Source organism: Antechinus flavipes, chromosome 6, assembly GCF_016432865.1.
Source record: "Antechinus flavipes isolate AdamAnt ecotype Samford, QLD, Australia chromosome 6, AdamAnt_v2, whole genome shotgun sequence".
In the NCBI taxonomy this organism is placed as follows: Eukaryota; Metazoa; Chordata; class Mammalia; order Dasyuromorphia; family Dasyuridae; genus Antechinus; species Antechinus flavipes.
Window position 1 is genome coordinate 181226962 of NC_067403.1, and position 288358 is coordinate 181515319.

At 37.3% G+C, this 288358-nt stretch overlaps 5 protein-coding genes and 2 non-coding genes across 12 annotated transcripts; 2 read left to right on the top strand and 5 right to left on the bottom strand.

Annotated features, from left to right (window-relative positions):
• Positions 1 to 10042: 10042 nt before the first annotated feature.
• LOC127542197 (U6 spliceosomal RNA) lies at positions 10043 to 10146 on the bottom strand. The gene has a single exon (XR_007948585.1). It is a non-coding gene; the product is annotated as a U6 spliceosomal RNA (small nuclear RNA).
• A 16228-nt stretch (positions 10147 to 26374) lies between these two features.
• Positions 26375 to 123284, top strand: PRSS12 (serine protease 12). The gene is made up of 13 exons (XM_051966403.1): positions 26375 to 26796; positions 53651 to 53789; positions 61985 to 62166; positions 67521 to 67671; positions 72133 to 72311; positions 80778 to 80919; positions 85344 to 85540; positions 89044 to 89185; positions 94391 to 94596; positions 99571 to 99649; positions 101252 to 101374; positions 118903 to 119183; positions 121664 to 123284. The coding sequence occupies exons 1-13, from the start codon at positions 26451 to 26453 to the stop codon at positions 121969 to 121971; spliced, it is 2475 nt and encodes an 824-aa protein (XP_051822363.1). The 5' UTR covers positions 26375 to 26450; the 3' UTR covers positions 121972 to 123284.
• Positions 123285 to 123628: 344 nt separating this feature from the next.
• On the bottom strand, positions 123629 to 136361 carry LOC127541221 (endogenous retroviral envelope protein HEMO-like). 5 transcript variants are annotated; one of them, XM_051966404.1, is made up of 4 exons: positions 136246 to 136361; positions 135585 to 135623; positions 128576 to 135381; positions 123629 to 126109 (listed from the first exon to the last, which is right to left on the bottom strand). In XM_051966404.1, the coding sequence occupies exon 4, from the start codon at positions 125758 to 125760 to the stop codon at positions 124252 to 124254; it is 1509 nt and encodes a 502-aa protein (XP_051822364.1). In that variant the 5' UTR covers positions 125761 to 126109; positions 128576 to 135381; positions 135585 to 135623; positions 136246 to 136361; the 3' UTR covers positions 123629 to 124251. The 5 variants fall into 5 exon arrangements, with proteins under 5 accessions (XP_051822364.1, XP_051822367.1, XP_051822365.1 ...); XM_051966407.1 differs by having other exon boundaries at positions 136230 to 136326; XM_051966405.1 differs by lacking the exon at positions 136246 to 136361 and adding an exon at positions 136001 to 136223.
• Positions 135707 to 135837, bottom strand: LOC127542164 (small nucleolar RNA SNORA24). Its single transcript, XR_007948560.1, has one exon. It is a non-coding gene; the product is annotated as a small nucleolar RNA SNORA24 (small nucleolar RNA).
• A 168-nt stretch (positions 136362 to 136529) lies between the features above and the next one.
• On the top strand, positions 136530 to 170159 carry FUT10 (fucosyltransferase 10). Its single transcript, XM_051964127.1, has 5 exons — positions 136530 to 137291; positions 146749 to 147080; positions 157350 to 157641; positions 161991 to 162826; positions 166259 to 170159. The coding sequence occupies exons 2-5, from the start codon at positions 147000 to 147002 to the stop codon at positions 166481 to 166483; spliced, it is 1434 nt and encodes a 477-aa protein (XP_051820087.1). The 5' UTR covers positions 136530 to 137291; positions 146749 to 146999; the 3' UTR covers positions 166484 to 170159.
• A 53311-nt stretch (positions 170160 to 223470) lies between these two features.
• Positions 223471 to 225758, bottom strand: CLDN23 (claudin 23). Its single transcript, XM_051965158.1, has one exon. It carries the CDS (start codon positions 224902 to 224904, stop codon positions 224071 to 224073), a length of 834 nt encoding a protein of 277 aa, XP_051821118.1. The 5' UTR covers positions 224905 to 225758; the 3' UTR covers positions 223471 to 224070.
• A 43353-nt stretch (positions 225759 to 269111) lies between these two features.
• On the bottom strand, positions 269112 to 286824 carry LOC127539839 (zinc finger protein OZF-like). 2 transcript variants are annotated; one of them, XM_051964224.1, is made up of 5 exons: positions 286732 to 286824; positions 285988 to 286079; positions 282582 to 282708; positions 280635 to 280730; positions 269112 to 269427 (listed from the first exon to the last, which is right to left on the bottom strand). In XM_051964224.1, exons 1-5 carry the CDS (start codon positions 286763 to 286765, stop codon positions 269411 to 269413), a joined length of 366 nt encoding a protein of 121 aa, XP_051820184.1. In that variant the 5' UTR covers positions 286766 to 286824; the 3' UTR covers positions 269112 to 269410. The 2 variants fall into 2 exon arrangements, with proteins under 2 accessions (XP_051820184.1, XP_051820183.1); XM_051964223.1 differs by having other exon boundaries at positions 269112 to 277061.
• Between the last annotated feature and the right edge of the window lie 1534 nt (positions 286825 to 288358).

Here is a 288358-nt window from a genome sequence, read left to right on the forward strand (position 1 = left end):
CCAAGCTATTGCTAGGAGCTTACAAATGAAAGGGAGGCAAGAGAATGATAATGGATCCTACTTTAGAGGAAAGAAACTTTACCCTGGTCACTTTTCAGATGAGAAAACTAATGCCAAGTGATGGGTCATGCCTCATCCAAGGTCACACAGGTACTAAGAGCCAGAGCTTGTCAAGTACAAGTTTTTTATCTTGTTTTTTTTAATATTTTATTTTATTTTATAATAACTTTATATTGACAGAACCCATGCCAGGGTAATTTTTTTTACAACATTATCCCTTGCACTCGCTTCTGTTCCGATTTTTTCCCTTCCTCCCTCCACCCCCTCGCCTAGATGGCAAGCAGTCCTATATATGTTAGATATGTTGCAATATATCCTAGATACAATATATATTTGCAGAACCGAACAGTTCTCTTGTTGCACAGGGAGAATTGGATTCAGAAGGTAAAAATAACCCAGGAAGAAAAACAAAAATGCAAATAGTTCACATTCGTTTCCCAGTGTTCTTTCTTTTGGGTGTAGCTGCTTCTGTCCATCATTTATCAATTGAAACTGAGTCTTTGTCAAAGAAATCCACTTCCATCAGAATACATCCTCATACAATATCGTTGTCGAAGTGTAAAGTGATCTCCTGGTTCTGCTCATTTCACTTAGCATCAGTTCATGTAAGTCTCTCCAAGCCTCTCTGTATTCATCCTGCTGGTCATTTCTTATAGAACAATAATATTCCATAACATTCATATACCACAATTTACCCAGCCATTCTCCAATTGATGGGCATCCATTCAATTTCCAGTTTCTAGCCACTACAAACAGGGCTGCCACAAACATTTTGGTAAATATAGGTCCCTTTCTCTTCTTTAGTATTTCTTTGGGGTATAAGCCCAATAGAAACACTGCTGGATCAAAGGGTATGCACAATTTGATAATTTTTTGGGCATAATTCCAGATTGCTCTCCAGAATGGTTGGATTCGTTCACAACTCCACCAACAATGCATCAGTGTCCCAGTTTTCCCGCATCCCCTCCAACATTCATCATTATTTTTTCCTGTCATCTTAGCCAATCTGACAGGTGTGTAGTGGTATCTCAAAGTTGTCTTAATTTGCATTTCTCTGATCAATAATGATTTGGAACATTCTTTCATATGAGTGGTAATAGTTTCAATTTCATCATCTGAAAATTGTCTGTTCCTATCCCTTGTTTTATCTTGTTTTTAAGGAATGAGGAGTGTTTGGGTTTATTTTCAGACTGAGGAGTAGAATTGAGTGCATAAAGAGAGACTGAAGTAGGAAAAGAGAGAAGGAATGATAAAAAAGAGGAAAAGAAGAAATGTGGAGCCAGAGGAGGCAGGCAGACCTGGCCTTAGAAGTGAGAAGGACCCAACTCTTCTTCAGAGATTGGAAAAAGGAAAACATGGAGGACAATTCTGTGGTGTGGTGTAAGAAAGAGAAAGGATCTTACAATACATGCCTCTATCTTCCCAGTAATGTAGACTTGGTCCTCTGCTGAATGAGTGGGAAGGAGATGAAGAGGAGATTTGAGGAGAGAAGAGAGGATATGTAATAGTCACTATGGGAAGAGTGATAAGGGAGTTATTAAAGAATAAAAGAATTTCTGTGCAGAGTGTGTAGAGTGAGGGTCTAGTTTTTTTTTTTAAATAGATTAAAAGGGACAGCTAGATGGCACAGTAGATAGAGCGCCAGCCCTGAAGTCAGGAGGACCTGAGTTCAAAAAAATAGATAAAATGCATCATCCTAAGTAACTTTTAATAACTTGATTTAGCAGTTCATGGTTAGGATCAGAGAAAGATGGTAGGAGTAACCCAAAATTGGAGTTTATTTGGCATCAGTAGTGAGATGACAAAGAAGTCAGAAGTAGAGGGCAATGTATGGTTGAACTGATTAACAATCACATCAAGACTAGGAAGGGGTAAAAATGATGTACTGGGAGACTAGAAGGAGATGGAGAAAACAAGTATCATGGAAGGAAAAAGACAAGATCAAGAAGAGTGAGTCACAAAGAGAAACCAATGGGGAACTGAGGTCCAAAGAAATGAAGTGACCTCCTCAAATCCCCAGGAAATCAGTGTCAAGAGTTCTTCCAACTGTTCTCTTTTCTTCCTATCAAAACTGGGACTCTGAGCTCTGATTGATGAGTCTATCTCACCTACAGTGATTTTAGCATCAATTCTACAGGCTCCACGGAACCAATTGTTAAATTTCCAGTGATTATTTCTATATGATAATTTACAAGTGACAAAACAGGATCTGATTTATTTTTATCATTGTCTAGACTTAAGAAAATGATGGAGAAAATATAACCAATGAAGATTAAACTTAGAAATGTGTCAAACTTCCTTTTCCCTCTCTTCTTTCCCTCCCACACACACATGGTTGTTAAACATTTACCCGCATACCCCTGATTCCGGCCCACTATACTACTTCAGGGTTATCTCCAAGTCATGCCACAGTACATGCACCCTCTCTTTCCCTTTTCCCCACACTATCTCCTTCCCATAATATACCTTGTCTTCCCCTTAGAGTATAAACTCTTTGAATACAGGCTATATTGCTTATTTGTTTTATTATCCCCAGCACCTAGCACAATGCCTAGTATATAGGAAGCACTTCACAAATGCTTTTTTCTTTCACACATTCTTTCATTCTCCTATCCATCCATCTATTCCAGGCCTGTCTCACTGACCACAGACTGTAATTGTGTGTCTTCAGAAGTTCTGATTGTGAAACTGGCAGCTTTCCCAAGGACATCTGCCAGGAGACAACTGAACTGGTGATAGAAACGAATGTGACTATTTCTGTGCTAGAGTGAGGAATTTGCCATTTTAAATGGACTCCATGATGTGTTTTGAAAAGAATGTGTATATCATAGTTAATGTCAGACCTCCCACTTTGGGAGAGACAGGCTGTATTTTGTAAGGACCCTTTTTATCCAATGAACTCACTTGTTCTACTCTCCTTGCCCTTAATCTCCACCCTAACATAGTTCTCTTTTTTTGGTTTACAAGTTTAATTATATTTTATCGATAAGGAAGGAAGCCAGACAGACCTAAAGAGACAGAAATCTTGTCTTACTGAAAGACTAACGTCTATTTCTTGGTTTGTCTTAGTTCTTTTGGAAGTCAAATCAAAAAGAATAGGACTAATGAGTCACTTTTTAGTTTAGAATTCTGATTCACTATCCTTCCCCCCCCCCCCCAGGCAATTGGGGTTAAATGACTTGCCCAGGGTCACACAGCTAGGGAGTGTTAAGTGTCTGAGGCTGGATTTGAACTCAGGTCTTCCTGATTTCAAGGCTGATGCTCTGTCTACTATGCCATCTAGCTGCCCTTTAGTATCCTTTCTCAGTAAATAATAATAGCGACAGTAATAGTGGTAGTAGTGGTGATGATGATATTACTACTAATAAAAATAATAGCTAGTATTTACGTAGCACTTTAAGATCTACAAAGCACTTTACAAATATCTTATTTGATCCTCACAATCATGCAGGAGGTAAGTGTTATTATTATCCCAAGTTTACAAATGAGAAAATAAAGGCTGGAGTTAAACTTGAGCCTTTTTGATGGTAGGTTTAATGTTCTATTGGCTATGGCGCCACCTATCCGCCGAGGCTATAAAACCCTTTTCTTATAGCTGCCTATCTCTATCACTTCCCCTACCACCAAATCAGGATGGGAAGGGGGTGAGCTTGGTTGGTAACTTTAACTTTCTGGACACCCTAACTCCAGTGTGTCCTCCACTGCTTACCCCAAATGGATTCTCCCTAGCTGAATTTATTCAGTTACAACTCTGCGATTCAATTTTTTTTTCAACTGCCTCAGCAACATACATATGAACCCAGGATTTAAAATCAGAAAACCTAGATTTGAATTTGAAATTCCTTATTTGCTAACTATATGATAATGGCAAATTATTATTATTACTATTATTTTGCGGAGGCAATTGGAGTAAGTGACTTGCCCAGGGTCACACAGCGAGGAGGTGTTAAGTGTCTGAGGTCAGATTTGAACTCAGGTCCTCCTGACTTCAGGGCTAGAGTTCTAACCATTATGTCACCTATCTGCCCCGATACTGGCAAATTATTTTTCTTCTTTGGGTCTCCATTTCTTGAACTGAAAAAGGAGAGGAATGGCCTAGATCAGCTTCTTTTCAATTTTTTTTTATTTTTAAATTTTTTCTTTTCCCTAGTTACATGTGAAAACAATATTTTTTTATTATACATGTACATTCATTTTTTTTTTACATATTTCTTCATGAATATGTTGGGATAGAAAAAAGTAGAACAAAAGAGAAAAATCATAAGAGGAAAAAAAGAAGAAAAAGGTGTGTGTGGTGGGGAAGTGAACACAGCGTGTGTTGATTGACATTCAGTCTTCTGGATGCTGATGGTATTTTCCATCCAAATTTTATTGGGATTACCTTGTATCACTGAACCACTGAGAAAAACAAAGTCTGTCATAGTTGATCATAACACAATCTTGTTGCTGTACATATACAATGTTTTCCTGGTTCTGCTCATTTCACTCAGCATCTGTTCATATAAATCTTTCCAGGCTTTTCGAAAATTAGCCTGTTAATTATTTTTTAGAACAATAATATTCCATTATTTTCATATACCACAATTTATTCACCCATTCCCCATTTTCCAATTCTTTGCCACCACAAAAAGAGCTGCTACAAATATTTTTGCTCATGTGGATCTTTCCCCCTTTTTATGATTTCTTTGGGATATAGACCCAGTAATGGTACTGCTGGGTCAAAAGATAGGCACGGTTTTATAGCCCTTTGTAGCCCAGCTTCTTAAACTGTAGTTTGCAGCCCCCTATGCGGTCTTATAACTGAAAATGAGGGTCACAAAATTATGATTTGTTATCAGTAAATGTTTGATTGATATACCTATATTCTGAGGGTCATATAAAAATTTCTTGGACAAAAAAAGATTTCCAGTGGAAAAAGTTTAAGAAGCATTGAACTCTAGGACCTCTGAGATATCTTCTGGTTTGAGAGCTTTGATCCTACCATCTGTTCTCTAGTCCTAAGTAAGGACAAATACAATCAGAGTGCTTTGGGTGGGGGTTGTTCCTTATCCCTGATATTAAGAAATGGCCCAAACGATCCCAGTGCCCCAATTTAGGGTGGTGATGAGCCTGGACTCTTAAAGACTCAGATCACAAACCCATCACAAGCTCCTGCAGGTTTTCTTAGACTAGAAAACCTTCAAGTAGAGATCTAGAGATGTACATCCAGTATCCCAAGACCAGCCTAGCTAAAAGTGGATTGTTTCATTCCAGGCTGAATGCTGACTGCTGAATCTTATGGCCACAGCAACCTACAAAGGCCATTTGCTATATGATAGAGGCATGGTATGAGCACATATATGAGCACAACAGTGAAATTTCAAATCAGGGAAGTATTAAAAAGACTAGAACAATAGTTATTCTTTATATATAGTACATTCTTTAGGTGATAGAAATCTATTTGTAATGTATGATGTATAACATGTGAATGTATGTATGTATATGTATGTGCAAGTATAGAGAGACATGCAGAGATATGAAGACAGATAAAAAGAAAGTGAGACAAAGATAAAGAAACAGAGAGACAAAGAATAACAGAAACAGAAAGATAGAGACAAAGAGATTCAGAGATAGAGAGAGACAGACAAAGATATAGAAAGAGCAACAGAGACAAAAAGAGACAGAAAGAGAAAGATAGCTCTTTGAGGACAGAGATTGTATCTTTTATATTTATATTTTCAGATATCAGCACAATTCCTGCATTATGTAGGCTGTTAATAAATGTTAATTAACTATTAAATATGTTTAATAAATATGTATGTATTATAATATACAGTTAATATAAATATACTTATATTATATAGATGTGCTATATATATTTATGCCATACAAAGAACTTTACATATGTAATCTCATTTGAAGCTCACAACAAGCCTATGAATCAAGTGCTCTTATTATCTCTATTTTCAAAGGGGGAAAACTGAATCTGAAATTGGCTTGTCCAACTTACTTGCCCATGGGTCATATAATTGGGCAAAATTCAAATTCAGATATTCCTGACTCTGTTGCATCTCCTAGCTGCCGGCCTCACGTTCTTCTTATGCTTGCTGTCATCACTCTGGCTAAGCAGTCATATCCCACTGAGACCTCTGAGTCAGTATCATAGGCCATCATTATAGATCAGGAAACTGGGATTCACAGGATGAGTGACTTGACCAAGTTCAAACAAGTGGTCAGTGTCAGAGTTGGATTTTGAGCTCATATCCTCAATTCTAAAACTAGTGTTCTTCCCACTGTGTGAAGATGTTTTCATTAACTCTGCTGAATGCCCAGGTGTCTATTAAAAACCTATCACTCTTCGTTTTTAATTTTTTTGTGTCTTCATTGTCACACTGAGTGAACCTTAAGGATCACCTGAATTCCATTTCCCAGACTGTCTCCCTGATGCTGATAATGGAGGCATAACTGGCCACTTCATCCTGCTTTTCCTTAGAGAAGAGAGGCCTCTTCTGAATCACAGCCCATCCTTTGAAGCAGGTTGCAGTCTACTTATGGTGCTCTTTCTCTCAGAAACTCCATTGTCACAAGGGCAGGCAAACCAAGTTGTCTAGGCTTTTTTTTTTCTTTAAAAAAAGATGCCAAAATCAAATAATATTATTGCTAACTTATAGGTTTATACCCTCAATATTTTATGAACTAAATTGTTGCATTGAGAAAGGAGGAAATACTATGTAGGCATTTTACTTGTGTAAAAAGTTAGATTAGAAATAAAGTATTTCATAAACATACTAGTTACAGCGTGATTCATATGCTTAAGGCAAATGATGTAGTTGCTGGATACTTTAAAAAATCTTGTTCTATCATTTCTAGTATTATTCTCATGGTAATTTTGCTTTAATGGAAACATTATTTCATTGATTTAATTGTATACTCCAGTGGTGTTCATCATTGGGTCACCAAACCCCAATCTGAGACTTCCCCTTGAATCCTGAGACTTCCCCTCTCAGGCTTCCCTGTATCTTCTCTGAATGAAATCAGGGATTTTTTTTCACTTTTTCCTCAATTCCTAGCACCCTGAGAGGCAGTATGACATTGTGGATAGAGATCTGTCCCTCCAAGTCAGCACAGGTCTGGGATAAGGTCCTATTTCCAACTTGTTGAACCCTGGACAAGTCCCCCAAATTCTCAGTGTTCTAGGCAGCTCTCTAGGATTATAAATTGTAGAGAAAGTGTCAAGCTGATTTGATGGAGGGAGTTCACTATAGCAGTGACATGACAGGCTCAGTCCCTATTCAACTCAGCACTTAATACAGCATTGCATTTAGTAAATGCTTCACCAATGCTTGGTGACTGACTGTTGATCAGACATACTGGAAGCCTTCTAGGTTTTCTCTTAGATATAGTTCTTCAAACATAAACTGCTCCCTTTTCCATTTCTAATCACTTTTCCAGCTTGATACCATTTTGTCACATCTTTTGCATCTTTCACTGATAAAAATGAGTAGCAATTAAATTTAAGCCCCCATGTATCTGTCTGTTGTTCTTTGGATCAAAGGAAACTTCACTTTTTCTCAGATTGTAGATTTCTATGGTTCCCCAACATTTAACGTCACTGAGAGAACATTGGTGTTAAAAAAAAGGCAATTGCCTTTAGAAGTTTACAAGATCCTACTTTGGTAAGGTTCATTCTTTTTGAGATGACTATTTTAGCCAGGTTAAAACAGACCTAAACGAGAAAGAAATTTTGATGCTCCCAAGAAAACACTGGATGGTGTCAAGAGCTGATGAATAATTTTGATAAGAAATACCTATCACCAAGGCTGAAACAGTATAAACTCAGAGCTGTGATACTGGGCCATGGGTTATATGAAGGTATAGTGGGGTTTTTCTGCTATACTAAAAGTATCCTAAAATATTATTATAATAATATACATACAATTATATTATTCATATATATGTGCTCTGTTCTGACTTTAGGACATCACCAGTCATACCACATTAAGGACAGTTGATAGCAAAGTATTAATGTTATCATAATAAGTAACAATCAACCAATCCTCAAGTATTTATAAAGCACTTCTTATATTTCAGAGATATATGCTAAGAACTAGGGATACATAGATTCCCCCTAAAAATTGTAAAAAAAAACAGTTCTTACCTTCATGGAGTTTACATTCTAAAAGAAAGTAGGAGTGAGTTTATCACATATAAATCAGATCATTTGAGTTATATGGAGCAGATGCAAGGTAACTTTAGAGGAGATGGCACTAGCAGCTGGAGGACTTGGAAAGGCCTCCTGGAGGGTGTAGCAGAGTCTTAAAAGAAGATGAAATTCTAAGAATTAAAGGTTGGAAGGGAGAGACTAACAGGCATGGGGAACAGCTGGTGTAAAAGCAAAAAGATGAGAGATATTGCATGAAAGAATCTTCAAATAGTCAAGTAAGGCTGAATTACAGAGTGGAAAGAGGGGAATCGAATGGAAGAATACTGAAAAGTAGAAAGTGGTCAGATTGTAAAAATGGCTAAGTGCCCTACCTTTCCTCCCTGTAAAAAGAATTTGACATTTTATGAGAAGCCATTATAATTTATTGAGTAGGAAGATGATAAAATCAGAGTTTCATTTTAGGAAAATCATCTTGGTAAAGAGCAGATTGCAATGGAGAGAGACTTGAGGGAGAGAATTCAATGAAAAGATTTTTGTAATAGTCCAGGTAAAGTTAAGAGAGCCTAGGCTATCATATTGGCTATATGAACAGAAAAAAAAATCAAGTGAAAGAGATGGTATCAAGAAAGAAATGACAAAATTTGACTGGATATGTAGGATGTAGGAGAGAAAGGCGTAGAGGATAACACCAACGTGGACATCCAAATGGAATCTGGATAACTAGAAGAATAGTGATGCTCTCAACAATAATAGTGAAGTTGGGGTGAGGAGAAGATTAGGGACCAGGGAAGTGAATGAATTCTTTTTGGAGATGTGTTGAGTTTAGAACAAATGAAGGACATTCACTCTGAAATATCTAACAGTCATTTGCAGATATGTGTCTGAAGTTCTAAAGAGAGACTCCGGATGGATGAATAGCTGGAATCATTAGTGTAGAGATGATTCCATGGAAATTGATGTAATTACAAGGAAAATAGTGGAGAGAAAGCCGAGAAAAGAGTATAGGACAGAGCCTTGGGGAAGATCTTCAATTAAAGAAAACATAGTAAAAGAGGCTGAAGAGACAAGAGAAGAACCAAGAGGAGGCATAGTCAGTAAAAACCATTCATAAAGAAAAAGTGGTCAGCTGTGTCCAATGCTTCAAGGAGGTCAAGAGGAATAAAAATTGATACATGGCCATTAGATTTGACAATTAAAAGGTCATTGGTAACTTTGGAGAGAGCAGCTTCAGTTAAATGATAAATCTGGAAGAAAAATTGAAGAGAATTTAAAAGAGATCAAGAGAAGGTGAGGAAAAAGTGAGATAATAGCTGGTGGGCATGTTGTGTATCATATGTGTATATGTGTGCATGTGTGTGTATCTGAAACCAAAAAGTCATTCTCTACTAAATAAAAGATCAAAGGATATGAACAAATATGTCTCAAAAGAAGACTTGTAAAGGTGTTAGAAACTGTAAGAAAGAATGCTCCAAGTCATTAATAATTAGTAAAATGCAAATCAAAACAACCTTGAGATGTCACTTCAAATCCATCAAATTGGTGATGACAAAAAATAGGAATAGTTACTGTTGGGTTGTGGGAAGATAAGCACTCGAAGTGCATTGTTGATGAAACTGTGAATCAGTGCAACCATTTTGGAAAGTAATAAAACAAAGTAATTAAATATCTATATTCTTTAATCCAGAGATCTCATTATCAGACATATATCTCAAGGTTACTGATCAGAAAAACAAACCAAATATATATACAAAAGTATATGTAGTTTGGTTGCTCTTTGGGTCTAGTTCCAAATTGTTCTTTAGAATGGTTGGATTAGTTCACAGCTTTACCAACAGTACAAAAAATAAGGACCAATTCACAAATTTGCATGTCATCCTTGCTCAGAGCCCATGCTAATCTTCCTTTATCATTCCAATTTTAGTATATGCACTGGCAAGGCAATCATAGGCATACTTGCATACACTTTTGTCCCAGCAATAGCATTACTAGGTTTGTATCTCAAAGAGATAAAAAAAATTTAAAAAGGAAAAAGGACCTATTTGTACAAAACCATTTATAGCAGCTCTTTTTGTGATGACAAAGAATTTGAAATTAAGGAGATGCCATCATTTGGGGAATGATTAAGCAAGTTTTAGTACGTGATTATAAAGGAATTCTGTTGTACTATAAAAAATAACGAGCAAGATACTTTCAGAAAAACTTGGAAAGGTTTATATGAGTTGATACAAAGTGAAATAAGGAGAATCAGGAGAACATTGTACACAATAACAGCAATATTATATGATGATCAACTGTGAATGACTTAGCTATTATCAACAATACAATGATCCAAAATAATTCTGAAGGACTTATGATGAAAAATGCTTCTATTTTAAGAAAAAAGAATTGATGGAGTCTGAATACCGATCAAAGCATAGTATTGTTTTACTTTTGTGCATTTGTTTTTTAAATCTGTGTTTTCTTTCACAACATGACTAATATGGAAATGTTTTACATGACTATATATATGACCTACATCAAATTACTTGCTGTCTCAATGAAGGTAGAAAAGAGAGAAGAAAGGAGAAAATTTGGAATCCAGAATTTAAAAATTTTGTTATGTAAAATGTAAAATGTTAAAATTTGTTTTGGATGTAAGGGGAAAAATAAAATATTGAAAGAAAAGAAAAAAGAAGAAAGTGTCTATATTTCCCCAAATATTTATGATAAGACTTTGGTAGTAGCGAAGAATTGAAAGAATCATTCCCATCAGTTAGAGAATGATTAAACGGTAGTACATGGATATAATGGAATATTACTGTGCTGATATATATGATGAATATGCAGAACCATGGAAAGATTAAAGTGTACAAATGGAGAATGAAGTAGAGCAAAAAAAAAAACAACATACACAATGACTACAACAATGGAAACTGAAAGAATAGATGCTACTAGACAATCAAGACTGAATGTTGCAAAATTACAAAGAACAAGCTCAGCCCCAAGGAAGAAATAAGAGAAGACATACTCCCCTCTGCCCTGTACTTCTTTGTAGTAGTAAGAGGTCCACAGATGTGGAATGTCACATTTATTTTAAAACTTCTTTGATGCATTGACCAGTTTTGCTAATTTTTTCCCTTCTTTTTTCTTTCTATCTTTGTTTCCTTAAAAAGATTACTTGTTATATAGGATAGTTTAGGGACTGGAGATAATGTTGTAGGGTATTAAGGAAAATTTTTAGCAATGTAAAAGCAAATGAATCAATATAAATTTATTTTAAAAAAAGAATGGAGGGGGACATGAATATGTAGGCAGCAGAAAAGGAAAAAAGTATGTTTTTATGGTGGGAGCAATCTACTGAAGAAGACAGGAAGAAATGACATAATCTACTGAAACACGTGGGGAGGAATGAGATCAAGGGGTTGGCCTTGGCAAGCAGAAGAGCTACCTCATCATTAGATATTAGAATGAAGGAGATGGGGAGGAGGGGGTGGCGAGGAGCAGGAATGATGTCAGAGGGATGTGAAGAGGAGGAGGAGGAGGGGTAAAGCGGCAGCCCTTGGCAAATAGCCTCAATATGTCTCAGTGAAATAAGAGGTAAAGTTCTTAGCAGAGAAGGTGAATGAAAGGAATGTTAGGAATGGCTTGAAAATAGAAGATTTTGGTACACCTACTCTGGTGAATGGGTTAGGCAATCCTCAACTAAGAAAGTATTTGCCTTGCTATATTGAGAGCATAGTTGAAATTAGCTTGAATAAATTTGTAGTGGACACAATTAGCTTGGTTTTTCCTCCAGTTCCAGCAGCACATGAATAGAAGCAAAGGAGGTGGATGGTGGGAATAATCCAAGGTTAGAGTTTAACAAAATATGACTGGGCGTAGGAAAAAGAAGCAAAAAATTCAAGAATAGGAGACACTGTAGATTTGAACTGATTCATCAATAAGTTAAAATTGAAAAAGGAGAAGAGTATAGTCAGAGCAGCAGGGAGGGGAAGATGACCTGGGATAGAACTGAAGAGTGAAAAGAATGAAGGAAATGATGAGGTTTTTAGATAATGTAATGAGACAAAGTATAGCCAGAGTTCTTGAACATGGAAGTGAAACAATTGTGGGTAATGGTAAGATGGAGGATGTGATGGTCTCTCTGTGTAACTGAATGGAGTTGAGTATATTAAGGAAATAGAAACTTTTGGCATTTAAGGGAACATTGTGTATATTCTAGTAATCTAGAATGGAGGAAGAAATTAGGGTATAGTGAAAGAGTGAGCTGGGCACTGAACTCATAGAGAAAAGAATGAAAATCTAATACTATCAGAATGTGGATTTGATGATAAAGGTGGATCTGGTGAACTTCAAAGTAAGAAAGGTTACTGAATTGGAAGATTGCAAGAGAGGGAGGAATGGGAGGAAAAAATATTCCTCCCCAAACATTCCAAGTCCTGATTATTCTAGGAACTGTGCTAAGTACTGGGGATACAAAAACAAGAAAACAGCACTGTCGCTCCTCTATACTCTCAAGAAATTTATATTCTAATATAAGGAGACAAAAGGGGTAGTAATTAAAGTATGGGACAGGCATATGGTACTGGAGGAGGAGCTGGGAAAGAAGAGTGAACATTATGGCTGGGCCTTCTCATGATATGGAAGTTCTAAGAAGGGATTTTTTAAACTGAGTTGGCCTCAGGGTGGATAAGCACAGTATAGTTGTGCTAGTTTGCATATAATAATAAAAAAGGAAAAACCTCAGTATGTTGGTTTGATCCTCTATAGAATGTTTCCTGAAGGACTTGAAGAGAGATCACACAGGATAAGAAGGCCTAAAGAGATTGTAATCTGTACTGGTGGGCGATATATATGTATTCATGAAATCTCCTTTCCATAAAAGTTTCGTTATAATATAAAAAGTCTGTGTTGCAAATATGAGTAATATAGTGGCACAATAGATCAGATATAAGAAAGAAAGGTCGTTTGTTCCCAGCCTAATTTGGACATATAATTAAGAAATAAAACCACTAATGGAGCTGCAGAAACATCAGAGGTTCAAGCTTTCTTCTTACAAAGTCTGTTTTTTGTCTCCCTCTTTACCCAGAAGCATAAAATGAGAAACAGATATTTTAATGCTTTCATCTTTTCTTTCCCTCCTTCCTTATGTTCCTCCTTGAAAGGGGACTTTTTAGAAGTATAAATACTTCACAGAGGCCTTAAATTTTAAAATAAGAATTTTTTTTAATGATAAGGTATTAACATGGAAAAAGAAATGATGAATTTTATACCATTAGCATTTCAGGGGAAATTAGGGATAATTTGTTGGTATCATGGATGGACCACTGAATTTAGAACCTAGACTTGAAATCTAGCTCTTTCACTTACTTAACTTCCTATGCAGACTTGGATACTTCCCTTCCCCTCATCTGGTTCCAAGTTTGACCAAAATGAATAATACACCTTTGGATTAAAGCAGGTTGAACCAACTCATTTTGGTTTGATCTACCCAACAAAGTACTCAAGCAAGCATATTTTTCTGCAAAAGTGTTTGCCTTTCTTTTTTTCATAAATTTCCCAGTATTAGAGTAATATCTTTCAGTTCAATAATGCATGCATGGTCTCCAAAAGGCCACCATTAGAATACATTATAGTTCAATAAATGTTGAGTGAAAGGAGAGGGAGGATAATGGAAAGTTCTTGAGGAAGAGGGAGTTGTAGCAAAATCTAGTTTCCTAAAATGACTTTGATCTAGGAAGAAAAAGGGGAGAAAAAAAAGAGGAGGAAAGAGAAAAACAGGGAGGAAGAAAATGAAGAAGAAAAAAGAAAAGATTCTCTTACTACCCAACTCATAAAGGAAGATGGATGCCAAGAAAACAGACCTGGATTCCATTTGAGTCTTCATTTGTGTCAGCCTCAGTTTAAATATAATTTCAAGTGGTCCCTTGTACTAACTAATCACAAAGAATCTGAACAACAAATGCTACACCCAAATTGGGAAACCCTGATTTGGAATCAGTGAGACCCAGGTTTAAATTCTACTACTAACTCTTTTTTTTTTTTTTTGAAAAACATTTTTTTTTTAAATTTTGCTGAGGCAGTTGGATTTAAGTGACTTGCCCAAGGTCACACAGCTAGGAAATGTTAAATGTCTGAGGCCAGATTTGAACTCAGGTCCTCTTGACTTCCAGGCTGGTGCCCCTGGCTCTTACTAGCAGTATAACCATTGGCAAGTCCCTAAGTCTATCTAAGCTGTAGCTTGGTCAGTTTTATATGGTACAATAATACACCATAATTCTGACTTTACCTTGTAGTTACAAGATTCAAATGGATAAGACACTTTCAAAATCTGAAATCATCTATGATAGAGATGATGGAGGAGTATAGATTATGTTGCTGCTGCTTCTGATGACGCTGGTGGTAATAGAGGTGATATTGACAATGATGACTGAAGTGATGTTGATGACGACAATAGAGGTGGAGATGGTAAAAATAGCATTGATGTGAAGGATATAGTGACAATTATGTTGATGATGACAATGTTGATGATCAATGGTGATAATGATGGAGATAGAAATGGTGATAAGAACCATGACAATGATAATGGTATGATGGTGGCAGTAATAATGAATGATGCAGATGGTGCTTAAGATTTCCACTAAATTTCTTACAAAAAATTGTATGAATAATTATCTACCTGTAATACTATTTTGAATTTATCATTTAAACAAATTAAAAGAAAACTATAATTCTGGAACACAAAAGAAGGCAGCAATACATAGATTGGTCCTTTGACTGAACCCTATGTTTTACTGGCTTGGTTGTATGACTCTAAGAAATCTTAATGTTTTAAAAATTCCTTTGCCCATTTGTTTAAAAGACAAATGAAGCACATTTCCTATGCAAAAAGGCTGATTTTATTAGGTTCTCATTACTTCCTGGCTTTCTACCTCTATAAGAATACCAAATAAACTGTTTAAAAGGAATCCATTCAAAAAGTAACTACTATGGACCAAGCACTGTACTAAGATACAAAGGCAGAATGAAACAATCCATGCTTTTGTGGAAGGAATATTTTAGCACATTATGCCTATCCAAGATAGGCTATATTTTTTCTTGAAAAGTTTTGAAACCATCTTCCAGACTTGATTGAATTGGATCACTAAAGATTCTGCCTATTAACATAATTTCCTAGTTAGCCAAGTATAAAACAGCTGTTAGAAGTTTCATAAACTCTCCTTGAAGATTGACTGTGAACACCACATTCAGAGATCAGAGTGGAGAGTAGCTGGGGAGCCTCAGTGTTTAACCTTGTTGAATATTATTTTCTGGTTACAAATTTCTTTTTCTTAACTATTGAATGGCTTATGAGGGTCTCATTTTGTCCCAATATTCAAGGGCAGTGGCCTGAGTCAGATTCAACTGAAAACACCTGCTCTCAAGGAATTTAAATAAAAGATTACAGCCAAATCCAATAAATAGCATACCATCCAAATTCTTGAAGGAAAATTTAAATGAGTTACAGGAAGAAATATATAATAAAACTATATTAGTATAGTGGACTTCAATTTATCCCTCTCATATCTAGATAAATATAACCGTAAAATAAATAAGACAGAAATTGAGATGAATGGAATCTTAGAAAAGTTAAATAAAATAGACCTCTAGAGGATATTGGCTGGGAATAGATAAGAATATATCTTTTCAGTTATATATAGCAACCTCACAAAAAATGACCACATATTTTAATGGAATATAAAAATCTCACACAAATGCAGAAATATTAAGATAAGGAGATTCAAAATGTGGATTGAATAGCAATAGATACAAGGTCCCTGGAGGAATCAGGGTGTAGCTAAACCCAGCTATACAGTCAAGATTATATTAGGCTGAAACTAGTGATTGCTGTTAATGAGATCAAGTGGACTACAAGCCCACAGCTTTTTTGTTCTTCTATTCCCATAGACTGCTCTGCTAAAGAAGCTCTTGCTATTTAAAAACAAAACAAAATTGTTCAATTTCCATTTCTTCCCATTCTTTTCAGATTAGTTGGGAAGAAGGAGAGAGTAAAATAAAAGACAGGAAGAGGACAAACAACGTTGTTGCAGTCTGCTACTTGAACATTGTTCTGAAATGTTCATTTGACATTTCTAATGCTGTTTATGACATCTACAAAAAACAACAGAAGATGGGAATAGAAATTATTGGAGGGACTGTGAAAATAAAAGCACAATAATACACCATTGGTGAGGTCTGAATTGATCCAACCATTTAGGAACACAAATGAGAATTAAGAATGAAAATGACTTAAATGTTCATAGTCTTTGATCTAGAGTTACCATTGCTAGACATATATCTCAAGAAGGTAAAAGACAGAAAATAGGTCCCATCTATATCAGAATATTTATAGCAGCATATTTAGTGGTGGCAAAGAACTAAAAGCAAAGTAGATGCCTATCAATTGGGGTATGGTTAAATAATTATAATACATTGATTTAGTGTACTATAAGGAACAATATGGATAGACTTATGAAAAGATGCTTTTTGTTGTTTAGTTATTTCATTCTTGTCTGACTCTTCATGACTCCATTTGAAGTCTTCTTCCTAAAGATACTAATTAGAGTGGGTTGCCATTTACTTCTCCAGTTCATTTGACAAATAAAGAAATTGAGACAAGCAGGATTAAGTGATTTTCCCAGGGTCATAAAGTTAGTGTCTGAGGCTAGATTTGAACTAAGGAAGATTAGTCTTCCTGATTCCAAGGCAATGGTCTATCTACTTTGCCACTTAGTTGCTTCATGAAATAGAGTAAACAAAATACGAGTAACTAGAGAAACAGTTTTTTTTTTTTAAATCAAATCAGAGAAATAATGTACATAATGACTGCAACAATATAATGGGAAGGGAAAAAAAAGTAAAAACTGAATACTTTGTAATTATAATGTTTAACTTTGGTTCTGAATAACAGATATAAAAAGCCATTTGTCTCTCCTTTGTTTTGTCAAAGACTATGGGTAAAGATCACTATATATACCATTTGGTTAAGGTATTAATTAGTTTCAAAAAACGGATTTTCTTTTTTATTCTCTTTTATAAGAGATAATTCTAAGAGTAGTGACATAAAAACAATATAACAATAAAATTAAAATAATTAAACTTGTAGTGGAAGAAACATATAAATGGATAGTGTTCATGAATGAGCAGTGAAGCGCATTTCTACACGTTTGTGTGTAGAATCCTAGAAAGAAATAATCTGGCTAGGTTACCTGAAACAAAAAAGTGTGTGGGGGGGTGTTGTTTAGAAGGTATCTGCAATGTGCTGAGGGATAGTGAGGACTAAATTTCATTGAGTTTGCATTATGCCCTGATCTGTTCCTTCTGGAACTCCACCCAAAAATTGAGTAAAGCTATATCAAATGCTTACCATCCAAAATAAACAAGCACATCACATAACCATTAGCAATGAATTATTGAATTCTATAGTTATGAGAGTTCATGATTCAGGAGATCCAGATCAATTAGAGAAAATATCAACTGAGGAAAAATTGGGACATGAGATTGTTTGAAATGGTTGAAATATATATATTTTTAAATTGTAGCATCATACCATCAAACACAGAATAATTTAGATAAGGACACTTTCTTGCTTGAAATGGGAGGAGAATTTTTTTTTTCCTTTTATTAATCACTTTTCTTTTAAGCAGGTCTGTCTCAGTAGCACAAACTTAATAACTGATGATAATCACCTTATAAAAATATTTTTCCTCAATGATTATGAGTTTTAAGTAGAATTTTAATTCGGTTCCTTTCTCTTTTTTCTGGAATTTTTCTTCTCTTTTTTTCTTTCAGACGCTCATTTTAGAAACATTTTCTTGGAATTGTCTTTATTTTATTTTTATCTAGCTTTCTTATGTTATTTTGCTACATTGTCCCATGTATGTTCTATAGATTATAATCAACCCTCTTTAATAGGATTAGGATTACAAATGTAGATTGTTATTGCTGGAATGATTGATTTAGTATATTGGTTCAGTATATTGGCTCCTGCTCATTAGCATGCTGTTCTGAGCTAACAATCTATTCACATGCTAATTTTCTTTATATTTATTCAGTGAAGTCATCTACATTTGCATGATTTTGTTCAAGTCCCTTTAGAGTGTTACTAATTTGCATACTTGTCTTACAGTATTATTGCTACATCTTAATCATAAACCACCATTGCTTGACTCTTTTGTTACACATTTATTATGTGGTGTGACATTTGCTGAATATTTTTATGGATACTTGAACAAAAATGGAGGGGGATGTTTGTAAACTATTATCATGTGTGATGGGACCACCATCCACCTGGGTCCTCCCCAGGATTCACAAATAGGTGAAACTGTTTTTTCCCTTAAGGATGACATAACTAGTCCAGATGAGACTGATTTAGGAGATAAAGGCTCAGATAATGACTGATTTGTCTGCAGATTCATGGTGGCTGCATTGATGTGGCTTCCAAGTTACTTAGGAACATAGGGGAAAAAAAAAATCCTCCACATGTAATCAGCACGTTGGCCATGTCCCAAGGTCAGATTATCAAACCTATCCTGTTGAACAAACACCCAAACTAAATGTAACAGTGTTTTGTTTTGTTTTTTTTTGAATATACTTTCTATACTATGGCTAAGTAAATCTCTATTTGTTAACTGCTGAATGGAACACAAATGTCTCGTTTCATTCTAATAATGTATCCAAATTAATAGAGGGCCCATCTATTAAAGTCATGTAAAAGGTATCCTTAAATTCTATACACATTTAGTGTCTAGATTTTAGGAGTAAATTCTGAGTGTGAAAATACCTCCCCCATTGTCCCTCCCCCACTATAAGTTCCTTCTAATTTTAAATTTTAAGATTCTGCTTTGCTAAAATTGTTTTTTTTTCCCTCAATTTTAGGATTTTGATCATAATATACTGAAAGGGCAGATTCTCAGTAAGAGTTTCAAGTTGAGGTAAGGAGTAAAGGACCTTAATAAGATTAGTCAAGGAAAACAAATAATGTAGCTCTTTGTAAACACTTTTGGCTAATTGGCAGAAAGCATGTTGGAGAGTTTTAATTATGTTATTTTTTTCTTTCTGAACTAGACAAACATCATCAAATATTAGCATTTCCACATTCGAAGAACAGAAAAAGAGAATTTTACATTAAAATGATTCATTATATATATTTAAAATAGCAAATAATAAATTCAAATAATTTCCACAGATATCCTATTCTTCAGTGCTTCCCTCTTAGTCTCCCAGTGTTTAGCACAGTGTCTGGTACATAGGTGCTTAATGAATGTTGATTGATTGATTAAGTCTCCTTTTTGTGTATGTTTAATGTTCCATTGACCCACATCATCCCTCTCTCTCCTTCCTTTCTTTCTCTGTCTCTCTGTCTGTCTGTCTCCCTTTCACCCTTCCTCCCTCCCTCTCTCTTTGTGTCTCTCTTCTCTGTGTGTGTGTCTCTCTGTCTCTGTCTCTGTCTCTGTGTGTGTGTCTACCTCTGTCTCTGTGGTGTGTGTGTGTGTTTTTTTCTCTCTTTTTGTATCATTAGCACAAGTCCTCTCTTCCTCTCAGTGCTATCTCTCAAATTTTTTTTTTCTTCTAAGCAATAAGTACACTCAAGCAAAACAAATTCTTAAAACACACATCTTAAAATACACTTGTTTCATTTTATAATTCTCGTTTCTATACCAAACAATTTTTTGGGAATGTGTTCAACTCTCCTTTGTTTCAGTTAAGAGTGAAATTCATTTGATGGTTATAATCATTGTATCTTCCTCCATATTTGTATACTCTTCTTCTCATGCACTCCAATTATGAGAAATAACAGAATCCAAATCCTTCTTCCTCCTTTATGCACTAATGTATTTATAATCAGTGGTCTGCTGGTAAATGTTTAACAATTGGCTCTCAAGGAAAAAAGTACAAGAAATTGCTTATAAATTTAATATGTATTATTAATATTTTCTTAAGTCTAGACAATCAACAAAACCATAAATTGAGCCCTGGTTTATAACTTTGTGATTTCTGAGGTATAAATGCTCACACTACTTCCAAATGCTCATAAATGTTAGCCTTCTTAGTCTGGTACCTGTAGAGGGGCTTCAGATGGTTATGTCCATGTGGAGGTCAGAAGGGAGTGATTACCAGGAGAATTATGCTATCATGCAAGGGAAGTGTCTTGGCAGTCTCTAATAGCTTCCAGTTGCCTAAGTGTGTGTTTGGGAAGAATCGTTTTGAATTGGTTCCATAACTGGAACTGAAAGCATCCTTAAAAATGCTAGTCAGCAGTGGCTAGTTCTTTTTTTATTCTTCTCTGAGAGACTTCAGTGAGTTTTTTGTTCATACTGTCTTGAAGTGACTATGCTGGATAGGGAAAGATCTCAGGGCCTTCTTTCTCTCTGATGTCATATGGTCCCAGAGAAATGTGTCTGAGTCCTTGTCCTTTTTACTGTTGTTGTTGTAATTAATTTTTTTCTACTCTAGTATAAAGAACAAGGATTTCAATTATGAAAGAGTGAGCTATGGGAATTGGAGGGATCAGAATGCAGGCTGGTGTTTCAGCCCACCTAGGATCAATGCTCTAAAAAGCAAGAAGCAATCTTTGAAAATAACCTTTGGGTGCTCAGCAGGACTTCTTATTTTGGACAAGACTGATAACCAGATACTATGAAGGAATTGGGCTATTCTGACTTACTTCTCTAGAGACTGAGATAGTTTAGGAGAATAATTGTCCTAGAATAATTGGGGAGAAATGCTGTATTCTTATTATTTCTGGTAAGTAAATAGCCCAGAGGGGCAGCTAGGTGGCACAGTGGATAGAGGACCAGCTGTGAAGTCAGGAGGACCTGAGTTCAAATTTGACCTCAGACACTTTACACTTCCTAGCTGAGTGACCCTGGGCCAGTCACTTAGCCCCAATTGCCTTAGCCAAAAAAAAAAAAAAAGTAAATAGTCCATTGTGAAAGAAACATGATATTAAATGATTAAATGGCACTGGGACTGTTAATTACTGGCTTCCAGCCAATAGGGAGAACAGAGATTGTAGTGATTGAGTTCATGGTAATAGAGAAGAGACATTCAAAAACTTTCCAGTTATCCTGGAGCCCTGAGGGATGATGTGAAAAGCTTGCCCCTGAAAGAATGTGTCCAGAACATACTTGTGACACTATTTTTCTAGACTCTTGTGTTGGTATTTCAAAGTTCTTACATAGCTCTAGTCTTTTTATTTAAAATGTTTGAAAGTTCTCTAATCCACTAAAGATCCATTGCCCCAACTGGTGAGATTATGCTCTGTCTTATTCTTAATTATAAACTTTTATCTTTTGTTTTTTGGAATATCCCATACCAAGATTTTCTTCTTAAAGGAGTAGCTGTCAGGTCTTTTGTGATTCTGACTCTTGTTTTGTAGAACTCTTCCTTTCAGTCTTTTTTTCTTTAACTTAGAAGTCTTGTGTTTTAACTATGATATATTTGATAGTTTTAATTTCTTTAATGATATTATCACTAAATTCTATTTTTACTTTGTTCTCTGTTTCCAAAAAATTGGGATAATTTTCATTTATGATATTTTAAGCTTTTACTTTGAAGATATGGCAAGTGCAAAAGCATGTACCTTGCTTTCCATTATTTTAAAGATTCTCTCCCTAATGATCATCACTACAGTCTCTGGGAAGAGTACCTTCAGACTTAATAATTTCTATTTGGCTTGGTCTCACCAAGTTTAAGTCTAAATGAAATGCTGCAATTGGATGTGAGCTCATTTTTATTATTGCTATTCTGGTCTTTGAAGTTGCTGGGACATTGATCCTGGGCATTTGACAAAACCTGATATTTCCTGGCCTCCTAGACTTGTTAGACTGCTAGACATTCATATACCTGGACGAATGGCTCTCCAGACCTTTTGGAATTCATAAACTCAGAACCTCCAGGTTAATTTCCTTTACTTAAAAGAGAAGAACAAACAGAAATCAAGGATAGAGATTTATTTTCACAGAGCTAAATACCAACCTCAAGGTGTAAGGGGCCCAAGTATTATGCAGCATTGTTTCTCATAAGACAACTCATCAGCACAAACTCATCATGAGACATCAGTGGAAGAGAATGTCACAGTTTTCAAGTTTTTTTTTTTTTTTGTCATGTGGAATTTTTTTTAATTAAAGCTTTTTATTTTTCAAAACATATGCATGGACAATTCTTTAAGATTAGCCCTTGCAAAACCTTGTGTTCCAATTTTCCCTCTTTCCCCTTCATGCCCTCCTTTAATGGCAAGTAGTCCAATATGTGTTAAACATGGTAGAAATATATGTTAAATCCAATGTATGCATAGATATCTATACAATTATTGTATTGCACAGGAAAAATCAAATCAAACCAGTAAAAGGAGAAGGAAAAGAAAATGCAAGCAAGCAACAATGAAAAGAGTGAAAATGCTATGTTGTGAACCATATTCAGTTCCCACAGTCCTCTCTCTGGATGTAGATGGCTCTCTTTATCACCGAACAATTGGAACTGGTTTGAATCATCTCATTGTTGAAGCGAGCCACGTTCATCAGAATTAATACATCATGTAGTCTTGTTGCTGCGCATAATGATCTCTGGGTTCTGCTCATTTCACTTTGCATCAATTCATCTAAGTCTCTCCAGGCCTCTCTGAAATCATCCTGTTGGTCGTTTCTTACAGAACAATAATATTCCATAACATTCATATGCCATAATTTATTCAGCCATGCTCCAATTGATGGGCATCCACTTAGTTTTCAATTTCTTACCACTACAAAAAGGGCTGCCACAAACATTTTTGCACATGTGGGTCCCTTTCCCTCCTTTAAGATCTATTTAGGATATAAGCCCTGTAGAAACACTGCTGGGTCAAAGGGTATGTACAGTTTGATAACTTTTTGAGCATAGTTCCACATTGTTCTTCAGAAAGGTTGGATCTGTTCAAAGTTCCACCAACAATGTATCAGTGTCCCAGTTTTCCCATATCCTCTCCAACATTCATCATTATCTTTTCCTGTCATCTTAGCCAATCTGAGAGGAATGTAGTAGTATCTCAGAGTTGTCTTAATTTGCATTTCTGTAATCAATAGTCCTTTGGAGCACCTTTTCATATGACCAGAAAAAGTTTCAGTTTCTTCATTTGAAAATTGTGTGTTCATATCTTTTGACCATTTATCAATTGAGCCTGATGATTCTTAAATCGTCTTTCTGATGTATTTTCCAGGCCATTTGTTTTTAATGCTAGATACCTTATTATTGTTGTTGTCTTTTCATTTATCCTATTATTTCTCTTTTGTTTGTAAACTATTGTCATCGAGCTCTGGTCCATTCTTACTTTGAAAGATTCTATTAATTGGGTAATGTTTTCCACCTTTTCTTCTAAGCTATTTATTCTCCTTTGGATCATTGCCTCTATAACTTTTATCTTTCTCACAATCCCATTTTAAAAATACCTTGCTTCATTTCTTCCAGTGATATCTGAAATCCTTGTAGCCAAGCCATTGTTTATTTTTTTAATGAATAAATGAAAAAAAGTGCTTAATAGAATGTCCACCATGTGCTAAAATAATATTTTAATTTTATATTTTATTAATGATATTTTCAAAATTTAAATACATTTTTAATTTTAATAATTTAAGAAACAACACTAAGGGAAAGTGAAAATCAAGACCCATGGTGTTTAGGGTTCGGCAACAAAAATAGATGATAAAGTCTTTTCTTTAATGTCATTTTCCATTGATAAAATCATTTTATTTTCTGATATAGAACTTTTTCCCCCTTTTCTCTGAGGCTCTACTTGTAGTTGTCTCTCTTTTATCTCCTGGGCATCTTTGGATACAAAATGCCTTTTAAGAGTCTTTGGTATCTTTTTTCCATTTGCTCTTATCTCCAGCCTCATTACCTGATTTAGGACTTTGTGACAGCATCAGGATTCATACTCTCTCTCCCTCTAGAATGGCATACTTTGGTTCTGACCTCCATTTCCCTGTTTTCTTGAAGTTGTTTCCCCTTCCCTTTGTGTACCTGGGCCCAGAATACTGGAAACTTTCATGCCCTGACGTACAGGAATGGAGTTGGTTGTCTCTTGTCAAGGTGATACTATGGCATTCTGGCTTTCTAGGGCTTCTCTGGTCCAGGCACTGCCAAAGCTTCCCCATTTTGGTTGCTATCATGTACTTCCAGGCTGCTAACCTGTGCTAATGTTGGCTGCACTCACAGGACCTTTCTTTTAACATCAGATGCATTTGGATCCCTTTAAGTCCAATCCTGGGCTAGATCCAGGAGTTTCCTGATGATTTGTAGACTTTTAGGGTTGCTTTTAAGTCTTGGATCTTTTGGCATCTCTTGAAGGAAAAGTAGGACAGTCAGATGCTTTTTGGATCCCTTTAAGTCCAATCCTGGGATGGATCTAGGAGTTTCCTGATGATTTTTCAGGCTTTTTTGGTTGTTTTTAAGAATGGGATTTTTTGGCATCTCTTGGAGTAAAAGTGGGACAATCAGGTCTCCCTGATACTTTTCACACCACCGTCTTAATGAGAAGATCTAGGAGAAGATGTTATGAATAGTATTTTCTTGGGGATAGAAAAATGGCCACAGTCTGCTCAGGACAGAGAAAAGACTTGGTACTAGTAATGGCTCATTGAATCCCCCTAATAACCAAACAGTTGTTGTTTACCTAGGACACTGGGTGTAGAGTGGGAGGCTAGGAAGGAAGCAGCAAACTCAACAGCTGCTCCTTCTCCAGGGGTGCCCATCCCCCATGGCTAATTTGGGATTGCCTTCAACCTCCTCTAGCATGTGGGAACTTGGAGTCCTGGTTTGGAAGGGAGGATGTACTCACCTTTGGCTCCACTTCATCTGTAAATAGTGCAACAAGGAAAGAAACAAAAGAGAGCCATAATGAACCCTGTGTCAGTCCTGGGATTCAGGCAGGGAAGCCCAATTTTGGGGTCCGTGGTAAAGTGTCAAAATGATGGTGTGGTTGGGGATAGTGGAAGAGCTTGGTGGGGATGAAGGAAAACCATTTATAAGGGTTTACTATGTCCCAAACACTGCTGAATGCTAAGGGTTCAATAATAAAAGCAAGCTGTCTCTCCCTTAGAAGAGTTTACTTTCTAGTGGAGACATCTAGAGAAAGGAGTCTGTGGTTCCCGAAGGATGTTTCTGTCTGCATAGTCATAGTGATGGCCAGTGGAACAATATATGTGGCGGGCAGTGAGATTCTTGGACAAATTCTTTCCCCAGACAATAGTGCAATTGATTTAATTATTCAAATTTCAGAGTTCTTAGAGAAAGCCATAGAGTTTGCGGATGGTACGTTCGGAGGGAATTCCGAAGAAGAGAAGGAAATTTTACTGATAACCTTTACTATTTTTCATCAGAATCTGATCTGTGTACACACGCTTTAACAAAGAAAACCAGTTAAACAAAAAGAACTCATTCAGCTACCGCCTTCCGACTGTGTGTGAAGTTTTCCCTTTGTAGTTTCCACTCCCCTCCCCCCACACCCCTTACCTCATCACTACCCCGATCTCCCGCCTCATCTCTCTGAGAAGTGGAAAGAGATATATTTCATTTATCTGTTCCCCGGATCATTTTGGTTTTTCAGTTATTCAGAATCCAATTTCCTTTCAGGAATGATCATGGTTGTGACACAGCTCTCCTCCTGTTTTACGAAGAAGGAAACTGAGGCAATGAGAGATTAAAAGTAGTTTAAAATTTTTTTTTTTTAAGCAGAGCTTGACTAGACCCAGATGCTCTGCCTCCCCCGCTAGGGTTCTTAGCCTCTGCACCCTATTACCCTGTTGGCTCTAGGTGATTCCGGGTCGACAGCTACTCTTCCTATGGGTTCTGTCCCAGCTGAGCGGGACTGGACCCCAGCGCTTGGGTGCCCCGAGGGGCCCCGCGCCCAGTGATTGACGAGGGGGTTAAGAGGGGGTGAGGTCCTAGTTGTGCGGCGGCTCTTGCCCCGCCAGGTGGCAGCCCCTCCTAATACCTGGCCGTCCTGCCCCAAGCCCACCTCCCAGTTCTACGGCACCGCCCCCTCCTTGCCAGCTACCCGAAGTCTCCGCCCATATCTAGGGTCCTGCCGGGAGGGGGGAGAAGGCGGGGCATTCCCGGGATGGGGAGGCCCCGCCCCCTCCCCTCGTTTGGCCGGCCCGCCTCCCTCCCTCCGCATCTCAGTTTCTGAGCTGAGTAGAATGGCTCAGAGGTCGAAGCTGCTGCTGCGGCGGCGGTGGCGGGACCTGCGGGCACCATGAATGTCAGCACCTTCGTGGTAGTTCTGATGCTGGGGACGCTCCTCGGAGTGAGCGGCGTGGAAAGGAGCCCGAAGTCCCCCGGGCTGCGCCGGTCCCCGCTCCCTATTGCGCTCCCCCGGGCCTCTGGCTCCATATCGTTGGGGCTTGGAGCGGCTCGACGGCCGCCCAGTTTGCCCTTCCAACGCCGCCAATCCCCTGCCTCCGCGCCTCTGCAGCTGCTCTCCTCCCCAGTCCTCGGCCTAGGGCAACACCGCTTCTCCGGCAAAAGCCCGGACGTGGGTGCAGAAGACGGACAGTGTTGCTTCCCTGGAGACCCTCGAGGCCGATGCGACTGCAGACACGGTGAGTACACTCCGAATCCGAGTCTGGGATCAGGATGTGAGTGTGGACAGGTGAGCACGTGTGGGAGTGTGGACAGGTGAGCACGTGTGTGGATAAGGTAAATGTGGTGGGCTGGCGTAGTTGGGGATGGAGATAACTTCCTGGAGTCCTGGAAAGACCCAGACCTGGAGAAACATATAGTTATCCTCTCTTCCTCCCATCCCACTTCTATCCCTCCCTCTCAGTTTTTCAGCTAAGGAGACTAAGGCCCGATGAGGGAAAAGATTTATCCAAGCTACCACAGAATAGCCAAGTCAAGATTCAAACTTAGGTCCTGAGATTCCCTGCTTGCTACCTAGTGAATTTTCCACTGTGCCAAACTGTTTTACTTTGGGACTCAGTCAGTCACTTTCGAATCTTAATTTTCTCTTCCAAAACACACCTGATTCTTCCAGATAGGACTTTCAGTGATTTCCTGTGTGTATGTTGCAACTGCTCCACTGTCTGAATTGTCAGGTATATTGGTTGTGTAACTGAGCAAGAGAGATGTGGATTGTGAGATTGCTTAGAGTATCAGAACTGGCTGAAAAGGTGGGAGGGCTCTGTGCTTGGCGCTGTCTGTGGCAACGCTGGGATGCTCTGTTGGCTGAGAGTTGATGTTTAATGGGAGAGTTTTTCCAAAGACTTTATTCAGCAGTGGCATTTTATGTTTTTTTCATAACTCAAATCCCTTCTTCCATCTGACCTTCTTGTTCATTGCTTTTAGGAAGAATAACATTCTTTATCCTGGTGAGATTTCTTGCCCAGAATCCCAGTAGTTGGTCCTAGTTCAGTTCAAGAATGAGACAGAGGCATTTCCTCCTTGCTTAGGATCCTAGAAAGCCCCTTAGCTGAGCCAACATCTTATTCCAGCCAAAGTACTGGAGGCAATCGATCTGTTTCTTCACTAGAGTAAGAACAAAGGAAGCCCAAAGAAAATCCTTTGTGAACAAACTATAAGTCCTTGTAGGTATGGGAGAATCTAGTTGTATTAGATACCTACCTATTTACTTTCATTTTAATCTACCATTGGGCAACATTGATGGGAAAGATCAGCTTAGCACTCAGTAAAGACTAGTTTCCAGTTACTTTTCATGTTAAACAAGTACAGCAACAAAACAAAACCAAAAACATGATACCCCCAGCCCCACCTTGAACTCCACCTCTTAGATGTGGGATTTTATGGCAATTTTTTTTTCACACCAGGGTTCTCTCAATGATTTTAATTTTTTTTAGAATATCGTGTAACTTTGAAACTAACTGTATGACTTTGCCCAAGTAATTTCATCTCTTTCTCCCCACGGATTTACTCCTTTAAAATGTGAGGGTTGGGCCTTATGGTCTCTCACTTCCTTTTAAATATTAGAATGTCTGCACAGGCATGTCTAGTGGATTACAGGATCAAACCTGAAATGAGGAATAATCAGAAATTCTGCCTCAGATACTTGACAGCTGTGTGTCCCTGGGCTATTCACTTGACTTAGAATACTGAACTTAGAATTTGGAAGACTTTGAGCTCAAAACTGGCCTCTGATACTAGCTGTGTGTTCCAGGACCAATCACTTAATTACTCTTATTATAAATTGGGAAGCTCAATTTCTTTATTTCCCTTTGAATGTCAGTACAGTTACCATGTCTATGATGTCAGCCAGAAGGCAGACCCTGAACAAAGAAGCTTGAAGAACCATTACCCTGTTAATTGTGAGATATCTGTAGTGAAGCCAAAATAACATATATATATATATATATATATATATATATATATATATATTCCTTCCAAATGTTTAAGAGCTATGTAAATGTTACTTATCTCAGTATTATTATACAATTACTGAAAGAAAGGCCCCATTTTCTTTTTTGGGCGCTTAACTTTCTCTTTTACATTTGATTGCCTTTCTTGCCCACTGATAGGAAGAAGGAATAGGATGGTAATCCATTTTCTTTTATTTGGCACCTGAGGTATACCTCTTTTTGTCCCCCTTTAAGGCTAGCTCAGTTTGTCAGGTGTTCTGCCCAAGTGCCTTTTATCTCTGCTTTTGGTCGATGGAGTCTTTTGGACTATAGGGAAGTGGTAGCAGGGTTAAGACCAAAGATTTCTTCTTCCTGGGAATGAAGTCATCTCTATACTTTTGTATTCCATGGCAAGAATGTTGATGGGCTTGTAGTGGCCTGGAGCTGGCCCCAGCTGGGAGCTCTAGAATTTCCTTGCTATTTACTATAAGGCATATCTATGACTTCAGTATTAAAATTCTCACATAGAGTAACACCAGTAACAACAGCTGAATACCACCACCACCACCACTATTATTAAGACCCCTTCAAAATCCAATCCATTCTCTATGCCATAATGAAGGTGAGAAGGCAAAGTCAAAAGAAAGAGATGACATTTGGAGGGATAAAAATTAGGGAAAGGAATATATATATATTGGGGATTCTCTGTCCTAAAACTGACGTGAAACCCATGAAAGGAGCCTGAACCTTGATCCCAATCAAGTTCTAGCAATATCATTGATTGACAGAATACCCCAACCTTGTTAACTTTGACCAAGCTGGGTCCTGCCAAGCTTTTAAATATCTGCTTCTAACCTCAACCTCTATTGCTTCTCTCTGTTCTGATATTTGTCCTGATCATCCATTTTCCAGGATAAAATTTTACAAATGAGCTTATATACGTAATTAGAATTGCTTTCATCATCCTTCCTAAGCTTTTTAAAAATGGATTAAGTCCTAAATAGGTATTTTCTTTGAACACCATTTCTCTCTCTCTCTCTTATTCTCTCTCTATTTAGTGACTGTTTCTTTTAATTGGAGAGTAATTCAAGTATGTGCTGGCTAAGGCATATTTTAGGATCTTTTTGGCCTCTATTATGGCAATTGATGTATATTAGTTAAATTTCTCTATAATTGGTATTATGTAATTTTTACTTTTTGTCCCCCTTTACTATGTTTTGTTATTAATAACTTGTTTAAATACATCAGGAATGAGTATTATTTCATTGTAATCCTTTTTCTGAATCATTATTTCCTCATGTTTTGTATTAAATTTGACCTTTGCTTTAAAAGTAAATGGTCTAAGATAAGATCAAAATGGGTCCATGACCTAGGCATAAAAAACGAGATTATAAATAAATTAGAGGAACATAGAATAGTTTATCTCTCAGACTTGTGGAGGAGAAAGAAATCTGTGACCAAAGATGAACTAGAGACCATTACTGATCACAAAATAGAAAATTTTGATTACATCAAATTAAAAAGCCTTTGTACAAACAAAACTAATGCAAACAAGATTAGAAGGGAGGCAACAAACTGGGAAAACATCTTCAGAGTTAAAGGTTCTGATAAAGGCCTCATTTCTAAAATATATAGAGAACTGACTCAAATTTATAAGAAATCAAGCCATTCTCCAATTGATAAATGGTCAAAGGATATGAACAGACAATTTTCAGAGGATGAAATTGAAACTATTACCACTCATATGAAAGAGTGTTCCAAATCATTATTGATCAGAGAAATGCAAATTAAGACAACTCTGAGATACCACTACACACCTGTCAGATTGGCTAAGATGACAGGAAAAAATAATGATGAATGTTGGAGGGGATGCGGGAAAACTGGGACACTAATGCATTGTTGGTGGAGTTGTGAACGAATCCAACCATTCTGGAGAGCAATCTGGAATTATGCCCAAAAAAATATCAAATTGTGCATACCCTTTGATCCAGCAGTGTTTCTATTGGGCTTATATCCCAAAGAAATACTAAAGAAGGGAAAGGGACCTGTATGTGCCAAAATGTTTGTAGCAGCCCTGTTTGTAGTGGCTAGAAACTGGAAAATGAATGGATGCCCATCAATTGGAGAATGACTGGGTAAATTGTGGTATATGAATGTTATGGAATATTATTGTTCTGTAAGAAATGACCAGCAGGATGAATACAGAGAGGACTGGCGAGACTTACATGAACTGATGCTAAGTGAAATGAGCAGAACCAGGAGATCATTATACACTTCGACAACGATATTGTATGAGGACATATTTTGATGGAAGTGGATTTCTTTGACAAATAGACCTGAGTTTCAATTGATAAATGACGGACAAAAGCAGCTACACCCAAAGAAAGAACACTGGGAAACGAATGTGAACTATCTGCATTTTTGTTTTTCTTCCCGGATTATTTATACCTTCTGAATCCAATTCTCCCTACGCAACAAGAGAACTGTTCGGTTCTGCAAACATATATTGTATCTAGGATATACTGCAACATATCCAACATATAAAGGACTGCTTGCCATCTAGGGGAGGGGGTGGAGGGAGGGAGGGGAAAAAAAAATCGGAACAGAAATGAGTGTCAATATAATGTAATTATTAAATAAAAAATTAAAAAAAAAAAAAAAAAAAGAAATGACCAGCAGGATGAATACAGAGAGGACTGGCGAGACTTACATGAACTGATGCTAAGTGAAATGAGCAGAACCAGGAGATCATTATACACTTTGACAACGATATTGTATGAGGACATATTTTGATGGAAGTGGATTTCTTTGACAAATAGACCTAATTGAGTTTCAATTGATAAATGACGGACAAAAGCAGCTACACCCAAAGAAAGAACACTGGGAAACAAATGTGAACTATCTGCATTTTTGTTTTTCTTCCCGGGTTATTTATACCTTCTGAATCCAATTCTCCCTATGCAACAAGAGAACTGTTCGGTTCTGCAAACATATATTGTATCTAGGATATACTGCAACATATCCAACATATAAAGGACTGCTTGCCATCTAGGGGAGGGGGTGGAGGGAGGGAGGGAGAAAAAATCGGAAAAGAAACGAGTGCAAGGGATAATGTTGTCAATATAAAGTAATCATTAAATAAAAATAAAAAAAAGAAAAATCTTTCAAATTTGAGAAAGTCATGTAAAAAAAAAAGAAGTAAATATAGTAGAAGAAATCAGAAAAAAAAAGTAAATGGTCTGAATACACATAAATAGCTGATTTAAGGAATTGTTATGCCCTGAATAAAATTATTATGGCCATCCCCCTTCCTTGCTATTAGGACTGGGAAAATTGAGTCAGGAAAAATCTTGAAGCTCTAGCCACTTTATATTTCATTGTATCATTTAAAATCTAGGTGCATTATCTTATATTGACTCTTATCCTGGCAGGATTAAATTATGGTCCTCTTCTGGAATTATGGCCTGCACGTCCTTTCAGTGTCTTCACCCACACTTATCTGCCATTGTTTCCCCTATAAGATTGTATACTCAGGTTATTCTGTTTGCAAACCCTACTTAGCTATTAAAATTCCCTGCTTCTGTTCCTCAGTGCCAAATGACTTTTGAACATGAGTTCCATTCAGTCAGCTAGCTTAAAAAAACTTTCCACATTAAAAAAAGATTAAAAACCAATCTCTATCTTGCCTTAGTTTCTCTGGCATTACAGAGTCCTTGCCCTCAAGAAGCTTGCATTCTATGAATATGATGGAATATAATTATGCTGTAAGAAGCCTGGGAACAGTAAGAAGTGATGTACAGTGAAATAAGCAGAACCAGAAGAACAATTTGTACAATAACAACAATACTGGAAAGATAAGCAAGTTTCAAAGACTTAGGAACTCTAAACAACTCAATGACCAATCATGTTCCCAGAAGCTTGTGATGAAACAAACTACTCACCTTGCAATTAGACTCAGAGTGCTGATTAAGATGTAGTTTTTAAGAAAGGCCACTATGGGAATTTGTTTTATTTGGTTATATGTGTTTCCATAACAGGGGATTATGTTTTTTTTCTCCTCTCTCAGTTTGTTGGGGATGGGAAAGAATTGAAAGGGAAAGAAAAATCTTTGTTTGAAAAAAATAATTTAATAAAAGGAAACATGATTACATTCTACTGGTGGTGAGGAAGACTATAACACATACAAAGATAAGGATATATAAAGTAATTTGAGGATGGAGAGAGCACTATAACAAAGAAGAGGATCATGAAAGATCTTAGGTAAAGTTGATATCTGAACTGAGAACTTCCTTCTAGAAGGAAGCCAGGGATGGATTCTAAGAAGTAAAGGTGGAAAAAGAGTGTATTCCAGGCATAGAGAACAACTTTTGCAAAAACTTAAATGTGGTAAACTGCGATGCCAAAGTCATATAATTTCACTGGAATGTAGAGACTTTGAAGGAGATTAAATGTTAAGTCAGAAAAAGTAGGTCAGAGCTCAAGTGTGGAGGGCTTTAAATGCCAGGCTGAGAAGTTTGATTTTTATCCTAGAGGCAACAGTAAGTCCTTGAAGATCTGGGGGCTAGGGATTAACATGAGCCTTTAGGGGAGTTATTTGGGCAGCTTTGTGGAGAATGGAATATAAAGGGAAGAAGCTAGAGGCAGAGAAGCCAGAGAGGAATATACTGTGAAAGGATACATATTAGGTGATGGAGATCCTGACCAAAAGTATTAGCTTTCTAAGCAAAGAGAAAGAAATGGAGGACAAATGGACAAATAAGACAAAATTTGCGAGCTGAAAAGATATGGAGGGTGAGAGAACATAAAGATTCAAGGATGGTGCTAAGGTTTTGAATTTGGGGGACTGTTAGAATAGTGACACTCTTAACAGAAAAAGATTCATTTAGATGAACAATGAATTTTGTAGAAATTGGTGAATTCTTTCTTGAATGTACTGAGTTTGAATTTAAGATGGAGCTATCCACAGCTACACCCAGAGAAGGAATACTGGGAAATGAGTGTGAACTGTTTGCATTTTTGTTTTTCTTCCCAGGTTATTTTTACCTTCTGAATCTAATTCTTCCTGTGAAACAAGATAACTGTTGAGTTCTGCACACGTATATTGTATCTAGGATATACTATAACATATTTAACATGTAAAGGACTGCTTGCCATCTGGGGGAGGGGGTGGAGGGAGAAAAGGGAAAAGTCGGAACAGAAGTGAGTGCAAGGGATAACGTTGTAAAAAATTGCCCAGGCATATGTTCTGGCAATAAAAAGTTATGATTTAAAAAAAAAAAGTTTCCTCTCTAAAAAAAAAAAATGGAGCTATCTAGGAGGCTGCTAGTAATGATATATATTTTGAAGCTAAGGAGGAGGAGTGGGGGAGAGAGAGAGAGAGAGGGAAGGAAGGAAGAAAGGAGAGACATAGAGACAGAGACAGAGAGTCTGAGAGACAGAGAGAGATACTCACAGAAAGATAGAGATAGAGGGAGAGACACACAAAGAAAGAAATGTTGGAGTCAGAAGATCATAGATATAGTGCTGGAAGGGACTTCAGGTGCCATCAAGTCCAGTTCCCTAATTTTATAGAGGAAGGAACTGAAGTCCAAAATTCCCCAAGATCGCCCAGCTAGTGTCAGAGACAGAATTTGAATACAAGTTTTACTTGTTCCAAATTCACCACTCTTTCCATCACACTAGAGAGAGAAACAATGAAAGAAAACTCCACTATGTACATAGCTGTGACAGAATAAATGTTATTGCTCTGTAATATTTAAGATTTTTCCCCAAAAGAATCATTCATATTTTTGACTTAGTGTGCTAATCCATGCTGAGTATATTGAATGGACGATTTTTGAGCACATTGGGCTTGGAGTTTGGAGACCCAGCTTTGAATTATAATATGGTATTTATTTATCTTTTTGAGCTTCAGTTTTACTCATCTGTAGATTGGAATAATGATACTGGGACTGCCAGTTGGGCTGTTGTGGAGACGGTGCTTTGTGAGCCATATGGTACTGCTAAAAAAGAAGCTTAATACTGAAGTAAACAGCAGTTTCAGGAACTGTAAACATTTGCATTTTGATATAAAAAGAAGACATCTGGAACAGGCCTACCATTGACAAGCTGTGCTTTTGGAAGTCCATCTCTTGTCTGAAATGGTTTTTAATGACCCAGTTGACCCAGAGGTTTGGCCTGACCTCTGCTTCCCCCACTTCCTTCCTGTTCCATCTTGTCTCTATGTTGTAGGTGTTCATGAGATCACACAGATTTACAGGTTATGAATTCAAACATCTCATTTTAAATATGATAAAACTGAGATCCAAAGTGGTTAAATGACATAATACATCACAATGGAATTTGAACTGAGGTTCCCTGCTTCTCAAAACAGGTACTGAACTTTCTGTTCTCTCTACAGATTTTACAAAATTCTTAATTCTTGCCTATTGCTAAGGCCATTGGCATATAAAAAACACTTTGGATTCTGGGCATTGACCAGCTTGAAGCGAAGGAAGAATCAATCAGGAATTGTTGACTAGAAAGAAACAAAGATTGTTTAGTTACCTAGGCTTATATAAATCAGAGCCTATCTAATTATTGATTCATAACACTAGGACAGCTTCAACTGTACTGATCCACCTTATGTTTCTGGTACTAGGTTCTGTCTTCCAGGTGATTTCACATTTCATAGGTCCCTAGGATGGTGCATGTTGGTCTTATGACATGACCAGCATATTTCCTCTTTCTAATTAAACTCTATTCTTGTCAGTTTTATTTCTTTTAAAATGTTTTTAATTATGAATTTTAGATATCATTAACCAATATGAACAGTATACAAAAAGCAAAAAAAGGTATTTGTATATGAAACTGCAAAGTTGTTATATACTTTTTTTTTAATATACATCAAATTAATGCAGGAGTAATCATTTGGGATTTTCTTGGCAAAGATATTGGAGTGTTTTGTCATTTTCTTCTGCAGCTAATTTGACAGGTGAGCAAACTGAGGCAAACTTGGTTAATTGGCCAAGATCACACAGGTAGGAAGTGTCTAAGGCTACGTTTGAACTCATGAAGATGCCTTTTTAACTTCAGGCCTGCTACTCTATCCACTATGTCACCTAGCTGCTCTTTTATAAGTGTTATTGATGCTTATTTTTTGTTGTTGTTGAATCTATTTCTATCTAGTTAGGGATAGTAGAGATACAACCTTGGGAAATATGCTACATCTTCCTTACCTTTACAGGCAGGCAGGCAGGCAGGCACTCAACAAGAATTTGTTAAACACCTACCATATGTCATGAATTTAGTTGCTCAGTTTTGTTTTGTTTTTTTGAGATCCCAGTATCAAAACTTGTGTCTCTGCTACAAGGAGGGAGGTCCAGTGGAAAGGAAAGAGTCCTGGATTTGAAGTCAAAATATCTCAGTGAGCCAGACTCTCAGTGGTACATGCTTGTAATTCCAGTTACTGAGGAGGCTGAGATTGGTATATTTTTTGAGTTCAGGCGTTCTGAGCCAGCCCTCTTTGTAATGGCCAGAAACTGGAAACTGAATGGATGCCCATTGATTGGAGAATAGCTGAATAAATTGAATAAATTGTGATATATGAAGAGTTCTGAGTTTCAGTGGCCCAAGCCAATTTCTGTCCATACTAAGTCTGGCACCAGTATGGTGGGGATAAAAGGAAGGGGCACCAGTTTATGATCAAGAAGGGGAAAATTAGCCTAGGATGGAAACAGAGTATGTCATAGCTTCTATGGCCTTGAACTCCCATAGCTATGAACATTGACGGGTTTTGATCCTCTGTCACAGAATTTTCATTCTGAAATGGACAACTAAGCCATGAACTCTATTCTTATCTTGTCCCTTTTGATAGGGGTGGGAGGGTGGGGGGTGGTGAGTAGTTTATTTTAAGCGACATATAAATGAATGGAAAACATTGGGACTACACAGGGTGTCATTTGGGATCTCTTGCCTGATATATGCTGTCTCTTGATGAGTCATGGCCATTCAGCAAATGGTCTTGGGAATCTGAAAATACCTAATAAACTGTACCAGCCCAACTCATTCTTAATGCATCTGAAATCCTTCTGCCTTTTGGGTTTCCCTCCCCATTTTACTGGATGCTTCTTACAACAGGGAATAAGAAATCAGAATGAATTTAAGAATTGCTCCTGTTAGAGCAAGACAGCTTCTGAGTGGGTGTTTCCATCTGCTCTGTGAGTACAGCATTGCCAGTCAGGGAGATAAGCAATGCTGATCTCATCCTTGGCAATTCAATTAGCTTTGCCACTATCTCCCCAACCCCCCCCCCCCCAATCATGAACTTGACAAATATCAACAGATATGACCTTTTCCATATACAAAGAAGACCAGAAAAAAAAGTGATTGCAACTGAAACTGTGACTCTCAATTACATAGATCTTATTTTTTGAGATATATATTAAATTGACTATTACTGTCAATTTGTCTATATTCCTTCTTACTTCTGTTGTCTTGTGTATTTTAAAAATGTTTTATTAATGTTTCTTTATTTTTTCCCTTTTTTGCATTACTATTACAAACCCTCAACTCTACCCCATAATTCTTCTCCTAAACCCCCCTCTCCAAGCCCTCTTTTGAAATGCTTAAGTATAGTCAAACAAAACAAATTCATACATTGGTCATGGCTCCTCCAAATATGTCCTGTATTATACCTCTAGCCTATTACCTCTCTGCTGTGATATCTGGGATTATGCTTTCTTCTCAATCTTTTGGAGTAATTTTCAGTTACTGTATTCATCAGAACTTTTAAGTCTTTTAAAATTATTTTTTCTTTGTAGTCGATATCTTTGTATAATGATTCTCCTGGTTTTGCTTACTTTCCTTGGAATCAGTACATAGAAGTTTTCCCAAGTTTCTCTGAATCTATCCCTTATATAATTTCTTATGGAGCGACAGTATTCCATTACATTTATGTATCATAATTTGTTCTGCCATTTGACAGTCGATGGGCATATACTGTGTTTGCACTTCTTGGTTACAACAAAAACCTGTTATAAATATGTTTTACATAAGAGTCATTTCCCTCTTTGATCTCTTTGGAGTATAAATCTAGCAGTGGTTTCAGTGGGTCACCAGATATTCACAGTTTCAGTGACATTTAAGAATGGGAAACCACTTCACAACTCCACCAATAAACAGTAGGCCAATTCTGCTCTAACATAGGTTATGAAAATGAGATTATTTCAATGTGATTAAGAAACAATTTGAGCATAATGGGAATTTCAACTTTGTTTCTATGCAATTTTTTCCTGAAAAATATCAGGACTTAAAAAATTAAAAAGAAGAAAAGAAGAAATAATTTTTTAAAAAAGAAAAGAAAAACATTAGGACTGCAAAAACTGCACTATTAACAATCACTGCAAGCTGTAACCTTTATATATTCTAGGTACAGATCATTAGGAGAAAGATATGCTTTTAAGTCCTAATTCCCTACTTTACTGTATTGTTATTGTTGAGAATATTATGCTACAATTCCTTGCTAATTCTAACTATCTTGATTTTATTTATTAAAAAACTTTTCAATTTCATGTGATCAAAATTATCCATTTTATCTACTGTGACCTTTTCGGTCCCTTGCTTTATCAATAACTCTTCCAATATCTAACACTGTGGATGGTATTTTTTCTTTTCTATTCTAATTTGTTAATGATATGACTTTTTATATGTAGATCATATATCCACTTGAAAAATATTATAAAATATGATATGAAACATTAATCTAAAACCAATTTTCTGTCAGAATACTTTCTAGTTTTCTTAGTACTTTTTGTATGGTAGTGAGTCCTTAACCTGGTAATTGTAGTTCTTCTTGAACACTGTGCTTCCATGTTTGATTGCTTCTTGTATTACTAATCTTTCTAGTAATCTACTTTCCTGATTTTTAAGTAGTACCAAATATTTTTGATGATTTCTAACTTATAATCTGGTTTGGGATTTGGTACCACTGTCACTTTGTTTTGGATTTTTTCCCCTCATTATCCCTTTTAGACTTTGACTGTTATCCTAGATTAATTTTGTTACTATTTTTATAATTTTATAATGTAAACTTTGGTGATTTGACCAAATCTGTAAATTAATCGAAATAATATCATTGTTTTTATTACACCAGCAAAATCTAATCATGAATTGCTAATATCTTTCCAATTATTAAAATATTTCTGCTTTACTTCATTTATTTATGAGGTTTTTATGAATTTGTATTTATTTATTTTTCCCAAAGATGCTCCAAAGGGCTAAGAAATGGAATTTTCCTTTCTGTTTATATTCAATGATCACCAGAGATCTATGATATTTAACTTTTCTAAGATTACATTCAAGTTCTCCACTTCTTTCTTACTTTTTTTGTTAGATTTATCCAGGTCTGAAGTGTCCACATTCCAAATTATTATGATTTTGTTCTCTATTTCTCCCGATAATTCAATTAGCTTTTCCTTTAAATAGATTCTATGCTATTCAGTGCCAATAGATAGATAGATAGATAGATAATTATTTTATTGTCTAAAGATAGTATAAGGATAGTGGTTTCCCTAATTATCACCTTTAATAGTATCTGTTTTTTACTCATGCCTTGTCTGAGAACACAATCACTATTTCTGTTTTTAAAAGTTCATGTAAGGCATAATAAATTCTGCTCTAGACCTTCATTTTGACTCTGTGAATCTTTATGTTTTTTGTTTCTGTGTGTGTTTCTTATAAATAACACAATTATTGAATTTTTTGTTTTATTTTTTCCTACTATCCTCCTCTATTTTATGGGTAAATCAATCCCATTCATTTCATGATTATAATTATTAATTATGTATTTTCTGTCATTATATCTTATTATATTTTTCCTCTTTTGCCAATTGTCCCCCTCTTTACAAAGAAGGAAGAAGAAATGAAAAAAAGGAATGTGTTCCATGCAGCTTGCTTAGTTCTCCTGCTATTCTCTTCCCCTGCCTGGATTGCTTATCACTGACTCTGCCATCTCCTCTCTCCCCCTTTTACTCTATCATTTACGATCCACATTTGATAATGGAATTTGTTTTGGTTGTGACTATGTCCTTCCTGTATGTATCATCTTCATAAACTACCTTCTCCCTCTTCATGGTTTCCTATTGATTTTTAATATATTTCTATACCAAACTGTGCATCTTCAATCTGTTTTTACTTAGTTTAAATAAGAGTGAAACTAATGAGATGCATGTTCTCTACTCCTTCCTCTATGTTTATATGCTTTTCCTCTCATATATCTCAATTATGCCAAATAACAATTTACTCCCCTTCTCTGTCATTTCTCCCTCAACATATTACTTTCACTCCCTTTTCATTACTGTCTTTAAAACAATAAAACAGAACAAAAACAACCCTAGTAATTTTGATTGAATTTCTTAACTCCATGACCTTTGTTGACTATAGGTTTCTGAAGTGAGACTTTTTTCTTTTCCCCCCACCCTTCAGAAAATAAGTATTTCATCATCATTTAACTATTTCTAATTTCTAAAATGTGCTTACCTTTCTAGGTTTTTCTGTCTGTATTTGTGTTTCAAAGGCTCTGTGAGCTCTAATCTTTTAATCAGGAAGATCTGGAGGTCCTTCCTTTGAATATAAATCCAATTCCGCCTGTGAGATTATGCTGAAAGGGAAAGTTATTCTTGGTTGTAAGTCTTTATAGTTTTTCTTTCAGAATGTCATTATATAAATCGTTTGATCCTTTATACTAGTTTTATACTAGTCATTTTTAATGATCCTATCTGTGGTTCATTAGTACTTATATTCTCTTCTTGGCTGCTTACACTACTTTTTCTTGGACCTGGAACCTCTGGATTTTGGCTATGATCTTCTGGGGTGTTTTCAGTTTGGAGTTTCTTTCAGGGATGACCAGTGGCTTTTATTTCCACTTTGGCCTCCAGTTCTAATAATATGTCTGGTTTGTTTTCTTTAATGATTTCTTGAAATGTGGTATTTTGGTTTGGTTATAGTTTTCAAAAAGTTGGATAAAAGTTCTTAAATTGTTTCTCTTTTTCCTTTCCCCAAGGTCAACTGTTTTTGGTAGTAAATGCCTCATGATTTTTTATTTTTTCAGTGTTTTGATTTTGTTCAGGGGATCAGGAAAGACTTCATATTTGAGCTTTGCTAGGTGGATAGGTATGTGGGAAAGCTAGGCTCTTTTACAACTTTAACTTGAAATGTTGAAGTTTTTTTTCCTAGCAATTCATTAATTCAACCAGTATTTGCAAAACATTAGGTTCAGTTGGGGGTTTACAAAGACCTCTCCTCAAATCTTTACTGTGCTTCATACCATCTGTATTACCTTAAATTAGGCACTTTCCCTGATTCTCAGTTTCTCTATATATCAAAGGAGGGAATTGCATGAGATAACTCTAAGGTCCCTTCTAGGTTTAAATCATATGTATAACATGGCAAAAGCATGGACCCCAAATGCCTAATGAGTTTGTGAAGAAAGAAAATGAGTTTTCATTTGTATACACTGAGTTTGAGATTCTTACAGGACATGCAATTTGAAATATCTAAAAGGCAACTGGTGATATGGGTTTGGAGGTCATTAGAGTTTAAGGCTGGATATCTATCTCTTGATGTTGCCTGAAAAAAAAAAAAAAGGTGATAACTCACTTTTGTGAGCTCACTGAGACAGAATATACAGAGAGAAAAAGAGAGACACACAGAAAGAAACAGTGACAAAGTGGGTGAGGGAGGAAAGAAACAGAGAGACAGAGACAAGGGACAGACATATAGAAAGAAAGAAAGAGCGGGGAGGGAAGGAGAGAGGGAGACACACAAAGACAGAGAGATAGCAACAGAGAGAGAGCCTCAGAGATGAGAGTGAGTGAAGAGAAAGAGAAAAAGAGAGGATTTAGGAAGAGGGAGAGGAAAAGGTAGTGTACTCCTAGTGTGAGAACTTCTTTCTAAGCATATCACCAATCCAATCTTAAAGAGCTGTCTGGGTTACTGAGAGATAAAGTCAACAAACATTTAATAAACTTCTACTATGTGCCAAGCCCTATGCTGGGGGTGGGCAGGGAGAGATGGAGAGAGACACAGAGACAGAGAGATGGAGAGATGTAAGAAAAAGAGATATGAGGAAGGGGAAGAAAAGAAGGGAGGGAGGGAAAGAGAAAGAGACAGAGAGATTGGGGTGGGTGGGGTTCCTGGCAGAGCTTTGGGGCTCTTAACTTGTACTTTCTAAGAGCCAAAAAAGAAATATTGAATACAATTCATAAACATCTTAAACCCAATTTAAATATTTAAGATGACTCATGTGAGAAGGCCTCTCCTAAGATGAGGCAGCTATCAGTTCATTTTAACCTCTGAAGTAAAGGCATTTCATGAATAATCAAGAGTCAATTCACTATGAGCAAATGGGGTCTCTTCAGTGAAATACTTATGAAATGGTGTGACTGTCACATATGATTAAATTTCATTTTTTTAAACTTTGAATGAGTTGAATAAAAATAGCCATTTTATGATGGCAAAATGAGGATTTTTACCTATTAAATATAGTTTAAAGTGACATACCCCATCATAGAAATTGTTTCTTTCACTATTAGCACTAATATAAACCAATATTTAAATCTTCCAAGTATTCATCATAAGGTTCAAAATTCGATTATTTTTATATTTTTTTCAATAAGTGGTTTTGGAAATTTCATAATTCATGGAGAAATGCAGCCTGTCATCCTTCACAGCTGGTGTTGGGTACAAAGAATTGTAATTATTGCTTAACAGATGTGTGGTAATGGGAACTTTTCTATTACTTTTGTAGAAATTTCACTTGGCCAGCTATTGGACATCTCTCAAAAGTCTCTTGTTTTTCTCAGGATCTGAACAATAAGATAATCTCATCCACATGGCATTCTCCCATAGCCCTAGACAAGACAAATGGTTAGGGGACACATACTGTATAAGGCATAGTGGAATGGAAGAGATTTGCAGGGAATTTACACATTTGGGAGTTTTCTTTATTAGTGAAGGTCACAAGGTAGTATGGAGCCCCAGCTGAACTAGATGCTGTACAAACACTGGTTAAATTAATGAGTGAATTAATCGGTTAAAAAAAAATAAAGTGACATTTTGAGTTAAGATTAGACAATTTGAGAAGCTATAAAAAGAGCCCAGATTTCCCACAAATTCACTACACTAGCAAAGACCTAAGGTCCACTCTTCATCCCTCTCCTTTGCTCTTCAGATTAAACATTCGAAAGGTGTTTTTAGAGCCATCCAACACAAAGTCTTAACCCCCTACTTTATTGTACTGTGGAAGCAGCCTTGAAGTCATAAGGACAGGACCTGAAATGTGCTTCCAAGCTGGAAAAGGCTCAAGAAGGGCCCAATCTGCTAGCAAATTCACTTAAGAGAGCATTCTCTTAACTTAAATTAGAGATTATAATTGTCACATTTGGTTTTTCATTTCCTATAGTCTGCAAACGATTGTTTTGTCTTCACACAATTCAAGCCATTTCATTTCACTAGAATTAATCTTATTTTTTATCTGCATGAGAGGAGGTTTTTTCTATACTAGGTGTACCTTCCACTGATAAAATCTCAAGTCTGCACCTCCCTCTCCAGTTTCTATTACTATCTTAATGTGAGGGCGATACACATGTGAACAACCCAATAAACTTCTACTTAGTCTCACCCTATGGAATTCTTGTTCACTCTCTGGCATCTAAGTACAGTGTTAGGGACTTCCCAAGCTCTGGCCTTGGTATATCCAGTTTTGAGCCTTGCATCATCTTGCTGAGTGCTGGGTGCTACCTTCTACCACATTCTGAGTTTTCTGGAATCCCCAACCTGGGGCTTTCTGACTCCCATGGTATCTCTCAGTGCAGTCCTCTATTCTTGCTGCCTCTGGACATGGACCTTTGTAGCTACACCTTCCCTGAATCTGGCCAGGTTCACTTTGCTGGAGGACCTTCCTCTTCTATCTTCAATGGGCTTCTGGTTAACATTTTGTTCAGTTCAGGAGCAGAAGACATCACCTCCTGTAGTTTTCTATTAGATTTAAAAAATTTAATCTGATGTGTACTTAATGGTTTTTGTCAGAGCAGACATGTGGAAACTGGGTACCCTGCCTTCTCCTAGGCAGCCATTTTGGCAGGAAGTCCAACTGTGTTGTTTTTCTACATGTTTTGCTGATTTCTTTAGCAGTTTCTACTAGTGTTGTTTTTCAAAAAAACAATTTCTGCATGAATCATTGTCGTGAAAAAATATTTTCCACAGATTTTTCCAGGTTGTTGAGCTAAGTCATTATTTTGTCTTGTTTCCTCTTCACTAATTTTATTTCTCCCTTTATTTCTTTCAGTGTATTTACTGTCCTCGCTGGTATGTCTTTCATTAGTCAGAGATTTGTTTCTGGAACATCACCAGTGTTAATTTATTGTATATCTTCTAGTGACTTATGTTGGAGCTTTTGTTTTGTCTGCTCATTTTTTTGTCCCTTCTGAGAATTTTTTTGGAGGCTTTTTTGGTCAAAGAAACCACTATTTCCTTGAGTTGACCTTTCTGTGAATGTTCTTGCTGGGATATGGAAAACATGGGGTGTTTTATGGCCTCTAATTCTGCCCTCATACCTCAAAGTAGAAGTCCCGAGGACATGTTTTAGGGTCAAGATACTTTTTTTCAAGTCATTTGAAGCATTATGAACCTCTTAGCTTTGTTTAGAATGAATGAACACACAGTCTTTGAGCCTAAGGATAGTTGCATCTTCAGAATCATCTGGCATTTCTATAGTTAAGCATTATTAACCATGAGAAGCAGTCATGGTGTGGTGACCAGATAGCCTCTGTTCCAACCAAGATTTGAGTTCTAGTCTTTCCTTTGAAACAAGTATGCTGTGGACAAGTGACTTCATCTTAGCAGTCTTAGGGAAATTTCTAAGGTGAAAAGTTGCAGAGGAGTGCTGACCTCCATTGGTGAAGAGAGTTTCTTCTTTTGGGAGTTCCTGTATCAGTGAAATCAGTATTCTAGTCTTTATTACTTTTGACCATAGGAAACCAAGTAAAAACTTGAAAATATTATTTTATTTCTTTCATTTAGATGTTTTGAAGGAAAATACGCTGATTCCCCCAGCATTCTCTCTTTCCTCTCTTTATGTTATACTTAGATTGTATATGCTTTTTTAATCTCTTCCCAGGAGAATGTAGGTTCTTTGTTAATTTTTTCTGCGTTTGTTTATACAGCATCTGGAGACTGTATATTTATCCAGGATACCTTTTTTCCCCCTTTTGTCTAGACTTTTAATTTCATTCTGAGCTTTTCTGGTCTGCAAATTCCCTCATCCCATGCAACTTTGGCTGGGGGTCTTAGACTCTTAGAAATTCCAGAGCCCCAGGAATAAAGTAGTAATCCAGGATTCTAGAGCTATAAGTGTTGTACCAGACATTGAGATCCTCTCTTGAGTCAAACTCTACTGCAGAGAGCACAGCTCTGAAGGGCTGACCACATTATTTCACTGCCAAATGTGTATTTGTCTAAAAGACTATTTTACAGAGAACTCAAGGCAAACACTCACATGGAGGTCAGAAAAAGTAAGGGTACTCAAGATCTCTCTGAAGAACTTGGGAGTCGATGGTGAAATATGGGCAACACTGACACAATACCACCCAGTATGGTGTTCCCTCATCAAAGAAGATGCTTTGTTCTATTAGTAAAGTAGAATTGTAGTACATCAAAAGAAATGTGAGGTGTGCAAATTTAAAGCCATCTCCACTCCAATTGTTCATATGGATTATTTGTGTCTGACTTATGGTAGCGTCTTCCGAACTTGTATTGTTCTGATCAGCCACAGTTGGATACACTGTATCTGCACCTAGATGTAGTGATATCATTTTGGTTCTCTTTGAGCACCAACCATCAGCTCTGTGTCAGAGGAACTCAAATTTTCACCCTCCTTATTCCAAGGTCAGCTACTTATCTACTATGTTATAAGGGTCAAACAAGGTAACATCTCTAAAATCCTTTTCAGACTATTAAATTATAAAAATGGTGCTGTTGCTGCTTCCTCAATTCTTTACTATTTCCTCTGTTTTTTGCCTAACTTGATATAAATACCTAAAGGATGAGTGAACAAAATAACCGTTGGTTGCAGATCTCATAGGAGATCTTTTTTTTTGTTGTTGTTTGATATTAACATGTGAGATGACCATAGATGGAGAAGTATTCCAGATGCTCTTTATTTTTGCCAATGTTATTTGGCTGACTGAAATCTAGAATAGATAGCCCCTCTGAGGTCCATGGTCGTTCAAAAGAGATCAGCCTAGTAATCTACAAAGGAAACAACAAGTGGATGAAGATGGCTCTTGACCAGGTTATGACATGTAGTTGGATAGACAGCCAATTGTGCTATTTCATCCATACATGCATAGGGCTGCAGATGTCCAGTGAGCTGAACCCAGTATTTAGCAGAAGGATGAAGATGGGTTGAATCATTTTTTATTCATAAGTAAGGACTTTCAGGGCTCTTCCACTGCTCTCTAACACCAAACCATCATTTTCCTGGGGATGCTCTGTGGCTACAAGTGAGAGATTAATACCATCGCAGAAGACTCACATTGTAAGTAATCCAAAGAAAGAATGTACCACAGCATCTTAACAAGGTTGACTTGAACATGGGAGATAGCAGAGAAGACAAGACTGAGAGTAGATATGACTGCCAAAGAAGCAAGGATGATGAGTAGCTCTCCTGCACAGTGTATGGACATCCATGAATGTTAGTAAAAAGGCTGGTAATATCATAGTCTATCCTATGAAGGCTTTATAAAAAGACATGAATAAAGTGGACTCAGAAGGGAATGACACAGCTGACATAAGTGGATAGGATGTGCCCAGAGATGAGATCATAAGACCAGCCAATTGGAGACCTGAGTTCAAGATCTGTACCTGCTACTTGCTACTTGGTGAATTTAGGAAAGTTAATTATCTTCCCTGGACCTCAGTTTCCTCATTCATAAAATGAGGGCATTGAACTAGATGATCTTCCAACTTTATAATAATAATAATAATAATAATAATAATAATAATAATTGTTAGCATCTATATAGAAGCTTATGATGGACAGAGCAAATCTTACAGATATCAACTTATTCAATCCTCTTAACAATCCTGAGAGGTGAGTGAGATCTTTATCCTCATTTTATAGATGAATTAATCAAGAGATATACTTTGGTTCAGGTATAGAAACTCAAATAGAAACAGGGGCTAGTAAATCTGATATAAGAATTCCTGATCCCTGCAGACTGCATACTGACTTAGAAAACCACATATTAATACTATCTATGCTTTACTGTATAGGCATAATCCAGAGATATTGCATATTTGATTTCAGATACTACAATAAAGCAAATATCACAATAAAGCACAGGAAATTTTTGGTTTCTCAATGCATATAAAATTATATTTATACTATGCTGTAATCTATTAAATAAGTGATAACATTATATCTAAAAATATATACATATATGAATTAAAATATATTTTAGTGCTGAAAATACTAATCATCATCAGAGCCTTCAGTAAGTCCTAATCTTTCTTGGTGGAGGGTCGTGCCTCAATGTTGATGTCTGCTGACTGATCAGGGTATTGGTTGCTGAAAGTTGGGGTGACTAGAGCAATTTCTTAAAATAAAACTAAGATAACTTTTACTGCATCAATTGACTTTTTTTCACTTGAACACATAGAAGCATTTTAGGGTTATTAATTGGTCTCATTTCAATATTGAGGGAACAAGGTGGCACAGTGGATAGAGCACTAGGCTTGGAGTCAGGAAGACTCATCATCCTGACTTTAAATCAAGTTTTAGGTACTTATTAGCCTTTTGACCTTAGCCAAGTCATTTAGTCCTATTTGCCTACTTTTTTCATCTGTTAAATAAGCTAGAGAAGGAAAGAGCAAACCACTCCAGTATCTTAGCCAAGAAATCCCCATGTAGTGCCATGAAGAGTCAGATGTGACTGAAATGACTGAACAATATGAAAAATGTCAATATTGTTGTGTTTCAGAGAATAAGGAGGCCCAAGGAGAGGGCAAGAGGTGGGGAACAGTCTGGAACAGTCAGAACACAACATTTATCAATTAAGTGTGCAGGTGTAAATGGTTGAAATATAATTACAATAATAAGAGCATTGATCATTGATCACAGATCATCATAAGAGATAAAATAATAATGAAGTTTGAAATATTGCTAGTATTCGCAAAATGTGATGCAGAGACACAATGTGAGTGTTTGCTGTTGGAAAAATGGCTTTGATATCAATGCAAAATTGCCACAAACTTTCAATTTGTAAAAAATGCAAAATCTTCAAAGCACAATAAGGCAAAGTGCAATAAAACAAGGTATGTCTATATTTGTATTTGTTTTGTTAAATATTTCCAATTGTGTTTTATTCTGGTTGTGGTACTCAGAAGTGTTGCAAGAAGCAATGTGCCTGACCTGTGTTTGATACTTCTAGGGGCAGGACTTGGAATTGGGGAGATATGGATTGTAGTCTTACCTAGATAACCCTGGACAAGTTACTTCTTTCCTCATTCTGCCACAGATTTTTTTTTATTTAAAGCTTTTTATTTTCAAAACATATGCATGGATACTTTTTCAAGGATTGACCCTTATGTAGCCTTGTGTTCCAAATTTCCCCCCTCCATCCCATCCCTTCCCCTAGATGGCAAACAATCCAATATATGTTATAAATATTAAAATATATGTTAAATCCAATATGTATAAACATATTTATATAGTTCTCTTACTGTAAGAGAAACATCAGATCAAAAAGTAAAGAAAATGAATAAAAAAACAAATACAAGCAAACAACATCAAATAGATGTGAGTGAGAATGCTAGGTTGTAATCCACACTCAGTTCCCACAGTCCTTTCTCTGGATGTAGATGGCTTTCTTCATCACAAGATCATTGAAGCTCTGCCACAGATTCTTTATCCTCAGACTTAAGAGACAACTTACTTGTTCGTTTCTTCTAGATTGAAATCTATGATCTTTATTTGTCCTCAAGGAGCTTACATTGAACCATACATGCTTTTCCAAATAACAAGGACATTCTTTACTGGAAACAAAGTCAGTGCCCATTGATTGGGGAATAGCTAAGCAAACTGAGGTACATGAATATGTGACAAGAAATATCAGGATGAATCTAGAGAAGCAGGGGAAGTGTAGTGAACAGGATACTGAACTAGAACCAGGAAGAACTGAGTTCAAATATACTGTGTGATCCTGGGCAAATAGGTTATTTAAACTTCTGAATTCTGGGCCTTCATTTCCTTTTTTTCTAAAATAAGGGAGTTAGAATCCTTGACCTTTCCAGCAATTAATCTATAATCTAATGAGCCTATGACCTGAGGCAGAGCAAAATAAGCAGAATTAGAAAAAATCTAAACAAGACTTTTTTTGTTGTTGAACCATTTTTTAGTTGTATCCCACTCTCTGGGATCCCATTTAGTATGCCATTTCTTTCTCTTACTCTTTTTACAGATGAGAAAACTGAGGCAAACGGGGTTAAGTGACTTGCTTAGGGTCACATAGTTACTAAGTGTCCTGGTGCCCTATCCACTGTGCCACCTATTTAACTAAACTTTGTCCCCATCCACTGTGCCACCTATTTAACTAAACTTTGTCCCCAAGAAGAGGAGGAAGGAATAAGACTCAACTCCTTCTTTGCTGTACTCCTGCATCCTTGCATGGAGAAAAAACATTGCACATGATGTGTATTGATTAGTTTTACTGACCTATTTTCTAATAAAGAGAAGATCTTTATTATAAGGAATAACTCAAAAGGGTATAAAAATACAGAAGGAAATGGGAAATTGTGTAAGAAAATAAGATGTCAGTAAAATTTTATTTGAAAAACATGTACATTCTTTGGTTTGATGCAGTGTTGGCATCTGATATGCATTAGTTTATTTATTTCACTGAAGAAGCTATCTTGAGGGAGGTTGCAAAATCCTTTCAGATTTTGAAATCTGAAATGTGGGGAGGAGAAATGAAAGGTATTCTTGTTTTTACTAAATTTCTAACTTTGAACCAATTTAGTTCAAAGTGTAGCAAGCCCTCTGAGTTTCTTCCCTAATTCTCACTTGCATTTACAGGCCCCAACCCCAGAAACTTGCTGTGGATTTAACTTGTTCCTAGTTAAAGCTCAGGGGTGACCCTGAGGGCCTGGGATTCCTAGTAATTCACAAGTCCCCATTCTGTGCTCTCTGTTTTCAAACAAAGGAATCTAGCCTACTAGTTTTAGACGGTATACCTACTGAGAAGGTATAACAAGAACAGGAGTTAGAACAACAATCTCTCCCCCATCCCAGGGCAGATTTTCCTCTTGTACATACAAGGACCTTGGAAAGAGTGAACGCCAATTTAAAGTACTGTACAAAGGTAGTCAGGTACAGGTCTAGGGAATGGACGTAGCCCAGGAGTGTCTCCCTATCCCCAGAAGATTTTTCCCTTTTCATGAAGTCCTCATGAATGTTCCCACCTATCCTCTCACCTGGCTGAGCTCTGAGGATTAGTATCTTTCTGGAGACCTCTTCTCTTCATCATGAAGGATCCCAATCCCTGAAGCTGCTGCTGTCCTTAAGAGGCTGCATTTTCTCCACATTGCTTCTTTCTTAACTCTGCTACTTACTGACTCCAGTTGTTTGTGGGACCTCTGATGGATCTGCTGGTCACTTGGCCATTCCCCTCTCACAATCACCATCTACCTAAAATCAGGAAAGAATGAACATAAAAGAAAACAGAAGCAGCATGTGTTAACTGACACATATTGACCATGTGGAAGATATGGTAGCTTAGCAATGGCATCAGCTGGCAGCTGGCTCCCCTCTGCCCCACTAGTTCTGGCTCAGCAACTTATGAGCCATCAACTCTTCCCTTTCCTCAGCCAATCAAAAGGCTTCCTTTGGATTTAAGTTTCAATCCTTCCTCAGATACTTACTAATTGTGTGACTTTAGAAACATCATTTAACCTCTCAGGGTCTCAGTTTTCTCCTCTGTAAAATGGGGGTAATAATAGCACCTTCCTCTCAGGGTTGTTGGGCTTTGTAGCCTTTAGTTGGCTAGCTAATTGTTATTGCTGTCATCAGCTCCTTAGCTGCTCATGGCCTTTGGATATCGGATTGGAAGCAGGCATTCTAAGGACTTGTTGGTTGGTCCCTACCCCAATTACAAAAGCTGTTCTTTAAAAGCATCAGTCATTTAGATTGGTCAGGATTAATTAATGAGGTTCTAAAGATATCAATGTTTGGATGACATGTGTTTTTATTTATATGCGTCTTTGTTCTTCTTTGGGGTTGAATTAAGAGAGAATATAGTATGAGATCAGAGATGTTTATTAGCCCCTTTGTTTGATGGTGGTGCCATAGTGCATTGAGTGTCATACCTGGAGTCTGGAAGACTAAACTTCATGAGTTCATATCTAGCCTAAGAAACTTAACTAGTTAGCAAGACCTTGGTCAAGTCACTTAACCTTGTTTGCATAATTTATCATCTGTAAAATGAGCTCCAATATCTTTGCCAATAACATCTTAAATGGGAATAAGAATTGGTCACAATTGAAAAACAACAAATTTATTTTATTTTGACCTGAGATTCTATTTGAAAAGAATCTGGAAAAGGTGTGAGTTAAGCACTGGCTGAGGTTCTATCTTAAAATAATGTGGAAAAGAGAGGTAGACAGTTACTACATTAATACAAGTTTTATAGACAACATAGATCACTACAGTGACTTTTAAAAATTACTTTGAGAAAATATAAATATGCACCCACAAAAACCATACATACTGCACATTTATGTGTATATGTGTGCATATGTGTATATGTGTGTATGTTTTGATTCATAGGCTGCATGAAATACAAAGAACAGAGCACTTGAAATCAAAAGCCCAGAAGTTTTGCTTCTAACACATAGCATTCTCTTCCAGTAAGTTTCCTCTTTTGTGAAATGACAGGGAATGACTAGGTACCTTCTGAGGCTCTTCTAGAGCTATGCTGTATGATCTTAAGACAAATCACTTGACCACTTCAGACCTCAGTTTCCTTGTCTATAAACAAGGAGGTTAGGCTAACCTGGTACCTTCACTAGCTAATCCTAGTAGGATGAATCTATCTCAGTTGATCTTCCTTTTTCCAATATAACCAGCATGTACCCCTTTATTTAAACTGTCTCCTTTATTATAATGAAAGGGCCTTCAGGGAAGAATCTATTTTTGCTTTCCTCGTGTATTAACATTAAATGATTAATAAATGCTTATTGAGTGACTAACTGGACTCTGAAATCTTTTAGATTTCTAGATAGATCTTGTCTTTAAAAGGATAAAGACACTTAAAAGATTTAGAATGTGATAAACAGCTTTTCCACAAATTTTAACTCTAGATTCCTAACTTTCAGCTTCAAGAATGCATTTCTACATTTTGGTTCCATAGGGGGAAAGGACAGGGTTAATTCACTGCACACATACAATTTGAGTGGTTCAGTCAGTTATTCATTTTCTTTGTCTGGCCCTAAATCTGTTCTATTCTAAGCAGTTATCTTGGCCTTCTCTCCCAAAATCAGGCCTACCTTAGCTCCCACTTAGGATACTAGGATACTTCTAGGATCAGGAATCTTTCTTAATTTGCATTGGGTTCAACCCAAGCAGCTGTGTCCCATCTATTAAGGGCCCATGACTTGCAATCCATTTCCATTTATCCATTTAACATTAATTGGTTTTTATAAAGTGATATTTCTTTCAAAGTTATTTTAAGGACAAAGGGGCAAACATTTCTCCAAACATCTCTGGGGCATAATCTCCCCTACACCACTTAGATCTCTGGGATTTACTCAGTTCCTACATTACCTGCAGAAACACCCTGCCAAGTTCATGGTCAATTCATAGTCAGCACCATTTCTCTTCCTCCTGAAGGATCACAATCCCTGAAGCTGCTGTTATCCTCAGGAAGATGAGTGAATCTTTCTGCTGAGCTAGGAATTTCAAAAGTCACTCTAAAAATTGCTCCTTGCTTCTTGAGAAATTGAAGTCATCCTGGCTGCAAAACCCAGCCTGGAATTCCCAAGAGTCAAGATACCCTGAGGATCTCATCAATTCATAAGGTTGTGGAGATTCCATTCCCTCTACCTATAACAGAAGCAGACAAACTACAAGATCAAGGATTGAGAGCCCATTCCTGGGAGGTGAGGTAGTGAAAACAAGGCATCAGACATAAAGAAGGCCCTAAGGCTGTCACTTTTGACTACATGGTCTCTCCCTGGATGCCATGAGCAAGATCATTGTGCTCATCCAGACATGAATGAAACAAAGACCAAGTAGATGAAATTAACTGGCCTTTTAGAATATGCCCAGTGTTCTTTGTACAGAATCAGTCTTAAAAGTTTTTTCCCAGTTAACCAATTGGAATCTATTTGAGAAGGTCTACCCATAGCACATTTCTCTTATGCATCATGATGATCTAAAAGAAAGCTCCCTGTTGCCTTCCATGTGTAAAGATGGCATCAGATCACCCAAGCAAGCTAATGGGGGCTTGAGTACACCACACTCAATTATACTATGAAAGGCTTTATACCTCTTACTTAATATGTAGGAGAACTGTGGTCCTGGGTATGTAAAATGACCAGTTTCAAAGTCCCACAATTAGTTATAGGCCTAGAAGTGGAGTCCTGACTTCCTCCTCAGGGCTACTATTCACCTTGCTTAAAGATGGCCCAATGGCCCTTCTAGGATTGTGAATGTATACAGGAATCTGCTCATCACCACCATGCCCTAAATTTGAATTCAACTATTGCATGTCTAATTGCTGTCAGGTGTCATGAGCTCCATCGTTAGCATACTAAGTAGCAGCTGCTTTTTGAATCCTTATTTAAAGCCATTGCCTCATGTTATGAAGGGTGGGAAGAAGAAAGGATGTCTTAGAATCAGTCAGATTTGGGGTTGCCACATTGCACAGAAATCACATAGCTATGGTCAATCAAATAGTCAATCAATTGACAGGCACTTATTTATTAAGCGCCTATCAAAACCTAATTCAGGCATTCAAAAAGATTCTTTTAGTAAGGAATTTGGTAAGGAATCTTTTTTTTTTCTTTTCAGGGTCAGTGCGTCTCCGAGGTGGGAAAAATGAATTTGAAGGTACCGTGGAAGTATATTCCAGAGGAGTTTGGGGAGCAATCTGTAGCAGTAACTGGGATGACAGTGCCGCGGCTGTCATCTGTCGCCAACTGCAGCTTGGGTGAGTTTCCAAGTCAATTTAATTTAACAAACATTAAATGCTTTTTGTGTGCCAGGTATGGAAGAAGACAAAGGTAGTAAGGAAATAAGCCCTGTCCTTAGAGGGTTTACATTTTATTGGAGACAAGAGATAGAGGGACACAGAGAGACAGAGACACAAAACATGGAGAGACACAGAGGCACAGAGAGAGACAGAGAGGACTCCTGAAGGGATGAGGAAAGACCTTGTGAGACATGGTATGAAGCCTAAAGGTATAGAGTGACTAGTCAGAATTCAGATCCTGCCTCTGAAACTCTTAGCTGAATGACCATGGGCAAATCATTTACCCTCTCTGGACCTTGGTTTTCTTAATTGTAAAATGAAGAGGTTGGACTGCATGACTTCCCAGCTGTATGATCCTAAGTTAAATTTAGAGGATTCTTTTGGTATGGAAAATTAAAATTTCATCTTTCCATTGTCCATCATAAAACACCACTATAAAAACAAGATCTCTAAATGGAAAAGACCCATAGACAAACATACCTCAGATAATATCAGTTATCTAGAAAGCCAGAAAATAAAGCAAGTGCTAGGGACTGCATTATCTGGGGCTTTTTCTGGTCTTTTGAAGAAAAAGTACATTTTTCAGGACTTAAAAGCTTGCATTTCTTTTACTGCCCATTATTCCACATAATCCTTGGATGCCAGACTTTCTGTGTAACCTGCTTCCACTGAGCTATTTGCACATAAAACATTTGGAACAAGGAGAATGATCCCTAAATCTGTTCCACAAAGTATGTAGGCAGAAATTCATGGCCTCAATCTCCTGACTGTGGTCCCAAACCTCCATCAATACTGCCCCCTACTTCTATCCAAGACAGGTATGGACTAGAAGTTCATTCTATAATGGCTGATGATTACAAAGAGACAAATAAGGATTGGGGTGGAAACCCTGGAATTACTAGAGGTAACTTGTATGCCTGGAAATTTTTAAAAGATTAATTTCTAGAAGTGAAAATGTTTTTTTTCAATGCTAAAACTCAATAGGTTTGCCAAATTTAGTTAAAATGACTAGGACTTAAATGCTAAGAGCAATTGTCTGGAGTCCCAATTACATGCGTAACCTTGGGCAAGTTATTCAAAGGAACTTCAGTTTCCTCATTTGTAAAATGAGAATGGGTAACATGGTGCCTGTTAATGGACAGGCAATTAAATTAAAATGAAAAGGCCTCTTTTCAGATTGTTTCCTATGTATTCTGCATATAGCTAGTACATATCTAATTATTGACATGTTGCTTCCCCTATAGAATATGAGCAACTGAGAAGAACTATGTCAATTTCCAGGAGTGTTGATTCCAGGGATGAAGGCCCAGGTAGAATGATGGCCACAAGAGAGTGGAGATGTGGCCTTCTCTTCTTTGGAAGTCTTTAAACAGAAGCTGGAAGACCATTTGTTGGGTACATTACAGTGAGGATTTCTTTTGTGCATGGATGGGATCAGATAGCTCCTTAGATCCCTTCCAACTTCTAAACTTTATAGTTCTGGGGATGGGTGCATTTCTTTGTATCTACATGTGCTAAGTTCATAATCAGTGCTTCTTGATTGAATGACTAGAATTTGCATTTCTGGATGTAAGATCCAATAAAATTTTCAGATTTCTGCTGACAACCACATGAAAGACTGAAGATGTGAGTCCCTGAGATCTTTTTAGTGATGTTTATTTCTGGATGATTAACTTTTGACTTCAAGAATAGATTTCTAATTATACTTTGCGATTAGTGGGCTCATGAGAGCAAGGAACAGAGTTAATTAATTGAATGCCAAATTAGTATAGACTTTCCCCCTTAGAATTACTGCTGAGAGCAGGATGCCCTCAGAAATACCTGGAAAGTCCTCCATAAGCTTATGCAAAGTGAAATGTACTATGTATAAAGTAAAAGCAATGTTGTGGGATAATCAGCTGTGAATGACTTTGCTAAATACTCTGCAATACAATGATCCAAGACTATGCTGAAGTATTTATGATGAAAAATATTATCCACATTCAGAGGAAGAACTGATTGTGTCTGAATACAGACAAAACATAAATTCCCTTTTTTGCCTTCTTTTTCTTGAGAGTTCTTTTTTTGGGGGGAGAGAGATCTATAGTTTTTTTTTTTTTGGCAACATGACTTATAAAAATGTTTTGCATAACTTCACATGTGCCTTCTCAATGGGAGTGGGGTGAGGAGGGAGGAAAGGAGAGAATCTGGAACTCAAAGTTTTAAAAATAAATGTAAAAAATGTTTTACATGTAACTGTGATAAACAAAATATTAAAAGAAGAAAACATAATTACTGCTCAGGAAAGAGGAGATAGTAAGGGCAGATCCTTTTAGTCAGTCACAGCTAAGAGATGCTTCCCAGATGCTTCTTGCCAATTACCAGTTGTGTGTGGACAAATGACAATTGATGCTGATCTAGGAAAGCAGACTTACTGATTTACTTCCTGATAATGGAGTAGGGAGAGATTTATAAAATCCCCCAGGCTTTTACATAATAAAGAACCCTGGATTTGGAGTCTGGGGGAGCTGGTTCCTACCCTGCCTCCACTGAATCAACTGCACATCTACCACATATTTGGCATCCATCCCCAGAACCACAGAATTTGGGAGTTGGAAGGGACCTAAGGAACTATCTGGTCCAACTCATGCACAAAAGAAATCCCCAGAATAACTTACCCAACAAATGGTCACCTAGCCTCTGCTTAAAGACCTCTAAGGAGGAAGAAACCACATCTACATTCTCTTGTAGCCATCATTCCATCTGGGCCTTCATCCCTGAAATCAACACTTCTGGAAATAGACACCATCCTTGTCAGCACCCCATTCCATGTTTATTTGTATTGATCCACACTGTCCTCATTCCTGGAATATATTTCTTTATTACCTTTGCTTCTCAGAATGCTGATCGTCCTTCAGAGCTCAGTTCCTGCTACCCCTTTGCAAAGCATCCCCTAATTCACCAGTTACTAGGATTCTCACTTTAATTTATAATCAAAAGAGAAGAATGCTTGGTCAAGTGACAAAGGGGATGATGATCCAGTGGATGGCCCATGTGCTCCAATAATATCTTCATGATTTCAACAGAAAGTGAGGAAGGCCTGTGCATATTGAGTCATTTCATCTCAACTGCCTGCCCAACCCTACCACTGAATTTGTTGTAGGGGTATGTGAACAAGCATCACTCAGGATGTGCAGGTTTGGATAGACTGTAATCCTAGCATGGACCCACACTTAACAGCGTACACAAGATAAGATCAAAATGAGTCCATGATATAGGCATAAAGAACAAGATTACAAATAAATTAGAGGAACATAGGATAGTTCTCAGACTTGTGGAGGAGGAAGGAATTTGCAACCAAAGAAGAACTAGCGATCATTATTGATCCCAAAAGAGAAAATTTTGATTATATCAAATTTAAAAGCCTTTGTACAATCAAAACTAATGCAAACAAGATTAGAAGGGAAGCAACAAACTGGGAAACCATTTTTATACTTAAAGGTTCTAACAAAGGCCTCATTTCTAAAATATATAGAGAATTGACTCTAACTTATAAGAATTCAAGCCATTCTCCAACTGATAAATGGTCAAAGGATATGAACAGACAATTTTCAGATGATGAAATTGAAACTATTTCCACTCCTATGAAAAAGTGTTCCAAATCACTATTGATCTGAGAAATGCAAATTAAGACAACTCTGAGATACCACTACACACCTGTCAGATTGGCTAAGATGACAGGAAAAAATAATGCTGAATGTTGGAGGAGATGTGGGAAAACTGGGACATTGATGCATTGTTGGTGGAGTTGTGAATGAATCCAACCATTCTGGAGAGCAATCTGGAATTATGCCCCAAAAGTTATCAAACTGTGCATACCCTTTGATCCAGCAATGTTATTATTGGGCTTATTCCCCAAAGAGATACTAAAGAAGGGAAAGGGACTGTGTGTGCCAAAATGTTTGTGGACCTTCTCCAAACTCCAGTTTTTCTTAAATGTAAAATGAAGATTGAACTAAATGACCACTAAAGTCCCTTCCAGCTATGAGCCTGTGAATAAATGAGATGTGTATAAATTATTTCCTTTTTAAAAAATTCATTTCTGAACGGGGAAAACCCATCTTATGAATTGAGGCATGAAGGAAAAAAGAGCAAAATACTGAGACTGAACTGGAGACTTTTAAAGAAAAGAAGGATCATGGCATAGTGCATGGAGCACAAGCCTTTGATTTGGAGAGGTCCAAGTTCAAATCTTTCCTCAGATATTTAATAGTTGTGTGATTCAGGGCAAGTCGACCCTTTCTGCAAGCCTGGTTAGTTGGTTGTTGTCCTTTCTTCCCAAAAAGGACCAAAAATGACATCAGTATATTAGAGTTGCATTACAGTGTGTCCAACTGTGGCTGGTCAGATTAATTCAGAATGCTGTACCACAGATCGGGCACAAATAGTCCCTATGAACATGTGGGGTGACTTCTCCAACTTAGAGCATCTTGCATATCTTCTGAGCTAATTCAGTCCTACTTTGTTCAGAGAGCACAGTACCTTCTCTGATGAGGGCCCATGCTGGGCAGTCCTGTGCTGGTGTCTCCCATGTCATACAATTGATTCTAAAGCTCTTTAAAAGAGACTTTGAGAGTGTCCTTGCATTGCCTTTTCTGACCATCTTGTGAATTCTTGCCTTGGGTGAGTTCTCCATAAAATAATGAGGAGCTTTGTAATGACTAGGAGTGTTTGTTTTTTTTAAATATCATTATCACTTGGAAAAGCCATGAAGTTCCCAGAAGTCAGTCACATTGCTTGTTATCCCTCTGTATACCATCTCTTTCCTTGCTTCATCACTCGGGCTAATCTGTCTTTGTTGCTGCTAAAATGGATAGTCATGGCATCTGTTCAAGGACTTCAATATATTCCTGGATTTGCTGGTAGGATCCAGAGTAGCATCTGGTGGGTGGATTTCCAGAGACACCTTGCCTATTAGAATAAGTATTTAGAATATTAATATCAGTCTGGATTCATTCAAAGCAACTTCTAAAATCTGTGGATTAGATGAGATGAGTGGGATCCATCTGGATTCCGTTCTTGGGTAATCAGCTTCACATTCTTCCTGCCAAGACTTGTTATTTTAATCAGGAACTGATCGTCTCTCAGATCATTTATTTAACTTTTAGCTTTCACAGTAATTATATACAATTCTCTCAAAAATTTAATGTTGGAAAGGACTTTGGAAATGTAGAACTCCAATACTCTATGTTCCTATGTTGGAGGAGGGTGGAGCAAAAAGGATGTTTAACTTGAACCAAGATTGTGCCTATGGGTGGCTTGTTTAATATGCTTACGCCTCAGTTTCATCATCTGTGCATTGGGGATACTGATGCTTACATGGTTGTCAGAAAAGCTCTTTCAGCCCTAGTGAAATGTGAGAAATAATTAGAGCTCTTTAACAACCCTATAATAGCTCAAGGATCATAGGAATATAAATTTAGAGCAGGCAGGGCCTTTAGATACTCTCAAGTCCAAAACCCTCAATTTCCAGAGGCGGTAGCTAAAGCCCGGAGGGGCAGGGGGGTTAAGTCATTTACCCAGTGTCACAAGCTGGAAAAGAATTCAGAGATCACCTGATAGAAACCCAGTTTTTTTTTTAAATTAAAGCTTTTTATTTTTCAACACATATGCATGGATAATTTTTCAACATTAGCCCTTGCAAAACCTTGTGTTCCAATTTTCTCTCCTTTCCCCTACATCCTCCACTAGATGGCAAGTAGTCCAATATATGTTAAACATGATAGAAATATATGTTAAATCCAATATATGCATACATAATTATATAATTATTGTGCTGCACAAAAAAAATCAAATCAAACCAGCAAAAAAAAAAAAAAAAGAAAGAAAGAAAAAGAAAGAGGAAGAAGAAGAAGATGCACGCAAGCAAGAATGAAAAGAGTGAAAATACTATGTTGTGGTCCACACTCAGTTCCCATGATTCTCTCTCTGGGTGCAGATGGCTCTCTTCATCATAAGACCATTGGAACTGACATTATTCATCTCATTGTTGAAGAGAGCTACATCCATCAGAATTGATCATTGTATAGTCTTGTTGTGGCCGTGTATAATGATCTCCTGGTTCTGCTCATTTCACTTGATGTAAGTCTCTCCAGATCTTTCTGAAATCATCCTGCTGATTGTTTCTTACAGAACAATAATATTCCATAATATTCATATACCATAATATATTCAGCCATTCCCCAACTGATGAGCATCCACTCAGTTTCCAGTTTCTTGCCACTACAAAAAGGGCTGCTGCAAACAGTTTTATACATGTGGGTCCCTTTCCCTTCTTTAAGATCTCTTTAAAACCCAGTTATTTTACTGATGGTAAAACTGAAGCCAAAAGATATTGTTATTTGTCCAAGGTCCTAGAGCTAGTTAGTGACACTATTAAGTGTGACTAAAGGTCTCAATGAGAGGTCGTATGGTATAATGGGCACTAGTTGTGGAGTCAAGAAAATCTAGATACAAATCTTACCTGGGACACATGCCAACTGTGTGACCCCGGGCAAGACTCTAGCTGCTCTGGGCATCTCTTCCTCAACTATAAAATGAAGTCCTTGGACCATGATGGTCCATAATGTCCCTTCTGGCTCTAAATCCATGATCATTCTATCATGCCAATCTAAATTGTTTCTTTCTCTCATACCAATAATTTTGTTTTGTTTTTCTTAACTTGTTCCTAAAGATGAAATTGGTATAATGTATGAAGCTATCCATTTCTATCCTTCCCTCCTAGGGGCAAGGTTTTGCCAGTGCTACTCCCACCATTTCTTGTTTAAGACAAGGACACGAGTTTGGTTGGGGGTCAATGAGACCAATACCTAATAGTACATAGATATAGGGTAGGGCTGCTTTGTAGATATGAAACCACCTAATTGAGAAGTCGACCTGTCACTTCATCAGTCAGTATATATTTATTAAGCACCTACTATGTGCTAGGCACTGTACTGAATGCTGGGAATACAAACAAAGGCAAAAGGCAGTTCCTGCCTTTAGGTAACTTATGAATTAATTTTTTTTAACCCTGTGACATAAGGGACTTCGAGCAAGCAGCGACATAGTGGAGTAGGAGGCAACATGAGATCATACAGGGAGGGCCAGCTAGGAGTCAGGAAAATCTGGGTTCCAAACTAGCCTGTCCCACACAGTGACTGTGTGACTTATTTGCCTTTCGGTGTCCTCAGCTGCTCTACAAGTGTATCAGAAAGCAGCTGTCAGTCTGCATTGGTAGAAGAATTTCTTTATGCTAATGAAATCACAGGTGCATTAAAAGAAAAATGAAATTTGATTATAAACCAAGTGCTGACAAAGCACTTACTATGTGGCAGGTGCTTAAGTAACAGGGGAAGGTGAAATAGTTCCTGCCCTTGGGAAGATTATACTCTAATAGGGAAATTTTGTGTGTGTGTGTGTGTGTGTGTGTGTGTGTGTGTGTGTGTGTGTGTGTGTGTGTGTGTGTGTGTGTGTACAAATACATGCTAAACAGAAAACTTGTAAAGGTAGAGAGGGGATTGGGGAAAGTGGGAATAGCCATTAGAGAGAAATTGTGTTTGAGCTGAATTGCAAAAGAAGCTAGGGATTTAAAGCTGCAAGCACAAGGAAGGAGTGCATTCCAGGCCTAGGGGGACAATCTGTGTTAAGGCATAAAGACAAAAGATGAAATGTTGCATGGGACAAATACTGAACAGTCCAGTTTGGCTGGACCATGGAAGGGAAAAGTAGGAAGAAGAACTTTCACTACCAGACAGGGCAGTTTCTATTGAATAGTAGAGGTAATAAATAGGGAGCCACTGAAGTTTATTGAGTAGGAGGGGAATGTGGTTAGCACTGTGCTTTGAGAACCATGTTGATTTCTCCCCTTTAATTAGGGGCTATTGGCAAGGATCTCTTTCAGCACCAAATTAAAGAACTAGTTTTTAAAAGGTCTGTAAAAATTAAAAGTCTTGCAGAACCAGTGAAAAGAATGAAGTTATTGTGGTTAGTTTGCCCAAGCTTTGATCTGACATCTTAATTCCCTTGAAAGCTCTTTCCCCTTTCCTTCTCCTCCTCCCCATCCTTCTCATGTTCCCAAACCCACATGCTTGGAGGTTTATTTCATAACTTAACTGTGGCTTTCTCCCTCCCAGGGCCAAAGGGACAGCTAAACAGACCCCAATTTCTGAACTGGGACTCATTCCCATTCACTGGAGCAACATCCACTGCCAAGGGGATGAAGACAACATCCTGCTTTGTGAACGAGACACCACCGGGCCCCAGGGGACATGTCCACAGAAGATGGCAGCTGCAGTCTTGTGCAGTTTTTACCAGGGTACCACAATGATATCCAAGGATTTTCTTCTTTCAATTTTAATGTGTTTTCAGCACAGGGAAGCAGCCATATTTAGCAAAAAGAACAGATGATATGGAATCTGGAGGGACCAGATTTCTAATCCTGTCACTGATGCTTACTAGCAATGATATCATCAGCAAATTACCTAACCTCTCTGAGACTCAGGCTGCTCAGCTGTAAATGGGGATGAGAATACCTTTAGTAAGTAACTCACTGAGTTAATTGAGATAATGTGGGTAGAGTGCTTCATGAACCTTAAAATGAGACGTATATATATGTTTATATAATATTCTACACATTATATATTGCTAATATATGATATGTCACATATAACATACATATATAACAACTGCGGAAATATATATTCTGTATGTATATAGACATATAACAATTGCTATATGTATTCATATATACATATATAACAATAGCTAAAATGTTACATATGTACATATATACATACATAATATACATTTAAGCTATTGTTATAATAACAAATAACTAGATTTGTCTTGGTTCTTTTCTTAGAATTTAAATGCAGTATAATTTTGAAATGTCAAAATTTATAGTCTTCTGAAATCTTCCTCATAGTATATCTAAGAGTTTAATCACAATTTCCTTGGCTTTTATAAAGTTATTTTCAGAGTATTTTCTTTTCAACAGATTAAAAAAAAATCATAGGCAGTCTTTCTTTTGGGAGCTTGGCATCATGGGAAGAGCATTTTTGGAATCTAAAGACCTGGATTTAAATCTTAGCTCTGCCACTGACTTCCTGTGCGAATTTAGACAGGTCACTTTCCCCCCCCTCTCATCTTTAGTTTCTTCTATAAAACGAGGAGGTTGGACTCACTAGTCTCCAAGATGCCTACCATTTCTAAATCTTATAATCCTTGACCCTTCATCCCCCACATCTCATCAACTGCCAGTGCATTACCCTTTTGTATTTATAGCATCTCTGAAAACAATCTCCTTCCCATCTTTCTATAACTGGAGTATGGGTCCTCATCTCCTCTTGTCTAGTCAAGAGAATATTCCTAATTGGTCTTCTTGCCTCCATTCCCTTTTCTCTTCAAACTACTCTTCATATAGCTGCCAAGATAATCTTGTTAAAGCTGGTTAACTTGTTGAAACTTATTAACTTGTTAAAACAACTTGTTAAAAGTTTTGATACTTTTACTTTGCCAATCTATGCTCTTTTAAAATATATATATTTAAAATTAAATACAAAATAAGAAGAAATAAAATAGAAAAAGAAAGACAGAAAAGAAAAAAAAACAACATTATCATGTACCCAGCAGAACATGAGAGAGAATTCAAAATATATATAACAATAAGTTTCCATTTCAAGAGAGCATATATAATAATGGAAGAGATTATATTCATAACTGTCCATCTTTTCTTTGTTTCCTTGTAGGTTATTCTTTTGTTCTCTGCTGTGCAAGTTTTACTTTATTCTTTTCCCTCCTCTTTTGTCCCCCCTCACTTCTCTCAAAGAAGCTAAAAACAGGTATAATTTATATATACATAAAAACACATATTCACAAACGTACATATCTATATACACAGATACTATGCCTACATGCATACAATATATACATATGCATTTACACATATGCAATCTACACTCTTTTTAGTAGGCATTGATCAGCAATATAAAATGCACACTCTTTAGCATGATCTTAAAGCCTACCTACATTGAGACTCAGACCAAAATCTCTATATTTATTTCACAATAGTCCTACTCATATGCTCTCTGTTCCAGACACACTATAAGTAGCCAGTCCCATTTTGGCTTTTGTTGATTCCTTGAATTTATATTTATTTATTATATTACATTATTTATTATTATTTTATATAATGTATTATATTATATAAATATGTATTTACATAGGTCCTTGTATATGGACCATATTTCTTTCCCATTTCAACTGGTTGAACTTTTTCTCTCCCTTCAAAACCTAGATCAAGTCCCACTTCTCTATGCAGTCTTTCTTGATTCAGTCCTACACCTAGAAATAATCATCAATTTCTTATGCCTTTGCATGTCTTAAACCCCATCCCATTCCTATAATAATAAATAATATTTGTATGAGCAATGTAATCTCATTTGAGGCTTACAACCTTTTGGTGAATAGGTATTATTGTCCCCATTTATGAAGCTCAGAGAGATGACATAGATGTGCAGCTTTTCACTGTACCTGGGCTTTATACCCTTTCAGCTCTCAGTAACACTTGTCAAAACCAAGTTGAACAGAGCTCTTTTTGGAGCTTATGATCAACTCCATCTAGGGTGAGACATTGAAGGAAGATTTTAGTGGGAAAGAAGGCAAATATAGTCCAGGTATTCAAGGCTTTAATTAAAATAATTAGTAGGAAGACCAATTGAGATCTCAGTTGACTTAGACTTGGGAAACCCAGATGACCTGTATATCACTGAGACTTTTTAGGCATCTTATATTTCTAAGATTTTTATTGTCTTTTTTTAAAAAAATTGTATTTCTAATGAAAATTTTCCAATATTGCTTCAATTAATAAATGAAACACTACTAGCATTTAAGAGTGAACTATATTTAATTATTATTAGATTTGTTATTCCTTTCTATGCCTTTAAAAAGAATCATGTAAGTGATTTCCACCAATCTGTTATAATTTATTAGAATTACTCATTATGTTATTACTGGAAATGCAATCTACGTATCAGGAATCATCAATCAACAAAGATTTATTGCTTGTCTCCTAAGTGGCACTGTATGAGGCACTATATAAGGTGTTAGGAATTCAAATACAAAGAATTAATCTTCCCTACTCTCAAGGAATAGTTAAATTGGGATTTTTGTAACTACATGCAGAATAAAGTTGAAGAGAATATATATAAATATGGTATAGTTGGGGGTGCTGGGCCTTGGGTGCATGAGGAAGGGCCTTATATCAGAGATAGTGCTTGAACTACATGTAGAAGAAAAAGAGGGACTCTGCTGCAGAAGCAAAGAAGTGGGATCCAAGTTTTGGGGACAGTCCATAAACAGATATAATTATGGAGAGCAGAGTGATGTGTGGGAGGAACACAAAAAATTCCAGTTGGTCTAGCTCATAGAGTGAGTGTTTTACAGTTATGTTCAATGTGGTTGAAAAGGTAGATTGTAGGTGGTGAAAGTCTTTAAAATGTAAGCAGATGAGCTGATGTTTGATCTCAGAGACAATAGGGAGCCACTGGAAGTTCTTAAGCAGTGGAATGACACAACCAAATCTGTGCTTAAGGAAAATCACTCATAATAGCATGTGCGAGGTGGACTGGAATAGTCAGTGACTTGAGGTAAGGTGACCACTTCAGAGTCTATTGCAATAATCCAGGGGTTGAGAGCCTGAACTAAGGTGATGACTATGTGAATAGTGAAAAGAGACTTGAGGAGAGAGAGTTTGGGGAGATAGAAATGGTGAGATTTGGCCATTGGCTAGATATAATGGAGTGAGGGAAAGGGATGAGTTGAGGATAACATACTATGAATGTAGGAGACTTGAAAATGGGGGAAATTTGGAATAAAGGAAGGTTGAGGGGAAAGATGAGCTCCATTTTGGACTTGGTAGGTTTTACATGTCTCTGAACTTCCATATTGGACTCTGAACTATCCAATGGGCAATTAAAATTGGTGGTGCGAAACTGACTTTCAAGGGAGATACTGGGGCTTGATATGTAGATCTGGGAGTCATCAACATAAAGAGAACAACTGAACCTATGGAAATTGTTAAGGTTACCAATCAATCAATTAATCCATCCATCACAATTTATATTACTATGTGCTTCACACTGTACTAAGCTAAGCTGCTGCTGCTGCTGCTGCTGCTATTGTTGCTGCTGCTGCTGCTGGTAGTAGTGAAGAAGAAACTGGGGAAAAGAGATGAGAGTGGGAAATAATATCAAGTGGTTTTGAAATGAAGAGAAGAGGAAAAGGAGGAACTCATAGAGAGTGACTTCAATTTTATCATTTTTTTTTTCTGAGGCAATTGGGGTTAAGTGACTTGGCCAGGCTCACACAGCTAGGACATGGTTAGTGTCTGAAGCCAAATTTGAATTTAGGTCCTCCTGTCTTCAGGGCTGGTGCTTTATTCACTGCACCACCTAACTGCCTCAAGAAGTAAGACTCTTATCAGAAAGAGTGAGATATGAGAGACTTGAAACAGGAATAAAACATTTAAAATAGCTTTTGCAGGGAGTAAAAAGGGAATCAAATAGGGAACAATAACAGGATTATCATATTAAATGAGGGCCCAATTAAAGATGGATAGAATGAATTTTATAATGTATTTCATCAGCATCATTCAGTGACTTTCTCCAGCTCCATTTAGCAGCCCATAAAGAAAAGGAAAAGAGCCCAAAGGTGTGGGGCAATCCAGGGATGAGGTCTGGTAAAGGATGGGAGGGCTAGGAAGACCAGAGTTCAAGTCCTATCTACATTTGTAGAGGGAGTTTCCTGCTCCAAGAATTCTCTTTGTCAATGAAATCATGGGTTGGGTCCTTATGCTCTTCTGATTTAGAACTCTGACTGATCTCATTAATAAAACACTCCCTGGAAATGAGACAGCTTTGAAAGCATCAAGACTAATAAGACAAATGGCATAATTAATAATAGTATATTGGGTGAATGGATTGTCATGGATAGAAATGTTATCACCATCATAATAACAGTGCAGGTAAAAAAAAGTCTAGGAATTGGATTCTCTTGTTAAAGTAAAGAAGATATATTTTGGAAACAATTAGAATAGCACAGTGAATAGAGTACCAGCTCTGAAGTCAGGAAGCCTTGAGCTCAAATCTGGTCTCAGACACTTAACACTTTCTAATGTCATTTAACCCCAATTGCCTTGCCAAAAAAGAGAAGAAAGAAAATTATATATATATAGGCTAATAGTAAAAAGAGCATTGGGTTTAGAGTTAGAAGATAAGGCTTCAATCCCAGTCCTGTCACTTACTACCGTACCTAAGAGGCTTTCCTTCCCCTCTCTAAGCCTGAGTCATCTTTAAAATGAGAGGCTGGCTTTAGATAAACCTGGGGTTCCTTCCTTCTCTGCCATTCCATGAGCTTCAGCTCTTCTGATTTTGGGTCTTCTTCCTGCTCCCACATTTGCTCTAGGCTTCTAAGAATGGCCTGTGTCCTGCCTGCTTCAGAACCATTTGAGTTATCGTCCCTGAATCGAGGAATGCTTCCCTTGCCCAGGTCTAGCTCTGTTCTCACCTGGCTCCTGTTGCCGCCCTCGAGTGCCATGTCATTCTTCTGTGAGGGTGACAATCTCCTGCTCACTGTGACGCTACTGTCCTTTCTCTGTCTTTGGATCCACAGCTCCTTCCTGGACACTGGTGCGGCTTGTTGGTGGGCGCAGCAGCCATGAGGGCCGAGTGGAACTTTACCATGCGGGGCAGTGGGGCACAGTGTGCGATGACCAGTGGGATGACGCGGATGCTGAAGTGGTCTGCCGCCAGCTTGGCCTGAGGTTTGGCTCCTTGCTTTCCTTGTTTGTTCATTTGTATGTTGGAAATTCAAATCCAAGGGCTATCCTTTTCCAATCTGCTACAAAAGACCAGATTCACAGATCCATGAGATCATCTGGTCCAATCTTATTTTATAGGCGAGGAAGCTAAGGTCGAGGGAAGGATCATGACTTGTCCATGTTCACACAGTATGCACATTGCATTTGAGGCATTTGAACTATGACCTTCTGACACACATTGCCCCCTTTGTTCCTTGTGCTGCACTCGCTGGCCTTTGGATTGCATGAAGGGGTACTTTTCTCTGTGTCTTTTCTGAAATCAGACTTTCTCTAGGCCCCTGAGAACCATTCCATCTTCCCAAATGAGCTTTCCTGGCTCACATTGGAGTTTGCTCTCTTCTCATACCCATTGAATATGGAGTCTCTCTCTATTTCTTCAAGATGAAGCCCAAGCACCATCTTCTGCTGCTGGAGATCTTTCTTGAAACCTCATTGCAAGTGCTTCTTCCTGATATTTATATCATTTCCATGTATTTGTATTTATTGTCTTTCAAAGTGTTTTGCATGTACTAGATACTTGTTGGCTCCACTCTTAGAATGCAGATTTTTTCTTCTCAGTAGAGATTACTTTTGTCTTTTACTTGGACTCCCCAGTACTCAGAATAGTGGTTGAATCATAGTAGGTGTTTAATAAATGCTTTTTAATGGATGGCTGTTCCTAGCAGCCTCTCATTCCTCCTTCATACTTTGTCAGAATTACCCAGCTCCCTTTTCAGTTCTCTGATTTCTCAGATCTTTTGATCTTTTGTTTCTCTAAACTGGCTCTAAACTAAACTTCTTTTTCTTAATTTCACCATAGCATTAAGTGTAAACATATTTAGCATGCATTCAATTATTCTCACTTCCCAACAGATGGAATTACTCTGAATTCATAGGTGACTTGGGGGTGTAAGGAAGGCTTATTTATCTCTCCTCCCACAGTCATCAAAATATCCATTTTTGCCTTGTTCTCCTAAGTATTATGTGAAAATATTGTCTCCAGGGAGTTTCATGTCCACTGGAAGAAAACAGTAAAAAGAATTTTAAAATATTCAGCTGTATTAACAGCCCAGTGATTGCATGGAAGAACAAATGGTGAGATTCCTTTATGTGGTGAAAATATTTGCGAAAATATTAGTGACTGACTTGTAATTTCAGTGGGGGAGAGGTTTACTTCTTTTCCAATTCAAGGGCAGCACCTCCCCTGCAAGCTGGTTGTTGTTGTTTGTCCTTGGTTCTCAAAGAGAATTGGATTGAAATGATGGAGAGCTGGCAAGGTCACCTGCCTCACTTTCCCCTTCAGAACCCTCTGGGTCCAGTGGCCAGGATGACTGGAGATGGCCCTGGATGCAATGGGAGACCTTGGCCTTTTCAAGCTAAGGAGAGTACTCCATAGTACCTTGAGAGGGCTAGGGACTTGTCAGTGTCTCAGTGCCAGTATGTCAAAGATAGGACTGATGAGATCAATTCTATACCCACTTAGAACTCAGGTTCTAAGAACCTGATTACTTTCTTATCAATCAATCATTCCACAACATTTATTAAGCACTTGCTGGGCACCAAGACTTTGCTAAGGCATATAGAAATGAAAGTAAAATAGTCCCTGCTCTCTAAGACCCACCAGCTAAGTGGGGAAGAAGATGAATATGTGTATATATACATCCACAAAAAAATGCCAGATAACCTAGGTGAGGGAGAGGAGGAGGCACAAGTAGCTGGGAGGTTGAGGAAAAGTTTCTTGGAGAAGGTTGTGTTTGAAGTTGCTCCAAAAAGAAAAGAAAGCTTCAGAAAACATTTTGGCCATTATTTTAAGCCACATGTTTCTGAACATTGACAGTAGGTTCTTAATGTTTTAAATGTTTCTTAGAATAAACATGAGGCAGCGCTAGAGGCTGGAATGCAAGCCATTCCTTGGTGCTATTGTCTATCCTTTATCAGGCACCAGACATCTTTCTGAAGCTGTGGGTAATTCTCTCCCCTGATGTCTAAATCCCCTTTAGCTTTTAGAGAATGAGAGGGTCCTTGAGGAACTGCATATAACTCCTAGTGATGAATAGTTGGTCTGATTGTAGGTTATTCATAAAACAAACAAACAACAACAACTAAAAAAAAAAAAAAACTATGGAGGTAGAGAATTTGGATTTTTTAAAAAGCTAAAAAATAAATTAAAAAATGAAAAACAGATTATTTAAAAAACCCAATGCTCTTATTTAAAAAGCAGTTATCAGTCATCCTTGCTATAAAGACTCTGATGTGGGCCCTTCCTTTCTGAGCCTGCTCTTACATTCTGGACTTCAAAATTCTGCCTCTAACACTGTCCCATTTTGGAACTTCCCCCAAATTTCCTCTTGGCTTCTTGACCCTGGAACATCAAATACCTGTGGTCTTCTCAACCTGGAATAACTCTCTATCAGATCTTCTTCTTTTTATACTAGTAAGTTCTTTATGGGTTCTCCTTTTCAGGAAAGATCTCAAGTGGTCCTCATTCCCCTACTATTCCTACTCCTGGTTCCAGATTTTAAAACTATCCCTTTATTGTACTCTTCACCCTCTCCCCCAATTTTCAGGTTTCCTTTGTGTGCTGTCTTAATTAAAATGTAAGCTCCTTAAGCATAGAACCTGTCTTCTTTTGCTTTTATTTGTATCCCTAGCACCTAGCAAAGTGCCAGGCACATAATAGATAGTAGGTGCTTAATAAAAGCTTGTTTTTTTTTTCCCTTTCTTCCTGAAAATTCCCTATTACCTTTAGAATTACCTCTCTATTGGCATTTCACATTGCAGCCCTAACTTACTTTCCCAGCTTTACTAAGCATTATTTCTCTCACACACCCTGCAATCCCCACATACAACATCTTTGTCTCTTTATCTCACAAATTAACATCAGTCATCTTTCCTGTTCTGTGACTCACCATTTTACTAGTAAAGGAACTAAGACAGAGAATGTGTAAATGACTTATGAAGATCACACAAGTAATCGGTGTTTGAGGCCACATTTGAACTCAGGTCCCTCTGACCCTAAGTCTAGTGTTCTCTTCACTGTACCATTGGTATGACTTTAAGCAAGTCTCTTAACTTTGTCTAGCCTCAGTTTGACTACCTATAAAATGAGGACTTTTCGGGTCTATTCTAACTCTAGACCTATAATCCTAAATCATTTCCTTTCCTTGGGCCTCAGTTTTCTCCTCTGTTAAATGAGAACATTGAATAAAATGTCCTCTCTTCCAGCTTTTGCTTTGTGACCCTCTAAAATTCCCAACTTTCATTCCAATAAACCATTATAGAAATTAGATTCAGTGTTATGAGGGTTATGTGATGTTGAACAGATCATTTTCACTTCTGGGCCTTGACTTCCTTTCCTGTAAAATGAAGGAGTCAGAATCAACCAGATAATTGTGACCCTGATCAAATCACTTAATTTCTCTGAATCTCAGGATTTTTTTATTTATAAAATGAGAGGATTTAATTCCTTGACAAATATCCCTGCCAGTCCTCATCTATGAACCTTTGATGCTATGATCCCTGAATCTGTCCCAAATCTACAGCATCTGGTGCTTAGATAAGTTTAGGATAAATATAACCAGGAGGTACTAGAGCCAGGGTGTACCATCTCCTGAAAGCCCATTGTTAAGATGACAATGTGAGCATTTACATCTGGGACGTCATCAGCAAAGGCTAGAAATAAGGGCTTGGTTTCTAATTTTGTTGACGATCTAAACTTAAAAAGGTGATAGAAGGATTTTTCTGTCTCGATATGACTCATCTGGAAATATGTGAAAAAATGAACACACATGTATAACCTAAAAAAATTAAAAATTAAGTAAAATTTAAAATAAAAAAAGAAAGTGATGGAAGAAATATATGTTGTATGTACATTTTGGGGGAAAGTCAATTGTTAAACATTTACCATCACAACCCTGAATATAATTAAGAATTATTAAATACTAGGAAAAGTAAAATTCATTACACTAAGAGATGGTAATATCTTAGAATATAAATATTAATGTTAACACTTATATAGCACTTTGAAGTTTACAAAGTGCTTTACTTATGTTACCTCATTTGATCCTCATAACTACTTTATATGAAGTAGATATTATTGTTGTCTTCAATTTACAGGTAAGGAAATTGAGGGTGGGGAAGGTTAAGTAACTTTCCAGCGTTACATAGCTGGTTAGGTGTCTGAAACAGAAGCAGATCTTCTGTACTCCAAGTCTTTTACTCTATTCAGTACACCACCAGATTACTCCAGTGGAATGTAGTCCTGTTAAATGAGGACGTGTGAACAAATGCCATAAACCTTTACAACAAACATCCAGGACCCTTCTTCTGCACATGATCGATGTCTCTGTCAAAAACACTGTTGCTTGAGCACATGCCTAGGTCACCTTTGTAATTCTTGATTGTTTTGTTTGTTGGTTGATTTAGTGGGGTTGCCAAAGCATGGTCCCGGGCCCATTTTGGGCAAGGATCAGGCTCCATCATATTGGATGAAGTACAATGTACAGGAAATGAGCTTTCCTTAGAGGAGTGTCCCAAGAGTTCCTGGAGAGAACACAACTGTGACCACCGGGAGGATGCGGGGGTCTCATGCACCCCTCTAACAGGTATGCAGGCCAGCAATGGCGAGCCAAGTTTCACCACTTGATACCATCCTTGTTCCTCCCACCCCTTCTCATCAAACATGGGAGAAAACAAATCTTCCAATAATCTATGCATAAAAGTAAGTTTTGATTGGTCCAACAGGCTACTGTATCTGTTTTTCTGGCCAGGAAATTAGTTGGTTTTGGGGTTCAAAGGAAGTCAGTTTTTTTAAGATGGCAACTGTTATTTCAATTTTAACTCTGCATTTAACACAGTATCCTGCTTGTAGTAAGCCCTTAGTATTGACTTATCAAACTGGACGAGATTGAAGGGCATATTATTACTTTGTTGCATGCTGAACAAACAACACCAAAGAGCAGTGTTATTAATTATAATAATGTTCATTCATCTGCTCCCATGTGTTAAAAGGCAGATCTTAGACCCTCCAGTAGGACTTTTGCCTTCAGAGAAATAGTAGGTAGACTTCGGTAGGAGCCTAATTTCCACATTCACTGAGTAACAGCTGATAGCAGATGACTCTTCCCTTGGTGACCTCATTAGCACCCATGTGTTCAGTTATAATCTCCAACATGTTAATTTCCAGACTCCATATTCCTGGTCTCTCTCCTAGGATCTAGTCTAATGTCATTAACTGCCTATTGGACAACACAGACACATCTCAGAGTCAATGAGTGAGAAGCAGAGTTCATTCTCTATTTCTCTAGATATGCTTCTCTTCCAAACTTCCCCTATGTCTGTCAAGGGTACCACCATCATTCCCCTCCCTGAAGTTAGCTACCATGGTCTTCTTTTTGACTCCTCACTCTCCATATATCTAGTCAGTTAATAAATCTCATTCCTTCCTCCACACTTTTTTCTCATATTAGAAGCAATGAGATAGCACAGTGGACAGAGTCCTGGTCCTGAAATAATAAACCCTGAATTCAAATCCTGTGTAATCTGGAAAATCATTTAATATTTCTTAGCCTTAGTTTCCTTCCCTGTAAAATGGGGTAATAATAGCCTCTATCTCACAAAGTTATTGTGGGGATAAAATGAGATAATTGTAAAGCAATTTGCCAGCACTGAAGCACTATATAAATGCTAGTCATTTATTATTATTATTTTTTATTATGTCTCCTCTTCCCAACTTACATAGTTACCATTATAATTCAGTTCTTCATCACCTCTTACCTGAATTATTGAAGTTGCCTCTAATTTTGTCTCTGTACCTCTAGTCATTCAGTCAACAAAAATTTATTAAGCACCTACTATATGTCAGGCATTATGCTAAATGTTGGGGCTAGAAAGAATGGCAAAAGATAATCCCTGCCTTTGAAGAACTCACAGTCTAATGAGGGAAAACTTTCAATCTTCCCTGTTCAATCCATTTTCCACACAGATATCAAAGGGGTTTTTCCAAAGTTCAAGTCTGCCTATGTCATCCCCTTATCAATCAATTCTAGTGGCTATCTATTTCTCCTTGGAACAAACATAAACCCCAGTTTTTGACATGTAGAGCTCTTCACCACATGTCCCCTTTCTCCTTTTCCAGCCTTCTTACTCTCTGTGACTCAGCCAAACATACTGATCTCCTTGCAGTTCCTCACACTATCCATTTCCTCCATGTTTTTACACTGATTGTTGCTGTGCTTGGAATATATTTCCTCTTTTATCTTTCTCTTGAATCTCCAATTTCCTTCAAAACTGAGCTCGAGCCATCTTCTCCAGTTGATTTTTTTCTGGTCCCCTACCTTCACTACTCCAGCTTCTAGTGTCTCTCACAACCCAAGGTTGCCTTGTTTCTGCTTTGCATGTGTTCTATCAATATTATGTTTGAATAGTTCTGTGCCCCTCACCCTATCTCCTATTAAAATATATCAACTCTCTAGAGTAGGGGATGGGTTTGCTTTTATCTTTTTATTATCATTCCTTACACAATGCCTGGTCCTTAATGTATACTTAATAAATGCTGATTGTTAATAGCTCATTTTGACTCCGGCCAACTAGGATCACTGTACTTAGAGCACCAAGGGAGGTCCTTGAGTTTAAACCCCTACTTAAAAATGAGAAAACTAAGAACTGAACAGGTAAGGTGACTCATCTACAGTCACTCAGTTTGTAAGGGACAGAGTCATTATCATAGACTAGAAGATAATCATAGAGTAGATGGAGCCATTTTCATGCATTCAGGAGACCTAGCTCATAGAGGAAGGAAAAGATAAGCAAGCATTAATTAAGCTCCCATGATGTACCAAAGTATTGAGCTAAGAGTTTTATAATTATGTCACTTGATCCTCATCACAACTTTGGAAAAGACATGCTATTATTAACTTTATTTTATTTCATGTTATTTTTGCTGATGCAATTGAGATTAAGTACCTTGCCCAGGGTCACATAGATAGGAAGTCTTAAATGTCTGAGACAAGATTTGAACTCAGGTCTTCCTGACTTTGGGGCAAGTGCTCCATCCACTGCGCCACCTACCTGCCCCTATTAACTCCACTTTAAAGATGAGGAAACTGCAGTAAATAGAAGTTAAATGACTTGCACAGGGTCTGAGGGCCAGATTTGAACTTAGGACTTCCTGACTCTAGGTTCAGTGCTCTAACCACTGGACCATCTAGCTGCCAGTTCAGGGCCTGGCCCTGGCATTTACCATCTGTGTGAGCACAGAGCTATCAGCTCACCTTTCTGACTCTTGCCTTCCCTATTTGTAAAACACATAGTAATAATCTCTGCCCTCCCCATCTTACAATCTCTGGGGGTAAGTGCTCTACAAAGCTTTAGAGAGGTAGACAAGTAGGAACTTTCATTATTCATAGCAAGCCAAGTATGCCTTTAATGTCACATAAGTGGATGAGCTGAAGGGCAGGTAGGGATCAGCCCAAATCATCAGTGTTATAAAGACTGATGAAAATAATTTGTATGTTGGATGTTTCTAAAACTGTTTTTTTTTCAATCCAATGATGTCTGTTGCTCTAATAAATTGAGCATTTATCCATTTCCTATCCTACATTTAATATTAAGATTTATCACCATCCCAAGAAAAGAGTCTCTTTCATACTATTTCCTCCTTTATTTCTTTCTCTAAAGAAAAGGTGGCCCATCATCTTTGGGAGATTTTCCCGCTTGAGTTCTACTTGAGGCTTTGAGCCTATTTCTTCTCTCCTCCTCCACAAGCTTCCTTCAGAGTTATTTATCTTTCTATTTTTCATCTCCAGTCTCTTCCTATCAACCTACCCCCCTACCTACAAACAAGTCTAGGTCTTCCCCATCCCTAAAAAAGTTTTCATTTGACCCTGCTACTCAAGCATCTTATATTTCTCCTTTGTACCATCAACTCTTGGAAAGAATAGTTACATTTGTCTATACTCACTGAAATGTTGAAGATTATCTTTACATATAATTGGAAAAAAATAAAGTGCTATTAAGTGGACAACACCCATAAGAAAAAAGAAAACCCCAAATAGTGTCATGAAGAATCAAACACAATTGAAAAACTCAACAATAAACTGACCTCCTTGCTTCTAAAAACCTATTTTTCTCTAGTTTATTCTCCCTAAACACAGCTCCAAAATAATCTAAGGCAAGTCTTCAGCATCTCTCTTTTGTTTCTCTGATAAACTATAAGCATTGAAGCCTACAATTAAGGCTCTCCATAATCTGTTTATAACCTAACTTTCCAGACTTATTTCTCCTTCCTCTTCTTCACTCAATCTATATTTCAACCAAACTACATTGTTCCTCAACAAGTAATGTTTAGCCTTATTGCTTTGCCATAGGCTGTGTCCCATACCTGGAATGCATTCCCTCCTTGCAACCACTTCTCAGAATATTTGTCAGGTGTTATCTTCTACTTGAATCCTTCCCTTAATCATCCCTAATCTCTCCATCACTGTTTTCTTTGTATAATGTTTTTAAGTACTAGTGTGAACTGAGAGCTAGACAGAGACTGGGCCCATTTATATGAAGTGATTCTTCCTAATTTAGGGAGAGTAATAGAATTTCCTCCACACCTACATGGAAGAGAAGACATGTTAACTCTGAAGATAGACAAGAATGGCAGTGATGCAGGGAAATTGGGGGCCAAGATAGAGAAGAGATCCATATATTTTATTGAACTTACATTGAGCTTTATATGCTAGGTTCAAGCATGGACCTTTGCTTTTCTACTGCAATCAGAAGGTCTCAAGGAACTGAGGACATTTTGATGTAGAGAAGGGATAGCCTAGAGACTTTTAGCACCAATCAAAGAGCAACAAGTGTCTCTTGGTGAGACTAGGATAAGGTGGTACTGCTTTCTGATTTGAACACTCTTGTTAATAGAAAAGGGCATAAAATAAATCGTTGTGAATGGGAAAAGACAAACATCCAAAATGAAGATGGTCCAAATGTGAAGTGTCCTAACACGTAATTTACATACAAATTATATGAAAAATTCAGAGATGTAACTAGATAATTCTAATACATAGAATTGTTTGGGAATTATAGGTAAATTGAATATTGTCAAGTTGTTGTTGATAGAAAAGTGGATTTTGGTTTCTCTCTATAAGGTTAAAGTGAGTCATTTCTCAGAAGAAACCCAGCTTTAGATCAGTAGGCCTGATTGACAGAAGATCTTTGAGAGTCAAGACTAGACCTCTGAACAGATGCAAGAAGAATCCTCAGCACTAGGATATAACAAGACCTAAGATCTTATACTGTCACTTACTTCTGAGAAAACCTGATTGAAGGAGAAGCTTTGCTACTAGGCAGAGCTGATTGGAGAAAGATCTACTTTTGCCTTTTCCTACAGTGGCTCAAAAGAGAGAATCCAACCAAGGAAGCAGACTTGGAAGAGGGCTGGAGTCTTCTAGCTGAGATTTTTGTTTTACTGAGTGTAGGCATGCTCAGCAGGGCCAAAGAGGAGCGTCCTGAGGTAGTCAACAGAGCAGGGCACAGAAGCTTAGCAAAGGAATGTCCCTGTCCATCAGTGAATGGTTGTGCAAACTGTTCCCGAGGGCACCAGGACACCAAGGTACCAAGATTTGAGCAACCCAGAATTAAGTCCTTCCAGGAATGTGTGGTCCCTATGTGCTGTGGTTTTCTAAGTTTATATATACTTCCCACCATGAATACTGTGTACATTAGTGGAAGAGCTTTTCCCCAAGTTCACTGGTGGAATGTTATGAGTGGATTACTCTCATTTTGTAAATTTAGTTTAGCAAATTTTTGGGATTAATGTTGTCATCTTGGATGATTTGTTAAGTGGAAAAAATTCCAGTGGAGGCTCGAAAGCTATAATTGCAAGCAAAAATTTATAGTTCCTTTTATACTAGAATTATCTCCTGAAGACTCAAAGTGAGTTGTAGTGGTGTGGCCATCTCCCCATGCAAACCCCAATTTGCCAGTACAGGAAAGATAAACAAACCAAGCTAGAGAAAAGAGTGGGGATGGTCAGATTCTGGGTCTCACACCCATGCTATGCTCACACTAGCTTGGGTTCTCCTTGCATTTTTCTGGGAAAAGAGACTCACTCTGTTCTTATCTTTCTTCATCTATTTTTACTTTTCCATCCTGAAAAGGATAGGGGACAGAGGGAGAAAAGAAAGAATGGATTGTAAATAGGCAATATACAATTTCCCCACAGTCCTCAAATAGTTTCTAGGTATTAGTATTATACAGCTAACCATTTCTAAAGTTCTCATATCACTTGTTTCAGCTGCAGAATGAGCAGGCTGATTATTATTTCTTTAAATTGATATTTTGGGTTCCTTGCTACATATTTGAACTTGAATTAAAAGTCCATCCCTCATGGAGATGGGAGACCTCTAGGTTTGTAAAATGCATGTTTTTTTTTTAACTTTTTCAAAATATTGGTAGATTATGTTGATTTTTTTTCTTTTCTTTTCTTTTCTTTTTTTTTTTTGTCTTAGAAAATACTATATGTTATATGGTGTGGTTCTGGGAGGGGGAGAGAGAAGGATATTGTGGAAAGCTATGATAATATAAAAAACCCCAAAAGAATGTTAATAAAAGGTTGTTTTTTTTTTTTAAGAAAATAGCTAGTAAGTGTGTGCTATACTGAGAAACTGGAAAGGAAGACAAACTTGGAAGAGAAAAATTTGAATTATTGAGGTTTTGTAAGTCAGATGTGTATTTTGCCAATGAAAAGTACAGGTTTGGAGATACCCATTTAATAGAGATGAGAACTTACTAATTAGTTTTTAATGATTTTTGAGAAACTGAGGAAGAAAAATCCTTGTGATGATATCTTTAGAAGATTTGAGCTCATATAAATATGGAGGTGGGAAAGCAGATTGACCTAAACAGCCATTTTCCCCCTTCCCACTGAAAGGCTGTATTCGATGCTTGTAAATGGAAAACCTAGAGTGGAAGTGAGTTCCCACAGCCTTTAGACTTGGGCCCAGACACGGGGGATTTGACAGCTAGGCCTTCCTTGCTTGCCAGTGCCACCTAATGGTTCCCCTTGTATTATATTTATGTATATACATGTTGGATCCTACTAGAAGAATTACCCCCTTGAGACCCAGAATATTTTTATTGTGTCTTCATATACTCAGTGACTACAAGTTGTAGAATACGAAAGGTCTGAAGATTTCAAATTTAGGCTCACCCAAAGGATGACTGAGAAACAGGTGGTGGGATTGTGGAATCCGTGATATGTTGCCAGTCAAGAATTGCTTAAGACAAGAGGTTTAAAGAGAGTTTAGGTTGGAAAAAGAGATTTTTTTTGATATAGAGAAATGAATAACCAATGAATTGCCATTAGGCTCCAGTATTATTCCTACCATAACAATAGAACTAGAAGAAGGACCCTGTCTCCCTGACACAATCCCCTCAGGACCTGGAAGTGTTCAAAACAGCAAAGCATTGATGGGCTACAATTTTCTTCTCTGGAGAGATTACTAACACTGATGAGATGAAGGATACTTCACGCCTAGAGTAGCGGTGTCTTCTGTACAGTTAATTGATATTTATTGAATTGAATAGAGTTAGAACAACTTAGAAAGTTGTTAGAGTTTTAATCATTTCTTACAAAGTGTTTCTTCTGTCCAAGATTATTGCAAGTTCCATTAAGAGTTCTTTCTGTAATGAGTGCAAAGGATAATGTTGTAAAAAATTACCCAGGCATGGGTTCCGTCAATAAAAAGTTATAATTATGAAAAAAGAGACAAGCATAAAAAGATTTTTAAAAAGGCATGAATATTAAAAAAAGAGTTCTTTCTGTTTATGTGATATTTGTTCAGCATGCTTTTTTGTAAGGCTGCAGTATTCTTCATTTTTGTCCCGTTTATCTCCTGAATATCAAAGATTTCAGATGACCTAATAAAACTATGCATCTCCTGTTTTGTAGCTTGTTGAAAGACTGTTCTTTTTCAATTAAATTGTCATATTGGGGAGCAGTTAGGTGGTGCAGTGGATAGAGCACCAGCCATGAATTTAAATCTGGCCTCAGACACTTAACTCTTTCTAGTTATGTGACTCTGGGCAAGTCACTTAACCCCAATTGCCTCAGTCAAAAAAAATTGTCATATTGGTATGTTCTTTTGGTTCTGTTCATTTTACTTTGCATTAGATCATATGAATTTTCTCATACTTCTGTGAATTGTTCATTGATCATTTTTGTTGCACAATTATATTCAATTTACATTCTTTTTCAATTTACATTTACTTTTTAAAAGCCATGTTTTTTCAATTCTTTGCCACTGTAGTGTTGCTAGAAATATTTTGTTTTATATTGGATCATCATTTCTATTTCTTACCTACTTGGGGTACATATATAATAGTGTGATCATGATATTAAATGTAATAGATAGTGTTGTCACTCCTGGCCCAGGATTTATTTACTGAAGAACAAAGACTTCACTTATACATCATTTGGGGATCTGAGACACAAACAGATGCCTGAGGTTTCTGAGGAATTTCTTGTGACTGCTTTGAAATCCTTCTTTGTTGTGTCTGTCCCTCTCCTTAGAATAATCATTTCTTATCTTGTTCATTTGAAACTTTGAATGATTACTAAACTCCTCTAACTTTTCCCTTTGGAGTAGAAACAGCCTGTGTCTGGGGTTAGGATGGATAAGGACAGAATAAGGAGGATGCAAATTTTCCTTGATTTACGGTTTATTCCTAGGGGGGAAATGTGTAGTTGTCTTAGATCATCTGTAATCTTTGATATTTAGAAGAAGATAAACAAATAGAAAAGACTATCTTATCAGAATCATCATAAGGAGGGAAATGGACCAACAAACAAAGTCAAAAGCTTTCCTTACTTCCTAATACAGGATTGATGAGAACAGGCCTCAGTGACAGGCCTACCCATCTATTTGTGACTAGATGGACAAAACAATTTAATATCTAGCTTTTTCACCCTAAACTGGGGTAGCATGTGAATAAACAAAATTCCTTTAAATCCTTTTGGTGAAATAAAAAGGCCCATTTGGGCTTTCTGGGCAAGGGCCGATTTTTGTTTCTTTCCACAGATGGAACCCTGAGACTAGCAGGTGGAAAGAGCAGTCATGAGGGACGGCTGGAAGTACATTACCGTGGACGATGGGGTACCATCTGTGATGATGGGTGGACAGAGAAGAACAGCCAGGTGGCTTGTCGGCAGCTGGGATTTAAGTAAGAGTTCTTGTTCTTCTTACTGTTGAATGAAACTGGTGAAATTCCCAACCTTTCATTATGGCATGTCTACTCTGAATGATCTCATTAGTAGTAAGAAAACATACATACCCCAAACCAGAGCCCTGGGTTTGGAGGAAAAGCACTGGGTTCAAATTCTGAGTCCTCCTGCTCCTTAGTACCCATGTAATCTTGGGCAAGTCTTTTCTGTCCCCAGGCTTTACCTTTCTTTTCTATGTAAATAAGACTCTTGCATTAAATGATCTGGAAGGAGGAGCCTCTCTCCAAGTCCCAGAATTCTAGAAGAAAAAGTGGAGCAAGAGAACAAGCATATTTATAGAGAGGACATTTTCCCTTTCTTTTGTCCTCTTTCTCTCCCCCTCCCCCCCAAACCCAACATCATTGATCATAAGACTTACTTAATTTCTGGGCCACATTAATACCACTTGTTGGTTTTTCAAGTAACTTCTGGAGTTGCTAACATGACTGGCAGAGATTATTCTAAAAGAGCATCTCCTGTGGCTAGTTCTTGACCACTAAAGGAAATCCTGATGTCACAGAGTTAGAGATAGAGAAGAAGGCAGAATTCACCATTTGATTATACGTTATCCTTGGTCTCAGAATTGGATGATGATGGCCACTTTTGGTTCAGGAAAACAGTTCTCCTTGTCATAAAAGTGACCTTCAGAATTTCCCCTTAGGTTTCCAGTCTGGAAGTCTGAAAGCCATCAGTCATGCTTCTTTGGAAAAATGTTTCATGGCTCACACATTCCAAATTCCTGAATGGGATGAAAATTTTTGAGTGATTTTTGTCTCTTCTTTTTCTGTATCTCCTTGCCTTATGCTTGAAGGATAAATTAGAAATATTTTTTTCAAAGACAATCATTTAAAATGTTATTTCAATAATTGTGCTGAAATTAGTAGCTTGTTAAATAATTTTTCAGTCATGTTCAACTCTTTATGACTCCATTTGGGGTTTTCTTGGCAGAGATCCTGGAGAGGTTTTACATTTCCTTTTCAACTTCATTTCACAGATGAGGAAACTGAGGCAAACAGGGTGAAGTGACATTCATCATCACACTGCTAGTAAATGTCTGAGGCCAGATTTAAATTCAGGGAGATGAGTTTTTATGATTCCTTTAAAATAAAAGGATCTAAATCTGAAACACATTCAATGTGTTAAACATTGTCACTACATAGATCTCAGTTTTTGAAGTCGCCTACTTGGGCACACTCTGAGCAATGGACACAATTTTTCAAGGGTATAGATAGCAGAAACATGACAATCAGACCCATATCTTTTTTTTTTACTTTCTATGCAAAGCCTTTCCTGAGCTTTGCAAGTATTAGTCCCCTTCTTCTCAAATTATCTTATATCTAGGGACTTGACTAGTTGTTTTGACCCTAGTCTTTCCACTGGACTTCAGTGATTCAGGAGGAGAGACTGAGGCTGTTATCTGCACAGCTCTGCCTCACAAATCCAATTCACCACCCTTCTGATGGGTCCTCTTTGGGAACAGAAGACAAATAACAACACATTGTATCTAATTACTTCAATTTTTTTACACATATTCTCCTTACATTTAATCTTTATTTATTTATAGGTTGTGGCCTTCTCTCTGTCCCCTTTAAAAATGTAGACTAGTATAAGTAGGGATTTTTTCATTCTTTATAGTTGTATCTCCAGTTTCTAGAGCTAGGTCTAGAGCATAGAAAGTGATTAATGAGTGCTGCTTTTTGCATTAATTGTTGTCTATTTGCGTTATCTCTTAGCAGAAAAAGAAAGGGAAATTTTTTATAGCTCTAGTGGCTCTGTCTAAATCTGTTCACCTTAGAAAACCAGTACCAAGTCCAAGATTTGAATCCTTCCTCAGACACTTTCTAGCTGTATGATCATCATAAATTCATTTAACAGATTCATAAATCTCTTACTCTGTTTCTTCATCTATAAAATGGGAATGATAATGTCTTTCATAGTTATTCTTTTTTAATAGTATCTTTTTATTTTTCAAAATATATGCAAAGAGTTTTCAACATTCACCTTGCAAAACCTTGTGTTCCAAATTTTTCTCCCTCCTTCCAAACCTCTTCCCTTCCTTAGATATCAAATAATCCAATATAGGTGAAACATGTGCAATTCTTTTAAACATATTTCCACATTTATCATACAAGAAAAACAGATTTAGAAAGAGCCACCAGTGCTTTAAAAAAATTATTGTGCAACAACAACAAAGGTGGAAATATATCATGATCCACATTCAGTCCCCTAGTCCTCGCTTTGGTTCTCTCCATCACAAGTCTTTGGCAATCTACTTGAGTTACCTCATTGCTGAAAAGAACCAAGGCTATCATAGTTAATCATCACATAATCTTGTTGCTGTGTACAATGTTCTCTTGGTTCTACTCATTTCACTTAGCATTAGTTCCAGAAGTATCTCCAAGTTTTTCTGAAGTCATCCTAATAGTTTCTTATAAAGCAAATAATATTCCATTACATTCATATAACTTATTCAATCATTCCCTAATGGATGGGCATCCACTCAATTTCCAGTTCCTTGCCACTACAAAAAAGGTTACTAAAACATTTTTGTAGATATGGATCCTTTATCCCCTTTTTATGATCTCTGAGGTGCTTTTCCTCCAGATCTGTATGTCTGAATACAGATTCAGTAGATACACTGCCAGATTAAAGGAAAAGGACAGTTTGATAGTCCTTTGGGCATAGTTTCAAATTGCTTTCCAGAATGGTTGGATCAGTTCACACTATGTCCCAGTTTTCTCACTTCCCCTCCAACATTTATCGTTATATTTTCCTATCATTTTAGCAAATTTAAGAGGTGTGAAGTGGTACCTCAGAGTTGTCTTAATTTGCATTTGTCTAATCAATAGTGATTTAAAGCATTTTTTCATGTAACTACAACTGGTTTTATTTTCCTCATTTGAAAATTGTTCATATCCTATGACCATTTATCAACTAGAGAATGATTTGTATTCTTATAAATTTGAGTCAGTTCTCTACATATTTTAGAAATGAAATCTGTCAGAACCCTTGGATGTAAAAATTTTGTCTTAGTTTTCTGCTTCCCTTCTAATTTTGACTGCATTGGTTTTGTTTGTACAAAAGCTTTTTAATTTAATATAAACAAAATTATCCATTTTGTATTTCATAATGTTCTCTAGTTCTTCTTTCTTCATAGATCTTCCTTCTCCATAGATCTGAGATTTCATAGATCACAGTTTCACATGATCATTGTGGGAATCAGATAAAATAATAGCTATGAATGCTTTGGAAACCATAAACCACTATGGGAATAGCAGTTGTTATTTTCCTTGTTACAAATGCTACAGAATGATCAATAGGAATTCCTCACTTTCCATTTATCCAACTATCTGGAACAGGACCATTTTGGAAGGCAGATCAGCAACAGCTGTTCTCATTCTCTTGAGTCACATGCCTTTTTCCTTATCAGAGATTTCATAAGAGACAGATGATTTTCTCCAATTCAAACCAAGAGGCCCAAATCCTGAAAATTGTTGATTTTTCTTTTTAATGATGAGGGGAAAGTAAAGACAGATAAAGATCAACAATATCATATGACTAAAAAAAAGGTTATCTAAGGTGATCATAAAGAGGAAACAAGCCCATTCATTTCCAGTGAGAATTACTTAACTCATTCTTGATAATTTAGGGAGTAGATTACTCTGAAACATACATTTTCCCCATTAGAAAATGGAGAGCAATTTTTAGCCTTGATTGAAATGCCTGTTTATTATTCCATTGAGAAATGATAGTCATTCTAACATCACATTATTCACTTTGTGGCTGCAGTGACCATGGGAAGTAGGGAGATGGAAAATAGCTAGTCTGATCCATATAGAACAGTTTAAATACAGGTGCAGAATAATCTAAAAACATCGCAATGGTAATACTATTAATAGCAATAGTTTCTTTTTATATAACTCCTATAGTTTGCAAGTTTCTCTTATTTATTATTTATCTCATTAAATAATTATTCTTAGTGGCTCTTATCTCATTTAATAACTATAATTGCTAACAGAGTAGAAATCTGTCAGCATGATGAATCAATATTTACAAACTAATTTGAGATTTATCTCTTATTCTTTTATGTTTTTCTGGTAGATGAAGCAACTATGAAAGCAGATTAGGATCTAGATATTGTCCAAACTTGAGGAAGAAAAAAGGGATTTTGCACAAAGTGCCTATTCCATCCCTACAGTAGTTACACATTGTTGATAGCAGATTGTATGATCTGAGGAGTTTCTTCCTCTTAGATTTGTTTCCTTACTGGAAGAAGATAAATATTTAACCCATCTGAGTAGCATGAAATCAAATTAACGCTCATTAAAGTTTGGGCTTCACAAGAGAAAGCAGATATAAAAACAGTCTTGTTTTCTAATCTCAGGTATGGCAAACAAGCCTCCAATCGTCATTTTGAAGAAAGCCTGGGACCCATCTGGTTGGATGAGGTCAGCTGCTCAGGAAAGGAGACAATTTTCCTTCAATGCTCCAGAGGAAAGTGGGGAGAGCATGACTGTAGTCACCAAGAGGACATTCACATTATTTGCCAGCCAGACAACGATGTGCACAAATTCTCTCTGGGTATGTTAGCTTTTCTTTCCTCTGACCATGAGATTTTACTTTGTACTGAACTTCAATGAGTTTCTCTTACTTTCAGCATAATCACATTACTGACTACAGTGGCTCATGTTAAGGACTAAATATTGTGTCTGTCCTGCAGAGTAGGGATTATAAATCCTGGCAATAGGGCTAAATACCACTAAAGAGAATTTACTTTTTAAAACACTTAATTTTATTGTTTTGGCAGCAATTCAATTCCATTGCAGCAAGATAGAGATCTTGAATCTCAGGATAGAAGTTTCCATGGAAGTCAAGACACATCTTCAAGATAAAGCTTTTGATGTCTCAATTCATCAGTTAATCAATAATATTTAATAAAATCCAGTTGTAAGATGTCAGGCCCTCTACTAAGAATTATGGAGTACAAAGATAAAAGAAAAACAATCTGTGACATCAAAGGAGATATCAAAGTAGAAAACAGATACAATTACAAGCATAGACAACATTTTTACAAAATGAATAATAATCATTTTAGAGAGGAAGAGAAGGCATTACATGTTGATAAGCTCAGAAAAAAGTCTCTCATTTAAAGAAAGCGGCTCTAAAACTACTTGAGAACTGTGGAGATAGAAACAGCAAGACTTGATAAATATCTGATTATTATGGAGTGAGTAGTTGAGATTGCCTCTGCCATTGTGACTGACACTGTAAACCTAGTGAGTGGGTTGTTTTTATGGTTCAATAGGCAACTTCTCTGATGCAACTTTAGTGCAGCAACTTTCCCCACCACCACCTGTATCTGTCATTTGCTGGGGTGGGAGATACCAAGGACTATACAGAGTTTATTGTATCATCCTAAAGCAATAACTCTTACAATGATGAATCACATGTGTCCCCAGTAGCTGCTAGAGGAGTTCACTGCTTCATGAGATAATTCAATGCAACTCTGAACAAAAGTAACTGATTGAAAGGTATGTTGGAACCAGATTATGGAGGAGCCTAAAGATTAGTATGGGGGGGTTTCTATTTTGTTCTAAAGGTAAAAAAAAAAGGAACAGTAAAAGTTTTTGAGTAAGAGAATGGCATGATGAGAGCTGTGCCTTGGGAAGGTTACTTTGGTATCTGGAGGACAGAGGGAAAGCACAAAGCAGAGAAACCTATAAAAAATTGCATTTCAGGTGAGAAGCAATGAGGGCCTGAGATTATAACATATTTTCAAATAATGAAAACTAAAATTTCTTTACTTTGTCTTCCATAATGTTAGGTCCTCATATATTAATGCTGAAAGGTATGAAAGATCCTTAGACACACATTTTAGCCTTTCAGATTTATCAGAGTATAGTTTTTTCATAGACAAGGGACAGCTGCATGGTGCAGTAAATGGAGCACTGAGCTTGGAATCAGGAAGACCTGAGTTCAAATCCAGTCTCAGACATTAGCTATGTGATCCTAGACAAGTCACTTGATCTTTGTGTTTCAGTTTCCATCTGTAAAATGAACTGGAAAAGGAAATGGCCAACTATTCTTGTGTCTTTACAAAACAAAACAAAACAAAACAAAATCAAACCAAGGGACTATGAAAAGTCAGGCATGACTTTAAAAAGTGACTGAACAGTTTTTCATATTCTAAGTTATGAAAAAATGTGAACATAGGAAGGGATCTTAGTGGGCACCTAGTTTCATTAGAATCTGAACAGAAGTTCCCTTTATGGCTGCCTGGATTCGTGGTTATATAGGCTTTGCTTTAAGATTTCCAGTAAGGAGAAACCTCAGTGTTTTCTGAAGTAACTATTCCACTTTTGTATACCTCTAGTTTTGAGCTATTCTCCTCACATCACACTCAGATATGTCTCTTTGCCAACATCTCCATAATTCCCACTTCTTGCCTCTTAGCCAAGAAAAACAAGATGAATTCTTCTTCCACATGGCAGCCCTTCACACCCTTAAGCACAGTTCTCATGTCCTCCCTTCCCTTTCCCTATTCCAAGTCTATCTTCCAGGCTCAACGTCCTGATTGCTTCAAATGATTCTCATATGGAATATGTTTCAGACCTTTCACCTACCGGGCATTTTCTTACAGATACTCTCCATCTTGTTTTTGCTCTGTTCAAAATATGGACCCCAGAACAAAAGGCAGAAGGTCATCTTGGGCAGGCCAGCATATAATTAAATTCATACTTTCCTCATCCAATTGGGCTTCCTAACTTTTATTTTTATGTCATGGATAAATGCATAAATTTTAAATGCATAAAATAAAACACTTGGGATTACAAAGAAAAAGAGTTATATTGAAATGTAGTTCCCAATTATTTAAAAAACAAAGTCATGGACTGGAGGCCCCAGGTTAAGGACCCTTGTCTAGATGCTATACTATTCTACATAATCAAGGACAGTTAAATTCCAATCATAAATTCTATACCACCCAGCTTTTGTGATAGTTATTAGCCCAAATTAGCTCCTTAAATTAGGATACAACAGAGTGTAAGGCTCCTGAGTGGATTCTTGTTCAGGCTAAGATTGAACTGCATGACCACTGGAGTCTTGGCCAGTTCTGAGATCTGAGCTCTCTAAGACAAGCCAAAGCAGATAGGATGGAGTCAGACTGTGGATATTTGTCCAGAAATAATGCCAAATGGTGCATCAATTGCTTCCTTATACTGTCTTATAAAGAATTTTGTCATGAAAATGTTATGATTTATTGTGCATGTCTTCCTAATTAAGGAGAGAGCAGTACCAAATAAAAACCCTAAACTGTAAAATATGATGATCTAAGAATGAATTCCAGCTATAATTGTTTTGTCTGTGAGGACAATTTTTTCTTGCCCTATCTTCTGCAAATAGTTACAAAATTTCAGAAAGTATTAGTTTGAAATATTCATTTTCCCATTATATTTGTGACAGTGTTTATGTATATGAGGAAATAGAATAAAAAAAATTAGAAGATTTTCCCAGAGAGGTTGTTGACGGGAATAATATTTATACTCTCTACCTAAATTCAATTCAGCAAGCATTTACTAACCACATCCTTTGTATAAAACCCTGTGCAAGATGCTGGCTATACAGAAACACAAAAAAAAATTATCCTGTATACAACGAACTTGCCATTCCACTGTTGGAGATGCCACATGCACAGATTACAGAATACAAGGACAACTGAGGAGAGAGTCAACTTTAATGATAGAGGTTCGGGGGAGGGAGGGAAGCTTCAGGGAGAAGCTGAACCTTGGAAAAAGAGAATGACTCTTAACTATGGGGATAAGAAAAAATCGCATGCCATCCATGAGAAATACAAAGACCCAGAAAGTAGAGAGGGTGTTTCAAGTGTGGGGAGTAGCTAATTTACTCATATAATGTTCTACATACATTATATTTTTATATAGATGTTTAGTAGAATGTATTGGCTTGAATATGTAATCTGATTACAAAAAAGAAAAAGAATATAGCAATTTAGTTCTTGGCTATTATACTAGTTCTCTTATATTTGACTCCAATTTTCACCTTCATACTTCTGGGGCTTATTTCAGGTCTCCCCATCAGGCTGTTGGATGGAGAAAACAAGAAAGAAGGACGAGTGGAGATCTTTGTCAATGGGCAATGGGGAACAATCTGTGATGATGGATGGACCGATAAAGATGCTACTGTGGTTTGTCGGCAGCTTGGCTACAAGTAAGGGATTCTTTTGTTAATATTCAAATGTTCTCACTTTTCTTTTGACAATTATGGTTCACTTTCTCGCTTCAAATTCTGCTACTTCATCCAGGTGAAAAATACAGGTTGTCAAGTGTTTTTGATATTTTTTCCACTGAATTAAATCCAATTAGTGCCTGATACGTAAAGAATTCTGTGTTAAATGAACAAAACACAGTTCATAGAATCCAGACTGGAAAGAGATCTCAATAGCCAATTAGTTTATCCAGTTCCTGAACAAAAATCCTCTCTATAACAAACCTAATGATGGCTCTTCCAGTTCTCACCTGCTTTAATCTCTCTTTATCTCCATGATTTTGTCTCATGGAGAGGTTGTTTTCTAAGTTAGGTTGTTTTCTTCCCTTTTTAAAAAAAACATTATTTTGGACCCTGGACTCCTCTGGCAGTGTGGTCAAGTCTGGACATTTTAAATGCATAAAATAAAACACATAGTATTATAAGTGAAACCCATTATGTTGAAATATGGTAATCATAATTAAAAAAAAAAAACAAGCTCACAGACTCCAAGTTCCAAACATCTGGTTTAAGGGCTAGAGAGAAGACTGGGGAATCACAGGGCTTGTGGATACCTTAGTTGGTATCTGATGGCTTAATGGCCTATCTTGTTAATGTTTTAAAGGTTGTTTAACTTGTCTGGCAGTAGTTTTGGAATTGTCTCGAGATAACAATCAAGAAAACTGAAGAAACCAGGAAATTAAAGATGACAAGGCATGAAGTAGAGGATATCTGAGCAATCTAGATTCAGATAGTGTTCATATCTATTATAATTATTTACAGATTTGCTAATGAACTAATTGATAGGCATCTCTCAAGTCCCTACTTTTCCTACATTATAGTATGAATTAACAATAAAAAGACAAAAATGAAATAGCTCCTGCCCTCAAAGAACTTACATTGTTTTTTAGGGGAAATAACACATATACATATAAATACATAGAATGTAATTTCTAGAGAGAAGGGCATAGATCTGATGGAGGACCATTTGTCAATATTTTGGAAATTTCAGAAGACATGATGGAAGTATTAAGAAGAATAGGACAGGGACAGAAGAGATGAGGATGAGAGAGCAGGGAGTGGTGTTCAGAGATCTTCAGCCGAGGAAGTCTATGATTAATAAGTAATGGAGATTGCAAAACCATAAGAATGTAGATATATCCAAGGATGGACAGAAGCAGCTACACCCAAAGAAAGAACACTGGGAAATGAATATAAACTGCTTGCATTTTTGTTTTTCTTCCCGGGTTATTTATACCTTCTGAATCCAATTCTCCCTGTGCAACAAGAGAACTGTTCGGTTCTGCATACATATATTGTATCTAGGATATACTGTAACCTATTTAACATGTAAAGGACTGCTTGCCATCTGGGGGAGGGGGTGGAGAGAGGGAGGGGAAAAATTGGAACAGAAGTGAGTGCAAGGGATAATGCTGTAAAAAAAATTACCCTGGCATGGGTTCTATCAATAAAAAATTATTTAAAAAAAAAAAGAAAAAGAAAAAAAAAAGAATGTAGATATATCACGCCTGTCACATGAGCAAAAGTAACTTAATTTCAATCTCTAAGAAATAGATGAAGAGACAACAAAAGGGGCATTTATACATGCAGAAAATGATATTTACTTTTCTTAGTGTTCTCAACAGAAAGCACAGTGCCTAACATGTAGTAAGTGCATAATAAATGCTTGTTAACTTATAACTGACTGACTGATAGGGAAATTATTCAGTTTCTGATGCTGCTGACAGAAAAGGCAGGAATTGGTGAAGTTCTGGGCCCAAGCTGGCTTTTGGAGGGATAAGACTTGCTTATCACCCTCTTCTGGGCTCACTTTAGCTTGTCTATATACTTCCTACAATATAATGCCCACTTTCTACTTGGGCAAAACAAAAGGTAACTACCTAGAACCAAGTAGATTTATAATCAAATATTTAATGAATTACTATGAAAAGTAGTCAGCAAGGTCAGTTTTGCCCCAGACTTTTACTTAAGTTATTAAAACTGTGTAAGGATTCTGAAATCAGAACCTGAACCATTCAACAGTTTCTGATTAAGAAGGAAATCTAGAGGCCATTTGATCCAACCCATACCTGAAGATTCCCTCCTTCAATATCTCTGACAAGAGATCATCTTATCTCTGCTAGATGATTTCTTGTGATGGGGAACTCACTACTTCCCTAAGCAGCTCTTTACCCTTGTGGACAGCTCTCATTGTTGTAAGGAAAAATTTTCCGTCAAGGTGAAATCTGCCTCTACAACTTCCATCTGTTTGTTGCTCCTAATTCTGGTCAAACAAAACAAGACTAGTTCCTTTTCCACATGATCATCCTTCAAATGCTTAAAGACAATTGCCATATCCAGTCTAAAAATCTTTCAACAGATCCTCATATGGCCTTTTTTCCAGTCTTCCCATCATTCTGGTCACCCTCTTCTGGGCTCACTTTAACTTGTCTATATGCTTCCTACAATATAATGTCCACCTCCTACTTGGGCAAAACAAAAGGTAACTACCTAGAACCAAGTAAATTTATAATCAAATATTTAATGAATGACTAATTCTAATAGCATATAAACTGTTTGGAAAAAATAGGAAAAGATGAGATCCTACCTAAAAATGGGAAGGCATCACCAGAAGGTGCAAGAAGTAATGATCACCTAATCTTCTTGTCTGTCACTCACTGTGTATAATGTTCTCTTGGTTCTGCTCAATTCACTTTGCATCAGTTTATGTAAGTTTTTCCAGGCTTTTCTGAAATCAATCTGCTCATAATTTCTTATATATTGAATATATTCTTATTGTGAATATTCTTATATTCTTATATAATATATATATATAGTTCAATAATATTCCATTACCTTCATATACCATAACTTATTCAACCATTCCTTATCTCATGGGCATCCATTTAATTTCTAGTTCCTTGCTACTACAAAAAGAATTGCTATAAACATTTCTGCACATGTGGGTTCTTTTCCCTTTTTATGATCTCTTTGTAATACAGACCAGTAGAAACAGTACTGGATCAAAGGATATGAACAGTCTGATAGCCCTTTGGGCATAGTTCCAAATTACTCTCCAGAATGGTTGGATCAATTCACAACTCTAATATCAATAGTGATTCAGAACACTTTTTCATATTACTAGAAATGGCTTTAATTTCTTCATTGGAAAAGTGTTTATATCCTTTGACCATTTAACAATTGGGGAATGGCTTTATGCAAATATAGTCTTAATACCTAATCTCCCCTCCCCAAAACAAAGGGCTTTTATCTGTAGCTTTATCTTCTGATTTCTTCTTTCAGATATATCACTTGGAATATTTTTTATTTCATGACCTGACCTACCTAATGTTACCCCTATGGGCAAAAGTCAAATTGTACCTCTTAAAAATATATTTTTTCCTTAGGCTGCTTAAATAGAAAATGATGGATAGATCACAGAGCAAAAAACGTGTCAGGAGTGGGGAGAGACAGGAAGTCTGAAGAGACATTTTATCCTTTAAAATTTATTTTTTTCTTTTAAAAAAACTTTTTTGTATGTTTACCTACTAAACTTTGATTTCTTTATATAGTCTCAAATTCAAGGAAAAGAGGTATTGTCAAGTTTGCATTATTTTCTAACAGTTATAATGAATATTTCAGTTCTTAAGGATTTGTAATTTCATTGCATGGATAGTGGCTCAGAATATAGTTCTTTTTTCTCTTCCTTTGTACAGAATCTTTAAGAACTGAAGTGTCAAAAAAATCATCCCTTCTTGATCCTTCTGATGAAGGATCTGATGATCCTTCCATTTTTAGGTAGGCTTCTCCTGGGACAATAAACACACAGTTTAATAGCAGGGCCATAATTTTTTTGAGGGGGAGCTACTAATTTATTTTATGAACATGGGAAGAAGTAATAAAGTAATAGGGCAGACAAAAGAACAGAAACATATGAAGCTAGAGGATGGAAGCCCAGGACTGGGTCCCAACTGTGATATACTTTCACACATTAAAAAGGATATTTATATATAATAGGTATCAAGGTGGTACAGTGACTAAAATGCTGGGTCTAGAATCAGGAAGACCCGACTGGTTGTATGATCCTGAATAAATTGTATAACTTGCTTCAGTTTTCCCATTCATAAAATAGGATCATGATAGCATCTACTTCCCAGGGTTGCAAAATTAATTAGTGCTTATAGTGCTTACTAGGTGCCAGGCATTGTGCTAAGAACTCTACAAATATCTGACATCATCATTGCAACAATTCTGAGAGGTAGATATTATTATTATACCCACTTTAACAGATGAGGAAATTAATCTTTTAGATTTCTTGGAACTTTTTCATTACGTGTCTGCTCCAGGAATCTCCTCCTACTTCTTTTCTACTTCCTTTTTTTGTCTTATTCCATTAAATTGAAATTTTATTGAGGAAAAAGACTTTCTTTTTCATATTTGTAACTCCAATGCTTAGTGCAGTGATTGACAACTAATAGGTGATCAATAAATGTTTATCAACTAATTATGAAAACTAAAGGAAAGTTTAGAGGGCATCATTTTATAGGTCCCCAATGGACTTTCCCTTCTCTACTTTCCTTTCACTCAATATTTTGAAATTTAACAGATATTCATATCTATTTAAGTTCTGACTTCTTTGGCAAAAAAAAAATTTTCTATTAAAAAAGAAAAGAGGTTTTCAGGATTGTACTACTCTGGCTTTGAACAAAAAATGATCATCACAACCTTCTCTGTTCAAGTGAATTGGATAACTAAATTGTTAGTGTTCCCTCTCTTACTTATCTAATGACAAGTTTTTCAGTAGAATTTTGTTTGAATTTAATCTGGACTTGTGATCTCATTTTTGTAAGGAATTCCTTGGGTGGAAAGTTTTTACCTGAATTCATATCAGTAACTCATTCATATCTCATAGACCAAAAGAGTTAAATGATTTGTCCAGAGCTCTACAGACACTATACATGAGAGGCAGGACTTGAACCTGGAATCGGGAATTTTCTGGAAAAATAAATTATTTTAACAAGCAACTGTGCTGATTGAAATCATGAAAGTTAATTCAGAAGATGGTAAATTAGTAATGAATTACGAAATGAAAATAACTCACAATGATTATTTATTAAGTGAGGTTGCATGTCATTTAGAAAATCAAGAAAAGCCAAACTGTGTTTGCAGGGGTCCTGCCAGAGCAAGAACCATGGCCTATTTTGGGGAAGGAAAAGGACCAATCCATGCAGACAATGTAAAGTGCACTGGGCATGAGAGGAACCTTGCAGATTGCATCAAACAAGATATCGGAAAGCACAATTGTCGTCACAGTGAGGATGCTGGAGTGATCTGTGACTACTTTGGCAAAAAAGCTTCAGGGAAAAGGAATAAAGGTAAGTGACCTGAAGTCATGTATGGGCCTGGCCTGATGATTTCATGACTACAGAGATTTCCTGAGTGGGAAAATTCCCTCCATCAATTCAGAGCAGCCCCTTTACTACTTCTGGTCTTCTTGAGTTGCCCCGAGCACTCATGCAGCCAATACCTATCAAAGGCAGGTCGGATGATCATACAACTGCATAAGTAAAAGGGAGAAGAAATGGTGGCCATTTGTGGCAAAATTTTAATCTCCTCAGTAGTGTAAAGTAGAAGCAAGTGGAGCAGATTAAAATGCCATTAGAAATGTCTAACAAAATAAAGAAGATTGCAATATAACATCTCACAAGGATCTATTTATGTTTGACACCTTTGAGAGCAATCTCAGTGTTACAGGGTTGCAGTAGAGTTAGAAAGACCCAAGTTCAAATCTTGTCTCAGATACTTACTGGCTGTGGGACCCTGGAAAAGTCACTTAATTTCTCACTGCCTCAGTTTCTTCATCTGTGAAAATGAGGATTAAGAATAGCAGTCACTTCCCAGAGTTGTTGTGATGGTCAGCTTAGATTATCTGTGAAGCACTTTGCAAATCTTAAGTGCTACATAAATGCCAGTTATTGTTATTATTATTGGAAAAAAGAGGTTAACTGGTCATGTGGATTTGATTTTTTCGTTATTGTTGGTGTTTCCATTTATATTATTGTAGACATTATGAACATTTCATTTCTGATTCTGCTTTCATTGTTCTTGTTCAGTCATTTTAGTTGTGTCCAACTCTTTGCAACCCCATTTGGGGTTTTCTTTGCAGAGATACTGGAGTGGTTTGTTATTTTCTTTTCCAGTTAATTTTGCAGATAAAGAAACTGAAGCACACAGGGTTAAGTGATTTGACCAGGGTCATATAGCTCCTGAGTGTGCAAGGTCATATTTGAACTCAGGTCATCTCCAGGCCTAACACTCCATCCATTGCATCACTTAGTTGCCCTTTGTATCAGTTCATATGAATCTTCTCATGTTCCTTTGTCTTCATCCTCTTCACCATTTCTTGGAGCACAGTAATAATTAGTGACATTATGGACCACATTTTGTTTGTCATTCCTCTATTGATGGGCATCTACTTTGTTTCCAGTTCTATGCTGTCACAAAAAGGGCAGCTCCAGTATCTTAGTGCATTTAGGACCTTTCTTTTTATCATCGTCTCCATTGGTTATAGGTCCCAGCAATGAGAGCTTTAGGTCAACGGCTATGAACATTTTGGTCACTCTATTAGTCTCTAGTTCTGTTTATTTGCATGCTGCTCTTGTTCTGCTAACCTCATTTTGCATTACTTCATGCAAGTCTTTCTAAATTTCTTGGCATCCTTCATGTTTTTCATTTTTATGGCACAAACTTTTTTCCCACAAAGTGAAGAAAGACTTCTAAGAATAATTTATTTTTGACTTGACTCTTGACATATCCTTTAATGGTTCTCCATTACCCCTATGATAAAATAAACTTCTCAGTCCATTAAGAATCAGAGACCTCTAAAGAATGGCTCCAGCTCACCCCTTTCTTGCCTCAGTTCACATGACTTTCTTTCATGGAATCTCTCTTTCAACCAAATTGCTTTGTAAATTGTTCTTTGACCTTGGTATACCATCTGTCAATTCTGTATGCTCCCAAAGGCTGTGCCCTGTGTATGGCATGCCTACGCTCCTCATCTCTATCTTCCAGAAAGCTTTTCTTCCTTTAGAGCTGAACATCAGTGCTCTTTCCTGTCTCATACTGCTTTCTGTTAACTTATCTGTGGCCATGACATATCCCACTGACTTGTTCTGATACCGTCCTTGGTATCTATATGGGGGCAGTTTGCAGGGAGCTGATAATGTAGGGAGAAGACTATGTGCTGAGAATCTTCTGTTAATTCTGTTCTTTCATTGCCCTTGAAGAGATAAAACCAAGTTCTACGCAGATCCCTAGATACATTTTCTATATTTGGATTTAACTATTCTGCATAAATTTCTTCATTTGGAAAACCAGATTTGCATTTTGATCGTTCTAAGTAGTGTGACATATAAAAAAATCCAAGAGACATGGTTTGTGGGTAATTAACCATTTTATTGATTATTCTAGCATATAATTAATAAAAGGAGTCAGTGATATTCAAATGCCAAAGATCTCTCATGGAATCCACTCAATGCTTAAATGCCTTTGGAAGACTGGGTATTCCTGAAGGGGGCAATCAATTCTAATTGATTAATAAGTAGTGAGAAAGAATGAATATCATAATGAGAGGTGGACGCATTCTAATGAGGGGATGAAGGATGTGGCTTTGATCGTGTCATTTACTTCCAAATCATCCCCAGCCTTGTATGATCTAGATACCCTCTGCCCAAACCTGCCCAAGTGGAACATAGTGGCCCAGAACTCTACTTAGATTCAATTATTTATAAAGTTTTCTAACTGGATAAGACAACAACTCCATCTAGATAAGATAGTCTAGGTGGGATAAATTTTTGAAAAAGGTCAGAGATCTCCCCAATAATTTGTTATTTAATCATACTTTTAACTATTAATGATGATGATGTTGTCATCCTTTGATAAAAATTATCATTAGCATTCTCTTTTTGTGTTTTGCAATCAGAGTTGAAAACTTGGAAGTAAATATCATGAAAATTTCCCTTGTATTTCCATAGCTCTGTATTCAGAAGACCAGGTTCAAATCCCACTTCTAATGCTTCCTGCCTGTGTGACTTTGAACAAGTAACTTAGCCACCATAAACCTCAGTTTTCTCTTCTATAATATGGCTAACTCTAGATCTAGAATTCTATGATTGGGTGCTCCCTCCACTAGTATAGCTTACCATTCATCCTTTTACACTTTCTCATCCTGTGTGATCCTTGTCCTTCTCTTCCTTCCCTCTGTTCCACCTCCACATCTTTCTCAGTAGTAATCTCTTATTTAACTAAAACATTTGAGTTTCTCCCAGGGTATCCATTTTTAGGGGTTGGGGGGAGGGGATACTGACCATACTTTATTCTTCTTCTACTTCTATTTCTGTATCTGCAGATTTTGGTGGGCATTTCTCCCAATTCTTCATTTTTTAGCTCCATCTTATAATTTCCCTCATATAATGCCTCTCTTATAACCTTCTTGAGGGCAAGAACTGTCTTTTTTCCTTTTTGAAAATTTGTATATTTTATTTCTCCCAATTACATGTAAAAACAATTTTCACATTTAATATTAGTTTTTTTATTGAGTTCTAAATTTTTTCTCTCCCCACCTCCCCTCCTCCTTCCTTGGGTAGGTAAGCAATTAGATATAGGTTATACATGTGCAGTCAAGAAAAACAGATTTCCATAATAGACACATTGTGAAAGAAAACACAACAAAAAAGAAAAAGAAACAATTAAAAGTATGCTTCAATTTGATTTAGACTCTATCAGCTCTGTCTCTGGAGAAGATAGTATTTTTCATCTTATGAAAAAGGCTTATGATAGCCTTAAGGAATTATATTGGATCATTGTATTGCTGAAAATGGCTTAATAATTACTTAGTTGAAGAAGAACACAATCATTGCTATAACCATGTACAATGTTTTCCTGGTTCTGCTCACTTAACTTTGCTTTCCAATAAAATCAACTCAGCAGATGGACTTCCTGAGGCTGAGGGCATCCAACAGGCCTCAAGTCCATCAATGAGTCATGAAGGTATAGCATAGATTTAGAACCAGATGGCACTTTAGGGGAGATATAAATCTTTCATTTTGCAGTTTAAGAAAACCGAGGTTTAGAGAGGTTATATAGGTAGAAAATGAATTTATATAGGCAGAAAAGAGCAGAGTAAAATATAAAGCCAACATTCAAGATCACAGAATTATGGATTAGGGATCATAAAAGATGTTGGATGTAATTTCACCTACCTCCCTCATTTTACAATGCTGAAACTGAGGCCCACTGAGGCATTGAGACTAGCGCAAAATTTCATGAATAATAGCTATCATTTCTAGAGTGCTTTCCATAGAAAGGGTTCAAACCTGACTTTTCTGACTCCAAATCCAGGGCTATTTCTCTCCCCAAATTCCTCTCCTTCCTAGGCAGATAGCTGCCAGATCTATCTATCTAGTCCTAGTTTCTCTCAGGAATTCAAATCCTACACCCCTTCTCCCTGCTGGAGATTTGCAGCTGCGCCTGGAACCCTTCGAGTCCAACACTGAACTCATCATCTGGCCTGACTTAAACTGCCCTCCCCCAAACCTCCTTCCTTCTCTTTAAGGCCACCCAGTCATCAGTGACTCCCATCTATTCTTCTCCCCACATCCATCCAGTTGCCAAATCCAGATCCTTCCAGAGATAGATATTGGTTCTTTTCTTGACATTTTTGCAGTTAGTTTTGCTGTCCCATTGTGTTTTCTAAATCCATTCCCCCTGGCAGTTGACAGATCATTTCTCTAAGGTCTCACCTTAAACAATGCCCTGCTTTCAAATCTGTGGTCCCCTATTGCCTTAAGGATAAAATACAAACTTCTCAGATCTTTTTCATTTTGACTCTGTCTTACCTTTCTAGACTTATTCCAAGTTATTTCCCTAAATAAATTGTAAATGTCAATCAAACTGGATAATTCCATTATTTCCCAAAGTCATCATTCCATCTACTTCTAAGGTCTGTGAGATAAAAGGAAAGTGCATAGGATCTAGAAGACCAAAATGCCAGATTTATATCCCATCTTAGGCATTTACTATTTTTGTGATTTTGGAGGAGGAGAAGGAGAAAGAGGAGGCGAAAGAGGAGGAGAAGTAAGAGGACCATGACAAGGAAGAAGAAGAAGTTAGGAGACCCACAAAGCACCTTGGCTGAGTTAGAAAAATGTAGGCATTTTAGATTAGAAAAGGAGTCATTTTTCTCCAGGAAAGTTTGTAGTTTTACATGGGTGGGAACATGTATGTCCCTGGCCTATGAGGCCCTCCAACAGTAATATGAGAGTTTAATGAATGGCCTGTTTCTACTCTAGATTCCCTTTCATCTGTTTGTGGTCTGAGGTTACTCCACAGAAGGCAGAAGAGGATCATTGGTGGGAAAAACTCTTTACGGTAAAATGATACTCAACAGAGGAATTGTCCCTAGGTGCCAATTTAAAAAAATAATGTTCTCATAGAGTTACACATGGCCCTTATCTCTCCAGTTAGATTCTAGTTCTATCTTTGTCATTGTGTTTTCTATAGTAAACATAAAGAAAGGAGCCCTGGCAGCACTGATGGTTAATGAACTATATGACTCTGGGCTTCCTATCCTGCTAGGAGCCTGAGTTCTCCAGGACTGGCCCCTGTCACTATTAGTTTCTTTCTTTAATGAAAAAATTTTGGGTGACAGATTTTATCTATCATCCCAGGATCTACCCTACTTAATTTGGCATGACAAGTATCTACACTGGTCTCAGGGTGATAGTGTGTTTGACCACAAATATTCTTGACAACTATTGTAAAGTCGTAAAAAGACAGATCAAGGACTAGAAGAGACCTCAAAGACCATCTGGTCAATTCCTCCTTTTACAGATGTGGAAACTAAGATTCAGTGTGACCAATGATTTTGCCCAGAGTCATTCAGGGAACAAGCATCAGAGGCAAGATTTGAACCCAGGTCCTCTGGCAAGAAGAATCAATGTTTTTTTTCCTATACTATGATTTCTGCTTACATTAGAGAAAGGAGTTGTGATCTGAGTCAGCGAAGGGAATTTCCATTCCAAAGAAATCCTGGATTTCATATTTAAGTATTATGGTATATAGACTAACAAGTGAAGTCTCTACAGTCCTAAAAGCTCACAGTGCATTTTTCTCACAGTAGTTCTATAAGATATTTAGTACGGGCATCATTATCCCTCCTTTATAGATAAGAAAACTGAGTCCCAGTGCTTTGTCAAAGATCAAGTTAACAAGTGAGTGGCCAGGCTTTGTACCCAGGTCTTCTGACAACATATTTGGGGATTTCTCTACTGCAGCTTTGTCCTACTCTATGCAGGTATCCCTTGATTTATGAAATTAAGGTTTCCCAAAACTTATGTGACAGGACTAATGTGACGTAGCAGAGGATGCTCAAGATTTGTCATTATGGGCTCAAATAATGAATAATGCAGTTGTTCCGGCACCAGATTGTTCCTTTGTGGAATCCTCAGTCCACTCCCTGTGAAATGAGAATGATAGTCCTTTTACTCCAGATCTCATAGATTTGTTATGAGGAAAAGACTTTGTAAAGTGAAAACCCCTACAGAAATAGAAGCCCTTCTAATGAGGCGATTTGGAAGGGTTCAGCTTCCTTGCAATGATAGGGGCCTGTCTTCTGTCAGATTGCTTATTCAGGCTTAGGCAAGGGGCACAAAATAAAGAAGAGCAACTTGAGAGAGGATTAAATGTGTTTTCAAGTAGGCTGGAGGAAGCAGGGAGGGCAGGAGCCTGTAAGCAGATCTCAAAGGTTACTGATGGGTGACATTCTCAGGTTGGCAACAGCAAGGAGATTAAATAATGTTCCAACCCCCATGCTCCAACCACAGGGCCAGACACCTCCGAGACATTCCAGTCACTTGACTCTTGGCTCTGGTCCTGAGAGAACTTTCCTCTCTACTCCTGTCCCCTCCCCCCTTTCTGGATGATTTGATAAAGGACACAAATACAGACGTGTTTGGCATTTCTGGTCCTTAGGGGCGGCTGGCCCTGGCAGGTGGCCCTGCGGCTGAAGCTATCCCATGGAGACCGCAGACTTCTTTGTGGGGCCACACTTATTAGCAGCTGCTGGGTGCTTACTGCAGCTCACTGCTTCAAGAGGTAAGTGTTCCCTGTTATGTAACCAATAATACAATTTAAAAAACACTAATAATATAGAATGGAAGGAGCAGAACATTGTATTTAATAACTATAAAACTAGGTTTTGTCATTGAATTACAACTATATGTGGAAATAATACCCCAAAGAAGTCGGACTGAAAAATTGTATTAAGTAATTTTAGAAATATGCCTTCCCCCTCTTGACATAGTACAGGGGAAAATAGAATATACATTGTCAAAAGTTGTTACTGGATTCTTTTTGCTTTCTGATAAGAGATAAGGTTATTAACAAAAGGCATCAATGAAACATTTAACACAGTAACATGGAATGATAATTTATTTTTAATAATAGCTTTTTATTTTCAAAATACATGCAGAGATAGGTTTTCAACATTCATCGTTGCAAAACCTTGTATTCATAGAATAGTAATTTATAGTGTTTTTCTGTTTACAAAGTACTTTTCAAACATTTCACTTGAACTGCATAATAACCCTGGGAGGCAAGTTCATTTTGCAGATGAGGAAACTGAAGTTCACAGAGTATCGGTGACTTTTCCTGGTCACACAATGACTAAGCACTGGAGGCAGGGTTTATATCTTTGCTTGCCTGCCTCCCTCTCCAGCATTCTATCCCCCTTGCCAGACTCCCCTTGGCTATGTTGACTTCCCTTGCACAATCTAGATTCCTTGTTTCTCCAATCATTTTCCACTCTCTAGGTGCCAGATAATGAATCAGGATCTAATGAGAGGCCTCTGGTTCTGCTGTCATAGTGATTTAGTGATTAAATAGAGGTCAGCTTCCTGAGGAGGCAAGGTAAGACAAGAGGAGGCTACTGATGCTAATGATACACCTGGCCAGGGATAGGGTCTGTTGTGAAGTAAGAATGAACAGGAATGGGTCACTGACTGGCTGTGAAAGGAATGAGCAAGAGGAAGCACTCAGAGATGTCTCCTATTCAAATAGGAACAGAAGCACCTAAGAGAGACAGCCTAGTTCTTGTAAATCTGATCAATTTAAACCGAGAGGGGAGAAAGGAGAAAACTACCGGCATCCCCCTTGATTCTAGTGCCTTCTCTTTGAAATCACGTCCAATTCATCCTCTGTATCTCTAGCTTGAACACAGCATGTTGTCTTCCTCCATTAGACTGTGAACTCAGTGACAGTAAGGAGCCTTTGCCTTTCTTTTTATCCTTAGCTCTCTGCAGAGAATGTAGCATACAGTAGATACTTAATAAGTGTTTGTTTATTTGATTTGAGGAGGGAAATTAAAATTGATTTTTCTGTCATTGGGTCTCGTGACTAGAATATCTGTAGAAGATATTTAAAAGGAACAGGTTGATTTATAAGGGGGTAGGCAGAGAGAATAGAGCAGGAAAGTCAGAAGATAGATTCCTATGAGGAATTTTAGGAATCTGGGAGAGAAACATGATGGAACACATTTGGGTGAGGATCAGTAGAGGGAGACAGAGATGATTCTGTTCTGGGAGTTTGCCATAGACCACTTGGATAGGATGAGCAAACAAACAAGGGATTCTGGAGAGAGATCATAAACCTGGCACAGAGGGATGATGTCTGAGTTATGGAGGTCTCAGTTCTCTTGACAGCTGCAAGAACTCTCTCTACCCAAAGCCAAACAACAAATCAACTTTTAATTTCCCTTAATAATTTAAGGGAAAAACAAGGGGAGCTTCTTACTTGAAGCTGATGATACAAAATGAACCAGGTGACTGAAGCAGAAAGAATGGGCACACTAAAAGAAATTGATTGCCAGCCTCACTCCATTTCCTTGGAATGGAAAAGGAGAGGAAAGCTAGTCAGAATTTGGAATATTCCCTAGGATTATGGAAAACAGATTTCAAAGGACTCAAGAGAAGAAGAAGGGATTCCATGGCTAAAATTTTTGCAGAATAATCTAGTTTGAGAAGGATGGGTAATTGTTAGGGTCAAAGGACAAAGGTCACATTCAGTGCAACCTGGAGGTAATACTGCTCATGATGTGGTCTCTTCCGGCACACAGAAATTACTTCTGAGGCTCTCAAATAATACCTTCTGGTAAAGGTAAAGGAGCCTTGTCCTTTGATCCTAACAGGTAATTCAAGAACAAAATGAGATATTTATGGGCAATGAAGTCAAGGGCATGAAATTGAAGGTGAATGCACTATTCTTGAAAGAAGAGTGTCAGAGATGGTGAAGCTCAGGAAAGCTAGGTACAACAAAAACCTTTTTTAAATCTCTCCTGGGGAAGGATCTAAGATATTAGAACCAAAAAAAAAAAAAGATATTAGGACCACAGCTTGGGGTAGATGACATAATAACAGATGGCCAAAAGAATTCAACTTTTGCAAGAGTTTCTTCAGTTTCCTCTGTAATGAAAAAGACTTCTAAGTGGGAAAGATCAGGAAACAAAGTGTTTAATAAGGAATTGAAACCCGATTGCCTTTAGTAAGCTTGTCTCAAAAGCCAAAGGACATATCAGGTTACTTAAGTAACTGATGAATGTGATTTCTGAACAATCACTATCAAGGACCTTGAGACTGTGAAGAGAATGAAGGAGATGCCATAGGATTTAGGAAGAAAAATTTCCCAATTTCTCAAAATTTATAGTTTGGAATTTATAAATTCAAGATCAGTGAATCTCACTTTTATTTCCAACAGAATATTAGCTTATTAAATTATTAGTAACAAATATTAAAGTGTTAATTATTGCCAGATGTTAAATATATGTCAAATATTAAAGGGGATAATTTATGTGCATTATAACTCCATCCAGACTAACTTCATTTTTGTTTTTGTGAGAGTTATTAGACTAGCAGGTTCAGAAGAATTCTGTGGTTACAGTTAATCTAGGTTTCAGCAAAGCATCTGGACAAATTTCTCCTGTTATGTTTGTGAAAGAGGATATAGAGATGTCAGCACAATTAAGTGGATTCAGAAATAGTTGCATGGTCAGCTCCAGAAGCAGCTAGTTTGATGTTATCCTGGTAGTAGGTCTCTAGCAAAGTGCTTCAGGAAATCTTTTTTTGATGAAAGGTTGAGTGGTTTGAATATAGATATATATGGCATGTTTGTGAAATCTACAGGTTGCACAAGCCTGGTAGAGATTGCTGATATAGTGTATGAGAGAATCAGGATCCAAATCATCTTGCGAGATCAGAATAATATGTCAATTTTAAAATTATAAGCTTATCAATTGATTCATACTTGTTAATTAACCAATTGCTTGTTGCTAATATACTCCTATTAGTACCAGTAAAGCACTTGCAGTTTCTCTGAGAGATGTAATCTCCTCACAAAAACAGATATTGGGTTCTCATTCTACAAGTAAGGAAAAACTGAAGCCCCAAAAAGGGGATGTGACTCCAAATCTAGCTCTCTTTATCCTGTATTTGTAGCAAGACAGACACTGGTGTGTGTACATTCATTAGTGATTTCATAAATTTCTGTGGCATATGTCCTCATTGTCTCCAGAGGTAATGAGACTGAAAGCCATAGCTGGGTATGCACAGATGGGTAGCCTTTCCATCTTGGTAGAGCTGGCTAAGCTTTGCTGGCAACCTGGCCAAGCTTTAGGTAAGTCAGAGTCACTTTTATGTCACCATTGGAGAATGACTCCATTGGAATGTCTGAAATACATTGTTCATATTAATATACCAGATATGTACCTTCCTAATGTCAATCATGTGCAACTCAGAATGTCTTTTTTTATAGTCTGCATAAGATGATTAAAATACCAACTGGGAAGAAGACAAGCAGATAATAATATTCAGTAAGATGTTAATGGGTCCTTAAATATGATACAAGACTCTTTTAATAAACTCCAAGGAGAGGAAGATTGTTCCTGAGATATATCCCACTGGGTTTGAAGCCTGTCTCAGGTTTCCTGTGACTTCCTGCTTTGTAATTTCTAAGGAGGTAGGTCAACAAATATTATGAACAGGAAATTTGTAAATAGTCATAAGACAAGATTACCTATGAAATGTGAACCTAGCATTGTGTTTTCTTGGTAATATAGGCTCTGGATTCACTCTCCCAGCTCCTGATTCCATTGATAGGTCCAGGGTCCTAGAACCTACTGACTGACAACTTCTTCACTCAAGGTTTTAGAGCAAACCTGGAGGAATGGAAGATGTTAGTCCAGAGTTCCCTTCCTTACTGGTGTGCTCATCATTGATTATCAATTGGCATCAATTAACCAGACAAATTTAATTATTTTTTAGAAATAGATATTTACTAAGTGATATAGTAAGAACAGTTGGTATAAAATCAGCTTCTTAAACTATGGTTCGTGACCCTATGTGAGATTTTATAAATGACTGTAGGAGTTATAAAATTATGATTTATTATCAGTAAATGTTTGATTTTATACCTATTTTAAATACCTATGTATCTGGGGTCATGCAGAATTTCTTGGACAAAAAGGGGTCATGAGTGGAAAAAATTTAAGAAGCTCTAACATAAAACATCCCTCTAAAATGGGAATATACTTTCCCACAAAGACATTTGGAGTCCAAAAGAAAGTGGGCTTGAGCTTAGAGAGAACATGTGACAAAAAGGTAAGGTAATTCATAGCTCTTAGTTGCCAGAAGACTACTACTCCCTTTGTGGAGTCTTCATAAAGTTCCCCTTAGGTATCTAGTGTTGCTTTAAAAAAAAAAAAAAGGCTTTTTTTTGTTTGTTTTTGCCAATATGGGCAAAATTAATGCAATAAATTGCCTACCTAACTTCACCAAAATATTTAATTCAACAGATATTCATTTGTGTGATTGATCGGTATTTGTTTAAAATAATGCAAAATTTGTATATATGTTTGATTTTCTGAAACTATTTAATAGCATTGAAGACATTCTACTTGAAAGCAAAAGGCAAGTTAATTATAAGGCCATAGATTTAAAGATAGAAGATTCCCTAGAAGTCATGTAGTTCAACCCTTTATTTTATAGAGGAGGAAATTGAGACCCAGAGAAGATGAGTCATTTGCCCAAGGCCACATGGATAATGTCAGAGGTGATATCTAAAGCCAGGTCCTCCTGACTCTATAAACTCTTGCTCCTTCTACTGTGCTATGAGAGTTCAATATACTTTTTTTAAAAGTTTTTTTTTAAATTTTCAGTGTTATTTTATTTTCCCAAATACATGTAAAGATAGTTTTCAACATTCATTTTATAAGACTTTATGTTCCAAATTTTTCTCCCTCCCTCCCTTCTCTTCCCCCTTCCCAACACAGCAATCTGATATTGATTAAATATGTGCAAATTTCCATATTTGTCATGTTGTGCAAGAAAAACCAGACCAAAAGGGAAAAAAAAACCTACAAAAATGCTCCAAGACACACAGCTACTAAGTGTCTGAGGTAGGATTTAAGTCACGTCTGTCTAATTCTCAGACTTCGTCTTTGCCTCATAAGCATGTGATTTAAGCATAGGCATCAAGGACAGCCAGTACTGGGAGCTTGCCTTCACTTTATTGCTTGTGGAAGGAGCCCTGCATTGAGGGTGGGATGATCTGGATTTGATTCCAGATTCAAACACCTCCTCACCGTGTGGTCTCAAGCAAGTCATTTCTCCTCCCTGGGCCTCATCTCAGCTATAAAATGATGAGCTCTTTCTAGCTCCAAATTCTTTGTTTCTAGATCATCCTCAGTTAGGGCAGCCACCTATAGAGGAGAAAACAGATAATCTTTTTTATTTTGATTTGCTTAACTAATGCTGCCAGCCAGGATCAGTCTATAAACTAGGGGCAGCCAGAAGTGTCACTAACAGTGTTGCAGGGAAGTGGTCATGTGCTCTGGGACTTACAGCTGGAAAGGACCATAGGATGAGAAAGTGAGGGCTAGAGAAGTCACGTAACTTGTCCAAAGCAACATTTGAATCCAGTTCTTCCTAACTTCAATTCCAATTCTCTCCATTACTCTAGGTTTGCATCCCAGTTTCCTGATGGCTTCTGTACCATTTGTGTCAGAGAAACTAGTGTCACTATGATTTAAATAGGGAGGACAAGGACTTTAATTTGCTTTATTCCTCCCAGATGATTCACTTATTCTTAGATCTAGAAAATGCCAGCAATGATGGCTGGGGATGCATACACTGCAGTCCTATGAAAACTTCACCAACCTGTCATGCTTATTATATGTAGAAGAGCTATCATGCATGACAAATGGGTTTTATTTAATTTTATTCTGTCTCTGTTTCTTAGACACACACATCAGGCTAGTATTCCAGTGAACTATATTTTTTTCTTTTCTTTTTTGAAATAATAGCTTTTTATTTTTAAAATATATGCAAAGCTGCCTGCATTTTTAAATTTTTTTTTCCTTCACAGGTTAATTGTACACTATTTCAGAGTCCGATTCTTTTTGTACAGCAAAATAACAATTTGGGCATGTAAACTTATTTTGTATTTAATTTATACTTTATATATTTAACATGTATTGGTCATCCTGCCATCTAGGGGAGGGGTGGGGGGAAGGAGGGGAAAAATTGGAACAAAAGGTTTGGCAGTTGTCAATGCTGTAAAATTACCCATGCATATAACTTGTAAATAAAAAGCTATAATAAAAAAAAAGAAGTTTTATATATATATATATATATATATATACAAAGATAGTTTTTAGCATTCATCCTTGCAAAACCTTATGAAATTTTTCTCCTTCCCTTCTCCCCACTCCTTCCCCTAGATGACAAGTAAATTAAATAAAATTGAAAAAAATTTCTCATTTAAAAAATCAACAATCTTGAAGAAGAAGTGTTAGGGAAGGGAAGATGTGTTGATTCATAAGATCATAGATCTAATGTTGGAAGAACCTTCAGAGGCTTAGTATTACCCCTTGTTTTTAGAAAAGGAAACTGAGGCCTATAGAAGGATTCATAGACTTACATGAACTGATGCTAAGTGAAGTGAACAGAACTAGGAGATCATTGTAGCCTGCAACAACGAGATCATATGATGATAAATTCTGATGGGTGTGGCCATCTTCAGCAATGAGATGATTCAGGCCAGTTCCAATGATCTGATGAAGAGAGCCATATACACCCAGAGAGAGGACTGTGGGAACTGAGTATGGATCACGACCATAGTATTTTCACCGTTTTTGTTGTTTGCTTGCATTTTGTTTCCTTTCTCATTTTTTTCCTTTTTGATCTGATTTTTCTTTCATATTTGTGGAAATGTGTATAGAAATATTGCACATATTTAACATATATTGGATTACTTGCTGTCTAGGAGTGGGGATAAGAGAAAAGAAGGAAAAAAATTGGAACACAAGGTTTTACAAGGGTAAATGTTGAAAATTATTCATGCAAATGTTTTGGAAATTAAAAACTTTAATAAAAAAAGGACTCACAGATAAGCAGGAAGTAACCTTTTGAATTGACTATGGAGATAGTACTTAAAAAGAAAGGCATGTGCTACATAAAAGAGCCTCACTATTTAATAGCAATGCCCTCCTATTCTGCTCACTTTTTTCTTTTTTTGGCTGTGGGGTGTGTGGTGTTTTCTAAATTCAGAATAAATAAATAAAATTTAAGATACATCATTTGATGTTTCTTAAGTTTGGAATAAATTATATAGATAGATATAATATATATTTCACTTTTTATCTTATATAATTTGTATATATACATATACATGTATTTTATACATACACATGCATATTTTTAAAGGGAAACTGAGGCCCTGCAAGGTGAATTAATTTGATCAAGTTAACACAGATTGCAAGTACCTAAAATGGGATTTGGTCCCAGAGTAGCCTATCATTCTGCCAGATAAAAAGGAGGAACTAACCTCTGAGAATTGTGGCCAAGTACCCAACAGTTTATATCCTCCTCTCCTCTCCCAGACTTTCTCCAAACTTCTGTCACTATAAAAGTAGAATGATCACCATAGTGATGGAAGAATCTTATTGTGTGCCCTCCTTCTGCTCACCCATCTGCCAGTCGGGGAAACCTGCATGCTGCCATAGCTACAGACTTCAAGCCTCAAAACTTTCCACTCATTTACTCTCCCATTCAGCCACTAACAAATGTTTATCCTGATTATATGCAGGCTGGGATGTGAGACAGGCTCAATACCTCTCATCATTTAAGCCTGGAGAACTCCCTATTTAACAGAATCTTGAAATGCCATGGAAAAAAGGCCTCCTGATGTGTACTAGAACAACTTTGGAGTCTGGCAGGTGCCCGTGGTCCTGAGTACTGTTAGTAGCATGCTGGACAAAATGAACAAGTTGAGACAATTTAGCCCCGCTACCTGTGTGAAAATGCTTGAACTGGAAATGCTAATAATTTGCATCTATTTTAGTCCCAGGCCCAAGGAGTAAGTAACAGGGATACTGACTTTTGCAAGGATGCTGTGTCAGGTGTTTTCTTGCCAAAATCTGTTTGGAAATGTCAGGCAACTTTTGATATCTCCAGGGCTTAGCCCAGTGCTCAGCCTCCAGTAAATGCTTAATAAATGTTTGTTTGTTTGTTTTCTCCCATTCATTCACTCACTCTTTTACTCCTTTGGACAAAGGCCACACCAGTGTGAAAGAGAGAGTAGCCCAAAATTACCATATTTGTTTTAGGGACATTTTTTACTTTGCTAAATAAAAGTTATTAAAATAGCCAGAAAGTCTCTCATAAATTACATGGCAGGAAGGAATCCTTTGCAAGTTTCCTTTATAACTCCCAGACACACTAATGAAGACTTTAAATGCTGTCGAACAGATTAGTAATCTCAGCCAGAATGTGATCCTTATTTACATGTAATCACATCTCCTGGGATTGCTGAAACCAGACGACAAATATTTGGTCAGTAGCCCCACCTAATCCAGTATCATGCCCTTCAAATTCCAAGCATGACATTTGTTCCATTTATAATTTCAGTAAACGGAGGGATGGGTTTGGTGAGTTAGTTCCATCGCACTGAATATACAGAATATGCAAGGATAGAAAAGGAACTTCATTTTGATAGTATAGGAAACAACCCAAAAGATTTTTTTTAAAGAAATACTATTAATTCTCATCAATTTGATGAGGAGTCTGATGAAAGCAGATCCATACTTGGAATGATAGAAGATAAGAAAGGAGAAGTATTCACATAGCAGGTGGCTCAGTGGATGGAGTTCTGGGTTCAGAGTCAGGAATACCTGTGTTCAAAAGTATCCTCAAATAACTTACCAGCTGTGTGACCTTCAACTATTAAAAAAAAAATGGGAATAAGAAGAGCATATGCTTCCTAGAATTGTTATAAGGGCCAAGTGAGATGATTCTTGTAAAGCACTTTGCAACTTTAAAGAATGTGGTCAGTGCTAGCTACTCTTAACCTGGGCTTAAACTTTCTTTACTCATAATCCCTCTTTGCCCAAGAAATTTTTATGTACCCCAGGTATATAAAATAGGCATACAAATCAAACATTCACTGATAATCATAAAGCAATTTCTTTAAAATAATTCTTTGACATACATGTAATTTTACTATTTATTAAAGATGAAAGCAAATTTACATACTAATGAGATGGATGTGCTTGTTTATTTTTACATAAAGAATTAAATCTTGATAGAATATTTGATACCTTTCATGGTTGCCAAATTTTTCATGATTTTATATGGGGTTGTGACCCACAGTTTAAAAAGTTCCATACTCTTTGGCATCTTAGGAAAAATCCTGCCATCCGTAGGATTGGCCTCTGCAATCTACTTCTGGGCTTAGCTGCTTCTAGTTTGCAAAATGACAGGGAGGGTGATGGATGCACTACGGGTCAGTGGTGTTCCTCACCCACCACCTGCAAGAGCTCATACAACGAATGTCATTAGGCCTTTGTGACTGAGCTCCCAAAGAAAATCCTTCACTCTTAGTATTGGCTATGCATAGGCTTTCTGCTTTCTGCGGGTATGATACAGGAAGTCTGAGGTTTGGTTGAGGACTGGCCCTATGATTTCTGGAGGTTGTGAAAGCTCCCTATACCAGTGTAGGTCTGCTATTCTTCCACTGCTCAATATTGAATTAAGCAACCTACCCAGGACTGTGCCAGAAGGTCAGCATCAGAAGAACTCAGGACTTCTGGACTCCACGACTGTTTTTCTAAGGACATTATGTTGTCTGCAGGAAGATTTTAGGTGTTTTTCTTATAGTATTTTGCTTTTCCAAAGATATGTAAAAATAGTTTTCAACATTCACCTTTGCAAAACCTTATGTTTCAAATTTTTCTCCCTCCCCAAGATAGCAAGCAATCCAATATAGGTTAAACATTTGCAATTCTTCTAAATATATTTCCATAACAAAAGGTTTTACAATTGTCATTGCTGAAAAATTATCCATGCATATCTTGCAAATAAGAAGCTATAATAAAAAAAGAAAATATATATATTTCCATATTCATCATGCTGCTCAAGAAAAATCAGATCAAAGGGGGAAAAACACACAAGAAAAAAACCAAGCAAACAAACAAACAACAACAACAACAAAAGATGAAAATGCTATGCTTTGATTAATAGTCAATTCTCATAGTCCTCTCTCTGGATGCAGATGGCTCTCTCCATCACAAGCCTGTGGGAATTGACCTGAATCACCTCATTGTTGAAAAGAACCAAGTCCATCACATAATCTAGTTGTTACTGTGTACAATGTTCTTTTGGTTCTGGTTCCCTTCACTTAGTGCTTCATGTAAGTTTTTTCAAAGCCTTTAGTTTTAAGGAACAAGTTAGTCATAGAAATAATCATACCTGTAAATATTGGGTGTGGATATAGAATCCTTCCAAGAACTGTGGTATCCAAGATACCAGGGGTCAGACTATGTTTGAAAGAAAATGAATCTAGTTTAGTAGTCCTCTCTTTAAGTTCTGTCCACTGCCAGAACTCTGACCTGTTTCCCACAAGTGCTTCAAGTAGCATTGCTTTGCAGTCTATGGGTTTAAATCCCACTTCTGATAATACCGCACTTCTGTGTGATCTACTTAAAATTTTTCTGTTTTTATTATTATTACTCAGAAGCTAATACACATAACATAAAAATGGATATTTCAATAGAGTGTAACAGAAAATGATTTTCATGAAAATATACATCTCTATTATGTATAGTTTACTTTTAAAAAAAGCTTTTTATTTTCAAAATATATGCAAAGATAGTTTTTCTGTGTGATCTAAAACAACTCATTAACCTCTCTGGACCTTACTTCCCTCACTTAAAGCTGTAAAGTCCCTTTTAGCTCTAAGTCCTATGATCTTAGGAGAATGTATGTTTCTAAAATTTCTAAAATTACTTCCTAATAAGCAATCTTATAGATTTTTTCATATGATACAAAATGTTTACTTTTACATGTAAATTTATATTTAGATTCTAGGCCATTAATTATTCAGAGACTTCCTTGAAGTTAGACTGAAGCAGTAATTAGTGAAAGGGCCAAGAGTCAAAGCCAAATACTATCAGTTGCAAGAGCTTATGGAAAATTACGTCAAAATTTCATTGACTATAAAAGTATTGTATGCCAATTTCATGATGTAATGCTTGCCTAGGTTCTGGATAATGGACAATGATGCTCTTATGCTTTCCCAGTCAGTTACCAATGGAGTGAAATAAGGCTGTATGCTTGCTCCCATGCTTTTTAGCATAATGTTTTCAGCAATATTGTCAAATGCTTTCCATGGGGATGAACATGGCATCAAAGTCAGCTACTGCACTGATGGTAAATTCTTCAATTTGAAAAGGCTACGAGCTGAAACTAAAGTAGGAGTATTGGTGCATGATTTTTATTTGCAGATGATTGTGTACTCGGTGTAGCCTCCAAAGCTCAGAAGCAACCAAGTATATATTGATTCTCTGCTGTTGGTGCTAATTTTGGCCTAACAAACTAAGAAAACATAGTTACTCCATTAGCCAGCACCACACCATCCATATAGCCTGGATAAGTTCACTTACCTTGGCAGCATATTTTCAGGGATGTCCACATTGATAATGAGATTTACGCATGTATTGCCAGAGCTAGCTCGGTATTTGGGAGGTTCTGAAAAGGGTGGGAGAAGAGAGATATTAAACTGCCAAACTGAAGGTCTACAAAATAATTTGCTGACTCCATTGTTTAATGTCTGTGAAACTTGGACAGAATACCAGTTCTATTCCAGGAAACTGAATTGCTTCCATTTGAATTGTTTTAGGAAGATTCTGAAGATTACCTGGCAGGATAAGATACCAGACACTGAGGTCTTTTCTCGAACTAAACTGCCAAGTTTAAAACTGCAAAGAGCCCAACTCAGTCGGGCTGGTCACATTGTTCGAATGCCAAAAAAATATTTTCTGGAGAATTCACACAGGCTCATGTGGTAGTCAGGAAAAAAAAAAATGATAGAAGGACATTCTCCAGGTCTAGCTTAAGAGCAGCCCATTTCATTATTTGAGCAGTCTCAATCTTCTTGGGGAATATGAAAGTCACTGGCCTGAGGTCTTGCCTTTGGATCATCTTGATAGCAAAACTGGCCCCAGAAAGTTTTTCAGTCCCTCTTCTTTTCGGCTTCAATCAGCAGCTCATTCTTGCACATTTTCAGCCCATCTGATTTCTCCTTTCATTTTCCTCCTTTGTTTTTGGGGAGCTTAGCAGAGTCAGAATTGCTGGTTCTTCTGAGAAAAGAGGTATTCAGAAAGTATCATTGCAGCTGAAGGAGAATCCTATCCTAGGCTATCTTCTATAACAAGGTGGCATGTTTTCAGACTGCCTGATTCTTCTTCTGCTTCCCTTTTGGCCTTCACATAACTGGGGAGAACCAATGTCTATCCCTCTTTGAGTGTGGGTGGTTTCCAGACTGAGGCACTGTACTATGAGAGTCCCTACCATGGGCAGAGCCTCGTGCCACAGACTCGTAGACTTACTTGTATTTCTTGCTGCAGGAAGGTGAAGGCAGTGAGGAAGAGGAAGAGGGACAATTCTAGGTATTAAAATTGTTTTTTAATTTATTCATGCATTCATTCATACTGGAATATAGTCAACAAACAGTCAATGAGCATTTATTAAGTACTTACTATGTGCCAGGCAGTTGTATGACATAATGGATAGAGTTCTGGGTCTAGACCTGAGATCTTTTCCAGCTTCAGATACTTATTAGCTGTGACCTTGCACTAGTCATTTAACCCTGTTTTTATCAGTTTCCTCAACTGTAACATGGGCTGGAGAAGGAAATGACAAGCCATTCTAATGTCTTTGCCAAGAAAACACCAAATAGTGTCACAGAGACACAACTGAAATGGCTTAACAACAAAAAATGTGCGAGAGAAAGAGAGGAGAGAGAGAGAGAGAGAGAGAGAGAGAGAGAGAGAGAGAGAGAGAGAGAGAGAGAAAGAAGGTAATAAAAAAGAGAAGGTATTAACAGGATGGGGATATTCTGGGAAAGATCCTCTGCAAAAAGTAGGATTTGAGCTGAATCTTGAAAGAAGCCAGGAAGAGGTAAAGAGGCAGAGCATTCACAAAGAAGGGACAGCCAGTACAAAAGGATTGTAAAGGGAGATAATATGTTGTATGTGAGGAAGAGGAAGATGGCCAGAACTGTGTTCTAGAGTATGTTATGTATAAAAATTTTAAGAGTCATAGTTTCTTTGTAATTAATCACTTTATTAGTCATGCTAGTAAATAATAAAAGAGTCAATGGAATGACCCTACATGGAACCTATTCAAATTATCATCTGCCTTGGAAAAGAGTGGCAATTAATATTGATTGATTAACAATAAGAACAAACATTATAATGAGAGTTGATGAGAACTTATTCTAACAAGGGTCTGGGGTTCCTGATTCTGATCACTCAGTCTTGGTCACAGAGATTTAGCTATACCCATATCACTTCATCTAGGGTAATCTAGACCAAAGGGACAATCCACTTTTACTCAGACATAGTTAAAAACCCAATGGCCCAAAATCCATCAGTTATCTAAACCAGAATTTCTTTGCCTTTTGAACAGACCTGAATTTTCCCTTTCCTTATCAGCTTTGTACTTCGAGTACTACGTGAATAATTTACAGGGACTGATTTCTGAATTGAAGTAGAAAAGAGGGAAAATATAGCCCTAATTTAATAATTGGCTATTAATATAAAAGTGAAATAATCGCTTTTTTCAAGCACATACAAAGGGAATAAAGAGAGAAAGATAAGAAGGGTCCATGTTAGGAAGAGTCTCAAATGTCAAAGAAGTGTATATTTGATCATGGAGGTAATAGGAAACCTTTAGAATTCAGTAAATAAGGGAAGGTGATGTGGTCTGACTGGCACTTTAGGAAAACCACCTTGACACCTGAATGGAAGATGGATTAGAGTGAGTGGGTCTGCATTTGAGGCACAGAGATAAGTCAGAAGATTATTCCAGGGGTCCAGGCAATAGGTGATATGGGTCTGAAGGAGGGTTGTAGCCATGAGAATGGAAAGATGACAACACAAACAAAATGTATTGTTGAGGTAGAAATGATATAATTTGGTACTGGATAGGCTATACAGGGAGAATGAAGGGGAAGAACTGTGAAACTTGTGAGCCTGGGTGACTGGGAGGATGGTGGCTTCCTTGATAGTAAGTAACAGGAATTTTGGAAGGGAAGATGGTTTGAGAAAAAATACAATGAGCTTCGTGTTTTTTTTCCCCTTTTGATCTGATTTTTCTTGTGCAGATGATGATTACAGAAATTTCTAGAAGAATTGCATATGTTTAACCTAGATGGGATTGCTTGCTGTCTTGGGGAAGGAGGGAGAGAGGGAGAAAAATTTGGAACACAAGGTTTTGCAGAGGTGAATGTTGAAAATTATCTGCATGTATTTTGAAAAAAAAAATGCTAGAGGCAGCTAAGTGGCGCAGTGGATAGAGCACTAGCCCTGAAGTCAGGAGATCTGAGATCAAATCTGACCTCAGACACTTAATACTTCCTAGCTGTGTGACTCTGGGCAAGTCACTTAATCCCAATTGCCTCAGCAAAAAAAAAAAAAAAAAAAAGCTACTAAAACAAAACAAAGAACCAAAGAAATTAATGCTTGCTGATTGATTAAAAAAAAAAAAAGAAATATAATGATCTCTATTTTGGATGAGATGAGATGCCCAAAGGACATCCAGATCACAAAGTCCAAAAGGCACTGAAAGATACAGTTGAAATGGATATAAATATCTCCCATATGAAGAAGATAAGTGAACTCCTAAAAATTCAGTAAGTGAGATTGGTGAGATAGTAGAGTAAAATGGGAAGAAGGCTCCAGAGAAAACCTTGGGGTGGACATGGATGTAGAAGAAGGAATCAAATAAGAGTATCACTATAACAGCCCAGGTACAGTGGATATAGTGCTGGAACTGAAGAAGATAGGAAGCCCAGATTTCAAATCTGGCTGGCCTCAGGCACTTAGAAGCTGTGAACCTGGACAAATCACTTTATCTCTGTCCACCTCAATTTCCTCATCTGTAACAGGAGGATAACAACATTTATCTTGCAGTATTGTTTTGATGATAACATGAGAGAATATTTTTATAAGCTGTTTTGCCAACTTTAAAGCAGTTAACATAATTTTACTGTATTGGTCTCTAAACTGGAAATTGCTAGAGCTGCACAAAGCAGGCCTAGAGACAAGTTTTTAGAGATCAAGTAATTAATTCAAATTAAATCAAATAATTAATCACTTTGAGAGGAATGCGTTTGCAAATTGGAAGCTCTCCTGGGAAGGAGACCTTGCCTGTTGATTTAAAGAGAGTGGGAATGAAGGGGAGACATAGATTACAATAGAATCATTTTCAGAGCCTGAGTGGTTTCCCAGGACAAGCCTACTAGTGCAGGACAATATGGGAATTCTCTAGTCCTATGGGAACAGTTCTTAAATGATTGTTTCAAATCCCAAAGTCATTACTTGGTGGGGAACAGGACTACAGTTCTGTGATGAGACAGGATCTGCAATCTTTAATTCACTTCACTTAACATACACAGGAGAGCATGTCAAGAACTGATTGATCATTTCCAGTTGCATTGTGAGACTGCTCCCAAGTCAATCTTTTGGAAAATGGTAATTCTAAAAAATCTAGATTATCAGTATTTTCATTACACATGTCAGATCAATTATTATGAAAATTACAATATATACAATATATATTCGGTTAGGTGTTTTTTTGGTGTGTTTTTTTGGTCATAGAAAATGTCATGATTACTTTGCAGAAAAGAAAAAAAAAAACTATTTTGTCATCTTGCTTATGACATGATCCCACATCCTACTACCTGCTTATAAGAAATTTTTGTATTTTATTTTTTTCCTCTCTGGTAGATTGTGGACAAAATTCTCCCCAGATGTTATAAGATTTAATTGCTTGCATATTAAGTTTAAACTCACACATAGGCTATGTGCATCCTGGGAAAGTTTTATTTTTTTCTTCTTTTTAACCTAAAGTCAGTGTTTAATTCAGTAGCATGTTTACTTACTTAATAACTTTTTTGTCTGACTTCATCACAGTATTATTGTGTTGAGCCTGTGATTTTGTTGTTATGAGGAACTTTGTTCACAAAATTGCCTCTGCCAATGCAGATTGGCGGCTGAACTTGAAGGGAATGGAAACTGAGGATGCACAGCCAGCCTGGCTCAGGATCTTCCCGACCCAAGGCCAGCTCTCTAAAACGTCACAATGCTCCTATTGCTTTTTAGCTCATTGTAACCTATTTCTTTGCCGTGACAACCTGGAAATAGTTTGTGTGTTGATGTGTACAGCAAGACTTGATTTGGCATTGTTTCCTTTGTATTTAGTGGTCTGCCAGGAACATCAGTTCTGAAAAGCTAGAATTCTAGCATAAGCTCTGAAGCACTTAAATTGAACATTTGTTGTGAGGGAATCATGAAGCCTAGCTGGCACAGAGGACAGAGAGTTAGGCCTGGAATCAGGAATCAGTTCAAATTAGGCTCAGACATATATTAGCTGTGTGAATCTAGGCAAGTCACTTAATCATGTGGACCTCAATTTCCTCAATAAAATGAGCTGGAGAAGGAAATGACAAATCACTCCAGGATCTCTGCTAAGAAAACACCCATTAGGGTTAGGAAGACTCAAACAGGACTAAACAACAACAAAGGGGGCTTATAAATCAACAAATCCTATTCCCTCATTTTACAGAGGAGGAAATTGAAGACAAGAGAAATGAATTGACTTGCCTAGGATAAGACAACTAGTAAGAATCAAAGGTTGGATTTCTGGCTCAAGTCTAAAACTCAATCCACTACTCCAGGCTGGATGAACTTCTACCATAGCCCCTAGCTTGTGCCTAAATCTGAGCTGAATGAGGAGCACTACAGAAGAAAAGGAAGAAAATGTAATTTAAATTCTCACTGTATATTCCCATTGGGCCAGAACTAATGACCATATTTTACAAAACCATGACTTCAAATTGTGTGAATCTGAATGCACGTGACCTCATGTGAATTGTTATCTAGTCTATTTATATATGTATTTTGACTGGCCAGTTAGTATGCATGTTGTTTCCCCATTAGAATGAAAGCTCCTGGAAGTTAGGCCCCCAACTTCACAGATTGATTGCTTGATTAATCTTTCTTCCCTGTCTTCCAGGTATGGTAATAACACTCGGAACTACATCGTTAGAGTTGGGGATTATCACACTCTGGTGCCAGAGGAGTTTGAAGAAGAGCTTGGGGTCCAGCAGATTGTGATTCACCGGCAATACAGGCCGGACAGCAGTGACTATGACATTGCCTTGGTGAGGCTGCAGGGACCAGAGGAACAATGTGCCACGTTCAACAGCCATGTTCTGCCTGCCTGCCTGCCCTTCCGAAGAGAAAGGCCACAGAAGACCGCTCCTAATTGTTATATCACTGGGTGGGGAGACACAGGTAAGGGTGCATTAATACAAAGGGTGCAGGACCATGCTGGAAGGCTCCTGGCTACTTCCTAGGCTGAGGAACGTCAGTGTAGCAGTGTGGCAGAGGTTCTCAGGTGATATACAAGGATTTGGGGGAGGACTTCTCACTTATTTGGCTTCTTTCCTTTTTATGCACAATCTGGTACAGATAATTTCTGTATGGCTTCTCTTGTGGAACAAACTGGCCAGCTGCACACAGTGGCTTACACTTCTCTCTAGGGGTCCTACTCTGCTGTTTCTAGGAGTGTAATTAAGTCCTGGTGGCTATGGAGCCTGCTTGATGTCTGGGGATATTTCATGGCAGGATAGATAGACTTCCTGACATGCACCTTGATGAGCTTGGCTGGTGATCCATCCCTCAGTTCATCCCTCATGTTTTCAGGGACATCAAGATTTCATGGCAGGGCTCTTCCTTCCTTGCATTATTCAACTTAATTCTTTCTCCCTAAGCTGTGCTGGGCTGAGGCCCATGCCTCATGATGAGACCACCCAGTGACATATAGGCTGTGGGTCTCTTATGTCTTCTCTGCCAAAGAATAGCTTAATAGAAGACTGAGGTTGCTAGCTAAACATCAACATTCACAGAGAAAAGCATTCATGAGATCACCAAGGTGGTGTAGGAAGGACCCCAGAGGCTCTCAGCATCAATCCCCATTTTCATTTTCCAGAGAAGGAAACTGAGATCTAAGAAGGAAAAGGAACCTCAAGTTATGGGAGATAGTAAGCATTAGAGAGGGCTTCTGGTCACGCTTAGCACTTATTACTGACAATAAAGCATTCTTCCTGCCAGAGTGTGATGGAAATGCCTGTATATTTCTAGACTCCTTAATTCTTGCCAGATGGAGGATGACTTGGGTCACTTGCTTTCAAAAGGTTGGCCCTTTTTGAGTGAATCCTGGCAAAGAAATCATTGTAATCATGCCTGACCTTCACAGACCACCTTAAGATTCCATTATGGACATTATTTTGTTTGAACCTCAGTTACCCCATTCAGGGAGATTTGTGTTTGGTATGTTTCCCATTTTACATGAAACTAAGGTTCAGGTTGCTGTGCGACTTACTCAGTTATCCAGCTGGTAAGGGCCAAGAGCCAAGAGTACAATTCAAGTGTACTGAGATCTAGGGCAGTATTCTCTCTACTATTCCATATAATCCCACTGAAAAAGTAGAAGAGGCCACACATAGGATTGTTGGTTTTATAAGGCACCCTAGCCAAAATTATTCTATCATCTAATGTTCATCTTTCTAGTGAAAAAACTGACTTCAGCTAAAGTGGATTAACACTAGGGAAAAAAAAGTTAAGCATTCAGGGTGAGAAGTTTACCATAAAAATCACCATGAGATGATGGATGGATTGTGATACACTGTTTACTGATGGACAAGGAGGTAGCAAGAGCTTTGATAAATCCCATCCCTGATGTTCCAGCTATGTGACCTTTTTCTCAGGAAAAAAAGGCAATTGTTATTCACCTAGCAAATACCCATCAATTGAGCTAATTAAACTTTTTGTCATCTAAAATTAAGGAACTGGCCTCTAAGATAAAAGGAGAGTATCCCTTCTACATGCTGGGTTATGTCTAGTAGATGGCCCAGGAGCCTAGATTCAGTTGTCCAGATCTTGACTTACTCCCTGTGCAGTCTCAATAGCCTGATAAGAACCAGGGATTCAGCTAGCCCTTGGGCACCATAACCCAGTTATGGGGAAAAGGAGTTCTCCAAAGAGTCACAAATCCACGGATATGGGGAAATTATGAGAAAGGGTTTATTCAATTCTTGTATTTTGTCAGCTGAGGACAGATCATACTGTCATAAAATTCCAGCAGAAAGGGACTTTAGAGGCCTAGTCCAACATACTTTTTACAGATGAGGAAACTAAAGCACACTAAGCTATTCTGTTACTTGCCCAGGATCACATTGCTGAGTAGTAGTATCAGTATTTGAAGCTGAATCTTATCTCCAAGGCCAACGAATCAGAATTTCAGTGTATCTTAGAATTTCCATCCAAAATTATACAATGCTATTTCCCATTTATATTGTGTTTTCAGCAAAGTGAAATACTTTCAGGAACAATTGTCCTATTTGATAATGGGGAAATTTTAAGGAGAATATGAAGCCTTCAGGGAACATCAGTTCTGAAAAGCTAACATCCTAGCATAAGCTCTGAAGCACTTAAACTGAACATCTGTTGTGAAGGTATCATGAAACATAGCTGATTGTACAGACCTTTTCTGGTGAGAGACCTAATTTGCTAAGTCCATCAGTTCTTGGAATTGATTTATTTCATTGTCCTTTGGCACTCACCATCACAAAGATGGGCAGGAATCTGTTATCCTAATAGTCTAAAAAGGGTAAGAAGCATCTAATGGGCACATAGTATTTCCCATAATTTTGGAGCATTGTTCTATGTAGCACAGATATTTATTCAACTTGCTGTTTGGTCTGTCTGGGCAGGACAAGCTTATTCGAGGACCTTGCAGCAAGCAGCCATCCCCTTACTTCCCAAGAGGTTTTGTGAAGAGCGTTACCAGAGTCGGTTCACAGGGAGGATGCTATGTGCTGGAAGTCTGCAGGAGCAGAACCATGTGGACAGCTGCCAGGGAGACAGTGGTGGCCCTCTGATGTGCCAACGGCCTGGAGAAAGCTGGGCTGTATATGGAGTTACTTCCTGGGGTTATGGCTGTGGTGTTAAAGATTCTCCAGGTGTTTATACCAAAGTCTCAGCCTTTGTACCCTGGATAAAAAGTGTCACTAAACTTTGAAGAGTTCAGCACTGAGAGCTTCAAGAGAAAAGAACATTGGGCTTGTGTGGCATTTGAACTGAACAGCTAGTCCAGTTTAAACCTGTGGCCAATCCATGCACACTTTCCTGCTTGGTGTTGTGATTTTAATTTTAAACAACTGAATGTAGGCTGTATATGCATTACTTTTGTTTGCGTTTTCTTATGCACAAAAAAAGGTGAAATCACATCAAACTGAGACAAATTTTACAAGTCACTGACGATGTTGGGGATGTTGGCAATTTCAGGAATGCCTTCATTTCAGCACTGACTACAGAAACTGGCGTGAGTTTTCCAATTTGTCTCACCTTGGTAGAGTGAATTCTCTATTTTGCCATTTGATAATCTGGGCCTTATTTATGATTTCATTTTATTCCAGAGCATTTTCCTCAAGATGAACAAGATATGACAGTTCAGGCCTTATTTCTGTATAATTCAAAATTTAGATTTTAGAGTGGCTTTTTATATTTAAAAATCACCAATTCTTAAGTGTCAATGTGACTTTGATTCAAAGTACATAAAAGTATTCTGCTTGAATAGAGAAAACAATCTACTTTTTCCTTACTACTCCCAAATATGGCATGGCAGAAAAGACAATTAAACCTGAAAGCAGGAGTAGGCATTCAAGCCCAGCTTCTGGCACATCCTGGCTGTCAGATCCTAAGGCAAGCCCCTTCCTTTGTTAGTACTCTAGGTAAATTCCCAAGAAGTTGCCAACCTATACATATTGGTAGAAATCATTTCCTAACTTGAGATTTCCTTAAACCAATGAAGTCAAAGATCCACATCCCTAGTATTCAAGGTCATTCTATATTTTCCCACTAATACATGGAGAGGGGGGAAAATGATGGAAAGCAGATCTGTGTAAAATGCAGAACTGTGAAGAAAGAGGATCTTAGCCTCAAGACCTGCTGTTCAACTCTATTCCACATTTCTTGCTGAAGATTCTTGTAAATGTGTCCGTTCAACCATTTGTCAAGTCATGGCAATTCCTCAGAGAAAATGCATTTAAACTTCCAGCCAGCCCACCCCCAGAAAGGAGCTGTTCAAAATCACAGTGAGAGCCACAATGCAATTCCTTGTCCTTATATCTGAAGTATTTGTAATGTAGACTTGAATTTAGTTCTTACAATATCTCTCTAGGTAACAGAATTTTTCCTTAGTGCAATATTCCTTAACTGTCTCGTGAAACCTGATGATCAAAGGGTTGTGACTAAGGGTCTTCAAAAGAACATACTGTTGTTGGTGTCATTCGTTCTAAAATATTACATATTAAATTTTGTATCAGAAATATTTGGGAGTAGCCCTTTTCACCATGTAGAAGGGTAATTTACTCTATTTTGACTAAAAGTTTTCCTGACTTTTGACCACCTGAGGTATAGTGTGGAAAGCTCCTCATCTATTTATATATATAAGTAGGACATCAAGTAACTAGGGGAAAAATTGAATTTGGAGTCAAGAGGACCTGTGTTCTTGTTCAGGTTCTACTGGGTTCACTCCTTATGGGCAATTTCAACAGTCTCTCCTCTAAAAATTTGGGGATGTAGGGGAAGAGAGAGAAGGGAGGGCGGACTTGGACTAGACAACCTCTACATCCTTTATTGCTCTAAAACTAATCTTTTGATTAAGAGTGAAAATATTTCATTTTGAAAACAACTTTTTACTTATAAAATCGTTACAAATTTCAGAAGTATTTAAGTCAAAATGTATGTCCCTTTACATTATTCACTGACAATCATTAGGAAAGAATCCACAATTGAAGAATAAAGTACAGTACTTGTTAAGCAGGCACTAGAGTGCCCTGATGAATGCTGTGGAAGCTACAAAATGTATATGACATCCCTTTCATGAAGCTTACAGTCTAATAAGGATATTGAGAAATCTTTCAACCTGAAGTCCAGAAGAGTTCAGGGAGAATCTCATTTCCCTGCTGGGTCCACAGACTGAGTAACTTCAGGGACCAGCTGAAAAAGTTAAGTTTATTCAAAGCTAAGTAGGGGAGCAACTGTCTAGAAAATGACTCTTCAAACAAGGGTTTTTTTTTTTTAAATAGCCCTTGTTCTATAGCACATATAGGGTTCAGCACCATAGCAGAGATGACAGCCAATAGGCAGCATACTCCAAGAAACAGAAACCAATTTGAGTTTGTTCTAAGGCTATCCACATTAAGGCACTCCCTAGGGCTCTCCCTGGAAGGTATGGCACTCATTTATATCCAGCACCATTTCCCCCAAGTTCCTTTGGAGTCTTGCCAAGTCAGGGCTACTCAGGGTCAGTGTTCATTAAGTTTTTCAACTTGGTAACATTCTGACTTATCTGATTCTTTTTATCGACATAGAAACAACACATGGTGTTGATAAATGCACAAACTCCTCCTTGTTGCGCTCGTTTCATATCTAATGCCATTCGGCTCTGAACCACCACCTGAGAAAGGGGGTCTACCTCTAGGCGAAGGTTGGAAATGGCATCTAGAGTGGCACTAAAACCTTCTTCCACAGCCGCAGACATATTCACTATTGCCTTCTCAATTTCCAAAATCCCAAGCCATGGGAACAAAGCTCGGGCAAAAGCATGGAATCCTGACGGTTTCTCAGCCAATGGATTAGTGGTACGTTTGTGAAATCGATTAATGAAGCTCCCGGAGTTGGAGATAGATGTAGAGGTCAAAGTTTTATGTATCTGCAGATCAGGGACTAGATAGGCTATGGTGCATGTTCCTCCCCACCCTGGAGGTAAAGCCTTATAAGCATAATCACCACATATGAAATAAAGCCCTGGCATGTGTGCAAGGGATAGAGTGAGTCTATTACCAGAATACTGAGCCCAAGTGGAATTGGGTGACCACCGTTCTTTCCCGTGTATCATCAAAGTACCTGTTTCAAAGTACCAAGGGCATCGCTTCTCAAAATTCTTCCACAAACGGGTCAAATGATGCCAAGAGGTGTCATTATAGGCACAAAATATGGACTCAAATATCTGGTATAAAAGTGTGAAATTGACAAAAGATCCTTCACCAGGGCAACTTGACATATTAAAGCTTGTGTGGACAATCTCTCCCCCTTCAGCAAGAACATATAAAGTGTCATTATGATAGTTCTTTGTTTCACTTTCCCAGCTGACAGAGGTATAATTGAGGGGGAGGATGGTGAAATTGGAGTAGCTCTCTTTTCCCCAGAATGTCATTGGTGAGGTCTTCCCACATTTTAGATTTCTTCCACTATTTGATCCAGGGTCCACTTCCCATGTGCCATCATCAGTGTCAAACCACAGGGTCTGGGCACATCTCTCTTCTGGAACATCGCCCAAGTATACAGTTCCATTATCATTTTGTATACACAAAGGATACTGACCTCGGTGTTGTATTCGGTACTGTGGACGTCCTGCAACTTGGTAAGTATAAAAGGAGCGGCTTACATGTACTTTGTATTTCAGTCCTTTTCCGTATTCAGGGGAGAGGGGCCGGCCTGTATATTTCCACAGATATTGATATTTAGAATAGGAGGAAGAATAGTATACTCCATATATGGATTCATTGATCCAGTGGGAAAGTGGAGCTGGTATGGGGATTAGAGAAACCTCACTTTCCATATTACCCACTTTATAACAGACCCAACAATCTGTTAAGTTTGCTGCAGTAACAGCCCTTTGTATAGATGTGATAAATGGATGCTGTGGAAGGGCATGACCTGCCAGGCCAAATCGTAGGAGCACTGCGATGACAATGGGGAGTATGGTCATCATCTCTTGCTTCATTATGGGCACAGATGACATTTACATTAGTCTATAGTTTAGTCACAGGACCACAATAAATGTTAATTAGAATTAATAGTTAAGAAAATAAAGCATACAACATCCCAGCTTTGAAGGGAGGTATTCCATATGGTCCAATTCCTACTGACAATGCATCCAAAAAAAGAAAGCTTTGGCCTTGGCTCACATGTATCTATATAGCCTTTCCTTTGGCTATTACTGAAGTGTGACTTGTCAAAACTTGATAAGGACCTTTCCCACCAGACCTACAGAGGACTTCCAAAGGTGAATTTTGATATGGACTTGATCTCTGGGTCAGATACTGGGACAAAGCTGTGTTTTAGGCGTCATCCAGGCATCCTAGGCTTTTCTGCACAAACAAGAAAGAATTTTGGTTAGATTGCATTTAGTTAGTGGCTTCTTCAAATTGCTCTCTCAATTCATACTCCGACTGTAAGCCAATGAGCATGGACCTTCTAAATATTATCTCGTAAGGTAACAAAGCATGTTCTCTACATTGGGTGTTTCACAATCTCAAAAAAGCCATGCATTTTAAGCTTCAAGCCATTTCAGAATCATTACAGACTTTTCATAGTACTCATTTAACATCCAAGTCCTTTTAGCCTACCAGTCCAGAAAATTAGGGATGCTATGGGTGAGTTGAGAATACAAGGACTTTAGCTATCTTGTGATTAAGATTGGAGGTGAAGTGAGTTTCTCAGTGAATCCCAAATCGAGAAATTAAGAGATCCATTTCTTTGCTAATGTAAAGAGAATCATCCCTAATGAGATATCATTCTACCATCTACTAAATATGAAAACAATTATTAGGCAATACATAAGTACTAAGGATGGTAGAAGTTTTAAATGAAATTGATCTGGAGTTCTTTTAAGGGTGTTCTTATTCAGTGAGTTTTCACAAACCGTTTCCCTTAGCCCAAGGTGGATTTTCACTTGCCCATTGTTTTATAATGAAAAACAGAAAAATGATTATGACCAAATCATTCCTATTGTATTTCATCACTCTTCTCCCTTTTCACATACTCCCATGAAAGGCGACACAAATGCACTTCAACAGAGAAGGGAGCATTGAGTGGCAGAAAGCTTATTTGGACTATGTAGAAAGGAAGCCAACCATGGATTTCCATTTCTCATGTTTTGAATCAGGGGTGGGTTGTTGGGCAGAGATATGGTCTCTCAGAGACAAAGAAACACAGCAGTGAGGATGAAAAGCAAGGGAACGCTCCTATCAATGGTAGCATCTACCCTGGAATTTCCTGGTGCAATGTGTTGGTGCTGGTGGGACAGAGCTCATAATGTTATGGGTAGATGGATGCCCTCGGGCTACTAGGTGGCAACAGGATGTGTAGGTAACAGCATAAATTAGGAATCTAGTTCTTCCAGATCTTGTCTATTGTTGCAGATGTGAACAGAAACGTCAGACTTGCAAGGTAGCAGCCATGCATTAGGGAAATAGGTTTTGCCACTTTGGCAGTGCCATCTTGAAAACTAAGTAACCACATATATGATACAGTCAGGGCAATAAGGGGAACTACACTTGCATGGCAGATCACATAAAAGGATTGAATCCCAATTAGCAAAGATATTATATGGCTTTATAACTAGATTTTTTGGAAATGAGATGCTTTTAAAGGCTTGGCCAAAGATGGGGTCTGTCTCCAGATAGGTGTTACAGAGCAAACACTAATGATTAGAAGGATGTCTGAAATGTGACTTTTTTCATTAAGAGGGAAACTGCAACCTGGGTTAACATTTGGTTTTGTGAAAAGTAGCAAAAGAACTACATATTGGGAACAAAGGGTCAATATGGAAGGGCCTAATGCCACCCTTTTCGGCATTAATGAAGGATTTGAATAGTGATCATACCTTGTCCCTCAAATATGACATGAGCTCTTGGACAGTGGAATCAGTAGCTTTCCAAGGCCAATGCTGGGAATTTCCAATTCCCAATTTACTACATCAAGTAGATAACAATCTTACACAAAATAGGGCTTAGATACAAGATATCAGTAGGTATAGTCAATAGGATACCTTTTATTGTAGATTGCCAGTAATTAACATGGGTACATCTTGTTTTAAGCCTTTTGTTTGGAAAAGCAAGTTCATGGGAATGCCATCTCTGGGCAATGTAAAGGTGGAGAGTAATGGTAATAACATAACTTGGTGCAATTTCTGCCTCACTAGCTTGAGGCTCTGGGAGAAAAGGGACTTTAGTAATGCTTAGATAGTATAACTTAAGGATACTGGCAAGTTATCTCAGGAAAAGGGCTACAGGTGACACAGAGGGGAAACGTGGGCTGTTGATGTTAGAGTTCCAGGCCTATAGTGGATAATTTTGAAATGACAAACTTGGGGAGATCATGAAATTCCAGAGATGACTTTTAAGGTGATGTGTTGAGTGCCATTTATGATTCCTCAAAATAGGCTAAGAAACCTTAAGAAATTCTTCCCAGTCCTCAATTTTAGGTTAAATGGTGGTAGGATAGGTGGAGTGCTTATTAAGGGTCTAATAGGACATTATGGGACTTGTGGAGAAAACTGAATTAGGGACCCTAATTGGTTATAACTCCCAATGGTTTTTTTAATCTCCAAGCTACTATCATTTCTTCTGATCCTCATAGCAATCATGCTATAACTTCATTTAACAGATTTTAAAGACAAAGATCGGGGACAGAGTAAAGAATTGTCTGGATTCAAATTCAGGTCTACCTCCAGACCCAATGCTCTACCCATTGCAACCACCATTTTTCTTTTAAGTGCCTTTTTTCCTCTCAGCTTTTGAACATTTCCAGAAGACTGCAGTTTGTCTATTTACCTTCATGTGTGATCCGTTTATCAATCACAAATTTCATGGTAGTTCGTGTTTGGGAACAGACGTTCAACCAGGATGTAGTTTGTTCTGACTTTTCCATTAAATTTCCATGATTTTAGACAGTGAAACTGTCAATGTCTCACTGATGATATTCAAGACATCACTGTGATGTCATTGGTCTTCTTCAAAACAAAGGCCATGTTCTTTGATCTCTGGCTTTAGGGAAGCTGTTATTCTTGCCACCTATCTTCAGTCGGGGAATAAGGCACAATGGGTCTCACTGTTATCTGATGACAAGCAGACTAGTCAAATTATGGATTATAGACCGCTGATTGAACCAGATTTTTATATTCAGTTACTGTCTGGGGCAACAGACATACCAATGCTATAGTAACATCAACATAATAGATTGAATAGTTTTACTAGATAACCCACTTTTCTTAGAAATTTTTTTCTCCAAAAATGATTCTTCATACACATTATTTGGATTCCCTTTAACTTTTATTCATATTTACCTCAGCTTTCTAGAAGGTTACAGAAAAGGGCATGAGAAAAGGAAGTGGGAGTGGCAGAGAAAAATCAGTCTTCTGTGGGGAAAAGGTTTAGGGTTTCCTGTAAAGGTTTTAAAGGTGTTTCAGTTTGGGATGGATGTCTCTGCAACTTACTAATTTTTGCTATAAATTTATTTCTGACTTGTTAGAAAATCTTTCTGTTCATTATTAATATTCTATTCAATTCATCCCTAGAATGTAGCCTCTCCAAAATACATAATTCATTTGTCTTGAGTTGATCTTCTAAAAGTAGGTCATTGAAATCATCCTTGGTATATATACACATTCCATGAGTGTCTGGCCGGGAGTCCTACTAGCCAATTGTCAATAAGGGATTCCAATTGCTAAGCACCTCTTTCTTTCCCATCACCCCTCCATTCTCCCAGTTTAATATGCTAAGAATAAAGACCCTATCTAAACGGGCTGTTTCTAGGAAAACTAAAATGATTTCTGTTGAATCTATCCTGACAAATCTTACCAGTCACCTGGTCATTCTGTCACCATTCATTGGCAGCACTCCAGACATTCACATCCAGAAGTCAACAGAATAAAGCCAAGTGAAGTCAAACACTTATTAAGCACTGTATTTAAGTGTTGGAGAATACAAAGAAATTCTCTGCCCTTAAAAGGAATCCACATTCTAATGGCAAAAAGATGTAAACAAAGCATGGAGTAAATAAAGGAAGGGATACTGGAGTCTAAGAAAGGCTTCTTGAAGGTGGGATTTAAGATTTCAGTTTAGTAGGAAGACAGGGAAGCAGATGAGGGGGAAAAAAATATTCCAGGTGGTGGGTGTGTCTGCCTAGGAAATTTTTGCAGATCCAAGAGCAATTATATTTATAAGAAAAATGTCAAGGAAAATGAGAATATACAAAGTAGAATGACTAGAAATGGCCAGATTAAAAGCCAAACAAAATTTCAAAGTTGATAGGGAACTACTGCAACTTGAGTAGGAGATGAAATGATGCCAGAGTCTGTATAGGCAAGATGTGATGAGGACCTGCACTAGAGTGGCAGCAATGAGCCAAGAAAGGACATAAAAACAGACTCAGCTCCCTTTGGGATCAGTACCATAGAATGCCATGAGCCTGTTTGATTACTACTAAGACTATGCCACCTTCAACAATAAGGAAATTCAGAAGATGACAACATTTTGGGTAAGAAAATGGATTCTGTTCTAGACATTTTAAGCTCGAAATCCAAAATTTAATAAATAAATGCTGAGACTCATCTATGCCAAGCTAAGTGAAAATATGGGAAGTGATGAAATCAAGTGAATAGGGAAGGGAAGGAAAAAAAGACAGGAAATACAGCTCCCTAAAATCCTCTCACAAAAGATAAAATGAGCCAAGCAAGGGAAGAATGAAGGCCCCTAAGCTGTTATGAAGGCCAGACCCAATGCCTATAGCTGTAGGAAAAGATCTGTGGGCACTTGCATAAGACTGAAATCCTGGTTTTAGTTCCAGGGCAGAGGAGTGATCGAATTCATAGCTTTAAGAATCACAAAAGCCAAGCCTTGACTGACAACGTTGCTGGGCCAAGTTGGGCCCTTTGACAAAACTCAGAAAACACAAATCCACAAATCCAAGTTGGAGGGATTACCCCCACAACTCTTATTAGAACCTGACTGCCACTAAAAATAACAAAGCAAAGGAGAAGCCAATCATAGATATGTAATATGGGGATGGACAAGAACTGGATGAAAGCTAATTTTTTAAAGAAAAATGTCAAATGGTCACAAACCCAAAAGCATTTCTTGCAAAAACTAAAAAGATTGAGAAATAAAGTTAGGGAAGAAAAAATACAATTCAAGAAAACGACTGAAATTTCAGTAAGTCAACCAATTGAAAATTTGAAAAATTTGAGAAAATAACTCCTTGAAAACTAGAAGCAACAGAGAGCTATAAAAACACACAAAAAAACACCCCACCCCTAAATCAAGTGAATGTAAAATATCTCTGGAGAACAAATCAAAGACAGACAAAAATTGCCCGATTACCAGAAAGTTATTAAAGACGAGGTACATTACAAGGAATTAAGGAAAATTGCCCTGAACTAGATGGTAAAATAGGAAAAAAAAGTACTTATAACCATTTGAAAGAGATCCCAAAGATGAAAATTTACAGAAATGTCACAACTTTTAAAGTTCCTAAGTCAAGGAGAAAATATTACAACAATGAGGAAAAGTTTAAATAAGATGGAGCTAAATACAGTCAGAATGAAAGATCTAGCAGCTTCTATATTCAAAGACTGAAAGACTTGGAACATTCTACTTCTAAAAGCAAAGGAGATGGGATTTGCAACTAAAAATAATTTCCTCAGCAAAGCTGAGTATAATCCTGAATGAGGGAAATATGATGGATATTTAATGAATTGACACATTAATGTGACAAGAAAAGAAACCAATTACTTTGTTAGTTTGAAACAGCATACATAGAAGGCTTAGGGTTGAATATGATGAAATTAAAAAAAAAATAAAACTGGCTAGGGATGTTATACAAAGAAACTGCTACAAAGGAAGGTAGGGATAGCTGCTAACTCTAGTACCTTATTCTCATCAAAACTGGGTGAATGAGAAAGAACAGAAAGTATAAAATTCCAAATTTATAAAGAATTAAGAGGGCAAGGGTTTAGGAATAAGGGATGCATTTTTAGAAGTGTAGATGAAACTGGAGGATAAAGGATTCAGATAGGCAGATAAATTAATAGAAAGGTATAAGTATCAATTAGAAAAATAGAAATAAATTAAGACATGTGAGGAGGCATAGTGTAAAAAGGTGAGAAAGATAATAGAGAAATACTCAACTGGTGATTTTTAACTTTGAATGTGAGTGGAATGAATTCCCCATAAAATGAAATCAGCTGGCAGAATGAATTAAAAAAAAAAAAAAAAAAAATCAGAATTTTGACAATATATTGTTTACAAGGACCACACTTAAAAATGAGATACACAGAGTTAAAATAAAGGACTAGATAGAATTTATTGTTTCAGTTGATGTTAAAAAAAAAAAAAAGTAGGGCTAGCAATTATGTTTTCAAAGCAAAAACTAAAAGTAAATTTAAAAGAAATAAACAAGGAAACTATATTATGATTAAACTACCACAATGAAGCAATATCAATACTCTATACCAAATATTTTAGCACCTAAATTTAAAAGTTAAACAAATTACAGATGGAAATATAAGTAGAGAATTTCAACCTTCACCTCTTAGAATTAGATAAATCTAACCAAAAAATAATTAAGGTGAACAATTTTAGATAACATCACCTTAGCAACACATGGTACACCTTTATAGTTTTTATAAACTACCATCTTAGGACATGTCAGAAAAACAGAAAAATTAAATCCATCTTTTCTAGATCATAATTGAAATGAAATTATATTTAGTCACCATGGAAGCAGAAAAATCGGAGGAAAATTTCTATCTCTAATGCTTACTCAATTAAAATAGAACAGACCACTGAATTGTCTATGAAATTAAAAATGCTAGAATGAAAATCCTGTTAAATATCAAATTGAAAATCTTAAAAGTGAGTAAAAAGTAGTAAATTGAATGTAAGAAACCCATTGAATTAATAAAATTAGGAGTTGATTTTGGGGGGGGGTAAGGGGGGAAGAATATTTAAATAAACCTATTTTAGAAAAAAAAATAAATTGAACAGGCCATAAATGACCTTCCCCAAAAAAGATATCAGGACCAGACAGATTTACAAATGAATACTATCACTTAGAGATTAATTAATTCCAATATTAAATAATTTTAAAAACATTTTTCCTTAAAACTGTAAGCTCTACCTTAAATCATCAGGAAGCATGAGTTGTAATGGTGATAATCTAGAAATATTTCCAATAAGACCAGGCATGAAACAAGTTGCTCATTGTCACCATTTTTCAACAATGTGCTAGAAATTTTAGCAATAGCTATAATAAGAATCAGAATGGGCAATTAGGTAATAAAACTATATATGATATACTTGGAAAATCCTGAAAATTCAACTAAATACTGGAAATAATAACTTTAGTAAAGATAAATCCAAATAATCAGCATTTCTATATACCACCAACAAAACCCTGCAAGAAACGATAGTAAGATATTCCATTTAAAATAACTGTAGACACTGTACACATATTTGAAAGTATACTTACCACAACAAACCCAGAAAACTACATAAACAATTATAAAACATTTAATACAAATCACATTTAAATAACTGGAGAAATGTTAGTTTTTTTCTAAACTGATTTATTCAATGCTATTCCCAATTAACAAAAATTTGTTTTACTGTGTTGAAAAAAATGACTCATTTGAAAAAACAAAAGGTTAAAAATATTAAAAGAACTTATTTTTAAAAAAGGAAAATTAGTGCCAGATTTTAAACTACATTCTAAGGCAATAAAGATTATCTGGTAATGACCAAGAAACTGAAAAGTATCACCATGGAACAGTAGATATAATACACAGCAGCAAGTTTTAAGTTTTGGGGGCAATTCATTATTTAAACAATGGAGAAACCTGGAAAGAATTGGCATAAATTAGGCCCAAGCCTATGCCATTTACCAGGATATAAGATCAAAGGGGATATATTATGTAGGGTTTCAAACTAATGGACAAAACAAAAACAAAAAAATGAGATGCAGAACAAAATTAGATATGTAGTTTTGTTAACATTAAACTATATGTACAAAAAACTCAACATAGCCAAGATTAGGAGAAAATAGGACAAAAAATTTTAGACAGTTTCTCAAGATAAAAATGTCTTACCTAAAAAATATAACATTTTCCAACACATAAATGGTCAAAAGATATGAAGTTTTTCAACAAAGAAACCAAAGTACTGTCATATGAAAAAATGCTCTAAATCATTATTGATTTGAAAAATGCAAAGTGAAACTTTGGATTTTGCTTTGTACTTATCAGTTTGCCCCAAGTTACAAAAGGTCTATTTCCAAAGGAAAAGAATTTTATGTAAATGCTAAAATAGCTCTTTGTAGTGGAACTGGAAATTGGACCATGAATTGGGAATACCATGATTGTGATCAAATACTATTTTAAGAAATTATGAGTTGTTTTTGAAAATACCTGAAAAGTTGTGCATGAAATAAAGAGCAAAATGAGCAGGAACAAAGAGAATGCTGTACTTACACAGTAACAGTATTTTTCTAAAAATAATTTTGAAAGACTAAAGTAATTTGGAGAATTATATTGAAAATCAACAAAAAGAACGTATGAAAGATGTGAAGTGTGGATTTATAGATATACACAACATGTGTATATATATATACACACACATTCACATTCTAATGTCTAATGTCAGTCTTCTCTAGGATGGGCTATGGAAGGAGGGCAAAAAAGTCTTAAGTGATTAGACAGATGAAAAACCAAGAAAGCAGCCATAAAACCCCAGAAAAGTATCCTAATGGATGATCAGCAAGGTCAACTTTTACAGAATGCAAGATTAGGGAAATCCATTAGACTTTGCAATTAAAATATTAATATTATTGATAACTGAAGTTTACTTGAATGAGTTGGGGACAGAATGCAGAAATGCAAAGTGTTTGGAAGAAGTAAATAAATGCCAAGTGTAAATGGCTTCCTCAGGTTTAGTTCAAGAGGTAGAGACAGATTTCTCAATTAGCTTAGACACAAATGTAAAAAGCCATGTCTCAAAGTTTGTCAGAAAAAGGAAGAATTTTGTCTAACCCAATTTCAGAGTGACTTAAGGAGACAGCTTTTGGTAAGATATAACTCCTTTTTAAGTCAAGAGAGCGCTTGATAAGTGAAGTTTGAAAGGGGCTAAGAATTTGAGCTCAGAAGGTTAGTTTTTCCAATTCTGACACCAAATTCTGGGGCATTCTCACCCCAGAGAGAATAGCACTAATCAGCTGAGTCTAAAGACAAAGTCAATTACTAGCTGAAAAAAAGGTTATGTTACATTTATTCAAAGTTAGCTAGCAGAAGAGTGGCTGCAAACAAAGTGTGTTCCCCTGGGGTTCAGCATTCAGTATACAGCCAATAAGTGGCACATTGCAACAGAGAGAAAACAATTATGATAGTTAAACTTAAAGGTAGGAGCTCTATTTCCATATCTAGGGCACCTTGTTTTAATCCTCTACAATGTACAGAGTAACATACCTAAAACATACAATGTTATAAGTTCTTGATAGATACAAAACAAAGTTAAGGTCTTCTAGCCACCGGTGCCATAGTTATCAAAGACAGGACCCTTCATTCTTACCACTTCCAATACCGTGAAGCCTGCAGGAAAAGATTAACATGAAACTTAATATGAATAAACTTAATATACTTTCAAAAGCTTTTTCAAAACTTTATTAATGAACAATTTTGTGATCTCAATAATGACACATATGCTAGAATTTACTTAAAAAGCTAGCTTGAGACAAATTTCGTCTCTCCTCAATTTTTTTATATAGCAAAAACTATTATAAAGAACCACTTACTTTGTGTCTTTACTTCCATTTCCCTTTTTGTCCAGGCACCTAGGAATTTTAGTATAAAATTAGTTTACTAAGCACTATGAATAATTGCGTATCATAATTTTTGAACACAGTTTTTAAAAAACGCATGTTACTTGCACAAGTCAGAATCTGATACCAATTAAATGGTGACAGCTTTGCCAATAAGCAAGATAATGCTCTTCCATGGCTAGGAAGGGAGACTGCCACAGCTGGCAGGGCCCAAGGATTCATGGAGATTCTTGGGAGGGTTTCAACTTCCTCCTCGTGGGGCCCCGGGAGTGAGGGGGCCACAAACAGGCCTCTCCCTAGGCAGGGCCGCGCCACTCAGGTCTTGTCACCCCTTCTTTTATCCCATACGACAAAGAACCACAACAAATACAGAGAAACTCGCCGCGTACCTCCAAACTACCTCTTGCCTCAGTTTCCCCTTTGCCAAGGTCTAGAGTCCCCAAGTTCAGGCTTTTCCAGCACCGCCACGTGAGGCTAACCAGGATCACCTCATAGCGCATGCGCCCCCGCAGATCCTCCCCACGCGAACGAAGACAAGAATGCATGGCCTCCCCACTTTCTGGCGTGCTAGTGAATCACCCATACTCCCCCCCAAACCGGCCCAGATGGATCCCGTACCCAGCCGCTCCCTCACCCAGGTCGGCCAAACGCGGCCAGTCCCGCACCCTCCACAGCAGTAAAAGAGTCACCAGCTACTCCCGCCATAGAAAGACCGAGCACGCCTTCGCGCACGCTTTTATAACCAAGATGACGTACTTCCGGCCTGTGGAGGGCGGGTCTGTCTTCCGCTAATCTCCTGTCGCTTATTCTGGAAGGAGCTTTGGTGGGCGGAACTTGGAGGAATGAATTTGAGTGGGGAAGGAAAGAGGCTTGGAACGTTTTAGAGGTTGCACTCGACGTAGGCGGTGCCTAGGCTTAGTTGCGACTGCGCAGGAATGGGACATGGGCATGGCTTGGAAAGTTACATCTCGGGGCAACTAGGAGGCGTGGTTGGGGAAATCTGAATCTGGAGAAAGGCGTGGCTTGAAGAGGCGGGGCGGAATATGATTGGGTGAGCTTCCTCAGCGAGTTCTTGAAAGCGGGCAAGGGTGAACCTAGAGAGTTGTATTTTTGTAAAGTAGTTGTGAGGGGGTGAGGAAGGGACGTAACTTGCAGCTCTTCCCAACTGCTACGTTTTAGTCACCGCACGGGGACTAAGAGGAGAGGCGGGCCGTACCTTTTAGTCAAGATTGACTTGAGATGCAATTTCTCTGCGGCTGCGCAGGGCTGGCTTCTCTGTGGCTGCGGGAGGCGTGGTTTGGACAACAGCATCTTTGCGGCTGCGCAGGGCTGGCGGCTGGAGTATCCACCGCAGCTGCTGGGCAACGTTCTTCTTCCTCGTCTACCCCATGCTCCGCGCATTCTGGCTCGCGACATCCTTGGGGCTGGGAGAGCCTAGAGGCGGCTCCCCTCGGGTGACCGCCGGGGGTGGGGAGCCCCGCTGACGCCTCTCTAAGCCCCGAGGTGGGTAGCGCGGGCGGTGTCATTCTTTTATTGGGGGCAGGGCGCGCCTCATTGCTCTCCGGACCCTGACGACCACCTGCAGCCTGTGGGGCGTCCTGCTGGAGCAGCGTGGCGCGTCCTGGGAACCTGAAGGGCGAGGGACTACGGAGGGATTGCTGTGTCAGCTTCCTTGCGCTGGTGAGCACCCGCGGGCTAAATGAAAGTGCACTTATTAAATGCCACCTGTGTGTATCCGCAATATTGGTGCCAGTCGGCAAGACCGCTAGTCTTTGCCTGCTAGGAACTTAGCTCCTAATGCAACTAGCAAAGGGCAGCCAGGGTCGTAAAGGGGGTTCGGGGCCGAGGAATGGCTAGCCAGTGGTGGAGGAACGGTGGTGAGTGCTCACCCACTGGGGCCTCAGCGAAAGTTGTGGCGGGATTTGTGGCACCTCTATTCAGGCCCTGTGATACCCTCCTCTCCACTCCGACCCAAGGGAGGACAGATGGAAGCCCCGGAGCAATGGGAGAACAAGTGTGTTTCCCAAAGTTAGGCCCGCTGTCAGTTTCAGTGGCTAGGATTCAAAATTCAAGAGGACTGCCAGGTCCCAAGGTGTGGAGATGGGGAGTTGGGAAAAGAGATAGAAGCCGGACCACCCAACAAATCTAGACTATAAGAATGCAGAGACAAAAAGGAGATTGACCTTCCCACCAGAAGCTTGCTGCCTTCCCCCTAAAAAGAAACTCTGTTCCAATAAGAAAGTAAGAAATAGAGAGGAGTTCCAGGAGACACGCTGAACAATGGGGTTACAATAGGTAAAAAAAGGGCTTGTGGTAGAAGATGGCTTCTTAGTCAAAGGGAGTGTGAGCATCCTAGGCATGAGGCACAGCCAGTGCAAATGCACCTCAGAAATCCTGGCTGATCAGCTGTGAGATCTATGATCATACCTTTCTAAAATTTTCCAGTTTGCTGGACATTCCCATGTAACCGATCTAATGTCCCATTCACTAAACCCAAAGTGATAGAGTTGGGAAAATGGTTTTAGACTGGGAAAGTGATGGTGCACTGAAGGGAAATACAGAAATCTGAAGGCATGTCAGAGTCTTAAACTAAGAGAATTTGGTCGTAAATCTTTTGACTTGACATATTCAGTGGAAACTACAAAAGCAAAAGCCATTTGGTTTAGTTAAAGACTTCCAAGGAGGTACTATAGTAAGCAGGATGAGCAGGGGAATGGATGCAAGTCAATTTATTGACCTCACCTTAACAGTGAAGCCAAGACTGATATCGCCAAACTGGGGCATCCCTGTAGTCCCTTCAAGTTGGGACTGAAACTGATACCTCCACACTGGACCAGCACATCAGTCTTAGTGTGACTGGAACTGACACCTCTCAGAGTGAGGCAGGGAAAGGATGTAATCAGAAAAGTTGTTAAGAGAGTCTTAGGCACAGTAGTCTTCAGGCTTTTGTTAGAAAGATGAAGCTAGCAAGTGTCTGCTCCAAGAATTAGCACATCATCATACTCCCTTTTCACTGCAAACTCTAGGTTCATGCTTCAGAAGTGTTTGTGACTCATGACCTTTCCAGAATCAGGCAAGCTCAGATTTGGTTTGATTTGTTTTATAGCAAAAGATGGAATCCTTCTCAGTTGCTTCTATCCAGGAAATTACAGGTGGGGACACCATTTATTCAGAGAACTGAATATAGAGAAGCACCAAACTTAGTATAATGTCAGATCAACAGGAAGGGCAAATGTGAGACGGTTCCAGGGGAGAAGTAAATGGGTCTTAAGTGGGAGAAGGGGACTTAAAGAATACAGAGTCTGTGAAATAGAGAAAGACCAAGTCCAGACAAAAAGGAAGGTGGCATTTAAGGGGAAAGATGAGAAATCATCTTTGGAATTTGTTGCATGGGAGATAATAACTGTTATTTACATAACTCACTAAAATTTGCAAAGCATTTAGCCTGTGTTATTTCATTTGTGCCTATCTAGCACAAATGGAGATGGACTATAGTCGACCCAATTTAGATTTAGAAGCCTCTAGTTAAAGAACTTGGGCCTAAATTCTTTTTCTCTTCTGTTCTCCATTTTTTTTTTTTTTTTCAGAAAATTCCATGTAGTTGATAAGTTTCTGGTTGACGTTCTCAAAATATGGGTGGTCTGGTCTCTACTTGAGAATGAACATTTGGTTCAGTAGTGTGGCTTCTGTACTGGTAGGCCTAGTTCTGTCTGGTACCCTGTTTGGTCAAAATATCACTCTCATGATATCATTGATCATCTTTGAGAAGGAAAGAAAAACAACACCACAGTTTGGCATTGAAACAAAAGTCATTATTCAACAGTTAACAAAATAGGATTCACTTTATCATAGCATAGAAAAGATGTTTAACAACTTAAGCAGGCCAGTCTCCTCCTCCATGTGGAATCCTGTCCAGTTAGCAGGTCCAGGTGTGGTTATTCAACTCTCCTTGGGCATCCCTATCTGCCAGATGGACAAGGGTGAGGGGCTCTGGCTCCATGGTGACCCTTTTCATACCTTTAGGATATCAGGAAGCCACATTAGTATGGTCGGAGGATTCCAGGCACAGCTTAAGACTTCATTCCCTGGACCTACATCATCACTTTTCATGGAAAACGTATCCTAACCTGTGATAGGAGGAAATCATGGTAGACTTTGGTCCTCTTATAGCCTATGAGATTCCTTTCAGCTCGTAGGTAATTAATCCCATGAATGATGCTATTAAGATTAACTCCTATAATTTGAGGCATAAAGATGTATAAAGATTGAGGTATATAGCTGAATAAATAAATAGATCTATTTCTGTTTGCAGTATGTATATATATGTATATAAATATGTAAATATCTAGTTGTGGCCAATGTTTTGTTTGAATATACACATTTATAATGGGTGTTAACTCCAATATATCCACAGATACATAATTCAAAGTTTTATATGTTGATTTGAGGACAGATCCAAATATTTTCATATGATTCTGTCCTGCAAATTTTCCCTTCAATGCACAGCCAAGGCCTTCTGCGCCTTTTACTATTGCTTAGCTAGGTTATTACCTCTTATCCGTGAATCTTGCTATATGACTGACTTCTTGGTAGTTTACAGGCTCCTGCTAACTTTTTTGGCCATATATGACTTTTACTATGTCTTTTTTGCCATTTCTTATAGTCAATCACCAGTAGAGACATCTTTCAGCTTCTCTATACTGAGCACATCTCTTTGTACTGCCATTTGGGTTATTGCAATTTGAATTCTTCTGAGAGAATGCGATCTGTTTGCAATTCACAACTCTAAAGCATCGTTGGCAGGATAGTAAGATCTGAAGAGGAACTGAGGCATTTGGGAGCAGATTTATAGTACTTTAAAACACCATAAGTTTCCCTGTGTAACTTAGCACATTCTCTTTCTTTTATTAGTACATATTAAAAAACAAACATAACCCCAGAATTTAATAAAGATTAATGTAAAGTCCTACAGTTAGGTTTTTTTTTAATTAATGGCACAAGACCAAGGTGAAGGGATATGTCATTAGAAAAGACTGCAAGCTCAGTATGAATCATCTGCCAAAAAAACATAATGTGATTAGAAATAGTGAATCCTAATCAAGGGAAATGGTAGTGCTCATGTGCCAAGGCTGCCTCACTAACTGCCTCATGGATATCCTGTCTATCCTCCCTAATCTGTTCATCTTCTAAACTTCTCTTTCTGGGGAGGACACTATCATCCCTCTAGTCATACTTGTTTTTAACATTGGTCTTGTCATTGACTTTCTCATCTTCCCCTCTCCAATCAGTTGTATCTATGCACTAGAAATTTTATTCTTCTCCTCTCACACCCACCAGATTTGTCTGAGCATCAGAGTTCACCTTCTCCCTAGACTGCTTCTAGTCACCAATCTATTGTGCACAATTGCCAAAAAGCACTTTCTAAAACACAGTTCTGATCATTTCGCTTTCCTTTCCAAGATTCTCCATGGGCTACTAGTATCAGATCAGATGCAAACTTCTCATTTGGGTTTTTTGAATCCTTCATGTTGTATCTCCTTCCCAAATTAATTTCATATTTCTTTCCTTAAAGGACTTTACAATTTGGCCTCATTGAGCTATTTTCTGCTCTTGCCGTTCCAGGGGGTAGGGTCAATCATGACTTCAGAAGACTGATGCCCTGGAGCCTCTCAGTCGAGGGATAGAGCACTGTAGCTGCTGAATAAACCATGTTTTAAGACCTGCTAATGTTATTTATTCTGCTTGAATAGATTACCAGTAAGACATTTTAAAAGAGAAAAAAAACAAAACAAAACTATGTCATTTCATCTTTCACTCTCATTTCTTGAATGCCATCCTTTCTCACCTCCTTTTCTTAGAATTCCTAGCTTCTTTCAGAATTCAGGATCACCTTCTTAGAAATGAGAAAGACATCTCTCCTAGGTGTCCATACTCTCTGCTTCAATTGTGTTCTATTAACTTACCTATGAAAATTTTTTATGCCTCTCCAAAGTACAATATCCTTCAGGGTAGGCACTATTTGCCATTTTGTTCATGATTATATCCCTGATACCTAGCACATAATAAGCCTGTAATAAACACTGAATTAGACTGATGTGACTTCTAGTCCTGGGCCCACATTGACATGATGAATTGCACATCAGTACAACAAGAGGACTCCAAACCATGCCATACAAAGATCGGTTGAAGAAACTGTTGAAATTTGTTCTTGAAAAGAGGAGATTTCAAGGGATTTTTGAAAAAATGTCCCCCGAAAAAAAGGCAGTAGCAATTGGAGGAATATTATAAAGAGACAGATTTCAGCCGAGCTTAAGGAAATAGGAAAACTATAATGTAACCTCTAAGGGTAGTGAGATACCCCTTACTAGAAGTCTTCAGAAGAGAGGAGAGAGTTGGAAGATCCAGCCTCCTTTGTGTATTTTATCTTTTCCCATCCCTTCCCCTTCCCCAGTAGTATGTAAGATTCCTGAGGAATAAGGAGGATTTCATTTTTGTATCATTCTCATAGTAAGCAGTCATAATGGAGAATCGGCAGATTACACAAGTCAGAGGACCTGAGTTCAAATCCTGATGGTTATTACCTGTGGGACACTGACCCTACCTGGGTCCTAATTTCTTCATTTATAAAAATAACAGGTTAGACTAGATGACCTCTGAGGTCTCCTTCAGGGCCTCATTCCAAGAAGAGAGCTGAACTTGAAGTGAAGCCAGCATTCATTTATAAAGTGCTCCATTTGTGTGTGCCAAGCCCTCCCTTCCTTGGAGCCAAAAAGACTTGCATTCAAGCCTGCCTGGCTCATGAACTGGCTGTGAGGCTATTGCAGAGAAGGTGCTGACTTGCACTGATACAAGAAGGGTCTTCATCTGCAGTTACTGATATTAATGATATCACTGGTCCAGTAACCCTGTTTTCTTGAAGTTAATTTATACTACAAATCATGAGAAATTCTGTGATACAAATAACAGCCCTGGTATATTTTTGCGTGATGCTGGGTTAAAGCTGCTTCTTATATCCTTTGATTTTGAGCTACCAGAGCCTTCCTAACTTGTTGGAAGCTGCAGCAGGGGAACATAGTCAGCTTCCTCCCTTTGGAGTTGCTTTTAGCTGCTGCCTTTTAAGAAAACCTGAAGGAGGGAGCCTCACAGAGTGCTGGAAGAGCCATACTTTGCAGAAAGGCTTTTCTATTAGCCTCAGGGAAAGCTCTGAAACAGGATTGCTGGCTGAGACCTTGCAAAGCTAGCTTGGGAACACTTGCCAGCCATTTCCAGTTCTATTCCAAGGGGCATAAGGTGAAATTAGTAAACTGGAAGTAAGGCTAGAGCTTGGAGCAGAACCTGCATCAGTATGAGCTACCTAAAAGAGCATACTTTGTAATAAGTATAATGGGTGGAAGGTAAAAGGCAAAACAGTCCTGATTGGGGCTTTTTCCAGGCAAGCCTCACTAACGTGAGGAGAAGGGATACAGGCAGTCTAGCATTTTTTTAATTACACATTTCTTTATGAATCACATTGGGAGCCTAGCGATATTTAGCAATATTTTGCTTGTGCTGGGAAACTACAGAACCTTTTCGCCCTTTTACTTCCCTAAGGAGTCTCTCAACAGTTATGGGCTGAGGAAGCTAATTCTTTTACCCTACCAGACTTTAGTTTCCATCTGTTAAAAAAAAAAAAAAAAAAAAAAAGGATGTTGGCACTAGATGGTTTTTAAAGCTTCATTAAGCAATTTTCTAAAACTAGTGAATGAGATTGGGGGAAGTATGGTGGAAGTGATTTTTGTTGGGGGAACATGAATGGCTCAGAGGCTGCCTTGGCTATAGGACTGGGTGCTTTGAAGAAGAAAGGGAAGGAAAGGATTGTTCCATAGTCTCCTGAAAGATGTGGGATAGAAAGGAACAAGTATCCGGGACTGGCTGGCATGATGGAGGAAGTCTAACCACCAGAAAGCCACTCATTGCTCCTATGTATTGTGGCTAATTCTCAGCTATGTCCCCTTCCCATCTCCCCAAAATTTTCTTGTCTCTGAAACAAATACTATTTTGAAATTATATAAGCAAAGGTGCACCTTCAGCTTTTGAGGAGAAAATCCCTTATGTGTAAGCATCTTATTTCCCAAATAATTTTATTTATTTTTAATACACATTGCTTTACGAATCGTATTGGGAGAGAAAAATCAGAGCAAAAGGGAAAACCATAAGAGATTTTTTAAAAAGTGATGAAAATAACATGGGTTGATGTATACATTCAATCTCCTTAGTTCTTATTCTGGATGCATATGGCTTCTGTCCCAAGTCTATTGGGATTCCTTTGGCTCATTGAACAACTGAGAACTTTCATAATTGATCATTGCACATTCTTGCTATTACTGTGTACAGTGTATTCCACATTCTGCTTGTTTCGCTTGGGATTAGTCTGTGTAAATCCAGGTCTTTCTAAAATCAACTTGTTCAACATTTTTTATATAATAACAGAATAATCTTATTTATCACAACTTGTTCAGCGGTTCCCCAATTGATGGGCATCTATTCATTTTCCAATTCTTTGTTACCACAAAAAGCTGCTACAAACATTTTTGCCCATGTGGGGCAAATTTTTCTTCCTTGGGATACAAACTCAGTAGCAACACTGCTGAGTCAAAGGATATGCACAGCTTTATAGCCCTTTGAGGATAGTTCCAAATCGTTCTTTAGAATAGTTGAGTCATTTCACAACTCCACCAAAATGCATTAATGTCCCAGTTTTCCCACATTCCCTCCAACATCATCATCATTATTATTATTTTGGTCATTTTAGCCAGTTTGAGATGTGTGAGTGGTACCTCAGAGTTGTTTTAATTAAACTTCTTATTTCTCATGGGAACATAGGATTTAGTATGGAAGGAATCTTTAAAGATCATCTTGTCTGCCTGGAAATTTAGGATTTAGAGAGGGAAAGTACATTTCCTTCTGCAACTCATTTTATAGATGAAGAAATTGAGGTAAACAGGTCAGGGTCACACAACTACTACATGTCTGAGCCCAGATTTGAATTCTCAAGAGGGCGAGGCACTCTAGCCACACTACCACCTAATTGCCTTGTTCATCAAGCTACTGGAGTACAGATTGGCAACTTTAGACCAGCACTTCCTGTGTATATAAAAAGGATTCAACTCAAATCCATTTCATCAAACAGGGCTGTATGAAATGCCTGCTTGGTATTGATGGACATCATTTGTTATCTTGTGTACCATCCATAGAATAATTGAAACTGCCAACCTTGGAGAAATTAGAAAGTTGGGAGTATATGTTTTCTGGGAATGAGAATTCCTTCTGTCACTTGCCCTCTACTGGCCACCAATTGTGAGATGCTCCTGGATTTCATACTATTTTCTACACAAGATATATTGGTAAGGATATTGGCTCTTAGCTTATTGGGGTTCAAATTTGCTATTAATGTCCTGTTCGTTTCTTCCCTCTCAGGTTTTTTTCTAGTTCATAGATACTATAGATATTTTTGAATGGGCTTTTAAAAAAATATCTTTGGGGTGTAGTCAGGAGTATGACAGTAGAATGACTTTTTGTGGTAGGGTTCTAGATTCCATTTCAAAATGACTGAACCAATTTATATCTCCACAAACAGCACAGTAATGTATCTGGCTTCCCATAGCTCCACCAACTATTCTCATTTTCCTTTTTTAAAAAAATCATCTTTGTCTTTTCAGTTATTATTTCAATGTTCATTTCTCTATTATTAGTAATTTCGAGTATTTTTTCATCTTGCCATTGATTGTGTAGATGTCTTACTTTGAAAACTGCCTGATCATATTCTTTGATCTTTGGTGATTCCTTACTTTTTTTAGGGAAAGGGCAGTGGGGGAGGGAGGTACCTTTCAGTTTTATTACTTAAATTCCTAACTGCTGCTCCTAACACTGGATAGAAAGAAGCAGTTCCTGCCATCAAGGATGTTATGTTGGAGGATCTTATATTTTACTTTTGGACAGATCAATGAGTTTTAGATTGGACTTCTCAAGGGCAGCAGTTTTTTGCTGTCTGCTTTGTTTTCATTGTTGCTCAGTGGTCCTTTTCTTCTTTGGTTATCCTGCCCCCTTTTCTTAGAAGTGCAATAATAATTGTATTTAATATTATTTAGGAAAGGAAATATACCACAATGCCTTGGAGTCTTAAAAGTTCTAGGGTTTGTGCAAGGGAGGCTGGAAGTTCAGGAGTCAGATCTTACCCTTTGACTCATATTAGCTATGTGTCCACGCATAAGTCATTTACAAGTAATTATACTACTCATTTTTATTGTATTACAGTTCTTCATATATATTTTTTCTCTGAGCCTGAGGCTACTTTCTAAGATTAAATTATAGATGGCTGGTGATCAGACTCAGTGGGTTCCTACGTTGCCACACTGCCTTTGTTTTTTTTATAATTTCCCCCAATCAGAGGGTTGGACACCATATATTAAAATCTTTTTGACCACAGTAACATCCAAAGGCTTTTACTAAGCCATAGAGGAGTTGGATTTGTATTGGGAGGGATTACTAACAGAGATGAAGTGACAGGTCCTTTTCAGTGAGATACTTGGGATGAAGGAAGTAAAGAACATTTGGGCCATGATACCTGAGACCAGAGATGGGGGACAAACTAAAAATAGCACTCTCTATTTTAAAATAAGCTAAAATTTGTGTCCAGAAAGGAGCTATGAGGATTTTATATTCTTTTTACATCTATAATTCGAGGCCCCATCTGGAGACCTTTGAAGTGTGTTCAGCTATAGACTCTGAGATGCTGTGGGGTCAGACATTCACCTGGAACAATATTGAGCCCTTAAGAGAACACTCAGTTCACCTTGGCTCATTTAGGCCTGTGGATACTCACACCGTCTCTTCAGCTGGTGAGAAACAGTTCAGTGTGGAACAACTCACACAAAGACAAATTTTTTAAATCCAGCCTGGATTCTTGACCTCCTCTGTGAGCAGTCTGATTAACCTTTCCAAACTGTGAGGAGCTCTTTCACTCAGCCTCATCTTCATGAAGGCAGAAAGAAATCACAAATCTTTGTCTCTTCCTTGGTAAACCCATAAGACTCCTCTTTCTTGCCAAGGATTTTGCATTCCCTGTTAATTGTCTACTCCTGTCTTCTTTCCTTTATAGGAGTACCTAGTGCAAGCTGCTGGGGGAGTAGCTGGAAAAAAGACCACTCAGGATCTCCTAGATGTGGAGCCAGCCACACTCAGTGCACCAGAGCTTAGTCCTTCATGGAGACCAGCTTCCAGCCAGAATGGCAGTGGAGGAGAATGGCTTACAGATGGTCCCCTCACTGGAGGCTGGATCAGAGCGTGGACTGCAGAGGGAACACCTGGTAGGAAGTCTCAACTTCCATCTCTCCTCCCAGGTAGTGCAGCATGGTGAGAATTCGGAAGAAGCAGCTCTGGGCATCCTGCCTGTGCATCACAGTAGCATCCTTTCTTCTCATTTCATTCCAGGTATTGTAGATGAACTGAATTCTGGTGTCTTTAAATGCTTACTTTAAAATGTGCCCTCTTGCATTTCTTTCTTCATATTTCTTCAGTTCATTTATGTTATTGAGATTTTTTTTTCCCTCCCCAAATTTGCTTTTATCAGTGCAGGGACCTCCTCAGATGCAGCTTGGCATCTTCTTTGGGTGGCCTGGGGCACTGAGTATTTAAATGATTTGCCTAAAGTGATAACATACAGTATACGGTATAGGTAGAACATTAACCCAGCTCTGAGGCCAGGTCTTTATCCACTGTGTCAAGTTTCCTCCCACTTGTATTATTTTTTGTGTGTGTGTGTGTGTGTGTGTGTGTGTGTGTGTAGTCCTCCTATTAGATGGAGGGATAGAGGAAGGGAGAATGAGATATTGTATCATATCTCAATCCCTGGTGCATAGAGTAGGTACTTAATGAATTTAATTTTATGTTTCAAGAATCTGATGCGGGAAAAAGGAAAAAAATGAATCTTATCATCTTCATTTTATGGTGAGAAAACCAAGGCTCTTTGGATACATCTTCTAAAAATAAAGTAAATCTGAGAGCCCAAATTCAGGACCAGACTGAAGGCCAACAGAAACAAAAGCCCATTCTCCTCTCTCCTAACAGAGTCCTTCCCATCCAAGCATGAATTGCCTTCCTGCAGCTTCCACTCTAGAAGATGCCAGAGGCAAGCACGGTATTTGGAAAAGTAATAAAAGAACAAATTATGTTAATTGTATGTTAGAGTAGATCCTAGTAACGTCACAGGACTCTAAGAACTTGTAAATGCAGAATCAATATAGCCACATGAACTGCTTGTAGAATTATTTAATACAAATTGCTAGAAGTTTATCAGGAAATCCAAGATTTTACCAGAATTGATGAACTATGTATGTCACGTTGGAAAAAGTGCTAGGAATGGAGTCAGAAAACTTCATTTCAAGCCTCTCTTTAGAGAAGCTTGAAAAAGCCCCACCATCACTCTCTTCTTCTTCATCCTATATTCAGAATCATCTCTTACTCTTGCTTATCTCAAAAGTCCTCAGGAGGGAAAGAAAGGTAAGTAAGGCACTTGTTTTGCTCCTCAAGTAGTTTATAGTCAAATAGAGAGATAATAAATATGCAAATAACTGTAATACAATGCATATACATGGTATAATTCATTATATGATTTACAGAGCTTTCCTTTTCTTTCCTTCAGTACACTGTGGGTAGAATTCATTAGTTGACATCATATTGTTACTTTTTATTTAACTCTTTAAAGTCTGTGTTGTGTGGAACAGATGTGGTGGGAGCTAGTCCCTAGCCTACATCCAAGTTCAGCTAGTTTTACTTAAAGAGTATCAAAATCATTCTGGAGAGTGAAACCATTGATGGAAGTGACAAGAAGTCATGAAGGTGAGGAGTTACCTAGAAAGAATTTAGAGACTTAAGCCATCTTCAGTCAAGGAACAAAAGCTTTATTGCGATGCTTAGCAAGCAGACTGTTACCTAATAAAACACGAAATATAGGAAAGAACTCAAAGCAATTTGCTAATTATGCTAGATGTTTGCCTCAGAAAGTCAATTGATCATTAAGAAATATTTATAACAGAATAACCTCTAGAGTTGACATGTATAGACATGGAGCGATTATAGAACTGATTGTACACAGTAACACAGTGGGCATCAGTTCAAGATAGTCCTATTTGAATAAATCAAAATCTTATTGATGCAAGAAATTCAATAGGGGTCCATTTAGGGACAACATAATCCTGTCAGTTCAAGAATTTCCACAAAAGCCCACTTAGAGACAAGGTAATCCTGTCAGTAACCCTTCCTGGGGCCCATCTAGACACTGGGTTGCAACTGAGAACATGGTCTTTTGCTGAGGTTTTATTCACCCTATCAGAGACATACTTGCTTCAGGGACCAGAGGCCAAAGCTCTTGCTGGTTTACAGATTAGAAAGCAGAGAGCAGCTGAAACTCCAGGATAATTCTGATGTTTGACTAGAGGGCTTTGAAGGGCAGCTACTGAGGAAGGGGAGCCTTCTTTAGCCAAATCACTTCAGGATACCTTCATTGCCTACACTTATTGAATAACCCTTTCTAATGGCTAAGTCAGTCTCTTCTTGTTTAACTATTGAATGACCTCTGTGAGTATTTCATTTTACTCTATTATTCAGCTGGTCTGAGTCAGGCCCAACCCAGAACAATATATGATATCCTGAGATCCTAGAAGATCAGGTGGTACCACACTACGTTGAATTCCAGGATCTGACGCTCCTCTTCTAAAACACTGAAATACATAGGCTACTGACTGCGGTTTAACAGTCTTTGGGATTTCCATTCTGTATTAAAATCCTCCACCAGTGCCTCAAGATGGTATGGAAGTGACCCTGAGCTCTAGGAATCTGTCCCAAAGGATCACATATTCTCATCTTTTCCCAAAGCTTAAATTACTGTCCCAGTGTTGCATCTCTTGTCTATGACCTGAGAGTTGGCCTGGCAAATTCAAAGGACTCCTCTGCCTTGGCCCCAGGTGATGAATTTTTCCAGTGAAACAATCTTGGAGACTAACAGGAGAGGTGTCAGGGGTAGCCTCAAAAGAAGAGGGTATATTCATACAAGGACAAGTTTTTGAAATATTTGTTGTGATAGGATTTCCTTTCTATTCTTTTGTAAACTCATTAACGGTTCTGTTTAATCAATTAAGAAAGAACTCAGCAAGTGTGGTATGTGATCATGCTACAATAAGTGAAGAGTAGAATGAAAGACATATGAATTGATGCAAAGTGAAGTGAGCAGATTCTGCTCACTTCACCAAAAAAACAATGCACACGTAATAGCAATATTGTGTAGTGATCAATTGTGACTGACTTAATTATTCTCAGCAATACAATGATCTAAAACAATTTTGAAGGACTCAATGAAAATACTGTCTGCCTCCTAAAAGAAAACTGATGGAGTCTGAAGATTTGAAGCATTTATTTTACTTTATTTTTGTTGCATTTTTTGTTAAACATGGCTAGTATGAAAATGTATTTTGTGTGATTTCACATGTACAATTTATAACATTTCTTGCCTTCTCAGTGGGTAGACGCCTGGAGGAAGCGATTCAGAACTCAATTTTAAAAAAAATGTTTTTAAAAATAAATGATAAATTTATTTTTAAGAGAGAGAAAGTGAGGGGTAGCTAGGTGGGCGCACCAGAATTCAAAGCCAATCTCAGACACTTAACACTTCCTAGCTATGTGACACTGGGCAAGTCACCTAACTACAGAGAGAAGAAGAAGAGGAGGAGGAGGAGGAGGAGGAGGGAAAGAGAGAGAGAAAAAGGAAGAGGAAGGAGGGAAACAGAGAGAGACAGAAAGGGAGAGAGAATTGTGACTGCCATGGTTGTCGACTGTATAGGAGAGCAAATGAAAATATGGGTTTGATGAGAAGGTATGGAGGCTTAATGAACTTGGCTTACAATGAACAAAAAATGTTGTTTTGAAGATTTGGTTTTCTTTTCTATCAATCAGTCAGCATTTATTATGTGCCTCCTCTATATTGGGCACTGTGCTCGGGGCTGGGAGTATATTGTACAAAAATGAAACTCTCAATACTCGTTGAAATGATCATAGCTGGGAATAATCAAGTATATATAGTAAGCATATTCAGAATAAATATCAAAAGAATATGAAGAAGTGAAATACTAGGGGGTAAGATGGGTTATCAGGAAAAGAATTGTATAGACGCATTTTAGAAATTTATTTTATTTTTATTTTCAATTTCAAATTCTTTCCCTCCCCATTCCATTGAGAAAACAAAAAATATCCATTATTTATATGAATTCATTAAAACTTATTTTCCTATTATGTTCAAGGAATTAAAAAAAAAAAAGAAAGAAAAATCTGCTTCCATCTGTACTGTGAATCCATCAGTTCTGTATCTTGACTTAAGAGCATTTGTCATTGTGAATGAATTTGATGATGCCTCATTGAATTGATCACAGTTGCCAAGTCTTTCACTGTTGATTATCCTTAGAATTTTGCTGTGCCTGTGTAGTTTGTTCTGCTTCTGCTCACTTCACTTTGTGATGTTTGTCTTAAATACAGCACCTCTGTAAAGCAGGGGGGAATGCATTCCACACATGAAGACTAGCCAGTGCAAAGGCCTGGAAGTGGGAGATGGTCTGTCATGTGTAAGGAATACAGGAAAGGCCATTTTGGCTAGATTACAGTGAAGTAGGAGAAGTAATGGGTCATGAGGTTGGGAAGAAAAGTTGGGATCAGGTTGTGAAGGACTTTAAAAGCTAAACAGAGGAGACAGTAAATATTTATTAAGCAGCATCTGCTATGTGCTAGGCACTATGATAACTTGGGGGATACAAAGAAAGGCAAAGAATAGCCTTTTTCTCCAGGAGCTTAGAGTCTAATGGGGGAGACACATGCAACAATTATATACAAACAAGATAAGATAAATTGGAGGAAAGGGTCTGGCCTGAAAGGGGATCAAGCAAGATTTCTTTTAGCAGTTGAGATTTTAGCTGGGAGTTGAAAGAAGCCAGGAGGTGAGGATAAGGGGAATATTACATATCTGGGGTCAAATAATGAAAATACACTGAGGGTTAGGAAATAAGAAAGTTTTGTGTGAGGGGTAGCAATCTATCTCTATCACTGAATTCCTAGAAAATCTAGAAAGACTGGAATTTCATACAAATATAATTGTAATTGTGTAGACACACTCAGAAGAATTCTCAGATATAATGGGAGCTAGGCCAGGCTCCTAGGCCTCTTGCTGCCATTGTGGTCACTGCTGGTCTTCTGTCTCATTTGGAACTTTGCATCCTTGGTGGCTTGAATTATAAAAGTATAGCCTGAATTGTATTTTATCTCTTTTATTTCATTATTCCTGTACTATGCATTCCACTTCAACTTCAGTGATTAAAGTCAAGTTAATTGGATTTTAAGTCTGATTTCCTGGCTCACAAATGCCTTTGTATTTTTTAAAAGAGGAAATAAACCATAAATATGATGGATATAAATGGATATAAACTCCATCTCTAGCCAATCTACTTCTTTCCTTTTTCTTGACCTTAGGGTCCTGATATATAAAATGAAGAGGTCACACTAGATGCTTCCTGAAGTCCTTTCCAATTCTCTGTTCTTGCAGTGAAGGAAGGGAGGCATTAGGCCTAAAGTCCAGCCGTGCTTCTCAGTTTGGAGAAAACCCAGTAAAATGCTTCATCTGTCTAGATTCCTCTGGGCAATTTATTGTAGCTCAGCATTTCTGAAACTTGTTTGGCTCAGAAATTCTCTTGGGCTTGAAATACATTGAAAGTATCTATAAATGTCAGTGCTAAGAATCCTGGGATATGAACCACCTTTTTGATAAAGCAATAATTATGAAATTTGGGGGCAAAAAATGTAACAAATAATCAAGCATTTATTATAGACTTAGCATAGAGTCTGACACATAGCAAGAACTTAATACCAATTGAGTGACTTACTATGGGCTAGACACAGTTGCGCGCGCACACACACACACACACACACACACAAAGTGCTATTCCTGTCCTCAAAGAAATTACTTTCTAATGGAGCTACTTGAGGTCAGGGGCCCTCTTTTTCCCTTTGCATCTCCAGAGCTTGACACATAATAAGCCCGCAATAAATGCTCATGGACATGTAATGAGGGCAGTAGAATATACTTACAGGAGAGTATATAACATGAATAAAGCATAGGCTTTGGGAGGAACATTAGTAGCAATGATGGAGGTATTGGTAAAGAGTTTGTGTAGCAGGCAGTGCTCCAGCCGAGTCCTGATGGAAGCCAGGGATTCCAGGAGACAGAGATGAGGAGAGGATGCATTCCAGGCTTGGGGTCCTAACAGTACCAGTGCCGGACAAAAGATGGAGCATCCTGTGTACAGGATTGTAGGTAGAGCTGTACAGGACAGGATCTGAGGTTCATGGAGAGGAGTTTCATATCTCAAAATGGCTAAATGTCTTCAGTATTTTCAAAACTTGGCATTTAATGATTATTATAGAAGGATAAAATGGTAACTTCATTGTTTTCTCCTCAAACCATTCTTCATATTATACAGAGCCAGATTTGTGAAGAGCACAATTTGGGAAATTTTAATATAAAGGAAAAGAAAGAAGAAAGGATTTATTAAGTGCCTACTATGTATACTTACAAATATTTATCATCACAACAATACTGAGAGGAGGGTGATGTTATTCTGTTTTATACATGAGGAAACTGAGGCAGACTGAGTCACACAGTCTGTATAGGTCTGAGGCTGGATTTGAATTCGGGTCTTTCTGATTCCAGACTCTACCACTTCATGTCTGTGGTTCTTAGACAAGTCCTTAATTTCTCTGGACTCTGTCTTCTCTTATATCAATACCACAGATTCTAATCCTCATCCTGACTGCTGTAGAGGATTGGGAAGAGGCGTGGGTCTAGAAGAGACTATTGAGATCTTCTAGTCCAGTCCCTTCATTTTACCAACGAGGGAATTGACACTCAAAGAGGAGATGTGACCTGAACTCAGGCCCTGGGACTCCAAGTACAGCAGTGTTTCACTCTGCCAGTAGGACTGTAATTTGTCATTGTAAACTGTCAATGTTAGTAGTGTTATTATATTGGTCTTCCAAGGAACTGCTAGGAAATCCTTTGGCCAAAGAATGAAGTCCCCAGCTGTTCTTATCAGCAGACTGATACAAAACCCCCTATTGGAGTCACCCACCTCCACATTATCTAACCTCCTCATTGTTCTCTGAATTCTCAGCAAGAAGCATCCCCAGTCAAAGCCAAGTCCCTCTCAACTAGCAATCTATTTGACTCTCTATTGATATATTGATAATAATTCTACTCCTTCACTTATTTGTTTTTCTCCTTTCTTTATTTCTGTTTTTCTTTCTTATATTCAGTTTTTGAAAAAAAATTGAATACTTTCCAACCCCTCCTCTACCCATTGTGAAGGCAAGCAATATATCAATTTTATATGTCATATCATGCAAAATATTCTTTCATATTAGTCATATTGCAAAAAAGCACACAAAATAAAACAACAAAACGTAAAAAAAAAAATCTGCTTCAATCTATATTCAGAGTTTGTCAGTTCTCTCTCTGATGGATACTTTGGAATTGTCTTTGATTATTGTCTTGATCAGAATAACAAGTCCTTCACAGTTAATCATCATACAATATATATTTTTTTAAATTATAACTTTTTATTGACAGAACCCAAGCCTGGATAATTTTTTACAACATTATCCCTTGCACTCACTTGTATTCTGACTTTTCCCCTCCCTCTCTCCACCCCCTCCCCCAGGTGGCAAGCAGTCCTATACATGTTAAATATGTCACAGTATATCCTATATACAATATATGTGTGCAGAACCGAACAGTTCTCTTGTTGCACAGGGAGAATTGGATTCAGAAGTTAGAAATAACCTGGGAAGAAAAACCTAAATACAAACTGATTACATTCATTTCCCAGTGTTTTTTCTTTGAGTATAGCTGCTTCTGTCCATCATTGATCAATTGAAACTGAGTTAGATCTTCTCTTTGTCGAAGAAATCCACTTCCATCAGAATACATCCTCATACAGTATTGTTGTTGAAGTATATAATGATCTCCTGGTTCTGCTCATTTCACTTAGCATCAGTTCAAATCATCATACAATATTGCTTTTACCATGTGCAATGTTCTAATTCTGGTCATTTTACTTTGCATCAGTTAATACTCTTCCCAGGTTTTTCTGAAACCAATGCACTCATTCTTTATTATAGCATAATAATATAACATCACAATCATATATCATAACTTGTTCAACCATTCCCCCATTTGATGGGCATCCCCTCAGTGCCACCACAAGAAGAACTGTTTTTAAGACTTTTGTGTGTATAGGTTTCTCTTTGATCTCCTCAGGCTACAGATCTTTGAATGGTATTACTGGGTCAAAGTTTTTTGTTTTGTTTTATTTTTATTTTTTTCTATCCATCTATGTATTTATTTATTTGTTTATTTTCTAAATAGTATTTTATTTTTCCAAATACATGTAAAGATATTTTCAACATTCATTTCTGTAAGATTTTGTGTTCCATATTTTTTCTCCTTTCCCTACCTCCCCCTTTCCCAAAACAGCAAGCAATCTGATATAGGTTATACATGTACAATCCTTTTAAACATATTTCCATATTTGTCATGTTGGGATATACACAATTTTATATCACTTTGTACCTAGTTTTAAATGGTTCTTCAGACTGGTTTGACAATTTCACAGCTCTACCAACCATGGCCTCTCTAAGAAGACCAGCAGATGAGATTTGGTGGGAAGGGAGTGGAGGGAGCAGATTGCCTTTGACCATCTTTGAGTCAGACCAAAAAAAAAAAAAATATATCAAGAAGTATTTGACAGGGAGGACAGGAACAGCTTTAGGTCAGGAGAGAGGAACTCCTTTGTGGCTTACCAGATTCCAGGATGCCAGATGGCAGATTTGAGATGAGCAAAACACGGGTATGTACTCCTCTTTGTCCCCAGGAAAAGACATTTAGGTTGAATCTTAGCTCTGCTATTTAATCAAGCAGTCTCCATCAAGCATTTAGTAAAAGCTTACTGTTTAAAAATAGTAATTAAATAACTGGATAAATCACTATACTTTCCTACATCTTTGTTTTCCCTTCTGTAAAATGAGAGAGTTGGACTAGACAATGACCTCTAATTTCAGTTCAATAAATATTTATTAAGCACTTCCTGGATTCTGAATATTGGCGATACAAAGAAGAAAAAAATTGTCCCTACCTTCAAGGAGCATATGGTGCAAAGGGGGAGAAAAGATAGCCCACAGAAGGAAACTGCAAAGTAAGGGTGGGCAATAAATAGGGTTCAAATCAAGCAAAGCAGCAGATGAAAAATAGTTTCTTCCCTGTCTAACAGTCTTTAATCCTGAATGGAAAAAAAGTATATATTGCCTTTCTCAAGATTATTGGAGAGGGCATGGTTGGTTAGATGTGGTTTGTACTAAAGGATCTTTAAGACTGTTTCCAAGTTAGATTTTGTGATTCTCTACACTCCCCCATGATGGAGAAAAAGGCAAAAGAATGAAAACAAAGACATGAAAGAGATGATGAGAACTAGATAAGAGCTTAAATCAAAAAAATGAACTTGAAACCTAAGAAATGGAGGTTATATTAAGAGGAAACAAGGAAACAAAAATTTATGGAGGGAAAAATGTAATCAGAGGTGGGGATTTAGGATAAGAAACACTTTGTAAAATGTAATTAAAGGTAGAGACTCACAAATGGAAGGGAAGATGTAATTAAGGACTTAGACTCACTTGGGGGGAAGATGTATCATGCTGTTATCAGAGGTGAAGAGTCACAGTTGAGGAACTAGACTCTAGGTATAGATTGTAACCTGTATAGTACTGTGATGACCCCATTAGCACCCTGGATTCTTTAGAATCAGCTAGAGTCAGGATAAGCAAAAGTCCTTGATCTTTATTCTTTGTGGACGGAGAGGAATGGCGACACAAATCTGGCTAGGAGTAACTCTGGCTTTCTCACTCCATCCTCGAATCCCTCCTCCCAATCTCTCTATACACCAACAGATCAAGCCCGCACAGAATGGTGGGCGGGCCATTTTCTAAGCAAATGCTAATAGAGTATTGTCCAATTGGTAATTAGCCTTAAGTGCTTGCTTGTCTGAACCTCAGTGCATCTGCTCAGTTTCAGCCCATTACATAGTACCCAGCCAGTGGGGTAAATAAGGGAGGGACTTGCGTTTCAGACTGCATCTGTACTCCCAAGTATGTCTATTCTATGACATATCTGCTTCTGCAGTTGTGTAATAAAATGGACTTTTAAATTCACTCCTCCCAAGGCCAATGTAGTCATTTGCATTCTTTCTGAAAGGTATTCAAGTGGAAAGATTGCTAAAACAAGGTGGGAAATCAGCATGTTTTAACCCTATGATCTGACAGACAGATAACACCGTAGTGAGTCTTTGAGAGTCAGCTTAGTGTAGAGGAAAGAGATCTAGACTTGGAGGCAGGAAGACCAGGTAGATCTCACCTCTCACCCTTTATACTCACTGCTTAGTGATTATGAATAAGTAGTTTAACTCCTGGGAAACTGTCTCCCCTTTTTAAGGGGATTGTGCTTTTTTTAGTCCCTGCTTCACAGGACTGGAGTTAAAACTCTAATAAGTTAATGTATTCAGAGTACTTTGCAAATCTTGAATAACCATGCAAATTCCAGGTATTATTATTCTTCCCCAGGTAGTCAGTGAGCTTGGCAAATTTGAAAGACTGAAGATAGAAAACACTAATCTGAAAGATGGGCAGCAAAAACCTGAAGAAGCCACCAAACATCTCCATCTATTTCTTAAGAAAGGACTGTACCAGAATAAGAAGAAGATATCCAAAGCAGACAGCTATCCTATCATGCTCTGGTGGTCCCCACTGACTGGGGAAACAGGGAGATTAGGTCACTGTGGAGCAGATAGCTGCTTTTTTACCATCAATCGGAGCTACCAGCATCACCATCTGACCAAAGCATTCCTGTTCTATGGTAAGTAGTAGGTTTGTCTTTTAAAAATTTTTTCTTCTTTATTACTCTCATTTTTTAATGACTAGTTACATGCTAGCCAAAGGAGTTACTAGAACAACTTTGGTTTGAGATGGACCTGATCAGACGCAGCCTTATTTAGTCCTTCAGGTGCCGAAAGTCAAGGCATTTGGATCTACCTAGTATTGGTCGAACCCTTATCCATTAACTGGACAGGGGAGTAGAGACAAATGCTGTCTCTCTCTACTGTCTCACTTTGGCATAGATGGAGCGAAGACATTTGTATGTGAATTAGATATCTCAGGGAATTAGATTGTCAGTGCAGACAACAATTCAGCAAGCTAAATGGATGCACTCAGTTCAGATAGTAGAATTTAATATGTGAATGTCTCTGTGACAATCAGGAGATTTTTGTCTCAGATATAGCTCTTTGCCATGAACATTACCCAAACATTTTTGCTATTTCATTACTGATGAATTAGTCGGAGAAGGGAAAATAAAATTTTGTATCATCAGTGTGTTTCTGATTCCTAGGTATGGGAACTCTCTTCACCAGTGCTGACCTCACCCTATTTATGACTTTGGAACTGAGGTTTAGGGATTGCCATAGGCTCACAGTGATTGGTTCCCAGGGTCATACAGCTACAAGTACCAGAAGCTGGATGTAAACTAGTATCAGAGACTTGAGCACAGAACTATCTCTAAGGCCATGCTAACCCTTTATAATGATGAAATAAGTGTCAAAATAATTTTTGTTCATTGTCTTCTTGAAAGGCCATGGGTCCAAGTCATGTTCCAAGAGTCTGGTATCCTTTGGACATTCTAGAGCAAGTTACCCTGTTGTTTGGAAACTTATTTTAAAAAAATTTATTTTTGATAACTTTATTTTATGATTAGTTTCCTCCTTAATCCTATGTATTTTATATATGTTAAGTTATTATATTTGAGAAAGGGTCTGTAGACTTCGAGTCTAATCTTAAATGGTTCTGAGCCCTGAGCTGAGCAGGAGGGCCTGAGGTCTTTGTAGGACATGAAGTAGGTAAGAAGTCCCTGACTTGGGAAATAGTGTTAATGCTTTGCATAGAAGTTACTTTAATATGTTAAAAAAATTTTTTTAATTATGAATTTTATCATTAATTAAATTAATGTTTTCATGTACATGGAACAGAAAAAAGATATGAAATTAAATTTCTAGTATCTGTACTTTGATTTTCTTTTAAAATATAGTAACTTTTAAAATTTTTTTAAATTTTCAATACTATTTTACTTTTCCAAATACATGTAAAGATAGTTTTCAATATTCATTTTTGTAAGATTTTGAGTTCCAAATTTTTCTCCCTCACTTCCTTATCTCTCTCCTCCCCAAGACAGCAAGCAATCTGATGTGGATTAAATATGTACAGTCTTTTAAAACATAATTCCATATTTGTCATGTTTTGCACAAAAAATCAGATCAAAAGGGAAAAAACTATGAGAAAGAAAACAAACAAACAAAAAAGGTGAAAATAGTGTGCTTCAATCCACATTCAGTCTCCATAGTTCTCTCTGGTACAAATGGCAAGTGAAGACATCACCCATCATCCACTCTATTATCTTAACTTCATGATGTCCTTGGTCCCATTTGAAAATGAAAAATAAACAACTTCATATAAATCTCCCCAGGTTTCTCTTTCATCGTTTTTTCCAGTAAAAATAATATTCCATTATATCATCTGTGCAGCCATTCACTAACTCTTAGTTTACAGTTCTTTGCCACTAAAAATGAGCTATTATAAATACTTTTCTAATGTATGTTTCCTTTTCTTCCTTTTTTAATCTTTTTGAGGCATAGGCCTATTAACGATGTCATTTGGTCAGAGTATATACACAGGTTAGAGTATATTAGTATCAATGTAGTTTAGTTTAGGGATATAGTTCCAAGTTACTTTGCAAAAGAATTAGCTAATTCACAGCATACACAACATGTATTAGTGTGCCTATTGTTCCACAGTTTCCCCAACAATTGCCATTTTCCTTTTGTCATTTTTGCCAGTTTAGTAGGTTGCCAGATAGAACATAAAAACTGCCTTGATTTGTATTTCTCTAGTTATTAGTAATTTAGAGTATTTAAAAATTATTTATTGATAACTTACATTTCTTGCTTTGAAAACTACCTGTTCATATCCTTCAACCAATTTTTTTTTTGGTTGGGAAATGGCTCTTGTGGTTATAAATTTGAATCAATCATTTACATATCATGAGTTTCAGATTTCCATCAGAGAAAGTTGCTTTAAAACCTCCTCCCCCCCCCCCCCCGAGTTTAATAGGGGTAGTTAAGTGGTACAGTAGATAGAGAGCCAGTCCTTTTGGAGTTAGGAAGATTCATATTCATGAGTTCAAATCTGGCCGCAAACATTTACTAGCCATATAACCCTGTGTAAGTAAACCTGTTTGCTTTAGTTTCCTCATCTATAAAATTAGCTGAAGAAAGAAAAGGCCAACCACTCCAATATTTCTGTCAAGAAAACTATAAATGGAGTCATGAAGAGTTAGATATGACTGAAACAACTGAATAACATTTGGTTTTATTTGTTCAAAAATTTTTTTTAATTTATGTATTAAAAAGTATCACTATTATCTTCTGGGATCTTTTCTATGATTTGTTGTAAAATTGTAAATGCTTTAATTGTTGCCAAAGATATGTTCTTCATTGCTATTCCAATTTGTGAATAAGGTGACCTTTTATATCCAAAATACGTATAACTTATCTTGTGTTATTATGTTAGATATTGGTCTTAATCTAATTTCTGCCAGACTCTTCTAGTTTCCTGTAATTTTGTTGTTATTGTTGTTCAATAGTGAGTCCTTATTCCACCAGAGACTGGGGTCTTTTGGTTTATCAAACATTGAGCTAGTAGGTTTGTTTGCATCAATACGATATACCGCATCTGTTCTACTAATCAGCCTCTCTTTTTTTAATTCAGGACCAAAGTATTTTGATGATTACTGCTTTGTAGCATTTCAGCCTAGTTTTTTCCATTATTTCTCTTGAGATGATAAACTTTTTATTTCTCCAGATGAGTTTTTCTTTTTAAATTTATAAAATAGTCCTTTGGTAATGTGGCACAGAATAAGTCAATTAATTTAGGTGGCATGATAATTTTTGTTATATTGGCTCAGACTATCCATGTGCATTATTTAGGTCTATATTTTAAAATGTTTTCTGTTCATCTAGTTGTTGAATAGAGCCCAAGTATTTTGTACATTCTGTAGTTATTTTGCTTGGAATTTCTCTCTCTCTCCTTGCTTTGTTTTGCTGAAAATATATAAAAATACTGATGTATTTATATGGATATATTTTATATACTGAAGTTTTGCCAAAGTTATTAATTGCCTCAATTAATTTTAGTTGAATTTCTAGAGTCTTTAAGTAAAGCATAATATCATCTGCAAATGGGGATACTTTGGTTTCCTTTTTGCTTGTGCTAATTCCCTCTATTTCTTTTTCTTGTCTTATTGCTATTGCCACTATTTCTAGTAGTGGTTATAATTAATATCTTGTTTTCCCCTGATATTAGTGGAAAGGATTCCTTACTATATATAATGCTGACTCTTGATTTTAGAGAGAGATTCTTTATCAGATTAAAGGAAGATCCATTTATATTTCCAAATATCAAAGAAATCACAGATCCAAAATAAAAAATCATGTTCATCCCAGTAAACTAGTATTATATCCTTTTGGAATATGGTAGTGTGTGAATTCTTCTTTTTCATCATAACAACAAAGTCTCCTTGTTTATATGCCAAACACATGAGAAGGAACTACTTACCATATAGAGTTTCTGCCTGTACATGACTTATTTGTCTGAGGAATGTAAAAAAGTAACATGAATTTTGTGTTGTTGAACCATTTCCGTTGTGTCTGACTTCCCATGACATTGGCAAAAATACTGGAGTAATTTGCTATTTTCTCCTGTTCAGACATTTTAAAGCACTTGTAGATTTGCAGACCATTTTATATCATTATCTTTCTTGATTCAGTAATAGTCAATCAATAAGCATCCATTAAGTCCCTGCTGAGTATAATATGTGTTTTTTACCTGAGATTTTGTTTTTTGTTGTAGTTATTTTATCCTCACATTGGGAACAAGAAAAAAATTAACTTACCTTTTTTTTTCCCCTATTTGAAGATTTGTGACAATTTTGCCCATTTAAATTATTCTAAGAGTCTAGAAAAGAACAATAAAAATAGTGTGTTGGGACCCCTGGAGCAAAAAAACCCTAATGTCTTCATGAGTAAGGTAGTCTGGGAGACATTCTCCAAAATCCCCTCCACAGCTGAGATTACAACATTTGCTGCTTGTCTTTTCTAGGTACTGATTTTAGCATAGACAGCTTGCCTCTGCCTCGGAAAGTCCATCATGACTGGGCCCTCTTTCATGAAGAGTCTCCTAAAAACAACTACAAGCTCTTCCATGAGCCTGTCATCACACTATTTAATCATACGGCTACCTTCAGCCGCCATTCCCACTTGCCATTAACCACTCAGTATCTAGAAAGTGTAGATGCTCTGAAGTCACTAAGGTACATGGTTCCTCTGCACACCAAAAACAGCCTGAGACAGCGCCTGGCCCCACTGGTGTACGTGCAGTCTGACTGCGACCCACCTTCAGACCGGGACAGTTATGTGCGGGAGCTGATGAGTCACATCCAAGTGGACTCTTACGGTGAATGTCTGCGAAACCGAGACCTCCCTCCACAGCTGAAAAACCCAGCTTCTATGGATGATGATGGCTTCTACCGGATCCTTGCACAGTACAAGTTCATCCTTGCATTTGAGAATGCAGTCTGTGATGACTACATCACAGAGAAATTCTGGCGACCTCTGAAGCTGGGCGTGGTCCCTGTGTACTATGGCTCACCCAGCATCACTGACTGGCTTCCCAGCAACAAAAGTGCCATTTTGGTAAATGGGTTTTCTCACCCTCGGGAGCTGGCAGGCTTCATTAAACAGCTGGATAACAATGACAAAGAATACGAGGCCTACATAGAATGGAAACTGAAGGGTGAGATCTCCAACCACCGGCTTCTCACGACCTTGAAGGAGCGCAGGTGGGGTGTACAGGACATCACGCAGGACAACTACATTGATGCCTTTGAATGCATGGTGTGTAACAAGGTGTGGGAAAATATCAGGCTGCAAGAGAAGGTAACTAATTGAGAACTCAGGAAGTGGGTCCTTCTGCCTGTGCAAAAGACAAGGATGGGTTTGGTTTGCAAAGAATAGGTCTTAGTAATATGGTCCCAGGCAAATCACCTAAACTATTAGGGCTTTGGGCTAAAGGAGGGAGGAAAAAAAATTATAACACAAAGTTTTACAAAAATTAATGTTGAAAACTATCTTTACATATATTTGGAAAAACAAAATAATTTTGAAATAATTGAAGAGTAACAGTAGGTATAGCAGGTCAACCTTGTGCCTTTAAGAAAAATAAAGATATGCCTATTCTTAATCTGGTCAGCAATGAAGATGCTACCTCTTAGTGGTCAATAAAACTCCCCTCTGCTGATGTGGAAGAATTGAGGGACAGAGAAACTTGAAGACAACTCCTCTACCATCTTGTCAGTTTTGTGACCTCCAACTTCCTTTTTTTCTGGGGAAGATACCACCATTCTTCCAGTCACCAAGATTACAACCGCAGAACCATCTTTTATTTCTTCCACTCCTTTATCCATCGCAAAATTACTTGCTAAGTCCTCCACATATTGTGGTTCTACCTCTACAGTAAACCATCTCCTTTTCATTCCCACGGCTGCTACTCTCACCATGCAGGTCTTCATCTTTTTCTTCTGCACTTTTCCAATAGCCTCTTCTTTGGTCTCCCTGCCCCTCCCCACAGCTACCAAGCGATCATCCTGAACCATGAACCACAGCTCTGACATGGTGGGCCTCTGCTCAAGAAGCTGGGCTTTTCAAATATTCCATAGTTTGAATTCAGCTTGCCTTTCCTTGCTCTCTGTTACATGTCACTCTTTATCAGGTAGGGGCTACAGCTGGGAAGGCCTGAGTTCTGATCCTAACTCCAGCACTTACTAGCTTGGTGATCTTGGGCAAATCCCTTTGATGAACCACACCTAATACAATGTTAGCAGAGAAATTGATAAAAATTAATTTCTTAGGCAGGCAGGAAGAAAGCTTTGATAATGGAGATCAGTTTAGTTACTTGGAACCACGTTCTAAAGGTAATCCAGTCAGAAATCTAAGTTATGTCAACACCTTAAAGATAAATTTTCCCTGTAAAGCAATATATGGCCCATGGCTTTGCTGCTACCTTCCTTTGGGTCAGCCACCACGGTACTCTTGTCTCATGGTATTTTTACCTCTTCTCCTCCCAATGCCACATGATATCTCCCCTAACTCTCATGTGCTTCCAACCCCACTTCTCCTTACAGATAACTCTTTTAAGGTGCTAAGTCCCTTTCAGGATTTAGTCTGTCAACTAAAGACATACCCCAACTGTTAGCGTCTTTTTACAATGAGTCAGCCCAGTGCAAACAGGAGGTTGTCGATTGGCCCAGAAGTAATTTTTGTGGCCAGAGACTGCTTAATGGGCGGGACCCTGGTCATATAGAGATAGCTTCTTAATGGGAGACAGCTCCCTCTCTGATTGGCTGTGGGTGTGACATCACAGACCCTTCTTAAGCCCAGTACAGCAAGAAGTTGATCTCTTTATCCTGGGATAGCTGAACCAAGTGAATGGAGAGCCAAGAGAGGTAAGGAACTTGATAGTGACCATGTAGTTCTCTCATGGACCTGGTGTTCACTTGGGAATTAACAGGTCAGGGCATTATGAGCAAGTATAATAAAGACTAAGTTTGCACGTAGCTGTTCTTGAGCGCGCTATCGGTTATTAAACTATGATTCAAGAAATAGTAGCCAGAGACCTCTAAAGGCCTCAGAAGAGACAAGTTGGGTTAAAGTTAGTTGACACTGCAAAAGTCAGTGGCCAGAGGATTCTCTGATGCCCTGGGAATTAGGAGAGACTGGCAATGTAAAGGTTACAGAATAACGCTGGGGCATTCACAAATTAAGTGACTGCCCAGGGTTAAATATTACTGTACTTTACACCCAACCTCATGAGGGGTTCCCTTTCTATAGGGTAATCCTGAGTTCCACTGAGGAATTTATCTTTCATATGCTCTCCCTCTCTATTTTGTATTTACTGTTTCCAGTGTCTATTGTATCCCTTCATTTTGTCTGTAATCTCGTCCCTAAATAAATCCCAAAAGGTTGGGTTGCAGACCAGCACAAGGTGTCTCAAAAGACACCCATCTTAAACCCATCTCCAAGTCAAGGGGCAAAGTTTATTGTAAAGCCATTTTAAGTAAGCTTAAGTTCCAAAAGGATTTAACAAAGAAGTAGGAGCAAGAAGACAGATTTATCAGAAAAGACAGAAAGATCTGGTTCTTCATGGCACTGATATGCTAATTTTATGGCCCAGAGGCAGAACTGAGTAGTAGTTTTTTTTCATTATTGTCTTAGGAACTTGTTTATCACTAACCAGCAGACTGTCTATTTGTTTGTAAGGCTATCCTAAAACTAAAAGAGTCATTAACAGATAGATTGTTAGATGAAAAGCACTCTAAGGTCAGAGGACCTCAGGATTACTGTTATATTTCCCTTAGAAGCTGTATCCTATCATCTTTACCTGTATTTGCTTCAGTTTTCTGTAAAATGGAAATAATTGTAGCACCTGTCTTCCAGGATTGTCACAAGAAGATACTATTTTAAAGTGTTTTGCCAACTTCCAAGAGTAGCTATCATTCTTTTTCTCCCACTCTACATTTCATGAAAATTGGCTTCCTGGTGGTTCTTTCTCCCACCTCCATAGCTTGCCACAGACTGTGTGTGCCCAGAAGGGAGGAGGCACCTTTTGGGACAGATTTTACACTTTAAATAGTCCCTAATGTAAACACCCCTCCCACCACTGACCATCATCCTCATTGGCTGAGGGTCTTACATTCGGGAACCATCCAAGAAATTGAACTTGGCCAGCATAGTTGCCCACATTTGATTGAAGTAGAGAGAAAATGATGTCATGGAAAGATAGCAGGAAGGGGACTTAGGTATGCCCTTGAGTCAACGCTCAAGGACCTTCAGGCCTACTATAAGTCTTACTCGATTTTCACAACTGTCTTAAGAGAGCTCACTTCATCTTGTTCAGTGCCCTCCCACAGAAGTGCTGTCATTTTGATAAACCAAATACTTGATGTTAGGTTAGTTTTGTTCTTGTCTTATCTCCTCAGGACCTAATACACAGTGTCTGTCACATAACAGGCATTTATAAAACTGATACTTTTTGAATTGAGTTTAAAGTTTAAGAAACAGACCAGATTTTCCTTCTAAAAATTTATTTTCAGGTTTTTTTTATTTATTTTTGAAAAAATTAAATCTCTTGTGGGTTTAACTGAATTAGACAACTCTTTCTCTGTCCACCAATCATTCCCTACTCTTAGGCTATTATCAAATCTCACCCTTTCTACCCCTCCCCCTCAATCTTAGGATTTAGTCTTTCTTAAAAGAGCTACCTTACATTAGGTTTGTTCATCATGTGCCTTTCTTTTCCTTTTCTGCTCTTAGGGTTTTCTCCCTAAAAGGTGGAATGCAGACGTGACGCATCTGAGCTGCCCCAAACCCCAGGCTTTTGCCTTCCCGATCCCAGCTCTACAATGGACCTCTCTGCGGGAGATGTGGATCCCGAGCTTTGAGCAGTCCAAGAAGGAAGCCCGAGCCCTGCGGCATTTGGTGGAGAGGAATCAGAATTTCACTGCACAAGAGTTCTGGGCCCTGGTATTCAAAGACTGACTTCAACAAGCCCTTAGGATCATTAATTTAGAGCTACTATATATTATAGCTTTAGGCCCTGCCCAGACATGAGCCACAGAATTGATGGTGTTTGCCTCATGGATGTGGGACGCTGCTCTTTAGGTTGCCTTAATAACATTTTAAGTCAATAATGATAAGAAAGTTGTTTTGTTGACTTATCCTCTAGGATTGGAATTAATTGGTGCAGTATTCACAATAAGCCCTATCAGATAATTCCCATGAAGTACTCTTAGAAGTCATCCTATATTTTTATATTTAAAAAATATTTCTAGTAGGCATTAATTTTGTCCACTTTAAATGGCTAGATTAAAATTCCTGCTGCCTTTATATTAAGATCCATGTCAATGGGCAGTGCCCATTTCAGTGCCTGGGACAGATGGCATGTGGACGTGTTTTGCACATTCTGTGTCAGATGTTCCTACCCTCAGAAAGACCATTTCATGGTCACTGGGTAGCAACCTTTCTGTCAGCCAAGTATGAAAGAGAGAAGCATGAGAGCTTGGTCCTGGGAAGTCCCTCTCTGCTGTTCAGAGAACAAGCAAAGTCAACTCACAGTCTTGCCTTCAAGAAGCCTCCAAGCTCTATGTAGGTGTGAGTGATTTGTACTAGTAGTCACCTTAAGAACCCTATGTGATGTGATAAAGAGAGCACTGGACCTGAAATTAGGAAGTCCGAGGTTCAAATCCTGTTTCTGAAACTTTTAGTTCTGTGTCCCTCAACAACTTCTCTAAGCTTCCAGCTCCTTGTCTATAAATTGGGGTTAATAATACCTATCTCATAGTGTTGTTGTAAGGGTCAGGTAAGCTTGTATATGTTAACTTTAAGATGTTACAGGAACATCCATTATTATTAATCCCTGCCTCACCCCCCCAGAAAAAATCTGTATACTCTTGGTAAAACTGAAAGATTATGCCTTTTGGGGTTTCCTGGCCCCAGAGTATTCTAAGATTTAGAGCTAAAAGAGACATGGAGGTCACCTACTCACCAAGAAAGAGGCAAGCAGGCTGACAGAAAAAGATGACAGAGTTAAGAGTCAGTTTGGATCCCAACTTTGCCACCTGCTTGTGTGGCCTTGGAGAAGTCACCTTTCTTTTCAGGGAGTAGACTCCGGGTCTTGGTTTCCTTCTCTCTAAAATGAAGAGATTGGATGAGATGGTTTCTGAGTCCCTTCCACCTCTGAATCCAGGATCCTTCAAGATCTAGAGTGGCGTAGAGAGAGCAAGTCACTGGCCAAAGGAGCCCCCTTGTTCCTGGCTCACCCTGGCAATACAACCAAGATTTGTACCCACATCCCACTAGTGTTTTCCACAACATAACTTTATAACAGGATATTGGGTCAGTGGTAAAGCTTGGTCCAGAATTCAAGTCTCCTGCCTGAATCCGGGATCCTTTTCTACATTTTCATTTACCCACCTCAGGAAACCAGGAAAAAAAAGAAAAACAGTCTCTAGTCACAAGGACCTGACATTCCAATGGATGGGACAAGAAGTAAATTTTTAAAAATACAAAAAACAATTGAAATGAATGGTCGCAACTCTTAATTACAAGGTAGTGGGGGGGGAGGGATGACAGAGAGTTCTTGCACCTAGAGGATCAGAAGAAGCTTCATGTAAAAGATGATGTTTAAGGAATATCTTCAAAGAAGACATGAAAGGAAGGAGAGAGTGCATTCCAGGGAGGGGGCACAGCCAATACAAATGCATGGAGATGGTAGATGGAGCGTGCATGGGAGAGGAAAAGAGACGGCCAGTTTGGCTGACTCAGGGAAGAGTAATTTCCAATGAGCTGGAAAGATTGAGGCCATATGGAGATCTTTAAAAACTAAACAGTTTTATATTTTATATTAGAGGCAACTGGAATATTTGATCAAGTAGAGTCTTTATGTGGTCATGATCTGTGTTTAAAGAAAATTTCCTCTCTAGGAAGAGGCCTTGCAGAGTATACGATTTCTTGCTGTCTAGCTCCTGCTGGGCCTGGCATCTTCATCAAAAACAAGTCCCTTCTTGTTACACTTGAGAACAGAACTCAAGAGATTAATTTGATTAGGAGAGAAAAGAACCAAGTCTGCTCTTTACTAACCAGGTGATAGCAGACAAGGCACTTCCTTTTTCTGGGCAATTTCCTCAATTCCTACAAAGCCATTGGCTGAGAGGAATTCCCATGTCGACAATTTTTTTTTTTTTTTAACAACATTGATAGCTAGTGTTTACATATCACTTTAAGATTTGTGAAGTTCCCCACATCTGTGGAATGAATTTTAAAACATGTGTAAATAAATTTCTAGCTCTGAACCTCAAATGTAACCAATTTCAAAGAGGCATTGTAGGAGTGGACAGAGGGCTGGGTCCACTGGACCTGATTTTGCTGTTGATTGTAAATACATACTTGCCCACATTAAACCTGTTCCTTTATTTGTAAAGTGAAGTTTAGTAATAAAGTACTGGCAATGTCGATCAGAGACTTCCCTTTGAAAGTCCTAAGATGCTGTAGATGTTGGAATTATGGAGGATTTTTATAGCTTTTATATTTACTAATATGGCAAGAACAGAAGTAGAAACCTTCACTTGATGACACTTCATTCCCTGAGGATAATGGGATCAAACTTGGATGTCTCAACCCACTTCTACCCTCACCAAGTCCATTTTTCAATGCAGTGTAGACAAAGAACAGGGTTCATACCTTATTTATCTTACCTAGAATCGTCACTCTGGGGTCCTGGTAACTCATTCAGCCTGTGCTGGTGGATGGGCTTGGCTTTCTGCAAGCTCTGACATGGACTCCAATTCTCTTTCTACCTTTCGTAGTTCACAAGACTTCTATACTAATCTATTTTGTTCTTCAATGTTCCCAACCCAAGGCAGGAAAGAATAGACAAAACAGGAAAAGAAGCAACAGCAAGGCCATACATAGCTCAGGGCTTCATGTTGACCTGGATCAGGACAGGAGTTGTTGGGGTTGTCACTCCTGAGCAGTAGCAGAGATGGACACTTCATTCCTGAATGAGGTGAGGGAGAATTGGAGGTCCTAGAGACCCTGGAAACTTGTCATATCTGGATACTAGTGATGAAAAACTGTAGAGCTCAAGAAGCATGGTCTTCTTTAGAAGGCAGGAAGAAGTTGTCTATTGTGTACAGATAAAATACTCAACAGCATACCCAGCAAGTTGATTGGGGCTGTGCCAGTCTAGGCTGTTCTACTGTGTATGTTACTATTGTTAAGAGGAAGGAGGAAAGTTTTCATTCTCCTAACCTCACAGGGTTGTCTGAAGGACTCCCACTGGTGCCAAGCAGAACTTTCCTCCCCCTTCCCATCTCAAAGCCCACCCCCAAATATCCTGATATTTCTCCTTTTTCCTTTCCTTCCCAGACATGGTTCACCTCATCCCCACCCCTTAATAGAACAGAATCCCTCTGTACTTTAACTCAGTTCTAGTTTCCCTCTACCAGTACTGGTGGGGCAGACACTGTGATGCATCCCCAAGGATTCCTGGACCTTGCCATCTGCCTTACACCTCATTTATATGTTGTCTTCTCCAATTAAAATGTGAGCTCCTTTGAGGGCAGGGATTGTCTTTTCTGTTTGTGTCCTCAGCACTTAGCACAGTTTACATTACCTAAGTGCTTAATAAATGCATTTTCATTCATTCATCTTTAAACTGACTTTTGAGTCATCATTTTAAAACTTTACATTCCAGCTTTTCCCATCCTCCTTCAAAAATAAGATATTTGCCCACATTGAAGAAATGAACAATACCCAGTCCTTCCCACCCTGCTTTGCTCTGTCTTGGGGTTCTTCACTAAGTTCATTGTAAGAAATTAAAGCCAAAACACTTCAATGCCAGGCCCAATTCATTTTTTTTTCATTTAAATCGATTTTCTAAGTTTTTCAGATGAACCCTTGGCAAAATACATTCTTGCATTCACAAAATACAGAATGCAGGGGACCTCAGAGTTCACTTAATGAACTGAAAATAATATAATAATAATAATGATCCTTATTTTTGAGCAAAGAAAAGTGTGGCTCAAAGATGTGAGATTTGCCCCTAGGTCACATGGGAAGTAGGTAGCTATTGGAATAACAGGAGAGCTGTTTTACTACACAGGAGCCATCTGACAGTGGCTGCTGGAGATCCAACCCAGAATGGATTTCTTCTTGTGATAGGATGATACAAGGAGACTGAGAGACAGTTGCTGTTCTCTGACCTCTGACTGAGAGGCCATTGCGTTGTCTAACCTCCCTCCTCTTCCCTCTGCCTCCAATTTATCTCGTTCTTAGTCCACAACACCTGTGTCAGCAAAGACTGTCTTGCAACTCCTTCAGACTTTATGATCCACAGCTGTGGAGGTTCTCAGAGAATTGACCTGTCTCTTAACAATTCTCCGTTTTTTTGTTTTTTGCTGTTATTTCCCCCCACAGCATGGTCCGCACACTGAGGAATGAGGAAAGCACACTATCACTTTTGGATGGTTGTAGCAGGTGTTGATCGAGGCAAACTTTCCAATGGAGAAGAGGACTATAGAACTGGCATTTAAGTCTCTCATCAGTCTCCTGGCTTGGCCTTTTAATGTATTAGCCCATTTAATTACCCTGACTAAAAATGTCTTACAAGGCCTCTTCTTCCTTAGCTTCTCACAAACAGCTCTGGTTCTTTTTGTAATTATTCTTATTTTCTACTCCACATTCACCAAGTAGCTGAGTTAGGATTCAAACAACATTCACTTTCAAGAAAGAAAGCTTAAGGATGAAAGAGCCTAATGCATTCATTTTACAGATGAGAAAACTGAGTCCCCTAAAAGAGGAATGACTACTTATCAGTGATGTTGTAGAGGAGATTCAGGGGTAAATCTGGGTGGGAGAATATGGGAGGGAAAGAAAAGTCAAAGTTTTCTTTTCAATGTCCACTCAAAGTTTTCCCCAAGCATGAAGGGAAACTAGAGCTAAACATTCTCTGCTCAGTGGAATCATTAAACATGCACTATGGCTATCAAGAGAGGCAAAATCCCTATAAACTTGTTATATGATCATAAAAGGTATCCAATATGTCTCTGTATTGCGACAGCCAATTTTCAGTTTAAGATACTTCCAGACAGACCTTCAGTAGCTAGGGAATTTATTAATTTTTTAAAGGTTCTTTGAAAACTATTTTTTCTTTTGCTCTCAAATCACTTAAAAATAATTTTATTTTTCCAATTACATGGAAAACAACTTTCAATATTTTTTTTCAATTTTGTAAAATTTTAAAATTGAGTTCCAAATTCTCTTCATCTCTCCCTTTCCCTTTCTTGAGATGGTAAGCAATTTTATATGGCCAATCATGCAAAGTATACTTCCAATTTAGTCATGTTGTGAAAGAAAACAGACCAAAAAAATTAAAGATGTATGCAGTCTTAGGAGGAGATGTAGTTTCTAGATGAAGGAATATGATAGGTCCATTCTGTTTTAATTTGGTGCATGCTGTATTGAGTTCTGGGACTTCATGTTAGAAAGACACTGACAAGTCAGAGAATGTCTAGAGATATGGCACCATGATGGTAGGAGGACTTGCAGGCATCCTATATAGTAGTACATTGAAGAAATCAGAGGCATTTGCCTAAAAACTTACTAGGGGAATAATTGCAATTAGGGGGGATTCCACTTATTTGCTTGTCCCCAAAGAGCTAAACTATAAAACAAACAGAAAATAAATCTATTAAATCATTCCTTCTCAGGGATCCTAGTAGTCACTAGTCTGAGCAGGGATCTATTCTAGACTATTCCTGACAAGTGATTGATTTCTCAACTTCCTCTCCCATTTGATGATTTCAGATAATGAAGAAATTCTCTGAGGAAGTCTATTCAACACTAAGGGAGTTCCAATTTGGGAAAGTTTATCTTGTGGATAGATATCTTGTTTCAGATACTTAGAAGTGTAATCTGGGCAAGTTATTTAATCTGTCAGCCTCAGTTTCCTCCTCTGTAAAATGAGGGCAATAATAATACCAACCTTGCAGGGTTATTATAAGAAAGGAAGAGGATCACAGATTTAAAGGACTTTGCAAATCCTAAAGCTATGTATACATGCTAAGTGATATTTCACAGAGGAGTAAACTAAGGCACAGAGTTTAAATGATTTGTCCAGCATTACAAAATTAATAAGTGTCTGAAGACTCCAGATCCAGCATATTATACTGTCATTTCTCTCCTGCAGTGTGATGTCATGGATGTCACAAGAGATACCCTTCTGAACAAATGGAAAGATAAGGAGATTAAATTATTAGATCAGGGTCACACAGCTTTTAAGTAGCTTTAGTGGGATTTCATTCTTGGTCTTCTTGACTTAAGCTAAGCCCTCAACTACATAACATATTGCTTCTCAACTACTTTAGAATCTAAGTGCTTAAAGTCCTTCATACAGATGATTCCAAACCCTACCATCTTGTACACAGGTCATGCTTAACAACATGTGTTAACTTGTCTTCCTTGTGTTCAGCCACCTGCCCAAAGTGGGTGAGAAGGTATAATTGAGGAAAGCACCTCCTAAAATCCTTAATATGTAATAAGGTCACAGACTGTTTAAAGGGAACTGGTAAGCCATGAACAGGTGGTGAGAAATCAGTCTCTTTTTTATGGATGGGGAAAAGAGCTAGTGGATCAGGCAATGGGCCTGTGTGAAGAGGGCAAAGGCAGTGGGGAGCTCTGTCTCTTCACAACTTTGTCTGACATTTGTATCTCATTCTAATACTTGCTTAACTAAGGTAGAAACACCATCAACACATTTAAGTGTAAGCTATGTGGTAAAATAAGGTATCTTCTCTTTTTTTCTTCTATACTCTCTGAAGAATGGTAGTCGTGTGAGATGGTGTTGAGGGTACAAACTGGGGACTAAGTGTACATGAGGCACTGATGGCAATTACAAGCAGATGGGCTGAGTTATATAGGTATGTCCCTTTTCCTTTTTCAGAGGGCGTAGGCTCATTAAGAAAGACATCCTGTGCAATGTAGATCAACAATTGATATCTGAGGTACCCTAGTACAGTAGAAAAGGTAGCCATTAACTTGGGTTTCCTTAATGAGTATTCCTTTCAATGCCTCATATTGACTGAATTTTACAATATAACTACAGTATAACTATTTTCAAGTGAGAGATAGTCTTATATGTTACTTCAGTTCCAGTTCCTTTAGGTAGATCACAATGGTTGTTGATTTTTCAAAATAAAACAAATCAGGGCATATGTATATGATGGAATAGCTTTGTGCTGAGAGAAATGATGAAGGAGACAGTTTTAGAGAAATTTGAAAAGATTTGCATGAACCTATGCAGAAAAGCAACAGACCAGGATAATTTGTGTAACAATAAGATTGTAAAGATAAACCATTTTGAAAGACTTAGGAAAATCAAAAGGCTACTTGGTCTGATACCAAGGATGAAATGATTATGAATATTACCTTAAATGCTGTAAGAAAATTCCACATTTTTATAAAATTTGAAAGTAACATATATGTACATAAAAGAGTTATTTTAGAAAATGTTTCCTGAAGGTAATATATCTTTAGAAAGAAGATTAGATATGGAATTAAGGGACCTGACAATGATTATATTTTGTAATTACTTTTTATTAAAAAAAAAAAAAAAGGAAAAAAAGATTTAGGAATTCACATTAATGCAATGGCCAACCATGATTGCAAATAATGAATCTCTTAATCGAGAGGTGATAGGCTCAGTAAAGAATGGGATTTTTTTTTAAGTGGATATTTTGGTTATTTGTTTTGCTTGACTATACACATTTGTTAAATGGGTTTTGTTTTTCTTCTCCTCACTTAGTGATCTAAAGTGAGATGGGAGAAAAGTAGATAAGACCTTAGAACCAGGGAACTTGAAATTCAGACACTTAACTACTTGTGTGATACAGGATAGCCATATAACTCTATGCTTCCCTCAATTTCCTCATTTGTAGAAAAAAGGCATTAACCTAGATTACCTCTAAGGTCCTTTCCAGCTCTGAATCTATAGTTCAGCATAGATTCCATGGATCTTTAAACTCTATAGAATCTGTGAACTCTACCAGCTGATTTTTTTCTGCAGGGCCATGATGAGATGAATTGTTTGTCCTTTGTTTTCAAAGAAAACAAATGCCATCAAGGGTTATGGCTTGATTTGAGCATGAATTGGCTTTAAGTGAAGCAGTTGCACATAATTGTCAGCCTCACTCACTTTCATAATCAAGTCTAGTGGCAAGACAAAAATAAGGACAACTGATGATGGCCAGGAATGCAGTGGAGTACCTTGATATCTTCAATGTCTAACCAAGTTCGAAGTGCCTCATACTCATGGCTTCAGCTGCCTCCATGGCCATTGGAACAAATTGTTCTCATTCACATATTCCACTAAAGGAAATCTTCATGTGCTTGGGGTACACATTTCTCTAACTCATCAATGTGTTTGTGGCCCATCAAGTACCCTCAACCTGATTTAGCTTGTGTGTTGACATGGTTTACTGGGCTATGGTCGTTGCATATGCTACAGATACAAGTTGAGCATGACACCAAAGATAGATGAGCAGCCCCAAAAAGGTTTAGCAAGCCCCCACATCAGAGGTGCTAGTCCTCTGGAATAGCTATATATCCTGCTGAGTGTAGTACTATCCAACTAGGAGATCTGTGGAGTTACTGCAAGGGACCTTTAGTCAACAGCTTCTTAAAGGGATTAACTGTACAAATATCATGTTGAAAGTACACAAATCTTTGATGTTGAAAAAAGACCTTCACACTCTAGGGGTAGGAAGCCTCAAAGGCCTGATCAGGGAGCATGGGTGGGAATACATGTATAATGGGAGCTCACATTTAACTGGAAAATTCACCATCTCTGAACCAGTTTCATATCTGTCAAATAGAAATGATGACAAAGAGACCTAACTCAGTTTCAATTGATCAATGATGGACAGAAGCAGCCACACCCAAAGAAAGAACATTGGGAAATGAATGTAAACTATTTGCATTTTTGTTTTTCTTCCTGGGTTATTTTTACCTTCTGAATCCAATTCTCCCTGTGGAACAAGAGAACTGTTCGGTTCTGCACACATATATTGTATCTAGGATATACTGCAACATATTTAACATATATAGGACTGCTTGCCATCTAGGGGAGGAGGAGGAGGGAGAGAGGGGAAAAATTGGAACAGAAGTGAGTGCAAGGGATAATGTTGTAAAAAATTGCCCTGGCATGGGTTCTGTCAATAAAAAGTTATTATATAAAAAAAAGAAAAAAGAAAAATCAGGACCACAATTATGTTTCTTATTTAATTATTTTACTCATATTATATGTCACAAAGCACTATAGAAATGTAAGTACATACCTCCTTCTTCATAGGAAGCTGAAAATAAGGTTGAATACCCTTGAAAAGTATGAACTAATATCCCCATTTATAAGATTATATGAAAAATTTAAAAATCTCATATGTGTTAGGGCAACTCATAAATGTGTTGGGAAGAGATGATGTGGTTCTTAAGTGTAATGTCACTTAAATAGTATCTGCAAGAATGAGTTTTTTCTTACTCTCAAGGTGATTATGTTCAATGGACAGCTAAGTGGCTCAGTGCAGGGAGCATTGGGTATAGAGACAAGAAGACCTGAGTTCAAGTCTAGCCTCAGGCAGTTATAGCTGTATGACCTGGACAAGTCATTTAACTGCTGTCTGACTTACTTTCCTCAACTATAAAATGAGGATTATAATAGTAGCCACCTAATAGGATTATTGTGAGGGTCCAATGAAATATTTGCAGATGCTTAACACAGCACCTGGCACATTAATAGGTGCTTAATACATTTTTGTTCCTTTCCTCTTTCCTTATTTCTATAGTAACCAGCAACTACATCTGGGATACCAGCTTAGACTTATTTAGAACATAGGTAAATAGACAGCTAGGTGGTGCCATAGTACATAAGGTTCCAGACCTAGTGTCAGGAAGACTCATCTTTCTGAGTTCAAATCCAGTTTCAAGTAATGTGACCCTGGACAGGTCACTTAACTCTGTTTGCCTCAGTTTCCTCATCTATAAAATGAGATGGAAAAGGAAATGGCAAACTACTCTAGTATTTCTGCCAAGGAAACCTCAAATAGGGTAACAAAGAGTTGGTCATGACTGAAACGATTAAATAAAGATCATAATGTGGTTCTGATCTTTCAAACTAATAGTTCTCCATCTAACTTGAATCCGGTGTGGATTTGAGGCAAACAACTTGGAGAATAAAGTCCTGTGCCTGTGTCCTACATGTAGATGTAAATGGATGTGTCCTGGTATACAATTCTTGTGGCTAGCTGTGCCACAACCCTGTGGGTTCATTTCTCAGTGTTCTTTCTTTGGGTGTAGCTGCTTCTGTCCATCACTGATCAATTGAAACTGAGTTAGGTCTCTTTGTCATCATTCCTATTTTACAGACATGAAACTGGTTCAGAGGTGGTGAATGCAATTGCATTCAAGGATACTGGTTCCAATATTTTACTATGAAATGAAGGGAAGTTTGAGCATCTGATATGTCCCCTACAATTTAGAAGGGCTAGTCTTGATTCCAAGGGGCAGATGGCACCTCCCTCTCTCCTCTTGTAGCCAGGTGCTGAACTAAAAGCATGGAAAGGAATATGTTGCTAGATGTGGTTATTGCTCATTTTTGATTATTTGTTTACAAAATGTGTGTGGGGAGATCTGTACAACATTAAGAAATGAATGATGGAAAAACAGAGGTGAGGAGGTTTTTGGGGTCCCATGTAGTGGTACATTGGTTTAAGAGCCAACTGTAAATTTTCATAGTGGGCATTTACCCTTTGAAAATCAATAAATGCTACAGATTAGGGATTGATTTATTGTTTTGTTGACTGTCTAAACTTAAGAAATGTTAATAATGGAGATTAAGCTTAAAGTGGGTCTTACATATATTATTAAACATCTATCAGCACATCACTGGGTCCATACTGGGTCCATACACATACACACACATATACACCCATACACACACACACACACACACACACACACACAGAGTTTATATTTATTTAGTTTATAAAACTTAATTCTACACTTAAAAAAAAATCCACACAAACATCTAATTGTTCTTTAAACAATTTCTGTAACAAATATCAACGTGACCACTTCTTTGAATCTTCATCAAAGTAATAAATGTACTGTTAGAGAATAAATTGCTTTCTTGGTTCAGCTTATTTCACTTTGTGCCAGTTCATGTAGTTGTTTCCAGGGTTACCCTCTTCTTTTATTCTTTGATCCCAGCAGATTTTATCAAGAAACAAGCTTTGGGTGGGTAGGAGTATACCTTTGGGCACCATTGATGTCTAATATGATCAAGTATGTACTACATGTTATAGGTGATTGCATTTCAACTAAGCACAAAATGGTATCGTTTGCATCAGAGATGTTGGCTATTGTCTTAGAAACTAACGTACTTCAATTGGTAAGACCTTCTAGAGCATTCCAATGTCTTCAAATAGGAGCATCAGAGCCCTGGCAATCATTTACAAGATTGGCTTAACTATCCAAAATCAGGAAAAATGAATTGGGCCACGAGTGCTAGTCCAGATGGTGACCTGTAGTTGAACGGATGATCTGGATGAGCCACCTGTCCACCTAGCTTAGACAGGTGCTGTGGATGTACATTGAGTAAGGCCAAGCATTACATACACTTGGGGAATTTGGCTAGTGTTCCAGTTTTTATGTAGCGATTCCAAGCTGCTCCCTGACATGGGCCTGTGTCTTCAATACAAATATTCTTTTAATGGTACTGCATTTTGGGATTCAATGGACATTTCCCAGCATCCAAGATTAGTAGGAGCCTTAGACCAGGATTTCTTAAAACTTTTTCCACCGGGTTCTTTTTTTTGCCCCTGAAATTTTTGTATGACTCCAGGTATATAGGCATATTAAATAGTTACACAAATCAAACATTTACTCATAATAAATCATAATTTTATGATCCCCCCACATTCAATTGCATGGCCCCAGATGGAGTCACAAACTACAGTTTAAAAGCAGGGCCTTAGATGACATAGTTCATTTTATTTTACAGATCAGTCCCAGTTAGACTAAGAGACTTACCCAATGTATCACAAGAGGATGCCTCTGTGACTAGACACTACTCGTTCATATATTCATGACAACTCAGGAAGATTTGTGGGGTGCTGTAAAGATTTCTGCCTGGTCAAAGGCTATGTGACCTTGTCAGTAATTTGAGAAAAAGAGACAAACCTAGAAAGGATGGACAACAAGAACAACAGAATCTAAAAACTCCCAGAAAGCCAAGTTAGGCTTAATCAAAGACTAAGTAAAATAAAACAGAAGTAGACAGGCCCGAGAAGAATGACAGGACTTCTAGATGAGAAGATTCTTGTTTTTACTATGAATGTCTTCTTATTGCATTTTTAACCAAATTAGTCACCAATTTAATAGAAGCTCTGTTGTTGTTCTTTAGTTTTACCCAGACATTATCTGCAGTGCTTTTTAGTCTATTAGGTGACAAATTACATCTTTTTGTAGAGATGTTGCTGGAAGGCCCAGTTAATTTGAATGTGTTTGAGTACAAGATGGAGCTCTTGTCCATTTCCCATAGCTCTCCAAATGATAAGTGATTATTGATGAACATCTGGATAGACACTGTCTTCATTTGAACAAATTCTGGCAGCCCAAGAGTAACTTTAATGTTCTAGTGATCCACATGGCTGCAACCTTGTCTGACATCACTGTCTACTCATTGAACTTGGTAGTCAAGTAAATGGTACTTGGTAGACAAGTAAATATGTCCCCTTTTCTGAGGAAGGGTTGGATTTACAGTCAGAACCTGTTTGAAACCAAATTCTGGAGCAGTTAGATCATACAATGAATAAAACAGAGGCTCTAGAGTCAGAAGGACTTGAATTCAAATTTGACCTCAGATACTAGCTGTATGACCTTGGCAAGTCACTTAACCCCAATTGCCTCAAAAAAAAAAAAAAGAAAAGAAAAGAAAAGAAAGAAAGAAAAAGAAAGAAAGAAAGAAAAGAAAAGAAACTAAGTTCTATTACTTGTTCAGTTGTTACTGGAATGGTTTGCCATTTCTTTCTCCACCTCATTTTACAGATGAAGAAACTGAGGCACACAGGACTGAATGATTTCCTCAGGGCCATACAATAAATGCTCGAGGTCAGATTCTGTCTCACAAAGATGAGTTTCCTGATTCCAGACCAGGCACTCTATCCACTGAGCCACCTAGTTGCCCTACAACTTATGACTATCTGAACTTTTGTAAGCCACTTAATTTCTTTGACCCTCTTCTCTAAAATGACTTAGATGACCAAGGAGGGACCATGCAACTCTATACCAAAGTTCCTTTGATAGACATATTCTAGGAGTCTGTTAATATAGCCATCATGTCAATATTTTATGTTGAGTAATAAAACATGAGACTGACCTTGCTGTTCTGAAACAGATGTGAAATATGACATTCCAGATACGTGTTACAGTAGATAGAGTGCTGGGCTCGGAATCAGGAAAACTTTGACTTCATAGCAGCATCCAACATTTACTAGGTATGTAACCCTGGGCAAAACATGCAACCTCTGTCTGACTTAGTTTGTCAGGTATAAAATGGGGATAATAATAGCACCTATTATAGTTGTTGGGCAATCAAATGAAATAATATAAAGCATAAAATAAAAATAAGTGCATTGTATGTCATAAAATAAGCATTATAAATGCTTCTTTCTTGCTTGTTGAAATCTCAAAATTAGTACTTCAGTAGATATAAGTGATCTAGAATATTGGATATCAATCCAAACAAGTGAGAATTTGAACCTTTATCACTAATTAGACCATCTCTGCCCTGCTTCTAGATCAGTAATTCTAAATAGAGTTTCCAAAGTGGGATTGATCCATGACAATTTATTTAATTATGTGGCAGACATATAACTGGGATACAATTTTTAAAAAATTTTTAAAAATAGTTCCTGCTCTTATGAAACTTAAATGCTATCAGTAGATTTAACATTTTCAATCAATGACAAGCATAAAATGCACATAAGTTATTTGTGAAATAAATTGTGGAATCTGGAGAATTTTGAAAAGGGTTCTTATAAAAGCCAGTGCTTGAATCAAATCTTGAAGGTAAGGGGAATAACAGGTAAGAAGACTGGACAGGTAGGTTACAGCCAGATTGTGATGAATGTTAAATGTGAAACAGAACTTGTTTTTGATCCTCAAGATAGTAGTGATCTACTGGTTAGACTGTGCTTTTGGAAACTCACTTTGGCAACTAAGTGGAGGAGATTGGATATGAGTTAGGAGAGAGTTGAGTCAGCAAGGCCAATTAGAAAACTATTGTAATAGTCCAGGTCAAAAACAATGAGGGCCTCAATTAAGGTGTAAGTATAAAGGGAAACTGAGAAGTTTTTACTTGATAATTCTAGAACCATTTTCAAAGGTCTGTTAATCATTAAGGTTCTGGGAAGGAGAACAAAAGGCTTGCTCTTCTAGTAGAAATATCTGATCTCCTGGACCTTTGCTTAACTGCTTAGAGAAGAATCTAACTATTTAATGACCTGGAGATATTCTAGGAGGTCTATAAACTGGATGATCTCTATTTGTTGAGGAAGCCTGAGGTAAACTAAGTCTCTGGTTATTCTAGCTTAATGGATTACTTACATCTTTATGGGGGATTATATGGTTTCTTATAAAATCATTAACTATGGTAGATTTAATTTATAATTTAGATTCAGTTTATCTAGGAAATTTGGGAAATAGGGTACTCATATTGGCTAAAGTAAACAGTTGCAAAACTGACCACCATAAAACATACCTGCAAATAGTTGTAAAACTTGTGAAACTGACCATCATAAAAATCAGGTCCAAATTTAACAAGTTTATGTTACTTCCAAGGATTAAGCAAGATAATGAGAATTGATCAGATAATAGGGAGGGGAATTGTCATGGTTTCTTATGGCTTGTGACTATATAATCTCCCCTTGAAGAGACCCCAAAACTCTAAAACTCCTCAAAGGAGAGATTCTCCTTGAACTCTGTGTCTATGGGGACCCCATCCGAGGACAAACAGTTTCATTCTGTAACTTAAGTGGAGATATCAATCCTATTGAAATGGAGAAACACTCATTCAGTTCTCAATTCCAGCTCAAACTGAAATCCAGCTTGTAGATAAAAAGAGCCAAATCGGAACTCCACCCAGTAGCCCAGTCCCTATGGAGCAAGCCTAACTTGTAGCCAAAGCTCCTATTATAAAAGTGCCAATTTTAAACTCATTTCCTTGCAGAGGTCCTAACATGCCATGCCATGCTATGCCATGCTATGCCAAGGAAACCTCTGCCCACTGGAATAATATCTCTCTTTATCCTCACCTATTTCCCTAATGAGACTTTATGCCTCTCAGTCAGAAATTCTCTACTAGAAACTTTACTTCCCAATGCGTATAATAAACCTCTTTTATCAATCTAGGTTTTCAGGTTTGTAAATTCCTTTACAGAGAATCTCTGTGCCACCAGAAAGGGATTCCCCCAAACTCCCTACTCTTGCGCTGAATCCCAAGGGGGGGTAGGGGAGCCAGACCTCTTCAACTAGTTCCCTGAACCCCAAACCTGCCACTAGACTTCCTGACCACCAGGAACTCTAATCTCATTTTGGTTCCCTAAATCTAGACCTCATCACCCTGACTTATGAAGCGGTGATCTCCTCTTTACTGGGGAACTCCAGTTTATTGGATGTCTGTTTCTCATGAGATCCTAAATAAACCTTCTATTCTTCACTTTGAGAGACCTCTGAGAAGTCATTTTGAGTTAGGATTTGTTGTGCCACACTGGTGGGAAAAGGGAGAAGGGGAGAAATAATGAGACAGATGAAGGAGATGGAAGAAGTAGCTGAATAGATACTTTGGGTGAAGAAGTGTAAACAGTAAAGGAAAGTGTTGAGTTGCAAACCACTGCTAACCAGGAGGATGATTGGATACTGAGAGGAACAGGGAAGTGAAGAAGGATGGGTTTAGATGGGACAGATGCAAAGTTTTGTTCTGAACATATTGAGTTGGAGATGTTCAGAGTACTGGATGAGTAGGGCAGGCTATAGAGAACTGACATTTCAATATATAGACAATTAAACTCACAGAATCTGGGAGGTCACCAAGAGTAATTCAGGGCTAACCATGTTCTTGGCTGAATCTTTCTCTGGTAAGGCAATTTGGGATAGAATATAGGCAGCCTTGCCACAATTAGAACAAGATGAATCAGGAGGCCATCAGAATATATCGGATAGCTGAATGAATCATCGCATATGAATTTAATAAAGTACTAATAGGCTGTTAAGAAAGTATCAAGGGGACAGTATCAAAGAAATCAGGGAAGATTTGTGTGAAGCAAGCAGAAGTAGGAGAATAATTTATACCATAACATTGTAACGACAACCAACTCTAAAAGAAGTAATTCTAATTGATGCAATGACTAGCCACAATTCCAGAAGGCTTATTGATAAAACATGGTATCTCCATCCTGATAGAGAGGTGATGCACTCATGGTACATACCGAGATTTTTTAAAATCATGGTTAATGCAGAAATCTGCTTTGCTTGAAAATTAAGGATTTTTATACAAATTTTCTTCCTTGTTTTTTTCTTTTAAATGGGGTTGGTAGAGAAAATAGATTTTTGTTAATTGAAGAAAAATAAAAGTAAGTTCTCTAGCACTATCTTGTGATCTTTCCCTCTGATTAAGGGAATCGGTTTCACCAAATGATTTTTGGGTTGTTTAAAAAGTCACATGAAGAAAGAAAAGTATCTGGTGCTTTCAGAAGGAAGAAGAGGAAGGTCTTGTGACATATTTGAAAGTGGCATTAAATGAGCATTTGGCATGTGTCACTTGTAGATATCTCTACTAGGGGAAAGGGAATTACCTAACCCAATTGTGTTCCTTTGAAATAGCCCCCAGCATTCTGGTTTGTCCTCTGGATTCCTATAGTCACTTCTGTGCTACCTATTCATCTAAAAAGTTATAAATATATTTGCCCAGAGGGAACAAGCACACGCAGATGAGTGTTAGATAAAACAGGCCAGTGGCTTCAATTCTTTTAGCTTAGTGGTCTCATAAATGTTGGGTAATATTTATGAGGCCCCAAGAGCTTCCCTCCCACTTTTAAATGTGTGTGTGTATGTGTGTGTGTGTATGCTGTGAGCATCTGCTTAACCACTCCACTCCTCCCTCCCCACCCTTTCCTATTAAATCTCAACCTTCTATCACAGTACAGTAGTTTATCAAACTGGGAAATCTTTTGCATGTATAAAGTAGCTTATACAGTATTTCATTTGGACAATAGATGGTTACTAGTTTTGAATCTGGCTGTGATCCCAGAGCAGATGTGAAGGACAGATAAGGGTTCTAAAGATTTTAATTTTGGGGCATATTTAAAAACCAGATCTGGACTGAAGTATCAAATTTTAGCTTTGGATTTAAATCTCATACTCTATGGAAATAGCTCTTTAGGCTTACCTATTTAGACAAAGCTTCAAAGGAGAAAAGTTTCGTCTTGTTTTGTTTTGTTTTTTAAACATAATGAGAAGCATTTCCAGATATTAGCTAGAAAGGCAGCCTCTGTATCTACACATATTAGCTGTTTGATTAACTAATCTCATAATGCTAGTAGGGAGTAGGGGGAAGAGGAGCAATATATGCAGCTCCTGAAGACTGAATGGCAGAGCAGGCTCAGAAATGTACCAGAGGTTTTTTTTTCTCACCTGGAATTCCCTATGCCAATGAAATCATAGGTAAAGGTGGAGGAAAAAAGGAAGGAAGGAAAGAAGGAAAGAAGTGTGTGGAAAGATGAAGAACTTACAGATTAAGCACATATTGATCAGAGACTGTTAGCTAAAATAGATCAAGCCTATAGGCCCCAGTCATTCGATAAGGCCTGGACTGCATTCCATTGTTCAAAGAAGGGATTATGGACAAAGAAGCTGTATATCACCTTGTCTACTGCATTCCACTGACCAAATAGGGGAATAAAGGTTTATGTGACCAGTCACAACATATAGAGAGTAGGATTTTGGAGGTTATTTGTCTGAAATGTATAAAAACTGTAAGCATTTTCAAGGCCCTGCCCTATCCTACTGTGAATTTGTTTCTCAGACCAGGATGGGGTCCGCTTCTCGAGATTCTAATAAATAATTCTGCTTTTTACGAGTGATCTCTGAGTAGTCAATTTGGGTACGTCTTTTTGTTCCAAACAGAAGGAAAAAAGAGAGGAAATTAGGAAGGGAGGGAAGGAAGAATGGAGGAAGAGAAGGAGAAAGGAAAGAAGGAAGAGAGGAAGAAAAGAAAAAAAAGGTACAATTTTCTGTCAAAGTATTTGGCAACATCTCTAAATTCACAGAATTGGAGAGTGGAAGGGACTTCAGTGTTCATCTGATTAAATCCATACTGATAAGGTGTGTGAATGAGTGTGATTCCTTCTGCTCTGAGACAAGACACAGATTCCGAAGGGAAAGAATTCCTTAACTTCAAAGGCTGTGACAAAAGTAGGAGTTTTATTTTATACTAAGAGGCTTTTCCCTTAGGCAGCCTATTTCTCAATGAGGAGAATCTGCAAAGAATGGTTTCCAGACCTATTTTCTAAGTCTTGGGGAGGTTTGATAATCAGACCAGGATTTCTCAATTGAATGTGAAGTTTTTCCTGAGAATGTGACTTCCTAAAAAATCAATAGGAGTTTGATTTGCCCTTGAATGGTATTGCTTATCTCCCTCTTGAGAGGATGTGAAACAATTTGGAGTCTGGGTTTTTGCAGATTAAAGGGGACATGGTTTTTGTGATTTTTACATGATTTTTACAGAGTTGACTCATGTGAATACCTGAAAGGAACCCATAGAATAACTCATCAAGGGGGACTCCCTCAGGTGGGCACATTGTACTTTGGGAGAACACGAGAAGTAAGGAAGTTTTTTCTGACATCAACCCAACACTGTCCTCTTGTCAATACCCCTCCTTTTCTGCTAGTTCCGCATTGTGGGACCAAATTGAACAGGTATAATTGTTTCAGCTGAATAATAAGATACATTTATAATTAGAATCTATTTATCCCTGACTTCCCCGAGTCTTTTCTTCTCTGGAGTAAACATGTGCATTTCTTTCCATGGACTAGTGGCCCTTTATCATTCTGGTTGCCGTCCTCTGGGTGCTATCTAGCTTGTTTTTTGTTTGTTTGTTTGTTTAAGTTATGGCACTGATCATGATATTCTAGATGAGGACTGATGAAGATAAATCACATTGGGATCATTGCCTCCATAATCCAGGAATTTGGGTTTAAGAAAGCCCAAGATTGCATTAATTTATGCAGATGCCACAGCATAATTAATTGTATTGAACTCTCAACTTATTAACCACCACCACCACCCCCAGATTTTTTTTTTTTTTTGGCTGAGGCAATTAGGGGTAAGTGACTTGCCCAGGGTCTGATGTCTGGGCTGATGTTAGAAAAAACTTCCTAACTTCTCGTGTTCTCTCAAAGTACAATGTGCCCACCTGAGGGAGTCCCCCTTGATGAATTAATCTATGGGTTCCTTTCAGATATTGTCATGAGTCAACTCTGTAAAAATCATGTAAAATCACAAAAACTATGTCCCTTTTAATCTGCAAAAACCCAGACTCCAAATTGTTTCACATCCTCTCAAAGCACAGCCAGGAAGTGATAAGTGTCTGAGGCCAGTTTTGAACTCAGGTTTCCTGACTTCAGGGCTGGTCCTCTATCCACTGTGCCATCTAGCTGTCCCTAACTTCCCAGATTTTTGTTCACCACTGTTCTCTAAGTCTCTTCTATCTTTAGCTTTTGCATCTAATTTTTCTACCTTGGTGAAAGACTTTAGATTTGTTCTTGTTGAGTTTCATCTTTCTAGATTTAATCTGTCCATATCTTTGCGGATGCTGGCTGTGTTCGCTAGTCCTTTTAGCTTAGAGTTATCTGCATATTTGATGAGCATATCACCTCTGCCTTTGTTCAAGACATTGGTAGAAATGTGGAGCATTACAAAGCCAAGCACAGATCTCTTGGTACTCCACTGAGATCTTTTGCTATGTTAACATTGAACTACTATTGATTCTTAGAGTCTGACCATCCAAACATCTCTGAATCCCTCTAAGTCCTATCTTCTTCATAAGGATGATGTATCCAAAGCTTTGCTGAATTCTAGGCAAACTATTTCCATAGAAACCCCTTTCATCTATTAATTAAACCCTGTTAAAAAAGAAAATTAAGTTAGTCTTCCATGATCAGTTGTTGAAAAGGCCACACGAGTTCATTAGGATCACCACTTCCCTTTTCTAGATGGTCACTAATTACTTCTTTAATTATCCATTCTAAAAAAAATTTCCACCAAGTGAAGTCTTACTAGCTTATATTTTGCAGGCTCTAGTCTTTTGTTAATCTGAGCATTTGCTCTTTTCTGATTTTGTGACACCTGGCTTGTTTGCCATGATCTTTCAAATAACTGCTGATGCAGCTCAAGCTAGTCTTGAGCATTTACTCACTGCCAACATCTGGTGAGCAATGGAACTGGAAGTCATCTCAAGCTGAATCTGAAAGAGAAGACATAAGTTAGGGAGAAGCCCAGCAGGCTCAACCTGCATAGTTTTTCTCTTCCATTTGGAGAATAGTAGCTTCCCAAAGCTCTATTTAAATCTGTTTGAGAAGGAAACAGCTCTATATAGTTTTGCCAGTAAAGGGTCACTTCATTCTCTTTTCTCTCCATTTTCTGTACTGTTTTTCCATATTAGACTGTAAGCTCCTTGAAGACAGAAATTGACTCTCTTTTTGCTTTTATTTGTGTCCCCAGCACTTAATTTGGTGCCTAGTACATAGAAAATACTTAGTACTTTCTGCTAGAATACAGGTGGGTGTTTCCTAAAAAGAGCAGAGATCAAGGAATTATAGTTCTAGTCAAAGGACTACTTAGCAAACCCTGGTCTTCTCCCTTATGGCTGTATCTTCTTTTGGTATCTGCAAACAATATCTTCTTCTTCTTTTTTTTTTTTCCTAAAGCTTTTTATTTTCAAAACACATGCATAGATAATTTGATAACATTGACCCTTGGATAGCCTTGTGTTTCAGATTTTCTCCTCCTTCCCCTTACCCCTTGCCCTAGATGGCAAACAATCCAATATATATTATATATGTTAAAATGTTAAATCCAATATGTATAAATGTATTTATACAATTCTCTTGCTGTTCAAGAGAAATCAGATTTAAAAAAAAAGAAGAAAGTAAATAAGAAAACAAAATGCAAGTAAATAACAACAAAAAGAATGAGAATGTTATGTAGTGATCCACATTCAGTTCCCACAGTCCTCTCTCTGGGTGTAGATGTTCTCTTCATCACAAGATCTTTGGAACTGGCATCAATCATCTCATTGTTGAAGAGAGCCACATCCATCAGAATTGATCTTCATATAGTCTTGTTGTTGCCGTGTATAATAATCTCCTGGTTCTGCTCATTTCACTTAGCATCAGTTCATGTAAGTCTCTCCAGGCCTTCTAAAATCATCCTCCTGATTATTTCTTCTTCTTATTATTATTATTATAGCTTTTTTATTGACAAAACACATGCATGGGTAATTTTTCAATAATGACCCTTGCAAAAACTTCTGTTACAACTTTTCCCCTCCTTCCCTCCACTCCTTCCCCTAGATGGCATAGTCCCATACATGTTAAATATGTTACAATATAAAACAATATCTTCTTGATGGAAAATGGCTTCATGGGCATTCTAGTCTGGGAACATCCACATTATCTATACTTGGTGTATTGTTGACTGGAACAGGAATTGATGTGGCTGATGCAGCACCAAGTGTTGTTAGTGAGGCATCAGGTGATGGTAGGCACCAAATGTTAGTTGGTTAGGTGAAGAATTCACAATGACCATTCTCTTTGGTAAAAGAGTAGGTCTATTTAGGACAAGAGGTTACAGACAAAATAAAGAGATGTAATAGATATCAGAAATGGTAAGCGTGAAATAGAGTTGGGAGAGCATAGAAAGCGGTTTTATGGAAAGGGCAAGTTCTCTAGTGGAAATTGCTATTTAGCAGGAGAAAGAAAACGTGGGCTGATGGGCCAGTAAATAGACTAACAAACAGTGCCATTTGTTGGTCAAATACTCACAGCTACTTTCCCATGTTGGGCAATAGAGGGATGATGAGAGATCGAAGGACAACAAAAATGCCTGAGGAACTTTCATGTCATTGAATCACCTCTGCCATGCTGGGCTTGGTCATCATAATGAGGCAAAAATAAGAGTGGAGATCCTCTATGTAGCTTCCTGTGATTAAGCAGGTGAATCTACAATCTGCAGTTCACAGCTTTGCTCCTTAATATATAGAGTTTATAATCACTACTACTATAGATTCATATTAAACTGATTAATACTGGTTGCAATAAAATAGGGCTCCAATTAACCATCTATCACTGCTGGAAGAGTTCTTAGAGAAGATTCTCATGTCCAACCCTTTCATCTTAGAAATGAGGAATTAAGTGACAGCTGGAATTGAAAGAAAAATCAGACTCCAAATGCAGAATACTTTCTGCTGTATCATGATGCCATCCATGCTTTTATTTAATCCACTCATCTGTGGGGTAGGCACCATTTGGCCAAAGAGTAAAATGTGACTTGGAAGTCAGGTGATATGAAATAAATAGGTATAGAAAAACACTGATCATCTAGAGAGTGCTGCGAAGAGAATAACTGAGATGAAGTATTCTAAGCTCATGGAGAGAGTTCTGGACCTAATTGGGAGCAACACAGGTTTGAATCCCACCTGTAGTATGTAAAAACCATGTGACCACAGGTGAAGTGATGAGAACCTCTCTGAGATTCAGTCTCATGAAGGGATAAGACTAGATAGCTTGTGAGGCCCCCGAAATACATGACAATAAGATGTTCATTGTTCAATCATTTTCAGTCATGTCTGGCTCTTCACGACCGCATTTGGAGTTTTCTTGGCAAAGATCTTGAGTGGTTTACCATTTCCTTCTCTAGCTCATTTAACAGATGAGCAAACTGAAGCAAACAGATTGAACTGATTTTCCTAGGGTTATACAGCTGATAATGGTCTGAGGACAGATTTGAACTTTTGAGTCTTCCTGACTCCAATTCTGTCACTGTATCCACTGGGCCATCTATTTGCCTCAATCATAAGGTAGCTTAAGGAAACTGGGGATTAGGACCTGGAGAAGAAAAGACTTTTAAAATGAGGGACTGGATAATTGTGAAATAGAATGAGATTTCTTCTGTTTATTCCCCGAAGTTAGAACAAGAAGCAATGGGGAGAAATTGTAAAAATTCAGATTTAGGCTGAAATAAAAATATTTCCTAATAATGGGAGTGAATCAAAGCCAGGGTAGGCTACTTGGGAGATAATGTTCTTTTTTTTTTTTTTTTTTTTTGTAGGACTTCAAGCAAAAGTTGAGTAGAGATCAATTCACATTATGGATGGTAATCTATATTCATTATGATTTAAACTAGATGGATGCTGAAGGCCCTTTCAACTTGGTGATTGTGAACATTGTGATTTTGAATCCTTTTCATGGCTGCATGATTAAGCAGCTGAAAAAGGATGTAAGTTTTTAAAGATGCCTAAATCTTAAGGTTTACAATTGATCCCAAAATAACTTCCATTCTACTTTTATCTGATAATGTCTCAGCTGACTTGAGGAATGAGTAAAGAAAAGTGACTGAATTATCCCTTACAGGAAAAAGATATTGGAATCTAATTATATTGGGTGAGGTTAATGAGCTTAGCCATTGGGTTAATGTCTTTATCCATTCTAAAGCCTGCTCAAAAATACTTCTTAACTTGTGTGACTTATTAATAGCCTATTTGATTTACTTTCCCTTTCTTGGGAATGAATTCTAGTCAGTTTAGCACATTTTAATTATTATAGATTAAGTTGTTTCTTTATTTCCTACCTCTGCCCTCATACCATCCAAAGATTAATTAGCATAGCTCATAGAGTTGGAATAGAATTTCACAAGCTTGTCCAGTTCCCTCACTTTCAAAACTAAAAGATTATAGGTTTAGACTGGGAAAGGAACCTTAAAAGCCATGTTACTATGCTCCCTTATTTTTTATTAACAAAACAACTAAGGTCCAGAAAATTTGAATCACTTGCTCAAAATTGCACAGCTCTTCTAGGGCAAAGCTGGCATTGAACCCAGGTCCTTATATTTCAAATCCAGTGTTCATAACACTGTACCATGCTGCCTCATGTCAACAAAGTGAGGGCAAGAGGAAAAATGGTCTCACCAAGGTCATCTAGGCAGTGAGCCACTGGGCAAAGATTCCAACCTTGTTCCTTTAGAATACAAATTAAGGCACCAATGCAGGCCTCATAGTAATAACCATAATGCTGGATGTGGAGCTGCTGGTATTCCTCATTTGTGAAGATGAGCCCCCCATGAATTACAATCTAGAGATTCTTTGTCATATTGCATGACTTTCTAGAGAAGAAATTTTATCTTCATTTTCCTTTTCCATCCTTCTCTTCTTTTCTCCTTTCCTGTTCTTTCTAATTCCATTTTTTTTCAGACCAAGCTTTGCTAATTCTTACCTTCAGTCCTGGACTCATATTGTGCCCATTTCTTAGAAAGAAGTCCTTTTTTTCTATCTCCCACACATTCTTTAAGAGTTAGTCAAAATATATGTTTCTTGGACAAAACCAATATAAAAATGTCTTTTGCTTGACTACATATTTATTACAAGGGTTATTTGATGATGAGAAGAAAGGGTTATGGTTTTTGCTCATTGAAAGAAGTAAAATTAAAATTTAAAAATTAGCTCATGCTCCCTCTTATTCAAGAAGTCTTCCTTCATCATGGTAGTCTAGAGTGACCTCTGGCAACTTTGACTTTTTTTTTTCTCCTCCCCTAACTTCTTATACTACTTAATTTGAAAAAAATATATATGTATATAAATATGTTTGTGTGTGTATATATACATATGGATAGACCTAGATATATAATTATATATAACTATCTTATGTAACTTCATCTGTAGTGTCTCTAAGATAACTGCAAGCTCATGCAGGTGCCATCTCTTTTTTTTTCTCTACCATAGAACTTCACACAGATGTAATAAACAGTCAGGTATTTGAATATTGGTTCTTGGCAACAGTTTTTCCTCTTATTGATTTTTTTTTTTTTTTTTTTTTTTTTTGCTGTCTTAGTGTAGACATGTCATCTGGAAACCTGCACTGTTTGCCTTGTGACAGAAGTGCCATTCTTTTGACTACAATTACTCCCAGAGATATGAGTGTGCTGTATCATTCCAAGACAATGATTCTTCATTTTTTCTTGGTTGGGTCCAAGAAGATGCGCTGCTGAGTAGCGTGTAAGATCCTTCCAAAATGTGGACCTGATTGTCATGAACAAATAAGGAGGTTGAAATGAAACATGATTCAAAGACAGTAGAAATGTCTTCAGACACATTAAGCAGCATTCTTTGGATTACCAGACTTAAGGCAAAATGAAAATGATTTGCCAGTGCTCTAGAATCAGCTGGGAGGAAATAGTTTATCAGTTTAAATTTTTGTTTGTTTCAGACATGATTATGTAGGTAATTCCTATACTGATGAGGTATATCATGGAAGAAGCAAAAAATATATCTACTCATACAGGTCAATAAATTCATCTCTAAATTCATCTTCAGGTTGCATGGGATCCCAACTTATTAAAAAAAAAAAAAGGCTCTTATAAGATTAAAAAAGGGAATAAATCCTCTTTGGTCTATTTTTAAGAGGCCTTGTTTTAACCCAGGTGCTCAGTGATTTTTTTAAAATAACTTTTTATTGACAGTACATATGCATGGGTAATTTTTTTTTTTTTTTACAGCATTAATCCTTGCATTCACTTCTCTGTTCCAACTTTTCCCTTCCCCCCCTCCACTTCCTCCCCTAGATGGCAGGCAATCTTATACATATTAAATATGTTATAGTATATCCTAGATACAATATATGTGTGCAGAACCGTACAGTTCTCTTGTTGCAAAGGGAGAATTGGATTCAGAAGGCAAAAATAACCTGAGGAAAAAAACAAAAATGCAAACAGTTCACACTCATTTCCCAGTGTCCCTTCTCTGGGGTAGCTGATTCTGTCCATCATTGATCAATTGGAACTGAATTAGATCTTCTCTTTGTTGAACATACCCACTTCCATCAGAATACATCCTCATATAGTATAGTTGTTGAAGTGTATAATGATCTCCTGGTCCTACTCATTTCACTCAGCATCAGTTCATGTAAGTCTCGCCAGTCCTCTCTGTATTCATCCTGCTGGTCATTTCTTACAGAACAATAATATTCCATAACATTCATATACCACAATTTACACCACCATTCTCCAATTGATGGGTATCTATTCATTTTCCAGTATCTAGCCACCACAAAAAGGGCTGCCATAAACATTTTGGGTCCTCAGCGATTTAAACTTAATTAAACCATTTGACATCATTCTCCTCATGACTTCAAAAAATGGAAATCTGATTGAAATGCTTATTGTGCTCCTATTGTTCCCCAGTTGGGGATCTGAACTGCTCTGACTGCAAAGAAAGGAAAACACCAGTTATTTTCTATTGATGCTGCTTGCTTCTATTGCTTCTGAAGTAAAGCTTCCTGCTCTACATGCACGGCATCTTGAATCACAAGCTGGTTTTTCTTTGTTAAATGTTTTATGAACTGTAACTTCTCTGCCAAAAGGGACCTACAGGATGTGAGACCTTAGATTTTGCAGTGAGAGTGTTATAATGTCTTAGTAAAAAGCTATAAAACACACTCTGAGCCTTTTGAATTGTCAAATGAAGGTAGTTTTAATAGAAAATTTAATCGTACCCACAGTTCCCCTGCCCTTTCCCTCTCCAACTCCCAGGAAAGCTGAATATGTAGATTTAGTTTAAATCAAGAACATGTTCGGTCTATATGTCCCATTAAGCATTAACATTCAGGAACTCTGTCTCTTCTAGGATTACAAGTTCTGAGTTTTCAGAAAGACAAATCATATTTTATGTACAAAACCTGGCTTTATGGGATGGTTGCTACTGACAAGCCCTACTTGCTAACAGTGAACAAAATATTCTTAGACTGGGGAAGAGCTCTTTCAGGCAGCCTATATAGGAAATGGAATTGTCCTGATGACAAACCACAAGTCAGCAGGTGAATTGCTTTTAACAGGCTTGCTATGATTCTTGAGACTTTATTCTGGGTCACTTGGGCCCCTGCCTTGCTATCTTCTCTAAAGGTGCTATAATTATGATGGGTACAGCTCTCCAACAAGGAGAAAACAAGCAGAGCATCCTACAAGACTTTTATAAAGTCATCTTCTTAACTTCACCTCAATCCCAAGAATTCATCAAATTAAAACAGGTGCTTATCTCTTTAAAATTGTCATATGGTAAAGAAATTCAAACTACTGTGTAAAATTTACATGATACTTAGACCTGGGGAGATATATGAAGGTGGCTCAAGACAGCTCTGAAGAGCTGATTGTTAAATGTTCAGTGTTACTATTTATACCTTGGAAATAGGCAAATTATATAAATCAGGGCTTGAGTTATTGTTAGTTGTTCAAACTTGAAGTGATAGGGAAGATATTAATAATTCAGATTAAATTAAAAGTGTGTCTCTCTCAGCAACACAATGATCCAAAGCAAATATAAAGATTTATGAAGGAAAATAATATCCATAGCCAGGTAAAGAACTGATGGATTCAGATGTAGATAGAAGAATAATTTTTAATTTACTTTATTCTTTTTCCTTTTTTTTTTCTCCTTTTGATCTGTTTCTTTTTTCATAACTGTGACTATTCTGGATATATGTTTTATATGATAGTACATCTATAAATTATATCAAACTGCCTACTATCTTCATAAGAGGGGAGGAAAGGGAGGGAGGGAAGAAAATTTGGAATTCAAGATCTCGTAAAAAATGAAAGTTAAAGATTTTCTTGACATGTAACTGGAGGGGAATATGATTTTTTAAAAAGTATGTCCTAAATACATCATCCCCCCTTACCCTGTCTCCCAGACTATTCTTAAACATTTACTAGCATTAATACCCAGACTTTATCCCCAGGACCTGGAATATGGTAGGTCTTAAATAAATGCATGTTGTTTGAATAAAAAACAAATAATTAAACTTTCTGTAGGGCATGTAGGTGACACCATAGTGCATAGAGTGCTAGGCAAAGAGTCCTTTAGACTCATCTTCCTGAGTTCAAATGTGACCTTAGACAATTAGCTGGGTGATTCTGGGCAAGTCACTTAACTTTGTTTGCCTCAGTTTGAGTTTGAGGCAAACTTGAGTTTGCCTCAACTCAACTATAAAATGAATTGAAGAAGGAAATAGAAAACCACTTTATCTGCCAAAAATACCTCAAATGGGGTGAAGAAGACTCGGACACCAGTGAAATTAATAAACAAAAACCAACAAATTTTCTGTGTTGTCAAGGAGCTTACATTTTAAGGATGAGATATGGTTATGTTAAAGTATGAAACATGAGGGTTAAGCGATTCCCTGACAGCAATAGAATGCCCTTGGCCAGTCTGCAGGCTTAGGGAAAGAATTCACAAATCTCAATGAATTTGAGGCTGAGGTTTGTGGCAAGAATGGATTTATTACTTTAAGAAAATAGCTTTCTTATCGGGCAAATTCCTGTTAGGAATTAGAAGCGATGGATTGACAGGTCTCTGGTTATATCAGATTTGCCCTGGCCTGGAGCTAGGGAGCAGTTGGAGGGACTAAAATTCAATTTAATAGAGAAGATTGGCAGTGCCCCAGGCCAAGATTTCCAATCAAATGAGATTACTTATCTGAGTTTCCCCTAGGATAGTGGAGCCCCTCCCAGAGGCTGTGAGGGTTTGAGACTCAGGACCACCATTCCCCCAAAGATTTCTTTCCCACACTCCCCTCCCCCCCAGACAAAGATTAAAGGGGACACAGTTTACATCAGTTAGATATAGAATAAATTGAGTTAAGAGCAGAGGTTATTTTTCTAGCTCTTTCATAAAAGATCCTTTTATATTATAAAGGTAGGCAAATCAGCCTATTCCTTGTACCCAGGTAATAATACCATCGTCTGAGAGGCATAATTTATAGGTAACTTGATGGGTAATGTCAAACATCTACAGGGTATTACAGTTCACAGACCTGGAGTTGGGAAGCTATAAATTCAAATTCTGCCTCAGACACACATACTTGTGTGATCAAGCTATTTCTCTACTCTTTGCCTCAGTTTCTTTATTTGTAAAATGGGAATAATAATAGCACCTACCTTCTAGGGTTGGTGTGAGGATCAAATGAGATAATATTTGTAAAGTACTCAGCAAATTTTAAAGCATTCATTTTAAGTTCTAGCTTTTGCTTCTGAAAGAAATGTTACATATTTCATTAGTAGGGCGTGTGTGTGAATAACAGGCGTATTTTTCCTGACTCCCTTTTTTTTTTTTATTTACTCAATTCAGCAGCAAACATTGTTAGAGAGTGATAACTGGCGATTTTACCCTTGACACAGGTGCTAGTAAGAAATAGTTGGTTGTTTTTGTTCTTCTTCTTTTTTTTTTTTTTTTTTTTAAAGAGGTTTGGCTTAATACCCATATATTTCCTGGATCGGAGCTCATGCCTCAAAAACTCTGGAAATAAATCCCTAAGTAAATACACCTGGCATTCTCAATGTGAATAACTCTTGCGTGTGTTCATCCCAGTAGCTGTTAAGTAGTTCAATTCGGTTGTCCTTAGAGGAATAAGTGTTACTTGTTTCTTTCTTTGCATTTTTTATCGAGTCGAGCAAACAATCTGGTATATAATAAGCACTTAATAAACGCATGCTATTTTGTTGAATTTTGTCATTAGGGCTCAACATAGGGCTTGGCACATGATATGTGCTTAAATCAATGCTTTAGGAGATTATTTGTTGGAAACCAACAAGTCATGTCTTAATGATACAACTTTGAGAAGATGAACATGAGTACTCCCACTTCACCCCTAGAGTGCCTTTGTGCCACTGATGATTGTCTGTCATTTCTTGCAGGTGTGGGAAGGAATACATTTTCTGAGATTACTTCTGTGATTGGGAAAGTGGGGATGATTTGAATGAACAAAAGTTTTCAGGTCTCCAATAATCTTGGTTCATAGCACTTATAAATTGTGAAAGGTCTTTGACTTATGTCTAACAAATTTCCAGTCTGCCTTATAAGGAGTTTGAATTTCAAAATCAACTATTCATCTAACTAGCATGAAAAATCTAGTTTCTAGGAGCAGATTCTGAAATTCAATGTCTTATTTTTTATTTTATTTTTAATTTATAGAATAAAACATTTCCATTACAAAGTATAATTTTGAAAAGATGATTGCACATGAAACTGCAGCTCTTATATATAACTTGCTATTTTACCCTTGACACAGGTGCTAGTAAGAAATAGTTGGTTGTTTTTGTTCTTCTTCTTTTTTTTTTTTTTTTTTTTAAAGAGGTTTGGCTTAATACCCATATATTTCCTGGATCGGAGCTCATGCCTCAAAAACTCTGGAAATAAATCCCTAAGTAAATACACCTGGCATTCTCAATGTGAATAACTCTTGCGTGTGTTCATCCCAGTAGCTGTTAAGTAGTTCAATTCGGTTGTCCTTAGAGGAATAAGTGTTACTTGTTTCTTTCTTTGCATTTTTTATCATTAGAGTCGAGCAAACAATCTGGTATATAATAAGCACTTAATAAACGCATGCTATTTTGTTGAATTTTGTCATTAGGGCTCAACATAGGGCTTGGCACATGATATGTGCTTAAATCAATGCTTTAGGAGATTATTTGTTGGAAACCAACAAGTCATGTCTTAATGATACAACTTTGAGAAGATGAACATGAGTACTCCCACTTCACCCCTAGAGTGCCTTTGTGCCACTGATGATTGTCTGTCATTTCTTGCAGGTGTGGGAAGGAATACATTTTCTGAGATTACTTCTGTGATTGGGAAAGTGGGGATGATTTGAATGAACAAAAGTTTTCAGGTCTCCAATAATCTTGGTTCATAGCACTTATAAATTGTGAAAGGTCTTTGACTTATGTCTAACAAATTTCCAGTCTGCCTTATAAGGAGTTTGAATTTCAAAATCAACTATTCATCTAACTAGCATGAAAAATCTAGTTTCTAGGAGCAGATTCTGAAATTCAATGTCTTATTTTTTATTTTATTTTTAATTTATAGAATAAAACATTTCCATTACAAAGTATAATTTTGAAAAGATGATTGCACATGAAACTGCAGCTCTTATATATAACTTGCTATTCCTTTAAAAGTCATAATAAAGTTATCATGAAAATTTCTTTTATTTCCTTTTTTCTTCCTTCCCCCCAAGATGGCGACTACGACTATATACATATTACATATGAATGAAGTAAACTGTGAAAACTGTCTCACAAGATGAAGACAATGTTCTAAAAACTGAGGGAAGGCGGGCTGTGCCTCAGGGCCAGGTTTCTTTCTCCAGAAATGATGAGGTTCACAAAGAGTGGGACCTTTTCTTTGTGAGACTAAGTTGGGGTCACCTTGGCATTAAAATTCCCATATAAGGTAATTTAGTAATCTAGAAATGTGGCTGGGTTAAAAGTTTTTCCTCATTTATGACTTAGAATGTGAGGTCATTTGTCCTGACCAATCAGGGCAAAGATCTAGCCTTTAGGGAGAGTTATCCCAGACCCCTATATAATTCTTATCTGTTAACTGAGCCTTCACCTCTCCTTGCCTAAATGCTTGTGGGGAGGGAGATGCCCTTTCTCTCAAGATGGTAATAAAATTCCTTTCTGCTTTTACCTTGAGAAATCTCCTTCATTTATTTGAGCCAGTGGTCTTGTCCCACACACATATACATGTAAAATCATTCTATACCTACTTCTATTTATCAGGTCTTTCGTCTGAATATAGATAGCTTTCTCCTTCATGCACCAAATGAGGGGGTTCAGATTGCAATTCCGAGTTGAAATATGAAGCACAAGGTAAAAGATGTATGTAAAGAATTCACATTGGCTTTCTCTGCCAAAAGACACCTTTATTTATTTCTATTTTATTTTATTTTTAGCTTTTAATTTTCAATATGCATAGTTAGTTTTCAACATTCACCCTTGCAAAACCTTGTGTTCCAAATTTTTCTCCCTACCTTTCCCCCACTCCCTCCCTTAGATAGAAAGTAATTCAATATATGTTAAACATGTACAATTCTTCTATACATATTTCCACAATTATCATGCTGCACAAGAAAAATCAGATCAAAAAGGGGAAAAATGAGAAAGAAAATAAAAAGCAAGCAAACAACGACAACAAAAAAGGTGAGACTACTAATTTGTGGTTCACATTTAGTTCCTACAATCCTCTCTCTGGGTGCAGATGGCTGTCTCTGTCATAAGATCATTGGAATTGGACTGAATCGCCTCATTATTGAAAAGAACCACATCCATCAGAAATGATCATCATAGAATCTTTCTGTTTACAATGTTATTTGGTTCTACTCACATCACTTAGCATCCAGTTCATGTAAGTCTCTCCAGGCCTCTCTGAAATCATCCCACTGATCGTTTCTTACAGAACAATATTATTCCATAACATGCATATACCACAATTTATTCAGCCATTCTCCAACTGATGGGCATCCGCTCAGTTTCTAGTTTTTTGCCGCTACAAAAAGGGCTGCTACAAACATTCTTGCACATGTGGGTCCTTTCCCTTCTTTTAAGATCTCTGTGGGATATAAGCCCAGTAGTAACACTGCTGTATCAAAGAGTATGCACAGCTTGATAGCCATTTGAGCATAATTCATATTGTTCTTCAGAATGGCCGGATCAGTTTACAACTCTACCTGTCAGGCATGCTTTTAAGCACTTTACAAACATTATCTCATTTGAAAGAGGAAGCGGGACTCCACATTATAAAATATGTCTGTCACTTTCCTACCATCATGAAGATAGCAGCTGCAATTTCTAATTATTTAAACTAAAGTCTTTTTTTTTTTTTTTTTGAGAGGTTGTTGAAGACTAATTCAAAGTTGCAGGTGACTAGCAGAAAGTGTGGTCCTGAGGGCATGGAACACCAAACAAGCCATTGTTGTGAGCTTTTTCTTCTCAAAAAGCAGCCAGGTGATAAAAGTTCAGATCTTTTATTATCCCAATATAGCCCGGTTAGCTTAGAGGCCTATCTCTCTGCTTGGTTCCAAGAGCTCTCTCCAAATGTCTTTAAATCCAAAGGTCTGGTCCTTCAGCCTCTGCCTCTGCTTTCTTCAGCCTCCAGCCAGCTCCAGTCTTCATGTCATTCCGGTGAAATCTCGACTTGTAGCTTCTTCACTCTCTGAAGACCCTTCTTCGACTGGCCCATTGGCCTATTTATGCTCCTTCCAGAGAGAGGGATTATGGGTTTTCTCCCATAGTGCTCTCTGGCCCAAAGAGCTTGAACACAAGCCTTGTCTTGATTAGTTCTACTTAGTACCTTGTTTCAGGTTCTGGCCAAAACAACTTCTTGTAAGATTAGATCAACTCTAATTAGTTAGCAGTTAGTAAGGATTCCAACATCTCCCCCTTTCTTTTGTTTTAAAACATAGGGGGTTTCTGAGGGGGTACACATAAATCCATCAATATGGGCCAGAACTTTGTAACAGATATACATGGTATACATAAATCCATCAATATGGGAGGCATTATACATAATTTATATGAACACATAGCAATATAACACAGGCTAGTAGTAATGTAACAAATAAAATGAATCATCCTGAAAATTTACACCTGTCCATAAGTCCTAGAAACAGTCCAATAGGATTCCATTGTCCATTAGTTCATGTGCCAGGAATCTAATAATTCTTATGAGCACAATCAGCAACAGAACCACCCGATATTTCTTGGGTCTTCTCCTTTGTTTCAAGGGTCTGCTCCATCTTTCTGCGATGGACAAGGCGAATGCGGCTCGTAGGCACCCATCTGATTCCTTCTCCACCTGTAGAGATGCAAGCAAATCCTCTCCCCCAAGCAGTTAGTCTATCTGGTCCCTTCTATTCACCACTTTCTGGGTCTCTCCACATCACCTGGCGATTATCTAAAGATAGTGGAGCTGCTCGCACTGGACACTGCTCTTCTGGTGGGTTATAAAACCTGTCTGCCGGAGCCAGTGCATCTTTATCAAAGATTAAAAAATTAATGGTATAGAGAACTAAATTTAGAAGTTCTCTAGGGTTACCCGTGGCTCCTCCTTTCTTTTGTTTTTGGAGGAGTGTCTTAATGTCTCTGTTTCTTCTTTCTACTATTGCTTGACCTTGAGGATTGAAGGGTATGCCAGTAGTGTGTAGAATCTTATACTGTGCACAAAAGTGTTCAAAATGTTTGGAGGTATATGCCGGTCCATTATCTGTTTTTATTTCTTGTGGCACACCCATAATTGCGAATGCTTGAATGAGGAATTCAGTGACCACTCGGGCTGTCTCTTTTGCTGCTGGTATGGCAAAAGTGAATAGTAAGGATTCCAACATCTCCCCCTTTCTTTTGTTTTAAAACATAGGGGGTTTCTGAGGGGGTACACATAAATCCATCAATATGGGCCAGAACTTTGTAACAGATATACATGGTATACATAAATCCATCAATATGGGAGGCATTATACTACTACTACTTATTCAGTAAAATTATGGAAGAAGACCATACTAAATCCAAGTGAGCTTTTTTTGTTTCACAGGTACTGAACCAATACTTCTAGCTGCAATTTAGCTTAATCTGCTGCAATATAGACTGAGGAGTTCAAAAGAGACCCTGAACATATTAGACAAAGATCTACAGATCTACTACTACTACTTTCTATAGCACTTGAAGAGATATAAAGCACTTTCCTTAATATCCTGTGATATTTTGTTGTTGTTGTGATGGCTTTTTTTAAAATCATTTCTCTAATAGAACCCTAAGTTCCTCAAAATTTCTTTACCTTGACACTTTGTAAGAATCATGCAACACTGATTGAAAAACTTGTCATTCCAGAAGCAGCTACACCCAAAGAAAGAACACTGGGAAACGAATGTGAACTATCTGCATTTTTGTTTTTCTTCCCGGGTTATTTATACCTTCTGAATCCAATTCTCCCTATGCAACAAGAGAACTGTTCGGTTCTGCAAACATATATTGTATCTAGGATATACTGCAACATATCTAACATATATAGGACTGCTTGCCATCTAGGGGAGGGGGTGGAGGGAGGGAGGGGAAAAATCGGAACAGAAGCAAGTGCAAGGGATAATGTTGTAAAAAAAATTACCCTGGCATGGATTCTGTCAATATAAAGTTATTATAAAATAAAATAAAATTAATTTAAAAAAAAAGAAAAGAAAAACTTGTCATTCCCCAAATTGGACTTAGGTCATAGATATTCTCATAACTTTTCTCCTCTAAATGGCTGATAGGGATATCTCTAATTCCCAAATATCACCTTGTACATTAGATGGCAACAAGTCACAGATCTTGTTCTTGCCACTTCTATCTCCCCCACTATCAACTCAATAGTAAATATCACTTGGTAGTTAGGATATTAGTTAGAGATCTAATAAGTTAGAGATCTAAGTGGCCAAACCTGATTTTGAAACTGGGATTTTTGAGATGCTATTTGGTACTATTGGATTAAAGGATCCAACCAGGGCAGAGGTATAAGCAAGTTGCATGACAGGACTATTTGTTGGTTCCATGAAATTATGCTAGGTAATGATGGCTAAAAATAAATGTTATTCTCAAGTCTCTTAGATTGTCATCACAGAAGAAAACATTGGGGTTTATTTGTTTATTACATGATGTGGAGACATTCCTGTGAGTAACTACCTCATAACCTGAACCTCTGCCAGCTGAATGGGTTTTTACTTCCTGTAGGAACCAATTCTGACTGCATAGCTGAAGTCTGGCTAGGGAAGATTCTTTACTGGGCAAACAACGCTGCTGGTAAAGTCCTGGCCATTCAGTTGAATGCTTTTTGGAAGGGCAAAGGGCCATGCCATTGCTATGGATTACGTGAATCAGACCTAGTCCCTGGCTTTGGACCCACATAATGGGTAAAGTCCAACTCAGTGATTTATCTCTCCTGGATTCTAAATAAGAATCTCGAAACAATCGTTGGATTTCACTCTTCCTTGATCCAAATCTAGTTTTGATAGCTGACTTTCTGCAGTCAATCTAAAAGGAATCCAGATTGATCATTTAACTTTTCTCTCTCCTCCCTGGCTCTATTGATTTGGGTTGACCATTCTAGTACTTTTGTAAACTTCTAGAAAACTCCATTCTCTTGCCCACGGGGAAGTAAGTCACCCATCTGGGCCTTCTGGAACTGGCAGGGAGGTGCTGTGTGTCTGTTTACACTGGCAAAGAACAAAAATGTGGCTTGGCTTCAGTTCAGAAAGAACAGACTTTGAATGTATTGACACAAATGAGCCTTTAATGGAACATACTAGGATTCCCTTTGGAGAGCCAAAGTGTAGGGAATAGTCAGAAATATTGCAGCTTCAGTACTGGTGATAACACAGCTCTCTTTCACTTATATCCACTGTGTGTATGAGAAAAAAAAAAAAGAGAGGGCAGTGGAGAAGGGAGATGGAGAAGTCCTTGTGGCTAGCTAAGGAAGATGGCTAAATAATAAACTACTTAAGTCACTATTTACTAGTTTTCATTAGAGCTCTTACAACATCAGGCCAGGGAACAACAAAACTACAATTGTGCTCATTCATAGAATGAGACATGAGACTCACCTTAGAATGTGACAAGTCTAACCTTTCATTGATAAGGAAACAGAGGCTCTATGTAACTTGTCCAGGGTCACTCTGGAATTTAAATCTGTATTCGGCTTATTCTGAATCCAAAGCTGTAATGTTCTTGTTTGGTTTTCTGGAGGTCTCTGGGCAGCCTTCTTTTCAGCCAAGTAATCATCACAAGAATAGCCAGGTGTTAAAGTCCAAAGTCTTTATTGTCTCCTTCCCTTGGTGCTCAGCTAGCTTTCTCGTGGCCTTCAGAGGGGACTTGATTTCAGTGGAGAAAATGCAGGCGGACAAGTCAGCCACCACAGGGTGTGAGATGGGATGAGTGAATCTGAGTCCAAGTCTTCCCTAGCTCTGAATGAATCTGGCTGAGGCTCCCAGCTTCCGGGAGTCCTCAAACTTTTTAAATAGGGGGCTAGTTCACTGTCCCTCAGACCGTTGGAGGGCCGGACTATAGTAAAAACAAAAACTTTGTTTTGTGAGCCTAAAGAAACTTCATAGCCCTGGGTGAGGGGGATAATCGTCCTCAGCTGCCACATCTGGCCCACAGCCATAGTTTGAGTACCCCTGCAGTCTACACTGAGTATAAACCAATCATTATATCACTAGAAAACCATTATTTGTTGTAAGATTGAATCAATCATACTGAACTTAGAGAACTATTAAGCACCATGCTAAACTACATAACCATTGTCTCATCAATTCCAGTGACTTAACATGTTGTAAGAATCCTTGTTTCAGAGTTCTGGCCCTTAACATAAAGCCTTCCCTATTTCTTTACTCTATTTCTCAGATTCAACAATTCCTTCTTTTGACTTCACCAGTTCCTGTTTTGGAATAAGAGTTCTTCAGAAACGAGTGCAAGGGATAATGTTGTAAAAAAATTACCCTGTCATGGATTCTGTCAATATAAAGTAATTATTAAATAAAATTAAAAAAAAAAAAGGAATAAGAGTTCTTTGCTGAATGGTGATCTTCCTAATGTGATTAACAATAAAGAGCGTGGAACTTATAGTTTCTAGACAGAGGTCTCTGGGCCATATCTATGGTGTTGAAGAAACTTAGATAACTCAACTTCTCCGCTCCTGCTGCTTGAAAGGAGAATTCTTCCCACACAAGGGAAGTTAAAAGTCACCATGAAATAGAAGAATGAAATTTACTTCATATACACTTTTTAAAAAATCCTAATTTTAAAATTTTGTTTCAAATCCTTTCTTCTCTTTCCTTCATTAAACACAGGAAAAGCAAGAAAGTTAAAATATGTATACTATATGATATCTATATTGAATATCTATTATATATTATAGTCTACTATATCCAGCTATATTTAGTAAAACAAACAAATTCCCATGTTGGGTTATGTCCAAAAAAAATTGCTTCAAACTTCATTATATTTATCTACTATCTATCTGGATATTTCATCACGAGTTCTTTGAAACACTTAATAACTGATCAATACAATGACCAATCATAATTCCAAAGTTTAACATCTTTATAAAATTGTTTTATTGTACAAATTGTTCTGGTTCTATTCATTTCATTTTGCATCATTTCATATAACTCCTTTAAAGCTATTAATATGATATCAGTTAACTAACAAATGGAACATATTCTATGGCTCTTATTTGGGAGGGTCCTCAAAGATCTTATAGCCAACTGGTTCTTTAAAGAGAGGGTCCTCTGAAGCATTCAGAAAGTGGTCATCTGGTTTTTAGAATATATGCAGATCTTTTAGCAATCAGCTGCTCTTTAGTTCATTCCTATTCTATATAGTACTTGGTCCAGGCTGCAGAGGCAATTTAATATAAAATACTAGGCTGTCAGATAGAGTCAGCGCTTCCCATTCAAATTCCTAATATTTCTAACTCAAAAATTAGAACTTCCTTATTGGTGTTAATCTGCTGTTAATATGCTGAAGCCAGACTGTAGTGGACTTGATTGTGCTGGGCTCTGGGATTGATTTGTTGTAGATAATAGTCTTTGAAGGTAGCTTATGTAGGTTAAAAACAGGGTCAGACTTGTGTATTTTGGCAGCTGTGAAAGGAATAAAAAAGAAGTGAAACTAGAAGCAGGGAAACCAGTTAGGAAGTTATTATAATAAACAAGGCCAGAAGTAATGAAGGCCAAATCTTTTTGACTCCAACATCATAGATCTTTGCTATACCTGCCTAGCTTCTATAAAATTGTAAGATCCTATTATTTGAGGGTTCACTCAGTAGTAGGCAGCAATGAAGGAAGTTGAAATGTAATAACTCTGTGTCTTAATGTTTCACTGTACTTCTGTGGTTCCCAATTATCTTCTGCAATCATTTGAAGTAAGGTGATATTAGTTAGACAATAGAATTCACAATTATATCATGTTGAACCGTTTGAATGGTTGACACCAAAGAATAGTCAATCTCTATCAAATATCAGCATTGAAGGAGGTTTCCAGTATTCAACAGAGTGTTCCTGAATTGTGTTTGACCCTGTACCATTTAACAACTTGATCAGAGACTTGGATAAAGATATAATTGTACACTTCTCAAAACTGTGGGTGGCACAGAGCTGGGTGCTACATGATATAGACCAAAACACTAGGCTATATCAAGTAGGATTAATAATAAATGTAGAAGAATTACTAATAAATATAGAATTTTAATATTTGGTTCAAAAATCATTTTCATAAATACAAGATGGGGAAAGTTTACTTACATTGGGTTCTTTTTTGGAAAAAAAAGGTGTGGGGGGACAGCTAGATGGTGTATTGGATGGAGCACTGGCACTGAAGTCAGGAGGACCTGAATTCAAGTTCAGTCTCAGACACCTAATACTTCTTAGCTGTGTAACTCTGGGCAAATCACTTAACCCTAATTGCCTCAGGGGAAAAACAAGAAGATAAATTTTTTTTTAAAGAAGTAGGTTGAGGTTCTTTAGAGGACTGCAAGCTCAATAGGAGTCATTAGTATAATTTGGTAGTGAAAGAAGCTAATTCAATTTTAGGAGGTTACATTAAAAGTATAGTTTCTTGATTTAAGTTGATAACCCTCATATATGTTGCGTTCAGTTCTGGATGGCATATTTTTAGAAGGATATTTACAATCTGGTGAGACCCTATAGGAGATGGCAAAAAGGTCCTCATGAGGCAAACAGAAGAAACTGGAAGAGGAAGTAATTGAGATGTATAGATAGCTGAAGGGTACATAGATGGAAGGAGAAATCTTGCCCTGTTTGGTTCCAGAAAGTAGATTAGGATCAAAGGTAGAAGTTGTTCCAAAGATTCAGGATTGTTGTAAAGAAAAACTTGTTAGCAACTAGAACTAGCCAAAAGTATAATGAGCTCTCTATGTAGGCAACCTATCCTTCTTCATTGGAGTTGACAAAGCAAGACTGAATGGCTTCATTCAGATATTATCCAAGGGATCTATTATAGGCAGCTAGCTGGTAGAGTGGATAGCATATGGGTCTTAGAGTCAAGAAGATCTGAGTTTCTGTTCTGCTTAGACATTTCCTTAAAGTAAAAGCACATGCCATTATTGTTTGAAGAATGAGTAGGACCAGATGGTCATGGAGTTCTCTGAAAATGCTGATGTTAATATAGGTTAATGTACTGGTCTGATGTTGTAAGAAAGCCCCAAATAGAATGAGTTGACAAGGATGACAGTAGAAGAAAAGTGCTCCCAACAAAGATCTTGAGTGGCCAGTAAGCATAGTGCTGGATCATCTTAGCTGGAAGTTATTTTGATCTAAAGATAAATTTTGCATTGGCTCTACCAATCTGAATGGAACAGCAATTAAGGTAAATCTCTCTCTTGTGGCTTACACCTTCTGGCATTGCCTGTTGTTTTAAAGTCCTGAAAAGCTCATTCTATCTTGGTTAGATTTTTAAGCTGTCACAAATTGAGCCCCTTCTCAGTTGCTACATTTGAAAACAAAATCTTTTGGTCTGAGATAAAAACAAGAATAGTACAAAAAGTAAAGAACAAAACTGGCAAGAACCGGACTGTCCCCATCAAATGTTCAAAACAGGCCTATGGAATCAAAGTTGCTATTATGATTGCTAACAATGTATAACATAGAATTCCTGAAATCTACTGCCACTGACTATGTATTTGTAAAGCCACTGGGGGTGGGAAGCAGAGGTGAGGGAGAGGATTAAATGATAAACTGAATTCTGGGATGGCAACTGAACTCTCTTCAAATGGAACTCATTTTTTTTCTCCAGTGTCTCCAAAAAACTATATCATCCTCAACTCTTTCCCCATTCTTTATGGTGAAAACTGCTGTTTATCTTTGACCAATATAATTTCCCATCTCTTCCCTTCTCTCTTATTTATATAGTCATCATTCTAGTTAATCTTCTTATCCCTTATCTAGTTTTCCCATTTGATCTATTTCTAATAGGCCTACCAGCTTCAAGTCTTTCCCTATTCTTTAACCCATCCATGTTCCATGTTTTTGCCAAAGAGATTCTTAAATCACAGTTCTGATACTCTATCCTGTTCAGGAACCTTCTGTGGCTCTTTCTTGCCTCTAAGATCAAATATAAATTACTCTGCCATTGATATCTCTTCACAATCAAATTCCTGCATCCCTTTCTTAGTGTATGCTACATTCTTCCATGAACTTTCTATTGTAAGTCGAACTTACCACTATTTCCCCTACATAGAATATATTATGTTCCTCAAAGCAAGACTGAATGGCTTCATTAAGATATTATCCAAGGGATCTATTATAGGCAGCTAGCTGGTAGAGCTCCATGCCTTTGCATATTGAGATAACATTCTCTCCTCATCCTGACATCACAGAATCCATTTTGTTGTTCTTGAATCATTTCAGTCATGTCCAATTCTTCATGATTCCATAGCAGCAGCTATGAGCAATATTTGTATGCTGGATATGTAATATATACTCATAGTAAGATCCAGTTTTTCTCCCATTTGTTTTATTATCTCCTTTAAAGACATATATTGGTTCCTCCATACTTTCATGATTGTGTAGTCTCTAGCAACGATCATGGAAAAAGCTACTAAAGCAAAATTTACCAGGTATAAGGGTTATTTCGATTAATAGAATAAGCTTCATAAATGGAGGAGGTATGATTAGAGAGCTGTTTGTAATTGACTACAAATTCAATATGTGGCAGCTAGAGAAGTTAATGGAATCCAAAGCTGTATTAAAAGGTATTTTGATTATTATTAACACTCAAATTAACCACAAGGGACATATAAAAGAAGAATTGATAAATAAAAAATGCATAGAATGATATATACACATTTATGTCTGATAGTAACTATCTATCTAGGTCAGGATTGGGGAAAAAGAAAAAAGAAAAGGGAAAAAAATTACATGATAACTTTTTTATATATTTGAAAGAACAGCAAGTTTTAGAAAATAGATTTGTAGTTTTATGTGAAATCTTTTTTTATCATACTACGTTATGAAAAATTTATTCCATAAATTAAAAAATAAAATAAATATATATTTTTAAAAGAAAAGCACAGCTTCTGCAGATTCTGCTGTGATTAAACCAAATTGAGACATCACAGTTTACAAAGATCAGAGAAGCTAGAGAGTATATAGAAGAGGATCTGCATGATAAAGTTCTTTAAAACCATGTACTTTAAGAAGCAAGTAAAGGAACTAGGGATTTTTAGTGTCTAGAAACAAAACTTCAAAGGTACCTTCTATCTGCTCTTAAGCATTTGAAAGATGGACACATGGAGAAGAGACTGGGCTTCTTCTCTTTGCCTAGAGAAGGTTAAAGATGAATCAAGAGATGGATGTTGTAAAGAAGTTGAAGGGAAAAAAAAAATTCTGAGCTGTCCAAAGTAGTCAAGTAGTCTTCCTTCCTCTTACAGGTTTCCCACCTTAAAAATTTTCAGGTATAAGTTGGGATATTGTCAAACTTGTTATAATGGGGAATTCCTTTCAAGTGTAGGACTATAGAGTATTATGGTCCCTTTCCACTTTAACAGCCAGAATTTAATTTCTCATGCAAATCAGACCCATGTGATTCAATCCTTGTGGGTTGATTTGTAATATTGTATATAATGTCAGGTATAATGAAGACTTGACTCTTTAAAGGGTGAACATTCTTAACTTTTCTATAACTTTTTCTACGTACAGGAGTTGGCAAGTCTGAAAATTACATAATGATTTTAAAGTTTCAATAAAAACTATTTACAAAATCTTTGTGGCTTAATTGATACTAACGTAGTTTCTGAGTAATTAATTGGCAGTAATTAATTTAAAGCCCTGACTACTTTATAGGTTCCTCCCTGTACATTATTGTACTCCTCCACCCTTATCTTTCAAACAGCGGTAGTCAAGGACAAAAGCCTATTTAGAAAACAACTAGAAAGAAAATCACAGGCCAATGTGTTTCAGAGAATCTCAGTAGGGCCAGGTTCCTTATCCTTTTTTTTCCCTTTTCTGTTGAGATGTGTGTGTGTGTGTGTGTGTGTGTGTGTGTGTGTGTGTGTGTGTGTTTTGAATCATAGCTAACAAGTGGAGGAAGGAACGGATGACTGAACACATGACAACCAAAACATATGTCCTGCATTGGCGCTCCTGAGCCTATTTGAGGGCTGTCTCTTATGTTAATTTAAATAAGTGACAAATCAGACATCTCATGAAAGCCTAGCAATGACCTTTTGATGTTAAAAAGTCTAAGAGTGGCGATAGTGTCCACTAGAGATGGCTATTAGTGCAGTGGTCAGAGCCTTAAGCTTGGGACTTACTTTCCTGAGTTCAAATCTGGCATCAAACACTTACTAGTTGTGGGACTCTAGTGAATCATTTTACCTGTTTGCCTCAGTTCCTCATCTTTAAAATGAGCTGGAGAAGAAAATGGCACGCTACTCTAGTATATATGTCAAGAAATACCCAAAGGGGTCACAAAGAATTGCACGTGACTGAAACTACTCAACAACAAAAGAATGTCCACTGGAGTGGTGAATAGCAGTTGACCTCAAAGCAACCAAGCATAACGTTCAGAGGATAACCTTGGAATCTTCACTGCCTGACCAAGCTCTAAGCATTCATAGCTGCTGCTTCAGTCACCTTCATGGCTATTGGAACAAATAGTTCTTATCTACCCATTCCACCAGGAGAAATTTTAGAGTGCTATAAGCCCTTACCCCAGTGGAACCCATAGCAATTCTTTAATTAAATTTGTGTTATAGGGGGTAACACCAATTTCAATAGCTTTCCCCACAGAAACTAGTTGTTATTATTGTATTTTTAGTTGCAAGAGACTGGAGTCTCTCATTCTTCAATAGCTGAAGAAAATCTGATCTCATCTCCTTAGCAAAGTTGGTTCAACCTTTATCTTTAAAAAAAAAAAAAAAAGCTTTTTATTTTCAAAACATATGCATAGATAATTTTCAACATTCACCCTTGCAAAAGCCTTGTGTTTCAAATTTTTTTCTCCCTTCCTTTTCCTCACCCTCTCCCCTAGACAGCAAATTTATATAATCAATCTTTATCTTTCAAGGAAACATGAAGAGAATACTTGATAAGCTTTTATTCTTGAGAGAAATGAATACAGATGTCATTTCAGAAGACACTCAGTGATTAGAGGCTGCTTTCTTTCTCATGGCAGATACAGTGTGAAATAATTGTCAGCATTATAAATAAATTACATAGCTTGGGACATTGTTAATCAGTTATATAGCCATTATGTAGCCATTACTTTTGTTGTTAAGTGTTAGAGACTAGGGATGTGTTTGCAAGTGTGTATACATATATTTAAATTAAAAGCTTAAGCTATTAAAATTTAAAACTACCCTAAGATTTTTGGGACACCATGTTTGTAACATACACACATATATGCCCATAGAAAACTAGTTAAACATATAAAGTAAAGCAGGGATTTTAGATTTATTCTTCTGTGTGGGATTGATGGGATATGGTGGAGTTACAGAAGCATGAACCCCAAAAATATATTGGGGTTTCTCCCCATAAGGTCCACTAAATGTTGGGGAATAGAAATTAGATGCCAATAATATATTGGAGGTTTGTGCTGGTGTTACGAGATGTCTTAAAATAATTTGTATGGTTAAGCCATTTCCAAATCAAAGGCAAAAATTTTATTATTATGCACTGATTTGCAGGCTAAATTTCCAAAAATGAGTTAGCCATGAACAAGGGGAAAGACATGAACTAATTTTCCTAGTAGAACCACCATTCACAAAGAGGAAGATATCATAAGACAGGGCAAATTCCTAAGGAACTAGCCATGCCATCCATCAGATGGGCTAAATTCCTGAAGAAGTTAGGAATTACATTATTGTCTGGTGGGCTAATCCTAAAAGGGGTTAGCTATTGTAATGTTCAGGCTAGCTTTCTAAAAGGTCCTCTGGAAGTGCCTTGGTCTCAGCAGGATAGACACCACGAGAATGGACAAAAATAGAGTCCAAAGTCTTTATTGTCTCTTATACAGTCTGTGTCTGTCATAGTCTGACCCAGTCTCCTCCAGCAGTCAGACAGACTGCCAGTCTCAACCAGGCTCTCTCTGAGTCTGACTTTGTCGTCAGTTTGAATACCCTATTATAATTACATCATTACAGTATACTGAATAAGTGTGAACAAGAGAACTATTATATCACCATACTAAGTACTAAGTATATATGTGAACTAGAGAACTATTATCTCATCAATTCCACTGAGTTAACATCTTGTTTCAAGTATACTTCTCCAGAGTTCTGGCTCTCTACAAGCTATAACAAGTAGAAAGATGCCACAAGGAAGGCAAAGTTCCTAGTGAACTTGCTGCATAAGGTGAAAAGTTCCTAATGAACCTATGATGCTATAAGGTAGGCTAAATTCCTAAAGAAATTAGCTATTGTGCTGCTTAGTAAGCAATATAACTCTAAAAAGAGTTAGAAATTGTGACCCTTAGTAATGTTTTAGCAAAGAAGTGAATATCAGTAAGTTCTTTAATAGGAGAAAAATAAACTCACAGGTTGACATCATAAATTGACTTTATGTTTATGATAATTTTGTCAATGCAAGAAATTCCACAAGGAACAAAAAGCCCACTTAAGGATAAAGGGGCCCTATTAAGGATAAGATAGTCCAGTCTGGTACCTCAGAGATGTAACTGAGGGAATTCAAATAGGGCCCAAAGAAACAAAAGCTCTTTTAGTGGCAAAATAATTCTGTCAATCACCTCCCTATGGCCTATCTAGATACTGGATTACTAGCAGGGACATGGCTTTTTTTTTTTTTTTTAATATTTTACTTTATTTTATTTAATAATAACTTTATATTGACAGAATCCATGCCAGGGTAATTTTTTAAGATAACTTTTTATTGATAGAACTCATGCCAGGATAATTTTTTACAACATTATCCCTTGCACTCACTTCTGTTCCGATTTTTCCCCTCCCTCCCTCCACCTCCTCCCCTAGATGGCAAGCAGTCCTATATATGTTAGATATGTTGCAGTATATCCTAGATACAGTATATGTTTGCAGAACCGAACAGTTCTCTTGCTGCACAGGGAGAATTGGATTCAGAAGATAAAAATAACTCGGGAAGAAAAACAAAAATGCAAATAGTTCACATTCGTTTCCCAGTGTTCCTTCTTTGGGTGTAGCTGCTTCAGGGACAGGGCTTTTTGCTGGAATCTTATTCACCCCCTATCAAGATGGTCTTTCTTCTAATATCTATTGGTCCACTTTCCAAATTAATTCTCAGGCCCCATCTTTAATCCAATAAAACAGCAAGCTAATGTTTCATCATAAATGACAAAACTTCCAATAATATCTCTAGGGGATGCTAATAAATCAGACAAAAAGTTATTTTTTACCTTCTCATTCTGGATCCTGCCTAACTCTGCTCTTATGTCATCTTACCTTGTGGGACTATCCCTTCCTGCAGACTTCTGATCCCCTTATATCTTTACTTTATAACTATTCATGGATTTGTGGTATTCATTTACATAGTAAAGGGTCAGAAGCTTGAGAGACCAGGCTAGTCCCTCATTCTATAGTTAAGGAAACCAAGGCCTGAGAGGGAAAAGGTGACTGTAAAGTTACTCAGGTAGGAAGTAGACCAATCCATTAAGCATTTACTAAGCTCCTAAAAATGAGTCAGATTCTAGACAAGGTGTGGGCCAAGGTGTGAAAGAAAAATCAGTGAAGTTTTTGATCTTGGGTGGAACTTAACCTCTGGCAGAGGAAGGACAAAATTGTCACAGCTTAATAGGTACAAAACAATTATTGTTGCTGTCAGGTTTTCTTGGCAAGGATACTATAGTGGTTTGCCATTTTACTGATGAGTTTAAATGACTTGCCTAGTCACCCAGCTGGTAAGTATCTGAGGCTGGATTTGAACTTAAGAAGATGAATTGTATCTATCTTATATCTATCTTGTTTTCTAATTATCTATTTTCTAATTAAATTATCTAATTTACTCCCATTGGAATGTAGAGCCTGTTTTGGCTCCTAATGCCTAGCACAGGGCCTAGAAAAAGAGTTGCTTAAACTGGAAAGGGTGGTCCAGGCCTGTTTATAATCCCTGCCACAGGGAAGAGTGAGGTTGGGAGATTACTTGAGTCTCAAAGTATCTAACAAAAGGTGGGGGAAAAAAAAAAAAAAAAACCTGAGAAGGAAAACAAAAATGCAAGCAAACAACAGAAAGAGTGAAAATGCTATGTTGTGGTCCATACTCAGTTCCCACAGTCCTTGTCTCTGGGTGTAGATGGCTGTCTTCATTACTGGACAATTGGAACTGGTATGAATCAACTCATTGCTGAAGAGAGCCACATCAAGGGGGGATATTTTGAGGAGTCCTAGACCTGGGATAAGTTGGTGAATAGTGCTAATGTTGCAAAAGAAAAAAGTATGAAACAATTAACAACTCAGAAGACAAATTGCTCTACTTGCCTGTTTACTATCATATTAAATTTAACATACTCCTAAAAACACATTAAAAATTCCATTTCAGACCAAAGAAGAACTAGAGATCATTATTGATCACAAAATAGAAAATTTTGGTTATATCAAATTGAAAAGTTTTTGTACAAACAAAACTAATGCAGACAAGATTAGAAGAGAAGCAATAAACTGGATAAACATTTTTATAGTCAAAGGTTCTGATAAAGGCCTCATTTTCAAAATAGATAGAGAATTGACTCTAATTTATAAGAAATCAAGCCATTCTCCAATTGATAAATGGTGAAAGGATATGAATAGACAATTTTCAGATGAAGAAATTGAAACTATTTCTAGCCATATGAAAAGATGCTCCAAGTCATCTTAATGCAGAAAAATGCAAATTAAAACAACTCTGAGATGTCACTGCACACCTGTCAGATTAGCTAAGATGTATTTAATTTATACTTTAACATATTTAACATGTATTGGTCAACCTGCCAATTGGGGGAGGGCATTGGGGGAAGGAGAGGAAAAATTGGAACAAAAGGTTTAGCAATTGTTAATGCTGAAATATTACCCATGCATATATCTTGTAAATAAAAAACTATAATAAAAAAAAATTCCATTTCATATGCCATCATCACAGACAGGGCAGTATTGATTAATGTCACCAGGCTTAATTTATGACCTTTTTAAAGCATAATAAAGATGTCAGTTCTTTGTACATGGAAATGTTGGTGGAAATAAGTTCCTTATTTTTTTATAAAAAGAAGAAAAAAGGGAAAAAAAATTCTGTGCTCAAAAAGCTTATATTCTAACAGGGAAGAAATAACAGTTATTCTATATACCAGTCATCCACTCAACTTGATGCATCCCTACAAATCCTGGTAGGATTATAAGATCTAGAGCTTTGTTAAAAAGAAGCACCTCTCTTAGAGTCCTTGACTAAGATAAAAGACAATAATTTTCATCCCCAGTAACTGTGCTGGGCTATTTCGAAAGAATCTGCATTCCACCCTACGAACTTTGGTCTATAAGAATATACTTTCTTTTTGAACTCTCTAGCCTTTTCACAGGTTCTCTCTCCCTTTGACTTCCCACAAGAAATTGGGGATGGGAAACCATAAGTAGCAACTTATGATAGAAATATATGACTCAGACAAACTCGAGAGGGGTATTCCTAGATCTCCCTTTTTTGCCTTTTCATTTCCTTTTCTGAGCATAGATGAGAGATTAGCCAACATTGCTTTTGGGGTTTCACTACCAATAATCCCAAATTTGAAAGTCTCCCGAGTTCCAGAGAGAGCTAGATTTCAGTGGACCCATTTTGCATTGGGAAAATTTATGTTCTCCCAAAAGGGACCAGACCAAGATATCGACTTTAACAATCCTCCATAATCATTGCTATGTTTGTTGACTAATAAATGTCCACCTTCTAATAGAAACATAATCAGCTTTTTGAATGTCTTAGGGTCAGCCAAAGAAATGTCACTGAGTATTATATTATATGCTGAGTCTTATGTAGTAGTTTACTGGCTGGGGTAGAGAAAATAAACTGCCTCATTCCTAATACCCATCCATACATTGAATGACTTTGTGAGTAATCTGACTACATAGGAGAACTCTTGTCTACACAAGTCATATTTAATCTTTGTTTAACATATTTCTTGATGAGGAGAAACAAATAGACCATCTGACCCCTCTATTGGTCAGGACAATCAAGATCAAGATCTGGTGAAAATAAGAGTTTAGAATTTCTTGGGGGAGGGGAGGATTAGAGGCAAGAGTGGCGGTATCTCAAATTTAGGGTGTATAAAAATGAAAAATACAAACAAAGTAAACAAAAGGTAATTCCAGAAAAGCACTAGATACTGAAAGGATCAGGATAGTCTCATGTAGAAAGTGACACTTGGAGATAAGCTTTGAAGGAAGGTAGATTATTTGTGAGGCAGAGGTGAAGCCACAGGAAATGCCCGTATGAGAGACAGCCTGGGCAAAGGTAGGGAGATAAGAGATAGAATGTAATTTGTGTAGAACAGCAAGAAACTGGTTTAGTTGATCTGTACAGTGTATAAAGTTATATGGATAAGTCTAAAAGTAGCCTGGAATCAGATTGTGAAGAATGATTAGTGTCCAACAATGGAGTTTACATTTTATCAAGAGAGGCTCACAGTCTTCTGAGCAGGGTATTGACAAGTTTAGATTTGTGCTTTAGGAGCATTATTTTAATAATTATATAGAGCAGAGCTTCTTAAACTTTTTCCACTTGTTACCCCTTTTCACCTGAGAAATTTTTACATGACCTGGTGTATATAAGTATATAAAATAGATATACAAATCAAACATTTACTGATAATAAATCATAATTTCCCAACCCCACATTCAGTTACAAGAACCCACATGGGGTCTCAAATCACAGGTTAAGATTGGTGGAGGACAGATTTCAAGCAGAAAGGCCATGTAGAAAGCTATTGGCAGTGAAATTGGAACTCTTTTACCTGAACAAATCAGTGCATCTTGAATTAGGAAAGATGTTAATTGGGGAGAAAAATCTTTGTATCAAATATGTCTGATAAGGATCAGATGTCCAAGATATTTATGGAACTAATGCAAGTATATGTATGTGACCAAGAATTATTTCCCAAAGGATAAAAAGATAAAAGATACTGATTGCAAAAGAATTACAATCTATTGATAAATATATGGAAGATTTCTGTAAATCACTAATAATAAGAAAAATGTAAGTCAAAACAATTCTGATTTGTCACAAGTTCTAGAAACTCTACAAAAATAAAAGTCAATGTGGGAGAGACTTTAGAAATACAGATACATAAATTTACTGAATGGAGTATAAATAAATTGGTATAAACATTCTTTTATAGTAAACTGAAATTATTCTTTTAAAAATGTAATCAAAATGCCCCTATACTTGGATTCAGAGAATCCGCTACTAAATATATAATCCAAGAAAGTCAAAGACAAAAGTAATGTTACCATAAAGAACAAAATATCCTTAGTAATATTTGGACAAATGGTGGCATATGGTAGCAAGGAGGGGGAGGTAAAATAACTGTCCATCGATTGAAGAATAACTTAACAAAGTATGTCGATTAAATTTTAAAAATATATTTTTCCTTTTTCCCCAATTATATTTTAAAACTTTTTAACATTTTTCTTTTTAAGTTTTGAGTTCCAAATTCTATCCCTCTTTCCTATTTACCTTTCTCTCCCTGCTCCCAAAGATGGTAAAAAATCAGATATAGGTTATAAATATGCAATCATGTAAAACATTTCCATGTTAGTCATGTTGTACAAGAAGACTTGAGTAAAAGAAAAAGAGAGAAAGAAAGTGAAAAGTTGCATGCTTCAGTCTGTATTCAAACATAAGTTTTTCTCCTAAAGTGAATAGTATGTTTCATCATTAGTCCTTGGGTCTTTATATTGTTGAGAATAGCTAAGGCATTCACAATTCTTCATCAAACAATGTTCCTCTTTTTATGTATGATGTTTTCCTGGTTCTGTTCACTTCAGTTCATGTAAATCTTTCCAGGTTTTTCTGAAATCATCTTGTTTGTCATTTTTTATAATACAATAATACTTCATTACAATTACACCCACAGCTTGTTTAGGCATTGCCGAATTAATTGTAATCCCTTTAATTTCCAATTCTTAGCTACATAAAAAGAACTGCTATAAATATTATTGTACAAATAGACAAATATTGTATGTCTTTGGAATATAGGCAAGCAAAAGTATTGCTGAAACAAAAGATATGCACAGTTTTATAGCCCTTTGGGCAGAGCTTCAAATTGTTCTCCAGAATGGTTGGATTAGTTCACATTAGTGTCCCAGTTTTCCCACATTCCCTCCAACATCTATCATTTTTCCTTTTTTTTTTTTTTTGGTCATATTAGCTACTCTAATATATCCCAGAGTTTTTTTTAATTGCATTTCTCTGATCAGTAATGATTTAGAACATTTTTTCATATGTCTATAGATAGCTTTGATTTCTTTATGTGAAAACTGCCTGTTCATATTCTTTGACCGTCTATCATTTGGAAATGATTTGTATTTTTATAAATATTCTGTTCTCTACATATTTGAGAAATGAGACTTTATCAAAGATAATTGTTGCAAAATGTCCCCCACCCCTCCCCTGCAGTTTTCTACTTTTCTTATGCTTCTAGTTACATTGCTTTTGTTTTTGCAAAAACTTTTCAATTTTATATAATCCAAACTCGTTATGTGATGAAAAACCACACCTATCTATATGGCAGAAACTAGGTCTCATACCATATACCAGAGTATATTCAAAATGGATACATAGTCTACATGTAAACTTTTTTTTGGTCGTGAAATGAATTTTTGTTCCAAAAGCTTGGACCTTTGGGTTTATCATATACCAGATTACTATGGTCATTTACTGTAAGGTGATTTGTACCAAATCTATTCCATTGTTCTACCACTCTATTTCTTAGGCAGTATCAGATTGTTTTTTTATTGTAATTATCATTTTAAAATACATTTTGAGAATTGGTGTGGCTAAATCATTTTTCTTCATACTTTTTTTTCACTGATTCCCTTGATATCCTTGAGCTTTTTGTTTTTCCAGATAAATTTTGTTATTATTTTTTCCAATTTTATATATATTTTTTGATAGTTGATTGGTATGGCACTGAATAAATAGATTAATTTTGGTAGAATTGTCATTTTTATTATATTGGCTCAACCTGCCCATGAGCAATTGATATTTTCCCCATTGCTTAGATCTGACTTTATTTGTGTGAAAAGTAGTTTGTATTTGTGATCAGATAATTCCTGGGTTTGTCTTTGCAGGTAGATTTTCAAATACTTTATATTGTTTACAATACTGATGGGAATGAAGTGAGAAAATGAATTTTCTTTTCTTTATGGTGAAGTGAAACTAAGGCAATGGAACAGTTTGTGTACCTTTAGGTCTAAATGATATTCTGGTTATTTTTATTGAATTGCTTTTAGTCTTTGTTAAAAGGATATCTCACTGGGATGGGGTAGGAAAGGAATTTATTTAGATATAAACATGGAAAAGTTAACAGTAATTTTAAAAGGCTACTGCAAAAGTGTAGGTCAGAGGTATTAAAGTCCTGAATTAGGGAGGTAGATTGATATGTAAAAAGAAAGGGCCATAGGATTGAGTGGAGAGTGGAAGTGGAAAAGAGACCTGATAAATTTTTGGATGGGGATGGAGTAGAGTGGGATGGGGTGCCGAGATTAGAGAGGGGAATTGAAAATAACACCAAAGTTGCCATCCTGGGTAACTGGAAGGATGATGGTGCCCTCAACTAGCATAGAAAAGTTAGGAGATTAGGTTTAAGGTAAAAAATGATGATATCCAGTTGAAAAATGCCCAGAAGGCAATTGATAATGCAGACCTGGAATTTGAGAGAGACTGGGGTAGACTGAAGTCACATCTTGTTCCAAGTTCCAACTTATTCTGGGGAATGGGAGAATAGAAAAACTTGATCTCCTACATTAGAATACAGAGCCTCGAAGGCTAGAGGGATGCTCTCCAATAAGGACAAGATAGAGAAGCATTGTAAAGAAGCCACTGACTTTAACAGTAAAATACAGACACAGGGAAACAAAGAGAAAGGGAAAGAATAGTTTGGTTCTACAACTCTTCCAGCAGAGGATGGATGACCATTTTTCCCATGTGATGTAAGGGGGATTTTTTTTCCCATCTTGAGTTGGTCTAAATGGTCTCCCAGAATTTTATAATTTTGCAGATTCTGTCTGATCCTGTGCTACTGTTTCCACTGGGTGTAGTTTGCTGAATTGTTAAGTGTAAAAAAGGCCTTAGCTATTGAAGTACCTATTGAAGCACAGATCATCATCCTCTCATCCAGCCTTGTTTGGACAACATGCTGTATCTTAATTCTCTCTGCTAAACTATTCCTTCCCAGCACACCCACACCTGGATAAACTCCACTGAGGTACCTGTCTAGATGCATTTTGGATGTGAGAAGAAAGTTAAAAAGAATTCTGTTCTTTTTCCATAGATGAGTGTATAATCTGACCAACAGTCAAAGCAGAACAGCATAGGACTAGAGAAGAAACCAGAAAAGCCTTGGCACAAGATCTGGCTTGTTGACCTACAGGTTCTAGTAGCCCATCTTCAGGGGGCTCTGCTTTCTCATTTTCAGGAGAACAACTAGATAACCTGATTAGTATCTTAATTTCTAAGTAGCATTTGTGTATAAGAGACAGTGTTTCAGCTTCTGTTGTCAAATTATCAAAGGGAGTGACTTCTTGGCAGTTAAACTCCAGTTAGAGACTATTATCTTTGTCAGAATGAAGGAGGGCTGATAGCTCTTATGTCCTGGATCAGCTCTGCCTTAACTTCCTGGTCCCTCCCACCAATGTGGAGATGGTGATTTAGGATTGAAGGCAGTGTGGGAGATTTCCAGACAAAATTCTTTTTGTACCTTATCCCCAATTTATAAACATGTTTGTATCATTTCCCTCCCTAAATGGCTGCCTTTGTTTTGAATAGAAATTCATATGAAACCTGGTGCCAAAACAACAACTTCAGAATGATGGGACTATGTCCCACCTTCCTTTCCAGGGCACCTTTTATATAGATATAGAAAAAAGCCTTAATGAAAAGTACAAGACATAATACAGGTTGTAAGGGAGAAAGTACAAATGCTGACATACCGGATGGCACATTTTGGGTGGAACAGATTTGGTTTATAAAATATCAATATTGAGATATGAATGACAGATTTATCTGCATTTTGTAATTTCCAGCGGATTGAACCCCTAGTTCTACAAAGAAAAAAATGCATGAAAAAAACTATCATCAACTCTCTTCAGCAACTGTCATGATATGATTTCCATAAAATAAATTGCTATTGTTTCTACTGCTCTGATCCCAGTGGATAAATGGGAAGAGAAGCTAGTCTATGCCTTGATCACAGTTTGTCAGCTTGCCAGCTCGCTAACTTGAATCATTGGATCATGGATTTAAAGCTTGCCAGAGACCTCAGATGCTGCTGAGTCCAATTCTTTTATTTTACAGTGGAAAGTCATTATGCACTTTGCCCAGAGTCATACAGCTAATAGTTGTCTAAGGTGAGATGTGAATGTAGGTATTCCTGACTTAAAGCCTAATACCATAATATTCCTTAATTTAAGCCTAACCATAATCACCAGTCTGGATGTCAGGATCTCTGGGTTCGAAGTTGAGTTCTGTGACTAGATCTCATCAGCTATATGTGACTCTTTGAGATTCACTGTTGTTCTCCACAAGGCATAAACTTTATAGTCATTCTTTTATTCTGTATAGTATCAATTTTGAGCTGTCAAACAACAGGAGGATTTCAAATAATATGATAGCTTAAATTACCACAGTCAGATCTCCTACTATATTCTAAAGGTGTTCAGTAGTCCCTGGCTCATTGTAGTTGCTTTTAAAGGTTTCAAATAATTCTTGAACAACAAAGACTCATTGCTCCAGGAAACCAATTACTCACAGATCTAGGTTTTAGCTTCTAATCTATCACATAGGAGCTGTTCAAGTTTCTGGACTTCTCTTAAAATGAGGAAGTGATATTAATCATAGCTAGCATTTATAGAGAACTTTAAGCTTTGAAAAGTTCTTAAAAATACTAGGATGAAAAATAATCCCACATAAATCATCAACATTTCTATATGTTGTCAATGAAGTCCAGCAGTAAGAGAAAGAAAGAGAAATTTCACTTAAAATAATTGTAGACAATATAAAATATTTGGGAGTATACTAGCCTAAACAAACCCAGGAACTATCTGAACACAAGTACAAAAAAACTTTTCATACAAATAAACTTAGATCTAAATACTTGGATAAATATTAATTCCTCATGGAAAAGCTGAGCCAACATTATGAAAGTGACAACTGTACCTAAATTAATGCCTCTATTCAATGCCATACCAGTTAAATTATTAAAAATTATTTTTTAGAGCTAGGAAAAATAATCAAAATTCATCTGAAAAAGCAAAAGCTCAAGGATATCAAAGGGATCAATGGGAAAAATTATGAAGGAAGATAATCTAACCATACCAATAAATATATCTTAAAATGATAATTATAAAAAAAAATTGGTACTGGCAAAGAAATAGAGTGGTGGATCAATGGAATAGATTTAAATTTATAGAGCATTAGAATATGTAATAGATAATTTTCATTATATATATATTTTATAAGTTTTTACACAAACAAAACCAATGCAACTAAAATTATAAGGAAAGAAGAAAACTGGAATGGGGAAATTATTGCCAGAAATAACTCTGACAAAGCCTTATTTCTCTCATATATATATATATATATATAATAACAGCTAACTTCATAGGAGAAGCTAGTTGGTACAATGGATAGACAGCACCAGCCCTGAAGTCAGGAGGAGTTGAATGCAAATCTGGCCTCAGACACTTAACACTACTAGTTGTGTGACTTTAGGCAAGTCACTTAACACCCCCTCCCTCCCCTCCCCCCAGTTGCCTTAGTAAAAAGAAAAAGAAAGAAAGTATATATATGTATTTTTTCTTTCATAGATATATATAAAGAACTAAGTTTGATTTATAAAAATACAAATCATTCTCCAATTGATAAATGGTCAAAGAACATGAACAGGCAATTTTCAGACAAAGAAATCAGTATTGGGAAATGCAAATTAAAACATATTTGAGGTACCACCTTATACCTATACCCCCCCCCCAAAAAAAAGGAACATGATAGAGGTTGAAGAGGATGTGGGAAAACTGGGATACTAAGGCACTTTTGGTAGAATTGTGAACCAATCCAACCACTTTGGAGTTTTGAATTATGTCCCAAAAGGCTATAAAACTGTGCATACCTTTTGAGCCAGCAATAAATACTACTGCTAAGTCTATATCCTAAAGACATACAAAAAAAAAAAGGGGGTGGGGGAAGAACTTATTTGTACAAACAGTTCTTTTTGTGGTGGCTAAGAATTGGAAATCAAAGGGATGCCCATTAATCAGGGAGTAGCTAAACAAGCTTTGATATATGATTCTAATTATTGTCCTCTAAGAAATGACAAACACAATGATTTCAGGAAAACCTAGAAAGACTTATATGAACTTAGGCTGAGTGAAGTGAATAGAAGGAAGAAACTGTTGTACCCAATAATAGCAATATTGTTTAAGAATTGTAAATGACAGCCATTCTCAGAAATACAGTGGTCCAAGACAATCCCAAAGGATTAAGGATGAAGCACACCCTCCACCTCTACAGAAAGAACTGACATCCATTGGATACAAACTGAAGCATGTTACTTTTTCCTTTCTTTCATTCACTTTTTCTTTTATTTGAGTCCTCTTGTACAAAATGACTAATATGGAAATGTTTTACATGATTTCACATGTATAATCTGTATCTGATTGCTTACCATCTCAGTGAGGGGGTCAAGGAGGAGGGATAGAATTTGGAGCTCAAAACTTTAAATAAAAATGTAAAAAAAAAATACTATCTTATTTTATTCCCACAACAACTCTGGGAGGTAGGTGTTGTTATTTTTATCTCCACTTGACAATTGGGACCATTAAGTGACTTGACCAGGGTTTCAGAGCTAGAAGTGTCAGTGGCCTGATTTCAATTCAGGTTTTCCTGAGTTCAAGTCCAGCATTTTATCCACAGTTCCACCTAGTTGCTTGTAGGAAATGCTTTGACTTACTTAAGGTCCCTTCTAGACTAAATGTTCCGTAAAACCCTAAGCACCCTAAAACGGCAATCCTTTCAAAAGCAATAGGAGCCATAGCGGGAACCTGTCAGCAATGATGGATCCCAAGCAGCCCTAGTGTCTCTCAGTGGGTTCCATTGCATTCATTTGAGCAGACCAGGATCAGAAATCCAGGCAAAAGGAAGGACCTTGCTAGTTAGAGGTCTGAGTCACAGGGCAGTGTGCTAATGGAGCCAGGATGCCGGCTGCTGCTTTGCTCTCCCTTCAGTACATCTTCTGGGTTCGTATAGGCTGCAGGCCGAGGCATCCTGAAGCCCACTCGGGGCTTCGGGCCACCCTGAGGCTGAAGCCGGTTCTGGTTGCGCTGGGACAAGATCGATGGAACGATGGGAGCTTCAGGCCATTGTATCTGCACCGTATTAAGGCTGCCGCGGCGCGTAGCCGGGTATGCCTTGGGACGGTGGGCACACTCTTCGCAGACCTGGGCGAAGCTGAGTGCCAGGGAGAAGCCCCCCACTAGCAACAGGCAACTGCCCAGAAAGCCTAGCACTAAGCTGTAGCCAACTCGCAGCTGGACAGGGCTGGGCTGCGCGGGAAGAACGGTGCGGTTTTGCAGGACGTGCCTGTACCAAGCCACCGGGATGAGTCCTAGGAGGCCAGCGGCAAAGAGCACGAGCCCCGAGGCTCCGGCCAGCCAGGCGCGGGGCTTGTTGTGCCAGCAGCGCACCCCCAGAGAGGCCATCAGCAGCCCCACGGCTGTGGTGGCCAGTCCCGTGACTGTCAGAGCGCGAGCCGCCCGCACCGGCTCCGCGGAATAATACCCCAGCTCGTCCGGCAGCCCGCACTGGCTTTCGCGACTGCTCTGCTCTCTACACATGTCCCAGAGTCCCTGGGTCACCAGCAAGTCCACCGGTTGATCGAGGAAACCTGTTGCCTGCCGCCAGCCCGGCGTCAGCGTGCAGACCAGGCACAGTAACAAGCCGCAGGGGGCCAGCACTAAACCCAGGGTCATGACCACTGGCGTCCTCATCTCTGCAGCCGGGGGGCTGACGGGTCCCTCACTTCGGCGAAATTGGCACTTCTACGGCCGTCCGACCTGCGAAATCCAGTGGATGAGAATGTGGACTTCTCGCTGTCTCAGAGCTGGTGTGTCCCGCTCCTCTCTCCTGGTCCCTCCTCTTACTCACTTCTCTCCACCCGGATGAAAGCTTCCCTAAGCGGGGCCGATATGCTCCTGGCATCGAGATGCCTCTGGCGATCCGAGTGTCCAGATCAGGGCGATCAAGCTCAGTCCGGATCTGCTCCGCGCCTCCCACCTTCTCCTTCTCCCCACTCTCTCCCTTCTGTTTTGCCCTTCGCCCATCCCTCTCCTAGACTTCCTACAGCGCAAAGCTCCGCCCGTCCCCAAGCGAAACCAGATCCCAGGCAGTCTCACCGAAACTGAGAAAGCGCAAGAGTCCGCCCGGCTCGGGAGGGGCTGACCCGGTAAGGGCCAAACAGGAAGCAACCACTGGGTCCTCGCTGGGTTCAGCCCCGCCCTTGCTTGCTCCTCCCCATTGCCTTGGACAAAGGTTGAGACCTGAGCTGGTAACTGGGAGGGGGCTGGTTAAGCACCTGTCCCTGCCTGCATCCAGTTTGGGGGGTCCGGACAGTTTACCACGTTAACGCATAGCCATTCCAGCTTCTTCCCACCCCACCACTGGCCATTGCCTAGTGTGTAGAGCACCGGGGGCTGCTTCACCAAGAGAGGGGCGGTTCTGGATTTCGACAATCCAGAAGCTCACCGCCTCTCTTGGTGCGTCTCCAGGTGGCTTATTGACACTCGAGAAATTACCTGGAAATCTTTTGTCCATTTAAAGCCAGTTACCTTTTCTCCCTCTCCGTGTACTTCCTTACTGCTAAGTTGGAGTGCAGCTGGCTGGAGATGGGTGAAGAATTCAAAAAATCTCTACACATTCAAATGTTTCTCTCTCTCTCTCTTTTTTTTTCTTAATAGTTTTTTTATTTGTCCAATTACACGTAAAGATAGTTTTCAACATTCATTTTTGTGAGATTTTGAGTTTCAATTTTTTCTTTCTTTCCCCTGGCTTCCCCTCTCCCAAGAGAGCAAGCAGTTCGATATAGGTTACCAATGTACAATCGTTTAAAACATATTTCTGTATTACCCTTGTGAAAGAAAAATGCAAACAACAACAAAACACAGTTAAAATAGTATTCTTCTAGGGCAGCTAGATGGTACAGTGGATAGCGCACTAGCCCTGAAATCAGGAGGACTTGAGTTCAAATCCAGCTTCAGACATTTAACACTTCCTACCTGTGTGATCCTGGGCAAAGTCACTTACCCCAATTGCCTCAGAGGAAAAAGAAAGAAAGAAAATAGTATGCTGCCACCCTGATTCAGTCTCCATTGTTCTTTCTCTGCATGAGAATGACATTTTCCATCCCAAATCTATTGGAATTGTTCTGGATCATTGCATTGCTGAGAAAAGCTGTCCGTCGCAGTTGATTATTGCACAATTTTATTGTTACTATGTACAATGTTCTCCTCACTTTACTCAGTTCACATAAGTCTTTACAGTTTTTTCTGAAATCAGCCTGTTCATTATTCCTTTTTCTTTCTTTCTTTCTTTTTTTTATTAAAGCTTTATTTTTAAAAAGCATATGCAATTCAACATTGACCCTTGCACAATTTTTTTCTTTATTTTTAAATTTTTTTAATACTTTATTTTATTTTATTTAATAATAACTTTATATTGACAGAATCCATACCAGGGTAATTTTTTTACATTATCCCTTGCACTCGCTTCTGTTCCGATTTTTCCCCTCCCTCCCTCCACTCCTTCCCCTAGATGGCAAGCAGTCCTATGTGTTAGATATGTTGCAGTATATCCTAGATACAATATATGTTTGCAGAACCGAACAGTTCTCTTGTTGCACAGGGCTCTTGTTGCACAGGGAGAATTGGATTCAGAAGGTAAAAATAACCCGGGAAGAAAAACAAAAATGCAAATACTTCAAATTCGTTTCCAAGTGTTCTTTCTTTGGGTGTAGCTGCTTCTGTCCATCATTGATCAATTGAAACTCAGTTAGGTCTCTTTGTCAAAGAAATCCACTTCCATCAGAATACATCCTCATACAATATCGTTGTCGAAGTGTATAATGATCTCCGGTTCTGCTCATTTCACTTAGCATCAGTTCATGTAAGTCTCTCCAAGCCTCTCTGTATTCATCCTGCTGGTCATTTCTTACAGAACAATAATATTCCATAACATTCATATACCACAATTTACCCAGCCATTCTCCAATTGATGGACATCCATTTAATTTCCAGTTTCTAGCCACTACAAACAGGGCCTTGCACAACTTTTTGTTGCAAATTTTCCCCTCCTTCCCCCCACTACACCTCTCCTAGTTGGACAAGTAGTCCAATACATGTTAAATATGTTGAAATACACGTTAGATCTAATACATGTATACATATTTATACAGTTATCTTGTGCAAGAAAAATCACATCAAGAAGGAAGAAAAGGAAAAACTGAGAAAGAAAACAAAACGCAAGCAAAATAACAACAGAAAAAGTGAGAATGCTATGTTGTGTTCCACACTCTATTCCCATGGTTCTCTCTCTGGGTGTAGATGGCATCTTTCATGACTGAACAAGTGGAATTGGTTTGAATCATCTCAATGTTGAAGAGAACCCATATCCATCAAATTGGTCATCATATAATCTTGTTGCCGAGTATCATGATCTCCTGGTTCTGCTTATTTCACTTGCATCAGTTCATGTAGGTTTCTCCAAGCCTCTCTGAAATCATCCTGCTGGTTGTTTCTTATAGAACAATAATATACTATAGCATTCATATACCATGATGTATTCATCCATGCTCCAGTGATGGACATCCACTCAGTTTCCAGTTTCTTGTCATTACAAAGAAGGCTGCTACAAACATTCTTGCACATACAGGTCCCTTTCCTTTCTTTAAGATCTCTTTGGGGTATAAGCCCAGTAGTAACACTGCTGGATCAAAGGGTATGCAGAGTTTGATAATTTTTTTATCATAGTTCCAAATTGCTCTCCAGAATGGTTGGATCTGTTCACAGTTCCACAAACAATGCATCAATATCCCAGTTTTCCCACATCCTCTCCAACATTCATCATTATCTTTTCCTGTCATCTTAGCCAATCTGACACGTGTGTAGTGGTATCTCAGAGTTGTCTTAATTTGCACTTCTCTGATTAATAGTGATTTGGAACACCTTTTAATGTGGCTACAGATAGTTTTAATTTCTTCATCTGAAAATTGTCTGTTCATATCCTTTGATCATTTATCAATTGGAGAGCTGCTCATAATTTCTTATAGAACAATAATATTCCATTACATTCATATACCATAATTTGTTCAACTATTTCCCAACTGATGGGCATTCCCTCAGTTTCCAGTTCCTTGCCATTATAAAAAGAGCTGCTGCAAACATCATTCAAACATTTCTTTAAAAAACACAAATAAAAAAAACAATGTCATGCAATGTAGTTTTTGGTTGATCTCTTTGGAAATCTAAGTCTGCTTTAAGTAAAATGACACCTAAAATGTCATAACTAGAAATATTTCTATAGCATTAAAAAAAAGTCTTCAATGTCTCTTTTGAACCTCAAAGCTCCCCTGGGGAGTCTATGAGTTAATTACTTCCAGAGGTCAAGTGGATCCACATTTCAAGTCTTTCTTTCCTCATGGTAGTCTAAGTGAATTACAAATACCTAGTACACTTGGAACAGTCTTGTTTAATGTTCCAATCAGTGTTTTAGAGAAGAATATACCCAGATGTGCTTGTCAAGCTTGGAAAGGATAGCTGACATTGAATGACAGAAGAATTAGCATCCAAAAATATCTTTCATGACAGAATACTCGACCAACTATATTAATTTGAAATTTAAGTGGGATAATACATGAACTCATGCCTTGTTTAACTTCAAAAAATTTAAAGTAAGCTAAAGGCAAGGACAGTTTTAAGTAGAGCAGTGGATAGAATTCTAGGCCTGGAATCAGGAGACTCTTTTTTTGCTGAGGCAATTAGGGTTAAGTGACTTGCCCAGGATCACACAGCTAGGAAGTGTTGTGTCTGAGGTCACATTTGAACTCAGGTTCTTCTGACTTCAGGGCTGGTGCTCTATCCACTGAGCCACCTAGCTGCCCAGGAGACTTATTTCTTTGAATTCAATCTGGCCTCAGACACTTATTAGCTGTATGAAGTAGGGTAAGTCACTTAATCATGTTTACCTCAGTTTCCTCATCTATAAAATAAGTTGGAGGAGAAAATGGCAAATCACTCCAGTATCTTTACCAAGAATATCCCAAATGAGGGCATGAAGTGTTTGACAGAATAATAACAACAGGCTCCAACAGGATCAGACTGTTAAGTCTGGAAGATAAGAATTGAAATCCTATCTCAAAGACTAAGTCACTTAACCCCTCTGTATCTCAATATTTTTCCTCTGTAAAAGGAGGATTATAATAGCATCTATTGGAGTTGTGAGATAAAATGAATTAACATACTTATGTAAAGTGTTTTGCAAATCTTCTTATATAAATGTTAACTACAATACCATTCTCTTTTTATATCATCTTTATTTCTATACCCTCTGAGAGAGCCATTTCTTGTATTAAGAAATACTGTATGAATTGTCTTTAGGTCTTTTCTAGATAGCTACTATCAATAAATATTCCAGCACAGGCTGCAGAAACAGGAAAACTTTAGTGTATTCATTCGAGATTCTGACACACCTCATTATTACATCGAAAATTCATATAGCGCATGCTATGTTCCTGAATTATGTGCTGAGATATCACATAAAAAACCCCAGCAAATACAGAATAAAACTGTCAATTCTTAATCATATTTAGCTCTTTAAAAAACTCCACTTTCATGGATTTCCATTATTTATGGAATGGCTGAACAAGTTAGGATCTATTAATGTGAAAGAACACTGTTGTGATGTGACAATAAAGGGAATGTCAGAAAATTCAACAAGTCTTTATGAACTGATGCAGAAAAACTGAGAAAACCTGTATAAATCGATGCAAAGCAAAGTGAGCAGCACCAGGAGAGCAATTTCTACAGTAAAAGCAACATTGAAAAGATAATCAATCACGAAGGACTTAGTATCAATAATGTCTGCAGAGCATACTAGGATCCACACTTGTAGTTCCCCTCTTCCCCCTCTCCTTCCCCCTCTGTAAAAAAAGGTATGAGGTTTATTTTCTCCTCTTTTCTTTGAGGATGAGTTTCATCATTTGGTGGCACCTTATGGAACTTTCTCCATAGATCTTTAAAGATCTTTCTCCAGTGAGGTCACCTTTAAGAGTTATACAAAACAGCTAGGTGGCTTGATAGATAGTGCACCAACCCTGAAGTCAGGAGAACCTGAGTTCAAAATCTGGTCTCAGACACTTAACATTTCCTAGCTGTGTGACCCTGGGCAAGTCACTTAACCCCAATTGCCTCAGAAAACTGATGAGTTGCTGTTTAGTTATTTTCAGTCCTGTCCAACTTATTGTGACTCCTTTGGAGGTTTTGATAGCAGAGATATTGAAGTGGCTTACCGCTTTTTTCTCCAAATCATTTGACAGATGAGGAAACTGAGGCAAATAGTGTTAAGTGACTTGGCCAGAGTCACACAGCTAAGTAAGTGTCTGAGGTTAGACTTGAACTCATGAAGAAGATTCCGAGCCTAGAATTCTAGCTCCTATAATTAATAATAGCTAACATTTATATAGTACCTTTAAGTTCCAGGCACTTTACTACAATTATTATCTTAGTTGATTCTTATAACAACCCTAAGTGCTAATATGATTCCCATTTTAGAGTTGAGGAAACTAAGGTAAACATAAGTGTTTGAAACCAGATTTAAATTCAGGGGAATGAATCTTCCTGACTCCAAACCTTCATTCTATCCATTGTTTCATGTAGATGCCCTAGCAGATGGGTAGAAAATGGAAAAAATAATTCTTGCCCCTAGCTACCTTCTTTTGGGAAGAGGGGTTACACTTTGCATAGCTGCTCTCTGAGCAGCTCAGCTTATAAAAATATTGATCAGGATTAGCAGGCTTATCTTTTAAAGGCCACCCAGAATAGAACCAGTTTACCAGTTGTTGTTTTTTTTTTTCCTAGCCAAAGGTCAATTTTTTTTTTTTTTTTTTTTTTTTTTTGTGATTCAAAGAACTCATTCATACTTATAATAAACAGAGGACAGGGTACAGATGCATCCTTGCATCATTCTATTCTTGGCTATATGTCCAACTTTCTAGAATTAAATAGCTTTAGCTACAGTCTCATCCTGAAACCTCCTTCAGTATTCAAGTTCTTTTGACACTGAAACATCCATCTGCCCAGCTGGATTCCTCCAATTGTTTCTCCCAAGGCTTCTGTTTGGGAAGGACACAGATGGGCCAAACTTTGTTCCCCTCACCTCATCCCAGGTGTGCTTTTGACTTTCTGAACTTTAGTAACTTGCTCCCACTAAAGTAATTTAATCTCTATTTTTAGCTCCCTCTTTGGGGATGTATCCCCAGTACTTATCACAGTGCCTGCTGCTAGATAAATGTACCTTGCCTAGCCTTTCCTTATCAAAGTCATACCTTATTTCTTTAGTTATCTAACCCTTATATCAAACTAAAGAGGCAATATATAGAGAAATGGTCTTGAAGTCAGGGAGATCTGGGGCTTAAGAATTTTCTGATATTTTCTAGATGTCATTTAACTTCTCAGTATGCCAGACAATTTGTAAGCAGCAAAGAAAATGTTATACTGTGCTGTAAAAAATGATGAACTTAATCATCTTAGAAAAGCATGCAATGACTTGCACAAAAAAGAAGAGTAAAATGAGCAGACCCAAAAGAACATTATGCATAGTAATAGCAATAGTTTTAATTACACAGTTACAACAATGTTGTTTTAATAAAAACTTTGACCGAATAAGTTATTTTGTCTTTTATAAATATTCAAAGTAACTATAAAGGACATTCGAAGAAAGACACTATTTTTGACCAGAGAAAGAACTGATACATAGAAGTATGTATAGAATAATTTTATATCTATATATCTTTTTGTGTCTAAATAGTAGCCATTCTAGGGTGGGGAGAAGGGAAGAAAAAAGAAAAATAAATTTACATGATAATTTTATAATACATTTGAAAAGAATAATAAGTTGTACATAACAGATTTATAATTTCATGTGCAATCATCTTTTTATTATCTATTATTATATTATATATCATCATTATATATTATTATATTTTATATCTTTACTATATATTATTATAATATTATATTTTATTATACTATATTACTTGGGGGGGGAGAAAATGCTCATTAAGGAAGGAGATTTCTCGATAGAATTTCCCCACATCAAAGAAATCATATACGTTGAGTTAAAAAAGTTATTGTGTATATTGTTTTTCCTGCTTCTGTTTACTTTGAACTAATTCATATGCATCTTCCTATGTCTTCTTCATATTCATCATTTCCAATATAATCAGCTTTTAGAATTTCTTTATTTACTCCCAAGTCGATGATCATCCATTAAGTTTCCAAAACTTAATGCTGCTATAAATATTTTGTGATATATGGAAGAAATAAGTCACCATGAGAGAGAGACTAGAGGTAGCATGAATTTGACAACTTAAACCACCACCACCACTCCTTCAATCACCACCTTCCCATACACTCTGATGGAGCTAGCCCTGGACCCTAAACCTAAAAGTCTTGGGAATAGCAATTCCTCTCAGTCTACAAACTGCCAATTTTACTTCTAGATTATAGCCATCACTGAGGACAGCAATCCTTATAGAGAAGGGGTTCAAAATCCTTACCAGCACAAACCTCAACCTTTGAACAACTCTGACTCACAGGTAGGTAAGACTTAAGAGTGTTCACACCACAAGAACACTCAGGTGTCCTGCTGACCCTCACTGCCATCATCCTGGGAAACAACAATCCTGGAGATGCAACAGCTATTGAAGATCTAGAAAAGAAAATTAGCAACATCAAAGTCCTCCCTCCCTCTCTCCCTCTCTCTTCTTCTCTCCCTTCCTCCCTCCTTCCCCCCTTCCTCTCTCTTTCCCTCCCTCCCTCTCTCCTTCCCTCCCTCTCTCCCTCTCCCTCTCCTCCTCTTCTCTTCTCTTCTCTTCTCTTCTCTTCTCTTCTCTTCTCTTCTCTTCTCTTCTCTTCTCTTCTCTTCTCTTCTCTTCTCTTCTCTTCTCTTCTCTTCTCTCTCTCTCTCTCTCTCTCTCTCTCTCTCTCTCTCTCTCTCTCTCTCTCCCCCTCACCTTCTTCTTCCCTCTCTACTCTCCATTTCTAACTCTAGCTAAGTTGGGGAAGCACACAAAAAACAAACATAAGAGGGAAGGGAATATCAATTGTGGTTTGAATATATTTTTAATTTGTTTTAAGGAAAAGTAAGAGAACAATATGGCAGAGAAGAGGCAGCAATCCATACAAATTCTTCCAACATTCCCCTCCAAGGAAATTAAAATAAAGCTTGAAATCAAATTCAGGACCAAATAAACGTCAGGATGAAACATTTTTCTATAAATGTTAGGAGGTTGGCAGGAGAGGTTTAGAACATGGAGGGTCCAAAGCAATACATCAACACAAATGGTAGGCCTTGAAGATAGTGTCATTGGCAGGGGCAGCTTCAAGTACTCTCAGCAGAGAGATAATAAGGGGGTTGGATAACTGGTCAGAAAGAGATTACAAGGAACCTTTGATGGTAATAGGTACAGTACTTGGCGATGTCCAGAAACTCTAGTGCCCATAAGCAGTTCTGGAACTCAGTTCCAGGGTAGAGAAGAGTATTTGTGGTCAACTGAAAAGGGAGCAAAAGCCCTGGTTGTAGTTCCAAAACAGAAAAAGCACTAGCAGGGGAGCAAACGCTCTTCCTGGGTAAAAACAGGAGTGAAGACCAGTGATTACACCTCTCCCCAGAGAGAGAGTTGCAATCTTGGCAATACTGAAAATTTACTGACCTCCAAAATTAGCTCTGAAAACAGCAGCATAAAAAAGCTTGAAACTTGAGATGTACCTACCCCTCTCAAGATGAAATGAGTCTAATTTTAACATAAGTAGTTCAAAATAAAAAGAGACTACAAAAAATAAGCCCTAATTATAAAAAATACCCTGTAATAGTGACATAAAAAAATCAAAGCACAAACTCCTAAGAAGGCAACACTGAAAAGTCACAAGAAAAGTCTCAAAGGAAAAAAAATGCAAATTGTACCCAAGCCCAACAATATTTCCAGGAGGAAAGAGCGAGAGAGGAAAAGTTGGGAAAAGCAATGAGATGCAAAATGAAACGTGCTGTGAACAAAGTAATAGCGATGTTGTGGGATCAGCTTTAAATGACTTTGCTATTCTCAGTAATACAGTGATCCAAGGGTGCTCTGAAGAACTTATGATGAAAAATGGTATCCATACCCAGAGAAAGAACAGATTATGTCTGAATATAGATTGAAGCATACTTTTTTAAACTTTACTTTTCTTGAGTTTTTTTTTTTTTGGGGGGGGGAAGAAACCTGGCTTTTATAGAAATGTTTTGCATAACTTTTTATGTGCCTTTGGGATGAGGTGGGGGCAGGGAACAAGAGGAAGGAAGGGAGAGAATCTGGGACTCAAAGTTTTAAAAAAAATATATTAAAATTGTTTTACATATCATTGGGAAAAATAAAATATAAAAGAAAAGATTCAAGAGAAGCAAAAAGATAAACAGGAAGAGGAAAATATAAGAGACTTAAAGATTCAACTGTTTATATTCTCATATGAGAAGGTGATAGATGTAATTCTTGAGAAATGTATTATTATAGGCATGAGTGTGAGTCAATTATTTTGGGAAGATCTTAAAAAATGAAGGGATGAGAAAGAATGATGTACAGGGAGAAGGGGAAATATGGAAGAAAAATGGAAAAAATATCTTTCACAAAAGAAACTCAAAAGAACTCACCAATAAAATGCAAACAGATAACAGAATCGATTAGAAACCAAAATCTAACACTATGTTGTTTGCAAGAACACATTTAAAACAGGAATACACACATAAAATAAAGGGCTCGAGTAGAATCTATTATGTTTCAGATAAGATAAGGAAAAAAAAAAAGACAGGGATAATGATTTCAGAAAAAGGAAAAGCAAAAAATAGACCTAATTAAAAGAGATAGTCAGGGAAACTATATTTTACTAAAAGATACCATAGACCAGTGGTTATCAAAATGTAGTCCAGAAAATTCTTTTAGAAAGTTTCAGAAAAAAATTAGTTTTTATTTCTAATGTGATTAATATAGCCTATATAAACAAAAACTCTTTAGGCAGACTTTTAATACTTTTTATGTTCTAAGTGTGACTACTAGATCATAAATCAATACTAAAATATATGCACTAAATGGCAGAGCATCCAAATTCTTTTTTTTTGTCCCTCAATAGTATTTTATTTTATTTTTTCACATAAAGATAGTTTTTAACATTATTTTTTGTAAGACTGTGTTCCAAATTTTTCTCCTTCACTCCCTCCCCAGCACATCAAGCAATCTGATATAGATTAAATGTGTGCAATCCTTTTAAACACATTTTCATCTTTGTATTGTACAAAAAGCAGGCAAACAAAAAACAGATCAAAAAGGGAAAAAAATCACAAGAAACAAACAAACCAAAAAATGAAAATATTATGGTTTGATTCACATTCAGTTTCCATATTTCTGTCTCTGCATGCAGATGACATTTTCCATCCCAAGTCTATTGAAATTGTTTTGAATCACCACATCATTGAGAAGAGCCAAGTCTATCATAATTGATTATCACATAATCTTGTTACTGTGTCCAGTGTTCTCTTAGTTCTGCTCACTTCACTCAGCATCAATTTATGTAAGTCTTTCCAGACTTTTGTGAAATCAGCTTGCTCATCATCACTTATTCAGCCATTCCCTAACTGATGGCCATTTTTTCTCAATTTCTAGTTCCTTGCCAATACAAAAAGAGCTGCTACAAATATTTTTTTCACATGTGTGCCCTTTCCCCTCTTGTATTATCTCTTTTGGATACAGACCCAGGAGTGAGGCAGCTGGATCAAAGGACATGTAGTTTTATAGCCCGTTGAGAATAGTTCCAAATTACTCTCCAGAATAATTTGATCATTCACAATTTCACCAACAAGGTGTTCCAGTTTTCCCACATCCCCTCTAACATTTATCATTATTTATTCCTGTCATCTTATTCAATCTAAGAGGCATAAAGTATACCTCAGAGTTGTCTTAATTTGCATTTCTCTAATAAATAGTGATTTAGATTATTTTCCCCATATGACTAGAAATGAGAACATCCACATTTTCTTTTATTTTTCTTTTTTTAATAAAGCTTTTTATTTTCAAAACATACGCACAGATGATTTTTCTTTCTTTTCTTTTTTTTTTAAATAACTTTTTATTGACAGAACCCATGCCAGGGTAATTTTTTACAGCATTATCCCTTGCATTCACTTCTGTTCCGATTTTTCCCCTCCCTCTCTCCACCCCTTCCCCCAGATGGCAAGCAGTCCTTTACATGTTAAATAGGTTACAGTATATCCTAGATACAATATATGTGTGCAGAACCGAACAGTTCTCTTGTTGCACAGGGTGAATTGGATTCAGAAGGTAAAAAAAAAACCGGGAAGAAAAACAAAAATGCAAGCAGTTTATATTCATTCCCGTGTTTTTCTTTGGGTGTAGCTGCTTCTGTCCATCCTTGATCAATTGAAACTGAATTAGCTCTCTTTATCGAAGAGATCCACTTCCATCAGAATACATCCTCAAACAGTATCGTTGTGGAGGTATATAATGATCTCCTGATTCTGCTCATTTCACTTAGCATCAGTTCATGTAAGTCTCGCCAGTCCTCTCTATTCATCCTGCTGGTCATTTCTTACAGAACAATAATATTCCATAACGTTCATATGCCACAATTTACCCAACCATTCTCCAATTGATGGGCATCCATTCATTTTCCAGCTTCTAGCCACTACAAACAGGGCTGCCACAAACATTTTGGCACATACAGGTCCCTTTCCTTTCTTTAGTATCTCTTTGGGGTATAAGCCCAGTAGAAACACTGCTGGATCAAAGGGTATGCACAGTTTGATAACTTTTTGAGCATAGTTCCAAATTGCTCTCCAGAATGGCTGGATGTGTTCACAATTCCACCAACAATGTATCAGTGTCCCTTTTTTCCCACATCCCCTCCAACATTCCGCATTATCTTTCCCTGTCACTCTAGCCAATCTGACAGGTGTGTAGTGGTATCTCAGAGTTGTCTTAATTTGCATTTCTATGATTAATAATGATTTGGAGCATATTTTCATATGTCTATAAATAGTTTTAATTTCTTCGTCTGAGAATTGTCTGTTCATATCCGTTGACCATTTATCAATTGGAGAATGGCTTGATTTCTTATAAATTAGAGTCAATTCTCTATATATTTTGGAAATGAGGCCTTTATCAGAACCTTTGACTGTAAAAATGTTTTTCCAGTTTATTGTTTCCCTTCTAATCTTGTCTGCATTTGTTTTGTTTGTACAAAAACTTTTCAATTTGATATAATCAGAATTTTCTATTTTGTGGTCAATAGTGATCTCTAGTTCTTCTTTGGTCATAAATTCCTCCCTCTTCCACAGGTCTGAGAGGTAAACTATCCTATGCTCTTCCAATTTATTTGTAATCTCATTCTTTATGCCTAGGTCATGAACCCATTTTGACCTTATCTTGTTGCACGGTGTTAAGTTTGGGTCAATGCCTAGTGTCTGCCATACTAATTTCCAATTTGCACGGATAATTTTTCAACATCAACCCTTGCATAGCCTTGTGTTTTAGATTTTCCCCTCCTTCCCCCCATCCCCTCCCCTAGAAGGCAAACAATCCAATATATGTTAAACATGTTAAAATATATGTTAAATACAATATGTATAAAAATATTTATTCAATTTTCTTGTTGCACAAGAAAAATCAGATCAAAATAGAAAGTAAATGAGTAAGAAAACAAAATGCAAGCAAACAACAACAAAAAAGTGACAATATTATGTTGTGATCTATAGTTTCCATAGCTCTCTCTCTGGGTGTATATATGGCTCTCTTCATCGCAAGATCACTGGAACTGGAATCAATCATCTCATTGTTGGAATTGATCATTTTATAATATTGATGTTGCTGTGTACAATGATCTACTAGCTCTGCTCATTTCACTTAGCATCAGTTCCTGTAAGTCTCTCCAGGTCTCTCTAAAATCATTCTCCTGATCATTTCTTATAGAACAATAATATTCCATAACATTTATATACCATAACATATTCAGCCATTCTCCAACTGATAGGCATCCACTCAGTTTCCAGTTTCTAGCCACAATGATAAGGCTGTCACAAATATTTTTGTACATGTGGGTCCCTTTCCTACCTTTAATATCTCTTTGGGATATCAGCCCAACAGAAATACAAGCATCCACATTTTCAAAGGGAAGCTCAATAAATTATAGGAGGAAATAGACAATAAAACTATATTAGTGGGAGACTTCAATTTTCCTTTCTCAGACCTAGATAAATCTAACCATAAAATAAAGGAGATAGATAGACTTTTAGAGAAGTTACACACGATAGATCTCCGGAGAAAACTGAATAATAATGGAAAGGTATATAGATAGATAGATAGTTTTTTCTCACTTGTACATAGAACCTTCACAAAAATTGGTCTTTCAGGGCACAAAAGCCTCCCAGACAAATGTAGAAAAGCTGAAATATTAAGTGCATCCTTTTCAGATTATAATGAAATTAGAATTACATTGAATAAGGAGTTTTTGGAAGCAGAGATTAAATATTAATTGAAAGCTAAAAAATTTAAGACAAAAGAACGAGGTCAAAGAACAAATCATAGAAGCAATAAATAATGAGATTAAAAAATAATGACACAATGAGAGAATATGCAAACATTTGTGGAATGAAGCCAAGTAACACTTAAGGAAAAGTTTGTATCTTCAAATGTTTATATCAATTTTAAAAAAGAGAGACAAAGAGTAGATCAATAAATTGGGCTTATATCTTAAAAAATAGAAAAAAAAAATTAAAAATCCCAAATTAAACACCAAAATTGAAATTTTAAAAATCAAAGGAGATTAATAAAATTGAAATTAAAAAAATCTTAACACAACATTGAATAAATGAAAGTAGGACTTGATTTTATGAAAGAAAAAAAATACAGTGAAATAAACTGTTGATCAATTTTTTTTTTTAAAGAAGAAAACCAAGTAATAGTCTCAAAAATGAAAAGGATGAATCTGTTACCCACAAAGAGGAAATTAAAGCAATAATTAGGTACTATTTTGTCCAACTGTATGTCAACAGATCTGACAATTTAAGTAAAATGGATAAATATTTGCAAAAATAGAAATTACTCAGATCAACAGAAGAAGAAATAGCATACTTAAGAAGAAGGTTTTTCTAGGAAGAAAATCTTTTAGGACAGATGGAATTATAAATGAATTCTACTAAACATTTAAAGTACAATTAATTCCCATACTATGTAACCTCTTTTTTTTTTTTAAAGAAAGGAATCCTACCAAATTCCATTTATGAAATAATATGGTTTTGATAATTTAATCAGTAGAGCAAAAAGAAAGAAAACTACAGACCAATTCCCTTAATGAATATTGATGCAAAAAATTTTCAATAAAATTCTAGTAAGAAGATTACAGCAATATATCAGAAAGATTCTACACTATGACCAGGTGAGATTTGTAACAATAATGCAGGACTGCTGCAATATTAAGAAAACTATCAGCATAATCGACCACATCAATAACAAAAATAACAAAATTATATAAGCATTTCAATAGAGGCAGAAAGCACAGGAATAAATGGAGCTTTTCTTAAAATAATAAATAGTATCTAAAACCAAGAAGTTTTTTATCTGCAATGGGGATAATAGAAGTGTTTTCAATAAGATCAGGGATGAAGGATATTCATTATCACTACTATTATTGAAAATTGTATTAGAAATACTAGTCATGGGGACAGCTAGGTGGCATAGTGGATAGAGTACCAGCCCTGAAGTCAAGAGGACCTGAGTTCAAATGTGACCTTAGACCTTTAACACTTTCTAGCTGTGTGACCCTGGGCAAGTCACTTAACCCCAATTGCTTCAGCAAAAAAAAAAAAAAAAAAAAAGTAATACTAGTCATAGCAATAAGATAATAAAAAGAAATTGCATGAATAAGAATAGACAATGAGAAAACAAAATTATCTTCATAAATGTTATGCTAGAAACCCTAGAGAACCCATTTTAAAAAGTTAACAAAGTTAAAAAACAACTTAAGCAAAGTTGTAGGATATAAGATAAACATATATAAACCATCAACAAAACCCAGTAGGAAGAGACAGAAATTCCATTTAAAGTAATGCAACCAACACAAAAGACTTGAGTCTACATATCATGACAACACCCAGGACCTACATGAAAATAATTACAAAACTACTTTTTTACACAACTAAAAACAGATAGAAACAATTGGACAAATATTCATTGCTCATAGGTGAGTTGAGCCAATAGGACAAAAATGACAATTTTAACCTAAATAAAATTTACTTTTTAGCACCATACTAATCAAATTATCAGGGAATTATTTTATAGATCTAGAAAAAACATTTGATCTGGAAGAAGGAAAAGTCAAGAACATCAAGAAATCAGTGAAAAAAAACTGAAAGAAGGCAGCCTAACTTACTGGATTTCAAACTGCATTACACATTGGTAATCATTTAAACAACTTGGTAATAAGTAGGAAATAGAATACTGGATCAATGGAATGGATTAGGTGCACAATATACAGTATTACATGACCATGGTAATCTAGTGTTTCATGAACCTATAGATTCAAGCTTTTAGAACAAGAATTTATCATTTGACAAAAATTGCTGGTAAAACTGGAAAGTAGTTTGCTAGAAACTAGGCATGGACCAACAGAGAAGGTCAAAATAGCTATATGATTTAAACATAAAGAGAGACATCATATACAAAATATCATAAAAGGACTGTGGACAATTTTGCTTGTCAGACCTATGGGAAGAGAACAAGAGATAGAGAGGATCATGGAAAGTATAATGGATCATTATGATTACATGAAATAATTTTTTTTTTTTTGCACAAACAAAATCAAAGCAGCCAAAATTAGAAGGAAAGAAGGAAACAAGGGGCAGGAGTTACAGCAAGTTTCTACTATAAAGGCCTCATTTCTCTAATTTATAGGGAATGGAGCCAAATTTATAATAATAATTTATAATTCCTCAATCAATAAATGGTCAGAGGATTTCAATAAGCGATTTTCTGAAGAAGAAATCTCAGTTATAGTCATAAAAATGTTCTAAATCACTATTGATTAAAGCAACACAAATTTGAGGTACCACCTCAAATCTGTCATACTAACATGACAGAAAAGGGAAATGACAGGGACAGCTAGGTGGCACAGTGGATAGAGAACCAATCTGGAAGTCAGGAGGATATGAGTTCAAATGTGATCTCAGACACTTAACACTTCCTAGTTGTGGGACCCTGGGCAAATTACTTAACCCCAATTGCCTCAGCTAAAAAAAAAAAAAAAAAAAAAAGGAAATGGCAAATGCTGGAGGTGTGAAGAATAGAGGCACTAATACATTATTGGTTGAGTTATTTACTGGTCCAATCATTGTGCTAAAGGATGTTTTCCCCCCTCCTTATTTTTACTTTTTTTTTTTCTTATACTGAGGTTTAGAATATTAAAACACAATGATTCAAAGCCTGAAAGATTACCTTGGACATTTCTTAGCCTATCAGGGTTAATATTTTGAAAATTCAGCAAAGTTCACAGAACTCAGGGCTTTGACAAGAAAAAGGTGTGGACAAATTTGCAAAGTGTTTAGGAACATAAGTTGGATTTAATTTTTCAGTGGACATTTTTAGAATTTTTTCAACTTTTCTTCCATTATTTACCATAACTGTGAAGAACCATTCTGGGAAAAAATGTGTTTGCTGAAAAAAAGATAAATGAACACATTTATCAATTTATTTGAATGAATTGATAAGTTTGTTTAAAATCATAAAGGCAAAGATCGATTGGTTCAAAAAAACAACAACAAGGAATTATTTAGCATGGTCTGGCACCTGAGAGTTAAGCATTTTGAGGTCCAAACCTGGGGGCACAAGAATGATTCCAGGCACCCTCCTAGGTATCTAAAATGTACTTTTAATTCTTCCTTATCTTTTGGGGCAGCAATATGATGACTGAAAAAATTTTAAAGCTAAACCCATTGAAAGCTAATGCTACACTTTTTTTTGGTGGAAGATAATTCATATTTCATATATTCTGCAAACTTCACAGAAGTGGGAACTTAGCCAAATTTTATATTTGGATTGAATTTTGCAATATGTATTTTTTATTTGTTATTTTTAGTCATTTTATTAAATCCTTTTCTTTTCAAAACATGTGAACAGATTATTTTCAACATTCAACCTCGCAAAACTTTGTGTTGCAAAATTTTTTCTCTCCCTTCCCTCCACCCTCTTCCCAAATGGCAAGCAATTCAATATATGTTAAACATGTGAAATTCTTCTATACATATTTCCACAATTATCATGCTTGAAGTATGTATTTTTAGAATTTTTCACATTCTCTTCAAGGTATTGCAAAAGCTATAAAGCACCATTTCTGAAAAGTAGTGCCCTCCTCCTATAGAACAATCAATGTCGTCATCAAAATATGGCTATAATTGTGTTTGCTGAAAAAAAATGAACAAATTTATCAATTTATTAAGGATGAATCAATACATTTATTCATCTAACATCAGAAAGAATTTTTTTCTTTCTGATTTTCTTTCTGAAATAGTTACCCCCTAAATAATGATGGAATTAGATCACCATCTGCTGGTCTTGAGTTGGTGTCAACTCAAGATGAGTTGAGCATCTTGAATTCAAGAGTAATTTTGGGCACCTTCTTAGGTGACCTTAAGTGTACTTCTGATCACCTCCCTTCCCCCCCCCTCACCCCCCCTCCCCGCCCTTTTTTTTTTGTTGTTTTTAACACCAGAGATTGAAAGCTAATTCTAAATCCTGGTGCAATGGAATTTAAATTTCTTATATTCTGCAAAACACTTACAAGTGGGGACCTAGTCAAATTGTCTAAAAATTTTTCTTTGCTTAAAGCATTTATTGAGTTTGGATTTTCTTTTTCAGTAGCTATTTTTAGAATTTTTTTTCATATTCTCTTTCAAGGAAAACAGGAACTTTAAAAAGCCATTTTGACAAAAGGTCCAAAAAATAGAGAAATCAATTTATCAAAATATTGACATAGTTGTATTTACTGGAAGAAAGGGAGAATCAATACATTTGTTCATATGTCCATATGTCCACTGGTTCCAGTGAAAGGTGGGATTAGATCGGCATTCCCCATAGCCTAGAGCTTGAGTTTCTTGAGATCCAGACACTGGGGGTTACAAAAATTATTCCAAGAATCTTATACCCTAGAGTTTACTCTTTTTCTCATTTATAGGGGCATCAGTAATAAGAAATTTGACAAGATTAATCTCATAATTAGTGACTGAAAACTAATCTGTACATTTCTTGATGCAAATTCATATCTCATATCTTCTACAAAATACATAGAAATGGGGACTTAAACCAAATTGATAGAGATTAAAAGTTTAAAATTTAGAGCCTGGCCAAATAGTCCAATTTTTTTTTTCTTGCACAAGTTGTTTTTTTTTTTCCCCCTTGGTGTTGGACTTAATTTTGTACTGAATATATTTTTTTTAAGTTTTCCTTTTTTTAATTTTTTTTTTTGCAAGGGACCACAAGTGCCTGGAGGTACAAATTTTTGAAAAACATTATGTAAAAAATATATCCATCTCTTTGTAAAAATAAGTGGATGATTTTATATTTGAAAAATTAAATGGATAAATTGATCTTAGATTTGGATTCAAAGGCAGAATGATGCTTACAGTCAGAGGCAAAATTAAGCTGAGTTTAGGAATTATATTTGCACCTTTGCTCTGCCTGGTTTCAACTTCATGAAACAAAATGCCCCTTCCAGGACAATTTCATTATTTCTAATATCATCACTATACTGCCTCCTCAATTCTTTTTTTGATACTATCTCCCTCAACCTCCTTTCCCCTCTGAATTCGGGACTGGATAGCAGAGTACCAAACTCCTCCCATTAACTTCCTTTATAGAAGGCAGAAACTAGACTTTCATTTCACTCCACTTTGAATTTGCTGGTTTCCTTTCCTGGAATAAGATGCTCTTGCTCTGAGTAACTTGAGTTGTCCTCAACTTCCACCCTGCTTCTCTTTCTCCTTCTATTCGAGTACCACTCCCTCTTTCCCTCCCTCCCTTAGATTTAAGTTCCTTAAGGACAAAGAATTTTTTAAAATTAATTCTATCCCTAGTGTTTACCATAGTGCTAAGCATATAAATAGTAACTTAATAAATTTTATTGGATTGGAATTAGTCTGAAATATAATAAAGACTGTTAATAAATAACTGGAGTTAGGATTAGGGGTGGGGGGAGAAAGGCTGCAAAAGCCCACAAAAGTTTGCCCTTGAAAACTGGTTATCTTGATCTCTGTACTGAATGGCACAAGGATAATTCCTAACAACTTCCCAGAAATCTTCAAGGAAACTAGCCTCTCCTCAGAATTTCCACTCATACTGTGAGGTTTTACAAAGTCAAACCTAACAAACTGAATATTGAATGTTAATTGTGTCAATTTTGGTGCCCAAGATGTGATTCACTGATATAGAAGGTACATATTATTTGGAGCATGGCCAAATTGTCCAATAGTTTTTTCTTGCCCAAGATGTACTGTAACATGGATTTGGATTTAATTTTGTAGTGTGTGTGTGTGTGTGTGTGTGTGTGTGTGTATTTCCCTTCAGTTTTCTTCCATGGAGTAGGGGCTTCTGGGAAGCATATGAAAAAAGTTTTTGAAAAAGAGAAATCCATTTTTTTATGATAAAAAGGAAATAATATTGATTCTTGAAAATCATAAATTAATAAATTGGAGTTGGGATCAGAGGTAGAATTATAGTCAGGGGTCTATTAGCATTAGTGTTAAAAGTTAAGACTTAGAGGGATAGGTTTAGGGTTAGCTCTATTCAGTTGATGAAGGACTGATCTGGCCAGGAATACTCTTTCACTCTGCCCCTAACAATCGGCCTGAAGACATCTAAATTAGCAGCAGATCTCTCAGGTAAAACGGCTCGGGCTAGTTGGAATAAAATAGATAAGGGGTCGGTGAGGTCCTTTGGGATAAAGGTGGCTAAAACGTTTGGGGCACTGAGCCGGCGGCTGGCCTGCCAAAGCTCTTAGCTTTGATCTCCCTACTCCCTGTTCTCTACAGCCTGCGCTTCCCGACAGCCCCCCGGCTCTCCCGGTCTCCTTCGGCCTCCCCAGCCTCCCCCATCCCATACCGCACCTGCAGCAGCTTCTCCTCTGTTCCTTCCGCATCTGCAGCACCCTTCCTCTCTACCTCATCCCACACCATTGCTCCTCTCCCCCCCGGGTTTTTAGGGACAGGGGGAGTGTCCGCGAATGGGCAATCCAAGTCCAAGTGGGCGCTGACACAACAGGAGTTCAGATTTGCTCCCCTGCGCCAGCTCTAAATCTCCCTTCCCACTCCTCCTTCCCCCCCTCCCCTCCACTCCTCTTCCCTCGCCTACAGACACCCTGTGGCCGCAGGTGAAATTAGGCTACTATGATGGTTTTTTTCATTGCTCAGAAGGGAAAGTGAGGCGAGCCTTGAGGGACTCTCTATCGGGCACAGCCAGCTTCAGGGACAATGTCAGGTGGAATTGGATCGGGACTGATACGAGTGGAATTAGACTGGGGCTGGTACATATCAGAATGTAACTCAGATCAAGGAGGAAAGAAATTTTAAATGGAACAGAAGAGCAAACGCTTGATCTTCATCTTTCTGACTTTGGGGGTTTTAAGCCAGAGATGTCAGAAAAGTTACTGCAGGGATAACCGCATTGTGGTTGCCAAGCGTTCATAGTGACGTCATCACGAAGTCACAATCCTCCCTTAGCGTGATAATCCCGCAGCGCCCAGGAACTTCACCTCGCTCCGGGGAGGACCTGAGGGCAGTTTGTACTGGGACCAGGGAGCTGCAGTGAAGGGGCCCAGCTTCTTCCCCGGAGCAAGTTCGTCGGGCACCTCGTGCTAAATCGTTCGTAGACGATCTGCCTCTGCTGCGGTCTATTAACAATAAGTTCTTGACTCGAGCTTTTGCCTTCCCAAAAGAAAAGAAAACGAAGAGTTTCTCCTTTACACATCTTTATCTTTCCCCCTTCGATTGGATTCGGCTCGTGGCTGAGACAAACGAAATCATCCTTTCCTCCTCCAGTTTGGAGAGGACGGGGGAATAAACAAACTCGGGAAAACTGAAGCCCGACCCTCTGCATAAATGTGGACATAGTGCTGAGGGATACAATACCCGAGGAGGAAAAAAAAGGGGCGGGGAAGGGGGGAGGTTTTCCGTTTTCTTCGGTAGTAATGCGTTGGTCTTGGTTCGACTGTTTCTGTCGCTTTCGCTCAGTGGGAGAGAGTAGCAGTGTTGTGAACGTCTGAAACCCCAAAGGGAGTGCAGGCTCTCATTCACTTTCTTTCCTCAGGTAGCGTCTCTTGTTACCTACTCTGTTACACGCATGCAGTGGCCGGGGGTGGTGGTGGCGGGGAGGGAGAAAGGAAAAACGTGTAAAAAACCAGCATACGTCCTGGATCGGTGTCTGGATCTCTCCCACTCTTTTCCACCTCTGCTCCCTCAGAGGTAGGGCTCTGTTGTAATTGTCCTTAGGCTACGGATTCGACCTCCCTAGTTAATAGTCCTCCACTCCATGCTGCAAGAGTCGCTCTGGGCTTTATTTTGCACAGTATGCTCGATTCCAGACTTCTCTCCTCACAGAACCTGGGAGTAGTGGCGGTGTGAAGTTGGTCTACATATAGATATATAGATGATTGATGGATCAATCTATAGATAGGTAGGTAGGTAGATAGATGGATAGATAGATCGAGATAGATGATGGGTAGAGATAGATATATAGATTTATAGATATTTATATCTATATACCTCTATCACATATGAATATCACATACACATATCCCCATCCCTCAGTACTGGAGAACCTTAACTCCAGGGGCTGGGTGCTTTGCTGCTTGGACACGGGGGATTGGGTTTCCCTGTGTTGGGGAACTGCCCAGAAAGCGTCCTTTGGCTCATCCCGAGCATCAGAACTCAACCCCTTGCCGGGTTTGACTAGGTCCCGAGGCAGTCAATCGGAACCACCCCATCCGGGAAGGCTGGGGACTTTAAGAGACTAATGTCTAGTCTGTTCTCCTGCCCGAATACTTGCCCTTCACACAAAACACACACATCCCCTTCTCTCGATAACCCGATGAATCTACAGTCTTCTGGTTGGGGTTTTTTACAGCATCCTTCCACACAAGACAGGAACAGACACCTACACATGGGAAAGCTCAAAGATTGTGGTGAAAACCTCCTTCCAACTTCTGCTCTTTTCTCACAAAACCTCAACTTCTTTCCTTCTATTAGGAGGGAGGAACACTTACACTTCTGTGTCTGGAAATCTCAACCAAATCTCTCTGGGACAGATAACCTTGTATACTTTTTTAAAATCTTAAAAACAAAAACCTTTTTCTGCAGATTTCTACCAGGATGCCCACTGCTCTCGGTGGCATTCTCCCCAGAGTGTTTCTTTGTAATGGCTTCTTTTTCCCCATTACCCTTTCCACCCTCACCCCCATCCCTCCCATTATAGGAAAAGCATTTATTTTTCTTAAATTTCTTTAAAAATTATTTTTTTGTGATAGACCCCCATAAGTGTGTTATGAGATATCCACTGGTCTTGGTGCCATTCTTCCTAGAGTGTCCATGGGTTTCAGTGGCAGGAGTTCAGATAATCTCATAAGAAAAATGGGAGACTGAGAAAGAGGAGATCCAATGGAAGGAGGTGGAGAGAAAAATGAGAAAAATTATCTTTCAACAGAAGCTAGAAAGATATTTTTACTATGGAGGGAGCAGAAAATGTTTGAATCTTACTCTTAACTGAACTGAGACAAAAACAAAGAATATACATATACACATACATTACCTGTGTATATGTATATATACACACATTATATATCTACTATATATACACAGTTTTCTTGCTAGTATACATGTGTGTGTATAAAAGAAAAGAATAGAAGAGTATAGGATGCAGGAAATACAGCTGTGAATAGGATGGACTCCTCCTGCCCCCCAAAATAGAAAAGATTATTCAAATAAGGGGCTGGAACAGTCTACAGTGCTTCAGCTAGAGTAAATAGATGTGACTAGCAATAATCTCATTCAGAGTAAAAGCAAAAACAGACCTAATTAAAAGTGGACAGAGAAATATTTTGCTCAAATGTCCTATAGACAATGAATTAATAATATCAGTGTTGAATATATAAGCATCAAAAGGCATATCCAAGTTCTTGAAGGAAAAATATGAGTTAGGGGAGGAATAAACTGTAAAAATAAACTAGTGAGGAACTCATTTTACCACATACATAAATACTCATGAAATCATAAAATAAATGGAATTTTAGTGAGATATGATAGATCTCTGAAGAGACTGAGAAGTGTATATGTGCACACACATATATGTATATATTTATATTATACCTATCAATGTTTACTCAATATTTTTCTCAGTTGCTTATGGCAACTTCATAAAATTGAACATATTTTAAGGCACAAAACTAGGACAAATATAGAAAAGCAGAAATATTCATCCTTTTTGAACCATGATGCTACAAAGTTATATTCAATAAAGGATCTTAGCAGCATAGTTGAAAAATGAATTGGAAACTAAATAATCTAATCCTAAAAAATGAGAGGGTCAAGATGTAAATCTGAGTCACAATCAAAGCATTAAAGAGAATGACCACAAAGCAACATGTCAAACTGATGAGGATGCAGCCAAAGTGGTATTGAGGGGAAAAATTATACTCCTCTCTAAAAACATCAGTACAAGAAAGAGCAGATCAATAAATTGTTTTACATGACTCTTCATATGTATAATATTGGTTATATTTTATATATGCATATATATATGCATAGATCTATTTCTTGCTTTCTGTGAGTGGGGGAGGAGCTAGCTAAGAGAAAGAAAATTAAAATAAAATCATCCAGTTCTTCCCCATCACCTCTCTCTGGAATATGTCTCCTAATATTTTTTCTTTAATATCACCCTCTCCTTTAACTCAAACTCTGTCTTTCACATGTGTGTGAAGATATATATATAAATTTTTCGTTTCTTTGTAACTAAAGTGCAAATGTAATCTCTTTTCTGACCTGAGCTGCTTTTTAAAAGAAGGGAAAAAATCCTAATGAAACACTTTTTTACCTCAATTCATTTTACCTCATTGTACATTTCCATTGATTCTAACCGTCTCAAATTCTACCTCTGCCTTTAATGTATTAATATAGAATATTAATATTAAATCAAACCAAGAAAACCTTAAAATTGGCAATTATATATAACATCAATACACTAATATTATATATATATATATAAAATATACATATATACACATATACATACATACATAGACCTTGTGTTAGGGGACCAGAAGTATTACTTTCCTTCCATTCCCCTTTCTCATTCCTCAGATCTAAGAGATTCCACCTAAAATTCCCCATTTAGAATTTGGCAGTACCTTCAAGTATTGTGGAGCTTTAAATCCCCTTGATACAAAGGACTCCATTAGTAACATGGGCTCAGTGACTTTATTTTTAATTTAACTTCAGTCTTTTACAAAGTCTGTCTTTGCGGGACAGAGGCAGCTCTTTCTGTCAGTTCCTCCTGGTCAGAAATGCTTTGGTGTGGGGGCATAGAATGAAGCTTGTCAGACAGTCAGACCCTTTTTCTCCTGTGCTCATCCTCTTAGGCACTAGGATCCAACTTAGATCCCCTTTCCCTGACTGCCCCCAACCCAAAGATGGGCTCTTCCCCTCAGATTTGAACCAGGCAGTCTCTGCTAGGATTCTCCAATACATAGGTTCCTTTGGGTCCAAATTTCTTTTTTTTATTTAAAATTTTTTTGTAAATTATAAAAATGTAATGTTCGGAGACCAGATGCAATTCTTTCCATTCATGCCTCCTCCTCAGAAAAGCCTAGGCCGTTTTGAAGTCTGCAACTAGTTTATCAGTCAGCTTCTTTCCCTTCATGCCTCCAGGACCCTGGGACCTGATGTCATGGCCCAGTTCAAGCAGCTTGGGGCTGACCCTTTGGATTGGAAACCCCAAAATATCTCTGAGGATTCCTGTGTGTTCATCCTCTCCCACACCAGTCATCAACAAAAACACTAACCTGACACTTTTTTGTTCTTTTTCCTGCTTGTCTAATTATTGTATCATTTCCTGAGTATTGATTTTCTAGAATCTAGATGTTCAATTTAATGGAAACCAGGAGGGCCAAATAAACTATGGCTGACTAGCTAGCCCACTGGAGGTTAAAGTAGGCCACCTTACCTTTGTTTCCCTTTAGGACTTGGAGGGAACATTAACAGTTCAGAGTCCTTTCCATCCATTTCTCCCAGAGCTCTGAACTGTAGATCCCATGTCTTCTTAGCCATCTTGACCCTTCCCATTGAATTCTCTTGGGGCCCTGCAGCCCATAGTTTCCTCAGAAAATGACACTTTCCTGGCTAGGGCTTTTATTCAATTTTGTTTTCCTGGTATCTCAAAAGATCCTCTGATTTTATACCTTTTCTCCAGTCCACTGGGTTCTAGAAAATTGATACTCAGGAAATGATACAGTAATGGCAAGCGGTCAAATAAAGCATTCACACTATGACAATAGAAACAGAGGTTTGCCCCCATGTAAGAAATTCATGGAGAAGTATGCGCTGGGGAGAGAATAAGCATTCATGTGCCAGATGGGCTCCGTTGAAAAGGTGATTGGTACCGGCCTGCTTGCCTGCCTACTCCTATCCATGCATGGACATTGTTCTTTGTCACTCAAATCCTTGTAAACTCAGTTGCCATTCAATGATCTAGTCTGCATTTGGAAGAGAGAAATTCTGAGAGCAGGTTATTAATTGCCAGATCGAGGTCTACCATTTCCTAGAAGGGATCTTTTCAGATTTATTATGGTCCCACTAGTTGTGTGTGTAGTGGTGGTGGTTACAGCCTTGTAAATCCATTTGTGAAGGGATGAGAGAAATGGAAAGGAACAATTGGAAAATCTGAGAAGGGTTGAGGTGGGAAAGAGAGAAGAAAAATAAAGGAAAGAAGAATTCAATGAATTAAAGAGGTCTTTGTTCCCTGCCTGATCCATTCTATCAAGGACTGGATGGAAGGATAAATCCTAAAAAGTCTGATATCCCTGGATCTAGCCTGAGAGGACAGAAACGATGGAAAGAGTGAACAGTGAACCTGGAAGATTTGGGATGGGGAAGAGGGACAGAAATAAGTGGGCCAAGCACCAAGCAGTTTCGGTGCTTGCGAAAGGTCTGACCAGTCTTAGGCAGAGTTTGGAGGCGAGAAGCAGGAGTGACCAAGTCTGGTTTAGGCTATGTAGGCGTGACTCCTAAGGGGTGAGGGGGCGGGGCCAGGGGCTCTTTTCTTCAAGGGGTGGGACAGACTAAGAGCTGAAGGGGCTGACACTGGCTCGGGCTAAGGTGTCTCTAAATACGCAGACTCCTGAGACAAGGCTTGGGGGTTGAGGAGAGGAGTACACCCAAGTGACTCTGGAGAAGTGGGAAGCCCAGGGGTTTCTTTGTTGGCTGTTGGGCGGGGCTAGGAGTCAGTGCCCACTGGGATCCTGAATATTCCGATCCAGGCTATCCACCTGCAAAATTGGGGATCCCTTCTGGACTTCAGACATGATGGAGAAGTCGGGTGAAAATCAGAATCCCACTAGCACCACCGGTGTCCCTAAAAATCTCTGGGACCTTCTGTCTCTGGGTTTCTGTTCCTGTCCTCTCATCCCCTTCCCCTTGAAGCTCTCTTCTACACCTCCTCATGTAGAGTGAAAGACAGAACCACAGGAGAGCAGTTTTACCTCTGCATACCTAAACCCGGGGGCCCCAGGTCTCAATCCAGGCACCAGGTTGTTTCTCTGTGCGGTAAAGGAGCGCCACGTTTAAAAAACAAAAGTTATCCATCCACGCAATCGCTGAACCACCATTTACTCGAACTTTTCAGACAGCTGGCCTGTGCTGGGGGGAATGAGACAAGTAGACAAATATCAGGGTAGAGCAATTGATTTCTGAATCCATGTCCAGCCCTATGTGGGAAAGAATTCTTCCTTCAATCCCTTCAAGCCTTTCTTTGAAACTAAGAGAGTTTCCAGGCCCCTTCCCGTTATGCTCTTGGAATCCTAGGAGTGAGTAGCTGGAGCTGCACTAACTCCCTGCAGAAAGGCTTCTTACTTCCTTACTGGCCCGAGATGTCCAAGAAGAAAGGAAGGAGTGAGACAGACAGACAGGATGACACAGACACACAGAGACAGGAGAGGGAGAAGAAAAGGAAGACAGACCAGGGAAGGGACATAGACAGATGGGTTTGGGAGCGGGTAGTAAAAGAAACCTTCACCCAGAGTAATGCAGATATTCAACCAATTTCCCCATCATTAAAGTCCAAATAAAATACAATACAATACTAAAATAACTTGGCTTAAAACCACACAGCTGAAAAATTTGCAGATTCATATAGTGGATAAATTCTGGGAATGATATAGTTCATTTAAAATGAGACCAGAATAAATTAAATAACTCTGGATGTACTTTTTTCAAATGATATTACACAGAATTTCAATTTCTCATTTCAATTATTATTAGATTTTGCACAAGGGTTGCACATTTATTCTTATTATAGGATTCCCTAATTCCAGCTAATCCACTGCCAAAGATTTCTAAAGTGACAGTTATTTTCCCCATTTTTTACATTTAAGGAACATTTGTTTATAGAATTTTCCCTAACTCTCTATAACTTTGTCTAATGACTTTCAAATCAAGCTACAAAAATTTCACTCTCAACTTTTCTACTTAAATCAAAATTAAACTTTCTCACACCCTTTAAATAAGCTAAATTGTGGCACAAAGGACCCAGAACAACTGTCCAGGGACAGCAGGGCTTGGAGCACATGGGCTTCCAACTGCCTGCTTGCTCTATGCAGAGTGTGTTCCCTCTTCCCATATCTCACCTATCTTTCATGTTTCATCTCTTTACAAATCTTCCAAACCCATTAGACTACTCAACTTTCCTTTTCATTTAATTCATATTCCAGACTACTGTATTCATTCAACTGAATATTTTCTTCATAATTTTAGCACATATTGTTAATCTTCCCAAATTGTATAATTAATTTCAATCCCTGTGATTGTCTTCATCAATTTATTCAGCAAGATTATAATTTGCTGCTTGATTATAATTCAAATGTTCTGGTTAGGTTACAGGGATCCAAGTCTCATTTCCCCCCCCAAAATGAGATAGAAATCTGTACTGCCTATTTCTATTTCCAATATGGAAGAAGATTGTGAGACAAAGATTTTTAAAAGATCTATTAATTTTCATTTATTTATAAATAATTACAAAAACTTTAAAGAGGCCTATGGAAGCCTAGAAGGGCTGGGATCTTGGGGTTCTGGTTTCTCCCAATCTTGTTGAGAGTTGATCTACTTTGTTTACAGAGAACAAATTCAAAGCAGTTTTCCAAATTAAATCATACTTCCTCACCTCTCTTTTCTGCTTAATTCTTCACTTTTCAGAATCTGAAGAGAGTAATTCATGAGTCAAGAGAGATTTAAAAAAAATTCTTACCAATATTTATATTCAAACAGCTTTCACAATGATAATAGACATTTTAAACATAAGTTGTTGAAATTCTGAAGTGATTGCATTTAAGGCCACTGTAGAAAATCCTTGATCAAATTTGTTTTAAAGAACAAAAACTTGATTTTGCAATTTTAAATACATTGCCCTGATGTTAGATAGTGGATGAGCAAAGACAGTCCTCCATATTTAAACTGAACATAATCTACAAACATTAGTTTTGACATCCAATTAAATGTGGAGTAATTATTCACTTTTAAAATTAGTGAAGGGATCCCACCTGGACAGAAAGTCTAGGGCTGGGATCTTGGGTTCTCATCTTTTTCCAGTTCCTGTCCATCTTTTCTTTCTCCTGTTTCAATAGACATTCTATGCCAATCAGGGTATTCCTTAAAGAAATGTGGTTTTTGTTTTTTTGTTTTGTTTTGTTTAATTTAACAAATAGTAGACTAAAGGATCTAGCCTTACATATAGTTTAGCACTTGGCATAGCCTGTTATAACAATGATTAGGATTTTTGCTTTCTTCCTGTACTGTTTCTAGAAACTTCCTTACTTCTTCAAATGAAGGGATCAGAAGGCAAGAAAGGTTTGTATCACTTAATAAAAATCATACTGGCCTGGTTAGACAAAGAAAATAAGTTTTTAGTAAATTAGCTTAAATTCAGCCAACATTCCCTTTGAAGGACCACATGACTAAGGATGGATGGAGGCTATCAATTAATCTCAATTAAAATTAAGGTACAGGACACAAGGACAAAGGGAGTCTACATTTAGACGTCTTCTTCTTAGCAATAAAATAATAAATCAGAATCTGTTATATATGTAAACACACACACATATATATAGGGAAGGGAGGGAAGCAGGCATAGAATTTGAGACTCAAAACTTTAAAAAAAGTTTTAAAAATGATTTAACATGTGCCTAGAAAAAAATTAAAATATTATTAAAATAAGTAAAAGTCATATTTTAACCCAAAATTTCTAAGTTAAAAAAAAAATAACACATCAAGGCAAACATTATTCCTAAATCGATTCACACTTCACTTTAGCGAAATTTCCATGTAAAAATTTCTAACACTTCCTTACAAGCTAATTTTTCTCTTGTCAATCCAATCATTTCCAAACTCGACCACTTCACTGAAGTAAAGAGAAAGGAAAGATCGTTTTGAAAGCTCATAGCTTCCCGGAGTGAGTTAACAAAGGTGGGAACAATTACACTCATACAAGTTCTCAGAGGGAGTAGAAGCTCACAAACAGACCTATAGGTTAATGGACAAACAGAAAACATTCAAAGATGTGTAAAAGTGGCGTCAGGAAAAAGCTAGTTTGATTTTAAAAATAGATAACATGACAAAAACAACACAGAAGTGTTTGAGTTGAAATCATCCTGTTAGGCTCTCTCTTGACCAATCAACAAACATAAGGTAGGATTTTACTCTGTTTGGATTATTAGAAAAAAAAATGAACAAAAAGTAGACTAAAGAGATCAAACCTTACGCCTAGCTTAGCACGTTTGCATAGCCTATTGCAAAAATGATTAAAATTCTCGTCTTCTCCTTGTAGTCTTTCCTTGAAACTTCCTTACTTCTCCATGGGGAAACAGCAGAAGGCGCAGAAGGTCTGTATCAACTAATTAAAATCACTTTAGCTTGGTTAGACCTAGAGAAATTTTCAGTCAATCTTTCAGTTTAATTGACATTTAGTGGGAATCCCTCCTCCCCCGGGCCACGTGGTTTAGAATAAAAGAGAGGCTATCAATTTTAATTAAGATTGCTCCCACCCCCACAAGGCTGGGATAAATTGAGGCTGTGCGAAGCTGGGACTAGGCTTTTTTTCTGTTCTATACCCGTCTCTGATAGGCCTGTGCCCTAAGGAGCTTCGGGCAGATTCTGCCTCATCTCTTTCTCTCTCCACCTTGACACCCCCAATCCTAAAGCGTCCAGGGGCTCCCCGCTCTCCAGGTACTGCTTCTCCAAAGACTGGTTTGATTCCCCTTGTGTTACATCAGGGTGACTAATTGGATACAAGTAAGAAATAACGTGAAATCCTTTGCGTCTGTAATAGTTTGTATTTTAAAAGCGCATTTATGTACAGTGCCTCAATAAGTCCGGGACGAAATGAAGAGAAGACGGGGAGGCTCTGGAAGAAGACGTCTGAGTAGCCTGAGGTCCATCCCGAACCCCTCAGAACTCTGGACCTTGATTCTCCCCCGGGGTGAACCCCTCTCCCCCATTTTCTCACCGAGTTCCACTACAACCCCACCTCAGCCACTATTACCCTTCATCCCCAAGGCAGTGAATGGGACCTCCAGCTGCCCATGGTTGTGGGGGTCTGCCGGATTTTTAGGGTCAGCCGGTGGAAGGGTCTTCCACCAGTTGGCGCCGGAAGCGCACGAAGAAGAGCCCCCAGAGTTTGGATGGCAGGAAACTTCCAGTGCTATCCCCGCCCTCCATTCCCCGAAGAGGTCAGCCCCGAGGTCCCAGCCGATAGCCCCTGGCTCTTTGCTCTTTTAGGAGGGCGATTTCAGGTTAGTGGGAATTGATGGTAAATTGTTACAAATCTATGATTAAAACTCGTTCTTTAATTGCAGTGGGGATAATAGGCCTTTCTGGGGAACTAATTTAAAATTATTTCCGGACTTTAAAAAAAAATCAAAGCCAATCCTCCTTGATATCGTTCTTTCAAATAAGCCCATTTAGAAAATGTTTCATGATTTTTTTTTTTAATAGATGGGGGAATATGTTCAGAAATTAGTATCTTCTTTACAATCTTGTAGATGAAGGCTTTATAAACTCTTCCAGTAGAGATTGCAGAAGGTCCATGAACTTGGTTGTGGGGTGGGTGTGGGGAACAACCAACAACATTTTTATTTTCAGTAAACTTATTTTTCTCATATGTTAGCCTCAAATGCATCTAGAATTTTAAAAAAATTGTTACAAATTTCATCTATTCAAAATTATCTTTCTCTTTTCCGCTCTTGCTCAGCAGATAAAGCTGAAGGGATTCATTAGTCTCTAGAATGCAATGTGATGAGATAAATGAGATAAAATTTCCTCCAACAGAGTCCATGTAAGGAGCTGAGCCTTTAGAATTAGGGAACAGTTTAACCATGGTCAGGATTAATTTGTGCCAGTAACTTTTTTTCCCCTAAATGCTCAAAAAGGTGTATAAGGAAGCAGGTGGCCAAAGATGGGTGTGAATTAAAAGGCAAACTGATTAAAAGCTATACAAGTGGGACAAGTGGCTATCGTACAAGTTGCCACTGGGGTGATGTCTGGAATAATACACTCTTGCTAGATTAAATCTATTCTCTGAGAAAAATACCAATTATTTAATCTTAAACTGCAATTAGTGAAATTTTGCTATTTGAGGAAGTCTCCTGAACTTCAATTTGCTGTTATTTTAAGTCTTGAATCCAGGTATAAGTGTCTTAACCCTGAATAGGCTGCAGGTTCATCATTCAAGGGAAATGCCATATGCCCTTGTAGTTTGAGGACTATGACAGGTGCATGTCTATCTCTGGAGAAGTGATCAGAATACCTCAGGAAGTAAAGGTAGATTCTTTTGAACTCTCCCCATTTTGGTAAATAAGACACTTTCCCATCTGCTTAATTCTGAGGCTGGCTATGACTCACACCTGAAATCAAACAACTAATGCTGTTATGTTCCTGTCTTTCTCCTCACATAGCAAATTCTATTAATAAGGATGTGTGTGTATTGGGGGGGATGAACCCTACTGACAATTTTAATTGTTATATATGCTAGCATATTATTTTGAGGGATTATTTGTAATTGTCATTAGAATTCAAAATAGGAACCATGAAGCCTTACAACTGGTGGGTTATTTACTTTATAAAAGCATTTTCCTCTTAATTGTCTCTATTTTCTTTCTATGGAAAATTTCTATAATCATGGCAGGTTATTAGTAAAATATTAAATATTTATTTCATAGATTAATACTGGAGATAAGACTTGAACAATTTGGTCTCTTAGTCTTTTGTTCATTAATTAAGCCTAAAATAAACATCTTCAGTTTGGGTTTGAAGAAAAAGATGTTAAACTATCTTGTGTTATTTAAATGTGAAGTCAATTTTATTTGGTTTATCATTATGACCTGAATGCTAAGCATGTCTTGAAAGGCAATAAGTTTTGTCTTGAACTCTATCTTGAAAATGACTATTCAATGTATTTATACATCCTATCCTAGAACTTTTTCTGAGTTACATTATTTTGGGTAATTTAAGTGAATTCAGTTGTGTATCAGGGGGTATCATCATATTAAAAAAAATAGTTACTAGTTCCCTCGTAAAAATCTCATCCCCTTAGGGTAGGGATGAGCAGCTAAAAGAAAAATGAACTATTAGAAAAACAAATAACTAGAATGATGTTTTTCATTTGCTTTTAATAAATAGTTGCAACAATTTAGGTGATTATATACTATATATAAAATTTGGATTCAGAATTTCTTAACTTTTCAGCTATTGAATCTGCTATTCTAAATATGTAAATTTTTTGATTTAATGATGTTCATATTAGTGCTGTTAAGGTTTGAGCTAAATCTCGCTACCTGGCCTGGTTATTGTAATAGGAAATGAGAATTGTATTAAGATCTCTTAAAAAAAAAACTGACAAAATAGAAGGGAATCTCTGCAAGTGGTTTAAAGTGGAGAAGCAAATCTACTTAGAAGCTTCTCTAAAGCTCCACTCATTCCAGTTTTCCTATGAGGAAGCCTCTCCAGAGGCTCATATAACTATGACTGAGGATGTTTCAGAGACAGGAAAACTGATGCAATCAGTAAGCACAACACATTCAACATCATTCCCTCCACAAATGATTCCAAATCTAGCTCTTGAGCCTGCAATGTGTGGAATCTTGCATCCTCTTTTTCAGTCTTGTACTTTAGCTTTTGCTCCATCACAATAGGAATGACTTAGTGTATAGAACTCTACCAATTCCTTATTTTCTTCCACTATATATGCTATAGCTATTTAGAGCTGTGGTGACATTGCCTCTCATCACTATAATGAAATGGCAGTTTGTCAAACTCACTTGAATCATTTTCACAAAATAAAAAAAAAATCCCAGAAACAGTATGTAGGGCAGATAATGCTTGTGTTGCTGAATTTCAATAAATGGCATTGGTCCCCAAGCTTATCTTGTAAGGCATGTTTTACTAGGAGATGCCTGTCCCTCATTATTGGTCATTGAGTCACCTCAGACATTTATTAAGTCAACATTTAATCAAATGGAACATAATCAATACCTTATAAGTTGTGGCAATTTCTCCTTTTTTGATACCTTTGCCCTCTTCTGTTTTTTTCATCTCTCATGGAGGATTGCCTTCCATACATTTAGAGTGTAATGATCCAAAGAGACTCGAGCCCTTCTGTGAATTGAAGGAGGTGAGGGGGAAACATGAGAAATAACTTATTTGGACTCCAATTCTGTTGCAATCGGTATTAATCAATTTGATACTCTATAGGGGAAGTGATTATAAAGTCTGTATGTCAAGCCTCAGAGCTAAGAGCTGTAGAGTTTAAGTTCACTTGCTTAATCATAGGAAGTTAACTAGGTGCTCTCCATTCTTGTTTTTCCTTGTCATGGTGACCAAGTCTAGAGTGGTTGAGCTGGAAGTCCTCTAATAGAGTTTTGGAATTCTGGACCTCTCTCTCATCCAACACAATCAGGTGATCTTCCTATGACTACTTAATGGAGATGCCCCATGCTTGTACCATTTCCTCTTGTCTAACTTAAAGAGAAAGTCACATCCATCTTGTGACCATCTAGTCAGTAAAGACATTCCTCATTTCATTAAACTAGTGATCCTGTTGACCTATCATTTTTAAAAATGTTATAGCACTCTTTTTGGAGTAGTAAAGAATAGAATACTGAAGAGTGCCTACCAATTGGGGGATAGCGAGAGAGCCTAAGAAGGTGAGAGGGGAAAATGGGTGAAAAAAGGCTTATAGTTTCTGGAGGACTAGCACCTCTGGTGATCTTGAGCCCTTTTCAGAATTGTTCATTCAGCTTTGGTATCCATTCACCCAACTCTCACCTGCCCTCAAGAAACTGTAGCATGTACAGGAACTACATGTCTCGGGCTAATCTAAGTTGAGAGTAACCGACAAGCTTCAAACCTGTGGATGAATTAAGAGCATATCTATCCTAAGCATGTAAAGACTTTACCCTGATGGAATGAATAGATGAGAACAATTTGTTCTCCTGCTTTAGGGACTTTAGGAATCAAGAGGTGGAGTCAATATGGCAGAATAAAGGTAGGAACTCATCCAACTTTTTGCCCAAATTGCTCTAAATTCCTTTAAATAGTGACTCTACACATTTTAGAGAATCAGAACACTCAAAAAGATAGAATAGAACATTTTCCAGCTAAAGACAACTTAAGTCGGCAGAAAAGGTCTATAGAGCCAGTGTGGGAGCCCAGTGCTGGAAGTATCAGTCCAGCCAACGAAGTAAGAATGGGTCTAGGGACCTCTGAGTCAATGTCAGACTGGTGGTTTCTAGACTACTCAGCCAAGACACCAAAGACAACTTGGAAAGGCAGTAGAAAAGATCTGTGGAACCAGGGTGGGAGCTTAGAACATAATCCTAGACTCAGCCCCAGCTAAGCAGGACTCCGCTTAAGCACACTTCTCTTACAGTCACAGTGGAGCAGGGCCCCTCCTAACGGTTCCAGGGCAGAAAAAAGGGCTTGTGGTAAAGTCTCCCTAGAAGATCTTTGAAAACAGTTTGGGTTTTTTGGCCAGTGCACCCTTCACCCTGGAAACAGAGCCCCACTTTAACAAAGTTAAAAACCGAGTAATAGGCTAGGAAAATGAGTAGATGATGATCTTTCTGACCATAGAAAGTTGTTATGGGACAAGGAAGGTCAAAACACATACTCGGAAAATAAAGTCAAAACTCCTACATCCAAAGCCTCCAAGAAAAATAAGAAATGGACTGAGACCTTGGAAGAGTTTAAAAGGGATTTTGAAAATCAAATAAAAGAGATGGAGGGAAAAACAGGAAAAGAATTGAGTGGTGCAAAAGGAAATACAAAAGGCTAATAAGAAGAATGCCTTAAAAAGCAGAATTGGCCAATTGGGAAAGAAAGTACAAAAACTCACTGAGGAGAATAATTCCTTAAAAATTAGAATTGAGCAAATAGAAGCCAATAGCTTTATGAGAAATCAAGATACAATAAAACAAAATTTTTAAAAATGAAAACATAGAAAAAGCTGAACTATTTCATTGGAAAAATAACTGACTTAGGGGAATAGATCCAGGAGAGGTAATTTAAAAATTATTGGTCTAAGAGTCATGATTTTAAAAAAAAAAGTGCCTGGACATCATCTTTTAAGAAATTAGTAAGGGAACGTTAGGCATTTTCCCTTTGGGTGAGATATGGACTCTATCTTGGTGGACTGAGTTCTCATTTCTCATAGGAAAGCTCCTTCACTCTTTATTGTCTGGCCTATTTATCTTGTGATCACTGTTTCAAAAGCAAAACAGAAACTAGGGATCTTAGCTTGAACCTATACTTTAGCCTAACAATATTTAAGGCAATTGAATTCAACTTAAGGGTATCTGCCTACCTTTGGAGAAAGGTAGATAAAGAAAGTAGAGATGTTTATTTCCCTTTGAGATACCTACCTGTATTACAGAGATATTGTTATGTAATAGCCCCTTCCCACATATGAGCATAGCCTCTAGGATATTCAATTTTTAAAATGTCTCTCATTGCCATATAAAGATTTTTTTTAATGGTCTTTGCCCTCAAGGAACTTTTCTTTAGGAGAAAAAGTAAGACAATTCCAGTAGATGTAGTAAACACCTAATGCATGGTGCCAAGGAGTTTAAAAAAAAAAAAAAAGAGACAGAGATGTTTATTGAATCTTCATGTTATTTCTACTTGAGAAGAGAGAACAAGCAACCTGATTTGTAGGAAAGAAAGGGAGGGGAGAGTAGATTCACTTTGAATATTTGTGACACATCCACAAAGGATAATTGCGCTTTAATGTCTTTAAACCTGCTGTGAGAAGATTTAGATTTTCACTCCTGTTCTCCCACAGCCTGACCTCTGATTTTTGCATTCCACTTTCTTCACTGGTAGAATCTGGCCTGGATTAGATAATCTCAACAATACCTTCTAGCTCTAACGCCATCTATGTATGATAGTTGATTTGTGTGACCAATGACAGGAGGATCTCAAGCCAGGGATATCTTTCATCACGATTGCTCACAAGCAGCTTTTCCAGAGGCAGGAGGACACAGACTCTTTACAGATGAAAAGTGCAAGAAAGCATCTATCCATTTAGCTCTTCACAATAATTTGGTGATCCAAGACAATTCCAATAGACTTAGAATGGAAAGTACCAATTTTTTTTTTTTAATACCCAGAGAGAGAACTATGGAGATTAAATATAGATTGGAGCATAGTATTTTCACCCCCCTGCGCCCCCCCCCCCTTTTTTTGGTTGCTTGCCTTTTCTTTCTTTCTTTCTTCTTTTTTTTTTTTTTGCTCTGATTTTTTTCTTACACAACATGACAGAACATGTTTAAAAGGATTGTATATGTATAACCTATATCAGATTATCTGCTATCTGTGGGGGGGTAAAGGAGAAAAAATATGGAACTCAAAGTCTTACAAAAATGAGTGTGGGAAATTTTATCTGCATGTATTTAGAAAAATAAAATACAGTTGAGGAAAAGATTAGTGTATAACTAATATACTTTGGGCCAAATAGCTGATTGTGGGAAGCTGGAACAGACCATCGCTAAGAGCAGAGTTTGCTTTGGTGGGCCAACACTGCCAATACTTAACCCACTGCATTTTTAGTTTTAGTGAATTGGCCAGCAAAGGCATACTTATATTTTTACCACTGTGCAGTAGAAAATGTAGAGCTTGAATTCAAGTTCCAATCCCAGCAGTCATCACTTTACCTACTCTCTGTGAACTTCAGTTTCTTTACCTTTAAAATATAATACCTTATTATTATATTATATTATTATAAAATAAAAAAAACCTTAAAATAAAATACTGCCTTCTCACTTCAAACTTATGCAAAATACCCAAACCGAAAGTTATTGTAAAACGATAATTGTAATAGTTCAGAGTGGGATAGGACCTCAATAATCATCTAATATTTATATAGCATTTACTATGTGCTAAGTGATTTACAGGGATGAAGTAAGTCAGGATCACTCAGCTAGTTATGTCTGGATTTGAGGCTGGATTTGAATTCACTTCTTTCTGAATTTCACAGCCAGTTCATGGCATAATATATAAAAGGATCTTGTGACTTTTAAAACATGAATGGCATCTGCATGTAATCAAATTTTTGGCTCTCTGATGACTTATACATTTCCTTGTAAACAAGCACTGCCAACAGAGACATCACAGAATTCAAGCTTTCGAAGAAGAGAATTTGCTTGGAATTAAATCTCATGGACAGCAACCCAGCCATGCCTATGTATGGGCTGGACCAAATAATCCTTAAATTCCACAGTTCTTGATAGCTTTCTATATGTGCCAGCAACTGGCATGGGGTATAGGGTGAAGCAGTGAGGAAAAACAAGTAGAATAAAGAAAAAGCTCAGGTTAGGTGAGTCAAGATGCGATACCAGATTTGACTAGTTTATTCAAGCAAGTAAGGTCCTTATATCACAGAGAACTTGCTCTTCCACATGGGAAAAGCAGTAGTGCAAGGATAGTTAATATTTTATATTATTTTGACTGGTTCCTGTACTTTTCTTAGTACTGGCAGTCACAATGTATGTATGTACCTACTCTTCTGAACCTTGGTTATATTATTTGCTATGTATTTGGGAGAGTGTCCAAGGACTTATGTCTGTGGGGAAAAGACCTTGCATCTTCCTCGTATCCAAGCTGAGCTCAAGGGTTTTCAGACACGGTCTTCCACCTTTCCCTCCCCACCCTTTTTATTATGTAGCTTTATTTCATGAAGCTAAGTAATGATAGGTTTAATTATGACTGCTAGTATTTGAGAAAGCAGGAGAAAATAAAAGCATAAACATAATAATACAAATATAAAAGGCAAGAAATGAAAAATCATGGATTATACATTAAAAGAAGACAACTGTCAAAATGTAGACCATATAGTATCAGCAATTTTATCAGGATCAATACCTGGATGGTGGGCTATTTTCTATAAATTCTGTTAAATCATGAAGGGTTTTTAAGTCAAGAGTAACATTTGAATTGTGCCAAATACCAAAAAGCCAAGCATATATTTTTGTCCCAGAAAACATTAGAATCTTAAGCAAAGGAGTCGTACATATATAGGTAGATCTATAATCTTATCAAAGAAGTCTGGTTTTAAATCATCCTTAAAAACTGACTGTTCCAACAGACTGATTTTATAAATTGTCATTATGGATTATTGGGTTTGTAAAGCCAGGCTAACTTTTTTTTTCAAATTCATTTGCTAATTGAGCAGTTTGTACCTTACTTTCTAAAGAAACAGAAAGATTATTAAGAAGGATAGCAATGGGCTTGTAAATGTAGGGATGTAGACTTCTTGGATCATCTTGGTGCAAAGAATCTCATTGTCCTCTTTCTCTTAATTCTTAGTTTTTGCATCTGGGTGGCAAGTTGTAGAAAATGCTTGGACATGTTTCTTTGGGATCCACACAGATTTGTTGAAAAACAAAAGCATATTCTCTTCCCCAGGTTAGTAACAGATCTGGATCCTCCCATTTTCTTGTTGTGGGATTTAGACACATTACTTGGGTTTTTGGTTGTTTATGTATGGGCAAACCCCTGCTTAAAGGCATTTTAACATTCTTATTGAGATTCAAAGAATTTAGAGCATATAATGTAATAGCCAATTTTCTAGCCAGTTGTCTAAAGGATGATAGTCAAGGAACCCCTTTTTGCTTAAAAAGAATAATTTTAATATATTTATTTTTTGTTCAACAAGAGCCTGATCCGTGGAGTTATAGGGGATTCATGTAATTAAAGTAGTGTTATAAAAGAAACAAAAGGATGAGAATGTATTACTAATATAAGCAGGGATATTGTCTGTTTTATCTGTTTAGGAATACCCATAAAGGCAAATGTCAAAAAGGGATGATTGATGTGTTTGATAGCCTCACCTGTTTGTAATGAAGCAAAAATAAAGGATGAATAAGTGTCTAATGTGACATGAACAAGACAGTTTTATAAATTATTCTTGTATTATTCTGAAAACTTTAAGGACCTTATTTCATAGAGACATATGCATGTAGCAATAAATAGATGACTTAACCAAATATTCACTTACCTAATCATTTAGAATATGATGACCACATTTTCAGATTGAAAATTACAAGATCTGACATACTTGAATTGTACTTATGACTTCTATTGACCACTTGCTCCAATTATAGAAACTTGTCATAAGAGAAAAGAGCCAAGGGCATGATTATAATAGCATCAAAAGTGGTTCTTCAGGCCTCAGCCTGAAAGCACATACATCCAATCATGCAGTGACAATTCCACTTCATAGCCAGACTCAGGAATAATCAGGTGAGTTCCTATTCAAAGGAACATAATGGGGAAACTGAGTCAGAAGGATCCTACCTTAAGCAGAGGTCAAGATTATATTCCCAACTCTCATCCAGATACAGATCTCCATCTATAACAGTTCAGAATCATATTTCTGAGTAATTTGTAGTATAGCTCTTGGATGGTGGGTTACTGACTGGATGATGATCCATCAGACAATCATACTTGAATTCAAAATTCCAAGCAATATCAGTTACAGTCCCAAGAAAGTCCATCTTAAATAGTAAGTTTCACTAATCAAAGGTTCAGATGGATTTAGCTCAGGTGGATTTAAATAAGTATTGACTATAATCTTACATGAATAACATTACATTAATAACAATAAGATTCATCCCAGAAACTTCACAGATTATCTGTGTAGATGATTTTAAGTTCAACATTATACAAGTAATTTTGCTTTAAGAGATTCAATAACCAATAACCAAAGACTCAAGTTTTAGAAATGCAAAAAATTCCAAATGGAATTTGTCTATTGTATTGTGTATTGTCTATAGCAAAAACATATTCAATTATTAACCAGTTCAAAGCAACAAAGGCATAGACTACTATTCTAGAATCCCTTTAAATGGAAACAGACATATTTCGTGTTCTTGCTGTTTGAAAGAATGTTGAGGAATTCTGTAACATCTTTAAGGAGGGTGATTATTTCTAAAATTTCAGACTTTTGTGAATTGTAATGAGTTTGTGTGATATATTTCTTATCTATACAGTATGCTGCTTTCCCTGAACTGCAGCCATTGGTAAATGTATTAAGTGAAGATTCAGTAGGATTGTTCTTTATTATCTTTGGGAATATCCATTGACCTTTTTCATAAAAGGTGAGCAATTCTATAGAGGGTCAGTGATTTATCTATCTTACCATTGTTAGTAGAAATAAAAACTTGCCACTCTTCATTCTGAAGAGATTTTGTATATGGCTGATGTGTGATTAACAAGGAAGAGTCAGTGAGTTAGAGATGTTGTTTAATGGAGTGATAGGAAATTGGTAGGGGAAATGAATCAATTCAGTTATTCCCTGTAATTGATACTGTGCCCTCTGTAGTAGAGGGCACAGGAGTAGCAAATATTGCCCCTTGTACCTTTTCATTAGGAAGTATTTTTATTAATTGGGCCTCAGATTTTTTTTTTTTCTCTAAGATATAGTTCACGTTTTTCCTCTGAAGACATAGTTTTAGGAGAGTTTTAATGAAGAGAATTTCCTTGTAAAGTGGAGAATAAATGGGAAAGTTGATGTGTGGATATCTGTAGCATGGATTGAAGTCAATAATATCACCTAACTATCTTTGAAAATCATTAAGAATTTGTAATGAATCTTTTTTCTTTTCTCAAGTTTCTAGGTTCTGATTGTTTGAGAATCTATCAGATAGTTGAGATATGAAAAAGAGGCTCGTCCAGGAGTAATTGCCAACCCCCGTGAATGGAGGGTTTGCTCTAGTGACTTATTTTGGAGTCTGGATATTTTAATTTCACTTTGAAATAGCATGGTCAGCATGGTTAACAAAATTCTGAACATTATAGAACTATTTCTCATACCTTGTGGTAACGCTTTCCATCGAAATCTTTGTGCAAGTGCCTCCATATTTATACTAGGGATAGTGAAGGCAAATCTAAGTTTATCCTCCTATTGAAGAATAGTAAAGAAAGTCTTTTAAATCAATAACTATCAAAGACCATTCAGCAGGCACCATAATAGAAAAAGGAAGGCCAAAATGAAAGGGACCCATAGTGACCATAGTATCATTTATTGCACAAAGATCATATTATATTTGCCATTTCCATGATTTTTTTTTCTTTATTGCAAATACTGGAGAATTCCAAGGGCTAGCAGAAAATTCAATTTTGAAATGCTCAGACTAGTCAATATAGAGTATTTAGCTTTTCCTTTCATAGAGACCACTGTTCTACCTTCTCCAGAGTGTGACAAGGGTTGTTTATAATAACCTTTAAAAAGGATGCAATACATGACTAGAAGGGCTAAATATGCAAAATTTCATCTATTTAAGAATGTCTTTGCCCCATAGATTTAGAGGAATTAAAAAAAAAAACATAACATTGAAAATAACCATTATTCTCTTCAGGCTCTTCCCATTTCAATATTTTAGCATTTTGTTTTGGTAATGCTACTGTGCCTTTTCTCTTTTTTCACATTAAACAGAAATTACTCCTCAAAACTCACAAGCAAAGATGAAATACCCAATCTCTTAAATAACATTTACTGAGTTAGCAAGACTGATAACAACAGATTTCCTACTTCCGTTAGTTTTTCAGTTTATATTGTAATAACATTTAGGGTACTAGATAACAAACTAGATGTGGTTTCTACAATCTCAGAACCTATTTCTAAATCAATTCAGGTAGAACAGAATCTATCACAACCAATTGATTTTCCAACTTTTAACATACATATCAATTTAAAGTTATTTTAAAATTAACTAGTACTTCAATTCATGAGATTTCCTAAAATCTACATAGATATTCCATCAAGTTTCTTCTCTTTTGTAATCCAGGAAAGAGGTGCCAATTTTTGCTTCATATGGGTTTTTATCTTGAGATTCTTCCGGCAGGATTCCACAAACCTGAGTTATGATAACAAAGTTTCAGGCTCCTTGCTTGCAGGAGTTTTTAAAGTGATAGCACACTGCTCTTCCATTTTTATCAAAAGTTCCCAAACTCTCTAATTCCTTTCAATCTATGCTCTTCTCATTCCTACATGCTTTCTATTTTGCTATATTAAATATATTTTTCTCCTCTTCCCCCTTTCCTGTAAAGCTGGGGCAGTCTGCCAGAGGCAGAGGGAGAGAGAAAAAGATTTTCATTGCACTATCCTAATCTAGTGGAGCCCCAAATTAGCTCCCAAATTACCTTATCATGATCAAAGACCAATATACTTTGAGCCATTCTGGAATAATTATTACTCTGAATGAATTCCAAACAATTCAGATTGATATTTTTCCAAGTCAGCTTGCTAACTTTGAACACTGAACACAGAAAATAGAATGCAAAGCAGATACATTGACACATAGAGAAATCTACTTCCAGCTTTTACCTACAGATTTAAGCTTGGCATTCATCTAGTCGTGGGAGTGTCTTCCCAATTTTCTTCCTTTTATATTTTAGTGCCTCAATACAAATTTCAAAAAGAGGAAAAGAGAAGGAATGTGTGTGTGTGTGTGTGTGTGTGTGTGATAGCTTCTGTTGTACTATTATGAAGTCTCTTCTTTTTGGATTTTTCTTTCAAGGGGAAAGTTCCAGAGCCAAACACAAAAGCCACCAGAAGTTCTGGTGTGACCCCTGCTTTCAAGTTTAGGGAACCCTAAGAAAGGAGTTAAAAATCCAAGATGAACCCCATCTATTTTCCTATTATTTCCTATCTTCCTAAATCCAGGGTTCCTTCTTTCAGGAATCAGAGGTAATAATGTTTTATACATGCAAGAAATTCCTCCAATTGCTCTTTTGCGGTACTAAACTCTCTCTCTCCCCCAATTCATCTTTTAAGGTCCTATAAATATTGATCGCTTTGAATGTATTTGTTACATATCAATAAAAAAGTGAAAGAAAATCCTCAAATAAGCTGTGACCAACAAAATTTCCTTATCCTTCATAATTCATGGAGCTCCAGGTGGTAAAGTACTGCCTTGTCTCTTTCTCCTTCAATGTCTCTCAAGTCTCTGTTCAGGTGCCACTTGCCAGCAGCTGGGATGGGGTGCCTGGCGAGGCAGTGAGGAAAAACAAGTAGAATAAAGGAAAGAGCTCGGGATAGGGGAGTCAAGATGCAATATTAGACTTAATAGTTTATTCAAACAAGTAAGATCTTTATATCACAGAGAAAACTTGCTCTTTCACATGGGAAAGGCAGTAATGCAAGGATAGCATTATCTGTTAACATTTCATATCATTATTTTGACTGGTTCCTGTTCTTTTCCCAGTACTGACAGTCCCATTGTGTGTACCTGTTCTTCCCGGATTTGGTTCATTTACTATATATTTGGGAGTGTCCAAGGACTTCTCTGTGGGAAGAGATCTTCCATCTTCCTTGTAGCCAAGCCTTTTCCTGCTTTATCTCGCAGTGACATCTAGTGGTCAAGAATATAGATCTTAGGTGTCTATAAAGGGGTCCATGGAGGGAGGGAGCAGGAACAAATCTAAATGGATACATTCCCTGTGCTCATGATCAAAGATAATACTAGTCATTTTTAAATTTGTTTTCAATCGGAGCCAATGATAGATTCCTTCATAACTTGGTCTTTTCCCACCTTTCCAATCAGTCTTTTTAGACCTCTCAGAGATAGTGAATTTGGTTATGAACATCCTTCTTTCCCTTCTTCCCTCCAAGTACCTTTTAACCTTTGACAAAGAAATAACTTCTTCAGAGGTATAATCACAAATACAAAATTTCAGTCCACTAACATGTGAAAGGCATTATCCCCAGCTCCCCATAGGTTCAGTTTCTGGGGGAGAGAAAGGAGATAAGGTTCAAAGCTTATATCAATTCCTATAGCATACACAATCTTAATTAAAAGTTCAAATCAACTTTAGGCTTGATTCCCAGGCATTCTGGCTTCTCTATGCTTCTCTTTCAGGCTGGCCTGCTGCAAATTCTGCCTACAGTCTTGTCTCTGTAATTGCTGTGGCTCAGACTCCCAGATTTGATGGGCATTTACTGTCCACAACTGAAACTGAAGAAAAAGACACAGAAAAACAGACTCGTTTCTTGGAGCAAGGGAGGAAGTTCTTCCCCTCTCACCATTTCTGTTCATGGCACCTACATTATGGATGAACTGAGATCTCCATCCTGGAAGTAGCTGGAGAGAGCATATGGAAAAGAGCTTTTGATGTTTTCTTTGGCTCTTTTCCATAACTTGGACATTTTCCCTCATCTCTACTTCCTGGCTTTCTTTGGTGTTAAGCTGAAATCCAAGCACTATGCTAAGCATGGAGGCTATATAGTAGGCACTTAATAAATGCTAGTTGACTGAATAACAGGAGATAGGCACACAGCATCTGAAATCAATAGATCCTAGCTGCTCTCAGTGAGTTCAAGTCACCTATCTTTGAGAAAATGGATACTTAACAGATGGGATTCTTATGCCTCTACCAGAGATGATGAGTCTTGGAAAATGGGAGACGTGCTGCTGGACATCAAGATATTCAAATGCTATTCTGGTTTTAACAATGGAAGCAGTGGAATCCCAGAATGCATTGCTAAAAAGACAATTTGAAAATCTAGAAAAGGAAATAGTGATCAGAAAGAGCCAGCAGTTCCTCATCATGAACAAGTCATTGGTGCCTTTTCACTGGTCACCCCCACGTCTGGAAATCTCTCCCTCCTCACTTCTGCCCCTTGGCTTCTTTCACGGCTTGGCTTAAATTGTGCCTTTCCTCTGAGATTATCTCCCATTTTCACTGTTGATATCTTATATGTGTATAGTGATATACATGTTGTCTTTCTATTAGACAGTGAACTTGAAATCATTGGTTTGTTTCATGTTTTTTTTCTATGTATTCTTACCTTAGCACAGTGCTTAACGCATAATTTCATTATTTTTATCAGAGCTTATCCTTACTATAATTATATGTTTTTTGCAACATGGAGGAATAAAAAACAAATAGATGCTCATCTATTTGGACAAGGACTAAACAATTTGTGGTGCATGAATGTAATGGCATATGACTATCCTAGAAGAAATTATGAATGCTATGAATAGGGGAGCATGGAAGGATCTACATGAACCAATGCAGAGTGAAATTAGCAGGATCAAGAAACAATATTCACAATGACTATATCTATGTAAATTGAGAGAACATTCCTCCCTTGAATCAAAATTAAATGTTGCAAAATAATAAGGAATAAGCATGGCTCAAAAGAAGATAAGAAGAAACTCCCAAACCTATCCTTTTAAGTGATGTCCATTGTATTACATTTTCAGTTTTTCATGTATTAATCACTTACATATTTCCTCCCTCTTTTGTCTTTAAAACATTTTGCATATCTTCACATGTATAGTGGATATCATAGTGCTTGCCTTCTTAATATTTGGCTTCTCAAAAGGGAAGGAGAGAATTTGGAACTCAAAAAATGAATGTTATATAAAATCTATGATATTAGATGACTCTCTGAAGAAGAGCTATATAGAAGAATTTTATTCAAAATAGCCACAAAGCTATAATATACTTGGTAGTATAATAACATGCAATGTTACATTAAATGCAACTATAAAATATTCTTTGCAGGAAAAAAAAGATAGATTTAAATAACTAGGGGGAAAGTTAATTGCTCCAAGGGTATGTTGAGCCAATATTTAAAAAAAAAAAATGAGAATGCCATGTGAGTAACTTTTTTTTTTTTTTTTTTTTTTTTTTAAAGAAGTTCGGTAAGGTACTAAATATTTCACACACCTAGAAAAATAATGAAATCTATATACAGGAACAAAAAATAAAGAACCTTGGAGGTAATTTAAAAAAAAAAAAAGAGGGAAGAAGGGCGATAAAACCAGATCTCAAAGTGTACTATAAAGCTATGGTCATTGAAGTGATTTGGTACTGTTTAAAACAGATTTAGATAACATAAGTAATAAAACCTTTAGAAATCTGACCCCAATCCATCTTTCCAGATTCATCATACATTACTGCTCTCTAGATTTTTCAACCTAGCTGAACTATCATCCTCTCTGACAGTATCTCTGATAGCATCTCCTATTTCTAAGATCTTGCACTGGTCATATCCCATTCTTGATGGGATTTGATGGACATTTATTGTCCACAAGTGAAACTGAAGAAAAAGACACAGAAAAACAGACTTGTTTCTCACTTGTTATTTCACTGAATCTCCTTATTTCCGTTTTCTAGGTTTTGTAGTAGAGTTTTGGGTCTAGAGTAAGGAGGACTTGAGTTCAGATTAAGCCTCTGATACTAAACATATGATCCTGGGCAAATCATTTAGTCTCTGCCTCAATTTCCTCAACAGTAAAACAGAAACAATAACACCTGCCTCCCAGGGTTGTTGTGAAGATGAAATGAGTTGCTGTCAAGTACTTAGTACAATGCCTGGAACATAGTAAATACTTGTTTCCTTACTTCTTTCCTTCCATCTGCTAGTGCCCTTTCTATCAAGACATTTTGTATGAATTTGTTACTCTGTGCATCATTATATTTGTACTTGTGGTCTCCTCTGACAGGATATAAGTTCTTTTAGAATAAGTATGGGTTCTTTTTTTTTTTTTTTCCCTTTGAATCCTGTGTCTAGCACAACGGGTGGCATAGAGTAGGTGTTTAACCATGGGTATCAATCAACACATTCATCTCTAGCACAAAGCCTGTGATATAGACTTAACAACCTTGAGGTCATAACATAGTCAATATATCTGGTACTTATTTTCCACATCAATTCAGTAGTGCTTCTCAAGGAGTTGGAATTAAAAGTTTTCCTACATTAGTTATATTTAAAGGGTTGTTTTAAAAAATTTTTTACTGAGTATCAGAATTATAGCATTTAGTATCAGAATTATTTAGTATGAGATTCCTTCAGGTTAACAGCTTAATCAGATTAACAAAATTTACCCAATTTTTATTTTATTTATTTGAGTTTTAGTGACTTGCCACACAGCTAGGAAGTGTTAAATGTCTGAGACCAGATTTAAACTCAGGTCTCCTGAGTTCAGGGTTGGTGCTCTATCTACTGTGTTCTACCTAGCTGTCTCCTCTCCATTTATTAAAGGGCTGAAATGTCATAAGCATTGTGGTTAGTGCTGGCATTCAAGGAACAAAATAGAAACATCTTACCTCTACTAGAGGAATACAATTTATATGTTACTTTTAAGAATGTCAATTCTAGCTAGTGAGTGAAACTCTCCTAATTTTTGGAAAGAATGCAAACACTACTAAACATTTTTACCCCAAAAGACCAAAGGGGGAAAGGACCCATATATACAAAAATACTGATAGCTTTTTTAGTAGTGATGGTCATTTGGGGGAATGGCTGAACATATTATACATGTGATTGAATTGTGCCTAAGAAATGGTGAAAGGGATGATTTCAGAGAAACCTGGAAAGATTTGTATGAACTGATTCAGAGTGAAATAAATAGGACCAGGTTGAACAACTTATATGATAACAATATTGTAAAGACAAACTACTTTTGAAAAGTAAAGAATTCTGATCAACTCTTTTCTAGACAGAGGTGTTGGATTCAGGGAGCAGAATGAGTCATATGTTTTGATATGGTCAAGGGGGGCGGAGATTTGTTTTGTTTGACCATTATTTGTTCTTTCTTTTTTCAAAGCTGGATAGGTGGAGAGCGCTTGCACGTACACACACACTCTTAACAAGTTGCCATATATGGCAGAAGGATTTTACTCAAAACTTTTTTAGAAGCGCAGGTGATACCAGACTCTTAGGACTGACTGCAAAATTACATCCTTAATTTCTAGCTACTATCCCTAAAAACTTTGGGGAACTTTTCCTTTGGTGAGATCTGGGCCTCTTTCCCAATGAAAGCAAATTACCTAAGTCAAGAAATACATCAATTCTTCATTTTCTGATATATTCTAGCCTGTATACATTTTTCAATTTCAATTTGCTTCTGTAAATGTGATTTTTCTATTCCTTACTTATAATCATCTTTCTGTTAATAACATTTCATGGAAAGGAGTCAAACTGGTCAGATAAACTTGAAGGATAACCTTTCTTCCTACAAGACACAGCAACTAATTGCTCTGAATCACTTACTCACAAACTCAATATTTAAAGAGGCAGATAAAGTCCTTTCTGGAAACTTTTACAACTGGATAAAAGAGCTGTACCTGAACAAAAGCTTTGTGATGCTCTAGGGTTTACTTGCTCCTACATTTAGCTATTGTGCTGGACTACAGCACTGTTGATATACCAGACATCAGATCATATCTACACATCTCTCTACAGGGTACTTCTCTATACATCTAGAGCTTCCATATATATTTTGTTGTTCATTTGTTTTCAGTTTTGCCTCTTTGTAACTCCATTTGGGATTTTCTTGGCAAAGATAGTGGAACTGTTTGTCCTTTCCTTTTCCAGTTTATTTTATAGGTGAGGAAACTGAGTCAAATAGGGTTAAGCAACTTGCTCAGGGTCACACAGCTAATAAGTGTCTGAAGCCAAATTTGAACTGGGGTCCTCTTGACTCCATGTCTGATCCATTTTAACTATACTGATGTTTAAAACATCTGTTTTCCATAAAATTAGCAGGACATATAAAATGCTTAGCTAAAACCTAGATAAATCCTGTATGATATTCCCTTTGATCTGCCAGTCAAGTAATCCTGTCAAGAATGATAATGGAGTGACTTTTAGCATTACCTGTTCTTTTAAAATAGTGTTGCATATCTATAATTTCATATCTCTGGAAAAAGTGGTGAGGCAGATACATATTCTTAACTGTCAAGGTGTCACTTTAATTACACAGTATTTAGGGCTTTTTGCTGTTTTACTGTTCCATTTGTTTCACTGTTTGTTCCATTTACAATGTTGTACTAATCATGAATATTATTTTTCTAGCTCTGAACACTTTATTCTGCATTTGTTGTTCATTCATTGTTGCATTCAACTCCTTGTGATCTTGTGGATCATACTGTCCCAGGGGTTTTCATGGCAAGTATACTGAGGAGTTTGCCATTTCCTTCTCCAGTGGATTAAGGCAGAGGTTAAGTGACTTGGCCAGGGTCACATAGCTAGTAAGTGTCTGAGGCTGGAAGGCTGCCTGATTCCAGCACCAGTATTCTATCCATTTTGTCACCTAATTGCCTCTCATTTTGATAAGTTCATACAAATTTCTCTGAATTATATTGATAAAAAATTATTAAAATCAAATACAATATTAACTGCCACTACCTTTTAATGATCTTAATAATGCCAGAATTCTAGTAATGTCCTTATATTCCTACCTTTAAGATAATTTCTATTAAGTTGAGCTGAGCCACACTAAGTCTCTACCCTGGGACTTTGCCTTGTAAACAAAGTCAGCTTGAGCCAGACTAGTCCCAAAGTAGTCCCTACCCCTTCCATGGAATTCATGGCATGAAGGGCAAAACAGCTAGAATGAAGTGGTTTTTCTTGTTGAGATTGCCAAGAGCAGCTAGCAAATTATCTACTGTAAGCTCCTTCCCCTTTTCTCCTAAAAACATAACATCCTTTTCTTGTGAGTCTGCTGGAGAGATATCCCCCAGAGTAGCAGATTTATACTTTTCCTCTACTCATAAATTTGATTTAAGAACTTGATGATATTCAGTGTTTCTGACAAAAAATAATATTCCATATTTAGCTACCAAAATTTATTTACCTATCTCCCAATCAATAGGCATTAATTCTTGGTGAAAGAATTGGTTTCAATTTCTTATGAGTTCTCTTGTGTTTAATTAGGCATCCCCTCCCAAGTCTGAATTTTCTAATGACAAATGAGGTCTGTCCTCTCATCAAAAGTTTTCCCTCCGTCATTGCATTCTAAAGGTTTCACTTCAGTATGTATTCTCTGATGTCTAATAAGGTGTCCCTTCTGGCTGAAATCTCTTCCACATTTGCTACATTCAAAGGGTTTCTCTCCAGTATGAATTCTTTGATGAAAAATGAGGTGTCCCCTTTGACTGAAGGCTTTCCTACATTCATTACATTCAAAGGGTTTCTCTCCAGTATGAGTCCTCTGATGAGTAACAAGGTCTCTTCTTTCACTGAAGGCTTTCCCACATTCATTACATGCAAAAGGTCTCTCTCCAGTATGAGTTCTCAGATGTGTAATAAGAGCAGCTCTCCTGCTGAAGGCTTTCCCACATTCCCTACATTCAAAGGGTTTCTCTCCAGTATGAATTCTTTGATGATAAATGAGATGTCCTCTCTGGCTAAAGGTTTTCTGACAATCATTACATTCAAAGGGTTTGATTCCAGTATGAGTTCTTTGATGTCTAATAAGGTTTGCCCTTCGGTTGAAGGCCTTTCCACATTCAGTACATTCAAAGGGTTTCTCACTAGTATGAGTTCTTTGATGATAAATGAGTTGTTCCCTCTGATTGAAGGCTTTCCTACATTCATTACATTGAAAAGGTTTCACTCCAACATAAGTACTCCTATGTTCAGTCAAACTTTCCCCGTGGCTTAAGATTCTCCAATATTTATTGCACTGGTCATGTTTCTCCTCAATATGAAATGTCTGATGTCCAACATGATTTGATCTTCTGAAAAAGGTTTCACCACATTCATTGTGTTCTTGCAGTTCTTCCCCATGTGTTCTATGAAATCTAATTAAGTTTGAGTGGTAACTGAAGGGTTTTTTCCATTTTTCATATTTAGAAAAGTTCTTCCCTAAGGAAACTATATTACTTGGAATAAGGTCTGAAAAATCCCTAAAGCTCTTTTCAAGTGCCATATATTTTTGGATATTTCCCCATACAGTTTCTTTCCATAGTGCATCAAAGACTGATCCCAAAAGAAAATGCCTCCCAAATGTATTACACTGAGATATACTCTCTTTCTTAAAAGATGTTCTGTAAGTATTTATTAATTGTCTGGATGATGTCTCCCTGATCATCTTTCCTTCCTCTGAACTGACATCACATCTTCCATCTTCTCTCTTCTTGGATAGCCAGAGACTACTGTTTGATGTAGGAGTATCATCTAAGAAAAGGCTTCCAGTGTCTTGTATTGGACTTGAATCCAGGGTTTCAAACCAGATCTCACTAAAGGAATCTGAAAGAAATTTTAAAGTCACTAGATGCTGTTGATTATTATGTGGGGGAAAGGGAGAAATCCTGATTTAGGACTAAATTTAGCTTCTGTCTCATCCATCAATAAGAACAATGGTCAACCTAGATATGGTTAAAAAAAAGTTGGGAGGGGGCCACAATTGAAGCTAAGGATAGATAAACGTTGACATTTAATCACATATATAACTGAATGTCATTAAAAATAATATCCAATGAAACATTATAGGATGGTTATAAATATATAAGTGTGTGTGTATATGTGTGTGTGTGTGTGTGTGTGTGTGTGTGTGTGTGTGTGTGTGTGTGTGTATCTCCTCATTTTGAGGAGACAAAGAACTGTAAACAAAGAAGATGTCAGTTAAGGAATACTTGAACAAATTGTGGCCTGTGAATATAATTAGATATTGTATATTTTAAGAAATGGTAAAGAGGATGGTTTCAGAAAAACATGGGAAAACACGTAGAGTGAAATAGGCAGAACTAAGACTATACTTTATACAGTAACAACACTAAAAATAAACGATTTTGAAATTCTTAAGAATCATGACCAATACAATGATCATTCATGATATCAAAGGACCAATGAAAGATATTACCTTTCTGACAGAGGGACGACAGATATGAACATGGTCAGTATAAGAATTTGTTTGCAAGATTATGCAGGTATGTTACAAAGATTGTTTTCCTTTTCCTCTCAGTAAAGAGAAAGCAAATGATTGTTTATTGAAAAAATAATTTGAATAGTTATGAAATCTGACAACTTTATAAACTTAAATAGTAAGAAGTCTAAGCATAAGGGGATTTTTGAATACCAGCATTTCTGAAAAATCTTCAAAAAGAAATTAAAGATGGTGTATTTTGGGACAAAGTTCTTAGAGAATGTCCTCATTTTTGTCTACCATATTTATTTCAGTAATTTATGCAATAAATTATTGAACCATAATTAATACTTTGCAATACTTTAAATCTGCTTAAACTCTTTAGTTACTAAAAATGAGGTTTGATAGTGTGTGGAATAGAGAGATAAAGTGAATTTACAAGAATGTTTAAATTCTTTTTCTGCATTTTATCTTTATTATTATTATTTCTATGTCTCTGTGACCTACATAAGTATGGTGTGTGCTAGCCAATATTTACTTAACCAGAAATGATGTTTATCCTTGTTCAATATTATCAATATTTAGATTACTAAATGACATCAGCTCAATAATCTGAAGTTTGAAGGTCTGATGGATGGTTCCTCTTGGAACCAGGGAAACTGAAAGCATTCTGTTCTGATCTACTTTTGGCACCCCAATGTTTAACATTCAATTAGGGGAGAGGGCACCTATTTCTCAATGCTCCCCAATTTATGATTTAATCTCTTGTAACAGAACCTATAAAAGCTGTGTATTTTTGCTAATTTTTAGCCTTCTTATCATGAGCTTTCTCTTTCCCTTATCTCACAATGGAATGGCTCATCCTCTGGAGATTTAATAAACAACTTTCTGCTTTCTATTTTGAGTGATGTCAGAATAGTCATTTTGGGTAAGGGTCTTCTAAATCCCACACAATAGTGACTAGGTTGCACTGCCATTTTTTCCCATAAAATATACACCTAAGTTTTTCTTCTGAGATGTTTTATCATAGTAGCTTAGCTCTTCCACTGTGACAGAAATTGGTCCTAGAAACTGTAATGATGTAAACTGTTTTTATTTTCAGTTCCAAATTCTCTCCCTTCCTCCATTTCCTCCCCCACTCATTGAAAAGGCAAAAAAATACAATATTCATTATATTTATGAAACATGTCCACAATAGTTATGTGCCCCCTCCAAAAAAAAAAATAAAAAGAATTTTAATCTGCACTCAGAAATATATAGATTTTTAAAAAACCTTCTTGGTTTTAATGTAACTGGTTCTTTCCTAATCCATTGTCTTTCTACAAAGCCAAAGTTTAAATTTTGGATTTTTTGACTACAATAGAATTAGTATAACATTGTACTTTGTAGCCTAATACTGCTTTTGAATGTGGGTAATAAAACAAATTTTTATGCATTCCCTAGTTCTCTAGATTAGTTTGTTATGCCACCATCAATGACACAAGTACATTTTAAGCTGTGAAAACTTCATTTCAGTCTTAGAAATGTAAAAGCAAAACATTTAAGAATTATTGGGCTTAAAAGATCCTAGCTATTGGGATAAAAAAAGCAGTATGCAACAGTAATTTTTAGGAAAACTGGAAAGCAATCTGGCAGAAACTAGAGAACATCTTACTCTCTATATCGATAAATTCCAAATATGTACGTGATATACACATAAAAGGTGTTATGATAACTAAACTGAAGAAGCATGAAAGAAATTGATCCTGAACTCTTTCCCTACCCATAGATCTGACAAGTGAGGGAGACTGACAGGAGCTAAAATGGACAATTCTGATTAGATCAAACTAAGTTTCCATTCTTCCTCCTTTCCCCCAAGGAAAAAAAAAGCAAAGAAAAAGTAAATAAGAAAAAAAATATTTGTAGCAAGTTTCACTGATAAGGATCTTAATTCTAAAATATATAGAGACTTGACTAAGCATTTACCAGCTGGGGAATTGCTTTTATTCTTATAAATTTCAAAGATATGAATAGGCAGTTTTCAGACAAAAAAATCTAATCAATCAAGTTCTAAATTCCTAAAATTAGTTAATAGCAATTTAAAACATAAGATCTATCATTCTCCCATCTTATTAGCAAAGGTTACCAAAAAAAAAAAAAAAAAAAAAAAAAAAAAAAAAAAAAAAAGGAAAAATGACAAATGCTGGAGGGGCTGTGGGAAAACAAGTAATTAATATACTGCTAGTGGAGTTGTGAACTAATCTAACTATTCTGGAGAACAATGTGTAACTATGCCCAAGATTTATAAAAGTGTTCATATCCAGTAATATTATTGTAAGGACTGTATCCCAAAGAGGACAATAGAAAAAAAGGGACTCATATGTACAAAAATATTTACAGCAGTTCTTTTTGTGGTGTCAAGAAATATGATAAGAATTTTAGAGAAACCTGGAAAGATTAGTGTGAAATAATGCAGAGTGAAGCAGAACAAGAACAATTTATATTGTAACAATAACGTAGAGAAAAAAATCTTGAAAGACTGATCAACACCTGACCAACCACAAAGGAATTTATAAAGAAACATGCTACACTACTTCAGATACAGATATGATCATCTCTGTGTGTCTGAATGTGTCTGTTATTTATTCTATATTTAAGAAGTATGGAAAGTGAATATTTTGATGCATGAAATTTATTTTACAGTTGTCTGAATATTTGTTTTTATTGGTGATTATTGAATAATTATTATCGATAACTATGAAATTTCAAATTGTTTAAAAATTCAACCAAAAAATAAGAAGCATTTCCTGAAAATCTGAGAGCATATTTCCTGAAAAGGGGATGCTCTTGAGTATAAGATTAAATTCTTGTGAAAGAGGAAGACTAAATCTTCCCCAGAGACCTTGAGACTTGTCCAACTGTGTCAAGGTGTAGCCCTGATGTGGCCAATTAAGGTGTCAGTGCCATGATGAACTCACCTGGACAAGAAGCTTGTAGATTGTCTTCTCCTGGTTTCCATGAAGACTTTTCTCTCTTCAACAAGGAAAGCATGTCCAATTTAGAAACGGGAAGCCCTATAAATGGAAATATAAATAGGGAAAATGCCAGGGGACCGAAAATTATTTAAGAATTTAACTTTATTCATGGAAAAGAGAATAGCTAAAAAGTACAAGAAGTCTCTCAAGAACATATTATTGCATATTCCAAGGTAATATGGGTTAAAAATCTTTAGATTTTAGATTCAGAAAATAGTTCATTCAGTCTACTTTTAAGAAAGTAAGGCTCTTTCTATATATCTCAAATAAGATTGAGTAACTTAGACATTTATAAAGAACTAATTATGCCTAGGTATTGTGACTAACCAATGCCCCCAAGAAACTTCCATTTTATCAAAGGAAACATGTATGCATAGATGTCAATATAAACTTTAGGAAAAAAAAAAAGAATTTCAGGAAGAAGTCAGTAGCAGCAGGCCTTATTTAGGAAGTGAAATGAGCTAAGTTATACAAAGGTATGGAGAAAGGAGGCAGAATCTCCTAAGTGAGATTAAGACAACAAAACCAGTAAATTAGACAACCAAGAGGTACCTCAGAATGCTAGGCCTAGAGTCAGGAAGCTAATCCTGGGAAGACATTCTATGTGACCCCAGGTAAGTCACTTAACTTTCTCTCATCCCAACTTTACATATGAGGAAACTGAAACTAACGATAGCATCTACCTCATCAGATTTTTATGAGAATCAAATCTGATGACTTGGATAGAAAAGGGCTGTTGTGAATCTCAGAGCCATGTAAATGCTAATGATTCCTGTCATTATCATTATTATCATGATGCATGATGGTAACATGTACTATTCACGGAATGGTGCATTGGAGCTGCGTTATAAAGGCCAAACAAAGGCTTTTATATTTTAACCTAGAGGCAACAGGGAGCCAATGGAGATTTTTGAGTAAGGAAGTATGGTCAAACCTGAAAAATTTTCCCTTGGATTGTGTGTGTATGTGTTCAATTTCTTAATCATTTTATTTAGTACTTACTGCCTGCTATAAGAATTGCCCAGGGAAATAGCAAGTTTAGCTAAGAAAGTTCCTGCTTGCCTCATGGAATTCCAGTCTAGGAAGAGTGAAATCCATGTAAAGGAAAAGTTCAGGCCAAGAACCTGGAGCCTTCTTTGGGGAAGGGGCAAGCGGAGGAAGTGTAAGGACTTCCTGAAGCAAACTGTCTCCCAATTACCTTGGAACTTTAGCCAGAATCTTTAACTACAGGTTTCAGGGAGCATAGAAACTGGGATTTCTATCATTTGGATTCAGGATTCTCCACATATGCCCTGAACTCTTTTTTTTTTTTTTTTTTTAATTAAAGCCTTTTATTTTTCAACATTGTCCCTTACAAAACCTTATATTCCAAAATTTCCCCTCCTTTTCCCCATGTAATGTTTGGGCTAGCTTTCTGGAGGTCCTTTGGATGGGATTTGGTCTTGGCAGGACAGACACCATGAGAATGGACAAGAATAAAGTCCAAAGTCTTTATTATCTCTTACACAGTCAGAGTCTGTCATAGTCTGACCCAGTCTCCCTCAGTAGTCTGCAGTCTGACTTCAGTTTGACTTCCTGTCCCCAGTTCTTGTATACCATATTATAATTACATCATTAGAGCATATTGAATATGCATGAACTAGATAATTATGACTTCATCAAGCTAAGTACTAAGTATACATAAACTAGATAACTTGGAGGAATTTTTGAGACAATGGTTAATACCTTGTTTCAAGTATACTTCTTTCAAGTATACTTCTCCAGAGTTCTGGCTCTCTACACCCCCACCCTCTCCCCTAGATGTATGCCCTGAGCTCTTAAATAGCCCTGCTGAGCCAGCCCAACCTCATCGAAGCTTTTTGGCCCTTTCAAAGCCAGAGCTCTGCTTACCCAGTGAGATGAAGTTCTCATAGTTCTCCAGCATCACATTCCAATACAGATGCTTCTGAGTTGAATGAAGATAGCTCCACTCTTCCTGGGTGAAGTATATGGCAACATCCCTAAATGATACTAATTCCTGAAACAAATAAGTGCCTGTTTAACTAGGGACCACATAGCCAACATTTCTTGATGCACTCATATGTCTTCTTTTACATTAAACTACATAGGAAGTTGATGGTTTTAATATTTTTCCTAAATGGATCCTAAGAAAATCACAAACTTTAACCAACACTCATACTGGTACACACCTTCCTGATAGTCAACTATGTTAAAAGAAATCATTCCCTAGTATCGATCCATGTGTCCTGACACGGACATCTGCAATCACACCCCATTAAGGATTAAGATACTCCTCACAGATTTAATCAGAAAGCAATAATCCACAAAAGGCAAATCATACTAAGAGTCCTCCCCATTTTCCAGCTACTGAAGGTATATGGCTCTTTGCCATAGATCACTCCTTTCTTTGCACAGGTAGTTTGAGACAAATCCTATGAAATGGATCCCAATCTTAAAATTCACAATGTACATTTTCATTAGGCTAGAAACAATAATTATAGTTTATACAATTACAATCTCAAATAATGTGAATCCAATTCTACTTTGTGATATTATTTGTTATGTTCCAAGGGAGAAATTTCCTTCAGTCCTTCAATTAGACCTGTGACCATTCCAGTGAAGTGAGAAAAGGAATACTCTGCTGAATGCTGAAAATGGTAACCCATTGGACCTTTTGTGATCCTTGCCTCCATCTTCCCAGAAAAACAAAACCAAACCAAATGAAACCTTTGTGTCCAGGCACTATGTCCTGCAACTACTGCTCTTCTTCTAGGGCTCATCAGACAAGGGAATGAACAATCAGGGCTGTGCATCTAATCTTAGCCCTCATTCTCCCTAAAAGATCTGTCAACCTCTATCCTGATGGTCCATTCACAAGTCTTCATTGGTAACATTACACAGTTTATTTATACTCATTATGTGTCCTTCTATTATCCTTTTATTGGCTAGAAATTTCATAATTTCAAAGATGGCAGTATTCATTGATTCAAAGATCACCAAAAAAAGGATGGTGTAAGAAAATGGTCTTTTGCTGGTAAAACTGACAAAAGAGAAAAATGAGAATGCTGGAAGGGCTGGGGAAAACAGGCACAATGATTTACTCTTGATGGAGATGTGAACTGGAAGAGCTAATAAACAGAGGGGGAAAGGGTCAATATTTTGAAAAATATTTATAACATTTCTTTTCTTGCTAGTCAAAAATTGGAAATTAAGGGGAAAGTCTCCTATGGGGAACAACTAAATAAATGATGGCATATGAATGAAGTGGCATATTACTGTGCCAAGAGAAATGAAGAAATGGCCAGTTTCAGGAGAAACTGGGAAGACTCATGACCTGATACAGTGTGAAATGAGCAGAACCAAGACAATTTGTAGAATGACCAGTCTATTAATAGTCTATTAATTATAATTATATGTATTATAGATGAAAACAACTTTGAAAGATTTTAGAACACTGATCAATGCAATGAAAAATCATGAATCCAGAAGGCTGAAGACAAAACATGCCATTCACTTCCTGCCAGACATGATGAACTTAAAATATAAAAAGTGTCATTATTCTATGAATGTCCAATGTGAAGAATTGTTTGGCATGGAGAATTGTATACATATTTATAATGGAGGGTTTGTTTTTGTTTTCTTCCTTTTGGGAAATGATAGCTATAAAAAAAGTTTCTGGGAAAAACTATAAGTACTTAGACACCTACTCTATGATAAGTCCATATTGCTGCTGTGTCGTCCCTGGCTCACACATTTTGCCATTGCCTTGATTTTTTGCTTTGGGGACAACTAGGCTACACTTTTTTGAGTTTTCATCCATTTCCCCAATGTGCTGAGCCTTTATGGAGTTAGAACAATGATGCCATCAAAAAAATCTAGTGGACTTGGGAGATACATGATCTTGAAGGTCAAGAAAGGTCAAACAACCTGTCCAGGATCCCATACACAGAATGTGTCAGAAGTATGATGTGAATTCAAAGCACTGAACCTGGACCCAGGAAGTCCCATCTACTATTCCACTTAAGTGCCTTTTAATTTTCACATATTCCTCCTGGTTTTGTGCTATAAATCAAAGCAGAACGAGTCTGGTCCCTTTCTCAGAGACCTGAAATATTCTGGGATATCACCTTCTTCCTCAATCTTTTCTCTAGCTTAAATGCCCCCTCTCCTTCCATCCCTACCTCCTACCCCCTCCCTCTTTCCCTAATGGCTCCTCTGAGGGCAGCATTTAATGCTCTTCTCGTGTCAGTCTCCTTTGACCACTCTGGCTTATCCATTGCCTTCCCAAAACATAGGGCCACAAATTCTCTCCTGCTCTTCCCGTTTCTCTTCTGTCTCTCAGCATCTGTAGCTTTCTTTGCATCTGTGGTTTTCTTTGATTTCTTGTCACTGTATATGTTCCAACTGAAGGAAAGCCTTGAAATGGAGGAGGGTGCAGAGGAGAGATTTTTCATTTTCTTCTTTGTTATATTTATAGTAACATTCCCACTTTAATGATCTATATTAAGGATTCTGAACCTGTGATTTGTGGAGAGATGAGGGTGAGAGAAAAGGATGTTTGTGAACAGATTGGAAAAGGAAATTACCGTTCTCACTGAAATGTTGCATATCCTTCAATTATTTAAAAAAATTATTCTAAGAAGTGAGCCCATTGCCCTCACTGGAATGCCTAGATGCCAACAAAAGATTAAGAACCCCTGACTTTAAAACTCTCTATCATTAATTAGGGAGCCATGGCATTGTGGGGAAGGAAGTTGTGTCTGGTCCACAGATCAATGAGAGTGGCCTCTTTGCTGCTCCTCACGTAGGACATGCCATCTTTTGTGTCATAAATTTTTAGTGGCTATCCTTCAAGCCTAGAATGTTCTCCCTCTTTTCTACTTCATGGTTTCCTCCAGGTCTTAGTGGTGGTCCTGCCTCCTACAAGAGGCTTTCTCCAGTCCCTCTTAATGGTAGAGCCTTTCCTCTGAAATATAGTTTTTTTGAATGTTGTTTCCCTAGTAGAATGTGAGCTTCTTGTGGGCAGGGACTGAGTTGTAACTTTCTTTGCATATCCTGTCTTATAACATTTTTGTATACCCATTGCTTAGCATAGTGTCTGGTTCACAGCAAATGCACGATATCACCTTCTTCCACAATCTTTTCTCTAGCTTAAATGCTCCCTCTCCCTCCATCCCTACCTCCTACTTAGTAACTGACTAGATGTGTAAACTGTGATAACTGCAAGGAAGAGAGTGAAATGATGAATACACTGAGAAATGATATGGCACAAAGTGACAACCAAATAAGAAATTACCTGAGCCCTGGCTGTGATGAACCCAGCAATCATTTCCTCCTCATCCTCTATTCTTTTGTTTTGGAAAAAGGAAAAGTCTTGAAGACGCTTATCTGGAAAAGAAGAAAGAAGTCCTAGAGGGAGATAAACCTTCACCAAGATCACTTAGCATCCTGGACTTCCTCACTCCCCAGCTCTTCTGTGCTATCAGTCTTTCATCCCAAATTCCCCATCTAACCCCCTTCTTTTAATCCTTCCTCCTGAGCTGCTCCTTGCTTCTAAAAAAAAGGCATGAAATGCCATCTTAATAAAGTACACAGAGAATTCTTTCTCCCTTCACCTGGTCTTCTTTTTTCTTTTATTTTATAATAACTTTTTATTGACAGAATCCATGCCAGGGTAATTTTTTTACAACATTATCCCTTGCACTCGCTTCTGTTCCGAATTTTCCCTCCCTCCACCCCCTCCCCCAGATGGCAAGCAGTCCTTTACATGTTAAATATTCAACTGGTCTTCTATTACACATTGCCAGTCCTTTTTCTTGGCAACAGCACTTTATGAATGCTTACTGACTCCCTGGAGGGACCAATGGAATTAAGCCAGACAAAAGGGTATACCAAGTGATCTAGAGAAAAGGAAGTTAGGGGAACTGCTCTTTTTATTCTTTCCTTCCCTTCCAGGCCATTCCCTCAAAAATCCTCCTTTACATGCTTCTGACACATTAGGCCGTTTCTCCCTTCACTGTCACCCTTCGGTAAGGCTCACCTTTCTCCTCAGAGGCGAAGGCCAAGTCTCCCATGGTTACTTCCTCCTTGCTTGATGACTGTTCTGATTTTACAGCGATCCTCCCTACCCTTCGAGATGGTCAAGACTTGCCACATCCCCAGCAGCTCCAGGACTGGCTCCCGTCTATCAGGTACTGCACTGAGGCTGTGGTGAAAGAACAGCAAAGCTGTGCTCTGTTGGCTCCAAAGCAGGAAACTGGGATTTGCACTGTGGGGCTTAGATCTTTGTCCTCAGCTGGGAATTAGCTCTCTGGCATTATAGGCTGGGACCTGTTGGAATCTACCAAGAGCTGGTCATGCCTAAGAATGAATGAGAGCACTAGGAGGGGCCAAGAACTCACAGTCACACGTTATGACTTAAGGAATACTAAGATAACCATAAATTCTGGCCATACAAATGGGCAAAGAATGAGCTTAGTGGCTTCCACTAAGTAAGGAGAGTTGGGGCAAACCCACCAGAAGCTCAGTCACTCTGTGGTACAAAATATTATTATAACAGCAACAACTAGTATTTATATAGCATTTTGTTTTGTTGAGGCAAATGAGGTTAAGTGACTTGCCCAGGATCACACAGCTAGGAAGTGTTAAGTGTCCGAGAGTAGACTTGAACTCTGGTCCTTCTGACTTCAGGGCTGGTGCTCTATCTACCTCATTTATATGGCATTTTAAAGTTGGCAAAGCACTATATATAGGTAACCTAATTAGTTCCTCACAATAACCCTTCAAAGTACTAATTATTATGAGCTCCATTTTATAAATGAAGAAATAGAAGCAGAGGTTATATGGCCAGTTATTTGAGTGAGGATTTGAGCTCTGGTCTTCTTGACTTTAGTCCCAAAACGTTACCTACTGCACCGCCCAGCTGCAAAATTTACAACTAGATGGTGAGTTGGGGGACACTGTCCCCACAAGGGTGCCAGAATGATGGGCATAGGCTCTAGGCATGCGCACACTTCCAATTACAGGTGCATGCAACCAGGGGAACATCCATTTCCTCACAAATACTAAAGGACACAATTGCACTTAATACCTTCGGGCATGTTTCCTTCTGTACGGACTCAGCAGGAACCTGGCAGAATGGGGAAAAACTGGGGCGCATGCGCATTCATTTCTTACTAGCCTTCACTCCACTTGTTCAGTCTTGAGCTAGAAGGGAGGAGGTAGCACAAAGAATAGGGAGCTGAACACATTTCTAGAAGCACAGTGAAGGAAGTGGGAGGGAGGTGGCTGGACTACGCCGGTACATTCACACCTACGGAGAGGATGAGAAAGGGAGTAGGTAACGCATGCGCATTCACATACCTCAGCGTTTGGCTATGGGGAGCGGAAACATGAGAGGAGTGCATGTGCACGTTCTCATTCTCTCTTTCCCTCCCTCCCACACTCCCAAGGTCTCAGCAGTTCAGACCTGCCACAGGACTCCAGGCTTAGAAGTCTGACCTTTAAGGAGGGACGGCAGCATGGCTGGCATTCCAGTGGCCCGAAGAACAATACCCACAACACATCAAGCTCTGCTCTACCAGACTGGATGACCTGGAGCAACCATAACTGTTCTGATGCGCAGGATCTCTGGAGGCATTTCGGGAAATGGAGTCTTTGCTGGGAAG

Excerpts from the sequence above, each read along its gene's own strand:
- PRSS12 (XM_051966403.1), top strand. The coding sequence starts at position 26,451 with ATGAATGTCAGCACCTTCGTGGTAGTTCTGATGCTGGGGACGCTCCTC. Across the intron at positions 62,167-67,520 it reads CTTGTGCAGTTTTTACCAGG|CTCCTTCCTGGACACTGGTG; the intron begins GTACCACAATGA and ends TTGGATCCACAG. Across the intron at positions 94,597-99,570 it reads TTCAGGGAAAAGGAATAAAG|ATTCCCTTTCATCTGTTTGT; the intron begins GTAAGTGACCTG and ends TTTCTACTCTAG.
- LOC127541221 (XM_051966406.1), bottom strand. The coding sequence starts at position 125,760 with ATGTCATCTGTGCCCATAATGAAGCAAGAGATGATGACCATACTCCCC.
- FUT10 (XM_051964127.1), top strand. The coding sequence starts at position 147,000 with ATGGTGAGAATTCGGAAGAAGCAGCTCTGGGCATCCTGCCTGTGCATC. Across the intron at positions 147,081-157,349 it reads TTCTTCTCATTTCATTCCAG|GTAGTCAGTGAGCTTGGCAA; the intron begins GTATTGTAGATG and ends ATTCTTCCCCAG. Across the intron at positions 157,642-161,990 it reads CAAAGCATTCCTGTTCTATG|GTACTGATTTTAGCATAGAC; the intron begins GTAAGTAGTAGG and ends TGTCTTTTCTAG.
- CLDN23 (XM_051965158.1), bottom strand. The coding sequence starts at position 224,904 with ATGAGGACGCCAGTGGTCATGACCCTGGGTTTAGTGCTGGCCCCCTGC.
- LOC127539839 (XM_051964223.1), bottom strand. The coding sequence starts at position 286,765 with ATGGGAGACTTGGCCTTCGCCTCTGAGGAGAAAG. Across the intron at positions 282,709-285,987 it reads TCATCACAGCCAGGGCTCAG|GAATTAGTATCATTTAGGGA; the intron begins GTAATTTCTTAT and ends TATTTGTTTCAG. Across the intron at positions 277,062-280,634 it reads TCTACAAGCTTCTTGTCCAG|ATTCCTTTAGTGAGATCTGG; the intron begins GTGAGTTCATCA and ends AATTTCTTTCAG.